At 44.4% G+C, this 288,358-nt stretch overlaps 1 protein-coding gene across 1 annotated transcript; it reads right to left on the bottom strand.

Annotated features, from left to right (window-relative positions):
• Positions 1–83,711: 83,711 nt before the first annotated feature.
• Positions 83,712–261,746, bottom strand: CPS1 (carbamoyl-phosphate synthase 1). The gene is made up of 39 exons (XM_029068816.2): positions 261,628–261,746; positions 240,063–240,209; positions 219,377–219,486; positions 212,109–212,253; positions 211,517–211,606; positions 210,933–210,989; positions 208,484–208,576; positions 198,033–198,122; positions 195,927–196,055; positions 195,124–195,230; positions 193,170–193,311; positions 192,126–192,203; positions 190,698–190,796; positions 189,890–189,985; positions 184,850–185,039; positions 183,118–183,275; positions 176,648–176,776; positions 173,611–173,755; positions 171,305–171,515; positions 167,538–167,736; positions 163,710–163,886; positions 157,339–157,457; positions 131,579–131,720; positions 129,608–129,673; positions 127,582–127,645; positions 123,604–123,785; positions 119,521–119,715; positions 118,952–119,019; positions 115,549–115,624; positions 113,048–113,125; positions 112,014–112,121; positions 110,174–110,263; positions 109,431–109,601; positions 104,418–104,492; positions 100,547–100,645; positions 91,727–91,786; positions 90,315–90,427; positions 88,071–88,200; positions 83,712–84,800 (listed from the first exon to the last, which is right to left on the bottom strand). The coding sequence occupies exons 2-39, from the start codon at positions 240,186–240,188 to the stop codon at positions 84,702–84,704; spliced, it is 4,506 nt and encodes a 1,501-aa protein (XP_028924649.1). The 5' UTR covers positions 240,189–240,209; positions 261,628–261,746; the 3' UTR covers positions 83,712–84,701.
• Positions 261,747–288,358: the final 26,612 nt, after the last annotated feature.

The raw sequence follows: 288,358 nt of genomic DNA, 5'->3' as shown, positions 1-288,358 counted from the left end.
AGTGGTAGGCACTTATTAAATAAATAAATAAATTGCTACCATTATTATTGCAAGTTCCCATTACATTCTGCGTTCCAGAGGGAACACCACTCTCATGAAGAGAGAGTTTGAGTGTCACTGTGCACATCAACTTCACTACATTCAGTTCCTCCACCCATATTTTCAGGCCTGAGACATCAGGACTGAGGCTCATCTGACAATCCCTATGGGAGACTCCTTCGCTGGGTCCCTGGGGGAGGCCGGTTGTTCCAATAAGGAAAATAATAAAGAAATGGGTACCAAAGATTTCTAGCTTTGCTGCTAATGATTCCCAACATATCACCCACCACAGCTCTCCAAAAATGTTAGCAATAACCAGACAAGCCAGAGCATCATCTTTGTTTTAAGCCAAGAGAAGAAAGGAGGAAGGGGGTAGGGTAACCAATTTTCTGGCTTTTAAGCAGATGTGACATTAACCCACTGAGAAGCAGCGTGGTCCTGTGGATAGAGCTCAGGCCTGGAAATCCAAAGGACTTGGGTTCTAATCCCAGCTCCACTATTGGTTTTCTGGGTGACCTTGGGCAAGTCACTTCACTTCTCTGTGCCTCATTTCCCTCATCTGTAAAATGAGGATTAAGACTGTGAGCCCCATGTGGGACAGAGACTGTGTCCAATCCACTCATTCAATCATTCAGTTGTATTTATTGAGTACTTACCATGTTCAAAGCACATGTTCTAAGCACTTGGGAGAGTACAATATAACATAAATAGACACATTCCCTGCCCACAATAAGCTTACAGTCTGGTGGGGGGAGACAGACATTAATATAAATAAATAAATTACAGATATGTACAAAAATGCCATGGGGCTAGAAGGAGGGATGCATAAAGGGAGAAAGTCAGGGAAATGACTTCATGTATCCACCCCAGCGCTTAGTAAAGTGCCTTGCACATAGTAAATGCTTAACAAATACCACAATTATCACAAGTGATTTTCAGCCCTAAATCTCCACCTAAAAGAGTCCCCAGAGTCACTTTAGGAGCACTGGATCCCTGTTAGCCTCCACTGGGTCCTAAAGGCCTCCAGTTTCTCTTTCATCTACTGCTGATTTGGGTGTGTCCTACTCACTGTTCCCCTAATCCCTGCACCCCTATAGTTAACATCTATTTAGTGCTGAAGCCCAGTTATCTCTCGGGAGGTGTATAGGTCTTCGCGGACTAGCCTACTAACCCCCTCCTGGCTAGATTGGCTGCAGAGAGGCCATGGATAAAACTCTCTTCCTCTTCCCCCTCTAAAACAACCAGTCTTGGGGAATATGCCAAACATGAGGCTCTCTGGGAATAAGGTTGGATTAGCTTTGTGCCATTGACTTGGGTAACTGAAGTTAAGAACCCTATTCACTGTTATTCCACAGTTGAGACTCACATCTCCTTGCCATGCTGATTTTGTTAAAGCAAGAAATTGCTTCTTGAACTGAAAACAGTTGCAGGACACAGACACCTAAGAATGAATCTTACTGATGGATTGTTCCCTCTGATGTAAACACAATGGAGAGTATAGATTTGTCATTCCCTTTTCCTAATGGACTTTACAAATTGTTCCTTGTGGCTATAGTACATATCTGATTCAGTTTACCTTGATGTTGCTGGGAACCTGTTGTTCTTGTCAAACTCATGATCTTTTTTCAGATGATCTAATATTAAATGTGATTAAGTGATTTATCTAGATTTATCAGAATGCAAATTGGAATTTTCCAAACTCCAACCATCCAGAGCCAATATAAATAAGGTGTTTTACCATCCTGAGAGCAAGGAGCGATGGAAATGTCTGGGATGTGAAAATGGAAATTAACATGGATGACCATATTTTCTTGCATAATTGTCCCAATATGGGCATACTTTTTGCAATCAATCAATTAATCATATTTATTGAGTACTTACTGTGTGCAGAGCACTGTACTAAGTGTTTACCCCTAACAGGGGTGGGGTTATTAAGTGAAGTCTCATAAGAATTAGGTTTAGTGTATGGGAGCAGCAGAACAAAGAGAAGATGCAATGACTGGTAGTCTTAACAGATGCCCCCTAAAATTGTCCCTGGATTTGACTATCACCCTCCCATGTCTACCAACTCTGTTATACTGTACTCTCTCAAGGGCTCAGTACAGTGTTCTGCACACAGCAAGCACTCAATAAAATATGATTAATTACACAACTTTCTGACTCCCAGATAATACTGAAGTAATTTGACATAATAATAATAATAATGTTGATATTTGTTAAGCACGTACTAAGTAGCAAGCACTGTTCTAAGCGCTGGGATAGGTATAAGGTTATCAGGTTGTCCCACATGGGGCTCACAGTCTTCATCCCCGTTTTTCAGTTGGAGGAACTGAGGCACAGAGAAGTGAAGTGAGTTGCCCAAAGTCACACAGCTGACAAATGGTGGAGCCGGAATTAGAACCCACGACCTCTGACTCCCAAGCCCGTGCTCTTTCCACTGAGCCACACTGCTTTGCTAACATTTTCATCTCCCTGTTCTCCTCCTGTCTTTCTCTGAATGCTCCCTCTCCATCTGTTGCATGGGCTCCTCTTCTGACTCCCACCCTCTAACTGTAGGGGTCCCTCTTGGCTCAGTTCAGTATCTCCTTCTGCTCTCCTTCTACACCTCCTCCCTTAGGGAACTCTTTGTTCTTACAGATTCAACTACCATGTCTACATGGATGGTTCCCAAATCTACCGATCCAGCCTTAATGCTTCTTCTCTTGCAATTTTGCATTTCCTTCTGCCTTCATTATGTATCTTGCTTGGGTGTTCTATTCACACTTCAGACTTAACATGTCCAAAAGATAACACCTCATCTTCCCGCCCAAAGCCTGTCCTTCCCTTGCCTTTCCTGACTGTAGACAGCACCACCATCCTCCCTGACTCACAAGCCATCATCATCATCACATGGTATCTACTGAGTGCTTCATATGTGCAGAGTGCTATACTAAGTGCTTGGAAGCATACAATACAATAGAGTTGGCAGAGATGTTCCCTTCCCACGATGAGCTTATAGTCTAGAGGAGAAGACAGAAATGAATATAAATAAATCGTTTATAATATGTAATTTAAATACATGTACTTGAGTGCTGTGGTGTTGAAGTTGGGGCAAAAATCAAATATCTAATGGTCACAGATCCAGTGTCCAAACATCACAGAAGGGAGAAGGAGCCAGGGAAAAGAGGGCTCAAGTAGCCAGTAACGTTGACATTATCTTTGACTCATCTCTCTCATTCGACCCACATAGTCAAATCTTTCACCAAATCCTGTCAGTTCTATCTTCACAACATCACAAAAATCCACTCTTCTCCATCTAATTTGCTACTATGCTGATTCAAGCTCCTATTATATGCCATCTTTACTGCATCAGCCATCTTTCTGTCCTCCCTGTTTCCTGTCCCTTCTCACTGCAGCCGTTACTTGATTTCACTGCCTAGATCATATTTTTAAAAAAGTTCAGTCCATGTCTCGCCACAAGAACCTCCAGTGATTACCTATCCACCTCCACATCAAACTGAAACACCTTACCATTAGCTTTAAAACACTCCATCAGCTCACTCCCTCCCACATTACCTCCCTGATTCCCTACTACAACCCAGTTCACAGACTTCTCTCCTCTAACATCAATGTACTGATCTATTCATCTATCTCACCACTGACTGCCCACATCCTCCTTCTGGCCTGGTTTTCTCTCCGTATCATATACCACACACTACTACGTTTCCCACCTTCTTTTTTTAAAAAAATAGTATTTGTTAAGTGTTTACTATGTGCCAAGCACTGTTCTAAGCACCGGCATAGTTACAAGCTAATGAGGTTGGGCATAGTCCCTGTCCCATATGAAGTTCAAGGTCTTGATCCCCCTTTCACAGATGAGGTAACTGAGACATGGAGAAGTGAAGTGATATGCCCAGTGTCACATAACAGACAAGAGGCCAAGCTGGGATTAAAACCCAGGTCCATCTAACTACCAGGCCCATGCTCTATCCACTAGAAAACATACTGTTTTCCTCCAAAAGTGTGGAAAGTATTGTGGACTAGTGGAAAAAGCATGAGGCTGGTGAGTCACAGAACCTGTATTACTACCAATATTTCTAATACTATTACTGCTACGATGACTACTTGAAGTTCCATGGCAGTGGGGAATATCCCCAAGGCTGGGGATGATAAAGGGTCCCCGTCCACTTGGGACTAGGATGTGGATGGGCTGAGCCACGTGGCCGCTCCCCTACCCACTGTCATCTGCTGTCCCTCTGGTTGTCAACAAGCCCAAGCCCATGACCCTGGGCTGCAGGCCCTGTTGTCTGTCCTCTCCCTATTTACCTCTGGGGTGGAAGTGGATGTCAGTGGAGGTGAGGGGCACTGAGAGCAGTATTATGTTCTGTGAGCAAAGAAACTATGACAATGAGATTTTAAATGTCTTCTTCAAGAGAACACCAACAGAGTGTAGATTCAAGACCAAGGCTCCCAGTCAATCAATCAGTCACATTTATTGAGCACATAGCACTGTACTAAGCACTTGATAAACAGCCCAGATCCCTCTCCCTCTCTGTAGTCTTGCAATTTTCACTGAGTTAGTAGACAGGTTCCCTGTCCACAACAAACCTCATCCCAATTTAGTATTCAAGTCTCTTGAACATAGTTCTCATTTTGTTTGTTTCTTTTAGGGGGCAATAGGGTATGATTTCTGCTAAAAAAAAATTAACAGGGCAAATTTCAAAATAAGGATGAAAATGCCTTATTAACAATATTTCTTGGGAGCTTACGGGGTGCCAAGCACTGTGTTGGATAGAATGCTATCAGATCAGACACAGACCCTACTTACTATGGGGTTTACAGTCTACAAGGAAAGGAAAATAAGTATTTGATCCTCATTTAACAGATAAAGAGACACAGAGATGTCAACTGACTTGACTGATATCAGGCCAACCTCATTCACTTCAAGTTCATCCTTGAGTACTTTAATTCTGCCCTCTTCTCTGCCCAGAAAAATTATTTTTCCTTCCTTACTGATGTCCATGTACATTGCCCTCAACAGTGGTTCCAGATGTTTAACTCTCTCCTCAAATACCCTGCCCCACTGCCTCCACCATCTCTTCCACCTAATAACGTGACCAACTTACTTTTTTGAGAAAATTGAAAACATCCGGTGTGATGTCCCTAAAATCTCCCCTGCTCCTCTCCAATCACTCCCTCCTCCTGCCTCTTCTTCAAATTCTCCCATCGTTCCCAGCAGTATCTCAAGAGGTGATCTCCTGCCTTCTCTCAAAACCCACCCTCTCCACCTGCACTTCCAACCTTATCACTTTGCACCTTATCAAAGCACTTGTTCCCTCCCTTCTTCCATCTCTGACCACCATCTTCAGCTGTTCACTCCCCAGTGGCTTTTTCCCTATGCCTTTCAAACGTGCTCATGTCTCCTAAAAAAACGCTTCCTTTACCCCACAGCTCCCTCCAGTTATGACCCCATCACCCTCTTACCATTCCTCTCCAAAGTTCTTCAGAGAGTTGTCTACATACACTGAATCCAGTTCCTCTCCTCCAGTTCTCTCCTTGACAACTGTCAATCTAAATTCTGCCCCTTGACTTCACAGAACCTACCTTCTCAAAAGTCACAAATAACCTCCTTCTTGCCAAATCCAAAAGCCTCTAGTTTATCCTAATCCTCCTTGACCTCTCAGCTACCTTCAACATTGATTTTATTTATTGCTATTGTTCTTGTCTGTCTGTCTTCCCCGATTAGACTGTAAGCCCATCGAAGGGCAGGGACTGACTCTATCTGTTACCAATTTGTACATTCCAAGCACTTAGTGCTTAGTGCTCTGCACATAGTAAGCGCTCAATAAATACTACTGAATGAATGAATTGTTGACCACTCCCTCCTCCTGGAAACATCATCCAGACTTGGCGTCAGTGACACTTCTATCTCTCTGACCATTCATTCTCAGTCTCTTTTAAGAGTTCCTTTGCTGCAAAGGTAAGGAGTTCTGTTTTATACATGTTAAGTTTGAGCTGAAGGCAGGGCATGCAAGTAGAGATGTCTTGAAGGCAGAAGGAAATGCTAGACTGCAGAGAGGGAGAGAGATCAGGCCTGGAGATGTAGATTGGGAAATCATCTGCATAGAGGTGGTAGTCAAAGCTGTGGAAGTGAATGAGTTCTCCAAGGGAATGGTTGTAGATAGAGAATAGAAGGGGATCCAGAACTGAACCTAGAGGGACTCCCACATGAAGGTCATGGGAGGAAGAGGAGGAGCCCCCAGAAGAGACTGAGAATGAGCAACCAGAGAGCTAGGAAGAGAATGAGGAGAGGACAGTGTCAGTGAAGCCAAGGTTGGATAATGTTTCCAGGAATAGGGGGTGGTCAACAGTGGCAAAAGCAGCTGAGAGATTGAGGAGGATTAGGATGGAGTAGAGGCTGCTGGATCTGGTAAGAAGGAGATTGTTTGCAACCTTTGACAGGGTGGGATTTGTGGATTGCAGGTCAAAGGTTGGAGCATATTGGAGCAGGTCAAGGAAAACATTGGAAAAGAAGAACTTGAGACAGCAGGTGTAGATAACTTACTCAAGGAAATGGGAGACAAATGGTAAGAAAGAGATGGGGCAATAGAGGGAGCCATAGGGTCAAGGGGGGGATTTTTAGTGGATTACTTTTCTACAAAACTGTTCAGTCCATGTTTCCCTCTTCTCAAGAACTTCCAGTGGTTGCACTCAATCACCTTGTCCCCCACAACCTTACTTCTCTGCTTTCCTTCTATAACCCAGCCTACACACTTCATTCCTCTAATACTAATCATCTCATCATACCTCAATCTACCTCACCATCGACCTTTCACCTGTGTCCCACCTCTGGCCTGGAAAGCCCTCCCTCTTCGTATCCAACAGACAATCACTCTCCCCCACTCTCCCCCAAGAGACTTTGCCAACTAAGCCCTCATTTTCTCTTTTACCACTTCCTTCTGCGTTGAATTTGCACTTTGGATTTGCATCCTTCATTCCCCCCTTCCTCAGTACCACAGCCCTTATGTACAGATCCATAATTTATTTCTTTATATTAATATCTGTCTCCCACCTAGACTGTAAACTCACTGTGGGCAGGGAATGTGTCTACCAACAGTTAACTTGTACTCTGCCAAGCGCTTAGTACAGAGCTCTGCATACAATAAATCCCCAATAAATATGATTAATTGATTGATTGATTGATTGACTGAATTGCCCAATGTCACACTGAAGACAAGTAGCAGAGCAGGGATAAAAACCAGGCTACCTGCAAGTGTTCTGACTCCCAGACCAGTGCTATTTTCACAAGGCCCTGCCCCTTCTCTATTATTCAATAGTATTTATTGAGCACTTACTATGTGCAGACCACTGTACTAAGCGCTTGGAATGTACAATTCGGCAACAGATAGAGACAATCCCTGCCCATTGACGGGTTTACAGTCTAATCGGGGAAGACAGATGGACAAAAGCAAGACAACTTAATCACAATAAATAGAATCAAAGGGTTGTACATCTCATTAACAAAATAAATAGGGTAATAAAAATGTATACAAATGAGTACAGTGCTGAGGGGAGGGGAAGGGAGAAGGGGGAGGGAGCAGAGGGCAGAGGGGGAGCAGAGAGGGAGCAGAGGAAGGAGCGGGAAAAGGGGAAGCTCAATCTGGGAAGGCCACCTGGAGGAGGTGAGCTCTCAGTAGGGCTTTGAAGAGGGGAAGAGACTTAGTGTGGCAGAGGTGAGGAGGGAGAGTATTCCAAGACAGGGGTAGGACATGGGCCAGAGGTCGATAGCGGAATATGTGTGAACAGGGGACAATGAGGAGGTGAGCGTCAGAGGAGTGGAGCGTGTGGGGTGGGCGGTAGAAAGAGGAGAGAAGGGAGGAGAGGTAGGAGGGGGCAAAGTGATGGATAGCCTTGAAGCCCAGAGTGAGAAGTTTTCGTTTCATGCGGAGGTTGATAGGCAACCACTGAAGGATTTTAAGGAAGGGAGTGACATGCCCAGAGTGTTTCTGCAGTAAGATGATCCGGGCAGCAGAATGAAGAATAGACTGGAGCAGGGAAAGACAGGTGGAAGGGAGATCAGAGAGAAGGCTGACACAATAATCCTGTCGGGATATTATGACAGCTTGTACCAGTAAGATAGCCGTTTGGATGGAGAGGAAAGGGCTGATCTTGGCGATACTGTAAAGGTGAGACCGGTAGGCCTTGGTGATGGATTGGATGTGTGGGGTGAATGAGAGAGCTGAGTCAAGGATGACACCAAGGTTGTGGACTTGAGAGACGGGAAGGATGATGGTACCATCCACAGTGACAAGGAAGTCAGGAAGAGGACAGGGCTTGGCAGGGAAGATAAGGAGCTCGGTTTAGCCCGTAGGCTATTATTGGGCAGATCCAAACCCAACCAGACTTCTTCATATATGTTACTTTGGTACCCAGAGGTTTCTCAGCAACCAAGCATGGAGATGGCAGACTAAAAAAATAGAAAACTAGAGATTTGAAACCCTAATAACAACTTCTCTAGATGCAGACAAGATCAAATTATTATAACTAGGATTTTTGTGTTGAAAAGAGATGTCATCAATGCCCTTAAGGAGACTTCATTTTAATTGGAAGTGCAGGTTAAAGTGCCTGGAAAAATATAAAGTATTTACTGCTTGCATCAAAGACTACCCAGTTGCCTGTCTCCTCACTGTGGGAAAGTTGCCCATCTTGGTTTGCACTTCTGTAACCTATTATGGTAGCGTGAAACTTTGCAAGGGATGGTTTTAATTGAGTTTGACTCATCATGAGCCCCAGAAGAATGGGTTCCAACTATCAAAGGAATTTTGCATTAAAAAGTTTCTGTTGTGAACCAAGTTGGATTAGCTGTCTTCAAAGTGTTTGAATTTGGGAATATTTCACTAGATGAGCAGCAGGTGGCTTAGGTTGGCTCTCATCATGAGTTGATGGACAGTGGTCCTCGTATTTGGCCAATTTCTCAAAGAGTAATTGTCTTTGAGGTGGCTTATCAAAATAACTCAACCATTTCTCTAGTGTGCTAAGCCTCAGTCTGGCCATGTTAGTAAAGCGGAGGCAGAGTGGGGAGAGGAGGCAGTAATATTAGCAGTACTAAGAATATTTATTAAGCACTTACTGTGTGCAGAGCACTGTACTAAGCACTGAAAAAGAGCATAGAGGTGGGAATTAGATCCAGACCTCTTGGATCTAGGAATATAGATAGGGGAGAGGACTAGCGACAGACACATCAGGAGCAATAAACCAGTAGGGAGCTGTGGCTGGAGGAGCAGAATGTCAGGCTCCTAATGATGCAGAGTCCATAGTCTACCCAAAGCCACAGCAAAGCTCCTGCAAACAGTAGCTTCTCTGAGATGATAGGTGGCCTCACGTTTCAGGTGCTTCTCTCTCTCCTGCAGTGGTTGTGGAAAGCAGGATGGGATGGGGTCTCCTTGAAGTTTTGGAGGGGAGGCGGTTCCTGGGATTCAGTATGGAAGAGCCTCAGCCACAGAGAGGGTGGGCCAAGAGCATTCAGGGAGGCGAGGCTGTAGATACTGAATGTTTCACCTGGCCACGGCAGTGAAGAGGGGCTAAGAAAGCACAGCTTTGACACCAGGAGCAGAGTGTGCCAGAGGCAGTATATTCACTCATATTCACTCACCTGTGGTGGGACTCTCTCCGCAGCCAGGTCGGGGGGTGTACATGGGGGGTTCAGAGCAGCCAGCCCACATTTCTTGGTAGACTTGCTTCTCTTCTCCTCCATAGGGCCCCTCTCCAGCCCTGCACACAGTTCTATCCTCCTTCCCACCCCAGCAGGGCTGGTAACAGACCTGGGCTCTGGTCTAGGACAAAAAGCAGTGAGAGTGACTTGGCTCAGACACCCTCCCAGCCCCACTCAAGATGCTCATCAACCCAGCCCCACCTCCCACAGAAAAACAGTTTCTGTTTTTGCTTCAGAAAAGTCATGAGACAGATAGTTAGGAGATCTGGAAATCACAGTGTCAGATAGCACTTTTCCCAGATTTTCTGTAAGATCCCCTCTAATCTGTAAGTTCACTGCAGGAAGGGAATAAGTCTACAGACTTTTGTAGACTGTAATCTCCCAAGTGCTTAGTACAGTGGTCTGTACACAGTAAGCACTCATTAAATATGATTGATTGATTGACTGCTATAGAAACAACACCTATGATTTCTAAAACCTGTGCCACTGTAGCAGAAACATCATTGAGCGTAATATGTCTTAGCCAACATCCCGCTGAGTTCCAAACTGCTTCTATCTACCACATCGATGGCACAGGGGATTCAGCAAGCTGATTTTCCTACCAATCAGACTATAGCAAACATTCAACAGATGGATTAGCCCACCAGTCAGATCTTGCATGAAGAAAACCAATCAGAAGAGGCCAGTTTGAGAAGCAATGCTTTAACTGGTGGAATCCAAAGGACAAATTTCACCTGGAAGCTATTTGCTGTGGGAGTGATGGATTTGTTAGTTGCTAGCTTTTCATATACCCCTAGAGTGTAATCATGATCAGTGAATGGTTCATTACATTGCTGAATCAAATGGTAAGCAATCAATAAATACCACTGATTGATTGACTCAATAGTATTCATTGAGCACACACTGTATGCAGAGCACTGTACTAAACACTTGGGAAAATACAATACGGGGGCTTGATCAAAGACCCCGGGAGATATCAATCGATTAATGGTGTTTATTGAGTGTTGACTGTGTGCAGAACATCCTATTAAGTGCCTGGAGAGTAAAACAAAGAGTAAGCAGATACAATTTCTGCCCTCAGTGGTTTTATACTCTGACTCAAAGGATTTTGTTCATCCCATTCATCCATCCACTTGCTGGAAGATGAAGGTTTAATCTTGGGGATTTGTAGCTAACAATGTCTAATATTTGTATGTGTTTCTGTGTGGGTGCCAATTTACACCTAGGTATGTGCAAATGTGTGGGGGGGTGTATGTATGTAGGTGTGTGTCTTTCAAATAAAATTGTGCAACCTTGCAAATGACTTTTTGCCCAGGGGTAATGACTGTGGGGGAGACCCAGTGGAAATACCTTACCAGTGCCAGTGAAGCCAAGGGATGGAGTAGGAAGTGAACACAAAGGAGAGAGTGGACTAATGGCCATCATGCTTAGTGCCCATGCTCTGCTCTGTGCCCCTAACAAGAGAGGATGGGGAGTGGAATGGGGCTTTGGACCCTAATGAAGAAGAGAAGCTAGAAGATGGGAAAATGAAGATACCATTGGAAGGAATGAAAAAGAAAGACCCCTAGGAGAAGAGGAGAAAGGTGCAGGTGTTCATAATAAGTGTGGTGTTTGTTAAGCACTTATTATGTGCTAAGCACTGTACTCAGAGCTGTGGTAGATACAAGATAATCGTGTCCCATATGGGGCTCATGGACTAAGAAGGATAACAGGTATTGATTCCACATTTTGCAGGTGAGGGAACTGAGTCACAGAGCAGTTAATTGGCATGCCCATGGTCACACAGTGAATTCATGGCAGAGGCAGGAAAAGAACCCAGTTCTACTGACTCCCAGAGCTGTGATCTTCCCACTAGAGAAACAGCATGGCTCAGTGGAAAGAGCACGGGTTTTGGAGTCAGAGGTCATGGGTTCGAATCCCAGCTCTTTCATTCATTCATTCAATAGTATTTATTGAGTGCTTACTATGTGCAGAGCACTGTACTAAGCGCTTGGGATGAACAAGTCAGCAACAGATAGAGACAGTCCCTGCCGTTTGACGGGCTTACAGTCTAATCGGGGGAGACGGACAGACAAGAACAATGGCACTAAACAGCGTCAAGGGGAAGAACATCTCGTAAAAACAATGGCAACTAAATAGAATCAAGGCGATGTACAATTCATTAACAAAATAAATAGGGTAACGAAAATATATACAGTTGAGCGGACGAGTACAGTGCTGTGGGGATGGGAAGGGAGAGGTGGAGGAGCAGAGGGAAAAGGGGAAAATGAGGCTTTAGCTGCGGAGAGGTAAAGGGGGGATGGCAGAGGGAGTAGAGGGGGAAGAGGAGCTCAGTCTGGGAACGCCTCTTGGAGGAGGTGAAGTTGTCTTGAAGGCAGGAGGAAATGCAAGACTGCAGAGAGGGAGAGATATCATGGCCAGAGATGTAGATTTGGGAATCAGCTGCATAGAGGTGACAGTTGAAGCCATGAGAGCGAATGAGTTCTCCAAGGAAGTGGATGTAGATAGAGAATAGAAGGGGACCTAGAACTGAACCTTGAGGGACCCTCACAGCTAGGGCGTGGGAGAAAGATGAGGAGCTCTGCCACTTGTCAGCTGTGTGATTGTGGGCAAGTCACTTAACTTCTCTGTGCCTCAGTTAACTCATCTGTAAAATGGGGATTAAGACTGTGAGCCCCATGTGGGACAACCTGATTCCCCTGTGTCTACCCCAGCGCTTAGAACAGTGCTCTGCACATAGTAAGCGCTTAACAAATACCAACATCATCATCATCATCACTAGTCCCTGATGCTTCTCAGGAAAGAGGTGATAGTTCCACTATCCTGTGTGGTAGAATCCCCATCTGAAGGACAGAATTTGCATTGTTGAATGGGTCTTGTCTGATGCAGGTCTAGGTAATGGTGGGTAGGGAAAGATGCTGTAAATGATTACTGCAGGAGGAGATCTCCTATCTCAACTCAACATCCACTCCCTCCATCTGTGTATGTGACCCCATTTCTTTGCACTTTAATCAAAACATTTGCCCTCCCCCTTTCTTCCCTCTGAAACACCATTTTCAAATGTTCGCTGTCCAGTGGCTTCTTCCCCACTGCTTTCAAACATTCCCGTGTCACCCCATCCTAAAAAAACCCTCCCTTGATCCCACAGCTCCCTCCAGTTACTGATCCATCACCCTCTTATCATTCCTCTCCAAACTCCTTGAGCAAGTTGTCTACATCTGCTGTATCAAATTCCTCTTCTCCTTGACCCCTTCCAATCTGGCTTCAATCCCCTTCACTCCAAAGAAACCTCTCAAAGGTCACCAATGATCTCCTTCTTTTCAAATCCAATGACCACTACTCCATCCTAATCCCCTTTGACCTCTCAGCTGCCTTTGACACTGTCAGCCACCCCCTTCTCCTGGATACATTATTCAACTTTGGTTTCACTGACACTGTCGTCTCCTAGTTCTCCTCTTATCTCTCTGGCCACTCATTCTCAGTCTCCTTCATGGACTCCTCCTCTTTCTCCCACGCCCTAGCTGTGAGGGTCCCTCAAGGTTCAGTTCTAGGTCCCCTTCTATTCTCTATCTACATCCACTTCCTTGGAGAACTCATTTGCTCTCATGGCTTCAACTGTCACCTCTATGCAGCTGATTCCCAAATCTACATCTCTGGCCATGATATCTCTCCCTCTCTGCAGTCTTGCATTTCCTCCTGCCTTCAAGACAACTTTACTTGGATGTCCTTCTGTCACCTCAAGCTTAACATATCCAAACCAGAACTCCTTATCTCCCAACCCAAACCCTGTCCTCCCTTTGACTATCCCATCACTCTAGACTGTGAACCTGTTGTTAGGTAGGGAATATCTCCATCTGTTGCTGAACTGTACTGTCCAAATGCTTAGTACAGTGTTCTCCACAAAGTGCTGTCCAAATGCTTAGTTCAGTGTTCTCCACACAGTAAGCACTCAATAAATATGATTGAATGAATGAATGACACTACTATCTTTCCTGTCTCACAAGCCCATAACTTTGGTGATATCCTTAATAATAATAATGTTGGTATTTGTTAAGCGCTTACTATGCGCCGAGCACTGTTCTAAGCGCTGGGGTAGACATAGGGGAATCAGGTTGTCCCACGTGGGGCTCACAGTCTTAATCCCCATTTTACAGATGAGGGAACTGAGGCACAGAGAAGTTAAGTGACTTGCCCACAGTCACACAGCCGACAAGTGGCAGAGCTGGGATTCGAACTCATGAGCCCTGACTCCAAAGCCCATGCTCTTTCCACTGAGCCACGCTGCTTCTCTCTCTCATTCCACCCACATAGTCAATCCATCATTAAATCCTGTTGGTTCCATCTTGACAACATCACTAAAATCTGCCCTTTCTTCTCCAACCACCTTGCTACCACAGTAATACAATCACTGATCCTATTCTGCCTAAATTACTACATAAGCCTCCTATGTGACCTCCCAACCTCCTGTTTCTCCTTACTCCAGCCCACACTTCACTCTGCTGCCAGGATCATTTTTCTACAAAAATGCTAAGGACATGTTTTGTCACTCCTCAAGAAACTCCAGTGATTGCCCATCCACTTCCACGTCAAACAAAAACTCCTCCCCATTGGCTTTAAAGCACCCAATCACCTTGTCCCTTCCTACATCTCCTCGCTACTCTCCTACTCCAACACAGCCCACATGCTTCACTCCTCTAATGCTAACCTTCTCACTGTGCCTCAATCTCATCTATCTCCCCACCGACCCCTCGACCACATCCTGCCTCTGGCCTAGAACACCCTCTCTTCTCAAATGTGACAGAAAATTACTCTCCCCACATTCAAAGCTTTATTGAAGGCACATCTCCTCCAAGGAGTCTTCCCTGACTAAAACCCCCTTTCCTCTTCTCCCATTTCCTTCTGCATTGCCCTGACTTGCTCCCTTTGTTCATCTCCCACATCCAGACACAGAGCACTTACGCACATATTTGAAATGTATTTATCTATATTAATGTCTGTCTTCCCGCTTCTAGAGAGTAAGCTCGTTGTGGGCAGGGAATACCTCTGTTTACTGCTTTATTGTACTCTCCCAAATGCTTAGTACAGTGCTCTGCATACAGTAGGTGCTCAATGAATACGATTAAATGAATGAATTACCGCAACCCCGCCACAAAGACCAACCATCACCCACCATCCATGCAACACAGGCCAGGCTTGGACAGGGGGCAGAACACAGGGAAAGCTGGAGATGAAGGAGCCCACCATCTCACCTCCCACCCCCCTCACTTCTCAAAGAGGGAGGGTGAGGCAGCTGCTGCCACCCCCAATTTACAGATAAAGGAAAAGATTTTGAGTGGTCAAGTGACTTGCCCAAGGCCACAGAGTAGGCCAATTTGCAGAGCTGGGACTAGAACCCGGGTGTCCTGTCTCCCCGGTCCCATGTTCTTTCCACTTGGCATCTTCAAAACAACCAGAGCTAGTCATATGCAACATGTTATTTGTAGATATTATGTGTGTCTTCCCAAGTTCTCATCCTTACTGACAAACAAAATATTTGAAAGACCTCTAAACTGTAAACTCGTTGTGGGCAGGGAATGTGTCTCATCAGTTCTTTTGTACGCTTCTCTCCCAAGTGCTTAACACAGTGCTCTGCACACACTAACTGCTCAATAAATACCCTTCATTGACAATCTCTCAGGACAATTGACAATGTAGTTCAATCTATATATAGAAGGCTCCAGGGATGATTCAGGGGTTAATAGTTCCTTTATACATAGCAAATTACCATTATTATGATTGATTACAGATTATCTAATAAGAACATTTAAGTATTAACGTTTTATTGTTAATATTAATTATCCATGGTAATAGTATTTATTAAACTCTTACATTGTTCTAAATACTATACTAAACACAGGAGTTGATACGAGATTATCTGATTGGACAAAGCCACTGGTCCCACATGGGGCTCACAGTCTAAAAAGGAGGGATTGCAGGTATTTAATCTCCATTTTATAGATGAGGTGCAGAGATGTCAAGTGACTTGTCCAAGGTCACACAGCGTCACACAGCAGGAAAATGGTGGAGCCAGGACTAGAACCCAATCTCCTGATTCCCAAGTCCCATGTTTTAATCTGTAATGAAGGGTCATTGAGTACTTAGAAAAGCACAGCCTGTTGGGAAAACCACACTCCAATTCCTAGACAGGGAAAGCCTCATTAATCTATTGAGTTCTCATTAGATGTCAATTGAGATGCAAATCAAGGGGATACAATTGCCATGAAACATGAGTGTGTATCAAGCCAGAGAGGAAAGAGCCATCTGAGAGTCAGAGGTTGAAGACCATGGTGAGGGAGGGAGAGAGAGAATAAGTGTTTTTAAGAGGTGAGAAGGGATGGGGTCAGAATTGCCAGCACCCACAGGCTTTAACCATAATAATAATACTGTTGGTATTTGTTAAGTGCTTACTATGTGCAGAGCACTGTTCTAAGCACTGGGGTAGATACAGGGTGATCAAATTGTCCCATGTGGGGCTCACAGTTTTAATCCCATTTTACAGATGAGGTAACTGAGGCACAGAGAAATTAAGTGACTTGCCCACAGTCACACAGCTGACAAGTGGCAGAGTGGTATTAAAACCCATGACCTCTGACTCCCAAGCCTGGGCTCTTTCCACTGAGCCATGCTGCTTCTCCACGTTGCTTTAGACTTGACCACTTAAATTTGCCCATATCAAAAGGCAAATCAATCAACGGTTTAGGGAAATCCCTACCTCATCTAATCTCAGTAGTGTACTACTATCTGGTTTAACTGATTCCCCTTCCACTTTCTCACCTTTCAGAATCTGACTTTTATTTGCCCTTATCCACTCCCCTGCTTCTTATCTCCTGCAGAAAGGTAAAGTGACTTGCCCGGGGTTATAGAGTAGGCAAGTGATGAGAGCCGGGCTAAGAACCCAGGTCCCCCAACTCTCAAAGCTGGGTTCTTTACACTAAGCCAACCTGGCTCTTCACTCAGATACTGCTGCCTCTTCTTTCCTGACCTCTCTGCCTCCCCTTTTCTCCAACACTTCATCCCTATATTCCCCAATGAAAAAATGACCACCGATATTGATTGCACTGTTAATGAATGAGCCTTCTTAAGAAATATGTACCAGTATTTGAGAAGGGCTGGCAGTTGCAGGGGACTTCCACTGGAATGTATTCCTTTGAAAATAAGCAGTTTACCTCTTCACTTTCCACGTGCTTTGTGCAGTTGCCTGGTGGCAATCAGAAATTGATCTTTTTTCATGCTTAACTGAAATGAATTGTAAAGCACAGAGATTATTTTTATCCAGAATCTGTCACTGTAAGACAATTTCTTTCCTTAAAACTTGTTCCATTCTGGGAACAGGTAAGTTTCAGGAACCTTTAATGAAAAAGAATTGGTAAACCTTACTCATAATACCTTCCTCCACAGGCTAGATATATTCAGAGACCAAATCATGGCATCCACTGATTCTGAATTCATGTAGAGAGAGACAGTCACCTACAGCTACAAATGGCAGAGATCCACTAAACCCTGCAGATATACACCTGCTGAGAACAGAGCTTGCATTGTAAAATCCTGTTATTAACGTCCAATTCTAGGGCAGCGGGATTGGGGTGAGGAGGGATAGATTAACATCCCATAATTAATTTCTTAAAGCAAACAAAAAGGGACAGCTGATGAAAACCATTTAGCATGAATAAAATAAAAAGGTCAGAAGAATAGAGATGTGATAGCTCCAAAGCGAAGTAAAGAAAGGGAAGAGTCAAGAAAAGGTTACCCGTGTAAAAGGTCGATTAAACCAAATACAATTAGAGCTGCTTGGCCCTCTACCAGAGTTCATAAACCCCACAAAAGGATCCAGTCCCTAGGGAGCCATGAAGCCCTAATGGTGCCTAGTTAATGGTCCGTTTCAATGGCCAGTCTGACCCATCTCAGCTCAATTTTCTTCCGTTTTTATTGTGTTCACTTTTCCTCCAAACAACTTCACTGTCTGCAGTCTCTCTGCAGCAAGAGCACAATGCTCAGTACTCAAAACCCAGCTAGACTAACATTCCAGGTTTTAGAGCAAATTTATGGCATTGTTCTGATACTATGCTAAGGTCACCAGATCTGTTTTTCTCTTTTTCCAACTTGCCAGGCAGAATCAGATTATATGTCCTGTGGATAGGGGACATGTCTGCCATCTCTGTTGTGTTGTATTCTCCCAAGTGCTTAGTACAGTGTTTTGCACACAGCATTCAATAAATGCCCTGGATTAGTTGATATCAACGCCTAAGGATGGTTCAAACAATTCAAGGGTAAGGATTTAATTGCCCAGCTTTTTGATGCCCACAGGTTTTTTTTATTTAGCCCAAACTCATTTTAAAGCCTCCACTCTCTAGATCATTTGCATAAAACTCACTCAGCAGACGTGAAGTGTGAGTTTAAGTTCTGCTATTTTCCTGTTCCTTCCAGGACTAGTCTTTCTGTTTCACTGCTTACCTGTCACCTATCGCTAAACTGGGCCAAAATAAACAAACAACAAAAATTGCTTATTGGGTTTCATAATAATAATAATAATTGTGGTATTTAAGCACTTACTCTATGCCCAGCACTGTACTAAGTTCTGGGGTAGATACAGGAAAACCAGGTCCCACAGAAGGTTCACAGAATAAGTAAGAGGGAGAACAGGTATTGAATCCCTATTTCACAGATGCAGGAACTGAGGCCCAGTTAAGAGACTTGACAAAGATTCCTCATCAGGTAAATGGAAGAGCCAGGATTGCCTTTGACTTCTGAGTCCATGCTTCTCTTTCTCTTCTTTTTCTTTTCCTCTTCCACTAGGCCATGACGCTGCTCTTTCAATTAATTCAAAATGTAATTATTGGCTGGCAGAAATGGCCAGTCTTTGCTCATTATAACCATATCCAGAATTCGTGAAGCTCTACTGTTATTTTATTTTCCCCAAATTGCTTTCACATCAATAATCTCATTTTTTCTAACTAGGTATTTGTGAGGGATGAAGAGGCAGGGGTTCCTGTCCCCATGGACAGAAGTTGAGGTTAAAAGTTTAGGGCACTTGTCTGTGTTTACACAATAAGCCTATGCTAAAGCTGAGGTTTGAAAGTCTCTGACTGTAAGTTCCTTAAGGACAAAGGCCCTATTTACCAACTCTATTTTATTGTACTCTCCTAAACAGTTAGTGCGGTGCTCTGCACAAAGTAAGTGCTCTATAAATCCACTGATAGATTGATTGAGCGAAATCAGAGAAGCCCAGCACTCTTTCTTCTACGCTGCCCAGTATGGCTCCCTCTGGCTCCCTCTTCCCCAACCTGATCCCTCTCACACCTCTCCCCTGGAATACTTCTCACTCACTCTCTGGGTCTCCATCTCTTGCCCTTTCCTCCTGTGTCCTTCCCAACCCTGGCAGGCCCCCATTCTCCTTTTGTCCTTTTGGATCAATCGATCAAACAATCAATGTTTTTTATTGAGTGCTTACTGTGTGCAGAGCATGGTACCGAGTGTTTGGATTAGATCCTCTCGATCCATTCCTCTGGTCACCACTTATTCTTTCATTCAATCACACAAACTCACACACACGCACACACATACAAACACACACATAGACACCTTCATACTCAATTTAGAACACAGAATTACTGATAGAGACAGAGGCATCCTCCTTACAGAGAAAACAAATAGCCCCAGTGACAGGAAAGGGTAAATTTAAATGCTGACACCAGCAATGGATGGATCAAGAAAACAGCAAGATTAAACCACTGGAGATGGCCACATATCAGTTACCCTGACACCCAGTTGGATATCCGTATAGATTTTGTGTTCTTTCATGACTTTTATTTTTATTTTCTGTATCTACACTATGCTATGCTTTGTGCTGCTTACCTCACCCACCAGGATTGAAGCTCCCAGAGGACAGGGACCATATCCTTTACTTCTCTTGAGTGCTTCCAAGCTTCTAGTGCAGTGGGCATCAGGCCTCAGAGCAGTGCAGTTGATGATGGTGATAATAAAAAAAGTTTGTTTCCACTAAGCTGCTCTTTGACCTTCAGTTTGTGCTCAGCCTTGAGGCTATATTAGCCCTGCATTCTCTTAGTCTCCCAAAGGACTTGCTGTTTGCCTCTATCCTTTGCATGGTTGGCCACAGTGTTAATGTGTGATCTTACTATTCTAGTCACTGTCTCAACTAGTTTTGAACTCTGGATGTTTGTGTGTAAATGTTACAGGGTGGGGAGGAGGAGAGAAGAAGAGCAAATATTCCAGAAGCCACAAAGAAAATAGAAACCAATCAAGATCCAAGTCACATAATCAGGATAGGGGAGGAAAATTCACTTAGTACCTCTGCTTGGGTCGTAGAACCCAAACCTCCTTCCTTCATATTCTTCCTCTTCCTTTCCATTCTCTTCAATCTCTCACTCTCTTTTGGCTCCTTCCCCATGTTCTGTTAGTCATCTCTCCATCTTTTCCCTCCTTCCCTCCCTCTCCTCCACTTTCTGTGGTCTGATTTCCTCTCCTTTCACTCCAGTGCAAGGCTTTCCCTGGTAGTATCATTCCACCTCCACATTTGTTCAGGATCCAGATTTGCTAAAGTAGATGTAGTTCTCTGAAGCATTTGTTTCTTCTGTCTCCTATGACCTACACTGTCTCTCCAGTTCCCCTCCTGGCCTCTCCTTCTCTCACCTCCCCCACCTGCCTCTTTATGGTTGCTCATGGATTCACGAAAACTATTGCTGCCAATCAAGGTGCTAATACATAGATTGCTACTGCCTCTGTACCTTTCTAGAGAGTTTCTGATGGGGTTGGGAAACATATTTAAGGATTAAAGAACTCTCTTTAGCCTTTGGGCAAAATCTCCCCTTCTTCAGGCGCTGCACAACTCGAAGAGATTTATGCTAGTAGGCTAAATTCAGTGAGTCTGTAAAATGAGTGAGGTCTTTTATTTTGGCCTTAATTCCCTTTATATTCCAATTTACTGATCACCCAAAAGAGCACTAATTGCAGCTATGTTTCCATTATATGCACATATGGTTACTGTTCCTGGTGTGTTTGCTTTGAAGGACATCATGGCATCCCCTGAAGACACTTCAATTTAACAAGACTGGTCTCTGAAGATCCAGACTCCTGCAATATTCATGGATTTGAAACTGCAACTCCTGATCTTTGGACAGAGTTAGCTCCCAGTGAGAGGGGTGCAAAGTTTCTCGCGGGAAGAGGAGAAGAAGAAGCTGCTTACAGATGAAATCCCTTAGCTCTGGGCTCACTGTTAAAATGTAAACAGTGAGGTGATGGAGGACACATTCTTCTAAATTAAGCCCTTTGAAGGCAAATTAATGAAAGGAAAACCATCTTCTAAGGGAAACTTTATTATATTAAAAGATCTTTTCCTCTGAGGAGTTTATATTCTTGCCTAGAAAAGACTTGACTAGATAAGAACTAAGAGATCTGGTCTCAGGAGCCTAGCAGAGTTGTTTCAGAAAGATCCAAAAGCTTATCCAACTATCAACTGATCAATAGTATTTGTTGACTGTTTACTCAGCACAGAACTAAGTGCTTGGGAGAGTACAATAGAATTAGTGGTGATGATCCCCTCCTGCAAGGGGTTGATAATTTAGAGAGTAAAGATATGCAGATAAGTGCTATGGCATGGGAGGAGAGTGAGTGTCCAGGGTTTACATGATGACATGGAGGGGCTAAAGTAGCAGTATGGGGGAAGTAGGGTGAAGAGAGAAGAAACTAATCAGGGAAGACCTCCTGGAGGAGTTGTGGTTTCAGAACAGCTTTAAAGACAAGGAGCTCAAATGTCTGCTGAATATGAAAAAGGAGGAAATTTCCAATGGGCGTAAGCTAGAGCAGAGCAGTGAGATAGAGGCACAGTGAGTTGCTTGACTTGGGAGTGAGAAAGAGTGCAATCTGGGGTGTGGTGGGAGAGGAGCAAAATGGAGGAGAGAACTGATTGAGTGACCTAAAGCCAATTATCAGAAGTTTTAGGTGGACATGCAGAAGAACGGTTAACCATTGGAAGATTCTGATGATTGGGAAGGTGTGCACAAAATGATGTTTTAGAAAAGTTGAAGACTGAATTATGGACTGGAGAAGGGAGAGAAGGGGGAAGGACAGGAGGCCTGTGGAGAGGCTGATATAGTAGTCGAGCTAGGTTATGAAAAATGATAGGATTAGTGTGGCAGCAACCTAGATGAACAGTAAAGGCTATATTCCGAAGCTGTTTGATGGAAGAATCAATCAATTAATTAATGGTGTTTATTGAGTATTTCCTGTGTGAAGTGCTAAGTGCTTGGGGGAGCATAATACACAGATTTGGTAGACATATTCAGGATTTGATGAAAGACTGCACGTGGGGGTTGGAAAAGAAAAAGGAATCAAATATAATAGCAATGGTCTGGGCTTGAGAGCCTGGAAGTAGAGTGGTGTTTTCAACCTTGATGGGAAAATAAAGTAGGGGAAAAGATTTGGGAAGGAAGTTGAGTTCAGTTTTCTATATGTTGATTTTGAAGGACAAGCAGAAAGTCTGTGTAGAGATATTCTGGGGACAAGAGGAGTTGTGAGATTGCCAAGAAGGTGAGGGGCCCGGGCTAATGAGGTAGATTGGAGAATCAACTGTATAGACATGGACGTTGGAGCTGTGAGAGAGTAGACAAGCTCCCTAAGGAAGTGGGTATGGATTCAGAGTAGAAGAAGACCCAGAAATGAACTCTGATGGACTCCCACAGTTAGGGAGTGAGAGGCAGAGGAAGAGTTGAATAAATTGAGACGTATTGGCCAGAGAGTTAAGAGGAATAACAGGAAAGGAGCCCCAGATAAATTGAGGCTAGATGGTATTTCCAGAAGAAGGGAGTTGTCCATAGTCAACTAGATCAACAGCTGTCTCTTGACTCCTTCTTTATCAAAAGGACTCTTAGAAGGTTTCACAGATATCCTACTTATAAATCTACTTGCTACCAGAAGCCTGGGATTCCCACTCAATTCATTTAAGCCATCTTGTAATTAACACTGGACCACAGGCCTAAATTGGAAAGAAATTAGGTGATGTCTCATGTCTAAAGAAAGTAGATTAAGATGAAAAAAATCCTTTGATAAAATGTGAAGATTCCACCTATAGCCGGAATGATGCAATGATGTAATCATACTCCTAAAATGAAAGAAGCATTAAGCGTGTGGATTTGAAGTGCGTGTGAGAAGCAGCATGACTCAGTGGAAAGAGCACAGACTGGGGAATCAGAGGTCATGGGTTCAAATCCAGGCTCCGCCGTGTGTCAGCTGTATGACTTTGGGCAAGTCACTAAACTTCTCTATGCCTCAGTTACCTCAATTGTAAAATGGGCATTAAGACTGTGAGCCCCATGTGGGACAACCTGATCACGTTGTATCCTCCCCAGCGCTTAGAACAGTGCTTTGCACATAGTAAGCACTTAACAAATGCCATCATCGTTACTATTATTTGAATATGTAGAGAGAGCTGACACTGGATTGACGGCAGTGTTACTGATGTGAAGATTTTCTTCCAGACCACTATATGACTAGCGGATACTGTGCATATTCCATGCCTGTAAGGATTGTCCCTCATTATACTGTTGTATTGCTTAGCCAGTTTTTTTTTAATGGTATTTGTTAATTACTTATAGTGGACCAGGTATTGTATTAAATACTGGAAGCGATACAAGATAATCAGGTGGACAGAGGGTTCACAGTCTTAATCCCCAATTTACAGATGAGGTAATTGAGGCACGGGGAAATTAAGTGACTTGTCCAAGGTCACACAGCTGACAATTGGCAGACCCGGGAGCAGAACCAGGTCTTCCAACTACCAAGCCGAATACTCTTTCCATTAGGCTACGCTGCTTCTCAGTTGTTGCCTGGTTCTGTTTCCTCCGCTTCCTCCTGTCATGATCTTCCAAGACAGTCATCCCATCTCTGACTGTGGCACATTAGGGTCACCTGTCTGCTACTTTAGCTTCCCTGGATCTTTAAAGTGTTTCTTCCACCCCACTTTCCTCTAATTACTGTAGTCTGGAAGCCTCTTATGGTGAGGGATTGCATCTAACAACAACTCTGTTGTACTTTTCCAAGCACTTAATTTTTTGTTTTGTTTTGCTTTTTTAATGGCATAAGTGCTTACTATGTGCCAGGCATTGTATTAGACACTGGAGTAGGTACAAGATAATCAGCTAATCTCCCCCTCTAGACTATAAACTCACTGTGGGCAGGGAATGTGTCCATTGAGTATTGTATTGTATCCTTCCAAGTGCTTAGTACAGTGCTTTGAATACAGCAAACTCTAACAGCTCATAGTCCTAATCCCCATTTTACAGATGAGGTAACTGAGGCACAGAGAAGTGAAGTGATCTGCCCAAGGTCACCCAGCAGACAATCAGTGGAGCTGGGATTAGAACCCAGGTCCTTCTGACTACCAGTCTTCTCTATCTGCTAGGTTAGCCTGTTTCTTGCTTAGTATAGTGCTCTGTCCTTAGTAAGCACTCAATAAATGCCATTGATTAATTAATTGCACTATTTCAGTTCACATAAAGCAGTTGTTTGGCTATCCTGCAATTGCCCATTCTCCCAACTTCCCCTTACAGTGAAAATGTGATGTGACAGGTTTTGTTTAGAGCCTGAATGTTGAACTGCATCTATGAACTTGGTTGCTGCTATCCTTTTTGCCACTTATTGTCAAGTGCTTTGTATAGGGAAGCAGCTTGTCCTTGTGGAAAGAGCACAGATCTGGCTATCAGAGGAACTGGGTTCTAATCCCTGTTCTGCCATGGGTCTGCTGAGTGACCTTGGGCAAGTCACTTAACTCCTCAGTGCCTCAGTTACTTCATGTGTAAAATGGGGGATTAAATCCTTCTCCCTCCTATTTAGACTTCAAGCCCCACGAGGGACATGGACTATGCCCAGCCTGATTATTATCATTATTATTATTATTATCATTTTAAGTGGCATTTGGTGGAAGTGCTCTAGAAATTCCATATGGGGGCTCTGATAGCTTCAGGCCACCCACATATAAAGAAGATTAACAGAAACAATCTCCCTAAGACATTCAATTTAGTCTAAATCTTGCTGTCATTTTGGCCTCCCACTCTGTCTTTGAGTCTCCCAGGTGTCTGCTAGAACATAGCCTTGATCATCTTCAGAGTAACTGTCAATCTATAGCTCTATTCTGATTCTGTGACATGGTTTATAATAATCTGCCTGTCCTTTTGTGTATGCACTTCCAAAGCACAATCATTAGCTTTGAACAGTTCCTTTGTGAGGCATTCAACGGCACACAATACTACTCTCAGCCTCTTGAGTCAAGTTTCCTGAGATTTGGAATCATATTCCAACACCGACTCTTCATATCTTTAGCTGCACCTTCAAGGATGACTGTATTAAATAGGTTGCATAGTACACATCTCTATTTTAGTAGTAGGAGCAACAACTGTGTGCAGAGCATAGTATTAAGCACTTGGGAAATAAAATAGAAACGTCAATGAATCAGGTGCATTTTCTTAATACTTACAGAATGCAGAGCACTGTACTAAGCTCTTGGGAGAGTATAATTTATAAAAAGGGGCTGACATGCTCCAGGAGCTTATGTTTAGTGATGGAGAAAGGCTCTTCCAATTCTGACATGGTGGGCCTTACGATTTTGATCAATTTTCCAGAGAAGTGAAGCTTTTTCAATGGTTGCCAGAAACCAGGTCTACTGGTAGTTTCAAATATTTTTGTAAGATTTTAGAATACCAAACAAGTTTTGATATGGTTGCCTGCATATCTCCTGTATCTGTCATGTGGCAAAAATCATGCCTGCTGTGAGCTATTATGGTTAAAATATCCAGTGGGAAACTGGGAAGAGTAGGTTAGCCCTTATTTCCATTCTTCTTCTTTCCCTAAATACCACCTCCAAACTCTCACTCTCTAATGGTGCTTTCCCCTCTTTCTATAAGCATAGTCTCCCCTAAACTAAAAAGCCTTCCCTGGATGCCATTGCACCCTCTAGTTATAGACTCATCTTCTTTTTTCCAGTCCTATCCAAACTCCTTGGATGGTTTATATTCACCCTTGCCTCTATTTGCTCTTCTCCAATTCTCTCCTTGAACCACTACAATCATTCATTCCAATGAGACCTCTCTCCCCAAGTTCATCAATGACCTCCTCTACATTGAGTCTAATGGATTCTACTTTATCCTAATCCTCCTTGTCCTCCTGGCCCTCTTTGTCACTGTGGTCCATTCCCTCTCCCTGTAATGCTACCGAGCCTTGATTTTATGGACACAGTGCATATCTGGTTCTCCTCTTACCACCCTTTCCCCATTTCTTTAATGAGCTCCTCTCCTGCCTCTCAACTGCTAACTTCAAATTCTGGGTTTGCTATTCTTTACATTCATGCCAAGTACTCTCCTGCACCCATGGCTTCAGCTACCATCTCTGTGCTGGCAGCTCTCACATTAATATAATCACTTATCACATTAATACATGTTAGTACAATCACTTATTGTATCCCGCTTTGATTGTTGTACCAGCCTCCTTGCTGACCTTCCAGCCTCCTGTCGCTCCCCACTCCAAGCCATACTTCACTCTGCTGCCCAGTTCATTTTTCTACAAGCACTCTCAGTACATGTTTCCCCATTCCTCAAGAAACTCCAGTAGTTGACCATCCACCTCCATATCAAACAAAAACTCCTTACCTTAGACTTTAAAACACTCAGTTACCTTGCCTCCTTCTACCTCACTACTCTCCTACTACAACCCAGCCCTCACTCTTTGCTCCTCTAGAGAAGCAGCGTGGCTCAGTGGAAAGAGCACGGGCTTTGGAGTCAGAGGTCATGGGTTCAAATCCCTGCTCGGCCATTTGTCAGCTGTGTGACTTTGGGCAAGTCACTTCACTTCTCGGTGCCTCAGTTCCCTCATCTGTAAAATGGGGATTAAGACTGTGAGCCCCACGTGGGACAACCTGATTCCCCTGTGTCTACCCCGGAGCTTAGAACAGTGCACATAGTGCACATAGTAAGCACTTAACAAATACCAACATTATTATTATTATTATTATTCCTCTATCCTTCTCATTGTATTACCATCTCATCTATCTCATGTTGACCCCTCACCCACATCTTCCCTCTGGTCTGGAACGCCTTCCCTCCTCAAATCTGACAAACAAATACTCTCCCCCCATTCCAAGCCTTATTGAAAGCACATCTCCTCCATCTTTGCTGACTAAGTCCTCCTTTCCTCTTCTCCCACTCCCTTCTATGTGGCCCTGACTCCATCCCTTTATTCATCCCCCCTTCAGCCTCGCACCACTTATATACATATCTGTAATTTATTTATTTATATTGATGTCTATCTCACCTCTAGACTATGAGCTTGTTGTGGGCAGGGAATGTGTCTGTTTATTGTTACACTGTACTGTCCCAAGCTCTTAGTACAGTGTTCTGCACATAGTACATGCTTAATAAATATGATTGAATGAATGAATGAATGAATGAATGAATGAATGAATGAATGAAGGTCCCAAATCTACCTCTCTAGCCTTGAACTCTCTTTATCTCAAACTCTCATTCCTACTTCCAAGATATTTCTAAATGTCTTGCAGTCATCTCAGACTTAATGAGGCCACAACTGAGTGCTTCATCTTCCCTCCAAAATCCATCCCTTCACTTTCTCACCACAGTTGATAACACCATCATCCTCCCCATATCTGAAGCCCAAAACCTTGGATTTATCCTTGAGTCTTCTCTCTCTTTTAACCCAAGACAAAATCTATTAATCAATTGATGGTATTTATTGAATACTCAATAAATGTGATTTATTTAATTAATTAATGAATGATAAATTCCATACAACAACAGCTTAAAATCTAGCTAATTCCATCAATTTTTCCTCCACATCATTTCATAGATCTGCCCCTTCCTCTCCTCAATACCGGTTCAAGTGCCTGTCATTTCCTGGCTTGACTATTGCATCAGCCATCTCACTGGTTTCCCTATCTTCAGTCTCTCTCTTCTCAGTGAATATTTAAATCTGCCATCCACATCGTTGTTCTAAAATGTCATTCTCTACATGGGTCTGCTCATCTCCAAAATCTCTAATGGTTTTCCATTCCTCTCTGCATCTAACAGAAACTTCTAACCACTGTCCTTTGCACCATCAACTCTCTGTGTGTTACCCATTTGTTCTTTCTTCTACTGGCACCATCTCACTCACTCCTTTACCCCTATCTGCAGCTCCTTCTTGCTTCAAATCCAACAGACCTCTGTTCTCTTCATAGCCCTCCTGAAATCACTTCTCTCTCACCCTCTCTCTTTCTCTAGCCATTTATTACTTATAGTACCAAACAAAGGCAGCATTTGTGATCTTTAGTTGATTTATTTTGAAGAGACTTCACAAGAAGCTGGAGAACTCTATCAAAGACAATACCTCTTAAAGATAAACCAGTGAATAGGAAAATATGGAAGCAACATTTATCCAAAATAACTCCACACTGGAACAATAAATAGGCATTCAAAAATCTCTGCATAACAATTTTATTAGATAGCAGAAAGGAGACTGTCAAGCATGGCTTTAGGAAATGGATAGAGGAAGTCAGTGAGGGCTTATGCATGGGACTGCCAATCAGTAAAGAATGCCTGGCAGATTGAATCAACTCTCCTCTTCAGGACATCCATGTTTCGGGTTGTTACAAGTGCAGTCAAGTGAATCTACCAGTTTCTTGGGGGCAGCTAGTGACAAAAATATGGTCAGGGATAGTTTCCTGGGAATCAGAAGGTGAAGGAGAAAGAGCCATCATGTTTCTAGTGTTCATTACAGTCTCTTTTAACTCTACTGGGGTATTTGGTGATCAGTGAGACACAAATTGTTCTGCATCTAAAGTGACAAAGCTTAACTGCCATAATGAAAGATACTACTTGAGGAGCCTAGAGAAAGGTGGCATGTCAGGTTGGGTGCAGGACATTTGGCTTTTGTGGTCAGAATCTTTCCACCCCTGCAGAAAGAACTTCACTCTCCCAGGTATCTTTTTGCACTCCGTTTTGCCAGGACACATGTATTCACTCTACTCTGGCTAAAATCAGGGAATGCTGACATATGAGTCTTCGGGGATACAGGTTGAGGTGGTCTAGGAAGCAAGAACTTGTACACAAACTCCAGTGTGTACATGGTACAGTTTCTGGTGCTGTGAGTTGAATTTTACATGCTCACAACCCTCATGCTTTGCGAGAACTGGGTGTTGTGTATTGTGATTTCATTCATTCATTCAATAGTATTTATTGAGCGCTTACTATGTGCAGAGCACTGTACTAAGCGCTTGGGATGAACAAGTCGGCAACAGATAGAGACAGTCCCTGCCGTTTGACGGGCTTACAGTCTAATCGGGGGAGATGGACAGACAAGAACAATGGCAATAAATATAGTCAAGGGGAAGAACATCTCGTAAAAACAATGGCAACTAAATAGAATCAAGGTGATGTACAATTCATTAACAAAATAAATAGGGTAATGGAAGTATATACAGTTGAGCGGACGAGTACAGTGCTGTGGGGAGGGGAAGGGAGAGGTGGAGGAGCAGAGGGAAAGGGGGAAAAGAGGGTTTAGCTGTGGAGAGGTGAAGGGGGCGTGGTAGAGGGAGTAGAGGGAGAAGGGAGCTCAGTCTGGGAAGGCCTCTTGGAGGAGGTGAGTTATAAGTAGGGTTTTGAAGAGGGGAAGAGAATCAGTTTGGCGGAGGTGAGGAGGGAGGGCGTTCCAGGACTGCGGGAGGATGTGGCCCAGGGGTCGACGGCGGGATAGGCGAGACCGAGGGACAGTGAGGAGGTGGGCGGCAGAGGAGCGGAGCGTGCAGGGTGGGCGGGAGAAAGAGAGAAGGGAGAAGAGGTAGGAAGGGACAAGGTGATGTAGAGCCTTGAAGCCTAGAGTGAGGAGTTTTGTGATTTCCCTGCTTGAAATCTAAGCACTCTTATAAACACTGTCCCGCCATCCTCACCCCTTCTTATGCTTTTTGTTAAGCACTTACTATATTCCAGGCACTCTACTAAGAGCTGGGGTAGATACATGATAATCAGGTTGGACACAGTACCAGTCCTATATATGGTTCACAATTTTAATCCCCATTTTACAGGTGACATAACTGAAGCACAGAGAAGATAAATGATTTGTCCAAAGTCATAAAGCAGACAAGTCTTGATAAGCAGGCAGCCAGAAACACGATGGCCATTTGCAGGAGAAGAAATTGCAGGTCAGATAGGGTGTACACACAGATGACTTTCTCCCTGAACAGTGATGCTCAGAACAAAACCAATATACTTATAAGGGATCTCTATACTCCCCACAAAGTATTTTCTTGTTCTTGAGGCAAGGAATGTAGAGAAACATCACCCTTCCCCATCTAGACTGTGAGCTTTGTTTTTGCAGGAATCGTGTCTGTAAACTCTATGGGACTGTACTCTCCCTTATGCTTCGTATAGTGCTCTGCCCATAGTATGTGCTTAATAAATTCCACTGATTGTTTGATTAAAGAGCCCAATCAAATCTGCACCTCACATATCAGCACCTTGGCCTTATAAAGTTCATGCTGTGTTATTCTTGCTATTGATATAACAAACTTTAATGACAGTATTTCAGTGGATATTCTTGATCTTCCCAGGTTCTACAACATAATGTATAAGGAGAAGAAAGCTCTCCCTCCCCATCGCCCCAACTCACTCCCTTTGATCTACCCTCTTTCCCGCACCACAGCACTTGTGTATATATATATATATCTTTAATTCTATTTATTTATATTAATACCTGTTTACTTGTTTTGATTTATATACATCTATAATTATATTTATTTATATTGATGTTATTGGTGCCTGTTTATTTGTTTTGATGTCTGTCCTCCCCCTTCTAGACTGCAAGCCCACTGTGGGCAGAGATTGTCTCTCTTTGTTGCTGAATTGTACTTTCCAAGCACTTACTACAGTGCTCTGCACACAGTAAGCGCTCAATAAATATGGCTGAATGAATGAATGAATGAATGAATGAATGAATGAATCGTGAATTTCATAGCATAGGAATGGGAAGTCATGACAGCAAAGACATTACGGCTGGCAAATGGTGGGGACTGGATTAGATCCTAGGTCTGACTCCCAGGCCATTATGCCAAGCTGCTTTAACATACCATATTTATTCACACAATTGCCACACTTTTCCACACAATTTTTGTTACATTCAAACATGGGTGGAGCAATTATGTGGGTTATATAAAATCAAGTCTAGCAATAAGAGAAGGAGAAGAAAAAAGGGAGAGGAAACAAGAGGAGAAGGAAAAGAAAAGCAAAAGGGCATTGTGTCTCCTAATGCACTCTCAAATGTTGTATGCCACAGGCCTTTCTTATGCTGTTTGTTGAGCTCTTACAATGTGTCAAGCACTATTGTAAGCACTGGGGTAGATGCAAGTTCATGTGACCAGATACAGTCCCTATACCATATGGGGCTCACAGTCTGAGGAAGAACAGGTATTGAATCCTCATTTTTCAGCTGAGGAAGCTGAAGCACAGAGATGTTAAGTGATTTGACCTTGGGCACACAGCCAGTGAAGGGAAGAGCCAGGATTCGGGTCCAGGTCTTCTGACTCCCAGGCCCATGCTTGATCGACTAGGGCATACTGCTTCCTACAGGCCACACTACTTTCTGACAGTGAATGAATAGCGTGAGTTCATCATATTGAGGAATCCCCCACTCTTCTCCATCATCACGTTCTTAACTTTCACTTATTCCTCCTGCAGCATGGTCCACTGCTAATGTTTGAGATTATGTAGCATGAAAAATAATATTTTATATCATGTTCAAAGCCTTGAGTAGGGGAGTGATGAAGTGGAGTCAATTATGCAAGTAAATAAGGTAATGTCGACAAACATGCCAGAAATAAACATCATTAGCTCCATTTCACAGAGAAGGAACTCAACCACAGAACCCACTTAAGCAGGCTAATGGCAGGACCCTGGTTTTCTGACTTCCCGACTGTGCTTCTTCCGCTGTCCCACTCTGCTCTGAGTTCCAGAAACACTACCAGGTCCATCTGACTCCCTGAGAGTTCTCCAAATGACCTGACCACCTTGGGGCTCTCAGAATCCAAAATTGCTGATGAAATTTAACATTCTGAGGCATTACAAGAGCACTCAATCTACATTTTTTCCCCCTTCTTCCTGTTCTTCTCCCTCTCCTTCCCTTCTTCTCTGTAATCATGAGCGTTGGCCCTATAAAAAGCAACTTTTTACAAACAAACATGGTCTATTTCCTCTAGGTGCTCTGGAAAACTGACTAGTGTGTGAGTGTGAGAGCTAGGGAAGTGCTTAGCTTTTCCTGCATTGCTTTTGTTTATAGACGGGGTGCTTCATTAAGAGAAGCTGCATGGCTTAGTGGATAGGAGCACAGGTCTGGGAGTCAAAAGGAGCTGGGTTTTCAGGACTGGCTCCTCCACATGTTACTGAGTGACCTTGGGCAAGTCACAAAATTTCTCTGAGCCTCAGTTACCCAATCTGTAAAATGGAGATGAGAGTGTTACCCCCAGGCAGGATAGAGACTGTGTCCAACCTGATTAACTTGCATCTACCCCAGCACTTAGAACAGTGCTGACACATAGTAAGCACTTATCAGGTACCATAATTATTATTACTATTATAGTGTCCCAAAAACTTAGCTCAGTGCTCTGCACAGAATAATTGTCAATAAGTGTCATACTGTTTTGTTGCACTGTCCCACGTGCTTAGTACTGTGCTCTGCATACAATAAGCACTCAATAAATATGATTAATTGGTTGATAAATACTATCAATGGGCTGATTAATGAGCACCAGAAATGCAGCAGTGGCATTCTCACCGTTTCCCTGCTCCTGCTAATTGGGGGCATTCAGTGGAGTTGCCATGGTGGCTCTGTCCTTTTCCAATCCAAGGGTGGAGCTGCCTAGCTATGGCCATCCACCCTCTCCACAGAGCTATGGGTCCAAGTTAATGGTATTACCCATATACTGTGCCAAGCATGTGTGGTAATAGCTCTCATGGTTCCTATGGTCGCTATCATCTTCATTATCAGAATATCGAGCCAACGTGAATGGGAAAGCATAGTTGGTGTGGAAAGGGAAAAGTGTAAGACTTTGGGGAGACCTCAGACACGTGGGCTCAGTTTTTAAGAATGCACACTGTAGGACTCCCATAATTTTGGTATTTGGTATTGTGGTATCCTCAAGCACTTACTGGAGGAATGGAGAATGTTTTTGTAGAAAAATGATCTGGGCAGTAAAGTGAAGTATGGATTGGAGTGGGGAAAGGCAGGAGGAAGGGAGGTCAGCAAGGAAGCTAATATACTTGTGAAAGCAGGATAGAGTAAGTGCTCGGATCAGTGTGGTAGTAGTTTAGATGGAGAAGACATGGTGGATTTTAGTGGTCATGAACATAGGACGTAGGATTTGATGACAGATTTTTTAACTGTCTCAAGCACTGGGGAATATATAAGGAAATCAGGCAGGACACAGCGCCTACTCCACAAAGCATTCATAGTCTAAATAGTGGGGAAGACAGATACTCTCTCAATCCCCATTTTACAGATGGGGAAACGGAGAGATTTAGTGACAAGTCCAAGATTTCGCAGCAGAGAAGTAGCAGAGCCAGGACTAGATCCCAGGTACTCTGTCTCCTAGGGCTGTGTTCTTTCCAAAGTAGTTTTGGAAGCTCTATATGACTGGCTCAATTCTGTAAAATCTCCACCTCCCATTGGCTGAAACCCTTAGGACCCTGAAAGGCCTCTTCAACAGCATGGTCTAGTGGAAAAGCTCAAGCCTGGGACTCTGAGGACCTTGGTTTTAATCCTGGCTCTGCAACATGCTTGCTGTGTACCCTTGCGTAAATCGCTTAACTACGCTAAGCCTGAGTTTCCTCATCTGTAAAATGAGGGCAAAATCCATGTTTTCACTCGTTCTTGAATTATGGGGCCCATATGGGACAGGGACTGTGTCCAATGTGATTACATTGTGACTTACCCTGTGCTTAGTAAAGTATATGGCATATAGTAAACACCTAATGGGCACCACAATTATTATTATTATACAGAGTTTTACTACTGAGAAGATGGTCTTTCTTCAACCTAGACTGGACAGGTATCCTGCTCCCCAAGCAATCTCAGAAAGGTTGGCTTGGAATCTGAAAAGTCACAGAGTTGGCAAGAGGCCCAGCTCTGCTCCAGGACTCAGTGGCATCCTTTAACCTCCCCTTGAGTGACCTTTTCTTCCCTTTGTTGCAAAGGATGACACCTTTTTAAGGAAGAGGCTTTCTGACTCCTGAATTTCTGTCCTAAAATGCAAATAGAGTTACACATTGCATTCGTTACCCTTTAGAGCCAGGCGTGACCTTGTTTCAGGCCTAATTATTCTCATAAAATGTAGTTAGTATTCTATAGAAACAACTACTTCCTATGACTCTTACAGAGTATGTACCTTATTTGGTTCCTGGCTTAGCCATCAATAATCCAACTAGTGCTTTAAAAGATCATTTCCCTGATGTCCAATGTCTCTGGTGGACAGGGCCTGTTCAATAAAACCATTTCTGACTTCAGTGGCTGCTACAAACAAGATGAGGCAAGCTAGATAGTGTGGCTGTTAAAATGCTGACACTGTTAGTTTCCTCTTCACAGAGGCATCTTGGTGAGGCAGAGACGTTTTGCAGGACTGGTTCCAGATGTTGGATTTGCTCTGCAAATTAATTAGCTTCCATTAACTAACATCTGTCCCTAGACAAACATTAGAGTGGGTTGATGAAAGAAAAGGAACCCCTCTCTCTCTCTCTCATATATATCTATATATATCATATATATCTGTCTATATATCATATAAATTGATCATATATATAATCATTTACAAACTTTAGAGTGGGTTGATGAAAGAAAAGGAACCCCTCTCTCTCTTGCTCTCTTTCTCCCTTTCTCTCTCATACATACCTATATCTATATATCATATATCTGTCTATATCATATATATATCATATCTGAGAGAGAGGAAAAGAGAAAGAGAGTGAGTGAGGGAGGGAGGGGTTCCTTTTCTTTTCATCAACCCACTCTAAAGAACATTCTCTCTTTCATATATGGGTAAATACACATCTATCATCTATATATGAGAGAGAGTTCTTTTCTGTCAGGATCCCGCCACGAAGTCAAAAGCAGTCAGTAAATACAGAGTTAGATGTTTACAGACTTTGATAGACTCCATATATGAACTTTTCTTAGAATGACTCTCATATAATTCTAATTTTACCTCTGGGACACTAAAGGAGTTGGATACTGAGGCACATTATGAACACACACACACACACATGTGATTGAAGACTGTGACCCAGCATGTAAATCACATACATGTAAATCAATCAATCAAATTTATTGAGGATTTTCTGTGGGCAGAGTGTTGGTCATGGGTTTTAATCCCAGCTCTGCCACTTGTCCGCTGTGTGTCCTTGGACAAGTCAGTTCATTTCTCTGGGCCTCAGTTATCTCATTTGTAAAATGGGGATTGAGACTGTGAGCCCCACATGGGACAAGGACTATATCCACTTCGATTTACTTGTGTCTACCCCAGTGCTCAGTACAGTGTCCGGCACAAAGTAAAGCACTTAACAAATAGCATCAATATTATTATTTACTGAAATAATTACTTGGAAGAGTACAATATAACAGAATTGGTGGATATGTTTCCTGCTCACAACAAGCTTAGAGTCTAGAAGGGGCCATAGACATTAACAGAGAAGCAGCATGGAGTAGTGGAAAGAACCTAGGCCTGGGAGACCTGGTCATGGGTTAATCCCCATCTGTAAAGTGGGATTAAATTTCTGTTCTCTCTCCTATTTAGACTGTGAGCCCAATGAGGGGCAGGGATTACATCCAACCTGATTACCTTGCAACTTCTCCAGATTTTAGTATTTCATCTCTCTGTGTCTCTGTTTCCTCATTGGTGAAATTGGGATTCAATACCTGTTTTCCCTCCTCTTTAGACCCTGAATCCTATTTCAGGTAGAAACTATAATATTCAACATCAGAGGTATTCATGAGTGCTTACTATGTGCAAAGCACCATTCTTGAGTGAGTATAGTACAACAGAGTTGGCAGACATTTTCCATTATCTTGTGCTTAATTCAGTATTTCCCTCATAGTAACTGCTTAACCAATACCACAGTTACCATGACTATTATATTCATGGAAGAGGATGGAAAGAAAACCCAGAGAGACCCTGCCATGAGAATAAGCTTCATCTTAACTATGTCCCCTCCTTATTTCATTCTCCCTGATGCTACCTCTGGCCAGCCCTTCCAATCTCTCAACACTCTTCCAGAAACTTCCTCAGCTGGTTTTCTCCCCAGCATTTCTGTCAGGGCTTGCAGGGAGAGACAGGTATTAATTGTTGAGAAACCCCTCCATGCATTCTCAGAGTTCTGATAATGAAATGGATCCCACTCTATCTCTGACTGTGGCTGACTAGTGATCCATTATCTTCCCAAATCCATTGAAAATGAAATTGTAAATGAGTTTGTAGGCCCCTTGAGGATAGAGATCAGATCAATTAATTTTAGTGCACTCTCCCAAGTGTTTAGAACAGTGTTTTTCACACAACAGGCTCTCAACAATAACCACTGATTGAAAGCATTTTTGAATCATCAGCACTTCTGAGATTCTGGCGAATGATGCCATGGGGACTGAAATTTCAGCCCCTTCTCAATATTCTGCATTTCTGAGCCCTCTTCAATGCTGAGCAGATGCAGTCTGGTTTGCCCCGTGGATTCCTCATCAATCAGCAATTCCTGCATTCTAAGACTCCCCTGCTCAAAGACTGAAGCTCGTGTCCCATGGCACTAGTTAGGATTTCAAATACTCTGCTAAGGATGAAAAATGAATAATGAAATTGGATTTGCCAGTGCTCGCTTCACCAGTCACAGAAGCAGAGAGGAGAGTGAGGAGAGAAAGTTACAGTGACCTTGTCTTCCTACCTCCTCCTCTGGTCAGGACAAAGGAGAAGGGTAGAGGGGACATCCCACTGATTATCCATCTCCTGGGGCAGGCATCAGATGTCGTCACTGCCCAAGAGTAAGCAGATCCTGGCTAAGAAATAAGCTGAATCAGAATCCCTGTAAACATGCTGCTTCCATAATAATAATGATTAAATAATAATAATAAGCATGTTATTTGCTAAGTCCTTGCTAAGTGTGAAGCACTATTCTAAGTGCTGGGGTAGATACAAGAATATGAGGGCAGACACAGTCCCTGCCCAGCATGAGGCTCACAGTCTAAGTGGGAGTGAGGATCGGTATTGAATCCCCATTTTCACAGATGAGGAAACTGAGACTCAGAAACGTTAAGGGACTGACAGCAGGTAAGTGGCGGAGCCAGGATTAGAATCCATGCCCACTGATTTCCAGCCCTAGATTCTTTCCTCTAAGCCATGTGGCTTCTCTCCTCCCTTCCTTCCATGCTCTACCCCGAGTAGAGCATCAAGAGGATGTTAGTGGCTAAGTCCAACCAGGCTTTGGAAGAAGGGTGCCTGTCTGAAATGAGATGGTCTTCCTCAGTCCATTAAAACAACCACACCTGCAACACAGCTTCCTCCCAGGACCCAAGCCCGATGGTGAGTCAGAGAAGCAGTGTAGCCGGCCAGAGAAAGGGGACCTCTTTGACCAGGTTTAAAAACTATCCTGCAGCTGAGACTGTTGACGCGGTAGCTCCATCCTAATCAGAAATGAATATCCACTTTGACTCCCCTTCCCTCCCACCCCACTCCCTCCAGCTCATAAAACCTCTTCCCCTCCACACATCTCTTGGGGCCCAGACAGCCTCTCCTCTCCTCCAAAGAGCAATTAAATGTCATTACCCTTCAGCAGACTCGCTCAGGCACAACGGTCACTGACAGCCTGTGAAATTGTCATCAAGTCATCATCATCAAGGTGGCTCACAGCTTCTGCCTCCAACAGCCGGCACCAGCTCAGCCTGAGGGTCCTGGCACTGCCTCAGCACAAACAGGAGTCACACGTGCACAGGGAATCCTGAGTCGGGACTTTCTTAATGATCAGATGTTGCTGGAACAAAGCCGGGAGGGACTCCAGGGAGGGAGGAGGGGGACAGCCATTTCAATGCCAGAGTTAGTGGCAGTGAGAGTCTGTATCAGTAATGGAGAGTGCCTAGGCAGCTCCAGAGGGAATTAGAGAGCCTTCCTGTTATCATTAAAGAAAACCCACAGGCACCAACTAAATTGTTATCCTGGACAGAGGATGTGACAATTTTCCTGGGTCCCTGCTAGCCCTGATGGTGTCTTTTATCCCTATTCTGAGCTTTTTTCTTCCAGGTCTGAGATTGGCACTTGAGTCCTTTGCAAAGGCAGGGTTGCCAGAGCCCAGCTACTTCTGGGCAGGCATTTCAGGGTCCCAGTTTCCATCAGTCCTGCCAGGACTTTCACCTTTAGAATGTCAGTGGTCACAGAATTCCAGGAAAATGGATTCCCCAGGAATAGGGAACTAGACAGTGCCCCATTGATATATTCTGGCCTGGTTCTAAAAGTGCCTCCCTCTCTCCATCCCCCTTCCTCCAGAAGCCACACACTGGCCTTTCCAGAAGTCCAACAGCTCTGCTTTCTTGCCCTTCTCACCTGCAAGCGACAGCCAAATAGGAGGAGCAGAGCAGATCCAGAAAGGAAAACAGGGCATGGAGGAACTCACGGGAGAAGCAGCACTGTGTAGTGGATAGAGCAGGGACCTGGGAGTCAGAAGGTCTTGGGTTCTAATCTCGATTCTGCTATGTGTCTACTGTGTGACCTCGAACAAGTCACTTCACTTCTCTGTGCCTCAGTTACCTCATCTGTAAAATGGGGATTGAGACTGTAAGCCCCACATGGGACAGGGACTGTGTCCAAACCAATTTGCTTGTATTTACCCCAGGGTTTAGTATAGAGCATGACAAATTGTAAGCACTCAACAAATACCGCAATTATTAAATGTGGAGTTTATAAAGTACTATGTGCAAAGCACTGTGCTAAGCACTGGGGTAATCCAAGATGATCAGGTCAGATATAGTCAAGGTTTTAGATGGATGAAGAATGAATATTGAATGCCCATTTTACAGAAGAGGAAACTGACTCTGAGAGAAATTAGGTGGCTTACTCAAAGTCACCCAGAAGGCAGGTGATGGAGTGGGATTAAAACTCAGGTCTTGGAGAAAAGCTCAAAATATAAGGAAGAGAAAAATGATTCATCAAAGAAATCCTAGTAAAGCACATTTGCTAGGATCTCTGTGAGAGTAGGGGTGGGGAAGGGAGAGCTCCCTCCCTCATTCCAGACTTGTTTCTCAGAGGCCTCATTCTCACAGCCAAAGGGACCTTGGTCCTATTCCAGCCTTAAGTACTGCCTAAATTCTTCAGTAGGTTCAGCGACCTGGAAAAACCAATTGGACTAAAGTTCCAGAGCTTCTTCCTGTCCCTTCATAAGTCTTATTTGCAGGATCCAGTAACAGTTATTATTATTATTATTATTATTATTAATGATGGTATTTAAGTGCTCACTACGTGCTAAGCACTGTTCTAAACACTGGGGTAGATACAAGGAAATCAGGTTGTCCCATATGGGGCTCAGAGTCTTAACCCCCATTTTGCAGAAGAGGTAACTGAGGCACAGAGAAGTTAAGTTGCTGGCCCAAGGTCACACAGCAGACAGGTGGCAGAGTCGAGATTGGAACCCATGTCCTATGACTCCCAAGCCCATCCTCTTTCCACTATGCCACACTGCTTCTCTATTATTAGTAGTAGTAGTAGTAATAGTATTACTATTGACAATATCTATTAGCAGTGTCTGTTAAATGTTTACTTTGTGCCAAGCATTGTGCTAAGTACTGGGGTAGATACAAAATAATCAGATCAGACACAGTCCCTGTCCTTCATGAGGCATAGAAATGTAAGGGCTTTGCCCAGTCACAGTTCAGGTAAATGACTGAAGCAAGATTACAGCCCAGGCCTCCTGCCTTCCAGGCCTATGCTCTTTTCCCTAGGTCACAGAGAGCTCAGCACAGCTGGATCCCTTTGATGTAGGATGTTCAAAGAATGTGACAGCAGCAGTCCCTGAGGGTTCTATTCTCCTTCTCACAGTCCCCCAATCAACCATTATTACAACAAGCATCTTGAAAAACCACTGATTGGAAAGGAGTTCCCACAGGGCAGGTAGAAAAAATAACTTGTGAAACTGAGGCTCAAGTTTGGCAAAGAAGAGTTATTTTGTGGCCTAATCCCTCCCACCACAAGTCAACTCTAGGGCTCCAGAGTTGAAGTACCGTGAGGACCCTTTTAGGGTTCAGACCCTGCCACAAGAGCCAGGTCAGGCAGGTGGTTTTTGGGTGCTAGCTCTATTTGCAGGGACTTCCCCAGGAGCTTCTCCTTACATTGCTTGGCATACAGTAAGCACTTAACAAATGACACATTATTATCATTACTTCCCAGCAAGGCTTGAAAGCCTTTCCTTTCTGGACTATGAGATGGCTGGGACTGTATGTAGTGAATTATATTCTCTCGGGATTTAGCTGCTTTTTGGCCACCGACCGCTGACTTTAGCAGCTTTTTGGCCTCCGACCGCCGACTCATCCACGCCGATACCGCCCCTCTCTCCCAGGAAGCTGAGCCTTGTCATCGCCCGGAGCCTTGGAGCCATTACCGCGTGGGCTCGGGATCTCTGCTCCCCTGAGGCGCAGCCTCGGCCCGCCCTGCCCTGATTCCCAACAAGCCCCCCACTGTGCCTGCCGCTCGCAGACTCATCTGCGCCTCCTCCGCCTCCCTCGGGGAGCTGAGCCTTGGACCGCCCGGACCCGCGCCCGCCTCATCCTTTCCCAACCTGGACCTCCGCACCCCTGCTCGGAAACTCCGACACTAAGGATCTTAGCCCCCACAGACCCCCAGCCACCAGCTCCCATTCCACCCCCCCCGCTCGGGCCTGGGGACATTGCGCTCCCCTTCTCGACCCTGGGGACATTGTGCTCCCCTGCTCAGCCCTAGGGACATTGTGTCCTCTGGGGACATTGTGTCCCCCTGCTCGGCCCGGAGACATTGTGCTCCCTAACCGCCCCCCTACTCCGCCTGAGGCGGCCATTTTGGGAAGGCCTCACTCCCTCTTCCCCCTTGAGGTGATTCATCTCCCCCGCCCCTGCCCCGGGCGACGATGTCCTTGTTCTCACCATGTTACCTTACCATAGCCGCCGCCTATGGCCGCAACCCACCCCAGACAACCTCAGGGCCCCCCCGCCGCCTCAGGGACATTTGGTCATGAGTTCTGGGACTCTCTCGGCCGCTGGCCTCTTGACTTTGAGTCTGATCGGATAGGGTCAGGTCGCCCCCCCGACCCTGGTCATAGCCTGCTTATTAACACTATTGTATTGTGTCTTACTGTACCATGTTGCTATATTAGCGATTTCGCTTGTTATTGTTTATTGTCGTCAGTGCTGCCACCCACCTCTCTGGCCTCACCAGCCGCCTGACTTTGAGTTTGATCAGGTCGGCCCTTAATCGAGCCTACCCCCGACCCTGGTCATCGCCCGCTTATTAACACTACTATATTGTATCATACTGTATCATGTTGCTATATTACCGATTTCTTTTGTTACTGTTTATTGTTGTCAGTGCTGCCACCCACCTCTCTGGCCTCACCATGTCCCTCCTCCCGCCCCTTCCTATCCTCCCCTTCCCCTTCCCCTCTCTCGCTCAGCTCTTTCCCGCTCTCTCCTCTGCCTCCCCCCCACCCTAGAACCCCACTTTACCAGCGCTACCCCTCTTCCCCCTCCCCCTACTCTCCCCCCGCCAAACCCCCTCCTCCCCCCCCCCCCTTCTCTCTTCCCCACCCACGCCCCATCCCAGTCCTCCTGTCCCACCGCTACCCCTCATCGCCCTCTCCCCGTCCAGGGCCCCGCCACCTCCTTCCCATCCAAACCCTCCCCTCCCCCCACCCTTCCCCCCTCCCCCACTTGCACCCACAGCTACTTTCAAGTGTGGCCTCTGGAACCCCCGCTCTATTACAGGCAAGCTACCCTTCGTCCATGACCTTTTCCTCTCCCGCTCTCTCCTCCTCCTCGCCCTTTCAGAAACGTGGCTCTCTCCCGAAGATACAGTCTCCGCCGCTGCTCTCTCCAGCGGAGGTCTCTCCTTCTCCCACTCCCCCAGACTCACCTGTAAGGGAGGAGGCGTCGGCTTCCTCCTCTCGCCCCATTGCCGCTTCCGCACTATCCCTCCTCCCACCTCCCTCTCCTTCCCCTCCTTCGAAGCCCATATCATTCGCCTCTACCACTCCCTCCAGATACTTGTCGCTGTCATCTACCGCCCTCCTGGTCCCACCTCCGACTTCTTCAACCACCCCTTTCTCACCTTCCTTCTCTCCTTCTCTCTGCCCACTCTGATCCTTGAAGACTTCAACATCCATATGGATGTACCCAACGAATCCTCTGCCTCCCGCCTGCTATCCCTCCTCGACTCTGCCGACCTCCTCCTCCACCATACCGCGCCCACTCACTGACTCGGTCACACTCTCGATCTCGTCATCTCCTACCGCTGCACTATCTCCTCCCTCACCAACTCTGAAATCCCTCTCTCTGACCATAACCTTCTCACCTGCCTCATCTCTCACACTCCCTCCCCCTGCAAATCTTCGCTACTGCGCCACAGAGACCTCCGCTCTCTTGATCCCATCTGTCTTTCCAAAAGCATCTCTCCGCATCTTGCCACCCTGTCCTCAATTCCCACTCTCGATGATCAGGTCTCCGCTCTCAACTCCACCCTCTCTACTCATCTCGACTCTCTCGCCCCCCTTTCCCTCCGCTGCTCTCGCTCCACTAACCCACAGCCCTGGATCACCTCCTCTGTCCGCCTCCTACGCTCCTATGCTCGAGCTGCTGAGCGCTGCTGGCCAAAGTCCAAGCACCAAGCCAACCTCACACACTTCAAATTTATCCTTTCCTGTCTTAGCTCTGCCCTCTCCACCGCCAGGCAAAACTTCTTCTCCTCCCTCATCGACACCCATGCCCGTCACCCCCGCCGATTGTTCCGGACCTTTAACTCTCTCCTTAGGCCCCCTGTTCCTCCCCCTCCCCCATCTCTCACCCCCAATGACCTGGCCACCTATTTCCTCACGAAAATCAACACGATCAGGTCTGAGCTCCCCAAAGTCACCCCACCACCTCTCCCCTCCCCCCCACCAACCCCCTCCCCTACTTTTCCATCCTTCTCTGCAGTATCCTCAGAGGAGATCTCCTCCCTCCTCGCAAGTGCCACCCCCTCCACCTGTGCCTCGGACCCCATTCCCTCTCACCTTATTAAAACCATCACCCCTGCTCTCCTCCCTTCCTTAACTTCTATTTTTAACCACTCAATCTCCAATAGCTCCTTCCCCTCTGCCTTCAAACATGCCCACGTCTCCCCCATCCTAAAAAAACCCGCTCTTGACCCCACTTCCCCCTCCAGTTATCGCCCTATCTCCCTACTACCCTTCCTTTCCAAAATCCTAGAATGAGTCATCTACAATCGATGCTTAGAATTCCTTAACTCCCATTCTCTCCTAGACCCCCTCCAATCTGGCTTCCGTCCTCTCCACTCTACCGAGACTGCTCTCTCTAAGGTCACCCATGACCTCCTTCTTGCCAAATCCAATGGCTCCTACTCCATTCTAATCCTCCTTGACCTCTCTGCTGCCTTTGACACTGTCGACCATCCCCTCCTCCTCCATACCTTATCTCACCTTGGCTTCACGGACTCCGTCCTCTCCCGGTTCTCCTCTTACCTCTCTGGCCGGTCATTCTCGGTCTCCTTCGCTGGCGCCTCCTCCCCCTCCCATCCTTTAACTGTTGGAGTTCCTCAAGGGTCAGTTCTTGGCCCTCTTCTGTTCTCCATTTACACTCACTCCCTCGGTGAACTCATTCGCTCTCACGGCTTTGACTACCATCTCTCCGCAGATGACACGCAGATCTACATCTCCGCCCCTGTCCTCTCCCCCTCCCTTCAGGCTCGCATCTCCTCCTGCCTCCAGGACGTCTCCACCTGGATGTCGGCCCACCACCTAAAACTCAACATGAGCAAGACTGAGCTCCTCATCTTCCCTCCCAAACCCGGTCCTCTCCCAGACTTCCCTATCACCGTGGATGGCACGACCATCCTTCCCGTCTCTCAGGCCCGCAATCTGGGTGTCATCCTTGACTTGTCTCTCTCGTTCACCCCACACATCCTATCCGTTACCAAGACCTGCCGGTTTCACCTCTACAATATCGCCAAGATCCGCCCTTTCCTCTCCACCCAAACGGCTACCTTACTGCTACAGGCTCTCGTTATATCCCGGCTGGACTACTGCGTCAGCCTTCTCTCTGACCTCCCTTCCTCCTCTCTCGCCCCGCTCCAGTCTATTCTTCACTCCGCTGCCCGGCTCATCTTCCTGCAGAAACGATCTGGGCATGTCACTCCCCTTCTTAAACAACTCCAGTGGTTGCCTATCAACCTCCGCTCCAAACAAAAACTCCTCACTCTAGGCTTCAAGGCTCTACATCACCTTGCCCCTTCCTACCTCTCCTCCCTTCTCTCTTTCTACCGCCCACCCCGCACGCTCCGCTCCTCCGCCGCCCACCTCCTCACTGTCCCTCGGTCTCGCCTATCCCGCCGTCGACCCCTGGGCCACGTCCTCCCGCGGTCCTGGAACGCCCTCCCGCCTCACCTCCGCCAAACTGATTCTCTTCCCTTCTTCAAAACCCTACTTAAAACTCACCTCCTCCAAGAGGCCTTCCCAGACTGAGGTCCTCTACTCCCTCTACTCCCTCTACCACCCCCCCTTCACCTCTCCGCAGCTTAACCCTCTTTTCCCCCCATTTCCCTCTGCTCCTTCTCCTCTCCCTTCCCATCCCCTCAGCACTGTACTTTTCTGCTCAACTGTATATATTTATTACCCTATTTATTTTGTTAATGAAATGTACATCACCTCGATTCTATTTAGTTGCCATTGTTTTTACAAGATGTTCTTCCCCTTGACTCTATTTATTGCCATTGTTCTTGTCTGTCCGTCTCCCCCAATTAGACTGTAAGCCCGTCAAACGGCAGGGACTGTCTCTATCTGTTGCCGACTTGTTCATTCCAAGCGCTTAGTACAGTGCTCTGCACATAGTAAGTGCTCAATAAACACTATTGAATGAATGAATGAAAGGTGGGGGCTGATTGTTGAAGGGACTGTAATTGATTTTTTTGATATTTGTTAATGCTTACTACGCACCAAACTCTGTACCAAGCACAGGGGTAGATACAAACTGCAAACACATGAGTACAATCACCTACCTATCCATCCTTTATTACTGTATCAGCCTTCTTGCTGATCGTCCAGGCTCCTGGATCTCCACACTCCAGTCCATACTTCACTCTGCTTTCCAGATCATTTTTCTACAAAAACGTCAGGACATGTTTCCCTACTCCTCAAGAAACTCCAGGGGTTACCCATCAACATCTGCATCAAACAAAAACTGCTCACCTTTGGCTTCAAAGCACTCTATCACTTTACCTGCTCCTACCTCACCTCCCTACTATCCTACTACAACCCACCCCACACACTTAGCTCCTCTAATGCCAATCTTCTCAATGAACCTCGATCTCTTCTGTGTCCCTGTCAGCCCCTCTCCCAAATACTCCCTCTGACATGGAATGCCCTCCCTCTTCAAATTCGACAATTACTCTCCCCTGCTTCAAAGTCTTAATGAAGGCACATCTCCTCCAAGAGGCCTTCCCTGACTAAGCCCTCCTTTCCTCTTCTCCCACTCCCTTCTGGTCACACCCTGATTTGCTCCCTTTATTCAGCCCCCTTCCCAGCCCCCAGCACTTATGTATGTATTTGTAATGTATTTATTTATATTGATGTCTGTCTCCCACTCTGTAAGATGTAAGATGTAAGCAAGAAATGTGTCTGTTTATTGTTATACTGTACTCTCCTAAGTGCTTAGTACAGTGCTCTGCACACAGTAAGTACTCAATAAGTTTGATTGAATTAATTAATACAAGATGATTAGGTTGAAACAACCCTGACCCAAATGGGCTCATAGTCTTAATCCCCATTTCACTTAGACTTTACTTCCTACTTAGACTATGATCCTAATGCGGGACCTGATTATCTTGTTTCTCCCCTAGCATTTAGTACAGCACCTGGCACATAGTAAGCCTGGACTAGTTTAAAGAGTACAGTTCTAGGAGTCAGAAGGACCTGAGTTCTAATGAAATGTACATCGCCTTGATTCTATTTATTTCCTATTGTTTTAATGAGGTGTTCATCCCCTTGATTCTATTTATTGCTATTGTTCTTGTCTGTCCATCTCCCTCGATTAGACTGTAAGATTGACTGTCTCTATCTGTTACTGATTTGTACATTCCAAGCGCTTAGTACAGTGCTCTGCACATAGTAAGTGCTCAATAAATACTATTGAATGAATGAATGAATCCTGGTTCTGCTACTTATCTGCTGTGTGACCTTGGGTAAGTCATGTTACTTGCAGATGAATGAACTGAGGCACAGAGAAGTTAAGTAACTTCCCCTATGTCACACAGCAAACAGACCTGGGATTATAATCCTATTCTTTTGACTGTTAGACCCTTGTTCTTTCCATTAGGCAATGCTGCTTCCCTGGATGTGCTTTATAATCTCCTGATGTATAAGGGCAGGGGGAGGGGGGCTCTTACAGTTAAGACCACACAACAATGATCACCATTGTTTCTGGAATGCCTGGCTGAGGATATTTCTACTATATTCTAGGTAGCTGACAGTTGCCCATGTCTGAGAGCTGATTTCTGGTGGTCCAGACCAAGCAATAGCTTTGGGAAGTGTCTTTGCACTCTGCCAAAAGCAATGTTGCATTTCTCTTGCTCTCTGTCTTTCTCGAACCCTGGAACAACTGATATGTTTTCATAGGTGGCTTCAAAAAGTCCTTTTGTCCTAAATTTTCAGGGCCCAGAAATATTCCACCAGGAAGTCTCAAGTTGGTTACTAATCATCTTCAGAACAGTGGTTATAAATGGAAGCTACTCAGTGTTTCTCTTCATCTCCTTAGTATTTACAATCTGAGGTATGAGGATTAGGCTGAATCAGTAATGAGAATCAAACAGAAACTCCTCATTTCCCAGCCAGAGAAGCAGTGTCTGGCCTTGGCACTGTTCTTGGAGAGGAAAGCAGAAGTTGAAGGTTTAACAAGAATCCAGCTGGCAGCTCTCTCCAGAGCAGAGGCACCAAGCACTGAGTTGGGGAATTTTAAATCCCCAAACTAGATGCAAAATGCCCAAGAAGGGCAGAGAGCAAAATGACAAATCCAGCACGAGACTATCAAAGGAGACACACTCTGTAGGGTCAGATCAAAGGTGGCTGTTCCCCTGTATTTCCTTCACCCCTTCCCCCCTCCACAGGCCAGCATTTGTCCCTCCTGTTGGGAAGGCTTATCTCCAACATCGCTCACCTCCTTCCTCTTCACCTAGCTGGGCTCCACTACTTGAAGCCCTGCAGTAACTGAGGTCCAGCGTCGGTCACAGAATCTCCTTCTCAGAGTTGCTATGAGGAAAAGGGAATTGATAATGCGGTAAAGTCCCCTAGGTGCTTTAGTATGGTGCTCTGCATTCAGGAAGCATTCAATAAATTCCACTGAGTGATTTATTAGCGGAGGCATTCATTCATTCATTCATTCATTATTGAGCACTTACTTTGTTCAGAGCACTTACTAAGCACTTGGGAAAGTACACTATAATACAACAAACAGACACATTCCCTGTCCACAATGAGCTTACAGCCAGAGGAGGGGAAGACAGACATTAATATAAATGAGTAAATTACAGATGAACAAAGGGAGCAAATCAGGAAGAAGATAGTGGAAGAAGAGGAAAGGGGTGCTTACTCAGGGTAGGCCTCTTGAAGGTGATGTGCCTTCAATAAGGCCTTGAAATGGGAAGAGTAATTGTCTGTCAGATTTGAAGAGAGAGGGTGTTCCAGCTCAGAGGCAGGCTGTGGGGGAGAAGTCAACAGTGAGATAAATGAGATTGAGGCACAGTGAGAAGGTTAGGATTAGAGGAGCAAAGTGTGTGGGCTGGATTGTAGTAGAAGAGAGAAGAGTTGCTAGGTGAGGTAGGAGGGGGCAGGGTGATTGAGTGCTTTAAAGCCAATTGTTAGGAGTTTTTCTTTCAGGTGGAAGTAGATGAGCAACCACTGGAGTTTCTTGAGGAGTAGGGAAACACATCCTGAGTGCTTTTGTAGAAAAATGATCCAGTCAGTAGAATGAAGTATGGACTGGAGTAGAGAGAGACAGGAGGCTGGGAGGTCAGCAGGAAGGCTGATGAAGTAATCCAGGCAGGGTAGGATCAGTGATTGTATTAATGTGGTAGCAGTTTGGATGGAGAGGAAAGGGCAAATGTGGGACTGAAAGGGTTTAGTGATGGATTGAATATGTGAGTTGCATGAGAGAGAAGGGTCAAGGAAAATGCCAAGGTTAAGGGCATGTGAGACAGGAAGAATGGTGGTGCCATCTACAATGATGGTAAAATCAGGGGGAGGACAGGGTTTGGTTGTGAAGACATTCTGTTTTGGACATGTTAAGCTTTTTTCCCATGACTTCAACTATATCTACCATCTCTATGCATACAATTTCCAAATCTACATTTCCATCCCTAATCTTTTTCTTCCTCTGCAGTCTCCTCTTGTTCCTACCCTGTCCTCTTCATGACTTCTCTATCACTGTAGAGAGCACCATTATCCTCCCTGTCTCAAAACCCCAACCTTGGTGCTATCCTCAACTCATCTCTCTCATTAACCCACATTTTCAATCTGTCACCAAATCCTGTCAATTCTACCTTCACTACATTGCTAAAACTCTCCCTTTTCCTCTTCTTCCAAAAGGCTACCAAGTTGATCTACACACTCATTTTATCCTGCCTTGACTGTTGCATCAATCACCTTGCTGACCTCCCTCTCTCCTGTATCTTCACACTCCTGTCCATACTTCACTATGCTTCCTGAACCATTTTTCTAAGAAACCAGTCAGTCCACGTTTCTCCACTCCTCAAGAATTCCCAGTGGTTTCCCATCCACTTATGCATCAAAAAGAAACTTCTCACCATTCACTTTAAACCATTCACCTTGCTCCGTCCTACTTAACTTTACTAATTTCCTACTACAACCTAGCATGTTCACTTTGCTCCTCTAATGCCAACCAACTCACCATCCCTCCATCTCATCTATCTCACCAGTGACCCTTTTACCATGTCTTCCCTCTGGCCTGGAACTCCTTCCCCCTTAATATGTGTCACTGTGCCCACCTTCAAATCATAATTAAAATCACATCTCCTCCTTCCCCAACTCCCCCTCCAATTTCCCCTACTCCTTTTCCCATATGTGTCATCCTTACATATGGATCTGTACCTTTTTGAGAAGAGGTGTGCGCCTGGGAGTCAGAAGACTTGGGTTCTGATCTTGGCCCTACCATTTACCTGCTGGGTGACCTTGGGCAAATCACTTACGTTCTTTATGCTTCAGTTTCCTCATCTGTAAAATGGAAATTAATACTGTGAGCCTTATGTGGGACAGGTACTGTAATCAACTTGATTAGCTTTTATCTACCCTAGTGCTTAGAACAGTGCCTGATACATAAGTGCTTAAAAATACTGTCATTATCATTATCAATCTATCATATTTATGAGTGCTTACTGTATACAGAGCACTGTAGTAAGCATTTAGGAGAGCAGAATGTAACAGAGTTGGTAGACACATTCTCTGCCCACAATGAACTCACAGTCTAGAGGGAGCTCATCATAAAAGATGAAGTCTGGTAAATAAAATGAAAGTCATAAGGGACTGCAGCTTTGTGCAGCTCAGTGTGTAGTAGTTTTTTTTTTATTTTTATTTTTGGTATTTGTTAAATGTTTACTTTTTATCAGGCACTGTACTAACAGCTGGGGTAGGTACCCATTAATCAGGTTGAACACTGTCCCTGTCCCACGTGGGACTCACAGTCTAAGATGGAGGGAGGAGAATTTTAATCTCCATTCACATAATAATGTAATGAGGATAAAATGTTGTAATGGCCATGAACATGCTTTGGAAAAATGAAAGAGCTCCACAAAGTCAAGTATTATTATTTTTGAAGGCTGTTTCCACTCAATTTTTGAAAAATACAGCCCCTGGACTATTACCTCAGAATGGGGCTGGTGACCTTTGCCTGCCAGGCTCTCGTTTGGAGCCCCAGCCCCGGTCTGAGGGTGGGCCCCCAGCCTGGGTCCATGGTGTGCAACAACCACCATGGAGCAGTCCCGGGTGGGCAGATGGGTGGGCGGCCTGAGATCTCAGAGGGACTGCTCAGAGGGGCCAATGCACCAACCCTCATTTGGCAATCAATCAATCAGAGGTATTCATTCCTTCATTCAATTCATTCATTCATATTTATTGAGCACTTACGTAGATAAGGAGCGTAGCTCAGGGAGAGAGCATGGGCTTGGGAGTCAGAGGTCTGGGTCTAATCCCAGTTCCACCACTTGTCAGCTGTGTGACTTTGGGCAAGTCATTTCACTTCTCTGTGCCTCTGTTATCTCACCTGTAAAATGGGGATTGAGACTGTGAGCCCCCATGTAGGGCAACCTGATCACCTTTTATCCCCCCAGCACTTAGAACAGTGCTTCACACAAATTAGGAGAAGCAGCATGGCTCAGTGGAAAGAGCCCGGGCTTAGGAGTCAGAGGTCATGGGTTCTAATCTTGACTCAGCCACTTGTCAGCGCTGTGACTTTGGGCAAGTCACTGCACTTCTCTGTGCCTCAGTTATCTCATCTGTAAAATGGGGATTAAGACTATGACCCCCACGTGGGACAATCTGATCACCTTGTATCCCTCCCCAGCACTTAGAACAGTGCTTCACACATAGTAGGCACTTAACAAATACCATCATTATCATTATTATTCCTCTGTGCAGACCACTATACAACAACAATAAACAGTCACATTCCCTGCCCATAATGAGTTTAGAGTCTAGAGGGGAGGAGACAGACATCAATACAAATAAATCAAATAAAATTACAGATATGTATATAAGTACCACAGAGTTGGAAAGGGGAAAGAGCAAAGGGAGCAAGTCAGGGCAATTCAGAAGGCAATGGGAGATGAGGAAAAGTGGGGCTTAGTTTGGGAAGGCCTCTTGAAGGAGATGTGTCTTCATTAAGATTTTGAAGAGGGGGAGAGTAATTGTCAGATTTGAGGAGGGAGGGTGTTCCAGTCCAGAGGCAGGACGTGGGCTAGGGGTTTATGGCGAGACAGGCGAGATCAGGGCACAGTGAAAAGGTTAGCACTAGAGGATCAAGGTGCACAGGCTGGATTGTAGGAGAGAAGTGAGGGGAGGTAGGAAGGGGCAAGGTGGTGGAATGCTTTAAAGCCAAAGGTGGGGAGTCAAACAAAACGTGGAGGGGGATGGGCAACCACTGGAGTGTTTTGAGGAGCAGGGTGATACATCTTGAATGATCTAGAAAAATGATGTGGGCAGCAGAGTGAAATATTGATTGGGGTGGGGAGAGACAGGAGGCTGGGAGGTCTGCGAGGAAGCTGATCCCAGGTGGGATTGGATGAGTGACTGTTTGAATGGAGAGGAAAGGGCAGGTTTTAGTGATGCTGTGAAGGTGGGACTGACAAGATTTAATGATAGATTGAATATGTGGGTTGCATGAAAGAGAGGAGTCAAGGATAACACCAAGGTTACAGGTTTGTGAGAGAGGAAGGATAGTGGTGCCAACTACAGTTATGGGAAAGTCAAAGGGAGGACAGAGTTTGGGTGAGAAGATAAGGAGCTCTGTTTGGACATGTTAAGTTTGAGGAGACCAGAGGACAGCCAAACAGAGATGTCTTGAAGGGAGGAGGAGATGTGAGACTGGAGAGAGAGAGATGAGGGTTGAAGGTGTAGATTTGAGTATTATCCACATAGAGCTGGTAGTTGAAATTATTGGAGTGAATGAGTTATCCAAAGCAGTGGATGTATATGGAGAATAGAAGGGGACCCAGAACTGAACCTTGAGGGACACCCACAGTTAAAGGTTGGGAGGCAGAGGAGGAGCTCGTGAAGGAGACTGAGAATGAATGGTGAGAGAGATAAGACGAGAACCAGGAGAAGACAGAGTCAGTGAAGCCAAGGTTAGATGTTTCCAGGAGAAGGGGGATGGTCGACAGTGCAGAAGGCAGCTGAGAGGTCAAAGAGGATTAGGATGAAATAAAGGCCATTGGGTTTGCCAAGGAGATCACTGATAACTTTGATAGAGTGGTTTCTGTGGAGTGCAGGGGACAGAATCATTGGAAGGAGTCAAGGAGAGCAATTGGAGGAGAGAAATTTGAGGCAGCGGGTGTAGATAACTTACAAAAGGATTTTGAAGAAGAATGGTAGGAGGGAGATGAAGTGATAACTAAAGGGAGCTGTGAGGTTAAGGGAGGAGGGTTTTTTTAGGTTAGGAGAAACATGGGTATGTTTGAAAGCAGTGGGACGGAAGTCACTGGGGACCGAGAACAGTTGAAGATGGTTGTTAGGGGAAGAAGAAAGGAGGGAGCAAGAGTGTTGATAAAGTGAGAAGAAATGGGGTAGGATGCCAAGATGGAGGGGGTGGCTTTTGAGAGGAGACAAGAGATATCCTCTAGACATATTGTTGTGAAGGATAGGAGAGTTGCAGAGAGGGCTGAAATGGGGAGGGACTGAGGAGGGGTAGGGGTGATTTTAGGACCTCACACCTGATAGTGCCAATTTTATCAATAAAGTAGGAGGAGACCAGGTCACTGGCAGCAAGGGAGGGGGAGGTGGGGGAACAGAGGGTGGGGAGGTGGGGGAATAGGGGGCCTGTGGAGGGAGTTAAATGTCTGTAAAAACTGGTGAAGGTGATGGGCTTGGTTGTCAGTAAGGGTGGAGAAATAGTTTTGACAGGCAGAGGAGAGGGCATTCTTAAATCATGCAAGGATAAACTTCAGATGAACAAAGTCAGCTTTTATTTAGCCAGCAGTGCTCTGTGGTTCAAGCATAAAAGCGAAGGAGGTGGACTGTGCAGATGATCCAGGCCTGGGAGCTAGTGGTATGAAACCGACAAAGTGATAGGGAAGAAAGTGAGTTGAGTTCAGTAGAGAGGGTGGTGTTGAGAATGTCTATTTGATCAACAAGGGAGGGTAGTTTGGGTATGAGGGCTAAGTGGGGCATGATGAGTTAAGAAAATTGGATGGATTCCATTGACTTCAAAGCACTCCTCCACCTTGCCCTCTCCTACCTCACCTCACTTTTCTTCTACAATCCAACCGGCACATTTCGCTCCTGTAATGTTAACCTTCTATCTCACCTATCTCACTGCCGACCCCTAGTCCACATCCTGCCTCTGGCCTGGAATGCCCTCCCTCCTCAAATCTGCTGGACAAATCCTTATTGAAGGCACATTCTCTCCAAGAGGCCTTCCCAGACTAAGACCCACCTTTTTTTACATCTCCCACTCACTTCTGCATTGCCCTGACTTGTTACCTTTGCTCTTAGCACTTAGGTACATATCTGTAATTTTATTTATTTGTATTCATGACTGTCCCCACTCCTCTAGACTGTAAGCTCACTGTGGGCAGGGACTGGGTCTATTTACTGTTGTATTTTACCCTCTCAAGTGCTTAGTACAGTACTCTGCATAAAGTAGGCACTCAATAAATATGATTAAAAGAATGAATGAGTGAAGACCAGAGGTCTTTGTGGGGAAATACAGATTTAGGGGAGGAGGTGTGTGGGAGACGAGGCAAGTGAGGGTGTTGTGGTCAGATAGAGGAGTTGGTGAGGGTAGAGAATGCACAATGGTTAGATATGATGAGATGGAGTGTGCATCCAAGTTGGTGAGTGGGTGAGATGGGGTGGAACAGTAGGTCAGCAGAGTTGAGGAGTGATAGAAGGCAGGCATCAGAAGGGTTATCAGGAACATCCAAGGATCAATCTGGGCATGGAGAAAGAGAGAAGGAAAGTTAAGTGGCTTGCCCAAGGTCAAACAACAGGCCTGTGCTTTTTCCACTAGTCCAGTTGTGGAAAATACTAATTAAGTGCTTTTTCTTTGCCAAGCACTGTAGGAAACTCTGGGAACATTTTAAACCTTTCTGGAGAAGCAGAGTGGCTTAGTGGAAAGAGCCCGGGCTTGGGAGTTAGAAGACGAGGGTTCTAATCCCGGCTCTGCCACTTGTCTGCTGTATGACCTTGGGCAAGCCACTTCACTTCTCTGTGCCTCAGTTATTCGTCTGTAAAATGGGGATTAAGACTGTGAGCCCCACGTGGGACAACCTGATTACCTTATATCTCCCCCAGCGCTTAAAACAGTGCTTGGCACATAGCACTTAACAAACACCATAATAATAATTGTAATTATTGGTATTATTATTATTGCGATGTGTATCCTAAGCTAAGCAGAGCTAGCTTCGGTATAGTACAGTTTCAGATTATCACATGCAAATCTAGGATCTCCTGAGGACCTTAGAGGGAAGAAGGAGGAAGGAGAAAGGAGAAGAAAGGAGGAAGGAGGAGGAGAAACTTCAAGAACCCATTCCAAATATCACTATCTTCACCATGTCTACAGAAATTTTTAGTAATAGTCAATCCATCAATAGCATTCATTGAGCCCTTACTCATTCATTTTATTTTAATTTCTCTTTTCCTAACTATTTTTCTGTCACCCCTGTTAGAAGGGAAGCTCCTAGTGAGTGTAGAACTGTGTCACTGTTTTGAACTTCACAAGTGCTTAGTAATACTTGTGTATTTAAGTGCTTACTATGTGCCAAGCACAGTACTAAGTGCCAGTGTGGATACAAGATAATCAAGTTAGACACAGTCCTTGTCCCAACCAGGTTTCATTCATTCTTTCAATTTTATTTATAAAGCCCTTACTGTATGCAGTTCTACTGTACTTGGAATGTTCAAAACAGTGTGGCTCAGTGGAATGAGCCCGGGCTTGGGAGTCAAAGGTCATGGGTTCGAATCCCAGCTCTGCCACTTGGCAGCTGTGTGACTGTGGGCAAGTCACTTCACTTCTCTGTGACTCAGTTCCCTCATCTGTAAAATGGGGATGATGACTGTGAGCCTCATGTGGGACAATCTGATTACCCTGTATCTCCCCCAGCACTTAGAACAGTGCTCTGCACATAGTAAGTGCTTAACAAATACCAACATTATTATTAATAATAAACAGTGACAATCCCTGCTTACAATGAACTCACAGTCTGCGGGGGGCGGGGGGATAGACATCAGTGCAAATAGACAGACAAATAAATAAAATTAAAGATATATACATAAATGCTGTGGGGCTGGGCCAGGAGGGGAGGTACAAGGGAGCAAGTCAGGCATCATAGAAGGGAGTGGGAGAATAGGAAAAGTGGATGGTACTCTGGGAAGGCCTCCTGGAGGAGATGTGCCTTCAGCAAGACTTTGCAGAGAGGGTTCACATTTTAAGTAGGAAGGTGATTGAAACCCCATTTTACAAATGAGGTAACTGAGGCATAGAAAAGTTAAGTGACTTGTCCAGAGAGGCCTGTAACATAGACTGGATTAGAACTTCAGGTCCTCAGACTCCCATTCCTGAGGCCTTTACACTGGGCCACACTGCTTCTCTAAATATTGCTACTACCACCTGCTAAAAGCAGAACACTACACTATGTTCGGTTGGAGAATGCACCTAAAGTGAAGAACATGGATCTTGTTTTCAAATTGTTCACAACTTCACGGTGAAAATGATCAGACATATTATGTGTTAAAAGTGGAGGCAAAAGGAACAGAGAGTCAGCTAGTAGCAGCAAGAGTATGGGAAGATGCATAGATGAATCAAAAGGGAATAAATCGGTATCGAATGAGGATTGAAATATCCAAAAGTACCAAAGGTGAGTGCATGCACATAATGGCTTAGGACAACTTCTGTTGCAAAAATAATTCAGTGCTAGAACTCTAGTTTATCAGACAGGGAGGAGATTGTGGATATTTTAAGGTTTTGGGAAAAAAAAGTTTTACTTCTGAATGAGCAGTTTGGTGGAAATGTTAGTGATGAGTCAAATTGATGGATCTCACTAGCTTTCTGAAATAAAGGTTCATTTTGGCATAAGGGAATAGCAGCGTGGCTCAGTGGAAAGAGCATGGGCTTTGGAGTCAGGGCTCATGAGTTCAAATCCCAGCTCTGCCACTGGTTGGCTGTGTGACTGTGGGCAAGTCACTCAACTTCTCTGTGCCTCAGTTCCCTCATCTGTAAAATGGGGATTAAGACTGTGAGCCCCACGTGGGACAACCTGATTCCCCTATGTCTACCCCAGCGCTTAGAACAGTGCTCGGCACATAGTAAGCGCTTAACAAATACCAACATTATTATTATTATCTTCTCTCTGGGTGCACACCAACCCCTCTTCACTAGAAACAAGGGCCTAGCAGCCTGCATAAGTGTCTCTTTGCAATGGGAAACCTCATAAATCTGGACCTGCCCACAACCCACTGCTATGTTTGCCCTGTGAAAATATGTCTATGAGGACCATAGACTCAATTATCTCAAAAACCAGACTGACTACATGGATATTCTGGATAGTTTGTACATTGAATTAACTGTAAATTAGAAGATGACATGTGAAACTGAAGGTTTGGAAGGTACTACAAACAAGATTTAGTGACTTAAACACTCACTGCATTCAGAGATAAAGAGCGCTATGTCTTTCAGTGTCAGCTTTATGCCATAACCAAGCCCTTCCAGTACAATTCACCACCCTGACTCTGTGTTTCATAAGCACTGCAGTAGCATTGATCTCTTATAATATCTGAAGTCTCCATGGCCTGTACCTCTGAAAAGAAACTATAGCATGAGCATATCAGTGAAAAATGCAGTGATATCCTAGGAAAGTCAGCCTATCAGTCAATAAGTGGTATTATTAAATGCTTACTGTATGCAGAGGACTGTACCAAGTGCTTCTATTTTTTAATGGTATTGTGTGTTAAGTGCTTACTATTTGCCAGGCAGGTTGGAAATAGTTCCTGTCCCACATACTGCTCACAGCCTTAATCCTCACTCTTATAGATAAGATAACTAGGGCACAGAGAAGTTATTTGACTACTTGATCAAGGTCAGGCAGTGGATAAATGGAAGAACATGGATTAGAGTCCACATCCTTCTGAATCTCAGGCCCATTCTCTATCCACTACAATTCAGCAAAGTGGGTAGACATGATCCCTGACCACCAGGAGTTTACAATTTATGAGGGAGACAGATGTTAAAATAAATTATGCAAAAGAGAATTTATGCAGAGGAGAATTCGAAAAATATAAGAATTTTTGCTTAAATGCTGTGGAGCTAGGGTGACTAAGAATGTGCTTAAGGAGTACACAGCCAAGTGTATAGTCGACCCAGGAAGGAAAGCAGATAAGGGAAATAAAAGGACTTCAACAAGGAAAACCTCTTGGAGGAGCTGTGATTTTAGGATGGTTTTCAAAATTTGGAACACTTCATTAATTTTTTATTTTTCCTTGCTCAAGATCCAGGATTTTCTGAAACATGAAGTCTCAATGCACATGTTTTTATGAACTGGCATACAAATTCCTGACAACAAATTATTATGTGTTGAACAAACAACATTAGCTTGTGAGTGATATACCACTATAGTTTCTAATTTGTAAACCCAGCATATGGAGGCAATGAAGATGTCTTGTCTCTATGACTTCACCAAAACAGTTATAAACTACAGAGAAGAGCTCAAGGGGTCACATGCATTCAGGTCAGATTGGCCCTAAATCACTTCTGACTGACAGATAATAATCTTATTCTGAAAAGGCTCCAGCAGAGATGATTCCCGAACCTCCTTAAGATGGAACATTGTTATCTATATGCTCCTCTGCATTGCTCACCCAAATCCAGCCTATTGTTGACTGCCCTCAGGACAAAGGAGAACATGGTCTACATTATCCATTTAACAATCATTTTGATTTGAAAACTCTAAGCTACAAGAAGAATCATCTCTTTACACTGAAAGGTCCTCAAAAGCAGGGATGTCAACCCTGTTGACCAGCCCCTTCTGGAAATGTTATCCAACCTCGGCTTCACTGACACTGCCCTCTCCTGGTTCACCTCTCTCTCTAGCTGCTCATTCTTAGTTTCTTTTTCAGGTCCTCCTCTGCCTCCCACCTCCTAACTGTGGGTGTTCCTCAAGCTTCAGTTCTAGGTCCCCTTCTATTCTCCCTTTAGACCTACTCCCTTGAATAACTCGTTTGCTCCTTTGGCTTCAACTACCAACTCTATGCGGACGATACCTAAATCTACATAATAATAATAATAATGTTGGTATTTGTTAAGTGCTTACTATGTGCCGAGGACTGTTCTAAACGCTGGGGTAGATACAAGGTAATTAGGTTGTCCCACATGAGGCTCACAATCTTTATCCCCATTTTACAGATGAGGTAACTGATGCACCGAGAAGTTAAGTGATTTGCCCAAAGTCACACAGCTGACAAGTGGCTGAGCTGGGATTAGAACCCATGACCTCTGATTCCTAAGCCCGTGCTCTTTCCACTGAGCCATGCTGCTTCTCATCTCCAGCCCTGCAGTCTTGCATTTCCTCATTCCTTCAAAACATCACTCCTCCCATTCCCTCAAACTTGATGTTTAAAACAGAACTTCTCTTCCCACTCAAACCCCATTCTCCCCCTGACTTTCCCATCACTGTAAGTGGTACCATATTCTTCTCGTCTCATAGGCTTGTAAATTTGGAGTTATCCTTGACTCTTCTATCTCCACATAGTCAATCCTTCACTAAATCCTGTCAGTTCCACCTTTACAAAATTGTTAAAATTTGCCCCTTCCTCTTCCTCTAAACTACCACATGAATATAATCATTTATTCTATCCCACCACGATTACCAAATCAACCTCTTTGCTGACCTCACGGCTTCCTGCCTCTCCCCACTCCACTCCATGATTCACTCCGACCACGCTGCTTGGATCATTTTTCTACAGAAACATTCAGGATTTGTTTCCCCACTCGTCAAGAATCTCCAGTGGTGGCCAATCTACCTCCATATCAAACAAAAACTCCTCACCAGTGACTTTAAAGCACTCAATCACCTTTTCCCTTCCTACCTCACCTTGCTACTCTCCTACTACAACCCAACCCGCACAATTCGCCCCTCTAATGCTAACCTTCTCACTGTGCCTCAATCTTTCCTATCTCTCTTCCAACCCCTAGCCCACATCCTGCCTCTGGCCTGGTACGTCCTCCCTCCTCAAATCCAACAGACATTTACTCTTCACACCTTCAAAGCCTCATTGAAGGCACATCTCCTCCAAGAGGCCTTCCCTGACTAAGCCCTCCTTTCCTCTTTTCCCACTGCCTTCTTTGTCACCCTTACTTGCTTCCTTTATTCATCCCCTCTCCCAACCCCACAGCTCTTGTGTACATATCTGTAATTTACTTATTCATATTAATATCTATCTACCCCTCTGGACTCTAAGCTCATTGTGGGCAAGGCATATGTCCATTTGTTTTATATTGTACTCTCCTAAATGCTTAGTACAGTGCTCTACATACCGTAAGCACTCAATAAATACGATTGATTGAATGAATGCAACAATAGTCGAGATGGGATAGGATAAGTTTATAATGTTTATAATGTTGGTATTTGTTAAGCGCTTACTATGTGCCAAGCACTTTTCAAAGCGCTGGGGTGGATACAGGGTAATCAGGTTGTCCCACGTGAGGCTCACAGTTAATCCCCATTTTACAGATGAGGGAACTGAGGCACAGAGAAGTTAAGTGACTTGCCCACAGTCACACAGCTGACAAGTGGCAGAGCCAGGATAAGTTCTTCAGGCACTGTAGTAATAGTTTGGATGGAGAAGAAAGGGAGGATTTTAGCAATGTTGTGAATGTACAACTGATGGGATTTGGTGACATTGGATATTTGGGTTGAGTAAAAGAGATGAGTCAAGGATAATGCCCAGGTTAAAGATTTGTGAGACAGGGAGGATGGTTAAGTTTGAGACATTAGTGGAACATCCAAATAGAGATGTCCTCTAGAATGTAAACTCCTGGTGGGCAGGGAACAAGTCTACCAACTCTGTTGCATTGTACTTTCCCTAGCATTTAGTACAGTGCTCTGCACACAATATGTACTCAATAAATATCATTTATCAATTAAAGAAATGCAAAACTTCAGAGAAGTAGCGAGGTTGGGCCTGGAGAGAGATTTGGGAATCATCCACATAGAAATAACCATTAGTGGTATTTATTAAGCATTTACTACATGCTGAGCACTGAACAATTGGAAGAACACACTATGACAATGAATAGACACATCCCCTGCTCACAATGAGCTTACCCTGCCACCAGTATAGAAATTATATACATATATTTATACTCCGTTGATTATCCTTCCTGTAATTTTTTTCAGCATCTGCCTCCCCCTCTAGATTGTAAGCTCCTTGAGTGTAGGGATTGTGTCTACATTCTTTATTCTTCATTCCTTAGTGCATAGTACAAAATTAATGCTCTGCAGAAAGTACTCAATAAAGAATATTGATTGATTGATGTCATTATCCTTATTATTATTAGTATTGCTACATTTGTTAAATGCTCACTATATGTCAAGCATCATTCTAAGTGCTGGGGTAGATAATGGTTCAACAGATTGGACACAGACTAAAGTAGGAGGGAGTGAATTGGCTGCAACAATAACACCCACAGAATGAGCACCGTGAGCTGTGGTCCTCTGTGGGAACCTTTGTGAGGCCATCTCTGAGCTGGGGACCTAGAGATATAGGGAAAAGAAAGTCACTCTGCCCTCCATCCCCCTGAACCAATCGTGTTTACTTCACTTGAAAAATCCACTGCCTGCCAGCAGGCTCTTTATCCTGAAGAGAAAATAAAAAATGAAATTATCACTAAGGTAGTTCTGAATCAGCATCATCAATCTGTTTTCAACAAGTGATAAACAACTCATTAGGCCTGATATCACAACAGATTCTAGAGTTAAAATTTTGGCTGCCAAGCTACCTAATTTTCATTTAGAGATAAATCTTGTCTTGAAACATGCATTCATTATATCTTCAAGACTTCTGGATCTTCTTGTGCTAGGAAGTGGTTCCTTTGTCACAGCATCCAGTTCTATCTAATTCCTATAGTTCAATGGAGAAATAAAAATGAGAATAATTCCTTATTACCCAATGGACTGATGTTTTATGGGGAGAAAATCTGTCAATAAGACTACTGACATTACCAAGAACAGCCAGGGAAATCTGGTTTATTACCATCCCAGAGAATGTATTGTTATTTATTTGGAGAGAGGAAAAAACATGCACTTCTCCAGGAGGAGGCTGATGTTACTCCTTGAAAGACTTTGAAGCTTCCAAAGCTACTCCCAAAGGACTGAATGCTCAAAGAGAAATGAAAATAAAGCTATTCCTTTCCGTAGAGTTGTTGATATTTTAAAGAGTGCCCTTTTACCTTGATATTAACACCTTGAATTTGTAGTCCTTTTCCTTTTCAAAAACCCTTCTCATCAACCATTCCTTTTGTTTTTTTTCTTAATGGTATTTGTTAATCAATCAATTGTATTTATTGAGCACTTAATAATAATAATAATAATAATGATAATAATAATGCCATTTATTAAGCGCTTGCTAGGCACTGTACAAAACACTGGAGTAGATAAAGCAAATTGGGTTGAACATAGTCCCTGTCCCACATAGGGCTTACAGTTTCAAGCACCATTTTCCAGATGAGAAAAGTGAGACCTAGAGAAGTAAAGTGACTTGTCCAAGGTCACACAGTAGACAAGTGGCAGAGCCAGGATAGAACCCATAGCCTTCTTACTCCCAGGTCCATGCTCTATCCACTAAGCCCATGCTGCTTCTACTTTGTACAGAGCACTGTACTATGCACTTGGGAGAATACAATATAACAATAAAACAGATACATTCCATGCCCATAGTGAGCTCAAAGTCTTGAGCAGGAGGTAGACATTAATATAAATAAATTACAGATAAGTATATAACTGCTGTGGGGGTGGGAGGTGGGATCAATAAAGGGAGAAAGTCAGGGTGATGCAGAAGGGAGTTGAAAAAGAAAAGAGAGCTTAGTCAGGAAAGGCCCCTTGGAGGAGATGTGCCTTCAATAAGAATTTGAAGCAAGGGTGCATAATTATCAGATATAAAGAGGGAGGGCTTTCCAGGCCAGAGGCAGGACATGGGCAAAAAGTTGACGGGGAGATAGATGAGATCGAGATACATGAGTAGGTTAACATTAGAGGAGCAAAGGGTGCGGGCTGGGTTACAGTAGTAGAGAAGCAAGGTTAAATAGGAGGGAGCAAGGTGATTGAGTGCTTTAAAGCAGGTGGCAAGCAATTTCTGTTGGATAAGGAGGTGGACAGAGAAGTATTGGAGTTTCTTGAGAAGAAGGGAAACAAGGACTGCACTTTTTTGTAGAAAGACAATCCAGGCAGCAGAGTGATACATGGAGACTGTGAGCCCGCTGTGGGCAAGGATAGTCTCCCTTTATTGCTGTATTGTACTTTCCAAGTGCTTAGTACAGTGCTCTGCACACAGTAAACTCTCAATAAATACAACTGAATGAATGAATGACTGGAGTTGGGAGAGACAGGAAGCAGGGAGGTCAGCAGAGAGACTGATACAGTAATAAAGGTGAGATAGGATAAGTACACCTTCAGTCCCTATCCCAGTTGGGGGCTCCTAGTTTAAGTAGCAGGGAAAACAGGTAATGAATCCTTATTTTACGGATAAGGAAATCAAGGCCCAGAGAAATTAAATGAATTGTCCAAGGTCAAACAGCAGACAAGGTTTTTTGTGAGCAATCATTCCCTGCAATTGTTAGACTGGTATGACAGAATGGCAGTTTAGCCTAGGATAAAATAGTTCTTGTCCTCCACACACTGCCTAATCTAATAATAATGTGTCTACCTCAGTGCTTAGCACATAGTAAATGCTTAATAAATATTCTAATTCTAGGTGAGATTTGCTCTGAATAGATTCAGGTCACCAGAAGAACCTTCCCCTAGAAAAATCCTCTTCCAACAAAACCTAAGCTCCATGCAGACATGGCCACCGAGTTCTCAGGTATTGCTTGAAAAGATATGCTCGTATGCTGCAAAATTTCAAAATGCCAGAATTTTTCATCAGTGGTATTTTAACACCACTGTTTAACTATTAAGACCATAGCTCAGATCACATAGTCTTTACAACCTGATGGGAAGCATAAATATGAGACAAATTAAGTTAGGTGTGTATCAGTAGGTGTGTATCTGTGCAATGTGAAGGCTTCATATCAACTGTGGTCACTAATTTTAGGATATTGGAGCTTTAGGGTATTTTCTTGCCTGAAAAGAGGAAGCATTACATGGCCAGGTTGAGTCAGGCTACCTTTGGTTTGTTGACATTCAAATTTCTGAGAATTGAAAGTAGGTGGGAAGGATTGTGAAATGATGTTTTAGTGTAATGGAAAACTATGGAGGAACTAAAATACCTCATGTAGTTGTGGTTTTTTCGTTGTTCTTGTTGTTGCTTTTGTAATGGTATTGGTTAAGTACTTACTCTGTGGCCAGGCACATTACTAATCAGTTTGGACACCACCCAGTTTCAACATAGGGCTATTAATCCCCATTTTACAGGTGAGATAACTGAGGTTCCTCCCTTCCTGCCTTTAAACATACACTCATCTCTCCTGTACAATCTCTTCTCCCCACTGCAATGGGGCTTTTGTCCCCTTCACTCCGCTGTCACCAATAACCTCCTCATAATCAAGAACAATGGGTTCTACTCCATTCTAAATTTCCTTGGCCTCTCAGCCATCTTCAAAACAGTTGATAATTTTCTTAATCCTAGAAATGCTAACTCTTCTTGGTTCCTTTGATAGAGTAAGCACCTGGTTCCTCTAACTTTCTGACTGCTCCTTTTCAATTTGGCTCTTCCTCCTCTCTCATCTTCTATCTGTTACTGTCACCATTGGACTTGGTTTGGTGTCTCTTACTTGCTTGGCTGCACATTGATTCTCAAGGACTTCATCCACCTGCAGTTTCAGCTACTACCTCAGTGGATGGCTCCCAAATCTACCTCACAAAACCCAACCTCTCTCTTCTGCTCTATAATTTTGTGTTTTCGCTTCCAGAACAACTCTATATAGATGTCCCACTGACACTAACAACTATTAAATATGTCTAAAACTGAATTTCTCATCTCGTCTCATAAACCCTTTCTCCTCCTAACTTCCCCAGCTCATTTGGCAACACCAATCAATTGATCAATAACATTTATTGAGTGTGTATCATGTGCAAAGTCACAGTGTCAGTTTTGATTCCTCACTGTCTTTTAAGCCTCTTATTCAGTCTGTTGCTAAATTCTGCCAATGTCTTCTCCAGAATACTTCTTATATTTATTAACCTATCAACCTATCAAACTTCACATGAAGCAAAAACTCCTCACTCTTAGCTTCAAAGCTCTCCATCACCTTGGCCCCTCCTACCTCACCTCCCTTCTCTCCTTCTACAGCCCACCCCATACACTCCATTCCTCTGCTGCTAACCTTCTCACTGTGCCTAGTTCTCACTTGTCCTGCTGTCGACCCCTGGCCCATGCCCTACCACTAACCTGGAATGTCCTCCCTCCTCACACCTGCCAAAGTCACTCTCTTCTCCTCTTCAAAGCCCTACTGAGAGCTCACCTCCTCCAGGATACCTTCCCAGACTAAGCCCTCCCTTTCCTTCTGACCCTCCTCCCCTCCCCATTGCCCCTACTCCCTCTCTCTGCTCTACCCCCTTCCCCTCCCCACAGCACTTGTGCATATTTGTATATATTATATATTACTCTATTTCATTAATGATGTGTATAACATATCTATGATTCTATTTATCTATTTTGGTGGTATTGATGCCTCACTACTTGTTTTCCTGTATGCCTCCCCCTCTTAGACTGTGAGTCCACTGTTGGGCAGGGATTGTCTCCACCTGTTGCCAAATTGTACATTCCAAGCATTTAGTACAGTGTTCTGCACACAGTAAGTGCTCAATAAATACGATTGAATGAATTAATGAATTATCATTATTAATAATGATAATAATAGGGGTATTTGTTAATCATTTACTGTGTGTCAATCACTTTTCTAAGTGCTGATGTAGATACAAGTTCATTCATCAGGGAGGACAGAATCTCCATTCCATGTGGGGCTCATGGTCTAAGTAAGAAGGAGCCCATTTCACAGATGAGGAAACTGAACTTGTTGTGGGCAGGCAACGTGTCTACCAACTCTGTTGCATTCTCCCAAGGGCTGAGTAGGGTTCTGCATGCAATAAGAGTTCAATAAATGTGATTGATTGATGGATTGATTCAAGTGACTTGCCCATAGGTCACACTGAAGGCAAGTGCCAGAGTCGAGATTAGAATTCAGATCCTCTAACTCACATGTCTATGCTCTTTCCACGAGGCAACACTGTTTTTTAGCCTACACTCTTCAGCCTAGATCACCTTCCTTTAAAGTGCTATCCTACTCATATCTCTCACCCCTCACAAATTTTCAGTGGCCACATTATGCAAAAACTCCTGGCTTCTCTACAAGTCTCTATACCATCTGTATCCTTACTTATTTGTCCTCTTCATCCACTGTTCTTCAGCCCCAGCTTTCAGCTTTTACGAATAACAGTGGAGAAGGGTTAGAGTCAGGTGCAGCTAGAAGGAGGGATTGAAAGGCCAGGCTTTGTGACAGATCCATTCCCCACTGAAGTCAGGGCTGGTTCAGGGTCCAGAGAGCCTTGGTCTCCATTGACACTGTGACCTGGAGCACACATTGTTCACCAAAGTCAGGAATGTGAGACAGCTGTAGTAGCTCCATCTTCTGGCCTGCCCCCTTACTTAGAGGGGCAGGGACTAGCTGACAACCCAGAAACCTTTGGGGCAAAGCTAGGTTTCTCCCCATAGTTCCCATGCTGTGGAGAAAGATGGAGCCCCTTTCTTTTGAGAGCGGTGTGATCCAAAGAAAATAGGGAATCCCATTACATTGTAGTCTCCTTGAGGTCATGCATTCATTCATTTAATAGTATTTATTGAGTGCTTATTGTGTGGAGAGCCCCATACTAAGCGCTTGGAAAGTACAATACAGCAATAAATAGAGACAATCCTTGCCCACAATGGGCTTACAATCCAGAGGTCAGGAAGTATTTCTCTTACACAGTTCTCTCCCAAGTGCTCAGCACATTCCTTGCACTCACTTGATTGCACACATGTAAGCATACACACATGTGCAAGTAAAATCTTTTTTTAGTTCTTTCTAGCAATAACTGATTGGAAGGACCCCTCTCAGGATGACAACTGGAGGATTTCCATTACTCTACCAGTCTCTGCTAAAGGAGGGAGAGTTGAGCAGAGACATACCCATTCCATTCCTAGCTTGGGGAGTGGCTAGTAAGTGCAAGGCAATCTGCTACAAGTCAAAACTCACCTGTTCTGGGCAGCAGTGATGTGGGAGAGAATCCAGGGCAGGAGACTCATGTTTACTGCGCTGGAAAAGGCAATGGTAAACCACTTCCATATTTTTACCAAGAATACTCCACGGATACACTACCAGAACGATTACAAATGGAGGTGGGGCATTCTGGGAGAGATGTGTCCATGGAGTTGCTATGGATTGGAAGATGACTTGACAGTGTAAAACAAGACAAGACAAGGATAAGTGCCTGGATTAACTTGGTAACAGTCTAGATGGAGAGGAAAGGATGGATTTTAGTGATATGTGGAGGCTGAACCCACAGAATTTAGTGATAGATTGACTATGTGGGTTGAATGAAAGAGAGGCGCCAAGGATAATACCAAGGTTATGGACTTGTGAGACAGAAAGGATGGTGGTGCCATCTACAGTGATGGGAAAATCAGGGGAAAGACATGGTTTAGGTGGGAAGATAAGAAGTTCTGTTTTTTACATGTTTAACTTGAAGTGATAAAAGGACATCCAAATAGAGATACCTTGAAGGGAGGAGGAAATGCAAGACTGCAGAGAGGGAGAGAAATCAGGACTGGAAATGTAGATGTTAAGTGCTTACTCTGTGTCAGGCACTGTTCTAAGTACTCAGGTAGATACAAACTAATCAGGTCGAACACAGTCCTTGTCTTATATGAGGTTCACAGTCTAAGGAGGAGGAAGAACGGGTATTGAACACTCAAATTAGAGTTTAAGAAGCTAAGGCACAGAGAAGTTAAGTGACTTGCTCGCAGTCACACAGCAGGCTAGTGGCAGAGCTGAGACTAGAACCCAGGTTCTTTGACTCCCAGGCCCATGTTCTTTCCATTAGGTTGTGCTACTTCTCCTTGTGACACTGGGTGAGAGGGAGAATTTGCATTATCCTAGTTTTCCAGTTCGGGAAATGGAGGCCCAGAGGTATTGAATAGGCTGAGATTCCAGACTGGTCCTCTCTCCACTAGACTCCACTGTTAGTTTTCATTTTGGTTTCAACAACTGTATATCATCCAGACTGTCTGACCCCGGGCCAGCCGAAACATCTCTGGTTGGGAGGTCTCGCTCATTATCATTAATACCGACTCAGTCAGGTCCGAATTAATCTCCTTTGTAGGTTTAGATGCTGCCCAGAAAAAACGTGTGAATAATGTCAAGGCCTCAATTTCTTACCCTACTTCTCTTCTGTCTTTTGCCTATTCCAGTGTAAAGTTACCAGTTAGAACACTGTATGGTTGCTCATTTTGGAGGACTAAACCTCACATTTCACCATTTATATTTTCCAGTATTACATTGGAAGGGTTCTGTTTGGGGCCATCAGAGTCCAATTTCTCTAGTCTTTCAGGGCTTTCTTGTAATTCAAATTGAGCTAACCTTGAGCAAGCTCGACCACATTTCTAGTGTCAGAAATGATGCATGTACACACAGTTCCATTTGCTTCTCACAACTAAAGTCAAGGTAAAGCTGAGAATGGAACTGACAGAAGAAGTGGATATAAATGGGGAAACCTGTTGCAAAGCCATGAACTTCACAGTTCAAGGAAGAAATAAAGATGGGAATAATTCCTTATCAGCCAAAGACTGATGTTTCATAGGGGAAAATGTCTCAACTATTTTCCTCTTCTTTAACATGAATATGCGACTGTGTGCAAACACACCCACACCCACAGACAAACACACACACACTCACCCACACACGCCACTTCAGTTCTTCCCCAGGAAATGGAACTCTATAGGAACAAAAGGATTTTTTAAGTCCAAAATGTGTCAGGATTGGGAAATCATTTTATTTTGCCAGAGGTACTGGCATTATCTGACCTTTCTTCCCTCTCCACTTCCGATGAAATAAGAAGCAACCAATCTTCAGAGTCAGCTTCAGAATTTTTTTTTTAAAGGATAAGAACAAATCCCTGCATTATTTTGCCTCAGTTTCTCTAGCTCTAAAATATAGCTAATCATGCTTTAGGGCATAAAATCAATGAGGCAATGCCAGTAAAATGTTTAAATATTTTCAGGTGAAAGATTCTTTATAACTCTGCTGACAGTGATTATTGATAAGTGTAATGCTAATCTAGTAAAATATCACTGCTAAAATCAATAAAGAAATTACATGATGTGCCTGCACACCATGCTATTTACAATTAATTAAAATGTCTTTCTCAGCAAAAATTATTTTTTTCAAGAATGAACTATGGATATTGAAAGCCTGGAGCGACTCCTTATTGGAGGAGAAAATTCAGTGCCAAAGCCCAAAGGGAAAGTTACAAAAAAGGGCTTCATCGATTTTATAAACGTTTTTTCCTTACTCTTTCAGATACACCAATCAGAAACATATTACAAAGGGGAAGTTGGAGTAAAAGTTAACCGTCTTCACTGCTCGTGTATTCCTTATCCTAAAAAAAAAACCTTTGATCCACAGCTCCCTTCAGTTATCACCCCATCTCCCTCCTACCGTTCATTTCCAAAATCCTTGAGCAGATTGTCTACAACTGCTTCTATCACTTCCTCTCCTCCAATTCTCTCTTTGACCCCCTCCAATCTATTTTCTTCCCCCTTCACTCCACCTAATCTGCTCTCTCAAAGGTCTCCAATGATCTCTTTATCAAATTCAACATTCTCAACTCTATCTTAATCTTTCTCAATTTTTCTCTGGCCTTCAACCTTCTATTTTATCACCTTCTATTCTCCATCTACACCCACTGCCCTGGAGAATTCATCTGCTCCCATAGCTTCAATACCCATCTCTATGTGGACAATTCCCAAATCTACATCTCCAGCCCTGATCTCTCTCCTCTGTGTTCTCATATTTCCTCCTGCTTTCAGGACATTGCTCCTCGGATACACAGTGAATGCTTCTTGGAGCTGGGAGTAGTTTGCAAAGGGGTTTGACTTGTTCCTACCATGTCCTCACCATGTCCACTCAATCCACTCCCTCCAGTCACCCTGTTCCTGCCTCCCTTCCCAGCACCCACTTCCTCCCCATCCATACAACCCCTCCCCACCCCTTGTGCCACCCCCACCCTACTCCCCAACCCTATCCCTGTTATCCTATCCCAGGGCTGCCCCTCATCCTCCTTCCCAAGCCCCAGTCCAGTCAGTTTTTGTTAATGGTATTTGTTAAGTGCAAACTATGTCCTAGGCACTGTTCTAAGCTCCGAGGTGGATACAAGATATCAGGTTGGTCACAGTCCATGGCCCACATGGGGCTCAAAGTCTTAATCCTCATTTTACAGACGAGTAAATGAAACACAGAGAAGTTAAGTGACTTGCCCAAAGTCACCCAGCAGACAAGTGGTGGAGTCAGATTCAGAACCCAGATCCTTCTGACTCCCGGGCCTATGCTCTTTCACTCCCATCCAACCACTCCCTCCCACTACCCACAGTTCCCGGCCTCAGCCAAGTGTGGCCTATGAACTCCCTGTACCATAATGGGAAAGCTTCCTTCATCCTTGACCTGTTAACTGCTCCTCCTTGCCACCACTGAAACCTGGCTCTCCTCAGGTAACAGTGTCTCCTCTGTTGGCCTCATCTTCACTCACTCCTCCAGACTCACTGGGAAACGGGGAGGAGTCGACTTCCTTCTTGCTCCTCAGTGCTGCTTTCTCACTATTCCACCTCCCCTTTCCCACATTTAACCTTCCTGTGAAGCCCTTCCACCCACTCCTGATACTAGTCACAGTCATCTATCACTGTGGATGGATGGATACTTAGCTGAAATTTGAGATGGAAAAAGCATAGTTTGGAGCAAAGTTTGCCGTCTTTTTATTCCCCTGTTCTGAGGGCTTTTGGATCGGATTTGTCTTTCATGACTCCTTCATCTAATCTATCCCCTTAGAGACATTCTGGCACCTGAAACACATGATAGAGGTATCCCCCTGAACTGTGAATTTGCATGTGATCCTACCATTTCTACTTCAGGTTTTCATCTGCCAGGAATTTCCACCTCGTGTCTTTTATGAAAATGGCACTCACACCTAAGACTTGAGCTCTTCTCCTTTCTTAGCAACATTAAATAGGTTACCTAGGTCTTCTGGTGCTTTGTACTTGTATTTGAATGTTTTTACGCATACAGCACAGAGGTTTCAGCAATTGGATGATCTGCCTTCTCCCTGGCATTTTCCAAGAGGCAGAGGAAGAACACAGTGTCTGGGTCTCTGGGTCAGGGCAGCAGGTCCAGATTCTGGGCATTGAAGAAGGAACTCTTCCTGCAGAAGGTCTGTGCATTGCTCCATCTACTAATCAGCACCCTGCAACCAAGGATCAATAAACCAGGGTTATTTTTGACATCAGTGTCACCAGAACATTTGCAAAATGTCTTTTTGCTGATATAATGGAATTTCTCTTGAGAAGCCTAGAAATGGGATTCAACTGAGCAAAAAGATGTCCAGCAGTGTAGCCTAGTGAAAAGAGCATGGTCCTTTGAGTCAGAGGACCTGGGTGCTGATTCCAGCTCTGCAACTTGCCTGTTGTGTGATCTTGGGTATGTCACTTACTTCTCTGTGCCTCAGATCCCTCCTCTGTAAAATAGGAATTAAGACTGTGAACCCTGTTGGGGATAAGGACTGTGTCCAACATGATTATCTTGTATCTATTCCAGTGATTTGTACAATACCTGGCACATAGTAAGTCCTTAACAAATACCACTAAAAAAAAAAAGGATTCTGGCTTTTTCTCTTCAGCCCAGCCCACAGATACTGGCTACTTGGCAGAGCTCTGGATCCGAGAGTGACCAGCAATCTCTCTTTGGAAGACAAACGTTCATTCCCAATTAAATTGTCAATACTGAGGCTATTAGGTAGCTGTGGAACAACCATTCTTCCCACTCTTTCTGCTCAACTGGCTCTTCCAACCAACTATCCTAAGTTGGTATCCTATTCTGCTTACATTTCTCTCCATGACTCTACTTTTCGACCTGTCCTCCCACTGTTCTCTATGTCTCTTTCCAGTGTATATCAGTGTGGACTCCCCTGTGTTTTCCTATCCTAAAGTTCCTTCTCAGTGTCTACTTGTAAATATATGCTTCTGTGTCCCTATATGTGATCGTACATGTTTGGGGGAGGAGCTCAACAGATGAGGAGCAGTTCCTCAAGGGGACCCTCGGTGTTAGTTCCAGGCACTTAACCTAAATGATCCACTAGCCTTTCAGAGCCAGAGAAAACTATATTACCCATGCCTCTCCTCCTGTGCCCCAAGCCATCTTGCCACCACACTCTTCTGTATCAGAAGGTGGGAGATAGAGGAGAGAAGGAAGGGAAGAGAGACTTGTCCATTATTCTAAATAATCCAACAGAAAGCATGAGAAGCAGCAGAAAGCTGCTCCATCCCTCAGCCTGGCTCACTTGCTTCTCTGTTCCGCTTTCTTGGGTTGACCAGTCACCCCACTCCTAGACTCCTCAACTGAGGAACTAGGGAAGCTGTCACTGTTGACTAATGGAGAAAGTAGCCCTCCTATTTCTGCCTCCTTCTGCTACAATCTACTCCAAACTCCTTTCTCCAATTCCTTCCAGGAGCCATGTCTGCGATTGCTTCTGTTCCTCTCCTACCTGAAATCCAGAAGCAGGGACCATGGTAGGGAGACCACCAACTCTCCAATGTTAGCCTTGATCTGTGTGCATTCTACCCATAGTGGGTGCTGATGGGACAGAGAAGGACAACCAGGGTAAAACAATTTCCAGGTAAGGAAAGAATGACAAGGTCAAGAGTCTGCAACCTGGAGAAAGTAAGGCTGAGAGACGTCAGGATTGGAATTTTCAGAAGAAGAAAGATAGTGATCAGGGCAAACGGAATTGTTGTTATCCAAATCCCACCCCACCATTCTGAGGGCCAACCATGGAGTTTGAGCATAGGAGGTTCAACTTTTTTAAAAAGAGAAAGCTCTTCTTCTGCCAGTGGAACATCAGGATGTGTGATAATAATAATAATGTTGGTATTTGTTAAGCGCTTACTATGTGCAGAGCACTGTTCTAAGCGCTGGGGTAGACACAGGGGAATCAGGTTGTCCCACGTGGGGCTCACAGTCTTAATCCCCATTTTACAGATGAGGTAACTGAGGCACAGAGAAGTTAAGTGACTTGCCCACAGTCACACAGCTGACAAGTGGCAGAGCTGGGATTCGAACCCATGACCTCTGACTCCAAAGCCTGTGCTCTTTCCACTGAGCCACGCTGCTTCTCCTGTGTGATCTGTTCCCACAGGAAGCTGTGCAGCCAGAAACACCACAAGATTCGAGATGTCATGTTTCACTAGATACTGACTACTGAAAAACACAACTACTGATGATAAAATTAACCCTCCCACACATGAGTAGGAGTTTACCATTAGAAGCACCATCCTGTCTTCTTAGAAAAAAAAGGACACAGATATATGCCTCTCTCTATAAATATAGATGCTATAAGTTAAATATTTCAGCAATAATTCCAGTGAGGCTTGAGAGTGTCCTGGGAAGTTCATCCTTGTATGTAATAAAGTTCCCTTCTATCATCTATTCAGCATTAATCTTGACAAAATCTGTGTTATTCTTTTCTTGATTTCAGATGCAAATTTCCAGTGGGGTGATGAATCTGGGGGCTCTGAATTTCTTGTTCTCAAGGATTCCATCTGGGTAGCAAACACAGTCATTTGGATTATTTAATTCTGATCAGTAGAGGTGGTTTCATCGAGCCAACACCTGTCTCATTTTAGCAGATCTGGAGAGGAAGCACACTTCAAGCTGGATTTTCCTTGGCAGGAAATAGAGTGCTCAGGGACTGCATGAAATGGATGGATACTGTGAGACTGCTATATCCTCTCTTAAAGTGGATAATGAGCACCAGAGCTATTGTGGAAGCAATTAATCCTAATCACTTATAAGACAATAAAATTTAATTATGGGTTCTTGGAAAACTCAAAACCCACCAATTATTGTTAATAGGCTTTTTCTCAATCAGAGATAGTGAGATGAATCTGTTCAAGTTATTTCTCATGCAGTTAATTGAAAAAAAGAACAAAAACCCTACCTTCATGTTTTAAGTATGGCTTGGGTAGGCAGCACCAAATTTTGGAGAACCTGAAATTCATCTTCTGGCTGAACTTTGGATCTTATAGGAGGGACGATGAGTAGCGGAGCTGACATTCTGTGCTGTGCAGAGTTGTCGGATCCTTATTATCCAGGACAGATGGACGATTTTTCCTTTCTCTCCAGACACCTGGGCATTTACCTCTGCTCCGACACCAGCAATGTGAGGGATGAAGGAGTTGAGTCTTTTCTACTCACAGAGCATACCTGGAGCAGTAAACCATGGGGCGGCTGAACTTCGAGTCATGACCATTTCTGACAATTTGCTTTACCCAAAGAGCAAGGTAAGGGAGGTCATATACACTTTAAGCTCTCGATATTCACTCAGCCCCACAGCACTTATGTACATATCTGTAATTTATTTCATGTCTCTATCCCTCTCTGTACCTGTAAAATCCTTGTGTGCAGGTTGTGTGTCTACCAACTCTATGGTATTGTACACTCCTAAGTGCTTAGTACAGTGCTCTGCATATAGTAAGGATTCAATAAATATGACTGATTGACTGAGGGAGGAGGAAAAAAGAAAAAAAAAGTGTCAGCTTCAGGATCCCAGAGAATGGGTTTTGGGCTCATGTACATATCTTTTGACTCTTTTAAATCTCTTTACCAGTAGTTTATTTTAACACCTGTCTCCCCCATAAGACTGAGAAGCAGCATGGTCTAGTGGAAAGAGTGTGGATTTGGGAGTCAGATGACATGGGTTCTAATCCCAGCTCTGCCGATTGCCTGATGTGTGATTTTGGGCAAGTAATTTAACTTCTCTGTACCTCAGTTCCTAATCTGTAAAGTGGGATTCAATACTTGTTCTCCCATCTTCTTAGATTATGAGCCACATGTGGGAGAGTAACTGTGTCTGAACTGACTATCTTGTATCTACCCCAGTGTTTAGAACAATATTCAACTCAAAGTAATTGCTTAACAAATATTATTATTATTATCATTATTATTAGACGGGAAGGTCCTCGAGGGCAGGGATTGTATCTACCAACTCTGTTGTACTTTTTCAAGGGCTTAGTGAAGAGTCTGGCCCAGAGTATGTGCTCAGTTAATAGTATTAGCTGATTCATTGTGTGTCCCTTTGTTTATGTATTTATATTTCATTAAGTCAACCTGTTTTGTGCCATATCTTTCCATTTAGGTATATTCTCTCAACTTCAGTTCAGTGGAATTAGCATGCATCTTGGGAATTTCGTGTAATTATAAAGAATGAAATATAAGCTTCTGTTGGCTTCCTATAGGTGAATGGATGCAGGGATGTCCATTATTCGTGGAGGAAACTGAGACTGGAAAGGTAATGAAGGAGGGGAGTCCGAACTCATCCTTTCATCCTTATTGGGTCTATAATTGGGGGTGGAGGGAGTCTGGAGACCCCTTGTACTTTCCATATTCCTATCAAACCTTCCCCTGTACCACCCCAGGGTTCTCCTGCCTCCACCTCATCCCACCACTGCGGATCCCACCTCGACTTGGGAAAAAGACTGAAGAACATAGGTGGGGAGGGGGAGGATGGAGAAGCTGGGTCTAGCCACATAAATACTATGTCTGATGCCTCTTCCAGACTTTTGACCAGATCCAAAACTTTCTAGAATGGAGGGAAGAGCTGCATTATTGGAGAAGTGGGGCATGGCTGAGTAGAGGAGCTGCACCTTCCACAAAGCAGTCAATTAATCCAGTGGTACTTATCAAGAGCTTTCTGTGAGCAGATTTATGGACTAAGCACTTGGGGGAAAACAGAACAATAGAATTGGAAGACACGGTCCCTACCCACAAGGAGCTTACAGTCTAAAGAACAGGGACAGGTGAGTCAGTCATTGCATCCACCACCACCCCTCATTTGCCCCCTATTCTTGGAGAAATGGGCCCCGTCTCGGGCTACCTACCTCCTACTCCCCTCCTATCCTGAAACCCAGCTGAGCTCCTCCTGGCTTGCTTGGAGTCCCAGTGCCACTTTGCTCTGGCAGCTGGGGCAGGGGTGGAGAGGTTGGGGTGAGGAGCAGATGAAGGAATGTGGTCTATCTCTCCTTTCCCCCACTCACCTATGCTGCCCCATTGAGGTGGGGAAGAATCTGCCCACAACTGTTCTAAGGAGGACATGAAAGAGGGTGCCTCCTATCCCTCTCCCCACCCAATCCCTATCTCTCTCCTCCTATCCTCCAGCCTTTCCCATCCCTCTGCCATACTACCACCTCCTCTGGGTAACATAGTGGGATCAGGATTCCTGGACAGATTGCTGTCTATCAGCCCAGCAGTGGGCCAGGTTACCTTGAGATTAATAATAATAATAATAATAATGACTGCAGCCTTAGTGGGAATGCCCAGCGGGTGACTCTCAGACACAAGTTGAATAGGTGAGGTCCACAGAACCTCTTTCAAAGCATTCCAAATGGCATCTTTGAGCAAAAGTGGTCACAGTTTCCTTCAGAATGTGTTTGACACAAGGAATCAATGTTCCTCCTGTTCCGAAGCATCAGGTTTGTTGGTTGCTTCCTGATCAGTCATAACTAAGCTACAGCAGTTTGGTCTATCAGTAAAAGGTTGGCAGAAATGGGCTCTGAGGCCCACCCTTCTGCCACTCCTTGGGGGACCATCAGGATGCTGAGTGATCAGAATTCAGGCATCTCCAAGACCTTCAAGCTAACCCTTCAAGGTCACAAATGATCTTCTAATTGCCAAATCCAATAGGCTCTACTCCATCCTAATCCTACTAGACCTCTCAGATGCATTCAACACTGTCAACGATGCATTCAACACTGTCAACCACCCCCTTCTCCTGGAAACATTATCCAACCTCGGCTTCACTGTCACTGTCTTCTAATTCTCCTCCTATCTCTCTGGCCTCTCATTCTCAGTCTCTTTCAAGGGCTTCTCCTCTGCCTTCCACCCCCTAACTGTGGTTGTCCCTCAAACTTCAGTTCTGGGTCCCTTTCTATTCTCCATCTACACCCACTCTCTTGGAGAACTCATTTGTTCAAATGGTTTCAGCTACAACCTCTAATGCAGATGATTCCCAAATCTACATCTCCAGCCCTGATATCTCTCCTACTCTGCAGTCTCACATTTCTCCCTACCTTCAAGACATCTCTCCTTGGATGTCCTCCCATTACCTCAAATATAACATGTAAGAAACACAACTTATCTTCCCACCTAAACCCTGTCCTTCCTCTGACATTCCCATCAGTGTAGACAGCACCACCATACTTCTTGTCTCAAAACCTTGTAATCTTGGAATTATCCTTGACTTCTCTCTCTAATTCAACCCACATATTTAATCCCTCACTAAATCCTCTAGGTTCAACCTTCACACCATCACCAAAATCCACCCTTTCCTCTCCCACTAAACTGCTACCAAGTTAATCCAAGCACTTATCCTATTCCTCCTTAATTACTGCATCATTCTCCTTGCTGATCTCCTGGCTCCTGCCTCTCTCCCCTCCAGTTCAAACGTCACTCTGTGGCCCAGATCATTTTTCTACAGAAACATTCAGGCCCGTTTCGACACCCTCAAGAAACTCCAGTGGTTGTTCATTCACGTATTCATCAAACAGAAACTCCTTACCATCAGCTTTAAAGTACTCAATCCCTTTGCCCCCTCCTACCTCACCTCACTACTCTCCTATTACAAACCAGCCCATACACTTCCTTCCTGTAATGCTAACCTTCTCACTGTACCTCGATCTCAACTATCTCACCACCAAACTCTCACCCACATCCTGCCTCTAGCCTGGAACGCCTTGCCTCTTCATATCTGACAATTACTCTCCCCTTAAAAGCCTTACTGAAGACACATCTCTTCCAGAGGCCTCCCCTGATTAAGCCCTCTTTTCCTTTTCTTCCATTACCTCTGCATTACCTGACTTGCTCTCTTTTTTTCATCCCCACTTCTAGCTCCACACATCATTTATGTATATATCTGCAATTGCATTTGTTTATATTAATATCTGTCTCCCCCTCTATACTGTAAGCTTGTCGTGGACAGGCTGTTATACTGTAATATTGTACTCTCCCAAGTGCTTAGTATAGTGCTCTGCACACAGTAAGCACTCAATAAATATGATGAACTGACTGCCTTACTGACTGTCTGACTAACCTTTTCTCACACTACTATGAAGTAGAGAGAAGCACACTAAATCCTATTTTAAAAATGGGAAGCCTGAAATATGGAGTAGAAAAATGGCTTGCCCAAGATAACTTCTCAAGTTGGTAGGAAAAGGACAAGAACTCCAACTCTCATTCCCACTTTCAGGGGTCCCAGTAAGATTTTGATAATGACAATGATGGAGAGAATGAAGAAGCTCTAGATAAATCAGTTCAAGAACAGAGGGATAGTAAAAATATGTGCCTGACTACTTGTACATACCATCCATGAGCACTTCTAAAATCTGACTTCTTATCACCCCATCAGAGGAGCAGACTTCATGATAAGGCATCCTCCTCATGAGGTATCATCCTGGGGCCCCTAGTCCAGGAGAGAAGAGGCCATAGGATGTGGTGGAGATTATTTCTGCCAATCTTTGTGGTCAAAGAGTTGATCCAGAGTAATGTCATTTTCCCCTGGCCCTTAATATATTCTAATTATGGATTGGAATGAGAGTTTATTGAACCTAATGAACACCACAACATTATGGTCTCTGTTTAATTAGAAAACACGGAAATGGGTTCATATGCAAATTCTCCCAAATGGCGAGATAGAAACAAATGTTATCATTTAATTAAATTATCCCATAGAAAATTGCATTATGCAGTTCAGTGTTTAAACTGGTAAGATGTTTAATAGTTGTGAGGGGTGAGCCCAAGAGGCTATTCTAGTCATGCTGCAGATCATGCTATACTATGTTGGCTTAGACACCATTCTTTGCTTGACCCTGTACTTGCTGAGCTTTCCACAGCCCCGAGGCAGAGGACTAGGGATATCTTTGAAAGTTTCAAAATTGCACTCAGGTACTCTGTCTAGTCATAGTGCTCAGGGAACTTATCTGCCAAATCTGTGCTATTGTATTCTCTCAACTACAGTGCTGTGCAACAATAGGCTCTCAGTAAACTCGATTGATTGATTGATTGATTGATTGTTTAAGCATGCCCCAAGTTGGCTGCACTCACTACTCCTGCCTGTTCTGATGATGTTTTTCCCCATTTCCCAATGTCACAGGTCACTTTGAGCCTTTCTTATCAGGGATGCATCAGTGCTTACTTCTCCATGAAAACTATCTTAACAGTGCAACCTTTTACAGGAAATTCTTGTCTCATTTTGATATCCTCAGTCTTTGACATCTGCTCAAGCTTGACACTTTACTGAGCAAAGACCATTTTATATTGGTTGTGGATTTCTTTTTTCCACTTAAAAAGGGTATCTGACTTATAGTTTTTAAAGGAGCAAATCGGTGTTCCAAGAACTCAAAAGGGACTGCTTTGTCTGACAACATTATCCAAATTGTTGATTAATATAAAGCACTTTTTTTTTTCAGAGAAAGAGGGAAAAAAAGTGGAAAAAAACTTCAAGGTAAAAGATGGACATGCAACCAGGGCACTAATTACGAATTGTATCACTGCTGCCATGATAGAAACAGCTGTAGGCACTTCAGCATCTTCACTGCTTGTGGGTGCACCCTCCCTCTGGTATGCAAAATGGAAGACCCAGGGACAGTCAAGGGCTGATTCTCCAAGGATTGGTATGAGAAATCGTAAGGGTGAAAAAGCACCCTGGGGCCAAGCCCTCAGCAATAAGGCCAGATCCCACAACTTCCCCAAGCCGCTTGGACATCTTTCATTATTAATGGAGTATTTTGTATAAAAAACTGGAACAAAAGTAAAAGAAATGGAAATTAAAAGTCATGAGAGCCACTTTGTCAAGCCAGTTCTTTACAGTCTGAGGGACTTTCGAGTAGGGCATAATTAAAGGTTTCTATGAGACTGATGATTATGGGTGTGTGTGTGTGTGAGTGTGTTTGTGCATTTGTGGCACCTGTGCCTGTGGGTGTTTGGCACCAGGAACAAAATGGTAAGACTAGGATGTAATTATGGAGCACTTAGCCGCATTCAGCCTGGTTTTGTTCCTCAGATAATTTCCACTTTCATTGTTCAAGAGGCTATGGACACTGCAGAAGCTGTGGTACAAGTACCTGCAGCTGTGGAGATAAATGAATGTTGTGGCTTATTTTTTTTTCCTCCTAGGAGAATTGTTTAAGAGGAAAGTTTAAGAGAATTCAAGTCATTATTTTTCAAGCTCAGGGAAATTCCAAATCAGTAAATGGTCTGTTCCTAGTGCCCCTCTCCTCTCTTCACCTGCATATGCAAGGCCTGGGTTTAACAGACATTAAAAGTATCCTCTTTTATTCACACTCTGCGGATCAACCCTTCTATGGATAACCAGGCCAATTTTCTGGGTGGAAAAATGATTACATCCTTTGCCATTCCATTTATGGAGTAATTCTGAATCTCCTAGTCACCTCTCCGGATTCGTGTGATGGGGCCAGCCACTTTCATGTTTGGTATCCTATTGGTCTGGACCCAAGGACCACTGCTGAATGGCTATAGATGCATGCAAATATTATTTTGTTGCCCTCTTTCTTCCAGCCTGCTTTATGAAGGAACTACAGGTAACACAGTTAGCTGAAACATACTCTAATTTTCTTCTATTGTGTGATTTAAAGTGTTTTGCACACAGTAAGTGCTCAATAAACATGATTGATGATGATGAAATGCTCACACACACAACATTTCAGCACCATGGAGAGAAGTGACTGCACAATCCAGCTGAGTTTTTTGTCTGTGCTTTAAAGGTATTTCAAGTTCGATATTATTTATTGAGCTCTTACTGTGTGTAAAATACTGTACTAAGTGGTTGGGAGAGTACACTATAATGATAAACAGACACATTCCCTTCCCACAATGAGCTTACAGGCTAGAGGGGAAGATGGACATTAATATAAATAAATAAATAAATAAATTACAGATATGTACATTGGTGCTGTAGGACTGGGAGGGGGGATGAATAAAGGGAGCAAATCAGGGTGATGCAGAAGGGAGTGGGAGAGGAGGAAAGGCAGGCTTAGTTATGGAAGGCCTCTTGGTGGAGATGTGCTTTCAGCAAGGTTTTGAAGTGGGGGATGAGGAGAGAGGGTATTCCAGGCCAGAAGAAGGGTGTGGGTGACAGATCAGTGGTGACAAAGATGAGGCTGGGGTACAGTGAGAAGGTTATCATTAGGGGAGCCAAGTGTGGGGTCTGGATTGTAGTAGCAGAATAGTGAGGTGATGGGTAGGAGGGGCCAAAGTGATTGAGTGTTTTAAAGCCAATGGTCAGGAGTTTTCTTGAGAAGTGGGGAAACATGATCTGAATATTTTTGTAAGAAAATGATCCAGGCAGCAGAGTGAAGTTGGACCGGAGTGGGAAGACAGGAAGCAGGGAGGTCAGCAAGGAGGCTGATACAGTAATCAGTGGGATAGTCAAAGGTCTCCTTTCAGTGCTTTTAGACTTCACTGTAGACAAAGATAACATTTACACTGTATGTGACCACCTATATCAGCCTAGGGCTTCGTGAAATCAGATGATTGTGCAAGCCTTTGACAAAAGCAAACTAAACAAACCCCATCCCTACGGCAAAGTCCACCATGAGGATTCTGAACCTTTCCAAGTATAGTCCTGTAGATAAGAGATTCTGGGAGGTTTGTTCCAGGCACTGTATTTAGCAACGGGGTAACACCAGCTAATTCGGGTTGGACACAGTCCATGTGCCACATGGGGATCATAGTCTTAATCCCAATTTTACAGATAAATTAGCACATAGAAGTGAAGTGACTTGCCCAAGGTCAAACAGCCAAGTGACAGAGCTAGGATTAGAACCCAGTTTAGCACTTCTGACCCCCAGGCTCCCACTCTTTCCATTACGCAACGCTGCTTCTCTGTTATTCAGCCTACCCCTGGAAAGGGTTCTAATCCCAGCTCCACCACTTGGCTGTATGGCCTTGGGCAAGTCACTTATCTTCTCTGTGCCTCAGTTACCTCACTTGTAAAATGGGGATTGAGACTGTGAGCTCCAGATGGAACAGGGACTGTGTCCAACCCAATTTGCTTGTATCCACCCCACTGCTTAGTACAGTGCTGACACATAGTAAGTGCTTAACAAATGCCATAATTATTATTAACAAATTCCCATGTACTCAGCCTACTTTTAGACTCATAAGGAAATAGATTTCTCTAAAGCCTTTAACAGTTTTGTGTTGATTTTTTTTTTACTCACAATTTTAAGGTGATTTGATGAATCTGGGGAAAGTTACAGTTCAGGAGACATTGCAGTTGAATTTGTGAAAGAATATGGGTTTGTTCCCCTTGGCTTCCTCAGACTCAGCCTTTATGACAAAGATATGAGGCCCAGGCTACTTCCATCATGGAGCCAAAACTGGTCACTGCCCTGCACCTTCCCGTCCAATGTCTACTCTCCCACCCTCACACCCATCCTCTCGATGCCACGGAGCCCCACGGAAAGAGAGGCTCTGCTTCCCTAAGATGTCCCTGAGGTTCTTTCTCCTCACTCTCTCTCTTCTACCTTGCTGCAAACCACAGTCTGAGTTGAGCTCTGTGGTGCAGGGGAATGCTGAGCTGCTTCATCAGCTCCATGGAGCAGAGAGGGGAATTCAAGCCACTTTGTAGTTCCCGTGAGCCCCGTAACACCCAGAGGGAGCTCCAAGCTGCCTCCATCGTGGAGCCAAACTGCCCTCCCTCATCCCCCTGCACCCTGTCATCTGTGGCATACCCAGAGTGCTTGAGCCTCTGCCTCTACTTACCCATTCCATTGTGTGCTGGTGCCTCCATGCCCATGTGTAATAACCACCACCTTCCACCACCACCACTTGTCCTGGGGTTCAACTCCACCATCAGACTGGCTCCAGAAGACCAGGACCATTGTTTCCTTCCCCAACATGACCCAATGCTTAGGTGTCATGGTGTGTTCCCCCAGCCCCTGCCCCAGAGAGCCCCTAGCTCTCAACATCTCCGGGAGCCACTGCAGGACACCTCCAACCCCTTCCCCAAGGCACCTGGGGATTGACCCTAGCACCCCAAGTTTCTCCAACACCTAAACATTTTGTTGGTGACCCCGACCTCCTCACCACTTGGTGAAACAGACATGAGATCAATAAAAGGACTGGAGGAGGGACAAAGAGTGATGAACAGGTACCATTGGAGACCAAGGGATGCCAACTTCTTGCTCAACCAACAGTGAGAAGCCATGGAATCTGACTAAATGGCACAGGGACTGGTTCACACTAAGATCATCTTCCAGAGGGGCAAGGGGAGCTGACCGTGACAGCTAAGGGTGGCCTTATGCAACTGGACGAATGTGTTAAAGCCCCACTGGTGTAAGTGGCCAAAATTAGGTACCTGGACCAATGGCCACATGCTAAGATCTCCAGGGAGGTATTCCCATTAAATCATGCTGGTCAAGGCAGAGCTCTGGGTTTGGGATAACAGAGAAGAAGAAATAAGAAGGGCTAAGTAAAGAGTCTGAGCAAGAAAATGCAACATCAAATTTGTCAAAACTTGCAAAAGAATATTCACACAGCACTTGTGTATCTACATATTTATAATTATAATTCTATTCCTTTTTATTAATGATCTGTATATATCTATAATTGCATTTATTTATAATGATGCTACTTGTTTTGATGCTTGTCTCCTCCTTCTAAACTGTGAGCCCGCTGTGGGCAGGAATTTTCTGTTGTTGAATTGTACTTCCCAAACGCTTAGGACAGTGTTCTATACATAGTAAATGCTCAATAAATACAATTGAATGAATAAGACTATTGCCTTCTGAATTATTTCATGCTTCAGGGCAGAGCTCTACTAGGTTTATTGGTAGTTGGGAATTCAGGGTTCTAGTCTAGGTTTGCCAGTAACTGTGGGACCTTGAACACTTGTTTCCCTGTTAGTGTTCTCCCAGTTCCTCATCTGGAAACAAGGACAATAATCCCTTCTGCTTAAGACCTCACAAGGGCATCATTAGAGCAGATCAGGTGCAGCATGATCTGAAGGAAAAAGCACTGGACTGAAGAGTCAGGCAACTTGGGTTTTATTCCTGGCTCCGCCACATGCCGGCAACACGACCTTGGGAAAGTTATCTTTGGCTCAGTTTCCCTGTCAGTAAAATGGGATTTAAATTATTATTCTCCTTCTCCCTCAGCTAACATAGGTCTGATTGCTAAGGATCCAATTACTGTGCCCTGAATGAGACTAGATCTAAGGTCCTGTCTTATTCTGCTGGGATTTTTTTACCTAAGATGTATAAAACATGTTAAGATGGAAAAATATAAATCTTGCCAGATTTGATTTTTTTGTTTGTTTGCTTTCTTCACTATCAAGAACTGATGCCCGCTGTGCTCCCGGGGCCACACCAAAGAAAAATTATCACCATTCATAAAGAGAGTCAACCAAAAAAAGTTTGAAATGCCAAAATAGTTTATCTTCTCAAAGAAGCATTTTATTTCAATGTTCACAATCAAGGCTCTTTTCGTAATACAAAAAGTTTAAAAGCCTCTCTTTCAGGTTGTGAATTAGACAGAGAAAGCAAGGAACAGTAAGTGAAGCTGAGTTGATAAGGCAGCCAGAGATTCAACAGATGAACAGAACACGAGATCTACAGGGTCTGAACAGAACATCACAGAGAATCTGGAGTGGGAAAACCCCTAATTTTGTCCACTGATGAAGAATTCTTTTTGCATGGTGAATGAAAAACCCACTGCCCTATTTCTAGTGCATGTTGGCCCAAAAGAGCTGGAGATTTGGGTCCATTAGAGCAATCTGAAGAAAAGGTATCCTGTCACACACACACATTCGATTCAGTGCTATGGAAGGGGCTTGGGCAATCACTGGATGAACCAGACAGGTGGACACTGATCACTCACACAGAAAACCACCAATTTCTGGAATGCAGAAACAGGGGGGCAGAGCAGAGGTGAAGCCTCTAGGTCAAGTCATAGGGCTTGGGAGCATACTCCAGTTTGAAGGAGGTGGGAGAGGCTATTTGGTGGACAAAACTGCTTGAGGGGAACTTAAGAAAAAAAAGTGACAGCTACCAGGGGGTAGCATTTCCCATCTGCCCTCTAGCACCAATGGTCCTAGTTCACCATGGAATGAATATTGCCTGCAGAAAGAGAAGAAATTCTTTCCTCCATTCCCTTAAGGAGAGTCTACCGGAATCACTTGTTGGAAAGAAAATGGTTGTACTCAGTGGAGAGACTGGGGATAAAACAGAAAGCACTCTTGCAAGACCGCTCCACCTCTTGCTTCTTACAAGTCGCTATCGAAAGACATGAACAAGCACACTGAACAATAATTGCATTAGCTTGAGCCCTCTTTTTGGGAAGTGAAGTTGGGAGCTTTCTCTTCTGGATAGATAGTGGCTCATCAGGCTTAGGTCTCCACCTCCTTTTATGCAGTCTTGCCAGCACTGTACTGTCTGTAGTGGAAGAGACTCTTGGAGTCCACCGTGCGAGATTTCTGGATGGCTTCCGCAAAGAGTTTTGTAACCTGAAAACGCAAACAGAGGAGCTTTTACTTAGGGACCCAAATGAAATGACATGAAAGTGAGCATTTAATGAAGCAGGATTGAAGAAGTCAGGAGTTCTGCTCCTAACGTTTAAAGGATCAAGAGATGAAAGGCAGGCACATTTTCATTCAATTAGTATTCTCCTAGATCCTAGACTGCCTCAGGAATACATCCATTTCCCCCAGAGGGATTTAAAACTGGCCAAGAAACTGATGGGCAGACAATTTAATGAGTCTTGAAGAAAATCTCCTCTCTTGATGATAAATTAGGTCTGCTCTGTCCAAAGAAAGTGAACAGACCTGCCACAGTCACTTTCAGGGGAACTGATCCTAGTAGCTTGTCTATGTTTCTGAGCGTTAATTATAAGTAACATATAAATGCTTATGTGATACCTGGTTGAAATAAAAGTTGAATACTCAACCTCCCTGTTTTAACTTTAGACTCCCAGACAAGAACAACCTACAGTTACAATCTCTGATTTACTCGATCATGCTCCAGTCTTTGGGAATGAGATTAAAAGGTGCATATGAAATCTGGAAATTCGAACACGCAAGAACAAGACAAACATCTCACTAAGCCTGAAAGGGAAGGATGAGGCAAGGTTTTATGAGAGTGAACAAGGACAGACATTCAAGAGGCCAGAACAGAACCTGGGAATGGGCTCCATCTCAAATTTAAATCAATTAGTCAGGTTTATTGAGCACTTACTGTCTACGGGGCACTGTACTAACTTCCTGGGAGAGTACAATCCAACAGAAATGGGAGTAACATCTCCTGCCCACAAAGAGGTTTAAATCTGGATCATGTCCACAGGATCCCTCTAGAACCAGCAGGAAGGGATATGAAGATATTTCAGCTGAGAACTGCCCACTGTATGCACATGGTTTTTATCAGATGCGAGCAGTTCTGAGTTTTTCAATCAATCAATGGTATTCATTGAGTAGTAACTGTCCATGGAGGACAGTACTAGGCACTTGAGAGAGAACAAATTCAGTGGAGTTGACAGACAAGTTCTGTGCCCACAAGAAGCTCATGGTGTAGCTTTAAAATTCTGGTTTCACAGAAAGGTGGAGCACTCAAAACTCCAATTTCCTAGATTGGGGTTATCGCTTGGGGATATTGGAAGCCCTGATGGTAGTCAAAGCTCAGTAGGAGAATTCCAGGGGCCCAGCCAGTAGCAGCAGAAGGATGGGAGTAGGTTGCGGGACTGTCTTCATCAATCATCAAGGTATTTGTTAATCGCTTACTATGTGCCAGGCACCGTAGTAAGTGCTTGGATGGATACAAGCAAATCCGTTTAGATATCAATGGTATTTACAGTGAGCACTTACAGTATGTGGAGCTTGTACTAAGAGCTTAGAAGAGTACAATACACAAACAGTCTTGCCCAGTTCCCAAGCACCAAGGCATAGAGGTGTTTTTTCTTGTCCCCTGTTTATGCTGCTATTTCTTTCAGTGCCAGAAAGAATGAAAATCGGCTCAGTTATATGAAGCATGCGGGGAGAGTGGGAGAAGCACAGGGAGAGATTAGGTGAACATTGGAAGGGAGGGCGAAAGGAATCTTGGGTGAGAGGGAGATATGGGGTACGGATGGGTCTTGGGTTGTAATCCCAGCTTTGCCACTTAGCAGCCACGTGACTTTGGGCAAGTTACTTAACTTCTCTGTGCCTCAGTTACCTCATCTGTAAAATGGGGATTAAGACTGTGAGCCCCACGTGAGACAACCTCATTATCTTGTATCTACCCCAGCACCCAGAACAGTGCTTGACACATAGTAAGTGCTTAAATACCATTATTACTATTATTATTATAGTGGGGGTGGTATTTCATGAGAAACTTGAGAGCAGAGGGATAGAGTTTCTCAAATCACAGAAGGCCTCAGAAAGAGACTTCATCACTGTGATGATGGATATGCTGTTAAGCCCTAGCTAGGGGCATGGGGCATAAGGTCAAGAGTTCATAGGCACCCTCCTTTGAAGGCAAATCTCCAGGGAAGCCTTCCCTGATTGAGCCCTCCTCTCTTCTCCCACTTCCTTCTGTGTCACTCATACTTGCTCCTTCATTCATCTTCCCTCTCTTCCCCACAGCACATATGTAGATATCTGGAATTTATGCATCTGTTTATTCATATTAATGTCTCTCTCTCCCTCTAGACTGTGAGCTCATTGAGAGGAGGGAAAGTGTCTGATGTTATATTGTACTCTCTCAAGGACTTGGTACAGTGCTTTGTACACAGTAATTGCTCAATAAATAAGATGATTATTATTACTCCATTGGGCCTGAGTCAGCCTATCTCCAGAACAATGGAGAAACTAACTAGATATGAGCATATGATTCGGGAAAGCAACATGACTTAATGGATAGCTCATGGACCCGGGAGTCAGAAGGACCTGGGTTCTAATCCTAGCTCTGTTACTTGTCTGCTGTGTGACCCTGGGCAAATCAATTCTCTGTGACTCAGATCCCTCATCTGTAAAATGGGGATTAAAGAGTGTGTGCCCCATGTAGAACAAGGACTGGGCCTAATCTGATTAACTTGTATCTACTTGTATCAGTGCTTAGAACAGTGTATAGCACATGGTAGGTGCTTAACAAGTACCATAATTATTATTATTCACTACTGGTTGTGCTTGGCCATCAGTACCACTGCCCTGCCTCCCACAGGGAAATCGGTGGATCCAAATTCCGGTTAATTCAAGTGCAAATCAGTGTGGCCTAGTAGAAAGTACACAGCACTGGGAGTCCAAAGACCTGTATTTTAGTCCTGACTCCTACAGTTGCCTTTTGAGTGACCTTAAATTCTCATGCCTCAGTTTCCTCATCTGTAAAATGGGGATTCAATACCTTTTCTCCCTCTCCCTTAGACTGTGCAGCCCCATGTGGAACAGGGACTGTGTCCGATCAAATTACAAGGTATCTATCTCAGTGCTTAGCACAAAGTTCCAGCAATTATATTAATTGAGCACTTGGGAGTGGACAATATAACAGAGATCTTACCAAATAACTACAATTACTATCATCATTAAATCCCTCAGTTTCAGGCCTGAGGGTTATCTTAAGCTGTCAGAGGTGAAGGGTCAAGGGCAGAAGGGAGAGAAGATCACTTGCAAGGTGAAGAAGCTGTGTAACTTGCCATATTGTGCTATACTTTCCCAAGCATTTAGCACATTGCTCTGCATACAGTAAGTGCTCATTAAATACCACTGATTGACTCGATCCCCTACTGCTCCATCTACAAGGGATCAACTGACCTGGAAGTTGGTGAGGAGAGCAATTCCACTGTCAACAGCTGTCCGACGAATCACATAGTTGTCATGGATAAACCTGGTGTTGTTGTTGGGGAGATTAATCACCATGTCAATGTTCCCTTCCTTTATCAATCTAGAAGAAAGAAAAGAAAATGGAGAAGATGAGTCCAAGCAGAGAGCTACAATGCCTAGCAGAGGATCTTGCTCCCTGACACTAGGAAGAAGAATGGCCTGTCATTACTGGAATAAAATGATCCTCTTTAGCATGTTCCTCAAGCTACTCAGCTGAAAATTAGACTAAAGGATGGGTTTTCTTTTTATTTTCAAAATATTATCTAAAATGAGACACTACTTTCCACATTAAACCGACCACTTGCTATAGTGCTGAGCTCCTCCGTAATGATTTTTCTCATCTTCCATCCATTTGTTCCTGAGAAAATAATGTTACCCTTCTTTCTTTAGAAACTTCCAATTCACTGACTCAACTTGGGTGGATCTCAAGAAATGGTTCAGGAATATAGTCACCAGGTTCTGATTCAAACAATGTATTATCTGCTTCCTCACTAGGAGAGACTGGGAGATGTTTCAGTGTTAAATGAGGTGAAGTAGTGCTAATTATTGTTTGATTAAAACCTTTAACCGAGTGGTTTAGAGCATCTAAGAAAGCGAGGAAGGGGCGAAACATTGAGCAATTCCTGCTTTAATTCGATAATGATTTATCGTTTGGCTTCTCAAGTGGCCTATCTGCACAGTCCAAAGTGCAGCCCATCCCTGAACTCTCTCAGTTTCTGCAATAATGTCTTACTGGATGGATATTCTCACCTAGGTGTCCTGGGTTTCTGCCACGCAAAGCCATTAGTAATAATGGGAACTGTATCTCTGCAGGCAGGCATACTGAGTTGAAAATAATATACCCTGTAAAATCGTATTCTCTCCTATGGAGAGCCAATCGATACAATCAAAGAATGGCCCCAAATTATTCCACGGTCAGTTGTGAAATGGAAAGAAGCAGGCATTGCTCACATTTGATAATTGGAACTAAAATGACTTTGCCCTTATATTATTTTTGACATGTCATCTGGGAAAGAAATGACCATTTAAAAAGATGTAGTTAGCTCTGTATGCCAGAAAAGCAGAGATAGCACCTCAGGGCTGGTATGAGACAGGGAGTGGATTTGAGCACAGACTCTAGACTCCAGGGTACAGTTATCTCACTCTGAAATTCTAAAGGATCTCAAGAGAACACCCAAGCCAGCCCAACCTGCCCAAGGGCAGATGAGGATCCAAAGTATTTCCTTCAAAAGCTCCAGGATGGGACTGTAAGCTCATTGTGGGCCAGAAGCCAACTCCGTCATACTGTACTCTCCCAAGTGCTTAGTACAGTGCTCTGCACACAGTAAGCACTCAATAAGTACGACTGAATGAATGAATACCATTGACGATGATGGGAATTTACAGTGTCTTTCAGTAACTTATTCTCATGTGCTACCCAACTATCCAGAAGTTCTTCCTTTTGTCTAACTAAAATCCCTTCACCTTAATTCAAGTCACTTCTTCTGGTTCAGCATGAACATTCTCCTCATCAAAACACTTCATCTATTATACCACTATAGCAAGTCATTCACTCTTGGCTTACTTTTCTCCAATTTAAACAAGGACATATATTTTTCAACTTTCCTTGGAAGGCACCTATTTTAATCATTATATTCTCTGCTCTGAGCCTTCTCCATCCTCTTGATTACCAGAACTGAATCCAGGTCACTGTTGAGGGGCTGGCCATTGTTCACAATAAAGAACTATGTCCTGATCTCACATGTCACCCTCCATTAAAAACTCCAGTTTCATGCCAACATCAACAAACTCAGTGTGATTGATTTTGACACCTAAGACTTCAGAATTTACCTACCACTAACAGATATTTCCTAACAGTAACTGGGCCTAATGGGTCTTTCACCTCTCATGGATCTATGTTACTTTATTGTCACCCATGCATGTACTCCTTTTCTTTATCCCTCTTGAATCTCATCTCTGAGATTTTCCAATGGGTCCACTGCTTTGATTTTCACTCCAGCCTTCCACAGTGTCTGTAAACCTGCTCAATTGGGAAGCTTCTGCAAGTAGCTGAAACAATTCTCAACTCCTTTGCCCAAGTCTTCCCTAATTATTTTTAAAAGTAACCAGCCCCATGATTACATGCAGTAACCTCTAAAGCCTTGTAGTGAAATCCAAAATGAAACTCGGTCTTACTTTCTGATAGGAGAGAGGTTGGGATTCTGTCCCTCTTGGGATGGCCAAGCCACAGGGGTTGCAGGAACATTGTTTGCGTTCAGCCAGTCGGAAGTAGCTTCTGTGGCATAGAGCTGCAGAATCAGAATAAAAATTGAAGTTTACTTCAGGTAATGCCAAGCAAGAACTTTTCATCAGTAAACAGTTGCTTTAGACGTTCATGCCCAAATTCCTCAATTCCTTCTCCACTAAGTTTCTAGCTATTGAAGTTCTAGGTAATTTATAAATGATGAATTATAAATCTGGAATAAAGCAACTTTCTATCCTCTCACATTGGCTATGCAATTCTCCAAATTGTTACACTGTCCCCAAAGGATGGGTTCCAAATTTTTGGATGGTGGCTAGGGAATGCACCATATTTTGCCCTGTAGGACACACGATACACGGCAGGGAAGCTGTGTGGCCTTAGTGGAAAGAGCAAGTCACTTCTTTGGACCTCAGGTTACTAATCTGTAAAATGAGGATGTTCTCCCTGTTCTCCCTCTCCCTTAGACTGTGAGCTCCATGTGGGACTGGGACTGCTCAAGCTATTTATAATGTATCTACCCCTGTGCTTAGAACAATACGTGGCACATAGTAAGTGTTTAACAAATTCCACAGTTGCTATTATTAAGACACTCCAAGGCCTCCATGTAGATTACCATCCAACTCCATCCCAACTAGAGAAGCAGCATGGCCTAGTAGATAGAACACAGGCCTGAGAGTCGGAGTACCTGAGTGCTAATTCTGACTTTGTGGCTTGTCTGCTCTGTGACCTTGGGCAAAACATTTAACTTTTCTGTGCCTTGGTTACCTCATCCATAAAATGGAGACTAATACTGTGAGCTCCATGTGGGACATGGACTGTGTCCAATCTGATTAGCTCATATCTATCCCAGTGCTTAGTATGGTGCCTAAGTATTTAACCAATATCATTAAAAAAAAAAGCTAGATGGTACAGGGTGATTCTTAGTCTAATCCAATCTTAGCTCACTGTTCATGGGAGGACACTCCCATTGCACTGTTGTATCTTTAACTATAAGATTCTACCACCATATGAACTCATGATGAAGAAGTGAAAATAGAAATACACTTAGGCTGGAATTGCTCCATACTTCCATCCTGGGGGACCCTGCACATTTCTGGGAGACAGGTGGCCAGAAGAGTTTCCAAAATTTCACGATCAACATCTCATTTGCTAAACTTTTCTAAGTTGTGGAGAAAGAAACCAGAGATGTTTCTACCAAACTGCTCCATTTTCCGGGTTGAAAGAGAACGTGGAGCTCTTTAGGTTCCCAGAGGTTCTCATTACAGGTCTAAGACAACGTTCTGGTTCATGGCCAGATTTCAGGGCTGAAAGAAAACTGCTTGAAATAAAAAAGAACATCACATACCTTGAAACCCTCATTATGAAGCTGCTCGGCTACACCAAGGAATCTGGGCCGGAATGATTGCTGAAGAGAGATTGAGACGGTGTTGTGACTTATAGATCATCAAACAATAATAGGTATTTATTGAGTCCTTACTGTGTGCAGAATGCTATACTAAATGCTTAGGAGGTACAATAGCTAAGCCCTTAATATCACCACATCAAATATGGAATTTCCTCAAATATTCCAATGAAATATCATATATATTGTTTCATGCCCAGCATGCATCAAAATAATTGAAAGCATTTTTTTTTTTATTTTTTTTTTTTACACAAGAAGCCTCCTTGAAAGGGGATGTTGAATTCTGTGGAGCTATTTTTTAAAAAATAGGCCACCCTGTTTAAAAGTGAACATACAAAGCATGGCCTTTTGGGGTATTTGAATAAATATTAGAGCTTACTTCCTCTCATCTTTGATATAGGGGACATTCATTTTTAAAGATAAGAAAACTAAGTAGGAAATAAAGCCAGCAAAGCAGGAATTGTATTCAGCTCAGTCTGTTTTAGAGGTAAAAAGTTAAAACCAAATATTTTCCGGTAATTCACTCCAATATTTCAAAAATCTCTTTATAAAACTAAGCATACTAAATATTTTGATAACTGCTGTTTTACCTTTGAGGATGTGTTTCAAGACATTTTACTCTAAAAATCCCAAGCTTTATTTGCAAAGCTGAACTGAGGCAAACTGAGCTGAGCTGAACTAAACTGAGGCAAGATCAGTTAGACGACTGAAGAATTGTTTTCAAGTGGAAAAGTATTTCAAACTCTGGGGTCACATCGGACCGCTAAGTTTAAATTCTGTCTGAGAGAAGGCTCAGTGAATAGGACCTTTGAGGAAAGGTATGAAGTATTGGGAACATTTGGTATGGAGAAATTCAGTGTTGACTAATAATTACCTTCAGGAAAAAAAAAAAATGGTTTCACAAAGAATGGTGATTTTTTTTCCCCATTGAGAAGAGACCAGAAGGAAATGGTATTAAATTGAAGCACCAGACATTAAGGCTAGACATAAGAATTATTCCTGTATTTCCACAACAGTTGTTAGAAACACTGGAACAGCTTGCTATATTTGTTTTTACAGGGATGTAAGAATGTGGATTTGGATGTGGATAATGTGCATATGCATGCTAGTATGTAGATATCTGTGTATATACATGTGTGGATGCATATGTATACATAGATATACATACATACACACACACACACACACACACAAACACACAGAGAGAGAGGAAGAGTCAGAAGGGAGAGAGAGAGCTGCTGTTCATTTTCAAAGATGCTACAGACAGTAAATTCCTGCCCAAGTGGCAATAAAACAGTTCTGACGACTCACTGAATCAGGTTTGTTTTTGTGGAGAGAGACAATATTTAGGGCATTTTAAGTTCCTCCTTTATGAGAAGAGAATGAATTATAGTTCTGAATAAAATAGGCAACGCAGAATTTCAATAATATCCAGGCTGGAAACTAGAAGCTCCATTAAATAGCACATTTCAGTCTCTTCAGGTAGTCATAAAGTAACAGAAAAGGAAAGTTGAGATTGATATGATGTTCAGCTGTCATTTTAGACTACTTGGCAGATAGAATTGGGTTTGCATCTCTTCCTGGAGTTTGTGGAAGCCAGCTGGACAAAAGGCAGCCTAGGGCCAGCAAAAGAAGTAATCTACCCCAAGACTTTCAGTACCAGAATAGAGTGCTGCCATTCAGCCATATTTCTATCACACATTTTTTTAAATTAGAAGAGATGTATCCACTTTGGCAGAGGTTGTAATTAAAATATTTTGTGGGAGCTGTGCAGGAATGTAATTTTTCTCTTCTCTTTTTAAAGTAAAAGGAGTCAGTAAGTCATCTAATACTTAAAGACACCAGTTAGAATCATGTTCTGAAATATTTCCAGTTCTGCACCCCAACCAGAAAAGATAAATATCCAACATGACAGTATTGGCAGGTTCTCAGCCAGGCAAACCCTCTGCCTTGTGGCCCAGCACATTAGGTATCACAACAGCATTATAAAAGTTCCATCAAGCATGTATTGAACACTTGTGACATAAAACAGCCTCTCCACAAAAAGAAATTACAGCTGTCAACTTGCATCTGAGTAACCTCAGATTTAAAAGGTGATGGAAAGTAGCTGGGTAAAGAACTATTAGTTCCTAGAGGTGAAAAGTGCAAGTTGATTTATTTACTGGGAGCCATTTATCAGTAAGCACTCTTTTCTGTCTTTTTAAAAAAAGATTAATGTTTTATTTCCTGAAATCATCCTTTTCCCTTTGATGAAGCTGTGAAAATGAGTCCAAATGCTCCTTCCCCAAATTCCCAGAGATTGATCTGGAGTTTGGGGATTGAAAGACAGCATTTTCCCCTAGTGGTACTAGATAGGAGGTAAAATAATATTGCAATCAGTCACATGGAGTTGGGATTTAAAAATAAATCTCTTGCTTCATGGTCATGACCTTAAAAGCAGCAAAGATGTCAAAGTGATGCTGCTCATGTCATAAGCATCAATGAATAGCCCAAGAAGGAAGTAAAATAGAAGGGTTCCATGCTCTCTTCTTGAGTAAATTATTTACTGTCAAAAAGAGCCCTGGGAAAACTGGTAACAGGAAAGATTTCCCCGGGAGGGGTAATGAAGGAAAGCTTTGATGAAACAGAGTGGGTTAAACACGGGCATCAAAATAATGCAAGAGAATCAAAAAGAATGACTTGGCTGACATTCTAATTCAGCTTCATTTTCCACATTCAAGCACTGATATTTGGTAACTGGCACCCCAATCGAAGGCATTTCACTAAATAGAGAATTGATTGAGGATTGATTGATTCAGCCGTATGGAACAGGAGTCTAGCTCCTCAAAAGTTTTAGTGCCATGGATCCGTTGAAAATAATTCAACAGATACACACATTAACTTGGTCTAGCAGAGTATCACTACAGCAGAAACAGATAAGTCCAACATAGTTTTCTCTTGTTCACTCCCATTGGATGTTAAGAGATATGAACAGTATTAGAAGCAGCAGGACCTAATGGAAAAAGCAAGGACCTCGGTGTCAGAGGACCTGGAATCCAGTTCCATTTTTGCCACTTATCAGCTGGGCAACCTTGGGAAAGTCACTCAATTTATCTGTCTCAGGTCTCTCATCTTCAAAATGGGGGTTAAAGCTTTGAGATCCACAGGGGACCTGGATTGTGTCCAACCTGATTATCTTGTATCTATCCCAGCACTTCTGGCACACAGTTCACAAATGACGATAATAATGATGATTAATAACAAAGGAAAATTTTGTTATCCAAGTGACCTCTTCAACAGAAATAAATTCAATCAATCCCTTGTCCAGGTTCACAGAGCAATCAGAGTACACCACATTACATGCGCTTAGTACATGCTTTGCATACAGCAAGCACTCAAATAGGATTGAATGAATGAATGAATATGGGCCTCCCTATCTTCTATTTTCCTTATAGCTTTCTCCCTCCTGTCCAATACCCTCCTCTTGGACAATGACACACTAGCTAGGATCAGCCCTTTTTCTCCTTCAACGTGGTAACCACAAGGTGGGAGAAGGGCATGAGTGGAGAAAAATCAATTAATCAATGGCATCTATTAAGTGCACAATACTGGATTAAGGACTTGATAAGAATTATCCCTTGCCCTTAAGGAGGTTGCAATCTACTGGAAAAGGAAGATAACCCCTCCTCCAAACTGACTGGTGGGGAGGAAATTCCTGTTCTAGGACAGAGGGTCAGAAGAGGAGTTGATTCAACACTGTAACTCAAGATTGCTTTTTCTTTCAAACTCATAATTGTGGCTTTTATACCTTCCCTCTTGTGAGTTCCCAAGCAAACGTTTTCCCCTTTTCTGGTCATTCTGGGCCAGCCTCTTCAAATTCCCTCTAAAAACGCAGCTATCATCTCTTTCCCACATAATTCTGTCAACCCTCTTCCTCTCTCCAGATCTCTTCCTGAGGTCTCTACCTTCACGACCTGTTCTGGACTCCTGGTGGCATGTCAGCTAGCAACATTGTGATGTCCCAATTGCTTGGCCTACAATCTCAGAAAGCTTAAAGGTGAGGTTGTCTGTCTGGCTTAGACTCAGTCAGCTGTCAAGTGATTCAACTGGCCAGAATTCCTAAGTGAAGAACCTCTCCTGAACACACCATTTCAGTCTCTAGACTGTAAGCCCGTCAAACGGCAGGGACTGTCTCTATCTGTTGCCGACTTGTTCATCCCAAGCGCTTAGTACAGTGCTCTGCACATAGTAAGCGCTCAATAAGTACTATTGAATGAATGAATGAACCCTAAGAAAGAACAGTTGATCTAAATTCCATCAACTGGGAATTAGAAGCAAATGGTCAGCTCTATCTAGCTTCCGTCTACTTCACTCCACAGACACAGACACTCCTTGGACACTGTTGACCACTCCCTTCTCCTGGAAACATTACCCAACCTCAGCTTCACTAACACTGTCCTCTACTGTTTCTCCTTTCTCTCTAGACTCCAATTCTCAGGCTCTCTCATGGGTTTTTCCTTTGCCACCTGACCCTAAGCTGTGGGTGTCCTGCAAGGTTCAGTTCTGGGTCCCCTTCCTTTCCCCATCTACATCCGCTCCTTTGGAGAACTGATTCACTCACATGGCTTCAACTACCATCCTCTTGTGGATGATTTCCAATCCACACCTCCGGCTCTGATCCATCTCCCTTTCTGCTGGTCACATTTCCTCCTGCCTCTAAAACATCTCTACTCAGATGTCCCGCCATCACCTCCAAAGTTAACATGTCCAAAACAGAACTTCTTAACCATCCAAACCCTGACCTATCCCTGACTTTCCCATTACTATAGACAGCACCACCATGCTTTCTGTCTCACAAACCCATAACCTTGGCATTAACCTCTACTCTATCTCTCTCATTCAACCCACATATCTAATCACTAAATCCTATTGGTTCAATGTTCACACATTGCTTAAATCCATCCTTTCCTCTCCATCCAAACTACCACCACATTAATCCAAGCACTTTTCTTCTCATGCCTGTATCAGCCTCTCTGCTGACCTCCCTGACTCCTTTATCTCCCCATTCAATCCATACTTCACTCTCTGGCCCAGATCAATTTTCTACAAAACATTCAGACCATGTTTCCCCATTCCTCAAAAATCTCCAGACAAACAAACTCCACCTCCGCATCAAACAGAAACTCTTTACCATCAGCTTCAGTCACTTTGCCCCTTCCTACCTCACTTCTCTACTTTCCTACTACAACCAAGCCCACATACTTTGCTTCTCTAATGCCAACCTACTTACTATACCTCCAACTCACCTATTTCACAGCCGACACCTCACCCATGTCCTGCCTCTGGCCTGGAATGCTCTCCCTCTTCATATTCAACAGACAATTACTCTCCCCACCTTCAAAGGCTCATTGAAGACGTATCTCCAAGAGGCCACCTGACAGCCTTCTTTTCCTTTTTTCCCCACTTCTGTCCACATCATGCTGCTCCCTTTATTCATCCCTGCTTCCAGACCCACATCACTTATATACATACTTGTAATTTATTTATATTAATCTCTCTCCCCATCTAGACTGTAAGCTCATTGTGGACAGGGAATGTGTCCATTTTTTGTTATATGTACTTTCCCAGTAGCTCAGTACAGTGCTTTGCACACAGTCAGTGCTCAATTGAATGAATGAATAAGGGTTTAATAAATATGATTCATTGATTGAATGGATTTATCTCCTATGAAGCACCTATCACTTGGACTAAAAATCTTGTTTTTCCCAGTGAAGTTCATATGTCAATATTTGAACAAGCCATAAATACAGACTTCACCCATTAAATGCCTCTTTTGGAAAAAAAAAAACCTCACCCCCTCTCATCAAAATGGCTCTTATGTTTATAGCTGTAATTTATTTTAATGTCTTTCTCCCCCTCTAGACAGAAAGCTCTTTGTGGGCAGGGAATGTGTCTACCAACTCTGTTGTATTGTACTCTCCCAAGTGCTTAGGACAGTGCTCTCACAGAGTAAGTGCTCAACATATACAGTTGATATATTGATTCGGAGGACTTCGAATATCAGGAAAAACTACCTTTCTTTCCACCCTTGCTCAGGCTGTTGGGATGCAAATAGCTGGTATAACTTAACTGGGCTGCTGATCTCCCATCTCCCAGAAGGCAAGACAGTGGTAAAGGTTACCACTGAAGTCCTTGCTGCTTTTATAAACTGGTTGTCTTGAGATTTTACCACAGAGAGGGTGAGTGGGAAGAATTGTTGCCCCACAAAGCCTGAGGGACTTACATTACAAGCCATGAAGGGAAACAGGTTAAATTCCTGTTTGTTTTTTATAAACACAGTTATCCATAATAATAAAGCTGCCCTGTCTGGCCACTGAAATACCTATTTCTGACATAATTGGTCTCTGTTGTTTGCTCCGTGCTCCCTTTGTTCTAGGGAGTTCCACAACTCTACCCTCCAATTGCTGTCACTCAATGTCAGGCAGGCAGCTTGGAAGTCCATTTTACTTTCACTGCAGCCCCTCAGGAGGCAGATTGTACCCAAAACCCACTAGTCCCAGCACCATTTTGGTGTGTTCTTATGGATTTGTATGAAAACATGCAGAGCAAAAAGCTTACTGAAAACACGGCAGGGCTCTTTCTTTAGGACTCCATATGTTTCCTAACATCCCAACAGCTCTGGATGAAATTCAATCAATCCCAACTGATGGAACCACTGATCTGGATACTACGGAGATCTGCTGGATCTCTGACAGAAAGCCTTGCCCCAGGTTTATAACTCCCAGTGAGCCCCAAGGAGTAGTTCTCAGTTCAAATCTGGAAACCAGAAAGAGCTCTTCTTACAGTGCCTTCATGTAGTTTTTTGGTAAAGAAAGGCAGATAGTAGAAGAGGGGGCATATTTACCTCTATGGGGCAGGGAGAGATTGTCTGCCTTTAGATGGAAGCCCCCTGACATTCTAGTCCCACTGAAAAGAAACTATCAATTGAGGAATCACTGTTTTGCACCACTTGAGTGGCTTTTTGAGAGACATTTAAATAAATGTTGACAGATTCCTAATACCATCCTTTCTAATCTGTTTTTCAGCTGTGGAAACTGGAGCCACCACCTTGGAATCTCACAGAAATACAACTGGGCAGATGCAGAAACAGGGTCAGAGAGACGAGAAAGTGCTTAGGATAGTGTATTTATTGCACTCAATAAATGCTGTTACTACCAGAAATAAAAATTTGGAGGCACAAACCAGCGATGACAGATAGACACAGAGAAACAGAGAAAGGAGTGTAATACACAATGTGGATTTCATGGGTTTCTCCTTGGTTATCATTACTACCCTCATGTTGTAAATGGGTGGCCACCAAAATGTATTACGGCCCCATGATATATGGTCCAGATATTTTTATTTCTTTGTGAACCACTGCACTAATCCTGTTGCAAATCACTTTGAACCAAAAAAATCCCTAAGCAGAATTTTCTATTTTTTTCCCCACAATTCTCTGGCATTCTAACAGAAACAAATCTAGGCTGTTTGTGTTTTAATTGAAAAGGGAGTGCAAAATCCACACAGAGAAACAGCCAAGTCTCCAGTCAGCTTTCACTGATTCATCATCACTGTAAAAATGCAACTTCCACTCTCTGCCTTCCACAGAGCAACTTCAAGGGCAAAAGGAAAAATGTTTTCTATCTGGAATGCCACCCTCTGGTATAGAAGCAGTGGTGAAAAGGAATTGCATGGCAGGGAAGGAGGGAAGAAAGGAGAGGGTAGGGTACAAGGTCAACTTCCAAGAGGGGAAAGTCCTGGATCTCCCCCATGTTCCTGGGGCCTGAGAAAGAGCTTCATGCTGTGAGTAGTGGACACAGAATCATGGATGGCTGGCCAATGAAGAAGTGACATTAGAAGTCACACCTGCTAAACACCAGGCATCCAGCCCATGGCCTCAGGTACAGAGCCAAAATGGCAGAGGCGAGGCTATGGCTGCTGGAGATGGAGAGATGCAGCACTCCCCTGCCCTTCTGACCCTGACCCCCAGCACACCTCCCTGCTACCCCCACTAAACAAGAGAGGACTTTGGCTGCAGTCAAATACTAATATCTGAACTGCCATTGAAGAACTTTTTCTTTTAGCTATACAGGGTTCCAGTCTCTTTCCGTTTACACCCAGCCCTAACAACACTAGGGAAGTGGCATGGCCTAGTGGAGAAGACCTGGGTTCTAATCCTGTCTCTGCCACTTGTCTGTGTGACTTCAGGAAAGTCACTTCACTTTTCTATGCCTCAGTTACTTCATCTATGAAATGGGGATTGAGACTAAGCCCCATGTGGGATAGGGAGTGTGTCCAACCAGATTAATTTGTGTCTACCCCAGAGTTTAGAGAAGCAGCATGGCTCAGTGGGAAGAGCCCTGGCTTGGGAGTCAGAGGTCATGGGTTCTAATCCCGGCTCCACTACTTGCCAGCTGTGTGACTTTGGGTAAGTCACTCAACTTCTCTGTGCCTCAGTTACTTCATCTGTAAAATGGGGATGAAGATTGTGAGCCTCATGTGGGACAATCTGATTACCCTGTATCTACCCCAGTGCTTAGAACAGTGCTCTGCACGTAGTAAGTGCTCAACAAATGCCAACATTATTATTATCATTAATACCGTGTCTGGAACATACTATGTGCTTAACAAATATCATAAAAAACTACTGTCCCCCACCTCTCTTTCTAAAATTCACTCTATCACATACACACATACACACACACATAGACACTCAAATATACAGACATCCACATCCGACATTACCTGGATCCCAATCAGAATTCCTTTCTGTGGTATCTTAAATCCAGTGGAAAGCATGGCTTTCAGGAAGGCGGTATGAATGCCTTCGCCAAAGCAGGCCACCTGTTTGGGTCAAAGGGAGAGAGAAAAGAACAAACAGGAGTAAGGAAAAGCAAAAACATCAACGAGATGAAAAGCAGAAGTAAGCTTGCCCAAGGCTACAATCCCACGTGACTCCATTCCTGTTGCAACTGAAGCCTGCTTATGTTTTTAATTAAACTATAATGAACAAATATGCAATTCTTTTTTATTTTTTTTTCTAGCCAACTGCCCAACATGGAGTAGTATAACTGGATTCAACTGTGAGTTATCTAGACCCAAATCACAGCTTTTGGTCCACTGGGTGAGTGTGTTACAAATGTTAATATAACTTACTGTTTAAATAACAGCATGGATTATGTATGTTAAGCAGCGGTGCGTGGATGCATGGATCAGTAATAAAACTGTGCAATTGCAGGCCAATTGATTAGAGTCATTTAATAATGCCCCCGGAAAATGCTGCAGAGAAATTCAATTATTTCATATTCTGGGGAAAGCTCAAAGGGACTTATTTTCTTCTTATTCTATGAAACTGCACCCAAATTCCCTGATCACTAAACTCATGTCCCCCTACCACCACCCGAAAATAATGGACATTTTATTGGCAATCACCACATCAAGGAAGCCAAGCCAAGGTGAGCCCCGCTAACAACAAGCAGAACTTCTGGGTTACAAAGGTGATGCCCAGATATTCAACCCACTATGATGCTGGGATAAGAACATAGAATCTCTGGGGAAACTATTGCCAAGAACTAAAAACCATACTGGAAAGCAGTGTGACCTAGTAAATAGGGCACAAGCCTGGGAGTTAGAAGATCTGGGTTCTAATCTTGCCTCTGCCACTTGTTGTGTCACCTTAGATGAGTCTCACTTTACATCTGTGTGCTTCGATTTCTTCATCTGCAAGATGGAGATTGAATACCTTCTCTCCCTCCTACTTGGATTGTGAGCTCCATGTAGGACAAGGGATGGTGTCCAACCTGATTATCTATCCCAGAACTTCAGTACAGTTCTTGGTACCTACTAAGTGCTAGAGTATAATAATACTTTAAGCTACTCTTTCAGTTTCCATAGCAGTTCTCCAGGTTCTAACCTCAGTCCCTCAACCAGGAGAGACATAAACTCTAGACTATAAACTCACCGTAGACAGGGAATGGGTCTTTTTATTGTTATATTGTACTCTCCCAAGTGCTTAGTATAGTGGTCTGCACAGATTAAGCCCTCAATAAATACTACTGGCTGACAAACCACTTCTGAAATAAGCCTTCTAGCTATCCAATCCCAGAGGGATGAGCATGTGATGTCTGTTTTGTGTTACCTAGATTCCAGGATGGCAGGGAAGTAACTGATAGGGGACCATAAAAGCTTAGTGCCAAACAGTATTTACTCACTGAGAGAGTGGTGGGAGAATCCTGGAGCCCCAATCAGGTGAAGCATAAAGGTCATTGTAATATAAGCTCCTTGAATGCAGGTATGACCTTATATTATATTCCCAAGCTGCATTGGGAGGAAGAGCTCATTACAGCACTACAGCATACAGTAGATGCTCAGTTAGTACTTTGCACACAGTTTATGCCCAGTGCTCTATTTTGGAGTCAATAGATCCGATGCATAGCAACATGTGTGCTTAATCAATACTGATGAGAGGGAGTGTTGCCTGTAGAATAGAGCACCGAACTGGAAGTCAGAAGGACCTGGGTTCTAATCTCTGCTCTGCCACTTGCCTGCTGTGTGACCTTGGGAAAAATCACAACTTCTCTGTGTCTCAGTTACTTCATCTGTAAAAAGGGGATTATGACTGATCAGCAATGATCAGTATGGTATTCAAAAAAGGGACTGACATGACAAGAAGTGAGTTTCCATGAGATCTCATGAGGACCTTTTCTAGACTGGGCGCGCCATGTGGGACGTGTATTTTGTCCAATCTGATTAACTTGTATTACTTAGTGCTTAGTACAGTGCCTGGCACATAAAGTGATTACCAAATGTCATTAAAAAAATTTAATTGAACAAATAAATGGTTCTGTTTGTGCATTTTGCCTTAGGGAAATGAAATATAGCTGATGTTTTGACCAGAATATCAAATAAATTTAGTCCCCAAACTATATATATTAATTTTTCAATAAAGAACATTGAGCTTTCAATAAGGGTTTAGCAGCTAAATGCTCCCCAGTTTTGAAGAGCACATAAGATCTGATACATAGTTTTGGGCGGGACAAGGAAGTTATATATTAGAGTGAACTGATAATTTGAGCATGTTCACACTAGTTACAAGCCATTCCACAGAGTTTACATCCCTTTGGTTATTGAGATTTTTCAACAGCTCACCTTAATGACACCTGTGAAATTGAGGTCTTTCAAAAGTGAGGAACTATAACTTATAGGAGCTAAATATTCTCTATTTTCATCCCCCCAAAATGAATATATTCCCAAACCCCTCATTTTTCTATCTGCTCTAAATGCAGGTTCAGCAGGCAAAGGGATACTGAGAGACTATTCCACTCAGCCATTGAATACAGCACAAACCGACATTTCACGCCACGGAAAACAGCCCTGATGGAAAACAGACAGGCTACTGTGAAGAAATCTGAACTGAAAAGAGATCTCCTTCAATTTTCCTAAGATATTAGAATGGGATTAAACTGAAAAGCCGTTCCTTAATGAAACAGAAAACCTGAGGTTCTGACCATAAATGGATTTTTTTTTTCCAGGGCTTTTACCTGTGTCCAGAACTATACAATAAATGAGAATTAGATTTAAATCAGAGCACCCAGCTGGAGATCATTCTCTTCAACTCCAGCAAATTGTTTAGTCATCTAACTTGAGTCCTGCCTGTCAATTGCTGTCTGTAGAAGTATTAGCAGTAGTCGTAGTAAATGGTATTTATTCAGTGCTTACTTTGTTCAGAATACTTAAGTGCTGGGAAACTATAAAATGGTGAAAATTAGGTATGGCTTGTTGACTGACTGACTTTCTGTTCATATCAGAATGCTGGAGCTCACCTCAGGCAACCATCAAAATAGTCTCACATTTGAGCAATTAATTCTTCTTTCTTTATAAAAACTGTCCATTCACAGGAATTAATTGCTCAAATTGTTCATTCATTCTTAACCAAACACTGGTGATGGTCAGTTTTTGACACCAGCCTCACGGGTCCTGGAGGGGATTTTGAAGGTTGTATTCTGTGTACCTGTCAAGGGCTAGGTGATTCAAAACTTGCCCTGACACTGACATGTAAAGAACTTTCCAGAATCTGACAGCTCCTTTGGAGGAAACCGAAACTGTTTTGGCTCAGAAAATCCTCAGCGGGTGAGAGAAGAGGGCCATCCAGTGGCTAGATATGTTGTTGAGGGCCAGGATTTCCTGAGAGGCTATTTTGCACAGGGCTCCCACTGCACTTTGCTGGAAATTACAGCTCAGCTCTCTGCTTGAGCGCTCTGGATTTCCCTTCCCGTGCTGCTAGACAGCATGATTTCTGGACCAGGAGTATGAGCACCTTTCAGAAGAAAGCCTGTCAGTGTTTCTGGAGGTCACATGGACCTTCAAAAACAGCCCTTTCACGAGCTACAAGGGCATGAATTAGACCCGTTCAGATTAGAACCAAATATCAGAAACCAAAAGGAAACAGACATGTCAAGACAGAGTTGGTAGTTCCCTCTAAGCTGAATGTGGGAATGTTGCAGGCGTATCCTGTCTGCCCCCTATTCCCAGTCCTCCCATCCCCACGCAGCAGGAAGCTCGTGCCTGTCTGGGCAGGTTTAATAAAAGAGCCGGCCGAAGTTTATTAACTCAATACCTCTCCGGTGGAAGCCATCTCACAGCGCAGAATTGGGTCGGCATCTCTCAGGCGGGGCCAGGAGAACATTGGAGCCTGCGGAAAGATGGGTGAGAAACAGAGAGGGGAAAGCATGAGCCAAGGGAGATCAGGGTTTCCTCAGAGGCAGAGGGGTCAGGATGCGACAGGAGCCGATATCCCAGCCTGCCAATCGGAAGCCGTTGTGGCAAGACTATGGTGAACCTGGAGTCCCGGCCAGTCCTGGGTAGAGGGATCCCACGTCCAAATCAATCAGTGGTATCTACTGAGCACTTCTTGGATACAGAGCACTGTATTAAGTGCTTTTCTATGATTCTTGGGATCCACCTAAGCCAAGGCTCTAATCCAGTCAGTCCGGTATTTTCCCACAGGACAAAGGGTCACAGGGGTAGACAACAGAACAACGCTTCCAAAGGACCCCATCGCAGAGGGACAATGAGACAGACACCCTGTGTCTGTGTCCTGGCAGTCTGACATCGCAGTGGACAGCTTCCTGCTAGAAATGGGCACACAAGAGCTAACCCCCAAAACAATAAAGAGTTTAATGCCAGCATCTCTCCCTAAGTCTTTGAAAATCATCCAGCGTGAAGAAGCTTCGTGTGCTTCAGAGCTGCGTGTGACCTGAAAGGATCACTAACCTTCGGAACCAAATCTCTATTTTTCATCCCTCCCTGGCCTGATTTCCTGTCCAAAAATCAATGTCTTAATCATTGCCTGGCTGAGCTAGGTCTGGGTACTTAACCCATTGAGGTCCTGCATCCACTGGGTTCCCTGGGTTAACTGTCTGAAATCTGCCAGAGTCCAGGGACCCAGTTAGACCAGGAGATTCCCTCATCTCATAGTGGCATATCAGCCACACAAATACATCAGTGCAAAATGTCTTTCCCTGTGGCCTAGAGGAAGGACTGGAATTCAGGAGGCCAGGGTTCTATTCCTGGTTCCGCCACTTGTCTGCTGTAAGATTTAGGGTAAGTCGCTCCGCTTCTCTGAGCCTAACTTTCTTCATCTGTAAAATGGGGGTTAAATCCACTTACACTCAGCCTCATGTGGGATAAGGATGGTGACCGATCTGATATAGTGCATTGACCCCAGTGCTTAACACAATGCTTAGCACAAAATAAGTGCTAAACATTATTAACAATTATTATTATGGTCATTGTTTTACATGTATCTTCAGCCTTGATCTCTTTCTTTTCTGGAGTCTCATATTTCCTCCTACTTTGAGGAACCCTCTTCCTGGATGTCCCGCTGACAGCTCAAACTTAACATATCCTAAACAGAATTCCTCATCTTCCCACCCAAACCCTGTCCCCACCACCTGATTTTTCCCTCACTGTAAACAACACCACCACCCACCCTGTCACACAAACCCATCAACCTGGCATTATCCTTGACTCATCTCTCATTCAGTACACTTATTAAAACCTGCCAAAATCCTCAGTCCACATTCATGACATTACTAAAATCTGTCTCTTACTTTCCATCTGAACTGCTACTCTGGTTATGGAAGCGCTTATCTTATCCCACCTTGACAACTGAACTTGCCTCCTTGCTGACCTGACTCGTGTCTTTCCCCTACTCCAGTCCACTGCCAAGACTATTTTTCTTAAATAAATAAATGAATAAATAAAATAAACTTTCATTCCATGTCTCCCTGCTCAAGAACCTCCAGTGGTGTCCATCCACTTCGGCCAACAGAAATCCCTTACCATCAGCTTTAAAGCTCTCCTTCCGCTTGCTCCCTCCTATCTTACCTCACTGATCTCCTACTTCAGCCTAGCCTTCACACTTTGTTCCTCTTATGCTAGTTTGCTCACTGTGTATCTCACTGAGGATCCTTTTCCACTGTCCTCTCGTTGGCCTGGCACTCCCTCTCCCTTCATAGCATGGCGTAGTGGATAGAGCATGGGCCTTGGAGTCAAAAGGTCATGGGTTTGTTCATTCATTCAATCATTTATTGAGTTCTTACTGTGTGCAAAGCACTGTACTAAACGTTTGGAAAATACAATTCAACAACAGAGACAATCCCTGCCCAACAACAGGCTCACAGTCTAGAAAGGGGGAGAAAGACTTCAAAACAAGTGAACAGGCATCAATAGCATCAATATAAATAATATTATAGATATAGATATACATCAAGAAATAAAATAAATAGAATAATAAATGTGTACATACACACGCAAGTGCTGTGGGTTGAGAACGAATTAGGATGATGGGGAGGGGAGGAGGAGCAGAGAAAACAGGGGCTCACAGTCTGGGAAGGCCTCCTGGAAAAGGTGAGCTTTCAGTTGGGTTTTGAAGAGGGGAAGTGTGCTAGTTTGGCAGATGCAAGGAGGGGGTCACATAACTAGTTCTAATCCCAGCTCAGCCATTTGTCTGCTATGTGACCTTGAGCAAATCTTTTCACTTCTCTGTCTCAGTAATCTCATCTGTAAAATGGGGAGACTGTGAGCACCACTGGGGAAGGAGAATATGTCCAACCCAATTTGCTTGTAGTCACCCCAGAGCTTAGTACAGTGCCTGGTACATAGTAAGTGCTTAACAAACTACCATAATTATCATTTATATTATTTATACACTAGACCAATCTCCACACCTTCAAAGCTTTATTCAGGTCATATTTCCTCCAAAAAGTCTTTCCCAATTAAGCCATCTTTTCCCCTTCTCCTCTACCCTCTGCTTGGATTTGATCCCTTTGGACATTTGGTATTCACCACCCCCACCCCCAGCCGCATAGCACTTATGTACATATCTATATTTATTTGTATTAATGTAGTCTCCCAAGACCTTAGTACAGCACTTCGCACACAGCAGATGCTCAATAAATACCACTGATCGACAGGACAGCCCAGCATAAAAATATCTTCCTAAGTCCCTGTTCATGACAAACGATATTGAGCAGAATGTGAGGATGTGAATCCAGGAGATGTAGCCTAGTGGATAAAGCATGAGCCTGAGAGTCAGTAGTCTAGTCCCTGCTCAGCCACTGTCTGGTGTGTAACTTGGTCAAGTTACTTAACTTTCCTGTGCCTCAGTTACCTCTTTCGTGAGCCCATGTAGAACACCATGGGACATGATTACCTGATTATCTGGTAATCTAGCTCCAGCACTTAGCACAGTGCTTGGCACATGTAAGTGCTTAAATACCATTTAATAAAGTGTATTCCATACTATTTTCTATCTTTGAGGATAAAAGAGCAGATCCCAGTGATTTAAAGCTGCAGGTCAATCTCTGGATCACAGTCTCTGGGAATAAAACATTGGGCCTTCCCTTGAGAAACCTTCCAGTGAAAAAAGCTATGCTCCTTCACTCACATTGGGATGCAAGTGGTCAAGTGGAAAGAACATAGGCCTGGGCGTCAGAGGACCTGTGTTCTAATCCTTGCTCTGCCACTTGACTGCCAATGACCTTAATTTCTCTGTGCCTCAGTTTCCTTATCCATAAAATGGGGATTGAATCCTCCTCCCTCTGACCTAGACTGTCCTATGTAGGTCAGTGCCTGTTCCCAACCCGATTAGCTTGTATCTTTCCCAATGCTCAGTAATGCTTGGCACATTGTAAGCACTTAAATACCATAAACCCATTGTAGATCCAATGGAACAGAAGCTAAATTAATACATATTCTTGGCTTCACCTATGTAACCTTTTACACAAAATCATCTAAAAAAAAGGGATGTTATTTTTTCCAACTTTGTGCCATCGTCACTGCATATTTATATTCACCATGTTCCCCAACTAGCGTTTGGGAAGCTGGAACAGAAGGAGGAATGGGACAGGCTGTGATCAACCAAGACAGGGTGTCGATCCCCAATCTCCTGGTGCCCTGTCCGAAGTGGACCCTGACCTTGCCTTCAGCAGCCTGCTACTGTTCACAGACATCTTTGGACTTTCTAGTTCTATCCATTAGCCTTCTCACTCCCATAGCCAGGCAGGTGGAATTCACAGAGATCTGGTCATTTTAACTCAAGCTGTTCATGGTTGGACAACAGAAACAGCGGAAAGGGCAGTTTATAAGCCCCCCAGTTAGTCCATGACCACTTGGCTAACCTCCCCAACAGAAAGGTCAATACAATATCCAGACCATTCCAATTGTCCAATGACCATTGTCTGATTGGCCATTCCAATGGAAGCAGTGTGGCCTAATGGACAGCACATGGGCCTAGGAATCAGAAGGACCTAGGTTCTAATCCTGGTTCCATTACTTCTCTGCTGTGACCTTGGGCAAGTCACTTAACTTATCTGTGCCTTGGTTACCTTCTCTATAAAATGGGGATTAAGACTGAGTCCCATGTGGACTGTATCAAGCCTGATTACTTTGTATGTATCCCAGAGCTTAGAATATCAACCTCCAAATGAAGCAAAAACTCCTCACTTTTGGCTTCAAAGCTCTCCATCACCTTGCCCGCTCCTACCTCACCTCTCTTCTCACCTTCTTCAGCCCAGCCCGCACACTCCAAGTCCTCCATCCTCACATCTGCCAATCATACTTCCCCCCTTCAAAACCCTACTGAAGGCTCACCTCCAAGAGACCTTCCCAGACTAAGCCCTTCACTTTCCTCTGCTCCCCCTCTCCTCCTCATAGCCCCAACTCTACTCCTTAACTATGCCCCGCTCCCCACCCCTCAGCACTTGTGTATATGTACATATTCATAATTATAATTCTATTTTATTAAGGATGTGAATATATAATTCTATTTATTTATAATGATGCTACTGATGCCTGTTTACTTGTTTTGATGTCTGTTTCTCCCCATTCTAGACTGTGAGCCCATTGTGGGCCAGGAGTGTCTCTATTTGCTGCTGAATTCACTTCCCAAGCGCATAGTACAGTGGTCTGCACACAGTAAGCGCTCAATAAATCCAACTGAATGAATGAATAGTGTTTAGGACATAGTAAACTCTTAAACAACATAAAAAAAGTCAGTCATCTTTTGCTTCCTCCCACCACCTCAGCCCCCAACCACCACAATCCGGCTTATTGGTTAAAACTTCACCTTAATTGCAACGTAGTCAGAGGGAATGATGGGGTGATCCAGTGTGGGCAGGGATGACTCAGAGATATTCTCTCCAATCATTACTTTAGTTGCCACATCAATGAAGTCCACCCCAAGGGTCTTGGAGACGAAGGGGAAGGAGCGAGAGGCCCGCAGGTTGCATTCAATCACCTGCAAGGGTCAAGATGAAATCGTCAGGTTTCAACCGAGCAATGGACCAAGGCTGCCTCTATGATGGTCATCGGCAAATGCAACTTGCCATGTCTCATGACAGTGAGAGATTTGATATATTTTTCTCCCAAGCCCGGACTGGACTAGATTTATTAAGGCAAGCCTGATACACAACATGACATTTCTGAAATCAACACTCTAAACCAACCATTTTCTCTAGGGCCTAAGCACATTACCTCACCAATGCCTTTACTGACAGACAGCAATTTTACAAGGCTGCTATAGCCTCAAATCAGTGCAAAAATGGGCAGATTGAGCGCCTTCATTACAATGTATCACAGAACGCTTTACAAAACGGACAATGCCATAGCAGTGGCATGGGAGTGAAAGCCATCAAATGAGGCAGTTATTGTGTGCAAAGGCCCATCCAACACACAGAGATGAACAACCACCACAGACTCCATTACCACATGTGTGCCCATAGAGAAAGGCAGTGCCCTCAGGGTGCAAACTGAATGACCCAACACACTAGCTGTGAATAGAACCCTCTAAATCTCCATGGCAATTCTTACCAAGACTTCATTTCCTTTGACAAGGAACTGAACGTTGAATGGCCCAGATATAGCAAAGGCCTTGGCGATTTTTCTGGTGGCAATTTTCACCTAAAAAGCAATGAGATAGCAATAAAGACAACAGATCCACACATATTGCCCAGAGCTGTTGAGTCAGCTCAAGTTAATGTCTCGGGAACTTCCACATTTTTCCACCACTGACATCCATCCTACCTTAGAACTATTATTGTGTCCCACACTAAAATAATGGTGATCAAAAGTAGGTGTGGGTCACAGCCAGTAAGATAGTCAGTCAAGAATATTTGAATTGACATGGACCACCTTTAAACTGAGTCTCGCCCGATGTGCTTTGGATGTGCTATTTGGGCTTGTAGCATTAAATTCATCACCTTCCAGTTGGTCCACTCCAGATCCAAATATTTGGAGCAAATCCTAAAAATGAGACTCCACTCTGGAGTACTACCTGAAACCCAGCCTGCTAAGGGAGGTAGGTTCCAAATTTATGTGACCGCAAAGAGGCAGGATAGAATTTTCAAGGCCGCTCCTCTCAAGGATTCTGGGGTGCCTCAGGAGAGGGGAGTTTGAGGGTAGAACCAAAGGGCATTTGACTGCAGGAAGCCCTTGAGTGTTACATTCAGCAACTCTCCCATACTGCAATATAGCAGCAGGAGCCTTGTGATAGGATAGAGGAAATGAAGAGTCACAGACGCCTCACACATTAGTTTAATAGAGTCTGCATTCTGAGGGGTTGGGGCTTGCCTTAGAGCCATTGCAGTTTGGGGAAATGGAAGGGAATTCACAGGGTTGAGGTCAAAGTAACACAGACTGGGCCCAGTGCACTTTTGTCTTGGACACCGTTAGAGATGCACCCAGTGTCTGCTGGAAGGCAGACCGGCAAAAATATGGTTCCTTGGAGCAGCAGGATCTTTAGAAGCCTTGTCAAAAGGGTGAGTTTGAGTGATGTGGGGAGAGGAATGGGATTCTCTCAACTTCCAGCTCCTGGGAACTTATTATCCCATGCAAAAGAAGCATCAACCTTACTGAATTTAAGTGTTTCCTGCTTAGACAAGGCTTTGAGACATCTAGGCCTGACAGATTGGTTTGCACAAAGTAGATGCTTCATAAATTCCACAATCAGCATGGCTGGTGGAAAGAGCAGAGGCTTGGGAGTCAGAGAATCAGTGATCTAGTTTTGCCATTTGTCTGCCGTGTGACCTTCGGCAAATCAGTTCACTTCAGAATGTTCTTTTTCCATTTATAAAATGGGGATTCAAAACCTGTTCATCCTCCTGCTTAGAGTGCGATCCCCATGTGGTTCAGGGAGTGTTTCCAACCTGATTATTTTGCATCTATCCCAGAGCTTATTACAGTGATTGGCACAGTATTATTCTTACAATAGTTATAATAAATACTATTGTCATATAGCCTGTATTTTTAATCCATGTTTCCATCCTCATGTTGAGGGTGACAAGTGGAATCAAGTTGCAGGGCTTTCTGCCCTTCTTCAAAAATCAAGAAGAGAAGCATCTTCTCTTAATGAGCAGCAGCATACCCTAGTGGTAAGAGCATAGGCCTGGGAGTGAGAAGATCTAGGTTCTAATCTAGGTTCTCCCACTTGTCTGCTGTTTGGTCTTGGACAAGTCATAATTTCCCTGTGCTTCAGTTTCCTCATCTGTAGAATGGGGACTAGATTCCCCTCCTTCCTCCTAGACAGTAAGCCCCATGTATGAGAGCACCTGATTATCTTGTTCTTAATGAAAAGCACAATTCTTATTATTCAGACTGTGACTTCCTTTCCTTTCCCAACTCCCCACTCATTTTATTTGTCCTCAATGTTGACCTTTTCCAGGGCTCCTTGGCTGATGGTTTGGGTTGGTAACATCAGGGTGGCATCTCCAGAATGGACTCCTGCATCTTCCACATGCTCAGAGATGGCATGGGAGATAACCTGCCGGTCAAAGAGAAGAGAGCAGTCATTTCCCTCGCCATCACAGCTACCACCTCATCACTTATATGGGTAGGAATATTCCAACTGGCAAAATTAGGAGTTTTAAGTTACTGTAACATGAATACACATGATATGTGCTCTTTAAAACAAAGAGTTGACACAGAATGGCCAAAGACATCTCTTACTGGATGTCCTTCTCCAGAGTAAAATTCAGACATTCATACATAAACTCTTTTATGCATCCTCGCGTAGTGGAGGGTCTCACCCATTACATTGTAAATTCTGTAAGGACAAGGTAAGTGTCCCGTGGTTTGGTTTTCCCAGGCACTTAGCACTCAGAAGGTGCTCAAACAATGCCATTATTAATACATCTACTACTGCTATTATTTCTACTACTGCTGCTTTAACACTCACTCACATACATATCCACTCTTCAACATACACAAAAACACACACATACACACAATAGCACACTATTTCAGATGGACTAAGATTTCATTTGCTTCATTCAGGGCCTCTACTTTGGCAGACTAATAGCAAAATGGGGAGAGGGAGAACTGGGGAAAAGCAGAGGGCTGCAATTAGGAACTTTAATCAGAGATGTTTTGACTGTGCGGAAACATAAAAAAGAAATCCACAAAGAAAAAGATGAGGAAGAGTCTATTCAAAGGGGAAGGTGCTTATGGGAGAGAACTCTTCAAAGACAGGCAGGTGAGAAAATGATTAGGGAAACTGGCATCTGTGTTATGTCGGCAGAATTACCAATTCACTTGTTTTCTGAATTATCCTGAAAAACTCCTTTTAAGAGGCCAGGAATGTGAATCACAGTGGCCATCCTCTGATCCTTTAGTTTTCCAAACAGAAAGAAGATGAGAAGTAGTAAGGTGGAGGGGGGTAGGTGGCAAGGAGGGGAAACCAATGCTTACTCGTCCTTCTTTGCCCACAGCATCCATCTCCACCTCCCGAGCGCCCTCGATGAACTTGGTCAGCACCACTGGGTGTTCCTGGATATGAGGAAAAGTGAAAAGGAAATATCACTGAAGGAATTTGAGATCAAATTCAAAAAGACTAGATTATTTCATACTAAATAAATCTATCACTCTATAGGAATGTAGAAATTTTCTGAGGCAATGAATGATGGGAGGGCTTTCTCCAACTTGGGTTCAAAGTACTGAAAAGGAATTCTGAAATCTCAATGTCTGCCTCTTCTGGCACGGGTGAGATAGATAGCACAAGAGAAATGAGAGGAAAGGTGGGAGCTCTCTCAATTCCAGGTGGGTAAAGTCAGGTTCAAACCTGACTTAGAATGTGATGGCAGAATTAGAGTATGTTGCTTCCAACAGTTCGCATGCATGTGTCATCAGATATGGGATGGAGCCTACGATGTGAGTTTTTCTCATTACAAGTTCTGTAAGACCACATCTCTGCTCAGTGAATCACTCCTCCAGGAAGGCCTCCTTGGTTAATCTCTTCTCTTCCACACTAATTCCCCCTCCCTACCACTGCTTCAGCACATATATTTAAACTCTTACTGCCCCCTACCTGTAATTTAGTGTTTGTTTCCCCACCTAAAGTATGAACTCTTTGAGGCCAGGGATCAAGTTTACCCCTCTACTGTATTCTCTCAAGTGCTCAGTACTGTGCTCTGCACAGTAATAGATTGATTGAAAGCAACCCTTCAATATAAGAGAACCCAGAGTTCTCTACCAATATGGGCCCAACTTCAACACGAAGACTTCTGCAGAACCTCACACTGTGCATTATAAGGACACTTCCTTCCTTTATAGCTTTTACTTTGTCCAATATCTTAATTTTGTCCTCTCTTTGCTTCTTCCTGCCCAATTTTCTGTTTAAAACACCTTTATTGGGTTGTTCTTTTAAGAGTCATTCCACAACTTTTGTATCAGGAATTTGCATACATATTATCCCGCAGGTATCTAAGGCTGGCTGGAAAACTCAATTATGATCCAAAGTAACCTGATACCATTTTCCACACTAAGGAGGGACACTAGAAAAAGTTTGAAGAATATCTCATAAGCACAAAATTGGTTCAGTAATTAATCAGTTTCCTTCCAAAGCTCAGCTTCATTTCAGGACTGTCCATCAGAAGGCCAGATCAGAGTGGTTAGCTCCAGCAGCTTTTTGTAGTGACTGCCAGCTGGGGAGGAATATACAAGCCATCAAGATGGCTTGAAGATAAAGGCAAAAGTATATTATGCTTTGGCCAGTTCCTGGTCAACACAGTCCTCTGTTGCTCTGCCAAGTGGGGGAAGCACTACTCAGGTAGGGAGAATAATCCCATTACAATGGGGCGAAGACCAAGAAGCAGCCTGGGATTCCAGTCAGAAAAGCCCCTGGAGGAAGACATGGGGAGGGTTCTTTCTCTCTGCTGTCTGAGGGGTCCTCAGCAGGAAGATTGCTATGCTCTCCTGTTACCTGGAAGGGGGACCACTATAGCCCATAAAGGTAACCAGGGGTCTGAGCGACTGCAAGGGAAAGCCTATATCATTCAACTGCATTTATTGAGCACTTACTGAGTGCAGGGCACTGTACAAGGCTCTTGGGAGAGTTGAGACATTATAACAGAGCTGTTAGTCATATTGCCTGCCCATAAGTAACCTATGGTCTAGAGGACTTTATACCCTTAAGGCATCATGCCCAGAACTCCAGGAGCAGGGTCTGGTTTGGGGAGTTAGAGAGAGGCAGTATTCACCCTGGTAGTCATCTGTCCTCCTTCTACCACTCTCAGCCCCTGCCTGAGTGGCAGGATGGGCAAACTAGATCCATGAGTGGTTGCAATTGCTGACTCCTCCCCTGATACGGCACTCTTCCCACACCTGTAGGAGCTGGGGAAAGCAGGGAACAGTGGGGAGGTTGTAGGCTTTCTACCCCAACTGGCTTTGGAAAGCATCCTTCATTTCTTCCACAGCAAGGTCTGTAGCTCAGAAACCCACTGGGCTGTTGAGTCACAGTTAGGGAATTGGGTAGGGGGAAATTAAACAATTCCTGAGCCTTTCTACAATGCTGTTAATGGAATGACCAAGATCAGAAATTGATGAACAGGACACTGGATTCTGCCCAGACTTGACAAACTCCAATCTCTGGTCCAGGCCAGGAGATTTGAAGCCATAAGTGTGATTTTCTGGCTACAGGGTAGTGGGACTGACATTGCAAGAGAACTGTGGTCCCTAGCCCAGGGAGGACGAGGTACTACTCAGGCCCGCTGATGAGGCTGAAGAGGATTTCAGGTCAGCTGCATGACAATTCATTTTGCCTCACCAGCCACCACCATCCCAAAAGCGTTGAAAGAGGCCCGGTGCAATCTCTGATGTGAAACACCCAACAGTGGCCAAGGACAAGAGTCAACGGGTTGGAAATGGGATCAGGGTGAGAAATCTAAAGCTATTTGGGGGATCAAGGTGGATACCTGGGAAACACGGGTGGCCTCTGCCAGGAACTTCTTCATCTCCTCTTCAGAGAACACCACATTCATGGCTGATCCACTGTACAAAACAGAAAGGGGGTGAGTTCTGAGTTCTCTCTGAGACTTCAGAAACCAGACATATTAAACTCTAAAGGGCTCTTGAAGCATTTCTAAAGAGTCTGAAATGGCAGTTTTTAGTTCTCTTCTTGACTCCAAAGAGCATGCTTGCCTCAAGGGTAAGTCACCATTCTCTTAGGGACAGAGACGCATAGAATTGCAGATGAGATCTGACTTAAAAATCAAGAGAGAAACAAGATCTCTACAGCCCTCTCTTTCACCAGATGATGATAATTGTAGTATTTGTTACATGCTTAAATATCTGCCCAGCACTGGGTAGATACAGATAATCAAGTCAGATATAGTCCCTGCCTTACATGGGTATTGACCCTCCATTTTGCTGATGAGGAAAAGGAGGCATAGAGAAGTTCAGTGACTTGCCCAAGATCACCCAGAGGGCAAGTGTTAGAGGTAGGATTAGAAGCCAGTTTCTCTGACTCTCCAGCTCCATGTTCTTTCCACTAGGCCACAGAGCTTCTTTTCACAATGTTCTTTGGGGGAGGTCGTGATTCCTTTACATACTCCAGGAGATGCTTAATCTTCGGGAGGATTCAACTCAGATCTGAATTTGTCTAAGCCTGCCCCTTCAGAGTGCACCTCTAGCCTCTGATCGTTCTCTCTATGGAGTTTACTCATCCTTACCAACTCTTCACACCCTTCGCTGTCCACAAACAGTGCCCACTGAATGCCATGAAAACACTAGCACTTTTCCCATATTGGCAAAAAACATGAGCTATCTTTGACTTGGGCCCATTCACAGGGATCGCTGAACTGGAAAATCATTCACTCAGTTTTCTCATAGAATTTATTAAGCCCTTACTACTTGCCAGGCACTGTACTAGGGGCTGTGATAGGAACTAATCAGGTTGGACACAATCTTAATCCCCATAGTACCCATGAGGTAAATGAGGCACAGATAAGTGACTTGCCCAGGGTCATGCAGCAGACAAGTGGCAGAAGCAGGATTAGAACTCACATCTTTCTGACTTCCAGGCCCGTGAGTCTTTCACTAGGCCATACTACTACATCAAAATGTGTCTTTTAAATTGCTGTGTTGTACTCTCCCAAGTGCTTAGTACAGTACTCTGCACATAGTAAGTGCTCAAGAAATACAACTGACTGATTGATTACTTCCCATTCTGGACCATGACTGGGAAGGAAGAACAATGGCACATCTGGTTTACTCATCTCCTTGAAAAAGCACAGAAGTCATCTTTGGGCCATGCTCTTTTGTTTCACCAATTCCTGTCCTAAGGGCTTCCAAATTTAAAGAGAATCTAATGCAAACTGTGCCAGGTCATTTGGAGGCCAAGTGACCTAGCTAGAGGAATGGGGAAGGTAAGAAGCAGCAGCATGGCCTAGTGGAAAGAGCCTGGGTCTGGTAGTCAGAGGACCCAGGTTCTAATACCAAGCTCTGCCCTTTCTCTGCTGTGTGACTTGGGTGAGTCACTTAACTTCTCTGTGCCTCAGTTACCTCAACTGTGAAATGGGAACAGACTGTGAGCCACATGTGGGATATGGACTGTGTCCAACCTGATTATCTTGTATCGACCTCAGTGCTTAGGATCATGCCTGGCACAAAGTAAGCACTTAAATTCCATATTTCTTTTTAAGGGGGGGAAGATAAGTCTCTCCAATGCCCGATCACTGCAGGCTTTCGGAGCCAAGATCAAGCATGCGCTTGGTGTAGCAGAAATTAGGGATGCTGCATTAAACAATGATTCCTTTTCATTTCATCCTCATGTACTCTGCTTCCCAATAGGACTAGCATCCTTCCATTATGGAATCATGGACTATATATAATCTCATTGAAATAAAACATTTTTCCATCTCATTTGAAATGTTTTATTATTTTAAGGACCTCATCTCAGATTCCATTTACACTTGCAAATCCTGCACGGCAGGCAAATTGTGCCTCTCTTATTAAACACCATTCAATGGATGTGTGCTACACAAGTGACAAAGATGACTGGTGATAACTCACAACTTCTACATTAGTCATTCAACTTCTTTCAAAGTTCAGCTACAGAAACTCTTTCTCCTCCTTAACAGCACATCTGTCACAGCTCAGAACTAAACCAAATCCAGCATTTCAAACAAGTGGTACCTTTAAGGGGGTGCTGACAATAGTCAGATGTGTGCTGTCATTTCTGAATATTGGAACACAGAAGCTGGCAAGAAAAATATTTCTAATTTTTTTCTTCTTTTGTGCTTCCCCAAAATAAAACTATCTTCTCCCTCCTATCAGCTAGAACACACCCAGGTTACCCTGGAGAAAGAAACCAAGTCTCTTCCTGCTGACTTTTCTTAGGGAAACTTGCATAAATATGAGGGCTTGGAATCTGTGTGAGGAGACCTGGGAGGGGGTGTGGTTGCCCATAAAGAAATCTCTCATTTGGTTTCAGAGCTTTATGATATCGGCATTCAACACAGAGAAGCAGTGTGGCCCAGTGGATAGAGCGAGGGCCTGGGAGGCAGGAGGACCTGGGTTCTAGTCCTGGCTCTACCCTTTCCTTGTACGATGGTGACCTTTGGCAAGTCACTAAACTTCTCTGTGCCTCAATTACCTCATCTGTAAAATGGGATTAAGACTGTGAGCTCTACATAGGAAGGGACTGTATCCAACCTGTTAAACTTGTATCTACCCCAGCAATTAGTACAGTTTCTGGCAAGTAATAAGAGCTTAACAAATACAAACACAACACAAACACACATACACACACAGTTCTCTTCCCCTCTCATAGGAGTGGACTTCAGAAAATTGTCCAGCTGTCGGTCCAGTGGACAGAGAACAGCTCAGGGAATCAGGAATCTGGTTTCTAGTCCTAGTTCTGCGAGTAGGGTAATGACTGCAACAGGAGTGCAGGATTCTGACTGAAAAATCACAGAGTGAGCCATGAGACAGAGAGACCTAAGAGAAATCCAGAAAAATAGCAAGCTAACTTGGGCAGCGAAAACAGCGGCTACCAAGTCAATTATCCTGGCAACTACCAGACAGATTCGGCCACTTCAGGACCACATTGGCATCAGGTTACAGTTCCCTGAGCATGACAAAAACGTTTGTGTCCACTTTGCAATTGGCTGCACCCCTGCCTGACTTCTTGCTTGTTGCAAGGCCTGCTCCAGCAAGACCACAGCTGACCAGGTCGAGAGAGTGAGATTCCATGCCAACCACCAGTTCTATAATTGATTCCTTCATGCGGATTCTCAATCTTGACATCTCAGGGATAAGCGAGAGGCTTTATCATCATCACATGCAACCCAATTCCTCCTGACAACCCAATATTACCTCAAGACGTAGGACGGTCTCAGCAGGCAAGGGTAGCCCACAGACTTAGCAAATTCAAGAGCTTCTTTCTAAATGGTGGAATAAGGAAAGACAAAATGGTGACCATCTAGCATTCTCCCATCTGTCAACAAAGCATTAGTTAAAATTCCACTTGAATTCCCAATTTATTGAATCTCTTGGGATCAGATAGTCCATCCAATAAATTATGAAATTTTTAATGATGGTGCCCTAGAGTGAAGAAAAGCTGATTTCTACACTCTGAGTTATCCATTTCATTTCCTGCAGCACTGAATGTCTAATAGCCACCAGAGAAATGACTATTAACAGTCTATTAATCCACATCACCATGTAGCTCTAAGCATATTATCCCTTTAGACCGTAAGCTCTCTGTGGGCAGGGAACACATCTGCCAACACTGTTGCACTGTACTCTCCAAAGCACTTACTACCGTGCTCTGTACATAAATGCTCAATAAATACCATTAATAATAATGACGATGGCGTCTTCAAGATGCACTCCTGGATGGAGAATATTTAGAAATATCTAATTGCTGCTGTTTGTGTTCTTACCAAAGTATTAACAGCCTTCCAAGGAGCTTGATCAATTTTCAGTTCATCTAAAACAGCTGAGAAGATAGAGCGGTCCTCGGCACGGTCGATCTGGAGTGGACTAGTGCCCATGATATTCACACTGTTCTTGTAAAGTGGCACCGCCAGGTTGTTTGGAATCTGCCCTCCAACAGAAATGATGCAGCCACTGCAAGCCTGAAAAAGAAAGTCATCGACTAGTAGTTGGAGGTTGTGCGGGGTGGTTTGTTGGAACAGAGCAACTGTTTCCTGCTGGGAAGCAATGCTGCTTAATTTGCTTTGCTCCCAAATGTTTAAGCTAATAATATTTAAATCTCCTTTTTCCAAAAGCAAATAGTATTAAGCATTCACGGGTGCACTGTGTTTGCTTAGATGCTTCAGAAAGCAGATGATCAGGCTCAGGTTCTGCTCTCCAGGAGCCTAGATAGAAAAGTGTCCAACAATGCACCCCCGGCTTATCTCTGTATAAATATCTCATACCATAGTCACTGACATGCTGATGGAAGGAAAAACAAGCTAATGGACACTGGGTACAAGTTTGAGTGTTAGGGGTGGGGGTGCTGAGTTTGAAAACATGATGTTTTGGTCTCTGGAAACAGGGGGCAGGTGAGGCAATGGGCAGAGAAGCGGACAAGAGAGAACGTGAGGATTCAGCTTCAGTCTCAAGGCTGGCAGAAGGGGAGAGGAGCAAGTGAGAAAGACTGGTGAGTCTGGATGAGGATCTTGGAGAAGAGGGAAAGGGACTCAATCTGGTGAATAGGAGACATCCCTTGGTTTTAAGGGAGCAGATGAGATGGTTGAGGTAGAGTGGCAGGGAAGATGTGGAGAGGATCATTCTGGTATGGGGAATACAGTAATGAAAGTTTGAAGGAAACTAGAAAATCACACTCCTCTAAACCCCAGTATCCAGATCACGGTACAACAATTCATAATTAAAGGAAACAAAAAGAGTGTAAGCTAGCCAGAAACCAGGCCTTGGGCTCTTCTCCTGAGTTTAGACTTGTGCATTTTAAACAGCTGTTTCTGTGTCGCAGCAGAAAATGTGGAACCAAGCATTGCTTCAGCTTGATTTCAGGTGTACCAATTTTGTAATGGATAAAACCAAATACTGGAATCTCTCTGAGCAAATAAATTGCATTACAGACACATTCTGAGAATTGAACAAGAAATACCACTGTGTAGCATTACAACTGAAAACAATGGACATTCATACATTTTTTTTACAGTATGTGAACAACTACTTCAAAATGAGGAATGCTTTTATTCCAAAAAGTAAATATACATACATATGTATGAGTCCATTTCTAGACTGTGAGCCCATTCTTGGATAGGGTTTATCTCTATTTGTTGCCAAATTATACTTTTCAAGTGCTTAGTACAGTGCTCTGCACATAGTAAGCGCTCAATAAATACGATTGAATGAATGAATGTATACCTCTATTAAAAGGAAGCATTATTAAATAGAATCACTATTTACAAAAAGAGGGAGAATGACCTAGTGGAAAACACACAGGACTGGGAATTGGGGACCTGGATTCTAATCCTGACTTTGCCACTTTCTTGCAATGTCACCTTGGACAAGTCACTGAGTTTATCCTGTGCCTCAGCTTCCTCTTCTATAAAAAGGGAATTAAAGATTTGTTCTCCCTTCTGCTTACACAGAGAGCCCCATGTGAATCAGAGATTGTGTCTGATCCAGTTATATTCTATGTACCCCAGTGTTAGGTAAGGCACATAGATATAGTAAGTGCTTAAATACCACAATTATTTATTATATAATAGTGCTTTATGATAGATCCTTAGACTGAGAGCCCCATGTGGGATAGGGACTGTGACTTAACTTTACCCACCGTGGCACTTAGAATAGTGCCTGACACAAAGTAAACACTTAAATACCATAAAAACCTTCCTTTTGATTATCATCTCATTTTTTTAATCCAGAAAAGACTTCACACCTTTAAAATTATCCTTAAATATCTTTCCTACTGTTTGAGCAGCTTCAGAGGTATTAAAGTTGCTGAAAAGGGCTTGGGAGTAAAGAGAAGATGAAAGGGGGTGGCGAGGAGGGGGAGAGAGAGAGAGATATGGCTTTCTGAAGTAAACACAAAATAAATATTCCAGCAGAATTTTAAAATGGGTATCCTGAGGTAGATTAGTGCAAAAGACCTAATTGAAGTTCTCTGATGTTGGCCCAGTGACATATAATCTGGCCATTTTTCACGTTTTGATTTCCTACTGATTCACACCCTACTGGTTCACAAATCTCCCAGTTAAAAAGTATTTCCCAAAGGCACTACACACTGACCTACAGTTGGGTCTCCAATCTGTTACAAAAACACAGCCACCCACTCAAAACTCGAGAAACCCGAAAAGAGCAGAGTTGAAAATCAGGAGATCTGAGTTCTAGTGTCAGCTCTGCCAATTGCTTGATATGTAACTTTTCAATATCTGTGGGCCTAAATTTCCTTGACTTGAAATGGGGATAAAGTACCTATTCTTATTCCCTCAGTCAGTGAGCCTGATAAGAGACACAGACTAAGTCTGATCTCACTATCTCATCTACTCCAGTGACTAGTGTCATACTAATGTAATATATATGTCAAGTGTTTAATAAATATCATCATTATTTTATCCCCCCACAAAGTCCCACATATACTACCTTCCACACCCTTTTCATTACTCCTCACATAAGCAATTCAAAGGATGCCAACCTGTGCAAGCCTGTTGTCAATTCAAGCAAGACTCCCCCATAGACAGAACACAGGCCAAGCGGATAAGAAACAAGAAGTGAAGCATCATCAGTTCCCCTTCAGGTCTGGTGCCTATCTTTTGGACCCTAATATCCAGTAGGAGGTTTAGCCCTTATTGTATTGGCTGAGAGCCTTAGTATTTAAGCATACATCCCACTAAGACAGGCCAAGAAGTTTTTATTATCATCAACTGACTTGCATGCTTGAGATGAACTTGCACTGAACCTTATTTTCCAATTCCATTTGTTCGCACTCTCTATAATTTGTGAAATTCAATTATTTACAACAGGTCTCTACAGTGAGAATTATCATGTTTTACGATAACTATAATTTATGCTTTAAATTGTAATCAACTCATTAAGAATGCATTTAATTAGCTAACCCAAGTCTCCTATCTTTGAGTTTGAAGGTATTTATATCCTAATGAGCTTTGTGTTACGCTAATTAATGTGTGGGATCCATGTAATCCATGCCGTTGCATTACAAGAGCCATTTTCAATGCCGTATTCAATGTAAGCATTGACAAAATGGGGCTGAAACACCTCTGAGAAGTTGGTTTTTGATGGCAGTTACCTGGGCAAATTCCACATCATTCCACTAGGCTCATCCTCTTGACTTGTCAAGGAGCGTGGATGATGGAGCCTGGCAGGGGGTAGGTCCAATGAGATGGAATAAGATCTCAGGTTTTAGGCTGCAAATAAATCTACTTCTCAGGATTTTATGGATTTTTAATTCTGCTTCTTTATTTTCAAGAGGGGAATTCATCCAGCAGAGCTACCTTAACTCCTGAACTATAAATGCTGCATACGAGATCACCTTGGCAAGTATAGAACATTCAGATGAGAATCAGCATAGAGAGTCCCTACCTGGAAAAGGCCCCTCTCCAGCTACTGCTCTAGAAGAGGCCCCTGTCTGGTTGTGCTCTTGAAGTGGCCTTTTTCTGATTCCCTGTCCATCTCCTCCTAGAGGACTGTTTAGAACCAGCCATCTGAGCAACAACCACCTAATCTCCAACAAAACCCTCTCCTAAATATTCCACAAGGTCTAGCGCTGTGATACAGTCAATACCAAACTTCCATGGGCTCCCAGAGGCCTGGTTTGGTCCAACGGTCCTGTCCAAAATACCATATCAACTATCCCTAAAAGAAACAACTTTGAAAAAAGCCCCTGGGAAGAGCTTATGCCAGGATGCATTTTAGTTTTGGCTCGGACGGTGGGGCTGAGCACGGGGATGTCTCTGTGGTAACACTGTATTCCAGAGAGGTGCAAGAGCCATCCCCTCCCCATACACCCCGCGTGTCCTTCCATCCCATACCTCTTGGTGGTAGATGTCCAGGATCCTCTCCAGCGACAGCTCCTCAAAGTAGAGTTTGTCACATTCATCAAAGTCAGTGCTCACAGTCTCTGGATTGCAGTTCACCACCACAGTCTTCTTGCCCAGTTGGCGCAGTGTGCGGATGCTGGAGACAGCACACCAATCAAACTCCACACTGCTGCCTGCAGAGACACAGAGAATGGCAAAAGGCAAGGGGGAAGTATTGGGGTCAATGACATCTCTCAAGGAACCTTGGAAAGCAGTGCAACCTAATGGGAAGAGCATAGGTCTTGTTTTCTGGGTGACCACGGGCAAGACAACTTCTCAGTGCCCTGGTTTCCTCACCTTTAAAGTGGGGATTAAATACCTGCTCTTCCTCCCCATTAGAGTGTTAGCCCTACGTGGGACAGAGACTGTTCTAAACTGATTATCTAGTATCTATCCCAGCACTTAGAACAGTGCTTGGCACATTTTAGCACTTGGCAAATAAGAGTGGTTATTAACCTTCAGTCTAGCAGAATGAAATTTCTCACAGAAGTGAAGGATGATGATCTCAACTCTCCCTATGAGGTTTCCTTAGCCAGAAACCCTATGGGGAATCCTGGATGGAAAACCAATCTCCATTATTCTCCCTTTGAAGCAGGTAGGCACTGGCTTCTAGAGGAGATGATTTTATATCTTGGACAGTAGCTGCTCTCAACTGTCAACCCTGCAGGCCTCCAGTGCATCCTGATTCTTTGGGCCACACCAAGGAGACACTGGGGGGACACAGGGCAGCGATGCCATGATCTCCACAGAACTAGAGAAGCAGCATGGCCTAGCGAATAGAGAACGGGCCTAGGAGTCAGAAGGGCCTGAGTTCTAATCCCACTTCACCACTTGTCTGCTGTGTGACCTTGGATAAATCACTTCATTTCTCTGGGCCTCAGTTACCTCCCCTGTAAAATGGATATTGAAACTGTGAGCCCTGTGGGATAGGGACTGTGTCCAACCCAATTTTCTTGTATCCACCCCAGAGTTTAGAACAGTGGGTGGCACAAAGTGAGCACTTAATACTAGATTATCATTATTACTAATAATAGTAATAATTGGCTGTTTGTGTCCAGCCTCTCTCTGGCCATACCCCACAGGTGGTACCATGCATCCTTGTGTCTGTGTTTCAGCGTACTGACTTAAAACTGAGCACTGGTGGAGTTGACACTTCTCCCCAAGCCTTGTAAATCTGTGGAGGAAGATCTTTGCAAATTAAAGACTGTCCCTTTTCCTCCCAGGCCAAGAGCCCTGGGCACAGGAACAGTATTATCAGCATTCATGGAAGCTATCTCAGGGGTTTACAATCTCATTTTAGACCCTTTTCCCCCAAAGATAAATATGCCCCAATTAACCCTAACAACCCTGGAAGCTTGGTGGTATAGGTTCTACTCCCATTTTCAGATGGGCAAACTGAGTCATGCAGTCAGTACTTAGAACACTGCTTGGCACATAGTAAGTGCTTAACAGATACCATCATTTTTTACCAAACAACACTGCACAAAAATCAACCAGAACTAACTCTGTTTCTGACTGATGGTTGGCTTAGAGACTTTGCCAAATAAGTGCAAATTTGAGCACATAAGAGCAAATCTGGAAAAAGCAAACTGTAGACATGGCAGGGGGTGGTGTGTGCTTGCTTTCAAAGATGACATTATTGGTGGTGCATCAAAGTTCACCAGATGTGGCCTTCTGAAGAATTCATGCATTCAATCATATTTATTGAGTGCTTACTGTGTGCAGAGCACTGTACTAAGCATTTGGGAAGTACAATTTAGCAACAAAGAGAGACAAACCCTGCCCACAACGGGCTCACAGTCTAGAAGGGGGGAGGCAGACATCAAAACAAGTAAACAGACATCAATAGCATCATTATAAATAAATAGAATTATAGATATATGCACATCATTAATAAAAATAGAATTATAATTATATGTACATATATACATAATGCTGTGGGGTGGGGGGTAAAGCAAAGGGAACGGGTCGGGGCAATGGGGAGGGGGAGCAGAGAAAAAGGGGGTTTAGTGTGGGCAGGCCTCAAGGAGGAGGTGAAATTTCAGTAGAGCTTTGAAGGGGGGAAGTTTGCTAGTTTGGCAGATTTTAGGAGGGAGAGCATTCCGGGCCAGGAGTAGGATGTGGGGCAGGGGGTCGATGGCAGGACAGGCAAGAACGAGGCACAGTGAAAAGGTTAGCACCAGAGGAGTGGAATGTGCAGGCTGGGATGTAGAAGGAGAGAAGGGAGGTGAGGTAAGAAAAGGGGCAAGGTGATGGAGAGCTTTGAAGCCAACAGTGAGGAGTTTTTGTGAGGGGCGAGGAGAACCAATGCTTAGGGCACTTTTGCTAGAAGACCCATGTATTCATTTCTGATTAGGCTAGAAGCAACATTTTCAAAGCAGCGAAATACACTATTTAGGATCATGAAAAAATGGAAAATATGCAATATTGAATTAGCTAGAGAAACAAGGTTATTTCCTCCCTTAAAAAACAGCACTCCATATAAAGAAGTATGAATGTCAAAGCCTTAATCATTAATTTATTCATTCAATTCATTCAATCATATTTATTGAGCATTTACTGTGTGCAGAGCACTTTACTAAGCACTTGGAAAATACGATTCAGTAACAGAGAGAGACTATCCCTGCCCATACCGGGTTTACAGTCTAGAAGTCAGGGGGGAGACAGACATCAGAACAAGTAAAAAAAGCATCACTATAAATAGAATTATAGATATGTACATATATACATAAGTGCTGTGGGGCAGGGAAGGCGGATAGAGGAAAGAGAGTGAGTCAGGGTGACAGGGAGAAGAGGGAGAGCTGAGGAAAAAGATGGCTTGGTATGGGAAGGCCTCTTGGAGAACATGAGCCTTCAGTAGGGCTTTGAAGCGGTGAAGAGTGATGGGTGGATTTGAGGAGGGAGGGCATTCCACATAAAATCAGCTTCTCCAAGAGGCCTTCCCTAAGCCCTTATTTCCTCCTCTCTCACTCCCTTCTACTTTGTTCTTGCACTTGGATTTGTACCCTTGACTCAGCCCCACAGCATTTATAAATTATTCATAATTTATTTATATTAATGTCTGTCTCCCCCTCTAGACTCTACGTAAATTCCTTATGGGCAGGGAACATGTCTGTCAATTCTATTGTATTGTACTCTTCCAAGCGCCTAGTACCATGTTGTAGTAAGTACTTTAGTAAGCACATAGTAAGCACTCATAAAATACAATTGATTGATTGATTGATTGGCCTTCCAATAGCATGTGCCTTTGTATTGTCACACACGAGAAAGGCTCTGGCAGACCCATGCTGGATAATAGCATTTCGTTTCAGGAAGAATCCTGTGGGAACCCCAGAAGTAAATATGGAAAATGGAGGGGGAGAGCAAGAGACAGAAGTGAAGACAGTTAAAATTCCACTTCCCCTTAATGTTTAAAAGACAACACTATGTCATTCCTCCTGGTGCCAGCGATCAGGAGGAAGTGTATTTTTGACAGACAAAATAGAGACACCCATCCCCACAGTAAAACCATTTCACATCCAACAGTTGTTGCCTTGTAAGGGCAACAACTCTGGATCTTCATTTCCCACTAGAATGTGACCTCCTTGTGGGCAGGGAACATTTCTCTCAACTTTACTGCATTGTTCTCTACCAAGCACACAGTAAGCACCTGATAATTAATTGCTTTACCTAACAAGGGGTGAAAAATAACCTAGCCTTCCTGTTCTAGATGACATATCACAGAATTCCATGCAAAAATTTGTTAAGAAGACCCTGCTTGCACCTTTGCGTGGGGTCTGGATTGAGCCTGCATGGAGAATTTGTGGTTAGATGGCAGAGCTGAATGAGAAAGCAAGCCAGAGTCCATGTAGATACCCTTTCTGAGAAGAGCTCCTGGAAAAACAAGGGTTTGGCACCTTTTTGATGATGACAGAGAAGGATAAAACGTACCTATGTGGTATGGTCCACAGCCCAGTACCATCATTCCATGGTCATCAAAATTTATATCATGCTCCTAAAAAGAAGAGAAGCTGTAAGAAACTAGAGTCCCATCGCTTAGTGAAAAGACCTCAGGCCAGGAAGTGAGAGGACATGGTTCTAATCCCAACTCTGCCACCTACCTGCTGTGTGACTTTAGGGAAGTCACTTAAGTTAACTGTGGTTCAGTTTTCTCATCTATAAAATGAGGATTTCTTTTCTCCTTTTCTCCCTCCCCACTAGACTGTGAGCCACATGTGGGACAGGGACTGTGTCCAATCTAATTATTTTGTATCTACCCCAGCACTTAATTCAGGGCTTGGCAAATAATAAGCACTCATATAATATTATTATTATTATTATTATAACCAGGGATGTACTTGAAATTTTGAAGAAATTCCTTGTGAGGCTCTGGGTGCAAGGGAAACAGTCCTCTTTCATGTTGTTCTGGATGGAGTTTAATCTGTAAATTAACTTGCCAGTGTGACTGCAGGAGAGCTGGACTTTATTCTCAAACTGAGATTCTGCACACAGTAGGTGCTGAATAAATACAATGGATTGATCATTTGATTGATAAGACTTCAAAGCAGAGAACTAGTTTGAAGAGGAATGTCAGTGAAAACAGTCCAAGCACTGATAGACTTGAGTACTTCCACTGAAGTGCCGCCCATAAGAACCTTTGACTCCCCATCTTATATCTTAGTGACCAGAAATATCATTTAGTTCATTCTCTTCACCAGTAAAGCTGTCCTGAGGTGCTTTTTTCAGGAGAATCTGGGTGAAAGTTAAGCCTCTGTTCTGATCCTGCCCGGGGGAGGGAAGTGGCCAGAAATGACTATTAATAATAATAATGGTAGTTGTTAAGTGCTTACTATGTGCCAAGCACTGTTAGTTCACCCCACTAGAGATCAGGGCATCTGGGTCCAGGGTTCTGTTTACAAAGCCTGTATTTATGTGGCCAGGGTCTGATGGACATTTTCACTTGCAGTTTAGGATCTCATGTTTAGATAGCTCCCCAACTTCAAAGTCTACTAAAATCTCATTTCCTTCAGGAAGCCTTCTCCAGTTAATCTCTCACCTCACCCTGTTATTCTCCACCCACTTTTACCACCCATGCTCTTGAGTCCTCACCCCCTGAGCACTTACAAACCCCCCACCCTCTCCCCACCACAGTCCTCATGTACATATCTCATGTACTCTGTTGCTTCATGTACAGTCCTCACGTACATATCTCATGTACTCTGTTGCTTCATGTATAAATTATTTTACAGTCTATCTTTCCCTTTAGATTGAAAACTCTTTAAGGGCAGGGATCAGCATGCATGGCATACTGGATAGAGCACAGGACTGGAAGTCAGAATCCTGGCTCTGCCACTTGTCTGCTGAGTGACCTTAGGCAAGTCACTTCACTTCTCTGTGCCTCAGTTACCTCATCTGTAAAATAGGGAATAAGACTATGAGCCCTAGAGAAGCAGTGTGCCACAGTGGCAAGAGCATGGGCTTGGGAGTCAGAGGACATAGTTTCTAATCCCGGCCCCGGCACTTGTCCTCTGTGTAAACCTGGGCAAGCCACTTCACTTCCCTGTGCCTCAGTTACCTCATCTGTAAAATGGGGATTAAGACTGTGAGGCTCATGTGGGACAACCTGATTACCTTGTATCTACCCCAGTGCTTAAAACAGCGCTTGGCACAAGTAAGCGCTTAACAAATATCATAATCTTCATCATGTGGGACAAGGACCATGTCCAACCTATTTGCTTGTATCTACCCCAGTGCTTAGTACAGTGCCTGGAACATAGTAATCACTTAAATACCATAATTATCATTATTATTATGTCTATTAACTCCATTGCTCTTTCCACTTAGAATAGTGCTCTGCACAGAGTATACACATTAAATACTATTTATTGAATGATCGGGGGGGGGGGGTCCATCACCCCAAATTGTTCACTGTCCAAACCCCATCATCACCTAAGTCAGACATTCAGGCCATACCCACCTGACCGTTGTAAGTGACGTAGAGGTAGTTGGTTACAGATGGGTACTCAGCTGCTAAAGTGTCAATCTGAAAAGATAGAGAAGACATGCAAGTAAGACAATTGGTTCTTTCCTGCTTCAGACACTTCACTTTCAAATACTTCCCACTGATGTCTCTTTAGTGTTTCCACCTTGCTCCCATAAAAATGGAAACAGGTAGCTGACACCCATTGCTTTCCACAGCAGGAGGAGATGCATAAGAATCATACTGATAATCCCTTCATCGTTAAACACTCACACCAACACACATTTGAATTCACAATGATATTGCAACTGGACCAGAGCCATGAGGTCACTGCAAGCAGACCATCAATATTGGTCCAAGCTGTCACAGAAATATGAGAAGTAGCAGCATGTCAAGGCCAGGCCAGATGACTCAAATCAATGGTTCACCAACCAGACTCATCTCCTCTGGCTAAAGCAGGATGTACAAGATTTGAGTGGTTGTAAATCTTCTGTTAGGCCTCCATTTGGAAACTACAATATGGAGACTAAATAGAATGAAGAGAGTGGGGCAGGTGTCTGAGTCATACATACACACACACACGGGCAGAGTGCAGCTTACTACTTGAGGAGGACACTACTATCCTGTCCTATCCATCCTTAGAAATGTCCCTGAAGAGACCAGTGCAGGACAAACAATTCATGCTTCCCTGTACACATGTAAAAGTCACTCGTGGATGGACAGACATGGGTTGTGTTGCTTTCAAATCAACCTCTTGACATCCTGATTTTGATCCTGAAACTCGTACTTGAGAATCTCTCCTCTGATAGCCACACACTTGGCTGGTCTGTCTTCTAGTGAAACAGACTCCTGTCCAGTTAGTGGCACTACAGTGCTCTGCACCTCAGTGAGCACTTAATAAATACCACTGACGGACTGATTGGACAGGATACATTTTGTGGCATGCCTAAGAAAATGACATCCCAGACTGTCCCTTGCTCAGCTTGTAGTTTAGATAGGCCTTTGCCATCAGATCCAGGGACTTTTCTACTTTTAATGGTTTAGATGCATTGATGAACCTCAACTTTCATGGTGGACCATCAGGCACAGGAGGTCACTGGATCCTTATTGCCATTTCTGCAAGATGAAGGAATGATGAGAGTGGAGCAGTCTTGTACACCTCAGTGCCATGCTGAGATCATGGGGACATAGAGTTCCCTTAATGATGAGTCGAAGTCCTCGGTTTGATGACCATCGACAGATACCTGGATTTCTTCGACCCTTCACTGGTCATGTCACTGTTCTTGATCTTAACATGGCTACGTTATTAATATAACCTGGTAGCATTTTATGGGAATCTTAAATATAAAAATCTCCACAGCCTGACTACCGAGGTCCTGTGCGGTGGTTATAATATCCTAGGAGCAATTATCCCCCAGAACTATCAAAACCAATTCCAAAAGTACTCCAAGGAATGGAAGACCTGAAATAAAGCATTGTTACTATCTAACAGTAGAGCTGTTTCTTGCATGTGAAAACACTGCAAACTGCATTTTTCATTAAGAATAGAGTGTTTTGTTGAGAAAGGTAGAGTCACAAAAATTGAACATTTTCCACATTGGTTCAGCATGGTTCTACCATTGTTTCAACGTGGTGAAACGGCTGAGGGCTGGGTTGTCAGGAGACTCGAGTTCTAATCCCAGCCCTGCCACTTGCCTGTGGTGTGATTTTGGGCAAGTCATATAACTTCTCTGGGCCTCATTTCCTCATTCATACAAAGGGGATTCACTACCTACTCTCCCTCCTTCTTTGACTATGAGCCCCATGTGAGCCAGGGACTGTGTCCAACCTAAAAATCTTATATCTACCCCAGTGCTTAGCATATAGTATGTGCTTAAATATCATTATTATCAGAGAATTCTGGGAAAAATAACCTATTGAGACTATTGCTTTCATTGTTCCATAGGTCTCTGGGATTCTATGCTTTACCTGTTTGACCCAAGGGTGAATGTTCTTCTTCAACCTCAGCTCCCGGGTCTGGGCCTCTGTCAATCCAAGGCATTTTGCAATCTGCTTATCCGAGAACCCAATCTCCTTTGCTTTCTTCAGGGTTTCCTCTGGGATGGACTCACTGGAATTGAAAACAAATTAAAACACTCAGGGTTAGACTGAGCTGGACAGTCTACCTGTACATACCCCAGCACTTAATACAGGGCTTGACACATAATAAGTGCTTAACAATTACTATTATCATCATCATTATTCTTATTATTGAGGTGTACAGCCACAGGCCAGAGAGCCATGTCAAGTCATGGTCACAATTTCGCCAAGGATGACCAATGTGTTCAAAAAAACCAGGGCTGCTTACAGGACCCTATGTATGACCAACTCCATCCTGTAAAATTTTCGCCCTTGCAGATGGTCAGAAAAACTCACCAGGCCACCTTAAATATGGACATATTTTAGAGTCAAATGTTAATATGTGTGTTAAATACTTTAAACGATTCCAATTAATCCTTCAGACTGCCATGTCACTCCAATTGATGTTCTTACCCCTCCTACTACAACCCAGCCCACACATTTAACTCCTCTGCCACCAACCTACCCACTGTACCTCAGTCTCATCTATCTAGCCACTAACTCCTCATCCACAACCTCCCTCTGGTCTGGAAGTCCCTCCTCCTTCAAGTCCAAAAGACCACCACTCTCCCCACCTTCAAAGACTTAATAAAATCACATCTTCTCCAAGAGGTAAGCTCTCATTTCCCCTACTCCCTCTGTGTCATCCTATCCACTTGGATCTGTACCCTTTAAGCACCATGTATTCATTCTACATAACTTCTGTACATAGCTATAATTTAACATCCATCCCCCTCCTGCTAGACTGTTCGCTCCTTATAGGCAGAAAACATGTCCACCAACCCTGTTGTATTTTACTCTCCCCAGCTCTTAATAAGGTGCTCAGCACAGAGAAAACACTCAAGTACCACTGATCAAGTGACTCCTTATGGTGTTACTTGATAAGCTCATCATTCTTCAAATCTTCAGCTGAGTTTCAGCTGAAAGAGGGCTATACTTGTTCATCTTACCTCTACTTTGTTTTTCCAAAGTCCCACCTGATATTTTATAGTGGTGATGGCAAATGCTGTGTTTTTTTCCTTTAGGCTTTCCTTCACTTCACAAAGTCAACCTCATCTGCCAGCTGGATTAGCTCCTTTTGCAGTTCCAGAACTATTTCCCTTTCTCTCTTTGCATACAAGTTTACCTTTGTATTCTCTTCAATACAATACAATTCTGCAGGTCCATATGCTTCCTTTACTATTTCAACCTCAACAGATCCTGGTGCCATTTCATTCATATAACAATACTCGTAACCTCCCAATATTGAGCATGGAATAATCTAAAGATATCATCCAATTTATCTATAAATTGCAGTTGTATATTATGGGAATACTTTAAAGGAATATGATTTCTAGTGTATGATCTGAATCCAGTCCATCCACAGACTTTCTGGCTAAACTGGAACTTGTTGTAAATCTTTCTTCTATGATGTAACATCTCCTGAAGCACTTTTGACTAGCATTAGGTCAACTTCAGTTTCAAATAGCACTACATTTATACTATTTCGCAATCTGGTTTTGATTATTCACTTCCTTCATTTTATAAATATTGATCAACACTTTTTGGATCCTGTATTCTCTCTATCACAAATTAATATAAAATAAATCTTTCCTTTGCAGCAGGGACAGTCTTTCCAAATGTAAATCATCACTCCACCCTTAGAATGCAAGCTCTTTGATTGTAAGGCCTATGTCTTCTATTTTTATTCTATGCTCCCAGTGCCTAGTAAAGTGCTCTGAATCCAGTTAGAACAAAGAGTTCTCTGGACACAGCAATACCTTAGTACAGTGCTCTGCTGGCTCAGTAGGTCCTCAGTATTTTTGTCACCTTTGTTAGAGTGAAAATTTCTTCTAGGCAGAAAGCGGGTCACTTCCTAATTCTCTACTTTTCAACCCTTTAGAAGCAGCATGGTGTAGAGGATAGACCACGGGGCTGGGAGTCAGAAGGTCATGGGTTCTAAACCTGGCTCCTACACTTGTCTGCTGTGTGACCTTGGGCAAGTCACTTCACTTCTCTGAGCCTCAGTTACCTCATCTGGAAAATGGAGATTGAGACTGTATCCCATGTGGGACAGGAACTGTGTCTGACCCGATTTGCTCGGATCCCCTCCAGCACTTAGTACAGTGCCTGGCACTTAGTAAGCAGTTAAGTACCATTATTATTATTATTATTATTACAATGCACCAGGTGAATACTCATTTAAGTGGGTGCTCATTAAATGCTACTCCCACTACTAAGATAGTGCTTTGCGTAAAACAGACACTCTGCTGTTGCTAATAAATCCTACTTGATTTTTGTAATTTGATTGCATATACATTCCCATTCTATTGTTTCATTTTCTGATTTGCTTTTTCTCAACCAAATTCTGGTTATCCTCTACCACACTCTTTTGTGGGTTCTGCTTCCAATCAATTGACTGCAAAATAAATTGGCTTCATCTATTTTAATAGTTTGGTATAAAATCAGATCCTCCACATTCAGCAGTTTTTTTTTCTTGCACAGATTCGCACTTCTTATTCCTTTCACTATTAGTTATAATCATAATTGTGGCATGTGTTAAACGCTTACTATGTGTCAAGGACTATATTAAGCGCTGGGGTAGATACAAGATAATCAGTTGCGTGTGAGGGAGAACAGGCATTAAATCCCCATTTTGCAGATGAGGGAACTGGGGCACAGAGAAGTTAAGTAATTAACTCAAGGTCACACAGCAGGTACATGGCAGAGTTGGAATTAGAACCCAGGTTCTCCAACTCCCAGGTCCATGCTCTTTCCACTAGACTACATAGCTCTTTCTCCTTAACTCTATTGTAAGCTTCTTGAAGGCAGAGACCATGTCTACTAATTCTTCTGAATTCCTCCAAATGATTACTATGGTGCTTCACACAATGTAAGTGTTCAATAAATACTACTGATTGATTGGGAAACATTAAAGGAGAGAAACAGGGAAAGGGGATTTAGTTGCGATAAAGAACTTGTCTATTAACTCTGTTATATTGCACTCTCCCAAGCTCCATATACAGTGCTCTGCACAAAGAAATCACTTAATAAATATGATTGATTAAAAGTAGCAAGAATCAGAGGAGCAGCATTATCCAGCTGTTAGAGCATGGGCCTGGGAGTCAAAGGACCTGGGTTCTAATGCCAGCCCTGCCACTTCTCTGTTCTGTGATATTAGGCAAGTCACTTAGTTTGTCTGTTTCTTAATTTCTTAATCTGTAAATTTGGGGTTCAATACCTGTTCTCTCTTCCACTTAGACTTTGAGCTGTATGTGGGATAGGGCCTGTGCCCAACCTAATTAACTTGTATCTACTCCAGCTCTTAAAACTGTGTTTGAAACATAGTAAGTTCTTACTAAATATAATAATTAATCAATCATTTATTGAGTGCTTATTTTGTGGAGAGCACTGTATTAAGTACTTGGGAGAGCACAATAGAGTTAATAGACCCACTCCCTCCTTTCAAGGAGCTTTCAATCCAGTCGATATACAAACTTGACATGGGTAAATACCCAGATCCAAGGACTCACCTCCGGATCTCTCTGGTTCAAAAATATTCACACCATTTCACTGCCCTAAATGTAAAATTGTCCCAACCCCAGAAATACCAACAGAACAGTGTAGTGACTGAAGTGTCAGCCAGTCCTCTAAATCCACCTTTCACCCAACCCAGACACATCTGGGCAGCTGGACTTTCACTGCACCATAATCAGAGCAGTCATCCTGACTGAAAGGTTAAAATACATAGTACTTAGTATGGGTATAGGAGTAAGAACAAAAATGCCACTGGAAGGAGAGGAAGATGATCAGAAGAAGGGGAATTAGGCTAAGAGCACTTCCTGCTGGGAACTTGTCTTCAGCCTTCATTTCAGAAATCTGTTTGACCCAGGATCCTGGCATTTTATTCAAGTTTAGCTGATGCAGATTCATTCCACCTCATACATCCTGATCCATTCTCATACTGGGTTCGTGCAGAAGACGATTTTGGTACTCCCTATGAAATCTGTCACTTCTTTCAATCCATCAATCCATGGTATTTATTGTTTACTATGTGCAGAGCACTGTACTAAGTGCTTGGGAGAGTACAATACAACAGAATTCTACCAACTGCTGGTATCTCAGGATACACCAGCTTCATCTCCCTCCAGCCAGTACCTTTTCTGTTCATCTCCTGGACCTAATTCCTGCCTATTCTGAACTCTATTATGCATCTACTGGAAGATTTCATTCCCCTCTGCACGTTCCCATTCACATCATCTCCTGAACTTTCCTTTTTCCTTTCTGGCCCATGACCTTGCACATCAATCTTCATCCTTCAACTTCTAGCTCTAATTCAGCACTTTTTTTCATGGATTCGGTTTCCACCTTCATTGCCAAAAGCATGTTTACCAGCCCAATCAATCCATTTTTTATGTGCAAGCAAGCGTTGAAACTTGAAGGTAGAAATGCTTAACAAACAAGCTCTTATTTACTGGAGCTCTTGAATGATGTTCTTGATTTTTTTTTTATACCTTTTTCCTGAATTTTGCTGACTGCTGCAAAAGTCATACTGAAGTGAAATTATTAGGGAAAAGGTGCAATTTTGTTCTCTATTCTGTACTTTAAGTAGAGAAGCAGCATCACCCAGTGGAAAGAGTATGGGGCTGGGATTCAGAGGATCTGGGTTCCAATCCCTGATCTGCCACTTGCCTGCTCTGTGACCGTGGATGAATCACTTCATTTTTCTGCACCTCAGTTTCCTCATCTGTAAAATGGGGATTCAATACCTGTTCTCCTTTCCCCTTAAACTGTGTCCAACCTGATAAACTGTTATCTACCCCAGTGCTTAGAACATCGTTTGGCACATAGTAATTGCTTAACAAATACCATCATTATCATTGTTAGCAATAATAATGATAATGAATTGCAAGACTGGGGAGCTGCCTTGTTGGAGAAATTATCTAAAAAAAAATCACTCAGATTTGGGAAGCAGTATGGCGTAGTGGAAAGAGCACAGTCCTGGCAGCCAGAAGGCCAGAGTGTTACCCTGGGCAAGTCACTTAATTTCTTTAGGCCTCAGTTTCCTCAAAGGTAAAGTAAGCATTAAATCCTATCCCCTCCTACTTAGACTATGAGACAAGTACCCCTCCTACTTAGACTGTGAAAGAAGTACTGTGTCCAACCTGATTATCTGGGGAGCAGCATGACGTAGTGATTAGAGCAAGGTTCTGGGAGTCAGGTCATAAATTCTAATCCCAGCTCGTTGTCTTCTGTGTGCCTTAGGGAACTCATCTGTATAATTGGATTGATACTGGGAGCCCCATGTGTGACAGGGACTGTGTCCAACCAGATTTGCTTGTATCTACCCCAGTGCTTAGTAGAGTGCCTGGCACATAGTAAGTGCTTAACAAATGCCATAATTATTATTATTGCACCTACCCCAGTGCTTAGAACAGGGCTTGACACATAGTAACAAGTACCATTATCATTATTATCACCATAATTGTGTCTCTAACTGATTTTCACCCTCGAATCACATCATCTGATGGGAGAAATGATACCCGAGAAGGAAGACTGGGTTAGGTTCACCTGCTAAAGATAACTTCTTAAAATCTGATGGTCAAGTCAATCAGTTATATTGTTGAGCACCTACAATAGGCAGAGTGAAGTGGCAGTTGATATATAAGGACTTGAGATATGCAAAAGTCTCTGGGAGGAAAAAATAATGAGATGAACTCGAAGGACTGGATAGAGCAGTGGCTGGAAGCAGTAAAGGAGAAGGAAGGGAAAAAGAAATGGATTAGTAACTAAAAGGGTAGGGTGACCTACCCATAATCTCAACAGAACTAAAGGGATTATCTTCAGATCATGGAAATCATTGTTTAAACATTATTACTATATTGTAGGCTCCTCGCTAGATTAAAAAGTCCTTGAGGGCAGAGAAACTTTCTACCAACTCCAACGTAGTGCATTCTCCCAAAGTGTTTAGGACAGTGTTCTGCACACAGTAATTACCATTTAATGATAAATTGATGTTAGACTGTGAGCCCTTCCAATAGTTATCATTTATCTATTAGTGGGCAGGGAACATGTCTACCAGTACTCTGTACACCCCTTCCAATCCCATCACACCTTATCAAAGCACTTTCCCCCTCTCTTCTTCCCTCTCTGGCCACCACCTTCAACTGTTCAGTTTCCAGTGGTTTCTTCTCCACTGTTTTCAAAGATGCCCATGTTTCCCTGACCTTAAAAAAAAAGCCCTTGACTCCATGACTCCCTTCAGTTATCACCCCATCTCCCACCTACCGTTACTCACCAAACTCCTTGAGCCAGTTGTCTATAACTGCAGACTATACTTCCTCCCCTCCAATTCTTTCCTTGACCCCCTCCAATATGACTTGTGGTGTCCCTCAATTCTGGGTCTCCTTCTACTCTCCATTTACACTCACTCCCTTGGAGAACTCCTTTGCTCCTATTGCTTCAACTACCATCTCTATGTAGATGATTCCCAGATCTATAACTAGAGCCCTGATTTGTCCTATTCTGTAGTCTTTGTTGCATTTCCTCCTGCCTTGTGAACATCTCTACTTGGATGTTCCAATGACACCTCCAATTGAACATGTCCAAGGCAGAACTACTTATCCCATGCAATTCTTGTCCTCCCTCTGACTTTCTCATTACTGTAGACAGTACCACCATCCTCCCTGACTCAAACATACCAAACCTTGGCATTCTCCTCCACTCATCTCTCTCATTCAACCCATATATCCATTCTGTTACCAAATCTTGTTCAACCTCCATGATTGAAATCCACAGTTTCCTCTCCAAATTGCTACTTTGTTAATCCAAGCATTTATCTTATCCCACCTTGATTACTGCATCAGTCTCCTTGCTAACCTCTCTCCACTTCACTCTGCTCCCTGGATCATTTTTCTACAAGATTGTTCAGTTCGTGTATCCCCCACCTCTCAAGAGCTTCCAGTGGCTGCCCATCCATCTCCACAAAGAGAAATTCCTTACCATTGACTTTAAAGCACTCAATCATCTTGCCTGCTCCTACCTTACCTCCCTGATTCCTACTACAACTCAGTCTGCAAACCTAGCTCCTCCAATGCCAACTATACCTTGATCTCATCTATGTCACCACTGACATCTCTCCTTTTCTGCCTCCAGCCTGGAATGCCTTTCCTCTTCATACCTGAAAGATGACCATTCTCCCCAACTTCAAAACCTTATCAAAAGCACAGCTCCTCCAAGAGGCCTTCCCTGATTAAGCCCTCATTTCCTCTTCTCCCACTCCCTTTTGCATTGCCCTCGCACTTGGATTTGAACCCTTTATTCATCCCTCCCTCCTCCCCACAGCATTTCCATACATAGACAATTTATTCATATTGATGTCTGTCTCCCCTTCTAGTCTGTAAGCTTACTGTAGGCAGGGAACGTGGCTATCAACTCCATTATGGTACTCTCCCTAGCATTTAGTACAATGCTCTGCACACTCCAAGTGCTCAATAAATACAATTGATTGATTATAGATTGAGAAGAGTAACTATAAAGAAGCAGAGGGCTGAGGAGGACCCCTCTCCACCCCTGGGTGGCCAGAGAAATAGGTTTTCTAAGTTCAGAGGTCATATCATAGAGAGAAAGAAAAGGCAGAGTGAGGACATTGCTTTCAAGCCCCACTTTTGCCTCTGATCAATTTCCATAGGCCCAAGACTTAATTTCTATTAGGCCCTTGGCTCTGAGCCCAATGATTGATTTCGCTGTGGAGTAACTTGTTGTTTTTCACTTTTATTCCCTTCCCAGATACCTGACAGCAGACAAATGGAAATCAGAAATCTCAGTGGAGGACAGGGCAGGCAGAATCACCTGGGCAGCCTTTAGCTCATCATTTAGCAAGCATCGGCTTCTCACTAAGGACGTTTTGCCTGGAGTGGTGGGGAAAACTGAGAACCTCCCCCTTCCCATAATGTTTAACTTACTTTCCTTTCTGTTGACTAGTAACTGGTGTCTTCTTATTGACTGGGTTATATTTTTACTGTTGAGCTCTATCTATTTAGTCCAGGCTCTGCTACTTGCCTGCTGTGGAACCTTGGGCAAGTCATTTGTTACTCTGTGCTCAATTTCAGCAGCGGGGCTCAGTGGAAAGAGCCCGGGCTTGGGAGTCAGAGGTCATGGGTTCAAATCCCAGCTCCACCACTTGTCAACTGTGTGACTGTGGGCAAGTCACTTAACTTCTCGGTGCCTCAGTTACCTCATCTGTAAAATGGGGATTTACTGTGAGCTCCACATGGGACAACCTGATTATTCTGTATCTACCCCAGCACTTAGAACAGTGCTCTGCACATAGTAAGCGCTTAACAAATACCAACATTATTATTTCCTTATCCATAGCATGGGGATTAAATACCAGATCTCCCTCCTTCTTAGGCTTTGAGCCCTGTGTAGAACAGAGGCAGCGACTAAGTCTAATCTATTTATGATGTATCTAACTTGGTGCTCAGCACAGTGCTTGGCACAAAGAAAGTGCTTACCAAACATGATCATTATTACTATCGATTATACACGTGTCCACCCACCATTTTAACTGTAAGATCCTGTGGGCTAGGAACCTGCCTTAATTGAGTTTCTTGTAATTGTCCTAACACTTACTACGGAAAATAAATGATATTAACAATAATAAATCTCCAGACTAGTTAACCGAGTTAACAATGTGGACTACATTTTAGAAATGTTTAGTTGTTTCTAGGACAGAATGAATTAGACTGACCCACCCAGCGTCCTTGCTGCAGTTTGTATATCAAAGGACACAGCTCTAAGAACAGAATTCAAGACAACATTTCTTCGTCAGGATCAGGTTATTCATTCACTATAATCAACAGTATTTAGTGAGCACTTAGTATGTGCAGAGCACTGTAATAAGCACTTGGGAGAGAACAATACAATAGAATTAGCAGCCACCTTTCTTGCACATAATGACAAGGGCTAGAGCAGTTCTTACCCATTCTCCTTTCTATAATATTAATAATGATGGTATTTGTTAAGCACTTATTATATGCCAAGCACTGTTCTAAGTGCTGGGGTAGATATAAGGTAATCAGATTGTCCCACGTAGGGCTCGCTGTCTTCATCCTCATTTTACAGATGAGGTAACTGAGGCACGGAGAAGTTAAGTGATTTGCCCAAAGTCACACAGCTGACAAGTGAGGGAGCCGGGATTAGAACCCATGACCTCTGACTCCCAAGCCCGTGCTCTTTCCCCTGAGCCAGGCTGCTTCTATTTCCTACCAAAATAGATACTGTCTCTGACCCATTGCAGCAATTACTGGAGACACAGCCTAGCTTCATTCACCTCTTACATTCCCTGCTGCTCATGAGTGAGAGCACCTCCTCAGTAGAATTTCCTGTCTCTCTCTAAATGCCTCTGTCTCCCTCTCTTTTCCTTCTGTCTTTACCTCTCTCCCCTCTGTACTTCCTTTCATCTCTCTCTGTTTTCCCTCCACCACCTCTCCCACCTCTGAAAAACAAAGGGCCGGCTGTCATTTGATTACTGACAGAGAAAGAAAATTGCCTTCATTTCAGCATGTTCCAATTCAATTTCATTTTGGATCCTATTATAATAAAATTAAAAAAAGATGCATTCAGAAGACATGATTCATTGTCCTTGGGCCGGTGACTTAGCTAAGGTTAAAACTCTTAGTAGTCTAACACTTTATGAATGATCTTGCACAAGTGGAGAGCTAATCTACTGCTATGGAGAATCAAATCCTTAATCTTTGCCATGCCATTTTGGGAAGCCCAATATTTGGCTGGCACAATAGTTATTACTGCTCAACATTCATTCATTCATTCAACAGTATTTATTGAGCGCTTACTATGTGCAGAGCACTGTACTAAGCGCTTGGGATGAACAAGTTGGCAACAGATAGAGACAGTCCCTGCCGTTTGACGGGCTTACAGTCTAATCGGGGGAGACGGACAGACAAGAACAATGGTAATAAACAGCGTCAAGGGGAAGAACATCTCATAAAAACAATGGCAACTAAATAGAATCAAGGCGATGTACAATTCATTAACAAAATAAATAGGGCAATGGAAATATATACAGTTGAGCGGTCGAGTACAGTGCTGTGGGGAAGGGAAGGGAGAGGTGGAGGAGCAGAGGGAAAAGGGGAAAAAGAGGGTTTAGCTGCGGAGAGGTAAAGCGGGGGTGGCAGAGGGAGTAGAGGGAGAAGAGGAGCTCAGTCTGGGAACGCCTCTTGGAGGAGGTGAGTTTTAAGTAGGGTTTTGAAGAAGGGAAGAGAATCAGTTTGGCGGAGGTGAGGCGGGAGGGCGTTCCAGGACCGTGGGAGGACGTGGACCAGGGGTCGACAGCGGGATAGGCGAGACCGAGGGACAGTGAGGAGGTGGGCGGCGGAGGAGCGGAGCGTGCGGGGTGGGCGGTAGAAAGAGAGAAGGGAGGAGAGGTAGGAAGGGGCAAGGTGATGTAGAGCCTTGAAGCCTAGAGTGAGGAGTTTTTGTTTGGAGCAGAGGTTGATAGGCAACCACTGGAGTTGTTTAAGAAGGGGAGTGACATGCCCAGATCGTTTCTGCAGGAAGATGAGCCAGGCAGCGGAGTGAAGAATAGACTGGAGCGGGGCGAGAGAGGAGGAAGGGAGGTCAGAGAGAAGGCTGACACAGTAGTCCAGCCGGGATATAACGAGAGCCTGTAGCAGTAAGGTAGCCGTTTGGGTGGAGAGGAAAGGGCGGATCTTGGCGATATTGTAGAGGTGAAACCGGCAGGTCTTGGTAACGGATAGGATGTGTGGGGTGAACGAGAGAGACAAGTCAAGGATGACACCCAGATTGCGGGCCTGAGAGACGGGAAGGATGGTCGTGCCATCCACGGTGATAGAGAAGTCTGGGAGAGGACTGGGTTTGGGAGGGAAGATGAGGAGCTCAGTCTTGCTCATGTTGAGTTTTAGGTGGCGGGCCGACATCCAGGTGGAGACGTCCTGGAGGCAGGAGGAGATGTGAGCCTGAAGGAAGGGGGAGAGGACAGGGGCGGAGATGTAGATCTGCGTGTCATCTGCGTAGAGATGGTAGTCAAAGCCGTGAGAGCGAATGAGTTCACCGAGGGAGTGAGTGTAAATGGAGAACAGAAGAGGGCCAAGAACTGACCCTTGAGGAACTCCAACAGTTAAAGGATGGGAGGGGGAGGAGGCGCCAGCGAAGGAGACCGAGAATGACTGGCCAGAGAGGTAAGAGGAGAACCAGGAGAGGACAGAGTCCGTGAAACCAAGGTGAGATAAGGTATGGAGGAGGAGGGGATGGTCGACAGTGTCAAAGGCAGCAGAGAGGTCAAGGAGGATTAGAATGGAGTAGGAGCCATTGGATTTGGCAAGAAGGAGGTCACGGGTGACCTTAGAGAGAGCAGTCTCGGTAGAGTGGAGGGGACGGAAGCCAGATTGGAGGGGTCTAGGAGAGAATGGGAGTTAAGGAATTCTAAGCATCGATTGTAGATGACTCGTTCTAGGATTTTGGAAAGGAAGGGTAGTAGGGAGATAGGGCGATGACTGGAGGGGGAAGTGGGGTCAAGAGCGGGTTTTTTTAGGATGGGGGAGACGTGGGCATGTTTGAAGGCAGCGGGGAAGGAGCCCTTGGAGATTGAGTGGTTAAAAATAGAAGTTAAGGAAGGGAGGAGGGCAGGGGCGATGGTTTTAATAAGGTGAGAGGGAATGGGGTCCGAGGCGCAGGTGGAGGGGGTGGCACTTGCGAGGAGGGAGGAGATCTCCTCTGAGGATCCTGCAGGGAAGGATGGGAAAGTAGGGGAGAGGGTTGGTGGGGGGGAGGGGAGAGGCGGAGGGGTGACTTTGGGGAGCTCAGACCTGATCGTGTTGATTTTCGTGAGGAAATAGGTGGCCAGATCATTGGGGGTGAGAGATGGGGGAGGGGGAGGAACAGGGGGCCTAAGGAGAGAGTTAAAGGTCCGGAACAATCGGCGGGGGTGACGGGCATGGGTGTCGATGAGGGAGGAGAAGAAGTTTTGCCTGGCGGAGGAGAGGGCAGAGTAGAGGCAGGGGCTGCTTGGTAAAATGAGCATCTAGTTTTTACATGTTAACTTTGGGAGAAATTAAATATTTAAAAAAATAAAATACTAAACAGAAACATCAATCACAGAAACAGAAGCAAATGTTCATTTTTTTGTTCTAAAGTGAAATCATAATTTGAAATGCATTATTAATTTATTTACAGATCAGACTTCAAAGCAGATAAAATTACTATATCAAGGTGGGAGTGTTGTCAATTAAATGGAATAAAAATGCGCACACTGGATGAAAATAAGTATATTCTCTATTCATCCACCCTCCCTCATCTTCCACGGTTGTCTGTGTATTGATTCATCTATCTTTTATAATTCATTTGCACACATGGGAATAGGTGTTACGCAGTGTGTGAACATATCTAAATACGCATGGAGCTGGCCTTCACTTAAGTAACGATGTTACTGATGATGAGGGCTAACATCTGGGATCAACAGTCTCTTTCACATTAATAACTAGAAAAAGATAGCTCCTTCCTGTCTGCCCCATAAAGGGCCTTTCCTGTCTTCAATGCTGCCACTTGGGACTCCGATATTTGTGAAATTTATGCTCGTTTGCTCTCAGATGCTGGTCCAGCTGATGCAAAAATGACTAGTACTAAAGAGAAGGAATAATTCTGCTTGGTTTGGTTAAGTTCATCAAATCAGCTCTATCACTGGGTGGAGGCCTGGGAGAAAGTGTTGCAAAACAGGTAAAAAAAATAGTTACCCAACTCATGGCTAGAGTAATTCAAATAACAATGGGCTGTCTTTACTCACCAGATTTGCCATCACCTCACAATCACAAACATTAGCAACCACCTCCCACCAGAGAGAAAGATACTGTGTATGTGCACCAGGTCTAAACAATAGCAGCTAATAGACTTATCTTCCAACAGAGTAACTTCAAAGTTATTCAGATGGGTAGAGCAGCGTGAGAGGCCAGCTATTGGGTTTGCCACTGGCTCATCTGCCCCAAACCTCAGTAAGCAATGCAACTATAATCTATCAAAAAGCAGCATGCACACCATCGAAAAGGCTAAATATCAATCCCTGGGGGAATAACCTCTGCGGATTGCCAATTCACCTTGGCAACAAACTCCTTATCATCGACTTTAAAGCACTCAATCACCTTACCACTCCCCCTTTCCTCTCTGCTTTCCAACTACAGACACTTTGCCTCTCTAATGCCAATTTACTCAGTGGACCTGCATCTCTGGCCTGGAATACCTTCCCTCTTCATATCTGACAGATGATCACTCTCTCCACTTTCAAAGCCTTATTAAAAGCATCTCCCCTCCAAGATGCTTTCCCCAACTAAGTCCTTATTTCCTCTTCTCCCACTCCCTCCTGCATCACCTTTGCACTTGAATTTGTACCCTTTATTCACCTCTCCCTGCGCCCCATAGCACTTATGTACATACCCGTAATTTACTTATTCTTATTAATGTATGTTGCCTCCTCTAGACTGTAAGCTTGTTATGGGCAGGGAATGTGTTCTACCCATTCTGTTATATTGTTCTCTCCCAAGCGTTTAGAACAGTGTTCTGTATATACCAAGTGGTATTAATATGATTAATGGGTTGAATAAATAAATCTTCAAAGCACTCTATTACAACTCAGCAGCCTTCTTGGAACAAGGAGCTCCAGCTTCAGGTTACCACATGAACAGTGAAAGAAGGTTACAAAGGCAAGGAGACTCCATCAAGACTGGTTTGATGGAAACAAATGATTGGAAAAAAAAACTTCTTGTAGCACTAAAGTACAATCAGTAATGCCTTGCAATGTCTCATGATCATAAGAAAATGCCTATAACTATAAATCCTGCATGGGAACACAGAGACCAAACTCAGAAACAATCATGACCAGAGGTGAGATGCTAAAGTTGAAGAGAGCAGAGTGCAGTCTGCCACAAAACTAAGGGTTTTCTTCATCTCTAAAGAATCTTTACTGCTCCTAATTCTTTGACACCACTGAAGAGTGTGAATGGAACTTCCCTCATCCCAGAGGGGAAATCTTTTAAATCAATGGTATTTACTGAGAGCTTACTATGTGCAGAACACTGTTCTAAATTCTTGGGCACGCCCTACTGAAAGCTCACCTCCTCCTGGAGACCTTCACAGACTAAGACCCCCTTTTCCTCTGCTCCTCCTCTCCTTCCCATCACCCCGACTCACTCCCTCAGCACTTGTGTATATATGTACACATTATTCTGTTTATTTTATTAATGATGAGTACATATCTACAATTCTATTTATATTGATGCTATTTGATGCCTGTTTACTTGTTTAGACACCTGTCTCCCCACTTCTAGACTATGAGCCCGCTGTTGGGCAGAGATTGTTTCTATTTCTTGCTGAATTGTACTTTCCAAGCACTTAGTACAGTGCTCTGCACACAGTAAGCACTCAATAAATACAATTGAATGAATACAGTGCAAGAGAGAAGCAGCATGGTCTAGTAGATAGAGCACAAACATAAGAGTCAGAGGAACTGGGTATTAATCTCAGCTCCACCACTTGTCTACTATGACATCTTGGATCAGTCACTTAATGTCTGGGTGCCTCAATTACCTCATCTGCAAAATGGAGATTAAGACTTTAAGCCTATGTGGGACAGGGACTTTGTTCAACCCGATTATCTTGCATCTACCCCGGTACAATGTCAGGCACTGTAACAAATACCACTAAAAAAGGGTTCATAAACACAAACCTTGTCCTCATTCTGCCATGTCCCCTCTCTGGAGTGTATTTTGATGACCCACTCTCCCTTTAGACTGTAAAGTCCTTGTGACCGGGGTTAGTGTCTACCAATTCTGTTGTATGTGAAGGCTCATGAAGAGCGGAATGTGAAGGGATGAACTTAATAATAATAATAATAATGTTGGTATTTGTTAAGCGCTTACTATGTGCCGAGCACTGTTCTAAGCGCTGGGGTAGACACAGGGGAATCGGGTTGTCCCACGTGGGGCTCACAGTCTTCATCCCCATTTTACAGATGAGGTAACTGAGGCCCAGAGAAGTTAAGTGACTTGCCCAAAGTCACACAGCTGACAAGTGGCGGAGCTGGGATTTGAACCCATGACCTCTGACTCCAAAGCCCGGGCTCTTTCCACTTAGCCACGCTGCTTCTCGTGAACTTAACTAGGACCTTTGAGGAAATAACTTCTCTAAGTCATGAGAAATGAAGGACTGAATGAAATGGCATTCCTGGAGAACTCTGTCAGCATGTACATCCACGCCTTCTCTATGCCCACACTGCATAATGCACAGAAACAATAATGCATCTATCTATTTTGATGTATCTTTTCCCCCCAGCAGCACTCCTGTCTCTCAGTTCAAGAGCAAAGTCATCTCGGGTTTCCCACTCTTCATTCTTGAGTACAGTTCAAACAATAAAACATTGACAGACCAAGTGGTTGGGTTTCTAGCCCTTGCACAACCTTCTGTGTCTGTACACTTTCCAGCCCAGAATGATAGTTGAAATTTTTAGAGGCTAAAATGTCTTAAAATTAGACAATCAGACTTGTACAGATACCGGCATAATCACTAAATGGCCAGGCAGCTTTGCCTGGCACTTACAGAGCTGAGTCTCAAGGGTGTTTGTAATTCATGAACAATACAAACCTCTCCTGCCGTCTCACTTCAGCATGTGGAGCTGTAGCAGTTGTTGTGGTTATCGTGGTTGTTGTTTAAAATGCTTACCCTATCATCTCGGACGAATCATCCTCTCACGCTTCATCTTCAATAATGAATGAATGAAATGGAATAAATTCCCCTTAATGAGGAAATGTTCACCTGGCATCCAGAAGCTGAGGAAATCTATTAGCTGATTTTAGAGATGCCTGTAGCATCTCAATTGCCAGGGGACTCAGGTTCTCTTTCTTCCACTTGACTGCCTTTCATCTGATCCAGCAGCTCCCAAGCAATACTAAACTTATTTCCCTCCCGATCATTACAGCTCTCTCCAACATGGAAATAAGCACTCTGCATGGCCGATAATTATGAAATGGGTTTTGCCGCTTTATTATTTCCCTGAAAACATCCTCCAAAGCCATACCCAAAGGAAGCCCTGGTCTCGACCTTGAGAATAATGCTCACTTTTAGCAAGGATCAACTGAGTCAGAGATTGAATCTCCCTTTTCTCCCTGGTCAGCTTCTCACCTGAAGTTTTTTTTTTCATTTGCTTTAATGTCCTCCAAGATGTGGGAGGGTTAGCCATCATGATAATGAAAGCAGTGTTTAGATCTTTCTCTTTTCCTAGATGACCAGATGCTACTTTTCTCTATCCGCACAAGCCTGAAGACGGCTGTGGCCAAAACAGCAGGGGCATTTTGGAAGACAGAGCAGGAAAGATGCCCTGGAGCAAGGTCGATGGGGCTGCTTTATGGCTTAGCGACTGGGATAGGCCTGGGCTCCCCAGGGTTTATAAGCAGGAGAAAGTGGATCTGAAATATAGTATATCTGAAGCCAGCCAGCTGGGAACTGATGACTCAGCACCAGTGTGCTTCCAAGTTCATTCATTCATTCATTTGGATTTATTGAGCTCTTACTGTGTGCAAAGCCCTGTACTAAGTATTCTGGAGAGAACAATACAACAAATAGACACATTCCCTGCCCACAGTGCTCATAGTCTAGAGGGGGAGGCAGACATTAATAAATAAAAGCACAGCTCTAGACATATGTGCTGTGGGGATGGAAGGGAGGATGAATGAAAGGAGCACGTCAGGGCGATGCAGAAGGGAGTGGGAGAAATGGAGAGGAGGGCTTAGTCAAGGAAGGCTTCTTGGAGGAGATGTGCCTTTAATAAGGCTCTGAAGTAGGGGAGAAGTTGAACTTGGAAGTCTGACTGACCCAGCCAAGTTTTGGGGGACTAGATACCAGTGAAGTAAACAAAGACAGTGCCTCCTTCCAGTTGGTCCAGACCATTTGCATTCAGGGAATATTAAGGGTTGGAGTCCTGTTTGAGTCAATTGGGACCATTTAACATGGATTGGGGGTGAGAAAGGGCTTCCCCGTGACTGGAAATACCTGGCCACTTAGAAGCAGAGCAGCCTAGGGTTTCCGTGTGATTGGAAATACCTGGCCACTAGGCTACAAAGGGGCATTAGAAACAGAGCAGCCTAATGTAAAGAGCACGGGTCTGGAAGTTAGAGGACCTGGTTCTAAGACAGAGTTAAGTGTTTACGTACCACCATACCAATTTCTGGGGTAGATATCATTAATATATTTACTCAACTCATATTGTGTGCAGAGTATAACACAACAGAATTGACAGATATGCTCCCTGTCCACAATAAGCTTATAGTCAAAAAGGGAAGGTACACAAGATATTCAGGTCAGACACAGTCCCTGTCCCACTTGGACTTTGCAGTCTAAATAGGAGAGAACAGATAGCTAATCCTCATTCAACGGATGAGGAAACAGACCAAGAGAAATGAAATGACTTGGCCATGGTCACTCAGCAGGCAAGTGGCAGAGCCGGGACTAGAGCCCAAGTCCTCTGACTCCCAGGCCCATGCTCTTTCTGTACCCAGAAGCTAATCCAACTCTGATTTGCTGTGGGAGTTGCAGATTAAACTGCGAACCCAAGGTGATCTGCTCTTTCCATTAGGCCATACTATTCTTTTGGCCACTTAGGCATTTTCATGGAGTAGCAAGGTCCTGAGGTTGAAAGGGAATGTAGGTCAGAGGACTCTGACCAAGCACCATCTCCCCAGCATCTAGAGAATAAGTCCATAAATCCACACAGGCCTTGTTTCCATAGGTAAAGGAGAACAATAACCTGCCACCAGAGGTTCTTTGAAGAACAGCATAGACAGCCTCCTGGCCCCCGGCTTTTCCAAATTGGTATTAATACTTGGTTGGGCCTTAACCTGATTCTTTGCGCTTTAGGAAGGCAAATTGCCTGTGACAATTGCAATGATGCTTTTTAATAAAATACTCACTCATCAAAACTGTTTACAAGACTGTCAATTCCCCTGTTCAAACACCCCTTCTCCTGCAGCATAGACACTATAATGGGTCACGTCTATGCTGTTCAGATGTTTCCTTTTACCATCTAGATCGGAGCATGCTCAATGGACTCCCTATACACTACTACTACTACTGATAGCGATATTTGCCAAGCGCTTACTAAGGGTGAAGAAGTGCTAAGTTATGGGATAGATATATGATAATCAGGTCAGACACAGTCCTTCCCCAACATGGGGCTCACAACCTAACGGTATTTCATCCTCATTTTACACCTGAGAGATTTGAGGCACAGAGAAGTTAAGTGACTGCCCAAGGTCACAGAGCAGGCAGGTGGCAGAACCAGGAAGAGATCCCAGCCCTCCTGAGTCCCTGGCCCATGCTCTTTTCACTAGCCCATGCTGTTTCCCTAATATTAAAAAATTCCCATATTGAAGCTTCAAAGTTGGATATCTTTCTGTTGATTTGGAGATGCTGATCTAGTTTAAGAAGCCAGTTAAATTTAGAGCATTAGGTCATGAGGTGTCAGTCTCTTCCTCCCTAATTGCATCTTTGACCAGTTATGACCATTCATTTATTCAATCATATTTATTGAGTGCTTACTGTGTGCTTGGAAAGTACAATTCAGCAACAAATAGAGACAATCCCCACAGCCCTCCTTGCCTTCCCCAGCAACACCCCTATTCCTCCTTGACTGTTATTCTCCAGAGGGACAAGGACCATATCTAATTCCCACCTGTATATTCTCTCCCAGTGCTTATTACAGTGTTCTGCAAACAGAGAAGTAGCGTGGCCTAGTGGAAAGAGCATGGTCCTGGAAGTCAGAAGAGTTCAAATCCTAGCATTGTCATTTGCCTGCTGTGTGACCCTGTGCAAGTCACTTAACTTCTCTGTGCCTTAGTTCCCTCATCTGTAAAATGGGGATTAAAATCCTATCCCTCCTACTTAGACTGTGAGTCCCATGTGGAACAGTACTGAATTCATCCTGATGATCTTCTATCTAACCCAAAGGTTAATACAGTATTTGACACATAGTAAGCGCTTAAGTACCATCATTAGTACTGTTATTAAGCACTTAATGATTATTATTACTGCTTCTCCTCTCAGAAGGGATTGCCTAGGCATAACCCCAAGGGAGAAGGGAACAAAGGAAAGGCATTTGTCTCTGTCTCTCCCACAAGGGAGGATGCACCCTAATAGAGAATTGCTCAAGCATGAGTAAAGTAGCATACTCTGGAATAAAACCAGGCAGCACCAGGGCCATATGAGGGGAGACTCGCTAATTCAAGTCAGGTGGACAGGACAAAATTTTAAAAAAGCCAATACCCCCTTGGGGCACAACATGCAAATAATTAAGAATAATAAGAACAACAACAATGGTATTTGTTAGGCTTATGTGCCAAACACTATACTAAGTATTGGGGTTGATACAAGATAATCAGATGGGGGGTCACATTTGAAGTACAAGGGAACACACTATTGAATCCCCATTTTGCAGATGAGGGAACACAGCAATCACAGAGAAGTTGTTTGATTTGTCCCAGGTTACACAGCAGATAAACGGTAGAATTGGATTAGAACTCAGGGCCTCTGACTCCCTGGTCCATGGTCTTTGCATTAGACCACACTACAGGTGAGGAAGCCATTCAGTCTTCTTCACTAGTTAGTTACTGAATCCCACCTATGCATTCTTTCCCAAGGCTTAGTACAGTGCTCTGCACAGAGTAAGGACTGAATACTATTATTACTACTATGAATGGAGAAGGTTGTATCCAAATACAGACCCTGTACTGAACCAGGTTTAGGCAGAAACTGGACAGAGCTTAGAAGAGTGAAATAAATGATGAAAGGAATGGAAAACTGACCCTGGTGGGGGGTGGTGAGAGAGAGGTGAAGGGAACTCCAGAGGCTCAAACACAGTGCAAAGGGCTTGAGGGGTTTAATTCCAGCGGGGGCGGGGGTGGGGGGGTGTAGGAGTAGTTTTTATGGGGGTGTAGGGGAGAGGAATCTTTATGGGAGCAAGAGTCAATTGGTTTAGTTTAGTGGCTCACTTGCTGGGAGCAGCGGGTGGTCCCTGGGGACATCAACTGGCTCTGAACCAACTTTGTTTGCTGTCCCCCCACCCCTCTCTGCCGCCCCCATGGAAAGATTCTGTCAAGGGAGTGGGTGCTTTAGCCTGGCAGAATTCAGCATTACCCTGCACTGTTTCTACCCCCAGGACATCTGATCCAGCCATGGGAGATTCGTGGATCAGACTGGCACAGACAGATTCTGTCACCATTTATTCCTCTGTGGAAAACTAGTCTCTGGAGATGCACACCTTAAATTTCAGGCAGGGTGAGAGTGGTGAAGATTAGTGGAAAGCACATGGGTCTGGGAGTCAGAGGTCTAGAGGATTTGGGTTCTAATCCTGCCCCCATCACGTTCCCTGCTGTATGACCTTAAGCAAGTCACACAACTTCTTAGGGCTTTAGTTTAATCTGGCAAATGTAGATTCAATACCTTTTATTAAGACTGTGAGCCAGATGTGGGACAAGGACTGTGTCCAACCTGATTAACTTGTATCTACCCCAATGCTTAGAACAGTGCTTGAGACAGAGTAAACTCTTCAATACTGTTAAGATGATGTTTATGATTAATGTACAAGTATGATGACCAGAGGCCAGAGTAGGAGAGAGCAACTACAGAAAAAGAAGAAATTTGACACCTTGGAAATACCACTTCCTGCTCACAACTGGGCCCAGAGGCAACTGCTCAACTGCAGTGTGGCTTATTGGATAGAGCATGAGGCCTAGTAGTCAGAAGGTCATAGGTTCTAATTCCAGCTGCACCACTTGTCTGCTGTGTGACATTGGGCCAGTTACTTAACTTCTGTTTCTCAGTTACCTCATCCATAAAATGTGGACTGAGTGTGAGCCCCATGTGGGAGAGGGACTGTGTCCAACCTGATCAACTTGTATCTACCCTAGTGCTTTGAATATGGTAAGCATTTAACAAATACCATAATGATATAGCCATGTCACCTGCTTGCCTGGATCAAGTGACCTGATAAAGCCTGATGCCAGGATGCACAAGCACAACAAATTTGAAAAAGTCAAATGCATTTTCCACACCAGCCAGATGAAACCTTGGAAAACCTCTACAAAACCCTCTTAAGGTGAAGACAGGAAAAGGATGAACTGTTGTGTGCTCCATTAAGAACTCAGTTGGGAAAACTTCCTTTCAGGCAGTATTTAGTGGGTTAAAGCCTACTGCCGGAACCATTTAAGGATAATCATGAGCATTCATGCTGGGCTTTCCCAAGCGTGACCCAATGTGCTGAATAAGTGCCATTTTCCTGAACCTCCAATAGTTCATTCACTCACAATTTCCTTCTGACAAAGTAAGAGGGGAGTCAGTCAATTGAGTGTGCACACATAGTAAGTACCATCATTAGTACTGATATTAAGTACTTAATGATTATTATTACTGCTCCTCCTCTCAATCACTGAGCGCTTACTGTGTGCAGAAGACTGTACTAAGTACTTGGGAAAATATAACAGACACATTCCCTGCCCACAACAAGCTTACAGTGCTTGGCACATAGTAAGTACTTAAAAATCACAAGGATCCCCCTTCTACCCCCTCGCCGTGGTAACTGATGGTGGTGACAGGCTGAGGGGCCTGAACTGACACCGGGGAAGTCAATCAATCATATTTATTGAGCACTTACTGTGTGCAGAGCACTGTACTAAGCACTTGGGGAAGTACAATATAACAATAAATGGACATATTCCCTGATCACGAGTAGTACATAGTAAGTACTTAAAAATCACATAGATTCCCCTCACCCCCGTGCCGCAGACAATCAAATCAATCAGATCGACTATATCTAGTGAGCGCTTAGTGGGTGCACAGCACTGTGGTAAGGGCTTGGGAGAGTACAGAGTCAGAGAGGTTGAGGAGTTGCCTACTTTCTCTATTAGAGTCAAAATGAATCCCCAAGTCCTAAAGACCTCAGCTAATGGCAAACCCCAGGGTCAGTGCATTCTAATTGATCTTTTAAAATGTTTGCTTGGAGCAGGTTCTCTCATCTTTAGAGGGTGTCCTCAGAAACCACTTTCATTCACTCATTCAATTATATTTACTGAGCATTTACTGTGTGCAGAGCACTGTACTAAGCCCTTGGAAAGTCTTGCCTGCTGAACACTAGATCAGTGGTGTCTGGGAGCCGTCTAGGGCTTGCCTTGTCCAATTTCACCAGAAGCAAAGCTGCCTGGGCATTCCTGCTGCCCATCTGGCCAGGATGACAGCTTGTGGACCAGGAATGCTTCTACCAAATCTACTGACTGTGCTCTCCCAAACACTTGTACACTGCTCTGCACATAGGAGACTCTCAAATAGCAGCATGGCCGAGTAAATAGACACGGCTCTGGGAGTCAGAAGGATTCTAAGCCCAGCTTAGCCATATGTCTTGTGGGTGACCTTGGGCTAGTCACTTCACTTCTCTGTGCCTCAGTTACTTCATCTGTAAAGTGGGGATTAGGACATGGTACATGGAAGGTGATTTGTATCTTCCCCAGTGCTTAATACACTGTCTGACACATAGTGAGGGATTTATGCCATAAATAAAATACCATTGATTAATTGATGTGTGGTGCAAGGGAGCACCGGAAACAGAACTTGAAACGTGGATCTATTGGAGCCTCAAGTTTCAGTGAGACTCACACTGCTGTTGGCTGGTTTTCCCAAAATTCCCCGAGTTAGGAGAAATGTCCCCTGCCCACAAGTCTATTGGATATGGAATAATGCTGGTATGTGACACCCCACCTCAACTCTAGAGCATGGAGAGCAAAGAAACCACTTCAGATTTCAACTTTTAAAGCTGGGAAAACATGTTTGTTTTAACTCTTTTGAGACCCAAGACACTCTCTCCTTTCTTGAATGGAGCTTCACATGGATGGAATCATGACATTCTAAACAGGCGAAGAACACCCATTGCAGCATGGTGCATAAGAATCTTAGCACAAAATAGCACAACTTTTCTGGAGTAACGAGGGGAATCACAGGCCCACATTTGAGTTCAGCAAACTTCTGTAAGAAACCTTTTTGTGTATCTGTATGATCTCATTACACTACTAACATGACTCACTGAACATGATATGTTATAATGTCTGTCTCCCCCTTGAAACTGTAAAATCCTCATGAGCAGGGAACTTGTCTACCAACTCTCTTATACTCTATGCACACAGTAAGTGTTCAGTAAATACCATCGATTAATCGAAGGGGTGTCCAGTATTCTTTCATGCTATCAAGGGCCACCCTAGTGTGGTGGTCATTCAAAGACTTCCTCTCCCACCAAAATACCCCCAAAGCCTTTATTAGCCAGGCTTACACATCATAAAAACATTATTGCTATTTTGTACTCATCCAAGTGCTTAGCACAGTGCTCTGCACACAGTAAGCACTCAATAAATACAACTGACTGATTGACAACCCAAGGTGGGTCTGTCAGAAGATTCCAGCTGCTGAGAAACCAACATGGGACTGGTTCAGGCCAGGCACTCTGTGCTCATGTTGTGCCCACCACACAAACAGACCTTGAACACACCCACCCTACCAGGCCTGACTGCTGTAAGATGGTGCAAACACCTATCTGCCTCATCTCACCATCCTACAGAGCCTGTGATGCCCAGATCAGCACAAAAGTGATTCATGTTTATGCTAGCTCAACAGGGGAAGAGCTTTGTTAGTACGCTTCCCACTGTTTTCCACAGTGTTTGGCACTCATCAGTTATCCTGTCACAGCTAACTGGTTCCCTGCAGATGTTTGTTTCACTGACCCATTCTTTACAGGCTGGCCATTCACCTGCCTGGAAGCATGAAGCCGGACCAGATAACCGCTGGAAGGTCATCCAGCTGTGGAACTCTGGGATGCTATGAGTTCCCCTTTTCATCCTAATGCAGATCTAGGCTTAATTAGAATCCCAACCTGCTCCCTGAGTGTAACAGAAAACAATAAATTCAAAAGAGGCTGTTCATCCACAATGCATAAGAGGTATCAGATCAAAATGCGCTTTCAACTCTCAGGACACTTCTCGGCTGGGCCTTACTCTGCCACCCACTGCGAAACCTTAGTGCCCTCATGTGGCAGATCCACAAAGTCCTGCGTTTGATGGCTAGTACTGCCATCCCGGAAAGAAAGGAGCAGATGCAAATTCCGTGTCCGACCCAATTAAATCCTGCCCACCCCAGCGTTTAGAACAGTGCTTGACACATAGTAAGCGTTTAAACAAATGCCATAGAAAATTCCAAACAGCCGAATCAGAAACCGTCAGGAGAAAGTTCCATCCGTATATCTATGAGAATGACAGGCAGACTCGCGCCTCAGTGCTCTACTGTCTGATGTTGTTCACTGCAAGAGAATAGGAGGTGGGTCTAGAAATTAGCGCTCTTCCAAACTGGGGAAGCTAAGAAGCAGCAGTTCGCACCTGGCTGGGGAGGGAGGGCATAAAGCTTGAAATTACCCAGCAAGGTGAAAAGAAAATCCCAATCCAAGGGTTCAGGCACAACTTAATAGGGAAACACACTTGCAGGATCAAGTTGGTGGAAAGGGTCACATCCATCTCCTCTACTGCACTCTTCGAAGCACTTAGCACAGTTCTCTGCCAACAGTAAAGCACTCAAATACCACTGATGAGCTGACCACCCCGGATTCTCCTCTCAGACTCTAGTTGCCATTCTAATTGGACTCTGGTTTCTCCCAAACCAGCTCAGATGGGTAGAATTATTTCCCAAGAGAACTACTTCTAGATTAAGGGGGAAGCAGCAAGGGGAGTAGAAGGGTGGAGGTATCATTGGGGCTAAGCCTGGGGCGGGGGAGAAACAGGAGTGTCTATGGGCAGAACTAGGGAGTCCTACAGCTGGGAAGTCATGAAAGGGAGACTAGCAAAGACCACCCCCCCTCCAGCCCCGCAACTAAATTTGGGCTTCTGAGGTGTGAAACCCTGTCTCCCTAAGCAATGCAGACTTCAAAGCTACCTCTCATCATTTAAATGGTAATTGGCATTGTCTGAGTGCTCCTGAAGGGGCATAAGAAGGGTACTAATGGATATCTCTGAACTGTAAATGGAATTTAAAAAATAATTGGCCTTGAAGTGGAGAAAAATGTTAATGAATGCTCAGCATGAGAGGTAAAAACCGCTATTAGTGAAAGCTGGAACACGGCTCATTTGCAAACTCAAATGGTGAGCTTCTGCCAGGAGGGGATGAGCTCAGAAAACAGAGCGAGCGAGTGCAAAAGATGCAGCCCAAGCCAGGCACGGCCCATTATTGGAAGGAAATACAAGCTTCTGACCTAGAAATGAATTTCCACAAAGCGGGAAGCAGATCCAGACAGCTGTCACGGAAGTGAGGCGGCTTCCACATTATGAACAATCCTATAGGTCGTGAGTTGAGGAGTCATTGGCTAACCTCACACTGACTGTCCCAGCTGGTGACCTTACCCTAAGATAGGCCAGCCACCATTCAGAAGCCATTCCTCACCGGTAGCGGACAAAAGGAGCCGGTGGCTGAAAGAAAGTTGCAGAGAGACTATTCAAGAAGTGGCCAGGATAGTCTAAAACAGCCTCTCTTACCTGTTGAGGGTCTTCAGGTGACTTTCCATGTTCAGGATGTCACGCATCTTGAATAGGAACCATTTGTCAATAGCTGTGAGCTTGAAGATCTCATCCAGGGGCATGTTGTCGTTCAAGGCCTAACAGAGGTATAAAGAGAGATGTTCAGTACTGTATGCCCTCGTTGAGTCTGGTTGGGTTGGAAACACCTAGCAAAAAATCCCATGCCACGTCTATTAGGGACCAGCCCAAAAGGATCAACAGTGCTGTCAACCTCATCCGCAGTTGCAGAAATGAATGGTGGCAACACCTAGGGAGGAACGCTCCGTCCCCTGATCCCAGGATTGTGCAAGGGGCAATTCGTTAACAGTGGTTTGTTAATTCCTGCCTGTGTCCGAGAGCACCGAATGCTCTACTGCAGGGAGGTTCTGGCAATCAAATTTATTAAACACTTAAGTGCAGAGCACCATACTAAGAGCTTGGGAGAGTTCAACACAACAGATTTAGGAGAAGCATTCCCTGACCAAAACGAGTTTACAGTCTAGAGGGGGAGACGGACATTTATATGAATTAATATGGTATCCTCCCTATCACTGCCTACAGACAGCATGGTTGGTCTTCTAATGCAGGGAGGTTCTGATACTCTCCCTATCACTGTCTTCAGCCTGCACGGTTGGTCTTCCTACTGACCCTGGATAGGGGGTACTGCTGGCATATTTCCTCTGTTGTTCATCTTCCCCCGATCCATTTCACTTAGAGTGGGAGGGAAGGGCAGAAGAAAGGACGAGACTTCATGCCAGAACAGCAGCAAAACTTGGCTTAAAGATCATCAGATGACAGGGCATCTTATCTTCTTTCAGAGCTCAGCGTCCTGCCATCCCACCCCTCAATCACCAAGGCTGTCATCAAGGCAGTGGGCATCAGACGAAAGATAAAGAAATCTAAACATCACATCCGAAAGTGTCTTGAGTAGGTGAGCTACGTTTTTCAATTGAATGTCAAGAAGTGCCATAAAGTTACTTAATTTTATTCTTTTATTATTGGTGTCTTAGAAAACCATTTACCTTTCCTGAGAAAAAGCAATCAAATGGTATACAGAAAACAATAGAGCCTAGGTTGATAGATGACAGAAAAATCCCAAATAGAGAATGAAATTCGCATGTGGTTATAAATTAGGCAATTTCTTCGACGATCTCTGCGCAAGACTCCTGCTTGTTTAATCCAATCAATTAATGGTATTTATTAAGTGCTGACTCTGTGCAGAGCACTGTACTAAGTGGTTGGAAGGGTGCAATACAATAGAGTGGGTAGACACATTCCATGTCCACAGGGAGGAATTGAACAGGCGATTATGAGTTGTTCTAATTTTCTACAGTATCGTCCATCATTTCTCTTGCCAGAGAGGGCCTCAGCTAGCAGAGCTGGCAGGCCTAGAAATTCTAGTATTAGTAGTAGGAGTATTTATTCAGCACTTACTGTGTGCAGAACACTGAGCCAAACACGGGGATAAAATGCACAGGTGGGAATTAGACTTGGTTCTTGTCCCTCAGGAGGTTGATTTAAGAGGGTGATATCCATTTCTGACTGAAGAAAGATCCAACTGAACCCCCTCTAGACTGTGAACTCTTTGTGGACAGGGAACATATCTAATAACTCTGTTGTACTGTACTCTCCCAAATGCTTAATACGGTACTCTGTACATGGTAAGCACTCAATAAATTCCACTGGTTGATCAGTTGATAGGGACGCTCGATCTTGGATCTGGTTTGAACACGACTCTGTAGGGACTTCCATTCACTCATTAGAAGTTCAGTCAGGTGGACCTGCTGAAAATGGAAACTTCTGAATGATTGAGTATCCATTAATCCCCAAATTATATAATGCTAATCAGTGGGGCATTTCTGGCTGGGGGGTACAGGAGGGCCAACTGTGGGACACTTGGAAGAAGGTATAATGATGTGAGTCACTACAAAAACTACAAAGAGTCACTGCCCTGGCAGGAATGGCTAGGAAGCACTGTAGGCTAGTGGAAAGAGCACAAGCTTGGGAATCAGAGGACCCGATTTCTAATTCCATTCTTGCCACTCACCTACTGTGTGATCTCGGGGAAGTCACTTAACTTCTCTGTGCTTCAGCTTCCTGGACTGTAAAATAGGGATTCAATACTTGTTCTCCCTCCTTAGACTGAGGGCTCCGGGACAGGGGTTGTGTCCAACCAGATTAACTTGTAGCTACCCAGTGTTCTGAACAGTGCTTGCCACATACTGTGCACTTAAATACCATTAAAAAATACAGGGTGCTCACAGCAGGGACCTTTACCTCAGAAACATGACAGAGTTGGCCAAGACAGACTGTCAGAGGCCCCAGGACCAATTTTGACCTGTGAGCTCATTGTGGGTAAGAATGTGTCTGATTGTCATTATATTGTACTCTCCAAAGTGCTTAGTATTAGTGCTTTGCACACAGTGCTTAATAGTTACAATTGAATGAATGGTACAAGCTTCCCTCTCCAAAGATACCCAAACGGAGAGCAAAGCAATTGCTGGCAATCATCGAAGTGTTTGACAACAAAGCGGTTTGGCCTAGTTGAAAGAGCAGGCCTGGGAGTCAGAGGACCGGAGTTCTAATGCCTGATTTGCCACTTGTCTGCTGTGTGACCTGGGGCAAGTTACTTAGCTTCTCTGTGCCTCAGTTACCTAATCTGTAAAATGGGGATTAAGACTGAACCCTTTGGGGCAGGGATTATGTCCAATAGGACTAGCTTTCATTTATCACAGCACTCAGTACAGTATCTGGCACATACTAAGTGCTTAACAAATACCTTCCTTTAAAAAAAAAAAAAGATTGGGCCAAGATACCCATGCAGCAGAACCAAATCCCTGAGAAACCTAGCCTTTCCTTAGAATCCAGGGCGGACTCAGGATTTGCCCACTTGGGATGTATACTTCCTTTTCAGTGTTTCTCCTCCCTCTAGCACTGCTCCTTGACACCTACAGTACATCCATCAATGTCTCCAACCACTGGGTTGTGATGGAAATGAACGGGCATAGTTATTGCCCAGTACAAGTCCTTCCTATCTCATCTGGGACACCAGCGATGCATACAACCAGTTCCTCCCTTTTATCCCAGAAGACAGAAAGCCAGACAGCCCCTCTTCCCACCTGCCAATTCTTGCCTCCAGTTAGATGCTCACCCACTCCCTGCCATGGGGAAAGGATAGGAAATTTGCTTCATTGGGTTCATTCCCAGCCCCAGAAGCCCCCAGAAATTATCTTTCCTGTGACCCCCTCACATGGCCTGGGCAGAATTATGGCACTCTGAAAGGAATCCATCTAGGAGAACCCCTGGTCTGGAGGAAGGAGTTCATCTGACCTCAGTGTGCTTAAAGGGAGAAATTGAGGGAGAAAATAAGTATGGTCAGGCCTGCCTGGACTGGCTAAACTGACCAGTGAACATCTGAATCCTGGCAAGGGGCTGGGTGCTTGCTAAGGAGTTCCTGCCTGGAATGTGCTAACTATCACAGGGTTGGTGTTTTCAAACTAGGAGTCTGAGTATTTGCATGTCCAAACCCAGAAAGGGAGGAACTACCCCCTCCTCCAACAACCTGCCCTCAAGGAACTCACTGGATCTTCAAATGCAGGCATAAACACTAGCAGGATGAAATCACAAACAGCAATTTTTCCCTCTGTCAGAATTCTGAAAGCCTTTCTTATTCTTTAAAAGGTAAATTCACATTTGCCATCACCCATATGTGTACACACACACACACACACACACACACACACGCCAGTGCAACTTGCTGTGAAAGAATCTGGATGTTAATGGAGAAGCAACACCCCTGCTTTCTTCAAGATCTAAAAAGACATTTGGGAACTCGTGGCTGGCCCAATGCCAACCGCTCAAGTCACCTTTGCAGAATCAAGGGAGAGTCTAGGCAGGGAAAACATGAAAGAAGATTAATAGGGCCCTTATTTTGTCATAAGAGAAGGAGCTTGTGGGTGTAAGTAGAGAAATATGAACTTACTAGGAAGGCCAATCAAATCCTGGGTGAAAAATGACTTAAGACTTAGCGATCCAGGAGTGAGGGAAGTTTTCAGTGCCATGAACAAGGCTCAGAAACAGAAAAACTGTCATAGTCCAAAAAGAGGAGGGAAAACAAGAATATAAATAGGGCCCACTAGCATGGAAGGTCCCAATGTGGGCTCTCTGTCCTGTCTTTTAAACCTTCTTGAGGCTTCATGTAGAGAAAGCAGGGAAGCAGTTTGGCCAAGTGGATAGAGCACAGGCCTGGGAGTCAGAAGGACCTTGGTTCTAATCTCTGCTCTGCCACTTGTTTGCTGTGACTTGGACAAGTCACTTCACTTCTCCCTGCTTCAGTTACTTCATCTATAAAATGGGGATTAATGCTGTGAGCCCTGTGTGGGACAGGGACTGTGTCCAACCTAACTTGTTTCTACTCCAGAGCTTAGTACAGTTCCAGGCCCATAGTAAGTTCTTCACAGATACCACAAAAAAGCCAGCTCCCTGGCAACTCCTAATGTCTTTCTGGAAGCCTGCTTGATAAAAAGGGCCACTAGCTATTCCAAATGCCAAGCAGATGAGATTGACTGGAGCCCCTTCCCTGCATCCAGTAATAATAATAATGGTAATGGTTAAGTGCTTACTATGTGCCAAGCACTGTTCTAAGCACCAGGGGAGATGATATAAGGTAATCAGATTTTCCCACATGGGGCTCACAGTCTTAATCCCCATTTTACAGATGAGGTAACTGAGGTACAGAGAAGTTTAGTGACTTGCCCGAAGTCACACAGCTGATAAGTGGCGGAGCCGGGATTAGAACGCACGACCTCTGACTCTCAAGCCCAGGCTCTTTCCACTAAGCCACACTGCTTCTCTACCTACCTCTACGCTGCTTCAGTACCTAAAGCACAGCTCTCACAGCAATCTAAAAAGATGCTTCCTCCATCAACATAGATGTATTCTGTGTTTTCTCCCCAAACTTGCATCCTTACATTAGAGAGAAAGCGGAAAGATCATGGGCCTAGGAGTCAGGAGACCGGGGTTTTAATCACAGAACTTGCTGGATTTTCTCACTTGCTGGCTGTGAGACAGTAGGTGAATCACTTAACTTTTCTGTCCCTCAGTTTCATCAAATATAAAATGGAGATTCAATGCCCATTCCCCTTCCTCCTGAGACTCTGAGGCCCACATGGGACAGGGATTGTGTCTGACCAGGTGACCTTGTATCTATCCAAGGGCTTAGTAAGGTGGTTGGCACATAGTGTTTCACAAATATCAGTTATTATTTTCATCCAATGGGATGATTTCCTGGGTCTGATTCAATGTGAATCAGATGATCCGGCTACCGCTCCTAGCCATGGCAGCTCAAGAGAGCCATGACTCATGCATTGTGGACAGTTCTGGGTTCAGGGAGACAAGAACCAACAGAGTTTTGGCATGGGGGACTTAGAGCACTTCTTGAGCCATGATGGCCCTGCTACTCTCTGGAGTACAGAGGGAAGCTAAGTCCCCTGAAAGATGACTATCCTGAACACCTACACCAGGGGCTGCTTCCAAACAGCTTGTAGTATAAGCCAAGTCCCCAGACACAGGTCTCCACCAAACCCCTCAATAAGTGGATGAGATTCCAAGAGTCTATTTATTCCATTTAATGGCACCTACAAGGGACTCTCGGGGCTTGGCCAAGTTAACGAAGTCCCACCCCAGCTGTAACCATGCTGACCAGAGAGGTAACCTCTTTAGAGCTCCAGGTGGGGCTAAGGTACACAGCAGCCATGCACAGTCTGACCAACTAAGATTTAGGAGAATTGGTGCAGGTTGAAGCAATGTGGAACTTAAATTTCCTTGTTTGGAAGGTAAATTGGGTTCACTTTATAGGAATTCCCTGTCCACTGTTTTTCCAAGTAAAGGGAGAAAGAGCTATACAGTTACAAACAGGGATATGATCACCCTATGAATCTCTTGGATATTTTGAAAAATCAAGCCTACAAATGAAGAATTAAGCACATTTGAATTAACTTACAGCAAAAACCCTCTTGTTTTGGAAGATTATCTCGCCACTGACCCCTTCCACATATTCTCCCTCTGGTATGGAACTCTCATAAACACAAAACAACCACTCTCCCCACTTTCAAAGCCTTATTAGGATCACTTCTCTTCCAAGAGGCCTTCCCTAATTAAGTCTTTTCTCCTAACTCCCTCTCCCATCTGCATTATCTATGCTCCTTTGGGGAGGGAACTATCTACCAACTCTGTTGCAGTCTCCCAGGTGCTCTGAATAGTGCTCCACTCACAGTAAACTTTCGATAAATACCACTGATTGATGGAGTGCTAAAAGTGAAACAAAACATCAGCCCACAAACCAGACTTACCTTGGCAATAGCATAGATGCGGGTGCTGGATGGGTCAGAAAGTTCCTTTTTGAGGTCCAGGTTGGATGCCCAGTCTTTGTTCATCGGCAGGCGGGTTGAGAAGCCATCCACCGAGGGGTGGCACATTCTCAGAGCCTTCTGGAAGCTCTCCTCAAACGTACGTCCAATCGCCATAACCTGCAGTGGAAATTAAACTTCACGTTAGCAGAAGCGGTAAACTCTGGTTTCCTTGAGAGGTGGGGATGGACCCAGAGGGAAAGTAGAGGAAAAATAAGCTTGCATTTGAGAGTCTTCAGGGCAGGGAACAGAAAAGGCCTTTCCCAATTAATTTCTAATCTTCACCTCATGACTCAACTTCGATGTCAGCACTGTCACCCTGCCTAAACACACTTTCTCACAATGCTATGTGCTATGAAATATAAATTACATGTGATTTATTGTTAATAGTCAATATTGGATGCTATCTAAAACTCTTTTTAGTCATCTTACCTTAAAATGAAGAGTAAATGAGAAAATTTTGGCCTCGTATATTAGCAAATGAGCTGCACTACGGTATTAGTGGAAAGAGTGTGAACAAAATGCCAGAGTTCATTTGTATGCATTGGACAGCTAATGGGTAATTAGCTAATTAGATCAATAATTAATCCATTTTGCTTCATTTCATTCCACTTGAAAGTTCGCAGGAGATAACATTATTTGGAGACTACTGCCAATTTACAAGTTTAAGAATCAACTTCTTCCTGTTTTCAGACAACAGGTGTTTTCAGTGCAGAAACCCCTTCCCCCACCCCTACTCCCGACCCTAGCACCCAAAGTAATGACTCCCTGCAGGGATCACCCTGTCCAATGGGAGCATTCATTCATTCCATTGTATTTATTGAGCACTTACTGTGTGCAGAGCACTGTTCTAAGCATTTGCAAAGTACAATTCAGCAACAGAGATAATCCCTACCCAACAACGGGTTCACAGTCTAGAGGTGGGGAGACGGACATCAAAACAAGTAAACAGTCATCAATAGCATCAATATAAACAAATAGAATTATATATACACATCACTAATAAAATAAATAGAATAATAAATATGTACATATATACACAAGTGCTGGGGGGTGGGGAAGGGGATAGAGCAGAGGGAGGGAGTCGGGGTGATGGAGAGGGGATGAGGAGCAGAGGAAAATGGGGGCTTAGTCTGAGAAGGCCTCCTGGAGGAGGTGATCTTTCATTAGGACTTTGAAGGGGGGAAGTGTGCTAGTTTGGAGGATTTGAGGAGAAAGGGCATTCCAGGCCAGAGGTAAGACATGGGCCAGAGAGGACCCAAATCATCTTCTGATCAAAACAGACACTGAACAGGAACTGTCAGCTGGATCAGGAGCCTAGGCTTCAGATTTGAAAGCCTCAGTGGTCTCTTTCTCTCACATACAAACTATGTATTTTGGTTACACCTTTTCAAGTTATCACCTATAAAACAAGGTGACCCAGAAAGTTTTGTCTAAGCTCCTTATGGCCAGGGAATGTGCCTACTAACTCCATTATACTATACTCTCCCAAGCATTTAGTACAGTGTTCTGCACACAGCAAGTGCTCAATAAATACCACTGATTGATAAAGAAATGCTCAACTTACGGAGTCCAGAGCACTGCAGTGAATGCTTGGGAGAGTATAACAGAGTTTACAATCTAGTGGAGGAGACAGACACTAAAATAAATTACAGGTCGGAAGGCAACCAAGTATAAGGATGTGGATATAAGTGCTGTAGGAGGTTGGGTGAGTACTTAAGTGCTCAGGAGGTATGGACTTCAGGGTTTAGTACAGTGCTCTGCACACAGTAAGTGCTCAATATGACTGACTGACTTCATACACAGGCTTTGCAGAAGGGAGAGGCTCAGGTGAGAAGAAGAAAGGTTATTCAGAAAAGGCTTCCTGGAGGAGATGTGATTTTATCAGGTCTTTGAAAATGATGGAGGCTGATGATCTATCAGATATGAAGGAGGAGGGCAGTCCAGTCTGGAGGGAAGATGTGAGCAGGGTGTTGTAGTACAGTGAGTAGGATGGTAGTACAAGAGTGAAGTGTGAAGGTTGGGTTGTAGCAGCAGAAGAGTGAGGCTCGTTAGGAGGGAGAGGGCTGATTGAGTGCCTTATAGATGATGGTGATTAGTTTCCACTTAATTTGGAGATGGATGGGCCATGTGAGATTCCTAAGGAGTGAGGAGACATGCAAAGAGCTTATTTTAGAACAATGATCAGGGCAACAGAGTGAAATACAGACTGGAGAGGAGAGAGAAGCTGGAGGCAGAAAGGTCAGCGAGGAGGCTAATGCAGTAGTCAAGATGGGCTGTGACAACCACTTGGACCAGTGTGGTGGTAGTTTAGATGGAGAGGAAGGGGCGGCTCCTGGATATGTGAAAATAGAACTGGCAGAATTTGTTGACTGAATATGTGGGTTGAAAGAGAGAGATGAGTCGAGATTTTCTATTTCTGCTCCTGTCTTGAGGGCGGAGAAAACGAAGACAAACAGATGGATCAAGGAAAATCTCAATCATCCCAGTCAGCTCTTCGTATATAGGTTCATTTTTCCCTTGTCTGTTCAAACCAGTTTCTTCTCTTACATTGACATCCTAGAGATGAAGGCCCTAGCTAGCTGGATCCTCAGATAGGGAATGCCCCCACCCTACCCTGGATCAAAAGTAATGTGGTAGGGACAAGGGAGAGAGCTGCCTCTAGTTCTTCCTCCTGGCCCTACAGGATCTGTCATCATGTGCTCTTCTGAGGCTCTAAGGGCCTGCTGCATGGGAAAGGTGCTGCCCCACACTGTCACTGAGATTCCCATCAGCCCTTGCCCCGACTTCAGAAAAGACAAATATCAGCAGCAGGACTTCAGAAATTTTAGAATGTTGGAAAGGCTGGTGCTGTGACTTTTCTGGCTATTGGACTGAGCCACAAGGGGTCTGAAACCCTGTTCCTATAGTCATGATACCCTATTTTCCCTGGGGTACTTGTCATCCTTATTTATAATTTTAATTTTCATCTTTCCTCTGTCTTCAATTGCCTCTCACCCTTCACTCTTAGAATGTGAGGCTATTGGGACCAAGGACCATGTCTAATTCTAATCTATTAGTTTGTTTTTTCCAGTTTAGTATAGTGCTTTTCATCCAGTACTATTGGCAAGTACTACTTCTACTGCTTCTCAGCCTCCTGTCTCTCCCCACTCCAGTCCCTTCTTCACTCTGCCGCCCAGATCATTTTTCTCCAAAAACATTGAGGCTATGTTTCTCCACTACTCAAGAACCTTTGGTGACTGCCCATCTACTTCCATATCAAATAAAAACTCCTCACCATTGGCTTCAAAGCACTCAGTCACCTTGCTTCCTTCTACCTCCCTAATCTCCTTCTCTAATGCTAACGTTTTCACTGTATCTGCAACACTGCTGACCCTGCCCATCCTGGAATGCCCTCCCTCAAATCCAACAGATACTCTCCCCAACCTCAAAGCCTTGTTGAAGACACATCTCCTCCAAGAGGCCTTCCCTAAGACCCCCTTTCTTCTTCTCCCTCTCCCTTATGCATTGCCCTGACTTGCTCCCTTTGTTCTCCCCCCCTCCCAGCCCCAGAGCACTTATGTACATATCTATCATTTATTTATATGAATGTCTGTTTCCCCCTCTAGACTGTAAGAGTATTGTTGGCAGGGTATGTCTCTGTTTATTGTTGTATTGTACTCCAAGCACTTCGTACTTTGCACACAGTAAGTGCTCAATAAATATGACCGACTGAATGAATGAACAACGAATAGGCTAGAGTGAAGTGAGAACAAGAAACTAGAAACCCACCTCTCCCACGCTCTTCATGGAGCTACCAATTCTGCTGGAAGTACCATGGAAACGGTCAAGATCCCAGCGGGGAATTTTGGTCACCATATAGTCTAGACTGGGTTCAAAGCAGGCCGAAGTCTTTCCAGACACCACGTTCTTAATTTCAGGCAATGGGATTCCTAAGGCAATCTTTGCTGCAATGAACGCCAGTGGATACCTGGAATAGAGTAGAGAAAACATGAACAATCTTTCCATGTAATTTAAAGTGCTGAAAGAGCATATCCCTTTTGGAGAAATAGACCTTGATTTCAGGCCACGGTAGAAAGCAAAATTTAGTCTGTGTTCTAGAAAGCACTGGAAATTTTTCTATGTTTCTGGGTCCTTTAAGTGGCAATAAAATGTATAGGCATATTTCACAAATGGCAAGTAGGGACCTCACATCTCAGCAAGATTGGGATATGTACTTGTCACATGCTGTCTTGACTACTATGTAAGCCTCCCTTTTGACCTCCCTATGTCCAGCCTCTCCTTTCACCAGTTCACATTTCACTCCCCTGCCTGGATCATTATTCTAAAAAAATCGTTCTGTTCCTATCTCCCCACTTCTCAAAAACCTCCAATCAAGCAGAAATTCATCATTGGCTTTAAGGCACTCAATAAGCTCTCTTCCCACTACTTCTGCTAACTCCTATCCAATGACAAGCCAGAAAATTTTGCTTTTCTAATACCAACCTGCTTGGCCTCACCCTCTTTTCTCTCACAACTGACCCCTTGCTTACATGCTCCCTCCTACTTGGAAATCCCTCCGCCTTCACATCACACTCCTCAATTCCCACACCCTACTAAAATCACTTCTCCCAGAAGCATTCTCTGACTAATTTCTCATCTCTCTATTCTGTTTTCCCTCTCTTCTACTTACATACTAAACACTAATACTCGTTCCATCCCAAAGCATTTATGTAACTAGCCTTATACTCTAGTTACTACCCCTGCCATTTCTTGAATGCCCGTCTCAGTAAACTGTAATCTCCTTAAGGGCAGGGAGAGTGTTTACTTACTCTACTGTGCTCTCCCAAGCACTTAGAATGGACTCTGCACATGGTAAGTTCTCAGTAAACATGACTGCTTGATTGATTGATTGATCAGGCCCGAGAAGAGGGAATCTTAATGGAAGAAATCTTTTGTTTGGGCCAGCAAGATGAGAGTTTTCACTTGAGATTTCCAGGCCCCTCTCTCAGGGCCATTAGAAGTTCCTGTGCTGGATTCTGACTAGCTCTCATGGGCACCAGTGAGAGAAGAATCAAAGAAGCCTCAGATTTAGTGGAAAGGAGAAATAGGTGTGGGCATTTTGCAGTGGGGAAGGTATGGAAAGAGTCATCATATTGTGAGTCTGTGGGTTAAAACAGAAACTCCTACCTAGGAATTATTGTTTCGCATTCCTCCAGATACTCATTCAGCTAACACCTTACTTGACTTGCTAAAGAAGGTGAGGAAATGGGAGCTGAACATCTCAAAGTCCCAAAATACCCAAAGGAGCTAGGCCTGGGGCAGGTAGGCAGCAATGTCTCATTGTCCAAGGATCCGGCACAGGAGGGACTTCCTTTCACTCTGGGAGCAACTGACCTCTGTTTGCTCAGTGTGGTTCTGAACACCGGGACAGTTTCCTTGACAAGACTGTCTCCCGAGAGGCATCTATCTAGGCAGTTCACCCAGGAACCAGAGATGCAGTGGAAGAGAGAGGAGTTGACTCTCAGTTCAAGAATGGGACCATTGCCTTCAAACCACCAGGTGAGCCCACACATGCCCAATCAGCTTGTCATAGGGCACCCCCTAGGAGAGTATGATCCGCTGCTTGACCACTGGGGGATATAGACTACCCTTCTGATGGGTCTAGAGGTTAATTCTTTAAAGCAGGAGATGAATACAGGAGACCCATTTGTTCCAGGGTTTAGGGCAAGTTGTGGCCTGGAAAACTGTAAGGAGGTCCTGAGACATAGTAAGCTGAACAGGATGGACCATCTCCATTCTCACTCCTGACACCAATCCCTCCCCCTTTCTTCACTCCCCCCACCTCACCCATTCCCCCAAAGAACAGGTAAATATATAGCAGTAAGACTGCTGAGGAGGTTGAAGCAGCTTCTCACCCAGGATGATTTTGTCTCAAGTGAGAAGTAATAATAATAATAATGTTGGTATTTGTTAAGCACTTACTATGTGCCGAGCACTGTTCTAAGAGCTGGGGTAGACATAGGGGAATCAGGTTGTCCCACGTGGGGCTCACAGTCTTAATCCCCATTTTACAGATGAGGGAACTGAGGCACAGAGAAGTTAAGTGACTTGCCCACAGTCACACAGCCGACAAGTGGCAGAGCTGGGATTCGAACTCATGAGCCCTGACTCCAAAGCCCGTGCTCTTTCCACTGAGCCACGCTGCTTCTCCAGAGTAGCTTGGTCTAGTAGAAAGAGCCTGAGAGTTGAGGGACCTAGGTTCTAATCCTGGCTCCTTGACTGGCCTGCTTTATGAACTTGGTCAAGTTAATGTCTCTATGCCTCAGTTTCCTCATATAAAGAGAAACAGTGTGGTCTAATGAGAGGAGTGTGGGCCTGGGAGTCAGAGGACCTGGGTTCTAACTGCTGGCTTGTCTACAGTGTGACTTGGGCAAGTCACAACTTCTCTGTGCTTCAGTTCACTCATCTGCAAAATGAGGATTCAATAGTTGTTCTCCCTTTTAGTCTGTGAGTCCCATGTGAGACCTGATCATCTTGTATCTACCCCAGTGCTTAGAACTGTGTTTGGCATATATTAAATACTTAAATACCACAATTATTATTATAGAGTTTAAATACCAGTACTCCTTCCTTGTTGACTCTGAACCCATGTGGGACAGGGACTGTTCCCTATCTGCTTATATTATGTCTACCCCAGTATAGCTCAGTTCTTGGCTCAGTGCTGAACAAATAGCACAATTATTTTTTATTAAGCATGGAGGAATCTAAAGACTCTTCCCTGATTGACACTTGTAAACTGCTATTGTTGATTTTTGATTTGTTGCATTCGAACTTGATTTAACCTGGTGAATGTCTTGTTCGATTTGCCTGTCCTTTCTTCATTTAGACAGATAACTGTAAGCCAGAGATATTCTTCAGTTAAAGTCCATTATCATCCCAGTGACCAGTACAGAGTCTTGCACATTTAAAGCACTTAAGCCACGTGAAAAAAATAATTGCCATCATCAACATCATTGTCATCTCACTCACCACTAGTAACTGATATAGATTGTTCATTAACTCCAGGCCAGAACTGTATCTCTTTTGTCTTTTAATATTTTCCACTCTAGAAAAGTTTAAAGCTATTCTGCCTGCTTTTTGGTTAAAACTAAAATTGTAAAAGCATTGGTGATTTGCTGGCTGCCTGTAACTTGCTACAGGGCTCCATAACCTACAGAAGTGCACTGAAGGCTGAAATTAAGGATTAAATTACAGTTCTCCACAGCATCTGCAGAGCACAATTAAGAAGCAGTTTCTGAGCAGCCTGATTTGACCACTCAGATCTTTATTAGCTGATGATTAGGTAACAAAGAAACGCAGCCAGCAATACTGTATGCTTCCAGCTGGCAACCAGCCCATTAATAATGGTAGCCTTAGGGTCCCACAGACAGTTTGAAGCCAATCTAGAGAACTGGGGGATAGATTTCACTACTAGGGATACACTATTCTACTGCCTGCCGATAAAAGTCAATTTTCCACTTGTGGGCACCACCCAAGGCTCACAATCCTGATCTTACCCAGTGGCTTTGGAGGCCAAGGCCGAGCTCCGAGACAGTCTGGCATTCACTTCAATGATGCAGTATTCCATTGAGGTGGGATGCAGGGCAAACTGGATGTTACATTCTCCAACGATGCCCAAATGACGGACCACATTGATGGACGTCTGCCTGAGCATCTGAAACTCCGCATTGCCAAGGGTCTGAGCAGGAGCCACGACGACTGAATCCCCTGAAGGTCCAAGCAAGCAAAGGTTATTGGGAGGACATGCTGGTTCCCTCCAGCTTGCTCATTTCCAAAAGCTTCTTGCAGGGCAGAAGACAGACATCTGATCTTGGATTCTCAACCAAGGCAGAAGGCATTTTGGAGCAAGGAGTCCAACGAGAGCATATAAAGGGCGATCACAAATATAGGTGGACACTTTCATGGGAAGGGGATGTGTCTACTAGCTCTATTGTAAGGTACTCTCCCAACTGCTCTGTACCTGATAAGCACTCAATAAATACCACTGGTTGATTGATTTCAACTCCAGTCTTTGTGCACAATGATTCTCTATTACCCATGGTGGCTAAGAGTGTGGCAAACAGTCTCCCCTATCCTTAGCACAGGCCCTGAATCAGCCATGGGAGTAGATTCCAGAGTGCTTTCAGATAAAGATGAGGCACTGGAAAAGAAGCTTCCACAACCTCCTCCCAAGCCCACAGGAAGGTAAGGCAGTGATGCTCTGAGTCTGGAGGACAGACAGAAGGCCTCAGTCACGTCCTACTCCATTCTAATCCTCCTTGACCTCTCTGCTGCCTTTGACACTGTCGACCATCCCCTCCTCCTCCATACCTTATCTCACCTTGGCTTCACGGACTCCGTCCTCTCCTGGTTCTCCTCTTATCTCTCTGGCCGGTCATTCTCGGTCTCCTTCGCTGGAGCCTCCTCCCCCTCCCATCCTTTAACTGTTGGAGTTCCTCAAGGGTCAGTTCTTGGCCCTCTTCTGTTCTCCATTTACACTCACTCCCTCGGTGAACTCATTCGCTCTCATGGCTTTGACTACCATCTCTACGCAGATGACACGCAGATCTACATCTCCGCCCCTGTCCTCTCCCCCTCCCTTCAGGCTCGCATCTCCTCCTGCCTCCAGGACGTCTCCACCTGGATGTCGGCCCGCCACCTAAAACTCAACATGAGCAAGACTGAGCTCCTCATCTTCCCTCCCAAACCCGGTCCTCTCCCAGACTTCTCTATCACCGTGGATGGCACGACCATCCTTCCCGTCTCTCAGGCCCGCAATCTCGGTGTCATCCTTGACTCGTCTCTCTCGTTCACCCCACGCATCCTATCCGTTACCGAGACCTGCCGGTTTCACCTCTACAATATCGCCAAGATCCGCCCTTTCCTCTCCACCCAAACGGCTACCTTATTGCTACAGGTTCTCGTTATATCCCGGCTAGACTACTGTGTCAGCCTTCTCTCTGACCTCCCTTCCTCCTCTCTCGCCCCGCTCCAGTCTATTCTTCACTTCGCTGCCTGGCTCATCTTCCCGCTGAAACGATCTGGGCATGTCACTCCCCTTCTTAAACAACTCCAGTGGTTGCCTATCAACCTCCGCTCCAAACAAAAACTCCTCACTCTAGGCTTCGAGGCTCTCCATCACCTTGCCCCTTCCTACCTCTCCTCCCTTCTCTCTTTCTACCACCCATCCCGCACGCTCCGCTCCTCTGCTGCCCACCTCCTCACCGTCCCTCGGTCTCGCCTATCCCGCCGTCGACCCCTGGGCCACGTCCTCCCGCGGTCCTGGAACGCCCTCCCTCCTCACCTCCGCCAAACTGATTCTCTTCCCCTCTTCAAAACCCTACTTAAAACTCATCTCCTCCAAGAGGCCTTCCCAGACTGAGCTCCTCTACTCCCTCTACTCCCTCTGCCACCCCCCCTTTACCTCTCCGCAGCTAAACCCTCTTTTTCCCCTTTTCCCTCTGCTCCTCCCCCCTCCCTTCCCATCCCCACAGCACCGTACTCGTCCGCTCAACTGTATATATTTCCATTACCCTATTTATTTTGTTAATGAATTGTACATCGCCTTGATTCTATTTAGTTGCCATCGGTTTTTACGAGATGTTCTTCCCCTTGACTCTATTTATTGCCATTGTTCTTGTCTGTCTGTCTCCCCCGATTAGACTGTAAGCCCGTCAAATGGCAGGGACTGTCTCTATCTGTTGCCGACTTGTTCATCCCAAGTGCTTAGTACAGTGCTCTGCACATAGTAAGCGCTCAATAAATACTATTGAATGAATGAATGACCAATCTTTTGTTCTTCCCTAGGAAAAGGATGCTGTACCTGTGTGGACCCCCATGGCGTCAACGTTCTCCATGTTACAGACAGTGACACAGTTATCTGCTGAATCTCTCACGATCTCAAACTCAATCTCCTTCCAGCCCGTCACAGATCTCTCCACCAGAATCTGGTTGGTCATGGCAAAGGCCTAGGAATTTGGAGAGAATTTTAGATGATGAAGAGGGAGAAAGAAGATATCAAACATCTCTCACGTGGTCTCTGGCAAAAATAAGTGGTTTCTCAAATTCCCCATTTATCATTCTGGTAAGCACTGTGTATCAAATACTGGGATAGATACAAGTTATTCAGGTTGGACATAGTCCCTCTCCAACATGAGGCTCTAATACCAACCTACTCACTGTGCCTCATATAAGTTGGAGAGAGAATCCTCCTTTTGCAGATGGGGGAACTGAGGCCCAGAGAAGTTGAGTAACTCACCCAAGATAATATAGCAAGCATTTAGCGTGGCTGGAATTAGAACTCAGGTATTCTGACTCCTGGAGGCCTGTGCTCTTTCCCCTAGACCACACTGCTTCTCTTTTAGAGAGTGCTTTGGGTGTCAGAGGCTTATCCTGGCCAACCCTAAGCCAGTGGTTTAGCCACCATATAAGGAGGTGTGAAGGCAGAATGGACAGGAAAACATTCAGCATCGTGTTGTTGATAGAGCATGGGCCTGGGAGTCTGAAGGTCATAGGTTCTAATCCCACCTCTGCCACTTGTCTGCTGTGAGACCTTGGGCAAGTCACTTCACTTCTATGGGCCTAGTTACCTCATCTGTAAAATGGGGATTGAGACTGTGAAAATGGGGATTGAAACGGTTAGCCCCAAGTCGGACAGGGACTGTGACCAAACCGATTTGCTTGTAACCACCCCAGCACCTAGTACAGAGCACTTAAATACCACATTATTACACCCAACACTATGGCTAGTGAATCAGCTCAGTTTTCATTATTTGGCACCACTCTCCAATTGCTGGATTATCAACCTCATTTAATAAAAAAAATGTGAGTAATAGAACAATCAACATGAGTAAGGGGAAAAATAAAATGCAAAAAATGTAGAAAAATGAACAGATAGAGTGCTCAGTAGAGTGCAAATTCCAGTATGTGTTAGATGAAGAGAAAGATGACAGTGATGATGGTGCTAGTAGTGATTACCAGAAAAAGGCAGCAAGAAAAAAAATTAAGAATTTTACAAAGAAATCCAAGTTTATTATTGTTCTGGTAAATCACTCCCTTTGAATCAGTGTGACTGCTGTAAAAATGCAAGAGTAGATAGATATAAATGGATCTAATTATCATGATGATTATTATTCATATTCATTTGGCTCCCTTAATGCACAAGATTCTGAAAAGAAATTACAGAAGGCTCTGCTTCAGCTCTCTGCCCCCTCAGTGGCAAAATACACCACAGCAGCCCGCCCAATCCTTTGTCTTGGAAATAGTTACATCTAGGGGAATGGGAAGGAGGAGTCTTCTTCCAGTCCTATAGAATCATGTTAATTGAGTTGGCCTGCTCCCCACAACCTCTTCACCATCCTCTCCCTCCTCCCCCCAAAAAAAATCACCCAGGAAAGATACAAGAAACCATAAAGCACTCTTTAAATTCAAGGGGCCATTCTGATGTTATCTGATTGTTATCGCTAACATCAGTCATCATCATTACTATTATTATTACGTTTTCAATGGCATTGCTTAGTGAGTTGCTAGTGTGCCATAATGAATGCTGCTTAAATTTGTGTCTCCGTGATGTAAAATATTACCACCGAAAGCACAGGTGATTTAACACTGAGAAAAACAGAGACATTAAGATCTTTCGATTGACAATTAGAGTGGCATTTAGGTAACTGAATATCAACCTTTCCCCAACTCTCTTTTTTTTTTCAGGCCATTTAGATTATACACAGTGCAGGCACCATATATAGTTTTATGTTTTACAGTGCAAAGCATATTTTAGCACTGAATATGTAGTCTTTAAATAAAAACAATGGAATTTTCTTTTCTATCATGCTTGGGAACTGAAACAACTAGCCATATATCAGCATTTTTTGGATTTTGAACAACCAGTCTCACAAGTCCAAAGCCGTCCTTATTTTCACCCTTTCAAAAATAAAATCTGAGTTGCTGATGTGTAAGTTTGTTATTAAGGTCGAATGTCTGAACGTGGGTAATCTTGGTAATCATCTGTTTCCCGCTGTGCTTTTCAAAATAAAGATCATTTAGAAGCTATATCCTTGCTTTGCCCAAAAAAGAAACCAAGGAAATAGCTACTGACTCATATTTGTACTGTGCTCTTCTTCCAAGGCTAAATACTCCCTGCAAAACCTGTGTGTTGCAATTTCATGACAGGAATTTGAACAAGAATTAGCTGCAGACAGTTTACAAAGGCATCTAGATTTTCTGACCATTCAGCCTCTCATTCTAATGATAGTTGCCGTCTAACCTCAACAACTGAGGTTAACCCTCATTTCGTTGTTTCTAAATTATTTACGTTTCATGAAAGTAAATCCAGAAAGCGATTAAGGAATGGAAATTTAACAAAGAAACCAATTTTGGTTTCCCTGAATGTGTGGGGGTGGGGAGGTGGGGGGGAAGGAGTGGAAGGGAGTAGTCGTCTTCAATAGTTGACGCTTCTAAAATTTTTGTCTCCAGTTCAGCTCTGCATAGATCTTGCACCTGAGCTTCAAATAGAGAAATGTCTGTTTGTGATCCCACTTCAAACTCTACTTGATTTTCTGGAGAGCAGCAAGTTAAAAATAGACAGTTGGGCTTCCTTTCAACCAAAATTGCCTAGGTATGTGCAAGAATGAGGAGTGATTTGGGACGGAATTGAGCAGCAGAGAAAGATGAAATTTGATGGGAACATCAGGCCTCTAAAATCTAGAGATTGCAAGGAAGACAGATATAACAAAATGATACAACTGAGAGGGAATGTGAACAAGGGTTAGGGAAAACACTTAGGATTCGACCAGACTGATGGATGCTACTTGCAAAGATATTCTTAATTACATTATTTTGATTTCCTCTCCCGGAGTGCATACCTTAGTGCCCAGGTCTATCAGGCTTTCCTTGTTGGGGCAGATTCCTGATCCTAAGCCTCCTAGGGCATAGGCGGAGCGAATCATGACCGGATAGCCAATCTTATCTGCGGCCTTCAGAGCATCATCCATCTAGAAACAAGAAAGAGTTGAGAGCTAAAATTGACCATTCCTATCCATTTCTTGGCCCAAGGACAGTGAGCAGCTAGAAGAGAAGAAGGGATTAAGGACAAAAGATGAAGTTTGTCGATAAGTTCTAGTTTCTCACTCTCAGAAAATTGTTTTTCAGACCACAGATACACCACAGTGACATTCTTTGTTGAACTAGAAGAGGAAGAGTTGGGGTTTTTTTTATTCTTTGATAGGATCTTTTGATTTCTGTCCCTGTAGTAAACACTAGCATTTTGAGAACGGAATCCATATTTGAATTTTAAATTGTCCTTAAGAAATAATGTCTGTATATTCTGGGGCATCTGACTCTGAGGGTTACATCAGAAGAGTGATGATGGTAATGACCAACAGAACTCCTACCTGAAAGTGCCTAATACCAAAAAGGAACATTTTTCTTCTTTTCAGTGTCTTAACACTGCTGCCTGGTGATTCCATGGGAATTTTAAGGCAAAGCAAGGAAAATAACTACAGCAACTTATGAAATTGAGGTTGGAATCAAGTCCAGCATTTAGTATAATATCTCGCCATTGTAGGCAGGAAATATGTCTACCAACTCTGTTGCATTGTACTCTCCCTGGTGCTTAGAACAGTGCTCTGCATACATTAAGCACTCTAAATACTATTAATGCATAGTAAGTGCTTAACAAATACCATTAATAATTTTTAAAAGGTTCCAGTATACCATCTTGGGGCTTTCTCTTTGCTATCGTGTCATATAGATTGTAAGCCCCACTCTGCCTGAGGCGGCCATTTTGGGAAGGCCTCACTCCCTCTTCCCTCTTGAGGTGATTCATCTCTCCCGCCCCCGCCCCGGGCGACGACGTCATTGTTCTCACCATGTTACCTTACCTTAGCCGCCGCCTACAGCCGCCACCCACCCCGGACAACCTCAGGGCCCCCCCGCCGCCACAGGGTTATTTGGTCATGAGCTCTGGGACTCTCTTGGCCGCTGGCCGCTTGACTTGGAGTCTGATTGGGTAGGGTCGGCTCGTCCCCCGACCCTGGTCATCGCCTGCTTATTAACACTATTGTAGTGTGCCTTACTGTAGCATGTTGCTATATTAGCGATCTCGCTTGTCATTGTTTATTGTCGTCAGACTTTGAATTTGATCAGGTCGCCCCTTAATCGAGTCTACCCCTGACCATCACCCCTTTTATTAACACGACTATATTGTATCATACTGTATCATGTTGCTATATTAGCACTACTGTATTGTATCATACTGTATCATGTTGCTATATTACCGATTTCGTTTATTACTGTTTATTGTTGTCAGTGCTGCCACCCACCTCTCTGGCCTCGCCATGTCCCTCCTCCCCCCCCCTCGCGCCCCTTCCTATCCTCCCCTTCCCCTTCCCCTCTCTCTCAGCTCTTTCCCGCTCTCTCCTCTGTCTCCTCCCCCCCTCCCCTCTCCCACCCTAGAACCCCACTTTACCAGCGCTACCCCTCTTCCCCCTCCCCCTACTCTCCCTCCCACCAAGCCCCCTCCTCACCCCCTCCCCCTTTCTCTCTTCCCCACCCACGCCCCATCCCAGTCCTACTGTCCCACCGCTACCCCTCATCCCCCTCTCCCCATCCAGGGCCCCACCACCTCCTTCCCATCCAAACCCTCCCCTTCCCCCGCCCTTCCCTCCCTCTCCCCCTTGCACCCACAGCTACTTTCAAGTGTGGCCTCTGGAACCCCCGCTCTATTACAGGTAAACTACCTTTCATCCATGACCTTTTCCTCTCCCGCTCTCTCCTCCTCCTCGCCCTTTCAGAAACGTGGCTCACTCCCGAAGACACGGTCTCCGCCGCTGCTCTCTCCAGCGGAGGCCTCTCCTTCTCCCACTCCCCCAGACTCACCGGTAAGGGAGGAGTCGTCGGCTTCCTCCTCTCACCCTGTTGCCGCTTCTGCACTATCCCTCCTCCCCCCTCCCTCTCCTTCCCCTCCTTCGAAGCCCATATCATTCGCCTCTACCACCCTCTCCAGATACTTGTCGCTGTCATCTACCGCCCTCCCGGTCCCACCTCCGACTTCTTCAACCACCTTGACCCCTTTCTCACCTTCCTTCTCTCTGCCCACTCTGATCCTCGGAGACTTCAACATCCATATAGACGTACCCGATGACTCCTCTACCGCCCACCTGCTATCCCTCCTCGACTCTGCTGACCTCCTCCTCCACCATACCGCGCCCACTCACCGACTCGGTCACACCCTTGATCTCGTCATCTCCTACCACTGCACTATCTCCTCCCTCACCAACTCTGAAATCCCTCTCTCTGACCATAACCTTCTCACCTGCCTCATCTCTCACACTCCCTCCCCCTGCAAATCTTCGCTACTGCGCCACAGAGACCTCCGCTCTCTTGATCCCATCTGTCTTTCCAAAAGCATCTCTCCTCACCTTGCCGCCCTGTCCTCACTTCCCACTCTCGATGATCAGGTCTCCGCTCTCAACTCCACCCTCTCTACTCATCTCGATTCTCTCGCCCCCCTTTCCCTCCGCCGCTCTCGCTCCACTAACCCACAGCCCTGGATCACCTCCTCTGTCCACCTCCTACGCTCCTATGTTCGAGCTGAGCACTGCTGGCGAAAGTCCAAGCACCAAGCCGACCTCACACACTTCAAATTTATCCTTTCCTGCCTTAACTCTGCCCTCTCCTCAGCCAGGCAAAGCTTCTTCTCCTCCCTCATCGACACCCATGCCCGTCACCCCCGCCAATTGTTCCGGACCTTTAACTCTCTCCTTAGGCCCCCTGTTCCTCCTCCTCCCCCATCTCTCACCCCCAATGATCTGGCCACTTATTTCCTCATGAAAATCAACACGATCAGGTCTGAGCTCCCCAAAGTCACCCCTCCGCCTCTCCCCTCCGCCCCACCAACCCCCTCCCCTACTTTCCCATCCTTCCCTGCAGTATCCTCAGAGGAGATCTCCTCCCTCCTCGCAAGTGCCACCCCCTCCACCTGCGCCTCGGACCCCATTCCCTCTCACCTTCTTAAAACCATCGCCCCTGCCCTCCTACCTTCCTTAACTTCTATTTTTAACCACTCAATCTCCAAGGGCTCCTTCCCCTCTGCCTTCAAACATGCCCACGTCTCCCCCATCCTAAAAAAACCCGCTCTTGACCCCACTTCCCCCTCCAGGTATCGTCCTATCTCCCTACTACCCTTCCTTTCCAAAATCCTAGAACGAGTCGTCTACAATCAATGCCTAGAATTCCTTAACTCCCATTCTCTCCTAGACCCCCTCCAATCTGGCTTCCGTCCCCTCCACTCTACCAAGACTGCTCTCTCTAAGGTCACCCGTGACCTCCTTCTTGCCAAATCCAATGGCTCCTACTCCATTCTGATCCTCCTTGACCTCTCTGCTGCCTTTGACACTGTCGACCATCCCCTCCTCCTCCATACCTTATCTCACCTCGGCTTCACGGACTCTGTCCTCACCTGGTTCTCCTCTTACCTCTCTGGCCGGTCATTCTCGGTCTCCTTCGCTGGCGCCTCCTCCCCCTCCCATCAACTGTTGGAGTTCCTCAAGGGTCAGTTCTTGGCCCTCTTCTGTTCTCCATTTACACTCACTCCCTCGGTGAACTCATTCGCTCTCACGGCTTTAACTACCATCTCTACGCAGATGACACGCAGATCTACATCTCCGCCTGTCCTCTCCCCCTCCCTTCAGGCTCGCATCTCCTCCTGCCTCTGGGACGTCTCCACCTGGATGTCGGCCCGCCACCTAAAACTCAACATGAGCAAGACTGAGCTCCTCATCTTCCCTCCCAAACCCGGTCCTCTCCCAGACTTCTCTATCACTGTGGATGGCACGACCATCCTTCCCGTCTCTCAAGCCCGCAATCTCGGTGTCATCCTTGACTCGTCCCTCTCATTCACCCCACACATCCTATCCGTTCCCAAGACCTGCCGGTTTCACCTCTACAATATCGCCAAGATCCGCCCTTTCCTCTCCACCCAAACGGCTACCTTACTATTACGGGCTCTTGTTATATCCCGGCTAGACTACTGTGTCAGCCTTCTCTCTGACCTCCCTTCCTCCTCTCTCGCCCCGCTCCAGTCTATTCTTCACTCCGCTGCCCGGCTCATTTTCCTGCAGAAACGATCTGGGCATGTCACTCCCCTTCTTAAACAACTCCAGTGGTTGCCTATCGACCTCTGCTCCAAACAAAAACTCCTCACTCTAGGCTTCAAGGCTCTCCATCACCTTGCCCCTTCCTACCTCTCCTCCCTTCTCTCTTTCTACCACCCACCCCGCACGCTCCGCTCCTCTGCCGCCCACCTCCTCACCGTCCCTCGGTCTCGCCTATCCCGCCGTCAACCCCTGGGTCACGTCCTCCCGCGGTCCTGGAATGCCCTCCCTCCTCATCTCCGCCAAACTGATTCTCTTTCCCTCTTCAAAACCCTACTTAAAACTCACCTCCTCCAAGAGGCATTCCCAGACTGAGCTCCTCTTCCCCCTCTACTCCCTCTGCCATCCCCCCTTTACCTCTCCGCAGCTAAAGCCTCATTTTCCCCTTTTCCCTCTGCTCCTCCACCTCTCCCTTCCCATCCCCACAGCACTGTACTCGTCTGCTCAACTGTATATATTTTCATTACCCTATTTATTTTGTTAATGAATTGTACATCGCCTTGATTCTATTTAGTCGCCATTGTTTTTACGAGATGTTCTTCCCCTTGACGCTGTTTATTGCCATTGTTCTTGTCTGTCCGTCTCCCCCGATTAGACTGTAAGCCCGTCAAACGGCAGGGACTGTCTATCTGTTGCCGACTTGTTCATCCCAAGCGCTTAGTACAGTGCTCTGCACATAGTAAGCGCTCAATAAATACTATTGAATGAATAAGCTTCTTGTGGGCTTGGATGTCTACAAACTGTACTACCCCAAAAGCTTTAGAGCACTCAGCACACAGTAAGCACTCAAATATACCATTGATTGCCAAAAGTGTTATTGATCTAGTGGAAACAGCACAGTTCTGGAAATCAGGAGACCTGGATGTGAATGTGACTGTGGGAAAGTCACTTAATTTCTCTGTGTCTCGGTTCCCTCATCAGCCAAATGGGGATACCAAGCTACATGGCCTAGTAGAAAGAGTACTAGCCTGGAGGTCAGAGGATCAATTCTAATCCTGGCTCTGCCACTTGTGACCTTGGGCAAGTCACAACTTCTCTGTGCCTCAGTTTCTTCATCAGTAAAATGGGGATTAAAAACTTGTTCACTCTCCTACATACTCTGTGAGTGCCGTATGGGACCTTATCATCCTTTATCTAATCTAATGCTTAGTACAGTGCTTGGCATGTAGTAAGCACATAATGAGGCCTTCCCAGACTCAACTCCCCTTTTCCCTCTGCTCCCTCTGCTCCCCCTCTACCTCCCACTTCACCTCTCCTCAGCTAAGCCTTCTTTTCCCCCCTTTCCCTCTGCTCCTCCCCATCTCCCTTCCCATCCCCTCAGCACTGTACTCATCCACTCAACTGTATATATTTTCATTACCCTATTTATTTTGTTAATGAGATGTACATCACCTTAATTCTATTTATTTGCTATTGTTTTATGAGATGCTCATCCCCTTGATTCTATTTATTGCTATTGTTCTTGTCTGTCTCCCCTGATTAGACTGTAAGCCCGTCAAAGGGCAGGGACTGTCTCTATCTGTTACCAATTTGTACATTCCAAGCGCTTAGTACAGTGCTCTGCACATAGTAAGTGCTCAATATTTACTATTGAAATAATAATAATAATCTCCTCCTCTAGACTTATTGAAGGTAGGAACATGTCTCCCAACTCTGTTGAATTGTACTCTCCCAAACACTTTAATTAGTGCTCTGCACCCAGTAAGCACTCAGTACCATTTTTTTTAAAATTATTATTATTATATGTCAGTCTTATTACTTGCCTCCAAGGGATTCTTTCCAAGACAAGTTCCATTCTATTCTAACAATCTCAAAGTTCTCTAATTTGACATATTTCTCTATCAGCACACACAGTATGCACAAACGAAAGTAGGAGAAGGTAAGTGCTTGTTGTCTTTTTCCTGACTGATCAATTCAGAGCTATTTTTGAGTACTCAAGTCATTGCACTGCCTCTATTATTTCTCTGGGCAACTCAAGTCCCTTCTCTACTCCCACAGTCTCTGTGCTTGACTCTTTTCTCTTTGGAAATGGTGAACACTTGGGAGTATATCCCGGAGTCCATGGAGGAGCACAAGATTGGCAGTCACTGTTCCGATAGGTCATTTACAATCCCATGAAATGCCCATCACTCAGTACGAAGATGAGCAGTGTCACAACCGACCACATGCCAGCTCCTCACCGTTTCCACAGCAAAGCTGGGGGCAATTTTCTCGTTGATCTCGTTCAGCTTGTCTGAGAACAGCTGCCTGTCCTCTGTGGCCATGATACATTCCACTGAAGTGCCCAGGACCTTCACGCCATATTCCTGTAGCACGCCTCGTTTGAACAGCTCAACTCCTGCAGTGGGGGAGGACACGAAACACAATTCTTAGGATTTCTCCTTGGCTGGTCTCACACACAGACACAAAATGGGTTACCTTAAAAACCTCTCCCAAGAGCCTAGAAGATACAGTATAGAAACTGCATGGCCTAGTAGAAAGAGTATGGGCCTCGGGAGTCAGGGTGCCTGGATTTTAATCCTGGCTCTGCCACTTGCCTGCTGTGTGACCTTGGACAAGTCACTTAACTTCTCTATGCCTCGATTTCTCCACCTGTAAAAGGGGGATTAAATATCTGTTTTCTCCCCTACTTAGACTGTGAGCCTTATGAGGGATGGGACTGCATCTGACTTGCACATACTTCATCTACCCCAGTACCGAGCGCAATGCTTTGCACAAATAAGTGCTTAACACGTACCGTCATTTAATGTCATTATGTATCTGTTCCTCTGTGAGTTATACCTGTCTGGCTATGTTATGAATAGCCATCAATTTTTTTAAGCCTTTAAATATACATCAGCTTCCAATAGTTTGCCTACTGTTTTGCCATCTGGCAAGTTTCTAAAAGGCAAGAATTACAACTTTTATGTTTCCTACTTCTACCGTAATTCTCACCTGTAGATTTTTTCCCCAGGGCTTTTAGTACAGTGTTATGAACAGGTAAAGTACTTTATTCTTACTACTACTACTCCTGTTATGCCCTGAGTGTCTCCCAGCGCTTAAAACAGTGCTTTGCATGTAGTGAATGCTTAAATGCCATCATTATTATTAGACATGCGATTCAGAGGAAAAGGGACTGTGTCCAAACTGATTATCTTGTATCTACCCCCAGTGCTCAGGACAGTGCCTGGTACAGAGTAAATGCTTAAATAAACATTATGAACTTATCAGGAGTAGAGTAATAATAATAATAATAATGGTATTTGTTAAGTGCTTACTATGTGACAAGCACTGTTCTAAGTACTGGGGGAGATACAGGGTTATCAGGTTGTCCCATGTGGAGCTCACAGTTTCAAACTAAAACAGCTTCAGTTTGAAACTGAATCCAGTGCTCTGCATATGCTCAACCCAGCTAGGGAGCTCAGTATATAGTGCTCTGCCTACAGAAAACACTCAGTATAGCACTCTGTATATAGCAGTCACCTAGCACAGAACTCAGAGCCTACTCTGCTCTCTGTCAATCCTGGGGGTGTCATGAACAAACAGTGCCTAGAATTTTTTATCTCCTAGCACTGAAGGGTGAAGAAGACTGCAGGGTGGAACCATGAAACTCAGTGACTCAATCAACGGTATTTACTAGGGCAGAACACTGCACTAAATCAACAGGAGTCAGAAGGACTCAACAGTGCTAGGCTGGATGTGATTGTCACTTGCTGGGCTTGCTCAATTACTCAGGCTGCTTCTTTGTGTCTGAGACTGAGGTCCATGAAACCCAGACCCCAACCACCCCTCTGATCCACCAGCAGGATATTGTCCTCTAGAACTTAGACTCCAAGCCCCAAGGGGGACAGGGACTGTGACTGACCTAATTATAGTACATCTGCCCCAGTGCTTGGTACACAGTAGAACTACCGTAATCACTAAAGGACTTACCGCAGTTCAGCGCAGTCTGGCCCCCCATGCCTAGAATTAGCCCATCTGGCCGCTCGGCTTTGATGACCTCAGTGACAAACTGCGGCGTTATGGGAAGGAAGTAGACAGCATCAGCCTGCTTTAAGCCCACCTCGTTGGTCTGCACTGAAGCGATGTTTGGGTTCATCAGAACAGTTTTCACATTTTCCTCCTGGAAATAGAAAAGGAGAAAATGAATCACCTGAACCTACAGCTTACTGCCTGAACCATACCAACCTACTTAAAGCTTTAATTACTCATATTAACTGAGCCTCTGCCTCTCCCATTAGAGCGTAAGCTCATCGTGGGCAGGGGCTATGTCTGCTATAAGGCAATCAACGAACCAGTGGTATTTATTGAGTGCTTACTGTGTACAGATGACTGTTCTAAGAACTTATATTTTTCCAAGCACCTCGTTCAGTGCTTTGCACACATGAATGTGAGCTCATTGTGGGCAGGAAATGTGCCTATTATTATATTGTTCTCTCCCAAGAGCTTAGTAGAATGCTTTGCACACAGTAAGCGCTCAATACAATTGAGTGATGAATAAATATCGTTGCAAATGATGATGGCAGAGTGATGATGATGATGATGTTTGACATTGATTGACGTCAATCAATGCCCTCCCCGCCCCCCGTCTAGACTGTGAGCCCACTGTGGGCAGGGATTGTCTCTATTTGTTGCTGAATTGTACTTTCCAAGTGCTTAGTACAGTGCTCGGCACAGAGTAAGCACTCAATAAATACAATTAAATGAATGAATAGAAACCAAATAATGGTACTTTGCTAGCTTTTTGTGAAGAAACTTTCTTAGCAACCAAAGAAAATGTATTTCAAAGGGAAAAGAACATGTTCCCTTTTTTTTTTTCAGAGAAATCTTTAAGAGTTGCTCATTTCTCTAGATCTTCATTCCCCCGGGAATGCCACAAGGAGGACCATTATACAACTGCTTCTACCTGTTATCTAGAAAGAGATAATAAGCATATGGCAAAAGAAAACCCTCTACAAGTATGTAGATTTATACTCGGTCCTTTCCACACATCTGGAAATCCTTCCCAGTGATCCTTCCCCTAGGCAACAAAGGATAGTATCATTCTGCTACAGGCAAAAGACACCTGGTGTGGCAGAAGAGCCATTAAAAAGATACATCATAAATTTGTGTGTGTGTGTGTATATATATATATAGAGAGAGAGAGAGAGAGAGAGAGAGAGAGAGATCCCTCATGCTCTGCTGACGGAGAGATCCTATCCATGTCAGAGTAGAGATAAAAAATTGACATACCCTCCTGCACTGTATTCCAGTAAAGATGGTTTCCTACTGCCTGGACAGGTTTATCCCAGTCAATTACTGTTATTTATTGAGCTCTTACTGTAATCAGGACCCTGTACTAAGTACTTGGGGCAATACAATACAGTAGAGTTGGTAGACAAGACCCCTATCCTCACTGAGCTGAGGAGCAGCTACTGATAAGCAGTGAGGGCTAGTGATAGACTTCTAGCCTGGAAGTCAGAAGGACCTGGATTCTAATTGCTGTGTGACCTTGGAAAAGTCACTAAATGCCTGTTACCACATCTATAAAATGGGGATTAAGACTGTGAATTTCATGTGGGACATGGTCTGTGTCCAACCTGATTAGCTTGTATCTACCCCAGCACTTAGTTCAGTGCCTGGAACATAGTAAGCAACCTAACCAATACCATAAAAAAATGGAGTTTACAGTATAGTGGATTTACTATGGCCTGTCTGCTTTAGCCCTGCCTCTTAGTATCCCAGTTTTCCCCAAAACTTGTGTATGAGGACAGCAACCTTGTATAGCAACCCCTCTCTTGACTGCAGTACAATGGATGGTTCAGATTCACTAGCAGGCCAAAAAAAACCCAAACAAAAATAACACCCTTAATCCTTTGGGCTGTAAATTCCTTATGAGCAAGGATTGGGTCCCACTAACTCTATTACATTGTACTTTCCCAAGCACATGGTATACTGCTCTGCACACGAAGCACTCAAAAACTATTCATCAATTAACTTCCAAGCAACAGCTGTCTTCTAAGTACACTGTCCATTCAACCCTCAGACACTCAGAGCCCACAGAGGCCAAGTAATTGAAAGGAAAATATTTCTGCAGGCCCAGGGCATTATCAAAGCTCACACAAATTCAAGAAAGAAAGTTTAGGAATCATTGGGGGCATCTAAATGGTATCAACCTGGGTTGTTGGAACCAGCAATATCTGGTTTTGAATCACTGAACTTGATAACTTTGTCCTCGCAATTCAGTCAGAAAAGGGCAGTCCTATAAGTTGGGTACCTTTCCTAGAAGCTCTGAATATGCCCCGGGGGTCCCCTAAGTGAAGGGTGCTGACAGCTCTGACTTCCCTCTCCACATTCCTTCTGGCCCTGTCCAGTTGCTAGCCTAATTTACAGACTGGAGGCCATGAGGCCCATCAGCTTCAGAGACCTGGGCTTCCTCCGCCATTGAATGACCAATATCCTTGGCCCGTGATGAGCTTGGGACTTTTGTTTAGTGTAGGAAAGGGACCAATGCATCACTGGCAGGACATGCACTTGAATTTTGTTTCCAGGGGTCATGATGGTTGGTACTGAGCCAACCACACTCTTGCCTGACTGGAGCAGGTGCTGGAAGATGGTTCCATCATCTGGACACAGAGAAACAAATCAAAGGGGCTTGAGGAAAAGAAAGGAAGTAGAAGGTGTCTTCCAATTCCAACTTCCATAGGTTCTGCCCCAACACGTCCTCCTGGCCAGAGTAGTCAGTTGGACCTATAAGCCCCCTGAAGCCTGAGTTGAAAGGAAGTATTTGAGAAAGTTTGGAAATTCCATTCCATTTCCCATCAGACTCTGAACTCCTCATGGGCAAGGGTGGATACATTAGTGCCTAGTAGTGCTCTACAAACAGAAGATGCCCAGGATAGCACTCTGCTCTCAGTAGTTTTTAGTTAAGCCTGATGATTCTGATTTTGGCACCTCTAGAGCAGCCGAGGGCTGCAGATGTCCCTCAGGGAGCCCCAGTAGCCACAAGATCTCTGAGAAACACCCCTAAGCTTCTGGAGTGGGGAGAAATACCCATGTTGCCTCTGGTCCCCAGGGAGCCCATGACCAGTAAATAGATTTCTAATTGCTCTGGGTCCTCTCAAATTCCAAACACTTGCCCCAGCATTAGCCACTGAGCAGAGGCTGTCTAGAAACCTGGAGAGAGCCACTATTTCAGTAATAATGCCAATGGAGGGGTCAGCTCCCTCTGGAAAATCTCTCCTCCCTTCAGCTACACCTAAAGCCTGATGTCCTACAGCTTGAAGAGGTCAGATGAAAGAATAACTGAAAATATAGACACAAGAGCTCAGTCACAAAGTAACACAGAAGATAATAAATATGTAAAAGTCATCAAGGGAGCTACAGTGCCTTCTCATGGTCCTTAAGACATTTCTTTCCACATACATTTCTCTCCACCCAAACGGCTACCTTACTGCTACAGGCTCTCATTATATCCCAGCTAGACTACTGTGTCAGCCTTCTCTCTGATCTCCCTTCCTCCTCTCTCGCCCCGCTCCAGTCTATTCTTCACTCCGCTGCCCGGCTCATCTTCCTGCAGAAATGATCTGGGCATGTCACTCCCCTTCTGAAACACCTCCAGTGGTTGCCTATCAACCTCCACTCCAAACAAAAACTCCTCACTCTAGGCTTCGAGGCTCTCCATCACCTTGCTCCTTCCTACCTCTCCTCCCTTCTCTCTTTCTACTGCCCACCCTGCACGCTCCGCTCCTCTGCCGCCCACCTCCTCACCGTCCCTCGGTCTCACCTATCCCGCCGTCTACCCCTGGACCACATCCTCCCGCGGCCCTGGAATGCCCTCCCTCCTCACCTCTGCCAAACTAATTCTCTTCCCCTCTTCAAAACCCTACTTCAAACTCACCTCCTCCAAGAGGCCTTCCCAGACTGAGCTCCTCTTCTCCCTCTACTCCCTCTACCACCCCCCCTTCACCTCTCTGCAGCTTAACCCTCTTTTCCCCCCATTTCCCTCTGCTCCTCCCCCTCTCTCTTCCCATCCCCTCAGCACTGTACTTGTCTGCTCAACTGTATATATTTTCATTACCTTATTTTGTTAATGAAATGTACATCACCTTGATTCTATTTAGTTGCCATTGTTTTTACGAGATGTTCTTCCCCTTGACTCTATTGCCATTGTTCTTGTCTGTCTCTCCCGATTAGACTGTAAGCCCGTCAAACAGCAGGGACTGTATCTGTTGCCGACTTGTTCATTCCAAGTGCTTAGTACAGTGCTCTGCACATAGTAAGCGCTCAATAAATACTATTGAATGAATGAATGAATACATGCAGCATTGGTCACCAGTCATCTACACAACTTCCTTTATCAGACTTAAGCCCAGGAGCCCTGAGCGGGAACTGTTATTCTTCCAGGGAGGGCCATCTCAAATAATAATAATAAAAAAACTAGCCCTGCAGGCCTTCAACTTCCCCATGTAGGATACAGCAAGGGGACCAGCCACAAGAAAACTTGGCCTAAAATCTCCTTGTGGGAAAGCAACAGGTCTACTAAATTTGTGATTTTGTACTCTCCCAAATGCTTAGTAGAGTGCTCTTCACATAGTAAACATTCAATAGATACAATTGATATCCTTGGAAAGTGCCCTACTCAGAGCACTCATTTTCCCTACCACCTCTCCTTTCTGCATCATCCATCCACTTGGATCTGTATCTTTTGTACACTTGGTCTTCACGCCAACCTCAGCCGCACAGCACTTATATACATATCCCTAATGTATTTATGTTAATATCCACTTCCCCCTCTAGACCGCGAGCTTACTGTGGGCAGGGAATGTGTCTACTGTTTGTAATGTACTCTCCCAAGTAAATACAGTGTTCTGCTTAGAATAAGCACTCAATAAATACCATTAATTAATTTGGTGCCACATTCCTGCTCAACCCAGCATCAACAGGGCTCATCTGGGGAAGCACAGGCCCCCTGGAGAACCACAGCACTCTTACCTTCATGGCTTTGACAGCTTGAGATCCTGAGTAGTCAAATTCTCCTGCCTGACCAATGGACAGGCCTCCCGACCCAAGGATCAGAACTTTGGAAACCTTCAAACGATGAGAGCAAGATAATTTGTTATTATGCAAATGACAGAGGAAACAAAGTCTTTAGATTTAACGGAGTAAAGATGATGCCAGAGGACCGCTTAAAAATAAAACCATAATTCTTTATCGGTAGGAGGTTTCTTTTCCCAAACTTCATCAATTAGGGTTCTATGCTTTCTTCCAAACATACAATTTCCCCTTAATAATCAATTATTTGTTCAGCAAAAGTTCCCATTGTTCCATGAAGCCAATCTCCCCCACACAAGGCTTGGTATGTTATTTTCCATCTGAGGCACATCTCTGGTTCCCATCAACAGCTACTACAGAATGAGGTCACCTTCATATTTATCTAACCTCACTGCTAGAACGAAAACCTTGGAAGGTCAAGACAACAGCACATTGGGATGTCATGAAACAGAGAGATCCAATTTATCCAGCATGCATAATCTAAAACAAATAAGATCATGACTATCTCCCCCTCTAGATTGTAAACTCGTTATGGGCAGGGAATGTGTCTGTTTATTGTTCTCTCCCAAGTGTTTAGTACAGTACTCTGCACCCAATAAGCACTCAATAAATATGATTGACTGACTACTGAAGTGGAAAACAATTTTGACAGTATCCACTTCATTTAGAGATGTGTAGTTTATATGCCTAAAGCAACAGCAAGAAAATCAAACATGGGACCAAAAAACTGTAGAAGGTGCGGGCTGACCTCGATTCTGGATGCTGTCAAAGCAGGCTTGGGAAGAACTGAAGTAACGGTAGTGCCTTTCCCCTTCTTTATCAGTGAAATGAAGGAATCAAACAAGTACTGGAAAACAAAAGTCAGGAAACACTTACAGGTCTGAAAGCAAACTACCAGTTCTGATGCTAAAGGTTTGGCCATCCATCTGGGAATTGGTTAGATGTGAGTTCTTAATTCTGTCAATCTGGCCTGGTTTCTGCCTCCAACTCAAATTCTAGCCACACATTAAGTTAAAAGGTGATTCTCAGCACCTTTTAACTTGAATTTACTGCTGGAAAAGGAGAATGTATTTTTCCATTTCTACCTGTTCTTCAAACAGGTTGAAGAAACTTTTCCCAGGCTTGACCCAAAGGTTCTCACTGGGACTTTCATTAGAGTTGAACTTTTTGGAAGGCTCTAACCCCAGCATTTTGATGGATGCTGCTGTTCAACACTCCATGTACCACAGTAATGCAGCTCCCAGCAGTAGGTATTACACATTTCTTGTTTCTAGGCAATAATCCATTTCAAGAGTTATAAATGAAGACACGCTTCATATCAACCATTGTGATAGGTGATATAACCATCCCTCTGTCTTCCCTTACAGTAAGAAGTGAAACAACAGAAATGGACTGATGCCTGCAAAGTCTAATGTAAGATTTGTTTTGTTTGGGGTTGGAATTTTTATTTGGTCATGGTTCGAGGGTCTGAGTCTCAACCGGGTGCCCCAGGCCATCAGAGTTCCCGGTACCAAGGAGAAATGCAGGAGCCGAAAGCAAGAGGTAAATCAGATGGCCCAGCATTTCTGAAAAATATGGAAAAATTTTTTTTTCCTAGTAAAGGGTTTACGAAACACTTTACCACAAATCACAAGAATAACAACATTTAAATTAAAACCAAATCTCTTCTAAGCATTCCTTATGGTCCTTTTCTTAGAGGGAGTGAGCAATATTTATGTGACTACACGTCTCTCTTGCTCTCTTCCCCAACGCTCCAGCTCATCCTTCTCCTCCCCCTCTTTCTTCTACTGCGGCTTATTAATCCTCAGTAGCTACCCAACCAGTTGCCATAGGGAGCTTTGTGAAGTCACAGATGGGGGATTAAAATTTCATTTCAGTTATAAGAGCATGAGAGAACAAGAGGGAATTCATTTGCATAGCTCAACAATTGTAGATTTGGGAACTAAAGTGTTTTGAAATGATAATGGATTTAAATAAAAATAGCATCTGGTTTCTTAAGGGTCTTCCCACATTTTGTGGGGTATTTTGTAACAGATAGAGTACTTCCTCTTTGCTATTCATAGGAGAATTTTCATTCCAAACTGGTTAGTGAAGAACTCTCTGGAAATACCCAGATCTACTGAAAGCTTCTCTGGAGGAGGTGGATGGCAAATCCCGGTCATCTTTTTAAACATACCTCAGTGTCGGTTGGGCCAGGGCTGACCTCTGGATGGAACTGGGCGGTGAAGATGGGTTTGCTTTCATGCATGATCCCCTGAGTGGCAGAAATGAAGCTGTTAAATATCTCTTCTGGAATGAGTCACCTCCTGAGATTAACTCCAGGCAACTACACAAGCAACAACATTCTAACACACACACATTCTTCTATGGCACAAAATTTTGACAGGTGGAACTTAGCAAATTATGGTTACCATCTGAGGGATGGGTGCATTTCAACAGTGTCATGGTTGGAGTATGGAGGGAATGGAAAAGACTCCACAAGGGAATTCAATCAGTTTAAAATCTAATTAATATTTGATTACTAATTGTGGTATCTGTTGAGCTCTTTCTAAATGCCAAGCACTGTACTAAGCACTGAGGCAGAGACAGTGTGGCTCGCAGTCTATGCACAAGGGAGAATAGATGTTGAAGTCCCATTATACAGATGAGGGAAACGGAGGCACACAGAAATCAAGTGATTTGCCCAAGGTCACACAGCAGACAAGTGGCAGAGCCAGGATTAGAACACAGGTCCTCTGCCTCCCAGGGCCAGGTACTTACTATTCACTAGGCCACACAACTTTTACTAAATGAAAATAAGGGTATTTGATCTATTACTTAACCACGTGATCCTTGAGGACTCCAAGATCAATCCACTGGACTATAGATTCCCCATCCCCACTAAACCTGCCCAGGCTAATCCAATCCCCTCCCTTCCCCCAAAGCTTTCAGGAGCAGGGAAGTGAGACCCTTCAAGGCTGGGACGATTTCCGCCGTTGAGTCTGAAAGTTGATCCTTGCAATTGAATACTAAAGCTCAAGGACTTCCAGAGGAATCTGTGACTCCCCTGATTGGGTGAGGAAATGGAGCAAGATGTCTCTGGGGAGAGGCAGCTTACTGTGAGAGTATCCAAGAACAAAAGCTCAAGGGAACAAAGCATGAGTCGCATTCAAGAATGGCAGAGTCAGGGAAATCCTCCTTTCATCATCCCTGCCAGGACAGGCAAAGGAAGAACACATACCTCATTCGTTTGATCATTGACATTGACAAAAAGGGGCTTCCATCCGGCTGGAAGGGTGCTGTGATCCAGAGCATAGCCATGGTTCTGGGCAGTGATGAAGGCTTGCCTGTTGGTGATATTCATAACTGGCTGATTCTGCCCTCTGAGGAGAAAAGGAAATGACGACACAAATGAGATGGGTGAGGCAGGTATTCTTCCATTAATAATGAAGAAAGCGGAGCGTAGCAATCACATTACATAGGTTCAGTTGCATAGTCTAAACCAACTCTAGGACAAAGTCCCAGGCCCTCAGTCCCAATCCTTGTTCCTTGTAGGGCAGTCAACATGGCTGCCAATTCTGTAGTACTTTACTCTCCCAAGTACTTAGGGCAGTGCTCTGCCCTCAGCAAGTACTCAATAAGTCATCATTGATTGACCCTGTATCAACAGACATTAATTCAGGGTGTCTGGTAATAGTAACGCTGAGAAGCAGCATGGCTTAATGGAAAGAGCTTAATGGAAGGGCTTGGGCAGGGGATGTGGGTTCTAATCCCTGCTCGGCCGCCTGTCAGCTGGGTGACTTTGGGCAAGCCACTTCACTTCTCTGTGCCTCAGTTACCTCATCTGAAAAATGTGATTAAAGACTGTGAGCTCCGCATGAGACAACCTGCTTACCTTGTATCTAACCCTGGGCTTAGAACAGTGCATGGCACATAGCGCTTAAATACCATCATAATTATTATTATTATCTGAGGTAACTACTTAACTGATATATAACAAGCTTTTGGCAAACAATTACCACAATATGTGGTGGGGTTGAAATTGAAGGAATTCACTGGTCCAATGGGACTAGTAAATATAATAAGCTCCTTAGCTGGAGGTATGCAAGATAAAGACACAGCTGTCCAGTTCAGAACATTCTGAATGACAACTTGAAAAATTAAACATAAAGTGAATATAGTTTGTGGTACAGAGGAAATCCAAAAAAGCCACTGGTATTTAAGAGGTGTTAACTGTATAAGGGCAATATAACAAACACAGGGAATGAAAAAACCAAATTAGAACAAGTGCCTTGCCCTCGAAGGGCTCACACAGAAGACATGTTTGGGAATAAAATCATTTCCAGTACCCTAGGGCAAAGCTTAAAATTAGACATATCCCCAGGAACGGGGATCGACCAAGTGTTTTAACCACAGTCTTCTCCAGTAGAAACTATCCCAGTGGAGGTATTTTTCAGAAAGCAGGGCTCTTAGCTATGTGCTCAAGCGAGCTTGGGCTATTCAGTTGGCTGTAATAATCATGATAAAAATAATTGTGGTATTTCATAAGCACTTAGTGTGTGCCAGGCTCTGTACTAAGCGCTAGGGTGGATACAAGCAAATTGTGTTGGGCAGAGTCCCTGTCTCACGAGGGGCTCACAGTCTCAATCCTCATTTTACAGATGAGCTGAGGCACAGAGAAGTGAAGGGATTTTCCCAAAGTCCCATGGCAGAAATGTGAGAGAGTTGGGATTAGAACCCATGACCTGACTCCTAAACCCATGCTCTATCCACTATGCAATGCTGTTTCTTTCTATGTGTATAGGAAGGTACAGCAATGAAATATTTATTAGCCAAGTTCCCTTGCATGTTGCCTATGGACTTTGGTTTATATCACAAAAGCACTTTGATATTCACCCAACCCGAGTTCCACAGCATTTATGCTGTACTCTGTGTACATCCTTACACTCTGCCACAACACCTATCCATCTCTCCCACTAAACTGTAAGCACCTTGAGGGCAGGCATCTTGTCTATCACATCTGTTGTACTGTCCTCTACCAAGCACTTAATACAGTACTCTGCACTCACACTCACAGTAAGAGTTCAATAAATACCATCGATTGAAATGAGATACCAAAATTCTTGGCTCACAAAAACTGCCCAAAAAATTTATTCTTTTTTGGGTGACGAAGCCAGAGCAAGACCTGGACCCACCTGTTAGCCATGGGCATCTTATAGGTTTTGGCACCAGCAGCTAGTCCTGTTATCAAACTCCCAGTGCTGATTCCAAACAATGGCTCCTTACGGTCTTCCTCCAACACCTAGGGCAGAAAGCAGGTTATTTCCTCCAGGGCCCAACTCAGAAACCAGAGATCCCCAAATGGCAGTGTTGTTTCTTCTCTGTGTGATGCCTGAACTCAGTTCTTAGCTTGACTCTGCTCTGGCACTACGCAGCTGAAGACTGCTTCCTCCAGATCGTTAATCCAGCATGTGAGCATAGATGGAGAAAATATAAATAAATACCTGTCATGTGTAGAGTGCATATACTCCAAATCTTAGTGGCAGGACTCATTTTGCTCATTTCAGTTTACTACTACTAATAATAATAATTTTGTATTTTTCTAAGTGTTACTCTGCACCTAGTACTGTACTACACATTAGGAGAGATGCAAGATAATCTGGTGGTCAGAGTCCTTGACCCAGGCAGGGTTCACAGCCTAAGGGAAACTGCCTTTGGAAAAAGCAGGTTTTCTGAGAAAGAGTTTGCTTTTCTTCATGTAGTAAAGCTCCTCGAACATCCTAATGTTTGAGGCCCTTCCTTCTTTTCTCACTGCCCCACAAACTCTCCCTGAAATCTAGAGAGTCCCAGACCTTCCCCAGACCTGACTCCCACCCAATCGGCTCTGTCAAAGGCATGGCGGTGCCCCTCAAAGTCCCTTTTGTCGCACTATCTTGTTGAACAAAGGCTACCCATCCCAACCCCCTCAACCGAGCATAGCCCACATGGCACACTGTACCTTCTTGACATTCTGAATTAGTGGCTGTGCGAGAGCTGGGTTCCCAGGTCCACCAGCAATTAAAAGTCCATCATACTCCATCTTGGTGAAATCGTGGTTCCAAGGAACTAAATGCACTTCAGCTCCTCGCTGACAAAGAAACAAGAGAGATCAGAGGGGGGCAGATTCTAAGATGTCTTTGCTCCTTGAAAAATGAGCATTTTTGAGACCCCAGAAGAAATTATTCCATGGCCAAGCAAACAAATCAAAATGTCCTGCTGAGCACACTCCATGCAGGTAGGAGGTTCTCATTAGGATTCTGGAGTGCCTAACCCTCAGCAGCAGTGGGAATTACCATACATAAGGAATGGAGTTCTTGGGTGCAGGACAGTTCACTTGATGAGGAACCGGTTATCTGTATTCTCAGGAGTAAAAGGAGGTTGGCCAGGAGAGAGAAATGCATTTTCTGCAAAAATCCCATTGGCCTCTGCCACAGTCAGTCCTCCATTCTCCATTTTTTTTTAATTTTTTTTTTTACAACCAAAATTTTTCTACTGCTCCTCTTAAGTCTGAGCAATCATGCTTTGTGAGACCAACACTTTAGGTGATGAGCTTCCAATGTTTTGGGTTTCGATTCCTAGGACATGGGAGTAAAACTCTGCAGTCTAAAAACAAAGATAACCCTGCTGTCAAGTTCATAGTACCCCAAGACCCTGAGAATCTGACTTTAGTGGAAAGATATTCCTGCATGGTGACAAAGTCTCCCAGAAAGGGGCAGCAGCAGGAACCATGCCCTGAGGTTTATGGGGAAAAATGCCTCAGAGTTCAGACAGTAACCAATAGTCCTTCAAGAGAAACCTTCCCTAGGAAGACTACCCCCAGGAAATCTACATTTCCAGGGCTGGCTCTGAATTCGGTTCAACCAGGAGAACTTTCTATGCTTCTGGGCCCAGGACATCAAAGAACTCCAGCCCATGCATATCCAGAGATTTCCTCCATCTCCATGATCTCTCAAGGCAGCATTACAGACAAGGAAGGGACTTGGGCTACTTCATTCATTGAATCACATTTATTGAGGGCTTACTCTGTCCAGAACACTGTACTAGGCATTTGGGAGAGAACAACATTAACACATTCCATTTCTACAGTGAGCTTACAGTCTAGAGGGGATGAGACAGAAATTAATAAAAATAAATTAGAGATATGTACATAAATGCTGTGGGACTGGGGGAGGAGGAGCAGGTGGAGAACAAAGAGCAAGTCAGGATGATGCAGAAGGGAGTGGGAGAAGAGGAAAACCCTGGGTGGGGTTGGGGGGGGCTAGTCAGGGAAGACTTCTTGGAGGAGATGTGCCTTCAATAAGGCTTTGAAGCAGGAGAGAGTAAATGTCTGTCGGATTTGAGGAGGGAGGGCATTCCAGGCGAGAGGCAGGGAGTGGACAGGCTGGGTTGTAGTAGGAGAGTAGTGACATGCGGTAGGAAGGGGCAAGGTGATTGACTGCTTTAAAACCAATGGTTAGGAGTTATTGTTTGATGCAGAAGTGGTTGGGCAACTACTGGAGTTTGAGGAGTGGGGTGACATATCCTGAACATTTCTGTAGAAAAATGATCTGGGCAGCAGAGTAAAGTATGGATTGGAGTGGGGAGAAACAGGTCAGCATGGAGGCTGATGTAGTAAACCAAGCGGAATATGATGAGTGTATTAACAGGGTAGCAGTTTGGATGGAGAGGAAAAGGTGGATTAGAAAGCATGAAAGTCTACTCCTAAGAGCAGAAAGGGGTTGATTCCGTGAAGAAGTTCAGAACTCTGCATTTGGTGATTTGGGGAGCAGAAAAGCAGACCCCTCTTTATTCAGCCCCCCTTCCAGACCCACAGCACTAATTTATATATCTGTAATTTATTTATATTAATGTCTGTCCCCTCCCTAGAATGTAAGCTTGCTGTGGGTAGGGAATGTATCTATTACTGTTATACTTTAGCCTCCCAAGCACTTAGTACAGTGCTCTGCACAGACTAAGCAATCAATAAATGTGATTGACTGACCGACTGACAGAGACCAGCTCTAAATCAGTGCAAAAAACCTGAGCCCCATAAAACAAGACCAACTCCACAAAGAAGCCCACTTACCTTCACGAGCAAACGGATTACATTCTGCTTGATTCCACAGTCCACAGCAACCACTCTGATGGGATTTCCTTTGCCAAACACCTTGACCTCCTATCATGTTCAAAGCAAGAGACAAAAAGAAACATTATTTACTGAACTGTAAGCTCTTGTTTTTACAGTTCTTATTTGCTTGCTTTGTGCCAAGTTCTGTACCAAGGAAGCACTGGGTTAGATGAAAGATAATCACAGACACAGTTTAAGTAGATCCTACCCTTTTTACTTAGACTGTGCACCCCATATGGGACAGTCTAAGTAAGAGAGAGTAGGATTTAATCCCAATTCTAAAGAGGAGGAAACAGTTTCAGAGAAATCAAATGGCTTGCCCAAGGTCACACAGCAAACCAGTAGTGAAAACAAGACTTAGTCTTTGACTCCCAGGTCCATGCTCTTTCCACTAGGCCAAGCTGCTTCCCTGAAGGCAGGGATCATATCTACCAACTCTATTGTACTTTACTAATCCAAGCCCTTAATACTGTGCCCTGCACATAGTAAGCACTCAATAAATACCACTGATTGATGGACTGCTGAGTGTGACCAGCAGGTAGCATTCAGGCATTTTAGGACATTTTGCACTAACCCAGGGAGTTGATTGATTGGTAACTACTAGGGAGTGACTAGCCCTGAACCATCAATTTGCAAAAAAGCTCAGCAAGTGCCACTTCCTGATTTTCGTTTTTATGAAATAAAAAAAAAATGCTTTGCGTTTTTTCTATCTTCTTTTGATTGCAGTAATAACCACGATCCCCAAGAAGCCAGTGGTTCCCTCGGTTAATGATTGTCTCTCCCCGGCTTTGCCTCATTATCAGTGAGGCGCAGCAGAACCCTTGAGGCAGCTCAAGGATGATACATCATGCTATAAGCGCCGCTTGGCCCCATGCTTTAAGGAGAAACGGAACCGGGCAGAGCTGAAGCACTGGACAATAGGCTGACACAGAGATGTCAATGTACAAGTCAGCAAGGCATTCCGCAGAACTGCTTCCATGTGCTGACCCAGAAATCCTCTGGGCCATGCCTCATACTTCCAAGCACTGGAGTAGGCTGCATCTGACGCTTTCAAAGCATGTCAGAATCCTGCACAGGGCCCAAGCCCTGAGTTAGTAACCCTCAGCCACTCCTGCCGGGATCACAGAAAGTCACAAACGGAAATGACCCTAGAAGTGTGAACATCCGATTTTACTCTGATTTCAGCCGCAAACAAATGCTCTATCCCTGCCAGAGTTTCAGATGTTTTATCTTTGTTAATCAAAGGTTGCATGAAAGCTGCCATTTGATGGGCTTAAAGTGTCCCCAACACCAACATTTCTGAATCCAGAACCTCTCTGCCCTCCTCACCTAATGGGAAACTACCAGCACCCAATGTTTGCTCACAAGGAACATTCTGAGAAGAGAAGAACTGCTTTTGCTGCATAAAGACCAAGAGGAGAGAGATCCTGGATCTTGCTTTCTGCTTCCCCCACTGACCCAGTTGGTTTTCTCCCCATTGCATATTGCCAGGGCTCTACTCTATGAAAGAAAGTGGCAAATGCCACTTTCTGTGCTTATGAAAAAGGACGGAGGAGGTCCTTTTCTGCATTTCCTAAATATCTACCTCAGCCAGGGGCAGGCTTGGCCAAAAACACCACTACAACCCAGCCTCTCCCCACCACCCAGTTATTGACGGAAATATCTTAAGTGTTTACTGTGTGCCAGGTACTGTGCTAAACACTGCTAAACTAAACATAGATCATCAGAATGGGCACAGTCCTTGTTACCAATAGGACTCGCAGATCAAAAAGAAGAACAGATATTTTAACCCAGTGTTACAAATGAGGAAACTGAGGCACAAGGTGCTTAAATGAATTGTGAGATTGTGACAACTGGAGGAGCCAGGACTAGCATGGATAGATGAGCAGAGGAGCAGATTCAATTCCACCGGTTATTGTTGTAAAATAGAAACTATACTCCCTGATCAATGGTATTTATTTTCAATTGTGTGCAGAACACCATCCCAAGTCCTTGGGATAGAACAGTACACTAGAGTTGGTAGACTCATTCCCTGCCCACAGTAAGCTTGCAGTCTAGTGGGGGAGACATATTAATATGAAGAAATAAATTACAGATATGTACATAAGTGCTGTGGGGCTGAGGGGAGGATGAATTCCAAGTGTCCAAAGGATAGAGGGAGCTGGGGTGAGGTGGGAAGAGAGAAAGATGGCTTAATCAGGGAAGGCTTCTTGGAGGAGATGTCTGTAATAAGGCTACACTGCTCTAGGTGTACAAAAGGATGTAGTAGTTTAAAAATCACTTTTGTGGGTGTAGTTGTAAGAATATGAATGTGGAGATGGGATCTATGGATGTGTATGCAACAAAACCCATCTAGCTGCAAACGTTACAGACCTTAATTCTTTCCTTTCAAGAATTCTTCCCTTTCAAACCTTTTCCTGGTTTTGCAAGAGTATAATTTGTCTTATCCCTTCTGGAAGGGGACCCAGAACAACCAGATTATGAAGGGCCCAGAAATACAAGTTTACTAAGTAATTTCAGCAGTCAAATCTAAACCCACACGATGAAGACAGTTGGCCCAGCCAGCACACCCTGGGTACCAGTTACACCCAATCAGTCAATAGTGTGTACGGAGCACTTATTTGTGAAGTGCTTACTGTGTGCCCAGCACTGGGGTAGATACAAGATAATCAGGTTGGAAACAGACTGTGAGCCCTGTGTAGATTAGGGACTAAATAGAAGGGGGAAAGTTTGAATCTGCATTTTACAGATGAGAAAACTGAAGCACAGAGAAGTCAAGTGTTTTGCCCAAGGCAGCAAAGAAGTGGCAAAGCCAGGATTGGAACACATATCCTCTGACTCCCAGGCCTGTGCTCTTTCCACTAAGCCATGCTGCTTCCCAATTCTGTGCAGAGTACATTGGAGATGACAGTACAATAGGGTTGGTAGATCCCTGTACCCAAGGAGCTTACCGTCTAGTTGGGGAGACTGACCTTAAATTCAAGAAAAGAGAAAGGAAAAGCTGAACTGGTCCTGACACTGCATTTAGGGATGCTGTTTAGGGCCCTGCTGCTGCATGAAGGGGAGGAAAGTGTTCTGCTATCCTTTCAAAGCCCAGAAATATTTTCTCAAAGGTTTACAATATCACAGTGTCCTCAGGGGAGGGAGAAAGATGAGTGAACTCAGTAGAACAAACAGTATTCAAATCTGTTATTAGTATGTCTGGATCTGCTATTAATGGTTTTATGTACCATTTTGCACACTGTAGGCACTCAATAAATACCACTGATGGTGAATATGATGTCTATATGTGCTATTAGGATGCTTAGAGCTACTATTAGTATGTGCTTATGTATTACTAGTGTGTCCTCCCCTCCCACTCATGCTCCCGCCCATCACTGTGGGAAGCAGGTCCTGAGCCCAGCAGGAGCACTGAATGGATAGTGACTGCTGGAAAACACTTAGGATCCTAAAAGGAAGGGAAAACTTGTGGAAAAAACATAGGCCTGGGAATCAGAAGACCTGGGTTCTAATTCCAGCCCTGCCATTTGTCTGCTGTGTGGCCTTGGGAAAGTCGATTAATTTATCTGTTCTTTAGTTCCCTCATTTGGAAAATTGGGATTCAATACCTGTTCTCCCTTCTACAGTCCTAAGTGGGACTCGATTATATAGTACCTACCCCAGGGCTTAGCACAGTGCTTAACACATAGTAAGTGCTTAAATACCACAGTTATTAGGAGGGCTGGGGCCCGATCTCATCCAAGACTGCAGCAATAAGGACCAAGCATGCGTGCGTGCGTGTATGTGAATTTCCTCTTTAAGTGGAAGTTCCCTATGAGCCAGGTCCCATATTCAAATCACCATTCATGGATCCCCTTCAGCACTCAGTACTTTATATATTATAAGCATTTAGAGTAGTAACAGTAATAATAATAATGTTGGTATTTGTTAAGTGCTTACTATGTGCAGAGCACTGTTCTAAGCGCTGGGGTAGACACAGGGGAATCAGGTTGTCTCACGTGGGGCTCACAGTCTTAATCCCCATTTTACAGATGAGGGAACTGAGGCACAGAGAAGTTAAGTGACTCGCCCACAGTCACACAGCTGACAAGTGGCAGAGCTGGGATTCGAACTCATGAGCCCTGACTCCAAAGCCCGTGCTCTTTCCACTGCGCCACGCTGCTTCTCAGTAGGATTAATGAGTGCTGACAGGGTGGAAGGCTGTATCAGATGCTAGGAATAAAGGGACATGGTTCCCTGCCCACAGGGAGGTTCCACTCTAAAAAGGAGAGACAACCACAAAAAATATTTACAAATCAAGTGGTCAAAATAAATATTTGAGGACATATAAACATGAGTGTTAAGGTACATAAGTTCATAAGTGCTAGAGTTGGAAGAGGTAGGATTTAAAGAGGGTTTTGAATATGGGAAAAGGTGTGATCTTTCTGATGTGGGGAGGGAGTTCCTAACTGGGGCAACTGCGTGAACAGTGAGAGTAGAAAGCCAGGTATGGTTAGAAGCTTGGCTTGGAGAGAATGAAGACAGCAAGGTGTGGAAAAAAGGATGAAAAAGAAAACTAGGTAAAATGGGCCCAGATGGTGGAGACCCTTGAAGCCTATGGTGAGGAGTTTTTGATTTGGTATTTCTACATCAACTATTTGTATGTCTATCTACTTTCAGTTGCCTGATTGCCATCCAGTTCATATGCCAGTCATGGCATATTTGTGGTAGGTACAAATATGTTTGTCCTGAGCATACCTGCATCCTTTAGTTGCTACATATTAATTCATTAAATCCTGTCAGTTCAACCTTCACAACGAAGTTAAAATCCACCCTCTCTTATCCACCCAAACTGCTACCATGTTAATCCAAGCATTTATCCTATTTCACCTTGATTACTGTATCAGCCTCCTTGCTTATCTCCCTGGCTCCTGTTTCTCCCCACTCCAGCCGTTACTTCACTTTGCTGCTCAGATCATTTTTCTACAAAAACATTCAGGCCATGTTTCCCCATTTCTCAAGAACTTCCCATCAACCTCTGCATCAAACTTTTTACCATCCGCTTATAAGCACTCAATCACCTTTCCCCCCTCATCTCACCTCACTACTTTCCTACTACAACCCAAACCACTCACTTCATTCCTGTAATGCCAAACTATTCACTGTACCTGGATCTCATCTATCTCACCACTGACCTCTTGTTCACATCCTGACTCTGGCCTGAAACGCCCTCCCTTTTCATATCCGACAATTACTCTCCCCATTTCAAAGCCTTATTGAAGGCACACCTCCTCCAAGAAGCCATCCCTGACTAAGCCCTAATTTCCTTGTCTCCCCCCATCACCCTGACTTGCTCCCTTTATTCAATCTCCCCACCCCCACAGCACTTATGTACATATCTGCAATCTATTTAACGTCTATTTCTCCCTCTAGATCACAAGGTCGTTGTGGGCAGGGAATGAGACGGTAATATTGTTGTGTTGTACTCTCCCAAGCAGTTAGTACAATACTTTGCACACAGTAAGTGTTCAATAAATAGTGATTGATTACTACTAGTACATCTTATCTACTATTCATGCACTAATGTAATGGAGTCTAGCATATCATATCTACTATAAGTAAGACTCTCTGCTAATTCCATGCCTAGAGTTACTCTTCCCACCAGGATAGTTAGAAATCCTGCCTTCTGTCCCTAATGAATAAAGCTGTCTGTTCTCTCATGATAAGAAAAGCAGTATGCTTTTGATATTTTGATCGCCGCTCTTCCAGCATGGATTTCTTCTGTGTATGCCATTCATCAAGCTATTTTTATCCTTTTAATAACTCCTGCCCTAGTGCCCACACAGCTGTCCCAGCTGGAGCCTTTATGAGGAGATTTTCACGCTGTAGTCATTTCGGCTGCTGCTGCTGACTGACAAACAGTCATTTCACAGATGAACTGCTCTGGGGAGGAAGAAAGCTCCTCTTGAAGATCAGGTCACGATTGAACGTCAGGGCAAATAGATTTTGTTCTATCTTACAACCTATCTTTACCCAACTGGAACACCCTCTCTAAATGGACCATTTAGTACAGCGCTCTGCACACAGCAGATGCTTAATAAACATCATTGATATATGAAGAAATTTCCAATTTGAAGAGGAAAAGATACGTTACAATAAATGTAGAATGAGATCAATAAAGCCCTCAACCTAAAAACATCTTTCTTGTCAAATTCTAGGCAGTCTCATATTATGCTTATTATTATGCTACTTGTGATACACTAGATTAATCTCTCCTTAATAATAACACTTTGGACTGAAAATGCCAATACTAGCCCTTTCTCAATGACTGTCACTGCACAGTACTCTGAGGAAGAGTGATAAAAAAAAAAAAAAACAACTGTGGCATTTGCTAAGTGCTTACTATGAGCCAAGCACTGCACTATACACTAGGATAGATACAAGATAATTGGACATCTCCTCTGTCCAACACAGGGCTCACAATCTAAGTAGGAGGGAAATCAGGTATTAAATACTGATTCTTCCAGATAATTAAACACAGAGAAATTAAGTGACTTTCTTAAGGCAAAGTAGCAGGGTTGAGATCCAAACCCAAGTCCTCTGACTCCTGGACCTATACTCTCATGTCCATCTTGTCTGTAAGACTACTGCTAGGAGAGTGAGCGAGAGAGATAGAGAGAGTGAGCAAGAGAAAGAGAGAGAGCACACACATGTGTGTGCGCATGTGTGTATTTCTTGATCAGTAACAGCTCAATGAAATGGTGTTGCAGGTTTTTTTGTTTAAATTTCAGTTTTTCTAGAAACACTGGCCCATATCAATCCCTTGTGGATGTCTTCATATGAATTTGAGTGGGGTAAGCCAATGACAGGTGCTAGACAGGTTCTTGCCCATCAGTATAGCATTAAGGAGCAAACAATGCTTGGCACATAGTAAGTGCTTAACAAATACCATAATCATCATCATCATATCAGACCTCATTTTATCTACACCATTCTGAACTCCTTGAAATTTTAGATTTCTTCTTCCTCTGTAAATGGGCCCAAAGACAACTGCTAGCCAGAGCTAAGCATCTGCTGAGTTTCTCAGGGGAAACATCATGCTGACCTTCCTAACCAGTAGAACACACATCAGGAGGTGGGAGACTTTGCCTTTAACATACCTCCACGGGGACCAGCCCAGACATTTCACCTGTGACCAACTCATTCAGCCCCCTCCTCTTCTCCTCCAACCCTCAGCCTCCCATGACGCACTTCTAAGGATACGAAAATGGAAAGGGAGGTTGACAGGAAAAAGGAAGCACAACTTTGTCATCTTAGAGGCTGATGTCACAGATGATTCTCACCTCTATCTTAGCCACTCCGTCTAGCTCTGTGATCCCCCAAATTGTCCACCGTTTATTCACTGAATCATCTGCACCCCTGAACCACTGTGTATGGGTTCACCAGGTGACTGTGTGGCAGAACATAAACTTATTTCTGCTCAACCCTTGACTCTATATAGCATCTCGGAGAAGTCAGTTGTGTGCCTCAGTTGCCCCAACTCTTTCATGCTGGATTCAGGAAGCTCTGGACCAAGAGTTGGTGAATATTGGTGATTGAGCAGCAGCATAGCCTAGTGTAAAGAGCATGAGCCTAGGAGTGAGAGGGGCTGGGTTCTAATCCCAGCTCTGCCACTTGTTTGCTGTGTGTCCTTGGACACTTCTCCATGCCTCAGTTACCTCATCTGTAGAATGGGGATTAAGACTGTGAGCTCCATGTGTGACATGGACTGATTAACACTACCTAAGTACTTAGTACAGTGCCTGGAACACCCTAAGAGCTTAACAAATGTCATAAAAAATAAAATGTTTGACATCACAAGCCATATAATGAATTTGACTTTGACACTGCTGAGTTCATTGATGGTAATCACGTGTTCATATAAAAATCTCTAACCCAAATGCCTCGATAACGACCCCAAAATCTGCCACAAGGATCCTATATAAATCACTTCCATAAACAGCCTACCACCCTAGCATTAATAGACTCCCAAAATCCGATCTTGGGTTGATAACAATACACCTGATTTCCAGAATCCAACACTACTTTTGTTCACACACAAATTGCCAAGTGTGGCACCAAGGAGCTAGCTAATTGGATTGCGCATTTGTAATGCTGACTTTGAAGCCTATGAAATAAATGATACCTAACAAGACATAGTCTCTAATCTTCCACACCCACTGGATCTGTGCTTGTAGGGGGCAACGTGAAATAGCTTCTCCTTGACTGTGGAATATGGGCAGGGCCCCAGTCTCAATTTAGGGGTCCTGCAACATAGACTGGTTCAAACCAATACTTATAGCTCTATTCACTTGGTCTTTTCTATTGTGACTGTCCAATACATTGTTATGGAAAATGACATCCTACCACTTGAAGGCCTGGATAGAGCTGGGCAGGGAATGTTTCTGCTTATTGTTATATTGTACTCTCTTAAGTACTTAGTGCAGTTCTCTGGCCACAGTAAGCACTCAATAAATATAACTGAATGAACTCCTCTCCTCCATATTCCAACTTTGACATCTATTCTGTAGGGTATGCAACAGAATCTTAATCAGATAATATTTATCAGACAATATCAACCTCTTGCGGATGTTATGTGAATTTGAGTGGGGTAGATCAATGAGAGGTGCTAGACTGGTTCTAGCCAGAGAGGGTAGCATTAAGGAGCGAACAGTGCTTGGCACATAGTAAGTGCTTAAATACCATAATTATTATTATTATAATCATTATAGCAGACCTCACTTGATCTATATCATTCTGAGCTCCCTCAAATTTCAGATTTCTTCGTCCTCTGTATATGGGCCCAGAGACAACAGCAATTCTTAAAATTACAGGGCCACTGATGTATTGGTTAAAACGTGCCACCTAGTTAAGAAGCAACTAGGCATAATGTCATCTGTTTTATCACTAAATGATTTTCCCAACAAGTGTTTGTAACCAGGGATCAAGACTAAGCTTTTTGGAATGATTCCATCCAACCAAATACTGCTCAGTAGATGTGTTTTAGATCTCTCTCCTGTCCACTACACACTCTTGCTACCTTCTCAGTGTACATGTCCTCAGTTAAACAACATTGTCCAAGAGGACATTGTGTCTATCCATATTTCCTTGCAGGGCCAATCTTTTTGAGTGTTCTCAAAAGAGTTTTGCTCTCAGCAGTGAGTGGATCTAAAAAGATGTAAATTAATAGAATACCCTCCAAGTTCCAAACATATTCTTTACTCAAGTTATAGAACTATACCCCAGTCCTTAGAATAGTGTCTGGCACATAGTAAGCACTTCAATACCATAAAAGAAAAGAACTGGAAGTTTCAGTGCTACCAACTTTGCTAAAGTCACAAGCTTGACTGTTCCTCCCATTGCCAATTCTGCCCCAAATTCAAGTAGTGACAGCACCTGCCAGCCAGGAAATAGTGAAATGGAGCTTAACCATTTCAATGTCCACAAAATTTAAATTAAGGTCTAAGAGATCAAAGTGATTTTTATTTCACCTAAATGATTTGCTCTTACTGAAGCAGAAACAGTATGGCCTTGTGGAAAAAGCACAGACCTGAGAAGAAGAGGATTTGGGGTACTAGTCCCAAGTTTACCACTTGCCTGCTCTGTGAACTTGGGCATGTCACTTAACTTCTCTGAGCCTCAGTTTTCTTATCCATACAATGTGAATAAAATATCTGTTTTCCTTCCCTCGCCAGACTATGAGCCCCATATGGACCAGGGATTGTGCCTGATCTGTTTACCTTGTATTCAGCTCAGTGTTTGACACATAATACGCACTTAGTAAATAATATTTTGATGCCACATTCTCACTCTGGCTTTGCGAGGCTTACAGCAACACATTCTATTTGTCTATGAAGTCATGTTTCCATTGGTAGAAAGGAGCAGAAATACTATTTCCTTCTAATAGATCTCTGGCAATTTAATGGAAAAAAAAGTCCTTACTATGTTCTAAGTGTCTTAGGAACTCAAGAATTACTATTTTTTCTTCTACAGAAAGTCCAGTTCTCTGAGGGTCCAGGTTTGAAAATGTGACTGAAGACCATGGACTCTTTCAGACTCTGAGATAATGTAACGCCTGGCTACTTACAATGTGCCTCCACCGCAGAATACCTCCTCACAGAGTACCTATATCCACTCCATAGAATAAACTCAGTCCCTGGGACAATTGAGTTCCCAACTTCAATGTATTTTAGAATTTCTGAATACCTTTCACAGAAACTTTAACACCTTGACTAGTCTATCAATAACTCAAGCTTGGTTCTAAAAAAAAAAAAAGGTGAAAGGAAAAAGCATAACTTCTTTGCCATTCAAACTTATAAGGACAAAGAGGGGAAATAAGAAACCCCAAGAGAGAGTTGAATTTATAACTCTTTCTGGGCCAAATAGCTCACCTCGGTTGAAACTTCAGCAATCAAGTTCTGCTTATTTGGATCCACAAACTCCACAGGCTGACCTTCAAATTCAATCTTTCCCAGCATGGTGCCCTGTGGAAATCAATAATTAGACAGATGAATGTGGGCAAGCAGTAAGGTGCCAAATCATAGGGACTTGAACAGCTGTTCCAAGTTTTAGACATCTTTATAATGGCTTGTCACATCCTCAAAAGCGTCCTCGCCTTCCCAGGCTGGGGACATACATTAGCTTCACTGGACATTTGGGAAAGAAAAACAAACTGTTGATTGAACGGTTTGTCAGTTGCCTGGTGGGAACCAACTGGATTTCTCCTCAAGGGATCTGGACTCAGATCCCAAAACACCCCAGCTGAAATTGCTTTATGAACTCTTGGACTTCAGTGTTTTTCATATGGGAGGTGTGGGGAGGGGAGGAGTTCAACAGGGAGAGGGAAGAAGACCTGGGAAAAATTAGCGGGGAAGAATCTAGATGACTGCATGTTACCTCAAAAAGGTTTTTCTCCTTTGAGAGATTGCTTGCCTGGTGCTCCTTTGAGAATTATTTCTTTGAAATTGGGGAAAAGAAAATCATCTTCAAAAATAATCCCAGCTAAAATGCCATTCCAATTAAGTTGCTAAGATTTTATTTTGAGAAAACATTAACTGATTCAGAAATCTACCTTTCTCTTATGTAATCATGGATTTGCAGAAATGGATAGAAACCTAGGAATACTAGTAATAATTACGGTATTTGTTCAACGCTTACACTGTACTAAGCACTGAACTAGGCACTTGGGAAGTTCAGAATAATTAAGTGACTTAAGTGACACGTTCCATGTCTGCAAAAAGCTCTCCCTCTCACAGGGGAGGTAAACAAAAAATAATTACAACTATCAATATCAGTGAGTACACATTTATACATGATAGTGAAGAGGGTGTTGAAAAGTGTTTTTGTTTCATCTCTAAGTTTGTCTTTTCAGACATGGACAATATACATCTGCTTATGGGTGCTCTTACGAATGATTTCAAAGGAAAATGTCCTCATTGCAGAAAATTCATCTGGCCCATAAGAAGGTGTTGAGCAGTTCTCCCAGTCAGTAAACTTGAAAGAACAATTTACCACCTTTCAACTCCCTCCCCTTTCAAATCGGACAGGCCATTACACTCTTCTTCCAACCCCTACTCAAATCCCTTCTTGTTAGAAAGCCTTCCCTGATTAATCTCTCTTCTTCTCCCTCCCCTCTGTGTGACCTATGCATTTGAGTCCTTGCCCCCTAAGACCTTAGTTACTCACCCTAACCCCACTCCCAGAATTTTCATTCTAATTTTTGCTAGGTTGATTCCCCTATCTGTAAATTATTTTAATATCTATCTCCCAAGCTAGATCATGAAAATACACCCTATCAACTCCCGTTACATTGTACTCTCCTAAGTGCTTAGAACAGTGCTCTTCACACAGTAATCATTCAATAAATACAATTGATTTGTACTCTCCCAAGTGTTTAGAACACTGCTCTGCATAGAGTAGACACTCAATACTCTTGATTCATTGATTGATTACTTACTACAAAAGGACCACGTGGGAATGGATAAAACAGGTACTTGACAAAGGTTCACTCCAGCTCTGGTGATTTGCAGAACAATGTGTGGGAGCATGCAAGTCAGGATGTAGATCACAGCTTCCCAACATTGAAATGGGTTGGGAACGGTAAGAGGAGAGTTTCTCCTGGAGGCATCATCCCTCTCCCTTCACTTGTGCATCCATTCCCTGACCCCACCAAGTCCTGGATACCACCTCATGCCTGACTCTTCTCCCCATCAGTGGGTGTTGCTGGTAGGAGAGATATTCCTGGGAAGATATTTTATCAATGGTACCCTTGTAAGCTAACTATGGGCAGAGAACATCTGCTAATTCTGTTGCATTGTACTCTCCCAAGAGCTTAGTATGGTGCTCTGCACAGAGTAAATACAATTGAACAGTTAGACTCCAGTAGAAGTTCAGGAGGATCAGTTTAATTTGATAAGTTTGAGTCTCATTTTACTTTTTTCTGAAGTGTTCCAATTCACCCATTATTCAGTTCTGTGAACTTTATTAAGAGTGATATCAATATAAAGTATTTAGTGAAAGTTTATTCTGTACAGAGGACCATCTAAGTGCTTGAGAGAGTGACAGAATAAGTAAACACAATCTCTGTCTTCAAGAAGCTCACAATCTAGGAGGGGAGACAGACACCAAAATAAATTATAGGTAGGGAGAAGCAACCAGGTTTAATGGCATGTACGTAAGTGTCATAAGGACCAGGGGTTGGGTGAGTATCCAAGTGCAAACACTATCACTGAAATTGTGATTTGATGCATGCTTTTCATAATAGCAGTACACCTGCTTTGAATTTGAGACTGGAAGAGACCACGTAAATGACCACGTTTTGAAAAAAGATAAAGACCATACCTTTTCCCGAATAATTTTGGTCAATTTTCTGGTGTCAACCCCATAAAGTGCAGGAACCTGTAGAAAACAGAAAATTCCAGGGAAATGAAATGTCAGAAGGATTGGATTAGGCCCATTCTGCCCTCTAGGATTTGGGAAAAATTCAAAATCTGCCCCATTCCTTTATAGCTCACAGCCACTCTGTCTTGGGCTTCATCTCAGGACACAAAAGCCCCAGTGTCCCCTTCTCTTGAGGTTCTTTGCCCAGTACCAAAAGAGCCATCTTCATCTATCTTCTCAAATGGGATGCAATTCATCAGATTTAAGTCTCTTGTGCTTCTTATAAGCCATATCCTCAATGTTAACCCAGGGCAATAGATGCTACAGATGTACTCATTTTAGGGGATATTCAAATTCAGGAGGCTAATGAACTCACTATGCAAATTAAAAGACAAGATGCAAATCATGTAATCAAGTCCAGGGACCTGGTGGCTTCCGCCTCCCCTAGTCCAGCTGAAAGAGGGCAGTGCTGATCTCCAGAATAATAGAGTTGACAGCTCTAAAATAGACCCCGTTGAGCCACACAATGATTCTGAGTGTCTCACCTTTTCCTCTTGGAGCCACTGTCCTAGGCTCTTGGTGGCCAACCAGTGGTTGAACTCACTGCTGTAATTTAGCACCAGCAGGCCTGCCACCTGTAAAGACAGAAGGGTTGTTTCAGCCAAATGGTGGGTAAGAGCGGTTCTCTTCATAGAAGGAGAACTTCGAGTTCCAGTTAAGCAAATGGATTTCCATAGGAATATCTTTTGACTGATGCCTAACCTAAATTCTACCAATTTCTTGGAAGAGAGAAAAGATAGGCTCTTTTGGCCTACCAAAGCGGGAGGATGATTTTATTATGCATAGCAGAGCTTCTAGGAAGTACTAAAGTCATCCAGCAATAAGGCTATTTAAGGGGAAAAGCCCCTCACATGTAGAAGTGAGCAGAGAGGACACACAATGGGGCAACTTCAATTACGCATGGCAATGTCTTCTAGAGGTGACCAAAAGGCCTTGGTTAATTAAGCAAACTCAGAACAAATTCAACTTTTGGGGAGGTCCATTTTGAAATGTACGAAAGCCTGGAAATGTGTATTTTCACGAGACGAACCAAGCATCTCATGTAAATCCCGAAGACTACTATGCGGAGATCCTTACCTTGACACCATCTGATTCCAAATACTTGCTCAGTCCCATTTCATCCTGGGCAGCAGTGTCTGGAACTCCACCGTTGCCCACAATGGGATTGGCCATGGTGAGAATCTGCCCCCTGTAGGCAGGGTCTGTCAGAGCTTCAGGGTATCTAGGGAAAAAAGTGTTCCAAATATTTCAGAATGTTTGCACTCAAAAATGTGCCTATCATCTAAGTCCTAAGATTGATGGCATTTTGGTAAACTGAGCAAAGTCCAGGGTGTCAAGACATTCTCCCTTGGAATCTGTCAGGTCAATCAATAAAGCTTTGATATTTGAGCATTTACTCATTCCTCCCTGCCTTACAAGCTGTCCTGAAAACCACCTCCTATGGGAAGCATTCCCTGAATAATCCCCAACTTTCTGGTCATGTCACCCCACCAGCCATTGCTAGCATTCTCTTGTCGCACAAATCCACAGCTTCAACTCACCCATTTCACTGAACTCAACTCCCTCACTCCCCTGAACCTCCCATCAATCTCATACCAGGATCACCTCCACAGTAAGCTTCCTCGGCTCTTCTGCACGAGTTGCAGAGCACTGTTGGCAGGCTGACTTTGTCCATGTCAACTTTATCCTTACCTACTTTAACTCTGCCTTCTCCATCTGGCAACATATTCCTCCTTCCTTGACTCCCACGCTCATTGCCCATAATAATAATAATAATGTTGGTATTTGTTAAGCGCTTACTATGTGCCGAGCACTGTTCTAAGCGCTGGGGTAGACACAGGGGAATCAGGTTGTCCCACGTGGGGCTCACAGTCTTAATCCCCATTTTACAGATGAGGTAACTGAGGCACCGAGAAGTTAGTGACTTGCCCAAAGTCACACAGCTGACCATGCCTACTGCCCATGTCAGTTTCAGATGTGTAACTCCCTCCTCAAACCCCCATTCTCCTTCCTCCCCCATAATTTGTCCCTAATGACCTTGCCAACCTATTTCGTTGATAAAATTGAAACGAGCAGGTGTAAAAATCTCCCCTATTCTGTCCTACCCTTCTCCTGACTCTCATCCTTCCCATCAGAATCTCAGGGATGACCTTCCAACCCCTCATAAAATATACCATACATACCTGAACCTCCCACCACATTCCTTCACACTTTGTTAAAATACTTGTCCCCTCCCTTCTTCCCTCCCTTATAGCCATCTTTAACTGCTCACTCTCCAATAGCTCCTTTCCCACTGCTTTCAAACACATTCATGTGTTCTCCAAGTCCTCCTCTCACTGCATGGCAGCTTCCAATTACCACCCCTTCTCTCACTACTGTTCCTTTCCAAGCTTTTCAAGCAAACTGTTCGAACCTGCTGCTTCCACTTCATCTCCTGGAATTCTCTCCTTGATCCAATTTGGCTTCTGCCCCCTCCACTCTGAGGAAACTATCCTAATACATTAAATGACTTCCTCTGGTCAAATCCCATGGCCTCTACTCCATCCTTAGCCTTCTCAAACTCTCAGCTACCTTCAATACTGAGAAGTGATGTGGCCTAGCAAATAGAGCGTGGGCCTGGGAGTCAGAAGGACCTGGATTGTAATCCTGTCTCTGCCACTTGCCTGCTGACCTTGACAAGTCACAACTTCTCTCTGCCTCAATTACCTCATCTGTAAAATGGGGATTAAGACTGTAAACCCTCTGTGGAACAGGATTGTGTCCAACTTTGAATCTACTCCAGAATTTAGAATAGAGGCCGGCACGTAGTAAGCACTTTACCACTTATTTATTTATTTATTTATTTTTTTAAAAAAACACTCAGCCCACAAGTCCCCACTTCTCAAAAACCTCCAGTGATTCCCTCTCCATCAAATAGAAACTCCTCACCATTGGCTTTAAGGCACTCAATCAGCATGCCCCCTCCCACCTTCCCTTGCTCATCTCCTATGGCCCAGCCCGCACACCTCAATCCACAACCACCAAGCTACTCGTGATTTTATCAGTCTTGTCTGTCTCTCCACCACCAACTTGCCCCACCTCCTTCTGTCCTCAAACTCCCTCCCCCTTCATAACCAGCAGAAAACGACTCTCCCCATCTTCAAAGCCATCCTAACATTACATTTCCTCCAAGAGGCCTTCTTTGACCCCTCATTTTCCCAACCTTTTAGCCCTCCCCTTCTCATCACCTTTGTATTGGATCTGCATCCTTTAAGCACTTGATATTCACTCCACCCCCACAGCCCTTCTGTACATATCTTTACACTCTCTTAGTGCCTCTTTCTATAATTTATTTCAATGTCTGTTTCCCCTTCTAGACAATAAACTTATGAGCAGGGATCATATCTACCAACTCCATTGCATTATACTCTTGCAAGTGTTCAATGCAGTGCTCTGCACACAGTAAGGGTTCAATAAATACCACTGATTGATTGAATGAACATCAATTTATTTGCTAATGTCTCTTCCATTGGTTTTAAGCCCATCACTGGCAAGGACTGTGTTTTCTATTTTTAATGTATATTTTCAAGCATCTAGTACAGTGCTCTGCACCCAGTGGACTCAATAAATACCGGTGATAGTGATGATAATCCCATGGGCTCTTCTTTTTACCTATCAACTGTCTTTTTCTATCCACCTCAGCTCTCATTCTCCATTCCTCCCCCAATCACCTCTTCACTGGATCTCATTCTTGATTCCCTGACCTCCGACCCCTAGCTCATGCCCTTGTTCCTGCCAGGAACTCTCTCCCCCTTCAAAAACACAAAATCAACTTCAACCCCCTCCTGTAACCCCACCTCCTCCAGAAGGCTTTCCCAGAACTTTGCCCCCCAGTTCACATTTCCCCTATGATCACCTCACAGCTTTTGCACTCACAAATTCTAGCTGCATTTTTATACATATCATTTGATTTGTAAATTTTATGAGTCTTCCCCAGTATATTATTTGCTATCAGAAGTCATTAGTACTGCACTCTGAACACTGTAGATGCTCAATAAATACTATTGATTGATTCCTCAATTGATGTGTTGATTCATTATTTCCTGGGAAGAGACTCAATAACAGTTGAGTCATCAGTTCCCCCTTTACTGGGTTTTTTTGGTGGATACATAGCCCGGATGACAAATGAATTAAACACACGCACATCTTCTCTATAACCTAAAGGAGAATTTTTCTATCTTGCCGACAACCCCTTCCCCAAGTCCTTCCTTTGGTCTGGAAGTCCCTTCCTCTCCACATATGCCAGACCACCACTTACCCCACCTTTGAAGCCATAATAATAATAATAATAACAATAATAGTTAATAGTGGTATTTGTTAAACACTATGTGTCAGGCAGTAAGAGCTGAGGTGGCTACAAGCAAATTGGGTTGGACACAGTCCCTGTCCTACATGGGGCTCATGTCTTAACCCCCATTTTGCAGATGAGGTAACTAAGGCACAGAGAAGCAAAGTGAGTTGCCCAAAGTCTCACAGTGGATGAGTGGCAGAGCTGGGTTTAGGTCCTTCTGACTCTCAGACCCATGCTCTATCCACTAGACCACACTGCTTCTCTTCAAGAGACCTTCCCCCAACTTTCTTTTCTGCACAATTTACGCACTGGATCTGTACCCTTTGGATACTTGATATTCACTCCACCTTCAGCCCTAGAGCACTCATTTACATATGTGTAACTTGCCCGCCTCCCTCCAGACTGTAAGCTCACTGCGGTCAGGGAACACGCCTAGCAACTCTCTTGTACCGTACTATCCCAAGCATTCAGTACAGTGCACTGTACACAGTAAGTGCTCAGTAAATACCATTGATTGAAATCCATTCACAGTCAAATTCCTTAGATGGCCTACTCTTCCTCACTTTCTTCCTCCCATTCCCTCTGTCTTTCCCTTTCCTCTCGTTCCCTGCTCTCCCAACGCCCCCTTGCCTAATATAAATGGCCGCTCCTTTGGAACGTATCCTCTAACTTTCTTCAGCAAATGAGTTAATACAGCTTCTGTTGAGGAACTGCAGCGTTGAAGGGAAATTAATCCATCAGGACCTGGGTGACTTTTGTGATGTGACAAGATTTATTACCCATAATCTATCACTGGGAAGAAAACTCTAGTGCTCTCCATCATTCTGATCTATATTAAACAGTTGTTTGTTGGCAGGTATATTAACACAGCTAGTAATTAGTGCTGTCGAAAAGCTTAAATAATTGCCCTGTGAAGCAAAACTTTGCAAACAGATTTCATATACTGTGATTTAGTATTCTCACCAGTGGAACTACTTAAAACCCATTTAATGTTCTTGGTTTTCATAAGGGAGATCAGAGTTAGGGGGAATCTGTGATATAGGCTAAATGAAAAATTCAGACCAAGCCTAGCTGTGGCTTGAGTTGATACTACTGGCAAATAATTTTTGTTCGTCTGTCTCCTTCATTTGATTATATAGCATTTGAGGGCAGGATGTGTGTGCCTTGCTTCTGTTTAATGCTCCCACAAAAGTATTACAGTGTTCCCATACACAGTGATTACTTAATACATTTGATTGATTGATTAATGCTAGGAACACCTTGCTACCTACTTGATTTTCCAGTTTCCCAGGGCCAAGACTCAATAATGATCTTATTAATGATAATAATAATATTTATTAAACATGCATTAAACACTGGGGTAGATACAAGATAATCTAGTCAACCACAGCCCCTGTCCTACATGTGGCTCTCAGTCTAAGAGAGAGAATGGAATTGTATCCCCATTTTAGAGGTGCCAAAACCAAGTCACAGAGACAGCGGGGAAGTAGTGGAGTCAGGTCTAGATCTCCGGCCTCTTGACACCCAGACGTGTGTTCTTTCCACTGGGTCCCACTATCTCCTTAGACATGTATCCATTCTTTTTAAGGCAAGGTGAACCCACACCTCTATCAAGTTCCATGACTAAAATGATTCTAGAGGATCAGTATACCACAGTTTAGGAAGCTATTTTCCTTTGGGCTGTGGTATGGTCATTAGATTACAAGGGCTCAAGAGAGTTCAGTGAGGCTAAGGTTAGATAAAGAGTCTAAGGGAAGACCTTTCAAGATGGAAGAAATGAAGCCATGTTCTGCTGTATCAGTAGAATGCTTCTATGTAGACACTCACAGTAAGGGCTTCCTCTTTCTCTGTCCAATAGAAAAGGTTAGAATCTACTAAATTAGAAGGGGGTAGATGGTGACACATTCATGGAGGTTTCTGATAGCGGCACCAACACACATGGGTCCCACCTTAATACTGGGGAGAGAGCCAGATCCAGAAAGCCTGAGATAAAGGGGAGCAGCAGGAGCCTGGGAAGAGAAACTTTTCCATGGGATGGGGAGCCAGTGGGAGAGAGTAGGATATCTGCCTGGCCTAGCTAACATGCTGGATGGAAGCTGGTGCCATTCTGTCTCAGCACAATTGCTTTGAAAGAGAAAAGTCAGTGAGTTAGGCAGGGAAGGGAGAAACTGTGTTGAAATCTTCAGGGAGAACACCAGTGTAGTTCCTCCCTTGCCTAACTCATCGACTTCCGCCTTTAAAAGCAGTAGTTAGAACAACTTGCCTCTTTTCCCTTTCAAAGACATCAGATCACACCTCTCCATCTTTAAAGTGTTAAGGGTTTAATATATGCCACACACTGCTCTAAGCACCGAGGTAGACACAAGTAACAGGTTGAACACGATCACTATCCTACATGGGGTCCACATGTAGCACAGCCAAAATCAGAACCCAGGCCCCCGGTCTTTCCCCTAGGCTACATTGGTCCACTTCCTCCAAGAAGCCTTCCCACCATTTAAATCATAGCAACTCAATAACCATCTTCAGCCACTATGCAGATATATTGATTTAGAGATTGGCAGTGCATATCGATCTAGGTCCGCTACTTACTGATTCATCTATTTTGTCCTGTTAAACTTTTGCTATTACCAAAATTATTGGTAATTTTGTTTCATTATTTATTAATCATTCATTTATATTTATTATGCATTCAGGTATATTTATTATGCATTCAGTTATTCATTATTTACTCCTGCTCTCACTCTCTCTCAAAATTGGTGGGTGACAGCCCCCTTCATATGCCATATACTGGCCAGGCTCTGCAGGGGTGAAGTGGGCAGTGGGAGAGAGGAAGGATCCGGAGAAGCTCGAAGACATCCTTACTCCACCTTCCCTACCCTCTGTAGTCTCCAACTGGCAAGGCAGAAGTCTCACAGAAGCTGAGTTTGCCTCACTTTCAACCCTTTGGCTGTAACTGGGGGAGACACCAGGTGGTTTAAGGCAAAAGTAGCCACCTCTTGGCCTTTGCTGCTCATCAGACCAGCTGCCAGAGGGGTTAAGCAGGGAGGCTGTGCCAGAAAACACAGCTCCAGTATTTCTTCTCATAGCCCCCATCTGCTCCCTCCCTTCAAACCTTTTCTTCACTCACCTTCACCAGCCTTCTCTTCCCTGCTTTTCCTCCCTCCTCGCCCACTACCACCCAGCTCACATATGCCATTTTTTCTTGTTGTGTGTTTTTTGGGGGTGGTTTTGGTATTTGTCAAAAGCTTACTATATGCCAAAGGAAGCTTACTATATACTATATCCCACCTGAGGCTCACATTAATTCCCATTTTACAGATGAGGTAACTGAGGCAAAGAGAAGTTAAATGACTTGGCCAAGGTTGCACAATAGACACCTGGCAGAGCCAGGATTAGAACTCAGATCCTCTGACTCCCAAACCCATGGTTTGTCCACTGGGTCATGCTGCTTCTCTTCTAACACCAGCCTATTCATTGTGCCTTCTCATCACTCTGTCAACCCCTTGCTCACATCCTCCCTCCCTATCTTCAAAGCCCTATTAAAATCACACCTCTCCAGGAAACCTTCCCCGACTAATTTCTCATCTCTGTTTTATTTTCTCTCCTTACTGCACCTTTGCACTCAAGTTTATCCTCGCTAAGCACTTAGGTACTCATCCCACCCTATTACTTCCTCAGAACTGCTATACATACCCTTAAAGATGATTTCAAGATTGCAAGTTCCTTGAAGGCAGGGATTATAGCTACTTACTCTTTTACACTCTCCCAAACACTTACCACAGGGCTCAGCACACAATAAGGGCTCAATAAACGCATCAGTTGGTATATTGATTCCAGAGCTGAATGTCCTGGTTCCTTGATAACAGCACAGTCACAATCTATAGAGTTCCCTCCCCTCTCCCCTGACATTAAGGTGGCATTTCAGCACCCATATGCCAACCTCACCAGTCTATTCTCCCCACAACTGGAGCTGAAAGGAGCTGGGCACATCAGGGCAGGGGCAGGGTACACTCACCCAGCGAGGCCAGTGTTGAACACAACTTCTCCCGCGATTGAGGACGGGTGGCCAAAGGAGTAGCCTTTCATCCGGGTTCCATCTTCCAGCACAATGTGGGCCGTCTGCGCCTAGAGACAAAAGCCCACAAAGACTCAGAGAAATGCCAAGGTCCTGGATCACCAGAAGTTCTGAAGCAAAAGTTTCCCAATAGCTAGCAAGGGACCAGAAGGAACCAGGTCACTCAAAACATCTCCCATATGGGTCCTTCTCTCCATATCCATTATCCTGTTCTCAAATGACCAAAACCTGACTAGGAACAAGGCTTTATTTTCCCTGGGAGAGGACTGAAGCAAGGCATTTCCATTAACTGTTCCATGGCTGGCCTTGGGCTGCTCTACAGGAAATGCCTGTAGTGAGCCAAGGGAGCCCCTCTCCTCCTGCCCCAGACAGGAGCCCCCTGGACACTCAGGTCCAACCTCTGAAGGTTACTCCCTGATGCCCGTCTGCAACGAAGGATGGCCACATCCATCCAGGTTATCGGTCCCAGGAATGGCAGTGTCATCAGAAGCAATGGCCGCCTCTCAGAGGCAAATGAATCATCTCAGGGACCCCTTGGCCTAGGGCTGAAAAAAGAGGGGTCAAGGCAGAGTGGAAGCAGGGGTGTGCTACTGGAAAAATGGCACAAGTGCTTATTTTCCAATAGCCCAAATCATGGTCTAAATAGCAGTTACCTAATGTGAGCCTGTAAATATTCAAGGCCTCTACCCATATCTTGAGGGAGATGATGGAATTTCTACCCCAAAAGGGCATGGTGTGGAAGAGATGTAACAATAATTATGGTACTTGTTAAGCACTTACTATGTGCCAAGCACTGTTCTAAGCACTGGAGTAAGATACAAATTGATCAGGTTGGACACAGTCCCTGTCCCACATGAGGTTCACACTCTTATCCCCACTCTACTGAACTAAAGCGCAGGGAAGCAAAATGACTTGCCCAAGGTCACACAGCAGATGTGGTGGAGCTGGGATTAGAATACAGGTCCTTCTGACTCCCATGCCTTTGCTTGATCCACTAGACCATGCTGCTTCCCTACCCAGCCCTGAGGTAGAGGAATCATTTCCCTGCCTCCAAGAAGCAGAAGCAGCAGCATGGAGAGCTGTGGGTCAGAAATTCTGATCTTGGCATTGCGCCTCACGTAACCTTGGGTGAGAGAGAGAAACAGGCAGAGACAGAGAGGGGGAGAGAGTGAGACACATGCAGAGAGACACAGAGAGAGAAACAGAGAGACAGAGAGAGGGAGACACACAGAAAGAGACACAGAAAGACACAGCCACAGAGAGAGACACAGAGAGACAGAGTTAGAGGGAGAGAAAGGAGGGCTGAGACAGCAAGAGACAGGGAGAGGCAGAGAGATGAGAGAGAGATGAGAGATAGAAAGATAGACAGGCAGAGACAGGCAGAGATACTGCTCTTTGCGGTTAGGGAACGTGTTCACCAAGTGTTATATTGTTCACTCACAAGTGCTTAGTACAGCACTTTACACACAGTAAGTGTTCAGTAAATGTAATTGATTGATTCATAACTGCTGTAGTCCTCACTGATTCTCTGTTCTATGTTCACCTTGTTCTCTGTTAAAGCCTTGTTCTCCCTCCATCCTACTATCTATAAATATTTTGCTATCTCCCCCATTAGACTATAAAGTCCAGGGAGCAGAGAAAGAACATCTTCAGTTTTCCTCTCCCAACCACTTAGAGAAGTGTTTTACACTCAGTGGGAGATCAATAAGTATCACTGATGGATTGATTCTCTATCAAATAAAAGTTGGTCCAGTGAGGCAGGCTTGTGCAGAGGCATGGTAATGATCCCTAATCAGAAAGGCTTGGTGTCCTGCTGTTTTCTGTGTGAATGCTGTTTCCAATTAAAATCTAACCCTCTACATTCCCAGCTTACGGGAGATCCTATAGGAAACAAATTGAAAGGGTGGGATTCCCTTCCCAGAGGTACATTTTTCAATGGGAGCACAGAAAGGAGTCACCTGCTTCACAAGCAAGTTGTCTGAAACCCCTGGAGAAGAGGGCCAGACAGAATACGAGATGCTCTGCAAATTCCCTCAATGAACACTGTGTGATAGGAATCATTCACTAGGAGGATTACACTTTATCCTACTTATCACTGTTTTCTGGAGTCTTGTCTCAAGTTCTGCTCCTTACTCCAGAGCCAAAGGTTACTCAATGGCAGATCCTCCAGAAAACCACTGAGAGGCAGCACGGCCTAGTGGATAAGGAACAGGCCTGAAAGTCAGAAAGACCTGGGTCTTAATTCCAAACACTTGTCTGTGTGGCTCTGGGTAAGTCATCTAACTTCTCTGTATCTCATTTACCTCATCTGAAAAATGGGGATTAAGACTGTGTGTGAGTCCCAAGTGGGTCATGGTCTGTGTCCAATCTGATTGACATATATCAACCTCAGTGCTTAGTTCATTCATTCAATCGTATTTATTGAGTGCTTACTCTGTGTAGAGCACTGTACTAAGCACCTGGAAAGTACAATTCAGCAAGAGAGGCAGTCCCCTCCCACAATGGATTTCCAGTCTAGAAGGGAGGAGACAGACATCAAAACAAGTAAACAGGCATCGGTAGTATCAATATAAATAGAATTATAGATATATATACATCAAAACAAGTAAACAGGCATTAATATAAATAGAATTATAGATATGTACATATATACACTAGTGCTGTGGGGCAGGGAGAGGGGGTTAGAGCAAAGGGAGTGAGTCGGGGGGATGGGGAGGGGTGGGGGAGCTTACTTTGGGAAGGCCTCTTGGAGGAGGTGAGCCTTCAGTAAGACTGTGAAAGGGGGAAGTGTGTTTGGTGGATTTGAAGAGGGAGAACATTCCAGGCCAAAGATAGGAAGTGGACCTGGGGTCGACAGTGGGATAGGTGAGAATGAGGTACAGTGAGAAGGTTAGCCTCAGGAGTATGCAGGCTGGGATGTAGGAGAGAAGGGAGGTGAGGTAGAAGGCGGCAAGGTGATGGAGAGCTTTGAAGCCAACAGCAAGGAGTTTTTGCTTGATATAAAGATTGATAGGCAAGCCCTGGAGATTTTTTGAGGAGGGGGGTGGTGACATGCCTAGAACGTTTCTGTAGAAAGATAATCCGTGCTGCGGAGTGAAGTATAGACTGAAGAAGGGAGAGACAGGAGGTTGGGAGATCAGAAAGGATGCTGATGCAGTAATCCAGTCAGGATAGGATGAGTGTTTACACTAACATGGTAGTAGTTTGGATGGATAGGAAAAGGTGGATCTTGGTGATGTGAAGGTGAGGCCGGCAGGTTTTGGTGACAGACTATGTGGGGTGAATGAGAGAGTGGAGTCAAGGATGACACCGAGATTGTGGGCTTGTGAAATGGGAAGGATGGTAGTGCCATTCACTGTGACGGGAAAATCAGGGAAAGGACAGGGTTTGGAAGGGAAGATTAGGATAAGTATAGTGCCTGTACACTTAAATACCTTTTAAGGAAAAAAAAAATCCACCACACTTAAATTCATTCTTTGTGCCTAATTTGAGCTAGTAACTAATTTGAGCAATTTTCTTGAGCCTCAGGTTCCACACTAGGAAAAGGGGGATAAAAATACCTGTTCTCCCTCCCTCTATAGACCAGAATCCCCATGTGAGGGAAATAAGGGGTCTAATCTGATTATCTTGTATATACCCCAGGGCTTAACATGATATTTAGCACATAAGAAGCACTTAAATACCACAGTTATTATTAGCTATGATAAAGGGCTCGTAAATGGATGCCTCTTTTCTGGGACTTATCTACCAATAGTATTTATTAAAAATCTACTGTGTGTAGAGCACTGTTCTAAGAACTTGGGAGAATGCAATAGAATTAGTAGTAGACATGATCCTTGCAAGGGCCTGGGAGTCAAAAGGTTATGGGTTCTAATCCCAGCTCTGGAATTTGTCTGCTTTATGAACTTGGATGAGTCACAACTTCTCAGTGCCTCAGTTACCTTACTTGAAAAATGGGGATCAAGACTGTGAGCCCCACGTGGGACAGGGATTGTGTCCAACCCAATTAGCTTGTATCCACCCCAGTGTTTAGTACAGTGCCTGGCACTTAGCAAGTGCTTAACAAATACCATAATTACTTTTAATTATTATTAAAGAGTTTAAATTCCAGCAAACCATGTTCTAGCTCTTGTTTTCCCCTTGTCTGTGGGGCTTTTTCCAAATACACATATTACATTTTTATAGTGATCCTGATAGTTTGTTGAATTTTTGCTTCCTGTTGCAGATACAGATGGGGAAAAGTAAACTACTGCATTTCTGTGGTAATACAAGAGTTTTTTTTTTCTATTCTACCAAAACCTCTAATCAGCTGTGTCATTTTGGAGTCTCAAAGACTTCTGGAACTTGTAGTCTTCAGAAGCATAAACTCAAAGTTTGAGAATCTGAGCATACCTAGAGCCCAGATCCTTAAAGAAAATGATGGATTATGGCCACTCTTTAAATCATCACTTCCACAGCCTCAGATATTAGGCTGCAGATCTACTGTAGGAGCACCTTCTCCATGGACATTCAAGAACCTTTTGATTTGGGATGTTTAAAAAAACCTATTGGAGAGAAAACTGCCTTATACTCTAGGCATAATTGGCTTTAAGTATAATTTCTTTGTCACTTTCCTTTTCTTCTTCCAGGAGTTCCAGAAAGAAGATTCCTACCCTCTTTCCATGCTGAAGAGTTGACACACATCACAGATTTGCTAAGCCTTTCAAATTTGTCCTAGCTTCTTTCTCCCTTGAGTTCTTCTCTGCACCTCCTCGCTCCAAGTCTCTCTTTTGAATTCCTTCCACTACAGATATATTTTAAGGGCATATTTACAGGTGCATGAACGAGTCCATGAGATTCAGTGCTTCAGTGCTTTTGGCTCTATTCACTGTAGTGTTGCTTATTTCTGGAGGTATGTATAGGCCTTCCCATCTAATCCACCACCCTCTCCAGATCCTTAATTTTGTTATAGGCCATCTGGAATGCACTTAACCTTCCTCTTAACTAGACAAGCCTCCTATAAGTACCGAATGATGTCAATTGGCTTGTCTGAGGCTTTCAGAGGAAGTTCCAAAAGATGCCAAATCCAACTAAGCAGGATTCCTCCCAAAGACACTTTTGTTCTCCTTCTGATGGCCCGTTAGTAGTTTATAAATCACACCCCTGGTGGATAGACACCACATCTCCAAGGAGATGGCACACCTTAACACAGCCTCTGTGGGGTCCCTCCAAGGGCTTACTTCCAAAGCTCTATGGTTCCCGGAAGGCTGAAAGAAACAGAGAGATCCTTCCCTAAAGCAATGGATTCCTTTAGGGCAGAGTGACTGAGGCTTCCTATTTTCTGTTATTCCCTGAATTTTCATTCAAGGGAAAATGGTATTCATTTAAAGAAAACAGAAGTAGATCATAAACAGGTCAAGACCTCTTGCCAAAAGAAAAACCTGGAAATAGCCATTTCCCAGGTTGTGGAAGCATGCTCAGCTTGTGAGGGGCTGATGACGGAGTGCAGATACATGTGGAGATCTTCACAGTCCCAGAGAAGGTTGGGGAGGGGGTCACAGACCTCCCCCTGACCTCCTCTCCCACACACCTTCACTACCACATTACCACATCAGCACCATGCCACCCTCCAAAGCCAGTCCCCAAAGTCTATTCTAAGGCACCATTGCTGGCCTGGGATGGTGGGGCGGCTGGTGGAGGAAGAGGAGAGGCAGGGGAGGGAGGGAGTGGATGTGGATCAATGGGCCTGTCCTAGGTTGATGTCTACGAACACGATGGGAAACCAAGAAACTTGAGGCAGAATTTATCACCTCTTAATGGGTACTTCCAAACTTCCATCTCCCAGTCGATGGATCATGCCAAGGAGAGGTCAGAGAGCCCTCAGATTCAAATTATTATGAAGACAGACACGGGGGAAACCCAAGTGCTCACAAGGAGGTCAGGGTCATTCTAATCCCAAAAGGTCTCAGCAGCCCCTTTCTCAAATTAATCAATGGTATTTATTAAGTTCTGGCTTTCTGTGTGCAGAGCACTGTACTAAGTGCTTGGGAGAGTACAACAGAATTGGTAGACCATGTCCCCCACCCCGAGTGAGCTTCCAGTCTATCAACTGTATTTATTAGGTGTATTTACTATGTGCAGAGCACTGTACTAAGCACTTGGGAGAGTATTTTATGACAGAATTAGCAGACACTTTCCCTGCCCATAATGAGCTTACAGTCCAGAGGGAGGGACAGACATTAATATGAATTAGTCTAGAATCCACAGAAGTAAAACACTTCCTCTTTCCCTATTCCTCTATAATTTAGAGTTGCAGGCTAAGATTTAATGCACTTTGTACTTGAAAATTGAGCATCTACCAAGCCTGTTGCATTGTACTTTCCCAAGTTCTTAGTACAGTGCTTGGCACAGAGTAGGGACTCAAATTCCACCAATTGGTCAGCCTAAATAGGACATAAAAGTCATATTTGTGACCATCTGCCCAACCAAAATTAATCAAGAGCCAAGATCCTGTTCCATTGCTAGAACCCTGAAGCATGGAATGCTCCTTCAACTAGGAAGTTCTTATTTCTAGCAAACCCAAATCCCTCAGGCTGGAATTGAAAGCTAATTTTCCTCTCATGTGTCTTTCTTGAGCTCCGTAACCACTGCTCCCCTTCCACCTGATCCTCGAAGTCTTGTTTTGAAGTTACCTTTGGTTCCCCTTCTCCCCCTGGTTAGATCACCTCAATTACTCTAATCTTTCCTCCTAAATTCATTTTTTACACCTTTAATCGCCTTTGTATTTCCCCCATCCTGGATTGTGCACTTCTAAAAAATATTCTGTAAAAGCGCTCTTATGTTCAAAGTATGTCTCCCTTAAATCTAGACATCAAATTGAGCATTTTCTCCAGTAGTTACCCTCAAGACTATTCACACCTAACTATAGCCTGCCCTCTGGATTTTATATTCCCTTGCCTTTGTAATCTTCCACATCACACAAGATTAGTCTCATTTCATGGGATCAAAGGCTTCCAAAATTGCTTTGAGTCATAAAAGTCTGCTTAAGAAACTAAATAAGAAACTAATCAGAGTTTCTATCTAGAAATGTTTCCTTCTTTAGCAGAGCTATTACTCTCATTATCATTTGGGTAGCCAGCCTCCCATCATGTAAAGTCTGATCTTTGACACTTTGCTACCTACTTTATCTAATTTCCTTGAAGGTCTAAAAGTTAATGCCACTTCATACAATTTATAATTCCTAAATCTAATAACGGCAGTGGGGGTCCAAGTGTTGACACCTTGTTATCTCTCTGTTGCTACACAGTTTCTCTTTGATTTACACTGGTCCTATGGCTGATTATTAACCTCCCTACTCCTCTAACCAAAGGCAGAATCCAGGCACTAAGCACAGCTGTGTGGCAGATCAAGAGGACCAGGAAGGGGATGGTGGTAGAACCAGGATTGGTCCTCTAATTCCCAGGCCTGTGCTCTTTCCACTAGGTCACCACTGTTTCCCATTTCCCTAATACTCCTAAGTGTGGTCTAATGGTTAGAGCACAGTCCTGGGAGTCAGAAGAACCTGGATTCTAATCCTGGCTCCACCACTTGTCTGCTGAATGACCTCCGGAAAGTCACTTCACTTCTCTGGGCCTCAGTTCCCTCATCTGTAAAATGGGGGTTAAGACTGTGATCCACATGCAGGACTGGGACTGTGTCCAACCTGACAAACTTGTATCTATCCCAGTACTTAGTCCAGTGCCTGGCACATAGTAAGCACTTAGCAAATACCACAATTGTTGCTATTATGAGGAGATGCTTCTCCCTTTCATGGCCTGAGGGGATGCTTTCAGGAATCCCATGAGGCTTAAATATGTGTGTGTGTGTGTGTGTGTGTGTGTGTGTGTGTGTGTTGGGCAGGGGGTGTGGCTGAAGACTAATCAGTCAGTTAAATCAATTCACAGAAATTGCAGTTCCCCCTTCTGATGGCAAAAGCCTGTATTAAGTGCTTGGGAGGTAGCAGAAGCAAAATATGTTCCCTATCCTCAAGGAGCTTGCAATCTAATGGGGGAAGTAGAGGTACAGTGTCCCTACCTCAGCTCCCAACCCCTTGCTGTTCAGTGGGTTGGAGTTAGGCTTTTGGGAAAGAATTAAGTCCCATAGGCATGTCACCCTGGATCGTGGGCCTGTCACCTTCCCTCAGAGCTCTGAGCTGTAACATGAACAGGGATGGATTTAGATGATAAACTGGGGAGGAGCTGGGGGGTGGGGGGTGAGGCTTGGGAGAGATTGACTCAGAGCACCTCAAGGGGGTAGTGACAAATATTTGAAATTGTCCAGCCCGATCCAGAAATGGCCTCTTGTGTAAACAGGAAAGTAGGAAGGAACCAGAAGCCATGTCTCTGGAGAAGGGTGAAAAAAGGGGTCAGGACCCCTACCCACTTCAAGATATACTCAAAGTGACTTCAGATGAGCTCCCTTGAACTTGGATTTGCTCCCTTTATTCACTGCTCCCTCAAGCCACAGCATTATGTTCTTATCTGTAATTTATTTATATTAATGTCTGTCTTGCCCTCTCGACTGTAAACTCACTGTGGGCAGGGAACATGTCTACCAACTGTCATACTGTGCTCTCCCAAGCGCTTAGTACAGAGTTCTGCACACAATAAGCACTCAAATACAATTGATTGTTTGAATGATTAATAATAATGTTGGTATTTGTTGGTATTTGTTAAGCGCTTACTATGTGCAGAGCACTGTTCTAAGCATTGGGGTAGACGCAGGGGAATCAGGTTGACCCACGTGGGGCTCACAGTCTTAATCCCCATTTTACAGATGAGGGAACTGAGGCACAGAGAAGTTAAGTGACTTGCCCACAGTCAGCTGACAAGTGGCAGAGCCAGGATTTGAACCCAAATCTGTGAGCTCACAGTGGGTAGGGAATGGATCTGGTTTTGGTTGTATTGTACTTTTCCAAGCACATAGAACAGAGCCTTGCACACAGTAAGCGCTCAACAAATACAACTGAATGAATATCACATCATATGTAATGGGCAGTTAGGGAGGGCCTATTCTTTGGCCTTTTTACCAATTAGTCACAGATTCGTGTGGGTCAAGCTTTTCCCTGTCTCAGCAGGCTATTTATTTTAGCTGTTTCCTGGATGCAGCTTATCCGTCCCCTGATTGGCTTCTCTAGATCTCCCTTGGCAACAACCAACCAACAATATCTGACTCGTCTGCCAGAATGTAAACTCCTGGAGGGCAGGAATTATATCTATTTCATCTACTGTACTCACCAAGTACTTAGTTCATTGCTCTACACAGAGTAAGTACTCAAATATCATGCACTGAAACAAAGGCTTGTAAAGAAAAACCAACATAAGAACTCATTCTTCCTACCAGAAAATAGGATTATTTGAGAAGCTCATTAAATGCCCTGCTACTCAGTTTAAGGGAGGATGAGAGGACCAACCCCTTCATCCCGGCTGAGGTGGAGATTATTTATATTCAGAGCTTATAAGTGACATTGATTATTTGACAAAGGAAGGAATTTTCCCCAAGGAAGGGAGAGAATAATTGGAATAAGTTTGTATGTCCCTGCACACAATGTTTCTTGTAAGAGTTGGGCAGAAAATAGGTAGGACTAACTTTTTCGGCTACCCTCTAATATGTCCTTTGCTTTCCTTCATATCATTTTCATCACACATAAAATGCAGTCTCCTCCCTCAAAAATGCCTTCCTTGGAACATCCATGTCTTCTCAATGCATCCCATAGTCAACACAAACTATTGACTGGCAAGCATACTTTTGAAGGGGGCAAGAGGGGTCTCCCCACCTTTTAGCCAGGCCCAGTACCAGATTTCTGCCTTGATCACAAGTCCAGTGGGTTATTTTCATGTGGGTTTTTTTTGTTTTTTGTTGTTTTTTTTTTTTTTTTAAAGAAACACCTAAGAGATGCTTCCTCTTGCCTTTTCACATGAACAATAAATTATGATCCCATTGTAGCCTAGGACGATTTTTTCCCCTCACTTCATCCCTTTTAGTGGCTTTTGACTTCTCCGGAGATTAAAATTCAGCTCTGGCCTTTAATCTCATGACTTTTTTCCCCATGCAAACAGGGAGGCAATTGATTAGCTTAACTGACCCAAACAAGAAATGTTCCAAATTTTCTGTAGCACAATCAGACCAAGATGTGAGGGCCACTTTTTGTGAGGTTAAACCAGGGAGCCAGAACATTCCAAACCTTCAGGAATGACCCACATCCCCATCCTAAAGCTTCAGTTATGACCTCTGAGTGCAGGCTGAAATGAAGATTCTGTCCTGAAAACAAAAGGCCAAAACAAATGCAAAAGAATTGCCTAGGAGGAATTTTGAACATATCTCCCTGTTGGTTCAATTGTTTAATTCCGATTTTACTTTGCACTTGGGATTGCAAAAGGATTAATAATAATTTGCTAGTTATTCATTATCTAATCATCAGGCTGTTCTCCCACGTAGAGTCTTAATAGTTCTCTCTGAATCAGCAGTGACCTTTGAACTCTTTTCTTTAAATGTCTGGAAAGAGGGAAAGTAAAAAGAAAACTAAATTTGAACCTCTAAAATGTGCTCCAGTGAACATCCTCAGAATTAGACTCACTGCATATTGCTAGACTTGTCTCTTGCTCAGGTCCTGCCTGGAACTCTCCCTCTTCATATAAAAGACAACCAACTACCTTCGAAGTCTTATCCAAGTCACCTCTCCTCCAAGGGGCTTTAACTCAACTCAGTCACCGTTTCCCCTACTCCCTCTCCATTTTGTCACCTATGAATTCAGATCTGCATGCCTTAAGCACTTGAAATTCACCCCAGCTTCAGCTCCACAGCACTTCTGTACATAGCCATAATTTATTTTAATGTCCATCTCCCTCTCTAGATTGTAAGCTCCTTGTGGACAGGGAACAAGTCTACCAACTTTGTTATATTGTACTCTCCCAAGCACTTAGCACAGTTCTCTGCACAGAGTAACTACTCAAACCACTGATGGAGAAGCTAGCCAAAGACAGAAAGAGCCTGACATTTCTATCAATAAATAGCACTTCACTAATGGAGTTCAAGGGGCAAGATCAGTTGTAACCAATCATCTCTCTGCAGATACACTTATAGCTTTACATAAAACCCATTCATCCTTCTTGACATTTTCAATTAAACACCTAGTCTCCAAAAATTCTAAACCAGTAAGGCAGCCAATCAGACAAGGTCATCAAACATATAAAATACATCTCCTCCCACTACATCCAGGAGACAAAGCAATACACTCCTTCGATGAATTGAAGATTAGAGATCAACTACTCCTTCAAGGGAGTAATGGACATGCCCGAAAAGCAGCATGGCCTAGTGGCAAGAGCACTGGTTTGGGCAAAGGATGTGGTTTCTAATCCCAGCTCTGTCACTTGTCTGTGTGACCTTGGGCAAGTCACTTAACTACTCTGTGCCTCAGTTACCTCATCTGTAAAATGGGGATTAAGACTGTGAGCTCCAAGTGGGACAAACTGATTACCCTATATCTACTCCAGCGCTTAGAACAGTGTTTGGCACATAAGCGCTTAACAAATACTATAATTATTTATTCATTTACTATTATCTTTGAATCATTGGTCTCTGAAGATAACCTACAATCCAGCTTTGTGAAAAGAGCATGGGCTGGAGTCAGAACACATGAAACGTGAAATTTAGTTCCACTTCTGTCACTGGCCCTGCTGTGTGATGTTGGCCTCTCTGGGCCTGTCCATCTGTTACAAAATGGGGGGATATGATACCAAATATCTTATCAATCAGTGGTATTTGCTCTGCACTTACTATGTGAAGAGCACTGTACTAAGCACTTGGGAAAGAACAATATGAGAGACTTGGTAAATACATTTCCTCCTCACAAGGAGCTTTAGATCGTCAATCCCTTGTGGAACAGGACCATTTCTGATAAGATTATCTTGTGTCCCAATACCTGAGTGTTTGGTACAACATAAATGCTTTCTTTTTTTAAAAAAAAACAAAAAACAAAACAGTATTTGTTAAGCACTTAATATGTACGTGCTAGGCACTCTAAGCACTGGGGTAGACACAGGATCATCAGGTCGGACACAGTCCATGTCCCACATAGGACTCTTAGTACCTATTTTAAAGATGAGGTAAACAGACACAGAGAAGTTAAGTGACTTACTCAAGATCACAGCAAACAAGAGTCTGAGCCAGGGTTAGAACCCAGGTCCTATGACTCCCAGGCCCATGCTCTTTCTACTAAGCCATGCTGCCTCTAAATATCTTATCATAATTTGATTGTCTGAAAGAACAGTAGATTCCTTGTGTTTACCTCCATGGTCCCCTAGTGTTTAATGTTGTGTGTATTTAGAGCACTTATGGACATATCCAAATTTATATATTTTTATTAATGTCTGCTTCTTCCTCTAGATTGCAAGCTCCTTATGGACAGGAAACTTGCCTACCCATTCTGTTGTAATATACTCCCCCAAGTGTTTAGTTCAGTGCTCTACACAAGGTATGCACTTAACAAATGTCATTGATTTATTATAGGGTTTCATTCCCAAACCAGATGTTCCTCCCCACACCCAACAGCCAAGAAACCAAATCAAGATGGGCCTGGCTTGGAAATAGGAATTTACTATTCTGCCTATGTGATTTGTCAATTTTACACATCCAGAGTTTGGAATGCCCTTTCTTGACAAGTAACTCTTGCCATTAATTTCATTCTTTAAGTGGCATTTCCCAAAAGTGTCTATTTGAGACAGGACCAGAGCACAATTACGATTTAAGAATATTTTATAAAATGCATCACTTGGTCATTGAAGATTTCAAAATGCTTTGTCAACAGTAACCCATTAAAGCCTTACAACATCCCCAGTTAATATTAACTATCTATTTGTAGTTAAATTTAAACCAGTTTGTGAAGTGAAGGGCCGTGAGATACACGTGGCATATTTCCTCATCCTGACTGCCGATGCCCACAGCGGCTATAGAATTGACTGGATTCCTGGGTATCATTAATTCTATTTTGATTCATCTCCACAAATAGAACATCTTGAATATAACTTGAGAAAACTTTCTGAACGATGAAATGCTTTCTGAGCAGCTGTACACCAGCTAAATTCCTCTTAATAATAAACGGTATTTGCTAAGTGTTTATTATGTGCCAAGCACTGTACTAAGCACAAGATAATCAGGTCCCATATGGGGCTCACAGTCTAAACAGGATGAGGGAGAACAGGTATTGGAGCCCCATTTTACAGATGAGGGAACTGAGGCACAGAGAAGTTAAGTGACTGGCCCAAAGTCACAGCAGATAAGAGGCAGAGTCAGGATTAGAACCCAGTTCCCAGTATTCCCAGGCCCATATATTGGTTGGGTGGGAGCTGAAGAGCCACAGATTCACATTCGTCCTGTCCAGCTCCTTCATGACTCTGTCAACTTTAATTCTGTCCCCTCAGCCCTCCGTCTGAATAATAATTGAATAATAATTCAATTCAATTCAATATAATTCGTATATATTGAGTGCTTACTGTGTGCAAAGAAGTAACAACAATATTTAAGCACTTATGTGCCAAGCACTGAGGTAAATGTAAGGTTCAGGTTGGACTCATTCCCTGTCCCACGTGGGGCTCACGGTCTCAATCCTCATTTTACAGATGAAGTTGCTGAGGCACAGAGAAGTGAAGTGAATTGCCCAAGGTCACATGCCAAACAAGTGACGGAACCTGGATGAAAACCCAGGTCCTTCTGACTTCCAGGTCCACGCTCTACCAGGTAGGCCATGCTGAATTAAGTACTTGGGAGAGTACAGTAGAACAGAGGTGGGAGACAGTTCCCTGCCCACAATGAGCATAGAGTCGAGAAGCAGCGGGGCTCAGTGGAAAGAGGCCGGGCTTGAGAGTTAGAGGTCATGGGTTCAAATCCCAGCTCTGCCACTTGTCAGCTACGTGACTGTGGGCAAGTCACTCAACTTCTCTATGCTTCAGTTACCTCATCTGTAAAATAGGGATTAACTGTGAGCCTCACGTGGGACAACCTGATTACCCTGTACCTACCCCAGTGCTTAGAACAGTGCTCTGCACATAGTAAGCGCTTAACAAATACCAACATTATTATTTAGAGGAGAATACAGACATCAGTATAAATTACGGATATGTACGTAAGCGCTGTGGGGCCAAGGGAAGGGTGAATAAAGGTCACAAATCCAATTGCAAGGATGATGCAGAAGGGAGCATGAGAAAAGGAAATAAGGACTTAGGGAAGGTCTAACCTTGAAGACTCCTAATGCTTCCAGTTGTCCCCATTCGGATCTTCCCCAACCCTCCCAACGCTCTGGTCCTTTTCCACCTCTATTATAACCTCTATGAGATGTAGCTTCCGGAACTTCACTCAGCGTGGCGAGTACGTGCAGAGTCCATGCCAAATGGCTCAACCATGGAAAATGAATGGCAGGCTGAGTCTCTTGAGCAACAGTGAAATGTGAATTCAGGACTCCTGTGGGGATCATAGCCTGTTCCTCCAACCTCCCAGACTGAGGCATGGACTCCCAGGCCAGGGAGGAGTTTTCTGCATGGTGCTGGCCTCCAGCTGTATAATGACCCCAGGCGCTCTGATGGTATTTACTAGATTAATACTAATAAGAAGAATGGTGTTCACTAAGAATTCATTTATCACCGAGTGCTGTAAGATGGCTTATAGGTAGCCACCAGGTGGGATCTGAATCCCTGTGTCACACAATGTTCACAGACTAAGAGGAAGGAAGCAGCATGACCTAGTGGAAAAAGAATGGGCCTGGGAGTCAGAGGACCTGGGTTCTCATTCCGGCTCCACCACTTAAGTGACTTGCCTACGGTCACACAATTTCTTTGTGCCTAAGTTACCACATTTATAAAATGGGGGTCCTAGCGTGGACATAAATGTGTCCAACCTGTTTAGATTTAAACTACCCCAGGATTTAATACAGTGCTTGGCTCAGAGTAAGTGCTTAAACAAATACTCTAAAAAAAGTAATCAAATAAAAAAAGGAAAAACAGATATTTAGTCCCCATTTTACAGATGAGGAAACAGACTCAGGGAGGTTAAGTTTGGCCCAAGGTCTCAGAGTAGGCAAGTGGCAGAGCCAGGACTAGAACCCAGGTTTTCTGATTTCTGAGTCAGAGTCAAGAGCTCTTGCTCTTTCTACTAGACCACATATTGCTGAAATGTCAGGATGTGAAGTCTGGTTCAAACCAGGCTGGTGAGACTTAAATATCAAGACAATGGCAGTGTTGCTGATCTTCACTAAACCTACCTTCTGCCCAGTCAGGGAGCATTAGACTACCCATCTTCTCAATCAGCCCCTTTCTTAAGCATCAAGATCTCTCTTGGGGAAAAAAAAAATAGGCCACTTAAGGATCTCTTTGCTACTTTCTTTTTTCAGAACTGTTGACCACTGTAGATAGATAGTTTCACTCTATTCTGACGACCTTGAGTGGAAAGTATTTGACCTAGGGCTCCTTCAACATCTCATATTTCCATGGTTGCCAGGGTGAATTCTTCTTCTCCTTATTTCAGTTAGGAAGGGTAAGGCAACCAGAATTTCCAAGTGCCAAAAGCCAGAAAAGATCAGACCCTGCTTAAGAGCCGAGACCAGCACAATTGCCATCTTCACAAGGAAGCAACGTGGTCTAGTGGAAAGAGCATGAGCTTGCGAATTAAAAGGACCTGCCTTCTAATCCCAGCTCCATAACTTGAAAGCTGTGTCACCTTGGGCAAGGCACTCAATTTCCTCATCTGTAAAATGGGGATTTAACTCCTACTTAGGCTTGATCCCAATGTGGGACAGGGACTGTATCCGACCAGATTAATTTGATCCTCAGCGATTAGAACAATGGTTGACAGAGTCAGTGCTTAACAAATGGCATCATTATTAGCAGGGGTGAATTAGTTTCTCTCATCCAATCCCAGCCCTGCCAAGCTAACTTCCCCTTTAGAAGCCAGTAGTTGCATGAAGCCACTTAAGGGGACAGCCATTACTAAGCACCATTTCACAGTGTCAGATCACATGGACAGCACTGACCTATATATTCCCTTACTACTGTGCAAAGGAAGCACAAGTGCTACTAAAGATCTTTATTATTTTAACATGACTAGCCCATCACCAGCCCACTGCATTTAGGCAGTTATCACCACGAGAGTCTCAATAATGTACAGCTTCTATTTTGGGAAATCTCTTGTAGAAAATGCAATTATCAAACTTTTGAATCTTCCTATGGTAATCATCTTTAAAATGGCTGAGTTTTCCCACAAGCTTGCCTTTTTGGCCTATGTGTACTTAATTTTATCTGGTGGAGACAGGTTGTGGCAGGATTGAGGAGAAGTAGCAAAGTCATGAAATGATTGTATGAAGAGGGTAGTCTGATGAGAAGCAGCGTGGCTCAATGGAAAGAGCCTGGGCTTGGGAGTCAGAGGTCATGGGTTCTAATCCCAGCTCTGCCACTTGTCAGCTGTGTGACTGTGGGCAAGTCACTTCACTTCTCGGTTGCCTCAGTTACCTCATCTGTAAAATGGGGATTAACTGTGAGCCTCATGTGGGACAAATTATGCTGTATCTACCCCAGCACTTAGAACAGTGCTCTGCACATAGTAAGCACTTAATATCAACATTATTATTATTAGTATGGATGGTGGGAGGCCTGAACAAATTTTGAATTGAAGTGGTATAGAGAAGCAGTATGATTTAGTGGAAAGAACACAGGACCCAGAGTTAGGAAACCTGAGTTCTAATCCCAGCTCTGTCACTTGCATGCTTTGGGACCTTAGGCAAGTCACTTGACTTTTCTAGCTTCTCGTGGGTAGAGAGTGGGTCAACCAACTCTATTATATAATACTCTCCCCAGCAGTCAGTACAGTGCTGTGCACACAGTTAGCACTCAAATACAATTGAATGATTAATGAATCCCTGTGCCTCAATTTCCTCATTGGTATAAAAGATTAAATCTCAGTTTTGTTTTTCCCACATCTAGTTTAAGTTTCTTGTAGGCAGGGAACTGTTCTACTAGCTGTTATATTACACTCTCTCAAGTACTTAGTACAATGTTCTGCACCCAGTAAGCTCTTAAGTGATAGATTCATGTATTTAGAGTGTGTATGAAAATTCTGAGTTTAGCAAAAGGAGCTTTAGAGAATCACCTGTCCCCCTTAATCACCACACCCAACCACAAAGCACTTATGCAAGCATCCTTATATTCCACTGCTTCCCCTATGTGTACTGTAGTTTAATACCTGTCTCCCCTTCTAGGCTGTATGTTCCTTGTGAGTAGGGATCAAATCTACCAGCTCTATTGTACTGTGCTCTCCCAAGCACTTAGTACAGTGCTCCACACATAGTAAACATTCAAATACCATTGGCTGATCATGTTCCATTTTGCTCCTTGTAGAGGATAGTCTAAGAGGATATGTAGAACAACAGACACTGAATAGTCTCGAAGGTTTGAGAAAGAATCGTGGCTGCTGACCCTCTCTCGACCTTGGTGGTGGTGCCCCCTCGGACCCCCCTTCCCTCAGTTTTCCCAGTTCTAGGAAATGCTTGGTTTTGTTCACAACTGAATCAGTTGGGCACACATAATCTATAAATATTAACCCAGAATAAATACATGAGAACAACAACATTAAAAGGACAAGCACGGTATTTGCTGTGGTCAAACCCACCCCCTGTGCCTTTTGCCAAGAGGGGAGAAAGCATGACCTCAAAAGACTTGGAAACGTCAACCCTTGCAGGTTGGCCTATAGGGTGGTGCTGTTGAGATGACCCCCAATGAGGTGACGCAATCCTCTCGGGGTGACTAACTATAATGCTAAGAACAGGTACCAGAAGTCAGGAAACTAATTTCACTCCCCTTCACAAATCATTCTCTCTCTAAATCTCAATGTTGCATCTTACAAGCCTCCTGTAAATAAACATTTTCTGGCCTGAGCCAGGAAGGGTGAACACATAAATGGTCTTCTCATGATCATGATTGGAGGTGCTGATGAAGGAGGATGGCAGAAAAGTGGGCAGCCAACTGGAGTTTAGATGACTAATAAACATCCCTCTGGGGCTCCATACAACAGTTCCACTGGGATTACAATAACTTCTAGATTTAATGCCTGGTTTTCCCTCAAATTCAGGCCAGACTAAACTCAGAGTGAGCAATTCCCTTTACACCCCGCCATGAAGCTTTATTCCTTCCACCAGGGCTACTAACATTTAATTTGGAAGGTGTAGAGCAAAAAAAGGAGCCACGTACTGTAGGTGAGGGTAGGGACTGCGACGGGGACAGCCTTTCAAAGAGCTAGAAAGCCAGAAAGCCATCACTGGATCTTTTCAGCCCTGACTGTAAAGTCTCAGGTCCTGTCAAGATCTAGTAAAGGCATTTGCACAGCAGTTATCGTCCTCTTCTCTGCCAGTGGGAAATGGGTGGATCATTCTCCCACACCATTAAACAGTGGGTAGGACTAAGATGGGGACTACAGAACCTCTTCAGGTTGCTCCAAACATCATTGCTCCAGGGCTGATCTGCTTTCAATACATCCTGACCCAGAGGTCATCCAGGCCAGGAAGCAGCCCGCCTGAGTGTCAGGTGGTGGAAAACTCAGAGAGAAGGGTTTTTTTTTTTTCCACTCTTCTAATTTCAGAAGGTTTCTTCTTGAGGATTCCCTCTAGGCCCCACCCAGACATAGTAGCTATATCAATTTAGAATAACCTTCAGAAAGCCACACTTACCCCACCCACTTAGAGGACACTTTGCAGCTGCAAAGGTGAGTGCTTGGCCACCAAGGGGACTCCAGAGGCCTGGATATTTTTATTCTTCTCACTCTCCGGGCCTCAGCCAAGTAATTCCCGGCTGAGATTTCCCACCTGTACAATAGAGATGAACACTCCTGCTCCTCCCTACCTTCTAGAGTGAGGAATGGTACTTCTGTGTTTGCTCGTTCACAAAGTCTACAGTCCCAGAAAGAGCAGTACCCATTGGATTTTGAAGGAAACACTTCTCCCCATCCTGTAAAGGGGGAGCACACAGAATCCTTTCCCACAGGAAGGTGGGCAGCCATAAACACCAGCAGATCCCAGAAGGGTTTGGATAGTTTGTTGGACAAATGGCCTATGCTAGGTTCCTAAAGAAAGAGTTAGGGAAGGACATAGGAAAGGTAGGGGTTCTGGATGATGAATCCTTAACTGTGTGTGTATGGGAGGAAAATCATTATTACACCATTCTACCAAAGATCTTGCCTGGTTTGACTATAGGACTGACCCCAAAATGGCCTCATGTTCTTTTGTACTAGAAGAAAGGAGCTATTCATTCAATTATATTTATTGAGTGCTTACTGTGTGCAAAGCACTGTATTAAGCACTTGGCTATTCAAATCCAGGACACTTAAGCTCACTGGTTACTTTCGCAGTTCATATTCTAATAAGTAGCACCACATGGAGTTCTCCAGCTCCCACCTGCGACACTGGGGGTGATAAAACACTTTCTAAAACCCTTGCCTTCCTGCTTGCCAGCTTCTCCCTCTGCCCTAAAACTAATGCCAAGGAAACCTGGGCCACAAGGGCTCTGACCACCACAAGATTATCTCGAGAAACTGACTCATCCCAGATCACTAAAACTTTCTCATTTCCACAATTGAGATCAATGTGTTGACCTTAGAGAAGGACTCCACTCCACAGTAGATTAGTAGCCTGGTCCAAATAGAGACAAGAGAAACCTGAGGAGTTTCAGGAGCAATTTGACTTTAAATGAAACAAGGTTATTACCAAGTTAGATGCCACTTAATATGCAAAATAAGCTCTTTGTTTCACTCAACAGGGCAGGCTGTTTTTGAAATCGGGACTGCCTTCTTGAGTGGACCTGTCATAGATGAGCCAATGGTGATTTGAATCTTCAAAATTTTCAGTACTGGCTCAAATGTCACCTGGGCTTCCCTGACAAAGTCCCCAGGCCTAATTGGTGATGAAATGTTCCACAGCTAAGAAGTAACAGAGAGGGTGGTATCTCTCAGGTCAGAATGAGATTATGACCTCGATATTCTCTCCATTATTCTGCTTCTGTGATCAAGTTATCCTAACAAGTCAGATGGTTGCTCAGCCTGAAAATTGAAATTATACCTTTGCCATCGAGCAAAGAAATGTTGGTAGGAAAAAAAAATAAGTGAATAGTAACGACGACAGGATGCCCTGGCAGCATCAAGTGCTATCTGAAAAGCTGCTTCAAGTTGGACCTTTCAAGGGAGCCTATTTATAGTGAGATCAGTCCAGCATTGTAGCTTGTTTTTCCCCATTAATCACCCTTGAAACCGCACCAATAACTGGGATGCTTCAAAGAGAATTCATGCCACCCGGTTTTTGGCCACCTGGTGGGAATGGGAGCTTCATTAGAAACATTCAGCTCCCATTACCATATACATCAGGAATGGTGAACCTTCTCCGTGAGGTGAAACTCATCTGGTACTTTTCAACTCAGAGTAGATAAAAATGAGTGTTTGCTGAATCAATAAATTCTACAGTTGAGCAAATACTAATAAATGAGTACTGAGAAGTTTAGCTCAGCTCTGTTCCCTGTTTCTCAGAGAGCAGTTAAGCAATTTAGACCATCCCAAGACCCAAAGAGAATGCCCGGCTGGCTTTTACCTTGACGCTCAGTAGCCTGATGCCCGTTCTTGAGAATTTCCAGGGATGCTTAGCAGTCACATTGCCCAAGCCAAACCCGTCCTTCAGGCTCTTCACTACTTTGCAAGCGGTCAAAATCCTGGTCATCTTGACGATGTTGATTGGCAGCTAAAATCAAATAAAATTACATATATTTTAAAGGATTCCCCTTAACAGGAGAGAGAGTTGGGGAACGGCGCTGTGCTTGGGTCTAACTGCACAGTGGATGCCTTGGCATTTCTACTCATCTGCCATTAAATGTCCTCAGAGCTGGCTCCACCTTCTTCACATCCCCGCCTCCTAAAGTAATTTCCGGAGATGCCCCATGGACATTTAACACAAATTGCATCATATCCAACATCACCTCCTCCTGTTGGAGAGATTCGGCACTGCAGGCCCCCACCCAAAGTCCACATTTCTTTGACACCCAGTAACAGAGCTTCAGGTTAGTGTGGAAACGGAGAATGCCAAAATATAGATGAGGCCTTGTCCCGGAAAAACCAAAGCTTCCATTTAAACCTTAGTACGTGGTTGAAAGGAGCTGCAAGAAAACTGGTCAACTACATTCAATCGGAGGGCATTAGAACAAAAACTTTTCTCTAAAGAAAACCCGGGGTGGGGGCTGGGTGGGGGAGGATAGGACTTTTAGCTTAATGAAGCGCAACCTCTTCTCCATGATGATACTTATTGGGTCACAACCCAGGAAGCCTTATTCCAACAGGAGAGTGACTTTTTGATAAATGGCTTAATTAAGCAATAGGACAGCCACCCAGTTGTATGCAACTTGCTCTTGAACATTGAAAATCTTAAAACTCCATGTTACAATGGCTCCCCATGCTGCAGAATGCACTGTTGCAAGTAAGTTACCTGAAACATTCTTTCAGTTAACTTAAGATTTGAAAAATACTCAAAATTTGACAATGTGACTGACATGCCACCCTACTGCGTCAACCCCCTACCTGCCAACTGTTCTCAACATACAATTTAGAAAAAACCAGTGTGGCCAAGTGGAAAGAGTACAAGCTTAGAGGTCAGAAGAAATGGGTTCTAAGCCTGGCTCTGCCACTTGCTTGCTGTGTAAACTTGGCCAAATCATTTAACTTCTCTGAGCCTTTCTCAACTGTATCCTTTCCTGCCTTAACTCTGCCCTCTCCTCCGCCAGGCAAAGCTTCTTCTCCTCCCTCATCAACACCCATGCCCGTCACCCCCGCCGATTGTTCCGGACCTTTAACTCTCTCCTTAGGCCCCCTGTTCCTCCCCCTCTCCTATCTCTCACCCCCAATGATCTGGCCACCTATTTCCTCACAAAAATCAACACGATCAGGTCTGAGCTCCCCAAAGTCACCCCTCCGCCCCTCCCCTCCCCCCCACCAACCCCCTCCCCTACTTTCCCATCCTTCCCTGCAGTATCCTCAGAGGAGATCTCCTCCCTCCTCGCAAGTGCCACCCCCTCCACCTGCGCCTCGGACCCCATTCCCTCTCACCTTATTAAAACCATCGCCCCTGCCCTCCTCCCTTCCTTAACTTCTATTTTTAACCACTCAATCTCCAAGGGCTCCTTCCCCTCTGCCTTCAAACATGCCCACGTCTCCCCCATCCTAAAAAAACCCACTCTTGACCCCACTTCCCCCTCCAGGTATCGTCCTATCTCCCTACTACCCTTCCTTTCCAAAATCCTAGAACGAGTCGTCTACAATCGCTGCTTAGAATTCCTTAACTCCCATTCTCTCCTAGACCCCCTCCAATCTGGCTTCCGTCCCCTCCACTCTACCGAGACTGCTCTCTCTAAGGTCACCCATGACCTCCTTTTGCCAAATCCAATGGCTCCTACTCCATTCTAATCCTCCTTGACCTCTCTGCTGCCTTTGACACTGTCGACCATCCCCTCCTCCTCCATACCTTATCTCACCTTGGCTTCACAGACTCTGTCCTCTCCCGGTTCTTACCTCTCTGGCCGGTCATTCTCAGTCTCCTTCGCTGGAGCCTCCTCCCCCTCCCATCCTTTAACTGTTGGAGTTCCTCAAGGGTCAGTTCTTGGCCCTCTTCTGTTCTCCATTTATACTCACTCCCTCGGTGAACTCATCCGCTCTCACGGCTTTGACTACCATCTCTACGCAGATGACACGCAGATCTACATCTCCGCCCCGTCCTCTCCCCCTCCCTTCAGGCTCGCATCTCCTCCTGCCTCCAGGACGTCTCCACCTGGATGTTGGCCTGCCACCTAAAACTCAACATGAGCAAGACTGAGCTCCTCATCTTCCCTCCCAAACCCGGTCCTCTCCCAGACTTCTCTATCACCATTGATGGCACGATCATCCTTCCCGTCTCTCAGGCCCACAATCTCGGTGTCATCCTTGACTCGTCTCTCTCGTTCACCCCACACATCCTATCCGTTACCAAGACCTGCCGGTTTCACCTCTACAATATCGCCAAGATCCGCCCTTTCCTCTCCACCCAAACGGCTACCTTACTGTTACAGGCTCTGGTTATATCCCGGCTAGACTACTGTGTCAGCCTTCTCTCTGACCTCCCTTCCTCCTCTCTCGCCCCGCTCCAGTCTATTCTTCACTCTGCTGCCCGGCTCATCTTCCTGCAGAAATGATCTGGGCATGTCACTCCCCTTCTTAAACAACTCCAGTGGTTGCCTATCGACCTCCGCTCCAAACAAAAACTCCTCACTCTAGGCTTCAAGGCTCTCCATCACCTTGCCCCTTCCTATCTCTCCTCCCTTCTCTCTTTCTACCACCCACCCCACACGCTCCGCTCCTCTGCCGCCCACCTCCTCACCGTCCCTCGGTCTCGCCTATCCTGCCGTCGACCCCCGGGTCACGTCCTCCCGCGGTCCTGGAACGCCCTCCCTCCTCACCTCCGCCAAACTGATTCTCTTTCCCTCTTCAAAACCCTACTTAAAACTCACCTCCTCCAAGAGGCGTTCCCAGACTGAGCTCCTCTTCTCCCTCTACTCCCTCTGCCATCCCCCCTTTACCTCTCCACAGCTTAACCCTCTTTTTCCCCTTTTCCCTCTGCTCCTCCACCTCTCCCTTCCCATCCCCACAGCACTGTACTCGTCCGCTCAACTGTATATATTTTCATTACCCTATTTATTTTGTTAATGAATTGTACATCGCCTTGATTCTATTTAGTTGCCATTGTTTTTACGAGATGTTCTTCCCCTTGACTCTATTTATTGCCATTGTTCTTGTCTGTCCGTCTCCCCCGATTAGACTGTAAGCCCGTCAAACGGCAGGGACTGGCTCTATCTGTTGCCGACTTGTTCATCCCAAGCGCTTAGTACAGTGCTCTGCACATAGTAAGCGCTCAATAAATACTATTGAATGAATGAATGAATGAATGAATGAAATGTAAATTGGGGATTCATTAAGCACTTAATAGGTCTTCTCCTCTGACTGTTCTCACTCTTCATTAGATGGTGAGTCCCAAGAGGGACAGGGACTGTGTCTGATCTGCTTAGAGAAGCAGTGTGGCTCAGAGGCAAGAGCCTGGGCTTGGGAGTCAGAGGTCGTGGGTTCTAATCCCGGCTCCGCCACTCTCTGCAGTGTGACCTTGGTCCAGTCACTTAACTTCTCTGTGCCTCAGTTACCTTATCTGGAAAAATGGGGATTAAAAAAGTGTGAGCCCCACGTGGGACAATCTGATTACCCTGTGTCTACCCCAACGCTTAGAACAGTGCTCTGCACATAGTAAGCACTTTACAAATACCATAATTATTATCTGATTGTCTCAGATCTGTCCTGCTTAATACAATGCTTATCACATGGTAAGTACTTTAATACCATTATCATAATTATCATTATTAGAGAAGATGCTGATTCCACATAGGCTTGGAAGTCATAGCCACCTGTTAATGAGAATCAAGAGTCTTAACAACACTGACCACTAAAGCCACTGACTCATTGCTGAAGGGGTTTTGTAGCAATAAAAACTGTGGTATTTGTTAAGTGTTGGGGTGGATACAAGCAAATCGGGTTGGACACCATCCCTGTCTCTTGTGGGGTTCGCAGTCTCAATCCCCATTTACAGATGAGGTATCTGAGGCACAGAAAAATGAAGCAACTTACCCACAGTGTACTCTAATGGAAAGGGTACAGGCCTGGGAGTCAATCCCAGCTCTAATAATAATAATAGTAATAATGTTGGTATTTGTTAAGCACTTACTATGTGCAGAGAACTGTTCTAAGCACTGGGGTAGATAGAGGGTAATCAGGTTGTCCCCACATGAGGCTCACAGTTAATCCCCATTTTACAGATGAGGTAACAGGCGCAGAGAAGCTAAGCGCCTTGCCCACAGTCACACAGCTGACAGGTGGCAGAGCTGGGATTTGAACCCATGACCTCTGACTCCCAAGTCCGGGCTCTTTTCACTGAGCCACGCTGCAGCTCTCTCTATGTGACCTTGGGCAAATCAGATAACTTTGGTGCCTCAGTTTCTTCTTTTGTAAAATGGTGATTCAAATACCTGTTTTCCTTCCCTCTGACTGTGAGCCCCAAGTGGGACAGGGATTGGGTCAAATCTGATTATCTTGTACCTACTCCAGTGCTTAAAATAGCTCTTGGCACAGAGTAAGTGCTTAACAAATACCATTTTCATTGTTATTAGAATAGCAAGTGTTTTACACTGCTATCTTTCAGCTGGATTTGTTTCTTGGATTAGGAAAAATGAGACAGCAGAGATTCAGGTGGGGAGCCAGTTTTGACTAAGTGCCTCTCAGGAAACAAGCTCAAAGTAGGGACTTTGAGAATTTCATGTGATATCTTATCCATCCTCCCACTGCAGGGACAGTTCCCTCCCCTCCATTCTCAACAAATGACAGGGCCTGGAGTTGGCCTCCTGAGCTTGTCTGCCCTGTCATGTATCTCGGGAACAGTTTGGTCAGTATGCTTGATGGCAGAAACATGAAGTACAGAGAGATGAAGAGGTGAAGATAGTCTGTGTTCCCACTTCTGGAAAGTGACCCAATCCCAGCCAAGCACTAGGAACGGTAACATGGTCCAAAGTGACCCTGGAGATTACCCTCCCTACAGCACCTCTGACACAAATCCTTATACTTTGCTGCTTCCCCTACCTGTAATTTATTTCCATGGCTGTTTCACTCCCTGGGCTGTAAACTCTATTAACTATATTGTACTTTCCCCCCATGGTGTGCAGTGCAATGCTCTGCACATAGTAAGCTGTTAATAAATACCATCAATTGATTGGAGACCCAGAAAGCTAGCACAAGTATTTCAGGTTAGGAATCTTAACCCCTGTCCCAGTGGATTACTCCTTACCATTGGATTTAAAGCACTTCATCAGCTTGCCCCCTCCTATCTTCCCTCAATCCAGCATGCTCGCTTCACTCTTCCAACACCAACCTACCCACTATACCTCGATCTCATCTATCTTGCTGCTGACCCTCACCCTCCTTCTGCCCTTGCCTGGAACTCCCTTCTCCTTCCTATCAGACAGACTACCACTCTTCCCCCGACTTTCCAAGCCTTATTAAAACTATATCTCCTCCAAGCAACCTTTCCTGACTAAGCTCTCATTTCCCCTACTCCCTCTCCCTCCTGCGTTACCCTTGGATTTGAACCCTTTATTCACCACCATCCTCAGCCCCACAGCACTTGTGTACACAGGCATAATTTCTCTTAATGTCTGCCTCCCCCTATAGGCTATAAACTCCCTGTAGGCAGGGAACATGTCTACCAACTCTGTTGCATTATACTCTCCCAAGCATTTAATAGTGTTTTGCACACAGTTAAGCACTCAAATGCTACTGATTGATTGGGCTGGACATAGCCACATTTTACAAATGTCAACAGGAGGTCTCCCATCATTCCCAAGAGAAGAAGATGACGGATTTCAGACAGTTTGGGGAGAAACCTGAATTTTAATGATGAGTCTAAACTTACATGCAAAATAAATTCCTCTGAGGGGTGAAGACTGAAATGGAAAAGGAGGAGGAGATCCTCCCAACAAAAGCCCAGGTGCCTGGGCCAGCCAGAAACTCTACAGAAGGAAAAAATGTTTCATTCTGGTTGACATCTTTCTAGGAATATTCCGGCAGCTCTACCCTTTCTTTAGGCTAAAACATCCTTTAATAAACAGAGACAAAAGCACATAACAAGAAAGAGGTATTGAGGGTCCAATGAATTTGAAATAAATAGATTATTCTAAGCAGGGTGATTTCAAGTAGCTTACTCATCACCCTTGAGAAAATTCTTTAAAAAAAAAAATTCAGATGTCTTTATGAATCAGCTATTCTTTTCCAATGGGTATGTTTTCCATTATCACAGTTTTCAATTTTTTGCACTGGGCTGTTTCCCCTGGAGAATACTAGGCAGCAAATGAAGGCCTGAAGATTTCTCAGGCTTTTAAAGGTTAGAAATGGTTTGCTGTTTAATCTTGAGAAAAATATGTGATTTTTGCACTAATTAGAATTCCCTCTGAATATGGATTACAGGTGACAAGGCAAATTATGTGGGGGGAAAACACGTTTGTCTTACATTTGGCAGTTTCCCCATGAGAGTATAATTGTTTTTCCTCTGAAAACTGATAGGAGGATGTGATTCTGTGACCTCTGCTTACCAGATCAATCAGTGGTATTTACTGAGCACTTACCAGAAATCGGGTAATATAAAGGAGCTGAGTATCAAAGATCCCTTGGGTTTCATATTGGAAGGTGCTTCTTCACTGGACATAGATCTTTATGGGAGTCAGTCAGTGACCCAGTATTCATGGCCTAATTCCTACTGTCACATCATGACCTTGGACAACTCAACCTCTGTTACTTCAATCTCCTCTCTCTCCCCAGGGGCAGTGGAGAGAATTGTCAATTCATTCCTTTCAAGGCAACAACTCTCAGGGCTCAGAGTTGGTAACCACAAGGCATGCCACAATAATTCAGGATATGAATACACTCAGTAGGTATGATGGAAAAAGAACACAGCCCTAAGGGAAGATAGTGTGGGTGATCATTTTACTTAAGAAGCAGTGAGGCCTAGTGAAAAGAGCACAAGCCTGAGAGTTAGAGGACCTGGGCTGGTATCCTAGCTCAGCCACTCATCTTCTATGTGACCTCAGGCAAGTCACTTACCTTCTCTGTCTCACTTATCTCATCTGTAAAATGTGGATTAAAACTGTGAGCCCTATGTGGGACGGGGACTGTTTCCAACCTGATTAGATTGTATCAACCCCCACACTTAGTACAATGCCTGGCACATAGTAAGCTCGTAATAATAATTAAGTTATTATAGCAATAATAACTTACTATGAGCCAAGCACTGTTCTAAGTTAATACCATTTAAAAGAAAAATACCATGGCCCGGGTCTGTGCAAAATTCCCTCTCCTGTGGATTCCTCTGGGATCCTATGGATGGTATACTTGTACCTCTAGACTATAAGCTCATCTTCTAGACTGTAAGCTAGCTCACTATGAGCAGGAAACAGGTCCACCAACTCTGTTTTATTGTACTTTCCCAAGTGCTTAGTAATAACAACAACAATGACATTAATGTCAAGCACCGTTCTAAGCCTTGCGGTAGATATAAATACAGTACCATGCTCTGCACACAAGTACTCAGTAAATATAACTGATTGATTCTACATGAGTGCTTTTGATAAAAGCCTCATTCAAAACATAGTCTCCCAAGCCAAGGGCTTTTGAGACCATTAGAGTTGACTCCTGATAAATCAGGTGATTCTGACAGGGCGGTTAATCGAAAGTTCTGTTCCGAGCACCACGATGCTCTTTCCCAGCACGGCTGGCTCTTTCTTCACCTCCCACCACTGTGGGAGGTGGCAAGGGTCTGGGGGAGGGGCAGACGATTTCCTGATACAGTACTGTGCTTTGCACACAGTAGAGAAGCAGCGTGGCTCAGTGGAAAGAGCCCGGGCTTGGGAGTCAGAGGTCATGGGTTCGAAGCCCAGCTCGTCCACTTGTCAGCTGTGTGACTGTGGGTGAGTCACTTCACTTCTCTGTGCCTCAGTTCCCTCATATGTAAAATGGGGATTAACTGTGAGCCTCACGTGGGACAACCTGATTACCTTGTATCTCCCCCAGCACTTAGAACAGTGCTCTGCACATAGTAAGCGCTTACTGCCAACATTATTATTAAACGCTCAGTAAATACAATTGAACTGATATTCCAGAGAGCAGAACCAAGGGGCAATCATATTCATTGAGCTCATGCTGTGCACAGAATGTTGTACTAGGAAGTTGGAAGAATACAGTACAGAGTTGGGAGACATGATCCCTGTTGAAAAGGAACTTACAGTCTGGAGGGGAACTTGCCCCAGATCATAGGGTTAGTGACAAGCTAGATGAGCCCTCTCCCTACTGCCAGCAGAAACTCTCCCCCAGACTGTGTGGTCTCAATAATAATAATGGTACCAGCTAAGAACTTTGTATGGCAAGGACCGCGGTAGATACAGGTTAATCAGAGCAGACAGAGTTCCTGTCCCACACAGGTTCTCACAGTCTAAGTAGGAGGGAGAACGGGCATTGAATCCACATTTTACGGATGAGGAGACTGACGTTTCTCCAAAAAGTGAAGTGACTTACACAAGATCACACAACAGACAACTGATGGAGCCAAAATGAGAACCCAGTTCCTCTGACACCCAGACCCATGCTCTTTCTCCTAGCCTCCATTGCTTCTCTAACAATGAGTTTCCATTAGAAAGGGACTGACACCTGATTGGGGAGAGCAGGAATAGCTCAGTGCAGAATGGGCAGTTAGGAAGGAAAGTAGGGACTGTCTAAGAGAAGCCAGAGGCCTCCAGCTGCTACCCTAACACAGGCTCAGGAGGTGATTAGCCAAGCCCGCGGGCAACCACCAGCTCCCATCCTGGCAGGTTACAAAGGGGTTAGAGTTCTGGTGGGAGTGGGGACCACAGGCATGGGAAAGGAAATATCATCAGAAAGAGACTAATTAATCTAGAACTGAGGTTAAAGTTTAACTAGGTCAATGGAGCGGTGACAAAAATACCATTGGAAAGGATGATTCCCAGGAGGACAGAAGGAAGCTCCACAGCTTCAGTAGAATGAGGAAGCCCCAGGAAGGTGGCAAAGAAAGCCAAAGGAAGGAGAAGGAGTCATACTGAAAACTTCCTGAAATTCTCAAGCTGGGGAAGAAGACTTCCCGGGTCCCACAGCAGTGACTTAACCCTCCTAGTTAATTGGGACAATGTGGACTGATTACACTCTTTATAAGACCTGAGGAAGGAAAGTCGGCTAAGCTTTAGCAGGGAGAAAAAGAAGGAAACAGTGCCTCCTGGTCCATTGTGAACAGTTATGTATTCTGCCAGGGCCAGGAAGTAGCGGAAAATGGTAAGCGGAAGTCTCTCATGGGAGTTGAAAGAGAGAAAGACGCCAGAAGAGGCCTGTGGTGGAGTATACTGTGGGCCCCTTAGCTAAGAGGCTAGCAACCTTCCCAAGGCCCAGAATATGAGGGAAACAAATCAATCATACTGCGTGAAAGGAATTGAAAGAAGCCCTTGAAACAATACTGCAGAAGTAAAGTGAGCAGGCTCTGACCTCAAGGAGCTTAGTCTGATGAAAATATGGAACTTTAATTCTCCAGAGAAAGCCAATATAAAGTGGCTGTCCACCTGTCAAGCACTGGGATCCAGTTTCTGGCTGGGGAATTGAGCAGGGCATATCCCTCCTGCCCCCAGTCCCCCAGCTTTTATTTAGTATTTACAGACAAGGAGAGGTGGGAGGCAGCAAAGGGAAAGCAGAAAACAACACAAGGAGGGAGAGAAATCCACAGGAATACAGGAATTTTTAGAAAACATGTCAGCAGACAGGCTTTCACAAAGGTGAAGGAGTCTACAGAAGTCAGATGTTCTTTAGGCAAATACCCTCCAAGGGTGTCCCCATGGCCCAGGTGGGGCAGGATGACAGGAGTCCCCAGTGGATATCTTCTGAATTTCCTACAAGTCCAAACCCAAGGGGCAACCCAGATCAGAGGAAGTAATAGAAGGGGGCCAGGCAGAGCTCAGAGAAATTGGGCAGGGAGCTGGAAGTATGAAATTCACATAGACAATTTAGGAAACAGTATGACCTAATAGAGCATGGTCCTGGGAGGCAGGACTTGGGTTCTAATTCCAGCACCACCACTTGTCATTTCACTTCTCTGTACCTGTTACCTCATCTGTAAAATAGGGTTTACAGTCTTAATCCCCATGTGGGGCATGGACCGTATCCAAGCTGATTACCTTGTATCTACCCCACTGCTTAGATCAGTGCCTGACCCAGTAAGCAATTAAATACATTTTTTTAATTAAAAAAGGGTCAGAAAAAAATCATTTATTGAGAACTTACTGAGTGCAGAGCACTTGGGAGAGTTCAATATAACAAATTTGATGGACATATCTGTTACCTGCCCACAAGGAATTTACAGTTAAGAGGTCTTCAAATAGGTCAAAAAAGAGAAACAGAGGAAAGAGCAGGCTGCATAGGGCTTGTGTTTTAACCTTTGTTTTTTCCATTGTTGGGAATAGGGGAAAACTGACCTCAACCTGGAGGGTGGAATATCTGTGGGAGTGCACAAATATTGTGAAAAAATAAACGGCTGGCAATCCTCACCCTGCTGCCTCAGTGGTCAGTGCAGGGACCATTGGTTCCTCTTTGGGATATCCCATAGAGGATTAGTCAAGAGCCTGAAAATTGGAACTCACCCAACACAAAGCCTGTCCTTAAAAGTCAGGTGAGAAATAAATCTACAAACCTGTAAGTTTAAATTTCTAGACCCGGGAAAAATACTCTTACCTCTATTTGCAACAGGGAAGGAGAATCATGAGATGCAATTTCATAGAGAGATTTTTCAGTCCCTCCCTAAAAGGCAATGTTAACTGACAAGAAACTATGGTCCAGATGAGTAGGGAGAATTGTATTGGTTAAGCACTTGCTACATGTCAAGCACTATACTAAGCCCTGGGAAAGATGCAAAATAATCAGGTTTGACATAGAATAGTCAACCGTCGTGGCAGGGGCATTATTAGTTGCAGGGTTGGGCCCAAAGAATGGATATTGGTGAATCAGTCATCCAGGCTGGCATTGGAGTTTGGGGTGATCAGGGGGTTACCATGAACCAGGGCTGCCAGCTTGTGGGGAGATGGTGATTCCACACGAGGGGCTGCACTCACAAGGAGTTTGGTAAATTCAAGTTGAGGTAAGAAACAACCAGGGCAACACTCAGCAGCACAAGCAATAACCTGTAAAAATTCAAGCCAAAGAAACTTGGCTCTGCCAAAGAGATCCAGAAGTCTGAGAGCATTCCGAGATCACCTTGAGCCAACCGCTGTCCCGTACGGCATCCTAGGGCAAGTGAAAGTTTACCCTCCGTCACGATCCTTCTGAATTGCCCATTCCTGGAAAATTGAATCTAACCCAGAAATGATCAAAGGGGAGATGTGTAGAACTAGGGAAAGACTTGGAGGAGATCCCGAAAAATGGAAATGGGATCACTCAACTGTGGGAAGAGAAGGTCCAGAGCTGGTACCTAGTTGACAAGGATAATGAAAATTCTAATAATCATGATATTTATAAAGGATTTTTGATGCATCATACACCATTCTTAGTGCTGGGGCACAGGATAATCAGGTCTAGCCAATAACTATTATAACAAAGGGAAGCAAGTTTAAGTTGCACATTGGGAATTTGGGTTAGATAAAAAGTCTGTGGGAAATTCTGAGATGGGAAATGTTGGAATGGTTGATGAGGAAGGTCTGGATGCTCCTGGAAAATAGGATGGGGATCACTGTCAGATGTGACTGTAGAGAGATGGTGAGTTGAGTGACCTGTAGGTATTCCCACTCAAGGGGCTGAGTGACCTCTGTGATCACTTCTGGGCCTAAGAACCTTTGATCTTAAAAAGGAACAAAGCATAGGATTCCATAGTCTCTGATGTAATTGAACAATGGCTGAAAGCCAAAGTAACCCTACCTAGGTATCACTGCAAATGATTGAAGCACTACTGATTCATTTCCTTGGCCTGGCTGTGAGGAAAGGTTTCTCAAGTGGAGAGCAGTCTGAAAGTTATACAGACTGGGGAAATTCCTTAGAAGCTAGCTAACTTTCCTAGCTTCTGATACTCTAATGGCTCTTTCACCAGTCAGTTCTAGCCATCTGCATCTTATTGTCTCTCTTCTGACTTTACCCAGAGGGGTCCTGGAACAGAGAGGAGTCAGTGCAATCAAGAAATTGAGTTATATGATGTCTTCAAAAATAGCATGGTCAGACAGTGATGATAAAAAAATATTGAAAAAACAAACACTGAGGCTCAAAGAATTGTAATATCCAGCTAGAGGTGGTCATTGTCTCCTCCTCCCAGGATCAGAAAAATTTGAAGAGGCTTGAAAAGGTATTGGGATATTTAATAATAATATTGGTATTTGTTAAGCGCTTACTCTGTGCCGAGCCCTGTTCTAAGTGCTGGGGTAGAGACAGGGGAATGAGGTTGTCCCACGTGAGGCTCACAGTCTTCATCCCCATTTTACAGATGAGGAAACTGAGGCACAGAGAAGTGAAGTGACTTGCCCACAGTCACACAGCTGACAAGGGACGATCTGGGGGAGCGGATGGGACACAAAAAAAATCCAAGTCGACCTTCCAATGCACTCAGTAAGAAAGATAACCCATTTGCCATAGTTTCTAAGCTGAAGTGCAAGTTCCTTGAGAGCTGAGATTATGCCTAATTACTCTAGTGTGCTCTCCCAAACTCTTGTCCAGTGTTCTGCACACAGTAAGCACTCAGTGAATGCCTCAGAGTGAAGTGGGTATTTTGCCCCAAAATTTACCCCCCTAAAAGAGAGGTCACATAGTTCTCAGCACTGATACCCCATATAGGAGGTTGAGTGACTAATCAGTCCACAGAAATGCTTTTCTAAGAATGAATTCTAAAACGACATCAGTTTTTCAGTAAGGACCATCAACTCAGCAATTCCTTCTGCCCATCCAGCCTGCAGGACAGAACAAACAGCTCTGCTTGACTTGTTGTTCAATTTCTGCAGAGAGCAAACACGCAAATAATTATGCAAGGCTCTTACTGCACCCACTGACCATGAGGCTGGGCTGTCTGACGGCAATCCATGGGTCACGTGCGAGTGGGGGAGAGCAGACCCTCCCCTAATTAAACAGATTTAAGATCTGCACGGCAGCATATGGGGCAATACCCTTTGAAGGTGCCGACTTTGTGAGGTCAAAGGGTGGAAGGTTGCTCTTGAATGACACGGTGGAAAATTCTGAGCCCACCAGCCGCTCACCCTGACTACTCCATTCGAATTATGCCAAAGCTCCCTTGGCTTGACTTTCAGGAGAAAGCCATCCCACCCAATCTACTCCCAGGAGAATCCAACCCAATGAGGGCTATTTCTTAGGGCCCGACTTCCTGCCCATTTGACTGCTTTCCCCAGGGTAGAGGTCCACTGCCCTGCCTTTTGGACTTGCTTTCAGCATTATCTCTGGCCGCTGTTAAAGTTAATTATTGGGATTCATCCTCAGTGGGGACAGACCTCACAGTGCGGCCGGATTTCTGAGCTGAGCTAGAACAGAGTCCTACAAAAGTAGAGATTATGAGAGTGGGTCAGATAGAGAACTGGTGTGGCAGAATGGAAAGAAAATGGGCCTGGAGTCAGACAACCTGGGTTCTAATCCTGTCTCCACCATTTGTCCTGTGTGACCTTAGGCAAGTCACTTCACTGAGCCTCAGTTACCTCATCTGTAAAATGGGGATTAAGACTGGGAGCCCTATGTGGGACAGAGACTGTCCTCCAACCTGATTATTTTGTAATTACCCCAGTGCTTACTTCAGTACCAGGAACATAGTAAGCACCTAATGAATATCAATCAACATATTTACTGAGCACTTACTGTGTGCAGAGCACTGTATCAAGTGCTTAGGCAAATATAAAACAACAAAACAGACACCATTAAAAAGTACTGCAAGAACAAATTTCATTTCAACTACAGTTTTCAGACGCTAATGGGTTCAGAGGAAACCTGATGTTTCAGAGAAGGGAAGAAGCCAACATCTTTTCTATTAATACCAGTCTCTGAACCTGAGAGCCATGAGTAGAACATCCCCAAAGGATTTCCAGGGCTAACACACCCATGTGTACTGGGGAATTGACACTGGATCTGTTTGTGTTCCTTGCACTGTCCATTCAGGTCACCTTGAGCTTGTGGGAGGAAAAAGAAACTTGGTTGGCTGGTTGAATTTATAGGGAGGGACTTGTCTGTTGTCTGTTAAACCCGCAAAGAGTCTCTTGACTCCTTTCTACCTTTACAAAGAAGAGATTGATGGGAGAAGCCTCAAAAGCTATGGAAAATTTTCAGAAAACTGGGTTTAGGCAGCCAAATGAGAATGTAATTTGAGAAATGGTATGGTAGTTAATCTCTATGTGCCAAGCATTGTTCTAAGTACTAGGATAGATACAAACTAATCAGGTTGGACACAGTCCCTGTCCCACATGAGGCAGTCTTAATCCCTAATTTACTACAAATGAGGTAACTCAGGCAAAGAGAATTTAAGTGACTTGCCCAAGATCACACAGAAGATAAACAGTGGAGCTGGGATTAGAACCAACATCCTCTGACTCCCATGCCTGTGCTCTTGCCACTAGGCCTCATCAGAAGAGAAAAGGATTTTAAATGTAAGAAGAAAATAATCAGTAGTCACTCAATGGTATTTACTGAGCACATGGTGTGCAGAAAATTATACTAAGCAATTGGAAAGGTACAATGGAATACACAGATGTGATCCCTGCTCACAGTGAGGCTATGGGCTAGACCAAATTAAGGGGCAGTGCAGCTTCAGAGGCCTGATGCAAGATGGATGACACCCTCTCCATTGAATGATTCTGAGTTTATGAAATTTCCGTGCTGCTCATAATACAAATTATGGAATTTGCCAAGCACTTACTGTGCACCAGAAACCATAGTAAGAACAAGGATAAATACAAGACAATTAGGTCTGACACAGTCTGTTGCCTGTGGGAGTCTCAGTCTAGATAAAGTCTTCAAGGGAACTCAGACAAAAAAAATTACCCCTTGCCATGTCACTCCCTCTCTCAAATATCTTACTGATCATTGTTTTCTTTGATTCCTTGGATATTCCTCACCTTCCCCTGAAGCTTAGTTCTCATTTGATTTTTTTAGTGGAATGTGACATTCAGTGACCCAGCTTGTTGCAATGCCAATGTCCTCAAATGCCCTGTGGGATACTTCAAAGGATGATTCAGGTTCCCCTGGGAGAAAAGGATCTCAGCATGTGACACCAAGTTGAGCAGGTTGGTAGGAGTGCCACATTCTGCACAGAATCTATTTGGGTTTCCCTAATGGATAGAGCATGGCCTGGGAGGCAGGAGCACCTGGCTTTTAATCCTGCTCTTCCACTTATCTGCTCTGTAACCGTGGGCAAGTCACTTCAATGGGCCTCAGTTACCTCATCTGTAAAATTGGGATTAAGACTGAGCCCCATATGGAACAGGGATTGCGCTTGACATAGTAAGCGCTTAACAAATACCATCATTATTAAACACACAAAAGGGGAATCCATGCCTGTGCGTGGGCTCTGAGTAAGCTCCCTGAAGGCAGGGATGATGTCTACTTATTCTTTTGAACTCCTGAGTGCTTAAATCAGGGCTTGGCACATAGTAAGTGCTCAATAAATACCACTGATTGATAAATTGAGGTGAAAGGCTTATCAAGGTGCTCCTGATAGGTAAGGTTGCCAGTTTCCAGGGGGGCCAGCCCCCCAAGAGAGATACAATGAAGATCCAGGGGTACCTCAAGACAGTACAGAGGACACCTGCTGGAGCCAGAGATGGATAAGAACCCCACCAGGTTGTATAACCTAATCTGTGGCTTCAGAGTGACCTCAACTAGCACAGTAGTAAGATTAAAAAAAAAAGTAATTATGGTATTTAAGCACTTACTATGTGCCAATCACTGTTCTAAGCACTGGGGCAGATACAAGGCAATGTCCCATGTGGAGATCACAGTGTTAATCCCCATTTTACAGATGAGGTAACTGAGGCACAGAGGAGTCAAGGGCCTTGCCCATGGTCACACAGCATGCAAGTGGCACAGTCAGGATTAGAACCAACATCCTCTATCTCCCAAGTCTGTGCTCTTTCCACAAAGTTGTGCTGCAAGATAATTAGTTTTATATTGCAAGAGACTCATTTGAATGGTCATGCCAAGTGATTGTAACATGCAAGGGCACACTAAGCCTACATAGTGGATTGTGTAGGCACAGAAAGAAGTAGCTAATATCGCTCTGCCCTCTGGGTAGCCTTCAATCAAGCCACAGGTGATAAAAATGTGAGCCTAAAAGGAAGGACGAGAGGCTTTCCTAGAGGATCTTTCTTAGGTGTCCTGCTGGGGGGACAAGGGTCTTTCTGGAAGCCCAAAGCAATAAATTCAGCTCTAGTCACATAAGGGGTGTCTCTTGCTGTCAGAGACTTAGACCAGAACCCGGCCAATGCCCAAATACAATGGTATCTTTTGCAGATGGGGAATGGGGGAGGGGTCACTTGGGGTCTGGGCTGACACGAGTTACTCCTTTATGTCGTACCATATCGAGAGAGAAGATGGATATAAGAGCCAGGGGTTTTAGGGTTTATGGGAGCCCAAAGAAGTAGTTCACTGGTAGCCTGAGTCCAATTCTCCCAGAAGTTAAGATCACCTCCCCTTTGAAAGGAGCAGTGACTTTCAGTCCATTAGGGTGCAGTGCATTGTTTAGTAGCATTACGGTAACATGGAGGCAACAATTATTATGCTATTTGTTAAGCACTACTCTAAAATCTGGGATAGATTCAAATTAGGTCAAGTATTGAACCCCCATTTTATACTTGAGAAAACTAAGGCAAGAGAAGTTAAGTGACTTGCCCAAAAGTCATACAGTAAGCAAATGGTGGAATCAGGATTAGATCCCAGGGCCATGCTTTATCCTCTAGGCCACTCCACTTCCCAAATCAGTGAGCTAACCATAAAAGACCCCAAAGCAGCCTAGTTTAGCCAGTAATTGTCAAAGTTCTTTAGAAAACACAATTCAACCATGAATGATTTCCTCATGCAAATCAAGTGACAGTCATTTCTGATAACCTTGGAGTAGCAGAGGAGAGGAAATCTCTCCTGGGCTGTGCTAGTGCTCAGGCTATGCAAGTGTCTCATTGGACCACCCACACCACAGAGACAGTGGTGTGTTCTAGTGGGGAGCATGGCCATACTGCAAGCTGCCATGAAAATGAAACTGAACTATGACCCCAGGACCCAGATATTCCTCAAGGCCACAGCTTCAGTGAATTCAGAGAAACTGCAGCAGTTAAGGGGTGAGAGTGCCTAGGCTCTTCATCGCTGCCTGCCAGAGGAGCCCCCAAAAACAGAACCAAAAGAGCCACTAGCTCATTCCAGGCAGAAAGGCCAACCCCCAGAAAGCAGGAGTTTCCAGCTGAGAGGTGCTCAGACTAATAATAATAATAATGGTATTTGTTCAGCACTTACTATGTACCAGGCACTCCACCAAGCACTGGGATAGATTCAAGCAAAATCAGGCTGGACACAATCCCTGTCCCATGTGGGTCTCACAGTCTCAATCCCCATTTTAGAGATGAGGTAACTGAGGCCCAGAGAAGTTAAGTGACTTGCCCAAGGTCCCACACAGACAAGTGGCCGATCCTGGATTAGAACCCATGACCTTCTGACTCTCAGGCCTGTGCTCTATCCACTATGCCATGCCACAATAAGACACATCAACTCCAAGCTCTCTACGGAAGTCCCCTTTTTCCTCTGCTCCAATTCCCCATTGCCCCAACTCGCTTCTTTTGCTCTATCCCTCACTCCCCACCTCACAGTACTTGTGTAAATATGTACATATTTGTAACTATAATTCTATTTATTGATGTGTATATACCTATAATTCTCTTTATTTATAATGATGCTGCTGATGCCTTTTTACTTGTTTTGATGACTGTCTCACCCCTTCTAGACTGTGAGCCTGCTGTGGGCAGTGATTGCTTAGTGGAAAGAGCCCAGGTTTGGGAGTCAGAGGATGTGGGTTCTAATCCTGACTCTGCCACTTGTCTGCTGTGTGACCTTGGGCAGTCTCAACTTCTCTGGGCCTCAGTTACCTCATCAGTAAAATGGGGATTAAGAGTGTGAGCCCCATGGGGGACAACTTGATTACTTTGTATCTACCCCACTGCTTAGAACAGTGATTAGCACATAGGAAGCACTTAAATACCATCATTTGTTGCTGAATTGTACTTCCCAAGTGCTTAGCACAGTGCTCTGCAAACAGTAAGTGCTCAGTGAATACAATTGAATGAATGACTGGTTCAGATCCTATGCTTACAACATAATTCTCTGGGCCATGGGTCTTGGCTTCATTCTAAGCCTCATCTACTGCTGAGTTCCAATTTTCCTTCTACAGAACCAGAGCCCTGGAAAAACTGTGTACAATCCCAGGTTCCCAGCTCCAGGGCGTGTCTGTGGCATCCTCCAAATTCAAAAGGGGTAGTCAGCTGTGCCCACATCGCACACCAGATACCCCTCCCAGCACCCAGGGAGGGAGAAGGGCAACAAAGCTCCCTCCTGCCCCATTTCCTTAGGCAAGTGGTTGTGAAGCACGAGGTCGAGGCTCAACACAGTGCTTGGTATAAACGCTTAAATTCCAGTCATCATCATCATCAAGATTTCTCAAAAGGCCACAAAGTGACTTCGAGAGTACAGACATTTTAGAACTCAGCTGACGTGCCATCAGCATGGTACTGCAGGCGTGATCAGGAGCACTGTCAGAGGGGACCAGGAGCTGGGGGAGAAAGTTGAGTTAGCTCCTCTCAACCTTCCTCTTGGGTAAATGGCCCAGCAGGCAAACACTATCTAGCTGGGTGGGTAAGGGTGCATCGGAAACATCAAAGGGAAGGCAGGCCTGCTGCAAGAAAACAGGGGCGGGACTGGGTGTGAGGAAATACTGACTACCAAGAAAGTGCTTCATTTTAAACGTTACCCAAACTCAGAAGAACTAAAAAAGATCCCTTTCCCCACAAAAGTATTCCCCTCATCCCATCCCTTCCTCATGCAGTCATTTCTGTTGGGATTTTCCTAAGCATCTGTAGACTACCTCTGACCAGAAGCAGTGTTCCAGGCAGTCACTCTAGGACCTCATTCAAACCTGTCCATGCTTCAGGTCCTCCCTGTAAAGCAGAAATAATGGACACATTTAAAAAAGGGTATTTTTAAGCACTTACTATTTGCCAGGCACTGTACTAAGTGCTGGGGGTAGATACAAGCAAGTCAGGTTGGACACAGTCTCTGGCTCAAAGTCTTCATCCTCATTTTACAGATGAGGCACCTGAGGCACAGAGAAGTTAAGTGACTCATCCAAGGTTACACAGCGGGCAAATGGCAGAGCCAAGATTAGTCAGTCAGGCCTGTACCTTGTCCATTAGGCCTCACCCCTTCTTTCTGTGTCCTGCTTTTCTTCCCTGCTGAACTGTAAGATCCTTAAGAGTATGGTTTATATCTTCTTCCTCTGTTGCACTCTCCCAAACATGTAGGACAGTGCTCTGCTCATAGCAAATGCTCAAGAAATACCTCTGAATGATGACTTGTGCACAGAAAGGCACAAAGGGGAGGGAAGATATTGAATCTTCCAGGACATCGAGAGCACCAGAGCCCAAAGAGGTACCTCCGAGATCCCAAGACCTCAGGTCCTCTCTTATGCACTTCACCTCCCATCAGGAACAGACTTGGGGCCCTGGGAGATCTGGTTCGACCTACATTGGCGAGTGGTTAGAGGAAAGGGAAGAAGGGGCCCTCTTATAGGTCTGAATTTAGCTACCAAATAATTTCAGTGATATTAAGCACTTCCAGTCCCAAACTGAATTAATCAGATAGTTCATCCACAACTTTCTGGGGCAGGAAAGTTGGGGGGCCTCTTCAGCTGAACTCCAGAAACAGTCTCCTGGCCACCCAACCTTAATTCCTCAGGAAAGACACTGCAATGTTCTGCTACCTCACCTCTATCGCATCAGTGTTTCTAGGGAAGAATTTTGAGTTTACTACACCCTGACTCTTTAGACTGTAAGTTCTTTGTGAGCTGGGATTGTGTCTGAAGTCTGTTGCATTGTTCAATTCCAAGAGTTTATTACAATGCTCTGTAAAACAGTAAGCACCCAATTAATACCACTGGTTGATAGACTAATTGACTGACCCTCCAGAGATTGTTTCCAGCCCCAGTGGAAGACTGTTTAAAGCCAGAGTAGCCCTTTACCCAAGAGAGGTTCGCTTTCCTCAACCACATTTGGATCTTTTTAAAACAGCCCATTGAGAACAAATAATTATAATTTACATTTTAGGATTAGTTACATGCTTATCAACCTCAGCACTTAATAAACAAGTCAGACACAAAAGCTCACAGCTAAGGGCAGGGTGGGGGGAGAATGGGTATTGAATCCCCATTTTATAGATAAGGAAGCTGAGGAACAGAGAAGTAAAATGACTGGTCCAATATCATACAGCAGACCATAGCAAAGCTAGGGTTAGAACTCAGATCCCCTGACTCAGAGACCTGGGTTCTTTGCACAGGCCATGCTGCTCCCCCATATTTAGACCACTAAGCCTCCCAGCAGCCCCAAATTTACTTCACACTACAGAAAGGAGTTGTGGGATTTTCTCCAGAAAGACCTCCCCAATCCACTTTTTATCTTCCTTCTGAACCCACTCAAGCTCCCCAGACACTGTAAAATGCATTTCTACAGATGTTATTGGTTGAGAATAATATCTTAAGTAGAAAGTCAGTTGGGAATCAGAAAGTCATAGGCACTAAACCCAGCTCCTCCACCGGTCTTCTGAGTGATCAAGTCACTACACTGTGCCTCAGTTACCTCTGTAAAATAGGGATTGAGATGGGGACCCCCACAGAGAACAGGGATTGGGTCCAACCCGATTTTCATGTATTTAGTCCAGCACTTAGTACAGTGCCCAGCACATAGTAAAGCACTTAACAAATACCATGAAAAAGTACTACTAAGTGGTCACAGGGATAAGAGTACAGATACATAACAACTGTGCAAGTTGGTAAAAACACAATAAACTCTTAATATGACTTCATAGATCTTTGATATTTCTCACAGGCCCTGATCACAGTAAAATAATCCCCCAACCTTTCCCACACCAAAGATATGATGATCAAAGAATATATAAAAAAAGAAAAGGTTCATACCAAAACAGGAAAGCTACAGAGTACTATCAGGAACACTAAAATTTCTCAAGCACTTGTCATCTGTATCCAAAGAATTACTCAGCTCACCGCCGTGCCTTCTTCTCCAAATCTTGTATACCAGCAGTTAAGAAAAGATGAGCCTCGTCAAAGTGAAAGTTAAGAAAACTTTGACTGTTAAAGATTCTACCCCACCCGACTGGAAGCAGGATTTCCATGACCAGTCCCAGGATAACAGGACTCTTTTTCAAGGAGATCCTACTCTTTTTCTTCCACTTGACTACCCCAAGCTAGGTCTGGGAAAATACACAACTACCTTGATACTGGATTCGGTGTTCCTTTCAGACTTGAGATAAGATGTGGTTCCTTATCTCCAACAGAAGAAAAGAAAGAGATTCAAAGTCCAGGAGACTGTCGCATTCTAATAACTACAGGCCTCACTCCATCAGCTGACTTAGAAGGAAGATGGGGGTGGGGGTGTTAATAGGAGGTGAGGGGCCATCTAAAATGGTTTCTGTGATTGGATCTTTGCTGGCATTAGTCAACAGGCTCCCACGTGATCCTTACATCCCAAGAAACCAGCTGATTCTCATTCAGTTTAATTCAATGTGTTCTTGAAATCCATCCCCTCCCCCTACACCTTGGAAGCTAGCTAATCACCTTATATCTAAAGCAGAATTAAACCACTTTGCAATAGTTTAATAATTAGGAGGATCTCATATGAGTGAAAGGTGAACTGATTTTTACACCAGCGGCTAATGTGAGATGCACGAGAGTCCCTGGAAAAAATTCAGTGTTACTGGGACTCTTGAAAAGAATCCTCTGACATGAGAAGAAATCAATCAGTTGTATTTATTGCCTACCTTGTGTCCAGAGCACTGTACTAAGCACTTGGGAGAGTACATTACAACAGAGGTGGAAGGCACATTCCCTGCCTACACTGAACTTACAGTCTAGAGATGAGTTTACAGTCTAGAGAAACCATGCAATTACAATGCTCAGCCTAGAAGAGGGAAGGAAACCATAATCAACTACTTCTCTTCCCCCTGATTCTCCTCCCAACAGGATCCCCTGAGGAATGAAGTTATAAGCTATATATACATAGAACTACTCAATGGTCATAGGGATAAAAGTGTAGATATGTAACATATATATGTAGATATAGCTTATATTTTCATTCCTCAGGGGTCCTGTTGGGAGGAGCATCATGGGGAAGAGAAATAGTTGAACTATATAAATATATATTGAAATATATAAACATATGTTTAAATTAAATATAAATGTAATATATATGAAAATAAGTGTGGTAGTTGTTCAGTGCTTACTATGTGCCAAGCACTAAGTGTTGAAGTTGGTATGAGATATAAGCTCTCTGGACTATAAACTTGTTGTGGGCAGGGAATGTGTCTGCTTACTGTTATATTGTCCTCTTTCAAGCACTTAGTACAGTGCTCTGCACACACTAAGAGCTCAGTGAATACGACTGCATGACATAATCAGGTCAGATACAGCCTCTGTCCCACATGGGGTTCACGGTTTAAAGTGGTGTGGTGGGGGAGAATAGGTGTATAATCTCTTTTTTCAGATGAGGAAACTGAAGTCCAGAGATATTAAGTGACTTGCTCATGGTCACACAGCAGGCAAGTGATGGAATGGGATAAGAACGCATGTCATCTAACTCTCAGTGCTCCTTCCACTATTGTACTCTCCCAAGCACATAGTACAGTGCTCTGGACAGAGTAAGCACTCAGTAATTACAATTAATTGAGTGATTGATTCCAATACCCCAGGTTTGATTTGACCTTGTTCTTGCTGAGCTTCATTGTCTGGAAGCCTGGTTATTGGAGAACAAGCCTAGTGAAGTTCCGAAAAATAGTGCTTCTGTTAAACTGTAAGCTCTGTGAGGCCAGCGACCTTTTACACCAACTCCCTTGTACCGTGCTCTCCCAAGGATTTAGTACGCTGCTCTTCACACAGTCAGTGTTTAATAAATACCACTGACTGCCCGAGGACGAGCGCCATGGAAGCTGACTGAAGTACTTATGCTCGCCTTGGTAAAGGAAGCAGTATGGCCTGCTGGAAAGAGCACAGACCTGGACGTCAGAGGACCTGGGTTCTAATCTCAACCCCACCACTTGATTGTTGCATGACTTTGGGCCAATCACTCAACTTCTCTGTGCCTCAGTTATCTCCTCTGTAAAACGGGAATAATATCCTCCTCCTTCCAACTTATACTGTGAGCCCTATGTGGGACGCTGACCGCGTCCAACCTGGTAAACTTGTATCTACCCCAGTGCTTAGAACAGTGCTTGACATGCATGTAGTAAGTGCTTAACGAAAAAAAGAATGGAAGGCCCACTCAGGCCATGCTGAGCAGTGTGATTCTGCAAGCCCCCTGAATGAGTCTTCCCACCCCGAATCTCCTGGCCAGCTTGATCTTCACTGGGGTGCCCTCAGCTGGACCTCCCCAGAGACAGCAGATGGTGCTGGTGCTGGAGGGCTCTGCCACAGACTCACTCCCTCCATCCTTGACCTCTCAGCCCTGTTCTCATCCAAATCAGGAAAATGCTTGCTCTAGACTAATCCATCTTGCCCCCAGGAGTATTGGGAGAATATTCCACAGACAAAAACACCAAGCAAAGGTCAAGATTCAACCTCCTCCTTCCCCCACTTTTCAATGATATTTGTTAAGTGCTTACTATACACCACGCTATGTACTAAGTGCCAGGGTTCAGGTTGGACACAGTCGCTGCCCACATGGGGCCCACAGTCATAATCCCCATTTTGCAGATGAGGGAACTGAGGCATAGAGAAGTGAAGTTCAATAGTATTTATTTATTTATTTATTGAGCACTTACTATGTGCAGAGCACTGTACTAAGCGCTTGGGATGAACAAGTCGGCAACAGATAGAGACAGTCCCTGCCGTTTGACGGGCTTACGGTCTAATCGGGGGAGATGGACAGACAAGAACAATGGCGATAAATAGAGTCAAGGGGAAGAACATCTCGTAAAAACAATGGCAACTAAATAGAATCAAGGCAATGTACAATTTATTAACAAAATAAATAGGGTAATGACAATATATACAGTTGAGCGGACGAGTACAGTGCTGTGGGGATGGGAAGGGAGAGGTGGAAGAGCAGAGGGAAAAGGGGAAAATGAGGGTTTAGCTGTGGAGAGGTAAAGGGGGGATGGGAGAGGGAGTAGAGGGAGAAGAGGAGCTCAGTTTGGGAACGCCTCTTGGAGGAGGTGAGTTTTAAGTAGGGTTTTGAAGAGGGAAAGAGAATCAGTCTGGCGGAGGTGAGAAGGGAGGGCGTTCCAGGACCGCGGGAGGACGTGACCCAGGGGTCGACGGCGGGATAGGCGAGACCGAGGGACGGTGAGGAGGTGGGCGGCAGAGGAGCGGAGCGTGGGGGGTGGGCGGTAGAAAGAGAGAAGGGAGGAGAGGTAGGAAGGGGCAAGGTGATGGAGAGCCTTGAAGCCTAGAGTGAGAAGTTTTTGTTTGGAGCGGAGGTTGATAGGCAACCACTGGAGTTGTTTAAGAAGGGGAGTGACATGCCCAGATCATTTCTGCAGGAAGATGATCCGGGCAGCGGAGTGAAGAATAGACTGGAGCGGGGCGAGAGAGGAGGAAGGGAGGTCAGAGAGAAGGCTGACACAGTAGTCTAGCCGGGATATAACGAGAGCCCGTAACGGTAAGGTAGCCGTTTGGGTGGAGAGGAAAGGGCGGATCTTGGCGATATTGTAGAGGTGAAACCGGCAGGTCTCGGTAATGGATAGGATGTGTGGGGTGAACGAGAGAGACGAGTCAAGGATGACACCGAGATTGCGGGCCCGAGAGACGGGAAGGATGGTCGCGCCATCCACGGTGATAGAGAAGTCTGGGAGAGGACCGGGTTTGGGAGGGAAGATGAGGAGCTCAGTCTTGCTCATGTTGGGTTTTAGGTGGCGGGCCGACATCCAGGTGGAGACGTCCTGGAGGCAGGAGGAGATGCGAGCCTGAAGGGAGGGGGAGAGGACAGGGGCGGAGATGTAGATCTGCATGTCATCTGCGTAGAGATGGTAGTCAAAGCCATGAGAGCGAATGAGTTCACCGAGGGAGTGAGTGTAAATGGAGAACAGAAGAGGGCCAAGAACTGACCCTTGAGGAACTCCAACAGTTAAAGGATGGGAGGGGGAAGAGGCTCCAGCGAAGGAGACCGAGAATGACCAGCCAGAGAGGTAAGAGGAAAACCAGGAGAGGACAGAGTCCGGGAAGCCAAGGTGAGATAAGGGGAAGATAAGGTGAGGTGAGATAAGTGAAGTGACTTCCCCAAGGTCGCACAGCAGACAGGTGGCAGAGGTGGGATTACAACTCAGGTCCTCTGACTCCCAGGCCCATGCTCTTTCCCCTAAATCAAGCTGCTTGGCAGGAGGGGCATGGATGGGGTTGGATAATGACTATTGTCTGACTCTTCATCCATGGCGTGGCCCAAGGGCAGGTGATTCATGAAACTGACCTCCAGCTCCCTTCCTGATGTTTCAATTGTCAGAAGGTCCCTGAGGTTCTCCACAAGTCCTGGTATGTCCTCTTTCTCCACCAATCAATCAGTGGTATTTATTGAGTGCTGACTGGATGCAGAACACTGTCTTAAGAGCTTGGGAGAGTACAGCGTAATAAACTTGGTAGACACATTCCCTGCTGTGCCTTAAAGTCATTTAAGTATTTGCTGGGTGACTCAATCAATCCATCGATGGTATTTATTGAGCTCTTAAGGTGTGCAGAGCACTATAATAAGCCTTTGAGAAAGTACAACATATAACAGATACATTCTCTGCAACACTTGCTCCTCAGGTCATCAGGAAGGCTGTATCCTCGCTCCTGCTCTCCTCGAGGCGTCCCAACACAAGGAAACAAATCAGTTTCTACCTCCCTGAAACTTGGATGGAAGACCCAGTTCTAGAAAGGTTTGGCAGAGGGTTGTTTTGGAAGGGTTAAGGCTGCTAAAATGGCCTTGGACTCCTCTAAGTACAGCTCAACTGATCAATCAGCATTTCACTGATTGCTTAATTCCTTGCGCTCTACACAGAAAAAAGACCCTTGCAAAATGTGTTTGCTTTGTTTGTTATTCTGGACAAAGCCGATAACGAGCTGCAGCTGTCGAACACAGTGTACCGCCTCCTGAGGCCACTGGTTTCAACTTATAGATAGATACGCAGCGGTGGCGGAGTGAGGAGATGGCTTGAAATAGGATGGCACACTTCATCTCTGGGATATGCCTTTCATTACGTGCCATTTGTGTCAAGGGGACAATCTGATGGGCTGGCAGGAACTCTCAAGGGAAGAGAGATTAAAACTCCCCCACTCAGCTGAAAGACTTTTTCGGCTCTGCCAAGGGAGAAATTCACCTGGGCCCATTTCAAAGAGACTTGCATAAGAGTAGGCTCAGGTGTGTGTCTCCATGGCCTTCGCTGGACCTCCAGCAGAAGTGCAGAAGTGAACCTTTTCCCCTTCCTGCCCCAAACTCAGGGCTTCCCAACTTCAAGGAGCTGTGAGGTTTGAACAGGGTCATTTATCACTCTAGGACATCTGGTTAGGTTCTATCAGCTCCTTCGGTTTGGGGAATATGTCTACCAACTCTATTGTACTGTATCCCCCCTAAACGCTTAATTCAGTGCTCTGCACACAGTAAGCACTTAATACGCTTAATTCAGTGCTCTGCACACAGTAAGCACTTAATAAATACCTTTGATTGGTTGATTGGTGACACAGAAGGGAGAGGGAGTAGGGGAAATGAGGACTTGGTCTGAAAAAGCTCCTTGGAAGAAAATGTCATTTTAAAAATGGGGAGAGTTGTGGTCTGTCAGATATGAAGGGGGAGGGAGAGGGTTTCCAGGACAGAGGGAGGTTGGTGGCAAGGAATCAAGGTAAAGTGACTAAGTTGTCATTAGAAGATCAAGCACAGTGTGTATGGCTTAATGGATAACAACACAGGCCTGGGAGTCAGAAGGTCATGAGTGCTAATCCCCACTCTACCTCTTGTCTGCTGTGTGACCTTGAGAAAGTCACTTCACTTCTCTGTGCTTCAGTTACTTCATCTGTAAAATAGGTGTTAAGAACGTGAGCCTGATGTGGGACAGGGACTCTGTCCATTTTATGCCGCCCCCACCCCCAGCACTTAGTACGGTCCCAGGCACATAGTAAGTACATAACAAATACTGTTATTATTAAAGTGTGTGGATTGGATTGTAGTAGGAAATCAGTGAGGTAAAGTAGGGTGTTAAGAGATTAAGGCTTTAAGGGTTTTAAAGTCGATGTAAGGAGTTCTGTTTGATGCAGGGTTGGATAGGCACCCACTTGAAGCTTTTGAGGAGTGGGGAGATGTGAACTGAACATTTTTTTAGAGAAATGCTCCGGGCAGCATAATGAAGTAAGGATTGGAGTGTGAAGAGACTGGAGGCAGGGAGGTCAGCGAAGAAGCTGATGCACCCAATACAGTGCTCTGCACAGAGTTGAGCTTCAAGCCCTGATGATGATGATGAGCATAGTGATAATAATAATTGTGGTATTTAATTAATGAATTAATGATGGTATTTGTTAAATGTTTACTATGTGCGAAGCACTGTTCTAAGCACTGAGGAAGATACAAGGTGATCAGGTTGTCCCACGTGGGGCTCACAGTCTTAATCCCCATTTTACAGATGAGATAACTGAGGCCCAGAGAAGTGAAGTGACTTGTCCAAAGTCACACAGCAGACAAGTGGCAGATTCAGGATTAGAACCCACAACCTCTGACTCCCAAGGCCACGCTCTTGCCACTAAACCATGCTGGTATTTATTAAGTGCTTACTATCTCTCAAGCACTTGTACTAAGCACAAGATAATCAGGTCCCACATGGGGTCACAGTCTGAGTAGTAGTGAGAACAGGTATCGTAACCCCATTTTGTGGTTAAGGGAACTGAGGCAGAGAAGTTAAGTGACTTGCCCAAGGTCACAGAGCAGACAAGTGGCAGGGCTGAGCTTACAACCCAGGTCCTCTGATTCTCAGGCCCATGTTCTTTCCTCTAGGTCACGCATGCGTAAGTAAGCAAAAAACAACTCAGAAATAACATTTGATAAAGGGATATACCCATGAGTGCCAATATTATGCCAAGCACTTTGCAGAGTAGGCTTGTGCCCAAATCATTCTTCTCCTTACTTTTTACAATAACCAGGCAAATTACAGATTTTTGGTCATAGGATCGGGATCTTGTTTATCAATCTTCATCCTTCAAAAGCATCTGGGCACGCAGGGAGATTAGATGACACAGAAGATTGATGAACTGAACCTCTGTGGAGGAAGCAGTGTTTTCTATCTGGGTAGTCACCAAGGGTCCAGCAGGTGAGAGAGTGTACAGCAGGCCCAGATGAGCCAGAAAGACACCAATTCTTTAATTCCACAGGAGCCCTTGGCCCGCTCTTCCAAAGAGAAGGGGGTCAGGGGAGGGGGCAGTGGGGAGATTGTGGCCTGGTTCTGGGGATCTGGGCAGTTCTGCACAGCCCCTGCTTGCCTTACGGAGACCAGCTTGAATCAAGCAAGAACCATCCGCCCACAGAATGCTAAACAAGCAAAAGTTATTTAAAGACAGAGTGAGTGGAAAATTAGTAATGCAGGTCCAGATTTCCATGGCAGAAGTAGGACTTTGCTCTGGGGTTTGAGAATTAACCCCTTGCAAGCTTCTTCGCTCCCACCCTGGAGCGATTTGATGGAATAGCGGTTCGAGCCTGACAATTCTCCTTGAGATGTTGCCACACTCACCGATTCCCGTGTCATGTATCAGACTGTCAAAGTACATGAGTTGAAGAATTTCCTGGCAAAGTCAGGCTGCTGCTAGTCACTAGAGGAGGGAGGGGATGTCACCTTTATATTTTGCTTCTTAGAAATTATACACTGTGACTTTTCTTCTCCAGCAAAAGCAATCACTTTGTCCCCCACCTTATCTTTGCTCCTCTCTCAGTCAATTAATGGTATCTACTGAGCCCTAAGGATGTGCACAACCCTGTACTAAGCCCTTGGGAGGGTATAATACAACAGAGTTGGTAGACACACGATCCATCTAATAATAATGTTGGTATTTGTTAAGCGCTTACTATGTGCAGAGCACTGTTCTAAGCGCTGGGGGACATACAGGGTCATCAGGTTGTCCCACATGGGCCTCACAGTTAATCCCCATTTTCCAGATGAGGTAACTGAGGCCCAGAGAAGTGAAGTGACTTGCCCACAGTCACCCAGCTGACAAGTGGCAGAGCTGGGAGTCGAACCCATGACCTCTGACTCCGAAGCCCAGGCTCTTTCCACTGAGCCACGCTGCTTCCCCACCTGCAAGATGCTTACAATCTCCTGGGGGAGATGGGCATTAATATAAGTTATAGATAAGGGAAGCAGCAGTGTAGAAGGAAATGTACATGTTCACTAAACCTCGTTCTTGTCTCTCTCACCACTGTCCTCTTGCCCACACCCTCCTGTCGGCCCAGAACTCCCCCTTCATATCTGGCAGACCACCACTCTCTCCATCTCTGAGGCCCTTCTGAAACCACATCTCTTCCAGGAGGCCTTCCCTGATAAATCTTCCTTCTTTCCACCCTACTTCCCTTCCCCAAAACTGCTTCAGCGCTTCTACAACACCTAAGCACTAGGGTATTTACACACCCCCTGCTGGACTGGTGAATAAATCAGTATACTCTATTGCTTCCTCATACCTGTATTTTATTTGAAGTCTGTCTCTCTTGCTAGATCGTAAGGTCCTTGAGGGCAGGTATCATGACTACTGAAACTACTGTACTCTTCAAAATGCTTAATACAGTGTTCCACACACAATAAAATCTCAATATAAGTGATTGACATTACTTTTTAATGATCAATCATATTCATTAAGAGCTTAGTATGTGCAGAGCACTGTACTAAGCACGTGAAAGCATACAATGTAATAGAGTTGGTAGATACATTCCTTGCCCATAATGAGCACTAGAGTGGAGAGAGGGGTGAATAAAGGGTGCAAATCTAACTGCTAGGGTGACACAGAAGGGAGTGGGAGAAGAGGAAAAGAGGGCTTAGTCATAGAAGGGTGCTCAGAGGAGATGTGCTTTAATTAAGATTTTGAAGGTAAGGAGAGTGATCGTCTATTGGGCATGAAGAGAGAGGGTGTTACAGGCCAGAGATAGGCTGTGGGTGAGAGGATAGAGATGAGATACATGAGAATGAGGTACAGTGAGAAGATTGGCATTAGAGAAGCAAAGTGTGCTTCCTGGTATATAGTAGGAGAGCAGCGAACTGAGGTAGGAGGGGGCAAGGTGATTTGAATGCTTTAAAGCCAATGGTAAGGAGTTTCTGTTTGATGCAAAAGTGGATGGATAACCACTGGAGGTTCTAGAGAAGTGGAGAAACATCAGCTGAACGTTTTGGTAGAAAAATGACCCTGGCAGCAGAGTGATGTATGGACTGGAGTGGGGAGAGACAGGATGCAAGAAAATCAGCAAGGAGGGCGATGCAGTAATCAAGGCAGGATAGCATAAATACTTGGATTAATATGGTAGCAGTTTGGATGGAAAGGAAAGGGAGGATTATAATGATGTGGAGGCTGAACCAACAGGATTTGATGGCAGACTGAATATGTGGGTTGAATGAGAGAAGGAATCAAAGATAATACCAACGTTATAGGGGAGGACATTGGTGCTGACTACAGTGATGGGAAGGTGAGGGGAGGACAGGTTTTGTGTGGGAAGATAAAGAGTTGTTTTTTGGACATGTTAAATTTGAAGTGTCAGCAGGACATCCAAGAGGAGATGCCTTGAGGGCAGGAGGAAATGTGAGACTGCAGAGGAGAGAGGGCAGGATTAGAGATGTAAATTTAGTAATCCTACGGGTAGAGATGGTAATTGAAGCTTTGGGTATGAATGAATTCTCCAAGGGAGAGGGTGTAGATGAAGAATAGAAGGACACCCAGCATTAAGGTTTGAGGGATTCCCACATTCAGGAAGTGGAAGCAGAATAGGAACCTACAAAAGACACTGAAAAGGAGAGGTCAGAGAGATAGAAGAAGAGAGCAGTGTTAGTGAAGCCAAGGTTGGGTATTGTTTCCAGGAGAAGGGAGTGGTCAACAGCTTCAAAGGCAGCTGAGAAGTCGAGGATGGCATAGAGGCTGTTGGACATGGCAAGATGGAGTTCACTGATGAGTATTGAGAGAGAAGTTTCTGTGGAGTGAAGAGGACAGAAGTCAGATTGGAGGGGGGCTAGGAGAGAATTGGGGGCGAGGAAATGGAGAGAGCAGGTAGAGAAAACTCACTCAAGGAGTTTGGAGAAGAATGGTAGGAGGGAGTTGGGGGGATAACCGGAGGGAGCCGTGGGGTCAAGGGAGGGGTTTTTTAGGCTATAGGAGGCATGAGCATATTTGAAAGCAGTAGGAAGAAGGCACTGGAGATTGAGTAGCTGAAGATGGCCGTCAAAGAGGGAAGAAGGGAGGGGGCAAGCGCCTCGATAAGCTGCAACGGGATGGGGTTGGAGATGCAAGTGGAGGGGGTGGATTCCTGAGAGGAGGCAGGAGATCTCTTGAGCTGCCACTGGGAAAGATGGGAGAGTTGAAGAAGGATCAGGACAAACTTTTCATATTTGTCAGGGTGAGCCTACACAATGATACGTAGGCTCGCCCTGACAAATGAAACGCTTATTATCTTGACATCTTATAGGGTTTCACTAAGGAAATCTAAAATGTATCCTAGGTTTTCAATCAACAACTCATTCCTTTAAACTTTTTCCTCTCTCTACAATCATCCTTCCCTTCCCCACGCCCGATTCAGAAGTAATCCTTTCTTTTCCCACAAGAAATAACAGTAAGGGAAAAATCGGCAGAGGGCGCCATTCTCAGGGGTTAATGGGCTGGTTTGACGTGTACTTTTGGCCTCGGGGGAGACAGAGGCAGGAGTGACAACCAAGTTGTCAAGGTGCACAAGAAACGGGCTCCAAACTGTCTTCAAAGGCGCCTTTGCTCAGTTCAGATGGTAAATTCACTGTCATTGTGTTTAGTGTGCCCAGCCAGGCTCTGTCATTCTCTCTTTCAACTCTGAGCCGGCCCGGAGGTTGTGTCTGTTATGTGCTCTGTACATTCTCCAGGACAGAGCTTCCTTTTCTCCTTCTAAGTGTTCTTGCAGCCCAGCCTCACTCTCCATACACACTCCCCACCCTGCCAAACCTGGGCAGTACACATACACACACGCACAAACCACACACCTGGATCCTCCACGCATATATGTACACACACAGTCAACCACACTCACCGACACTAACATACACCTGCAGTTGCTTTCATTCCTGCTCATCGTGGACTTACCTAATCAATCAATGGTGTTTATTGAGAACTTACTGTGTGCAGAGCATGGTACAAAGTTCTTGGGAAAGTACAACACAAGAGAGTAGATTTGCTCCCTGCCCACAAGGAGCTTAGAGTCTATGGGGAGCCATAATTTGGTCTCACAATTGAGGAGACAAGTGGCCTGAACTCTACTGATCTAGGTGTGTTGGACAGGTTTTTGTGAAGGTGTTTGTGAGGGTGTGGGTGTAGGTGTGTACATTTGTAATAATAATAATTATGGCATTTGTTAAGTGCTTACTATTTGCAAAGCACTGTCCTAAGCACTGGGGTTGATACAAGGTAATCAGGTTGTCCCACGTGGGGCTTACAGTCTTAATCCCCATTTTACAGATGAGGTAACTGAGGCACAGAGAAGTTAAGCGACTTGCCCAAAGTTACACAGATAATAAATGGTGGAGCCAGGATTAGAAGCTATGACCTCTGACGCCCAAGCCTGGGCTCTTTCCACTGAGCCACACTTGATTTGTGTGAGTGCTCAGCAGTGGGGACAGAGAAGGAGCGACCGAATCTGCCACCCCCCAGTCACCCATCTCCCTGCCGGTCCCTGCAGGTGCTGGAAGACAAGTGAGTGGTGCAGGATGACACAAGGCTGTGAAATAGCAATTGGCTGGCAGAGGCAGTGGGGATGCACCACCAGGGGCCACTGGGCACGCAGTATGTCGGCGGCAGAATAATAGCAGAAACACGTCCACCCGAACCTGTGTCCCTCCAGGGCAGGCCATCTGGTCATCTCTGGAACTGCTTCAATGAGAAAGTTCCCCTCAAGTTTCCTATATGCCATCATCCAGAGCAGAGGAAGCCACGACTATTTCTGTCACCAGAAAAGCAATATTCTTTGGAAAAGGAGAGGAGGAAGAGGAGAAGAAGAACGAGGAGAAAGAGAAAGAAGAGGAGAACCAGGAGGAGGAAGAGGAGGAGAAGGAAGAATAGAAGGAGGAAGAAGAGGAGGAAGAGGAACCGAGTGTTTCCATCAATCAATCAATCAAACATTACTATTTATTTTTTAGCTTAAGTGCTTGGAGGCATACAATATAACAGAATTAGCAGACGCACTCCCTGCTCATTATGAACTTACAGTCTAGACAGAGACAGACATTGATATTAATAAATACGTAATTTATAATATATGATTTAAAGGTATGTATATAAGTGCTGTGGGGTTGGGGGGTGGAGCAAATATCAAATGTCCAAGGATCACAGATCCAAATGCATAATAGAAGGGAGGGTAAGCAGGTGAAAAGAAGGCTTAATCGGAGAAGGCTTCTTGGAGAAGAAATGACCTTGACATTTATTTTAAGGTGGAGAGAATGGTGGTCTGGCACATATAGAGTGGGAGGGAAGTCCAGGCGAGGGGAGGGACGTGGGAAAAGGGTCAGTGGTGAGATCAACGAGATTGGGACACAGTGAGTAAGCTGGCTCTATAAGAGCCAAGTGTGCAATCTGGGCTGTACTAGGAAATTAGTGAGGTGAGGTAGGATGGGGAGAGCCAACTGAGTACTTTAAAGCCGACAGTAACGAGTTCCTGTTTGATGTGCAGGTGAATAGACAGCTATCGAGGGTTCTTGAGGAAAGAGGAGACATGGACTGAATGTTTCTTTTGATAAATTATCTGTGCAGCAAAGTGATGTATGAATTGGAGTGGGGAGAGACAGGAGGCTGGAGGTCAGCAAGGGCAGATGCAGAAGTCAAGGCAGGATAGGATAAGCACTTTGATCAGCAGGATAGCAGATTGGATGGAGAGGAAAGGGAGGTTTATAACAATGCTGTGAAAGTAGAACTGATGAGATTTGATGACAGATTGAATATGTCATCACAGAAGAGAATTTTCCTGATCTTCCCAAGAAAAGAGAGCATGCTCATCATGTAGGACTCTTTGATGGATTGGGAACTAAGGCGAGGAATTTGGAAGAATTTGGGAGTCTGGATTTTTTAAGATATAAAAAGCACAAGAGTTGACGGCACAGGTTTGGTTCTTCCATACGACGCTGGGAGGAGGATTGGTCTTGAACTAAGATCCTGGTGTGTGGTCCCTTCGGAAATAGCTACTGAGTGAAAGCCTGTCTCCTCCAGGATGAAGCCTGTCTCCTCCAGGATTCCATCCTGGACTAAGTTCCTCAAATCCCCCCACCCCATTTTCTCTCCCTACTGCTTCTCCCTTGCACGTAGCCCCACCTACCCCCTACCTCAAGCACATAGACACCCCCCTAACTTAGTGCCCCCCAGAATTTAAGTTCATATCTTTGTACTTGTTTACTTTCTTTACCTGTAATTTATTGTAATGTCTATCTCCCAACTAGACTGTAAATTTCTTAAGGACAGGGATCACGTCCCCCAACTCTATTATGCTTTTCTAAACACTTACTAAAGTGCTGTGTACAAAATAAGTGCTCAATATATACTATTTATTGTATTGTTGGGAAGCAGCATGGCTTAGTGGAAAGACGGCAGGCCTTGGGAGTCAGATGAACTGGGTTCTAAACTCAGTTCTGCCATCTACCTGCAGACCCTGGGTAAATCATTAAACTTCTCCGTGTATCCATTTCTTCATCTGAAAATGGGCATTTACTACCCATTCTTCCTCCCCTTTAGACTGTGAATCCCATGTGGGACAAGAACTGTGTCTGACCTGATTGTATTTTATTAACCCTGGTGCTTGGCACAGAGTAAGCACTTAGTAAATGCCATTGTTCAATTGATCAATCAGTGACATATTCATTAAGCGTTTATGGGGTGCAGAGCAGTGTACTTGTGCTTGGGAGAGTACAACAGAGTTGGTAGACATGTTCCCTACCCATCAGGAGCTTAAAGTCTAGCAGAGAAGACAGACATAAAAACCAATTATGGATTGATGCCTAAGTGCTGTAGGGCTGAGGGTGGGGTGAATATCAAGGTCTTAAAGGGTACAGATTCAAGTGCAAAACTAACAGTGAAAGGAAAAGGAGTAAGGGAAATTAAGGTTTAGCTGGGGAAGGCCTCTTGGAGGAAATGTGATTTAAATAAGGCTTTGAAGGGGAAAGAGTGATGTCTGTCACAAATGAAGGGGGAGGAAGATCTGGGTCAGAGGGAGGATGTGGGCAAGAGAACCCTGGTGAGATATATGGGGCCGAGGTGCAAGAGTAGATGCAGTAGACAGGTTGGGATAGGATAATGGGGTTCCAAACCTGTGGAACCATATGGGACCTGATTATTTTCTATCTACCCGAGCACATAAGAACATAAAAACTCCTTAACAAACACCACAATTATTATAAGTGCTTGGATCAGCGAAAGTTGCAATTTGTATGGAGAAGAAAGGGTGGATTTTAGTTATGTCGTGAATCCGGTTGATTCCAGGATTTGGGGTCAGACCGACTATATGGATGGAATGAGGGAGATGAGTCAAGGATATTTCCAAGGTTACAGGTTTGCCATGGAGGAACAGTATGCACAGTGGGTTGTAGTAGGAAATCAGCGAGGAAAGGTAGGAAGGAGCCAAGTGATTGAGGGCTTCAAAGTGACAGTAAGGAGTTTCTGTTTGGTGAGGAGGTGGATGGACCACCATTATCAACCAATCAATCATTTGTATTCATTGAGTGCTTACTGTGTGCAAAGCAGTGTAGTAAGCACTTGGGAGAGTACAATATAACAGAGACCTATTCCCTGCCCACAATGAGCTACAGTCTAGAAGGAGCTTTCCATAAGGATTTTGAGGAGTGATGAAATGTGTCCTGAATGTTTCTGTAGAAAAATGATCCATGCCGCAGAGTGGAAGATGGACTGGAGTGGGGAGAGAGGAGGCAGGGTGGTCAGTGAGGAGGCTGATGCAGTAGCCAAGGTTGGATAGGGTAATGGGGTTCCAAACCTGTGGAACCATATGGGATCTGATTATCTTCTATTACCCCAGCACCTAAACACGTAGAAAGTGCTTAACAAATACCACAATTATTGTAAGTGCTTGGATCAGCAAAAGTAGCAATTTGTGTGAAGAGGAAAGGGTGGATTTTATTTATGTCGTGAATCCTGTAGATTCTAGGATTAGGCGACAGACTGACTATATGGGTTGAATGAGGGAGATGAGTCAAGGATATTGCCAAGGTTACAGGTTGGTGAGACAAGGAAGTTTGTGGTGTCATCTACAATGATGGGAAAGACAGGGGAGGACAGGGTTGGGGGGAGGGGGGGAGATGAGTTCTGGCTTGGACGGGTTAAGTTTGTGGTTTTGGCGCATCTTCCAAGTAGAGATGTCATTATTCCCATTTCTATAGAAACATTCTGGGCATGTTACCTACTTCCTCAAAAACCCCCGTGGTTGGCTATCAACCTCTTTATCAAGCAAAAACTCCTCACTATTGTCTTCAAAACTCTCCATCAACTTGCCCCCTCCTACCTCACCTCCCTTCTCTCATTCTCTCCCAGCCTGCACACTTGCTCCTCCGGTGCTAACCTTCTTACTGTGCCTCATTCTCGCCTGTCCCGTCATCGACCCCTACTCCAAGTCCTATCTCTGGACTGTAATGCCCGCCCTCCTCAAATCCGCCAATCACACTTCCCCCCTTTAAAGCCCTATTGAAGGCTCACCTCCTCCAAGAGACCTTCCCAGACTAAGCTCCCTTTTCCTCAGCTCCCCCTCCCCTTCCTATCACCCCAACTCACTCCCTTTGCTCTACCATCCCGCCCCTCAGCACTTGTGTATATATGTACATATCTGTAATTCTATTTTTTACATTAATGCTTGTTTACTTGTTTTGATGTATATATATATATATATCTATCTATAATTCTGTCTATATTGATGCTATTGATGCCTGTTTATTTGTTTTGATGTCTCCCCACTTCTAGACTGTAAGCCCATTGTGGCCAGGGAATGTCTCTCTTTATTACTGAATTGTACTTTCCAAGTGCTTAGTACAGCACTCAAGAAAAACGATTGAATGAATGAATGAACGAATGAATGAATATTACCTTTGATTGATTGATTAAGTGTGACAGTCCTGGTTCCTGAGTGAGACAGTGGTAACATCTTATGTCATATCCTTCCTCTCCCTCAACCCCCGCTTGGCCTAGTTGCCCTAGTGACCAGGGATGAGCAGCTGCTCAGCCTCCCTCCTGCCTCCCAAAATGCATGTGGTTCCGATGCCCAGTTTCCCCCAGAGACACTCATTTCCCATGGCCAATCAGAGGTGAGGACAGTCGTGGCCTAGACCAAGGTTCGGGTCAAGGTTAGACGTTAGCATGAGGGTGTGGGTCAAGCTTGGGTAAGGGTTAGAAAGGAGCGGGATTAGGTTCAGGTTAGGGAAAGGGCCAGAGTGAGGATGAAAGCGGTCCCTCACAGCCCTCAGGAATACCGGACAAGGAGCAACATGGCCTAGTGGAAAAAGAACAGACCCAGGAATCAGAAGACCTAGGTTTTAATCCCAGCTCGGCCATTTGCCTGCTGTGTGGCCTTGGGCAGGTTACTTAACTTCTCTGTGCCTGTTTCAGTAACTATAAAATGGGGATTCACTACCTGTTCTCCCTCCTGCTTAGGCTGTGAGCACCATGTGAGACAGGGACTGTGCCTGATCAGATTAACTTGTCTCTACCCCAGTACATAATAAGCACTTTATAAATACCACCACCCCACCCCCCGAAAAAAAGAGACACACATGGTATCCCACATGGTTTTCCAGACAGATGGCATAACACAATGTCATACATGATGTTCCAAGTTTTTACCTCCAGACAGTGAGCTCATTATGGATAGGGATTGGGTCTAGCAACTCTATTATACGGTACTCTCTCAAGTGCTCAGTACTCTGCTCTGCATACAGTAAGTGCTCAATAAATATGATTGATTGATTGTACTAGTGCTTGAGAGAATACAACAGAGTTAATAGACACATTCCCTGGCCACCCAGTCTAGAGGGGAGACAGACATTAATATAAATTATGGTTATGTGCCTAAGTGCTGTGGGGAATATCAAGCGCTTAAAGGGTACAGATCTAAGTGCTAAAGCAAAAGTGAAGGGAGAGGGAGTAAGGGAAATGCCCCCCCCACCACACACACACAGCATAATGTGAAGGTATCACATGAGCCATATTGCAGAAGTGACTTAAAACATTTCTCCAGGAATATCCCCGAGTTTCCCCCTAGCCCCAGAGCCTTCCTTTCCCCCTCCTTGCTCCCTAAGGACTATAGCATCACTGAGGGAGGATCAGAGTTGAATACTTTAAAAAACAACATAAAAGTGTTCAGTGCCGCAATCAGTACCGCACGTGAAGCAGTCTAGCTGAAGAGACCAGGCCTTGCATTGCAAAACTGGATTATTGGCCATGGAGTTTAGGGTTAGAGATCATCTTTGGGTCAGGGTTAGGGTCAAAATTAGGTATTAGGGTTAGGATGCAGGTTTACTTTAGGGTGATGTGTTGATGACTGGACCTGCTGATGGCTGAACATTAGACATCGATCTATCAATGATTGAACTGTAGTGTTTGACTTTCAGTCACACGTTAATGGCCCAGAGTCCCGGACCCCCTCAGTTGGGACGGTAGCCTTGGGGGCTGTTGATTGAGGAGCTTCTGTATGTGGACTCAGGCCAGGAATTCTCATCGCTTGTCAAGGGGAGGACAGCTTGGCTAATCGACCAGTTGCCACATCCTTTCCAGATAAGGTTGTTTTTCTGGTTCCACCCAGCCTCTTCTTGCCGCCCCCCTGACCAATCACCAAGATTGGGGACTATCCAGTCCTTGGTGGTTCCTCCCTCTCACCTCCAAGTTCCCCTTGATTGCGTTCTCCTCCTCTCGCTCCAGGCCACGCAATGAAATTTAAAAGACCCTTGGCAATCAGACCAAGTTATTGTCACTGAAACTAAGTTATTGCTTTGGAAATCCAGCAGGACACCTTTCCCTACCCTTTTAGTGGCAGTGAAGATGAGGTTCGGGGCTAGAATCCCCCTCACCACAGCAGCTGGGCACATTCATACTATAAATCCCAGAATGCTCTAGGGCCTAAACTGAGCATGGACTGAGTCTGCTCCATCCTAGGCACTGGCATGCAAAGATTTGAAATGTACCCCAAGAAAAGCTTGGGGTTGATGCCAAGCAGGTTGACAGGTTTACAAGGAATTGCCCTAATTCTAGAACATTTCTCTATTTTTTTTCTAAAATTGCCCAGGAAGGCCTACCAAAATCTGGAATGCTCCTAGGCTAACATTTGGTTAGACTGAATCTAGGGTGTTTCTAGTCACAGGAAAATCTCCTGTGTGGTCTAGGAAAAAGATCATGTGACCAGAGGTCATGAGAAAGCAGTACGGTCTAGTGGAAAGAGCACAGGCCTGGGAGTCAAAGAACTCGGGTTCTAATCCCAGCTCTACCACTTGTCTGCTGGGTGATCTTGGGGCAAGTCATTTCACTTCTCTGTGCCTCAGTTATCTCAACTGTACAATGGGAAATAAGACTGTGAGCCTTAAGTGAGACAGGGACTGTGTCCAACCCAATTACCTTGTATCTACCCCAGTAGTTAGTACAGTGCCTGGCTGATAGTAAGCACTTAACAAATACCATAAAAAAAAGAGAGATTTGGTTTCTAATCCAGGCTCTGAAAATGACTTGCTGCGTGACTTTGAGACAAGTTGCTTAACCTCTCTGAACCTCCGTTTCCTCGTCCCTAAAATGGGGATACATTACCCACTCTTCCTACTTCTCAGATTGGGAAACTTGTGTGGGACAGGGACTGTATTTGACCTGATCATCTTGTACTCACCTATCTATCGATCAATCAATTGTATTTATTGAGCACCTACTGTATGCAGAGCACTGTACTATGCTCCTGGGAGCGTACACTATAATATAACTGGTAGGCATTTTCCCTCCCCACAAGGAGCAACAGAGACTAGTGGAAAGAGCACAGGCCTGGGAGTCGGAAGGACCTGAGTTCTAATCCAGGCTCCATCACTTACCTGCCGCGTGACCTTGGGCAAGTCACTTGACTTCTCTGGGCCTCAGTTACCTCGTCTTTAAAATGGGGATTAAAACTGGGAGCCCCAAGTGGGACAGCAGCGTGGCTCAGTGGAAAGAGCCTGGGCTTCGGAGTCAGGGGTCATGGGTTCGACTCCCAGCTCTGCCACTTGCCAGTTGTGTGACTGTGGGCAAGTCACTTCACTTCTCGGTGCCTCAGTTCCCTCATCTGTAAAATGGGGATTAACTGTGAGCCTCACGTGGGACAACCTGATTACTCTGTATCTACCCCAGCGCTTAGAACAGTGCTCTGCACATAGTAAGCGCTTAACAAATACCAACATTATTATTATTATTATTACAGGAACTGTGTCCAACCAGATTACCTTGTATCTACCCCAGTACTTAGTACTGTGCCTGACACATAGAAAGTACTTAAATACCCTTAAAAAAAGGAGTTTACTGTCCATAGGAGGACCCTAGGCAAAGGGTCCTTAGTCCTTAGACACATGGCAAGCGTATAACAAATGCCATGATGATAAAATACCTTCTTCCTCATTCTACAACTAGCAAGTTTAAAATTTGGCAAGTGAAGGAAGCCTACTTTACCTAAAGTCCTCTTGTTTGAGTTAGGACCAGCTGGCCTGACGGATCACCTAGATCTTTCAATCAAGTCAATCGTTCATTCAGTAGTATTTATTGAGCACTTACTAGGAGCACTCCAAGAGGCCCAATACTAAGCACTTGGAATGTACAATTTGACAACAGATAGAGACAATCCCTGCCCAATGACGGGCTCACAGTCTAATCGGGGGAGACAGACAGCAGAGCAAAACAGAACAAAACAAAAACAAGACAATATTATCACGATACGGAGAATCAAGGGGATGTATACCTCTCTGACAAAATAAATAGGATAATAAAAAATATATACAAATGAGCACAGTGTTGAGGAGAGAGGAAGGGGGAGGCGGAGGAGCAGAGGAAAAGGGGGCTTAGCTGAGGGGAGGTGAAGGGGGAGGAGCAGAGGGTAAAAGGAGAGCAGAGGGGGAGCAGAGGGATAAGGGGGTAGCTCAGTCTGAGAAGGCCTCATGGAGGAGGTGAGCTTTCAGTATAGCTTTAAAGAGGGGAAGAGAGTTAGTTTGGCAGAGGTGAGGAGGGAGGGCATTCCAGGACAGCGGTAGGACGTGGGCCAGAGGTCAACGGCAGAATAGGCGTGAGTGGGGAACAGTGAGGAGGTGAGTGGCCGAGGAGCGGAGTGTACGGGGTGGGCGGTAGAAAGAGAGAAGGGAGGTGAGGTAGGAGGGGACAAGGTGATGGAGAACCTGGAAGCCAAAAGTGAGGAGTTTTTGTTTCGTGTGGAAGTTGATAGGCAGCCATTGAAGGTTTTTAAGGAGGGGAGTGACATGCCCAGAACGTTCAATCAAAATTATTTATTTATTGAGCATCTACTTATGAGGGTACAATAGAATTGGTAGCCAAGATCCATGATCACTTCCCTCAAGGAATTTATAATGTGCTAGGGAACATGGCTCTTGAAATAAATCACAGAGAGAAGGAGGTAAGAGAGTCTAAAGATATATGCAAAAGCAGCTTGGCTTAGTGGAAAGAGCAGGGACTTGAGAGTCAGAGGTTGTGGGTTCTAATCCTGACTCCATCACTTGTCTGCTGTGTGACCTTGGGCTAGCCACTTAACTTCTCTGTTCCTCAGTTACCTCATCTGTAAAATGGTGATTAAGACTGTGAGCCCCACACGGGACAACCTGAATACCTTGTATCAACCCCAGTGCTTAGGACAGCGCTTGGCACATATTCAGTGCTTAACAAATACCATTATGATTATTGTTATTATATACCGTGGAGGGAGGGGGAAATACTATAATATTAAGTGGCTCAGGAGTGCAGAGATGGCAGTATGGAGGCTATAAACTGGAGAGATTAGAAATTAATAGGGAAAGCCATCCTGGAGGAGATATAAAAATTGTGATATTTGTTAAGCACTGAATATGTGCTGAGCACAAGTTCATCAGATTGGACAAAGTCCCTGTCTCCAGTGCAGCTCAGAGAGGGAGGGAGAGAGAATAATAATAATTATGATTCTTGTTAAGCACTTATTATTTGTCAAACACTGTTCTAAACACTGGGATGTATGCAAGTTGATCAGTTTGGACACAGTCCCCATCCCACATGGGGTTCACAGGCCAAGTAGGAGGGAGTAGAATTCAATGACCATTTTATGGATGAGGTAACTGAAGCCCAGAGAAAGTGAAGTGACTTGCCCGTGGTCATTCAATAGTATTTATTGAGCACTCACTATATGCAGAGCACTGTACTAAGTGCTTGGAATGTACAATTCAGCAAGAGATAGAGACAATCCCTGCCCAGTGACGGGCTCACAGTCTAAACGACGGCCGACGTGTGGCAGAGTGGATATTAGAACTCAGGTCCATGATTTTCCAAGGGTTCTGAAGATGGAGAGGAGGGGCTTTGAGAGGAACTCATTTGCTGTTAATAATCAGAGTGAAACGACAGGCAGACTTGAGATGGTTCCACAGGAAAAAGCTGCCTACGTGGTTGGCTCTGGGAGGTGATTTAGTCAGAGGGGCTTCACATGGGGAGCAGGGAATCAGTCCTGGACTCTTCCTGAAGTTGATCCCAGCTTCTGTCTAGCCCCTCTGGGCCTCTCCTTCTTTTCCAGGCCTAACCGAGCCTCTGACCGAACTGTCATCTCTCCAGCTCTCCCTTTCTACCAACTCCCTTCCCATTTCCCCTCAATTCCCAGGCACCTGAACCCAGCCCCCAAACATTTCTAATGGGAATACATATATCCATGCATCTGGAGAACATATGGCTAGTTCCTTTTCCATATCCTTTCCGGTGAAAGCCACGCCGTGCAGGAGCGGGGAGGAACCACCCCCTTACGGGACTAAATAGTGTGGGCAGAGTGATTGTCTAACAGACTCCATGTCCGGCAGCTGCCGAGGCGGGCAGTCTCCAGGTGAAAATTCCCCAGGGGCTCTTTGCGGGGTTGGGGGGAATCTTTCATCTTAGAAAACCGAGATTGGTCGGAGCATGAGGAAGATGAAACCATTCCACCCAGCCCTACCTCCTTCGAAGGTGCCTTTGATGTGTCCTCCAGCTTGGCTGGAAGCATTCCCTGCAGGAGAGCATTTTAATCAATCACCGCAGAGCTGGCTGCGTGCCCAACAGCATGTGCAAACACATGGAAGGCTCCATTCACCAGCTCTATTTTTGCCATTTAAGAGTCACTTATTCAGTGCTGGGTGAGTGCACCAGCGGCACCCCAGGGACAGGGAGGAATTGTACAAAGGCAGATTTACCAGTTCTGCTGGAGAGCGAGGGGTTAGACCACCGGACGCCAGACACCCTCCCTCTAAATAGAGGAAGCAGCCTCACCAATGGAAACAGCCCTGATCCCGGCTCTGCCACTTGCTTGCTGTGTGATCTTGGGCAAGTCACTTGGCTTCTCTGAGCCTCAGCTTCTTCATCTGTAAAATGGAGGTTCAGTGCCTGTTCTCCCTCCTGCCTAGACTGTGAGCCCCATGTGGGACAGGGACTGTCAGATCTGGCTATCTTGCTTCTGCCCCAGTACTTAGTAGAGTGCTTGGCATGAAGCAAGTGTTTAACAAATGCCACAATCATTATCATTATTATTATTATCACCTTCTTGCATGTGGGAAAAGAGCAGGGACAACTAGACAAATTGGGTGGTCCATCACTAACCATGAGGATAGACGGTCAGGAGGATGACCATCACATGACAGAGCAGGGGTCTGGAGACACTATGAGGCTAAGCTAGGTAGGCTCAAATCCCCAGCCCCCTGGCTCAGATTCTGCTCTGCAAACACTTGACCCTGTTTTAATCCCAGGCCTATGGGATGCCCCTCTACCCCTCTACCAGACACCCCCCTCAGGTTTAGACAATCATTCTTCTGTTTCCCCCTCTAGACTGTAAACTCTCTGTGGGCACGGAATGAGTCTACCAAATCTATTCTATTGCACTCTCTCAAGTGCTTAGGATCATGCTCTGCATAGAGTAAGAGTCCGATTGATTGATTGATTGAGGACCCCGAGCCACCAAGAGGATGTCCTGTCTCTAGGCCTTTCCCGTTAGGACCGGCGAACCCGGCTAATTCACCTGGATAATTCCACCCCTGCCTCCCAGACAGCTTCCCTCCACCCACAACACTGTTGTCTTCCCAGGGTTCAGGCATGGGATTTCCAGGAAGAGAGTGCCCTAGGGATGCCAGGCTCATTCCTATACAAGCCAGAAGCCCTGGGGACACCCTGGGACCCGAGGCTCCTCCATCAGAGCACTTTTTGCTTCAGCAGGGGCTCCTTTTCATGGCAGGTTTTTACAGAGGCTTAACCCTAACAGAAACCAAGTTCTCCATTAACGCCACAGCCGCTGAGACCCTGAACCAGAGGTCGCAAGGTATCGCCTGGTAACTGCACACCAAAGGGGTTTTGTTATCTTGCCGACGAGGCTGAGGCTCAGAACCTTCAATAAAAAGAGCAATAAACATCAGTTAGCTATTGTACCGCAGGAGAGACGGAGTTTCCCTTTCATGCCACTGCACTCACCCTGACCTAGAAGACGGGTGGCTGCTGACAACGCTGGAGAATAGGACTCGCTCACCTCTCCCGCATGCATGCGTGTGCACACACACACACATACAATACAGGCAGGGAACAGACCATCAGGATACCACCGCCCTCCATTTCCACCATCTCCTATAGACAAGCTGAACTTGAGCCGCTCAAATGTGGACAACGATAACTCCCTTACAGATTGACCTTTCCCAGGGAGTGGGAAGAAGGAATCAAATAAGGTTAGAGGCAGGATATCCGGTAACCTTACAGGGAGGAGAGGCAGAAGGACTCAAAAATGAAGCAGCATAGTGTAGTGGAAAGCATGAGGCCCTGGGAATCAATACATGTGGGTTCTAATCCCAGCTCAGTCCCTTGTATGACCACATGACCTTGGGCAAATTATATAACTTCTCTGTGCCTCAGCTTCCTCATCAGTAAAAATGGGGATTCAAAAACCATTCTCCTTTCTTCTTTGACTGTGAGCCCATGTGGGACAGGGACTGTGTCTCATCTGGGTATCTTGAATCGAACTCTGTGTTTGACACATATCAAGTGTCTAACAAATACCATAATCATTACTTTTTTAAAAAAATGGTATCTGCTAAGCAATTACTATGTGATAGGCACTTTACTAAGCACTGTAGTAGATACAAGTTAATCAGGTTGGACACCGTCACTCTCCCACATGGGGCTTGCAGTCTTAACCCCCATTTTACAGATGAGAAAACTGAGGCACAGAGAAGTTAAGTGACTTGCCCAGGGTCACCCAGTAGACAAGTGACAGAACTGGGATTAAAACTCAGCTCCTTCTGACTCCCAACCCCATGCTCTATCCACTAGACCACCAGGCTTCTTTGCTGCCTCTCCTGTCTTTATGGATTTACTTAGACTGTGAACCTAGTGTTGGACAGAACTGTGTTCTTTCTGATTATCTTCTATCTACCTGAGCACTTAGCACAGTGCTTTGCGCTTAACAAGTACCACAGTTAGTATTACCACAATTAGTAGAGGTCTTCCCCGACTAAGTCCTCATTTCCCCTACCCCCTCTCCCTTCTGTTTTGTCCAATCATCTCACCCTCAATTCCACAGCACTGACATGCATAGCCATAATGTACTTATGTATATGAATGTCTGTCCCTCCCTCTAGAAGGAAAGCTCACTGTGGGCAGGGAATGTGTCCCCCAGTTCTATTATTTTGTATTCTCCCAAACACTTAGTAAAGGGTTCCGCAAATGGTAAGCACTCAATAAATATGTTTGATTGATTTTACATCTTTCAGCTTTGTCTCCCTCCTGGTTCAGTCCAGGAATGTGAATTCATCCAACCCTGGGTGCTTCTTTCTAAATGACATCCTTCGGGTTAAGCTACTGTGGTCTAATTCCCCTTTCAGCCTCCTCTCCCAGTTCATTGGCAAACCCTCTCCCTTTGCTTTTGTCATCCAGACCTTTCAGGATGTCCGAGAGAGAATGGGTTCCCCTTATGGCTTCAACCTGGCCACCAGGGCAGACTCTCCCATTTGCAAAGGTGGAAGCATCCAGCAGCCCCCTTCCGGAGAAACAGAGTGACTTAGCAGATAGAGCGCGGGCCTGGGTTCTAATCCTGTCTCTGCCACATGTCTGCTGTGTGACCTGAACAGGTCACTCCACTTCTCTGCGCCTCAATTACTTCATCTGTAAAATGGGAAAGAAGATGGTAGGTTCCATGTGGGACAGGGACTGTGTCCAATCTGATTAACTTGTATCTACCCCATCTTAGAACAGCTCATAGTAAGCACTTAACCAGTACCATACTAATAATAATAAATGAATTTATTTAAATGAATTTGATCAATCCATCGGTCAATCAGGGGTATTTATGAAGCAGTTTACTGTGTGAAGAACACCACAATGAGCACTTGGGAAAGTACAATATGATAGTCTACAGGGAGCCTTCCAATCAATCTAAAGCCCCTCTGAAGGATCTAATGATGCCTAATGGATGACCAATCCTGCTGCCCCTCAGCAAGTCTGACCCATGAGAAGGCAGTGCGTGTTAATCATTGTCCAAAATAAGGTTAACCCACGACCACGTGATACGCCACCTGCCATTGCACAGATTCTTGAGTATTTTCTGAGCTCTTGCCAGCAGGGCCCAACACATGGCTTCAAGCAAAGCAGTTTCTATCTTAACTCCCCTGATGCTGATCTGCTGGTCAAGCTTCTTGCCGAAAAGATACATGATACATACCTCTGTATCGAAAAGATACATACCTCTCCAGCTCTCAACTGGAGAAAGTTCTTTTGCCTGCTCCCTGTTCTTCAAGAGCTTGACACTGTGAGGTTTAGATGAATCGATCAGTGGTATTTATTGAGTGCTTACTGTCTGCAGAGCACTGTCCTAAGTGCTTGAGAGAAGCAACATGGCCTAGGGGAAATAACACAGGCCTGGTAGTCCGAGGACCTGGGTTAATCCCGGCTCTGCCACTTGGACAAATCCCATAACTGCCCTATGCCTCGGTTTCCTCATCTTTAAAAATGGGGGATTAAATCCTACTCTCTTCTCCCTAGCCTGTGAACGCCATGTGAGACAGTCCCTGGACTACTGAGTCCAAACCAATAACTTTGTATTTACCCCAGTGCTTAGAACAGTGCTTCGCACTTAAATACCATTATTATTGCAATGCAACAGAGTTGGTAGACACATGCCCTGCCCATAGAAGCTTACAGTCTAGAAGGGGAGGCAGACATTAAAATGAATTATGGATGGGTACATAAGTGCTGCGGGCATGAGAGTGGGGTGAATACCAAATTCTTTAAGAGTACAAAACCAAGTGCATAGAAGAAAGGTAAGATGTAATAAAACTTTGGTCTTCCTTTAGCACTTTGCATTTCCCAAGCACTGTGCTAAGCACTGGGGTAGATGCGATACGATCAGATTGGACATGATCCCTGTCCCACAGGGGGTCACAGTCTAAGAGGGTGGGAGACAGCTATTTAATCCTTATTTGTAAAATGAGGAAACTGAGACTCAGGCAACTTACCCAAGGTCACATGACAGGCAAGAGGAATCCCACAGCCCCCGACTCTCCAACCCCCAGCTCTGACTCTTTGATCCAGAGACCCTCCTCCCACCCCTCCCATCCCCAGCTCTG

This window comes from Ornithorhynchus anatinus, chromosome 7 (genome assembly GCF_004115215.2).
Source record: "Ornithorhynchus anatinus isolate Pmale09 chromosome 7, mOrnAna1.pri.v4, whole genome shotgun sequence".
In the NCBI taxonomy this organism is placed as follows: Eukaryota; Metazoa; Chordata; class Mammalia; order Monotremata; family Ornithorhynchidae; genus Ornithorhynchus; species Ornithorhynchus anatinus.
The sequence above is the reverse complement of the archived record's forward strand: the minus strand, read 5'-3'. Positions and strand labels throughout refer to the sequence as shown.

Bases quoted from the DNA above. Each gene is read 5' to 3' on its own strand.
- CPS1 (XM_029068816.2), bottom strand. From the start codon at position 240,188: ATGACCAGGATTTTGACCGCTTGCAAAGTAGTGAAGAGCCTGAAGGAC. The intron at 183,276-184,849 runs GTAAGTCCTTTA...CCCCCACTGCAG, and splicing joins CCAGACTGCGCTGAACTGCG to GAGTTGAGCTGTTCAAACGA. The intron at 173,756-176,647 runs GTATGCACTCCG...CCAAATTCCTAG, and splicing joins TGATAGACCTGGGCACTAAG to GCCTTTGCCATGACCAACCA.